The sequence below is a fragment of the Camelus ferus genome, unplaced genomic scaffold (assembly GCF_009834535.1).
Source record: "Camelus ferus isolate YT-003-E unplaced genomic scaffold, BCGSAC_Cfer_1.0 contig322, whole genome shotgun sequence".
NCBI lineage: Eukaryota > Metazoa > Chordata > Mammalia > Artiodactyla > Camelidae > Camelus > Camelus ferus.
This window is the reverse complement of record NW_022588593.1, coordinates 1,133,894-1,377,196: the sequence shown is the minus strand read 5'-3', so window position 1 is coordinate 1,377,196 and position 243,303 is coordinate 1,133,894. Positions and strand designations below refer to the sequence as shown.

General features: G+C 36.3%; 3 long non-coding RNA genes across 3 annotated transcripts; 2 read left to right on the top strand and 1 right to left on the bottom strand.

The window, feature by feature from the left end:
- The first annotated feature begins 9,006 nt into the window (after nt 1-9,006).
- LOC116662553 lies at nt 9,007-93,988 on the top strand. Its single transcript, XR_004318529.1, has 4 exons — nt 9,007-9,329; nt 83,332-83,532; nt 85,326-85,454; nt 93,626-93,988. It is a non-coding gene; the product is annotated as an uncharacterized LOC116662553 (long non-coding RNA).
- Nucleotides 27,008-46,921, top strand: LOC116662554. The gene is made up of 4 exons (XR_004318530.1): nt 27,008-27,024; nt 38,231-38,236; nt 45,732-45,734; nt 46,720-46,921. It is a non-coding gene; the product is annotated as an uncharacterized LOC116662554 (long non-coding RNA).
- LOC116662552 lies at nt 83,733-176,276 on the bottom strand. Its single transcript, XR_004318528.1, has 3 exons — nt 175,727-176,276; nt 85,526-85,623; nt 83,733-84,579 (listed from the first exon to the last, which is right to left on the bottom strand). It is a non-coding gene; the product is annotated as an uncharacterized LOC116662552 (long non-coding RNA).
- Between the last annotated feature and the right edge of the window lie 67,027 nt (nt 176,277-243,303).

Below are 243,303 nucleotides of genomic sequence, written 5' to 3'. Positions count from 1 at the left end.
TTAAACCACTTCTAATAGTTAAAATAATTCTCCAGGATTTCAGCACTTTCCCCAGGGTCTCGTCCCCACTTCTTAGAATGACACCAAGGTAGCCTTTAAAGTTTAAAATATTCCTTTCATCTATTGAATGACTAATACTCAGTGATGTGAATACAAATACCTTTCCATTAAACCAGGAAACCAAAGAAGTAACATCCTTCACTCTGATGAGTGTAGGTGGTATAGGAGGCCCCCTTATTGTGTCCCCTCTCTCTGTCAGACGCAGGGGCATGTTCAGCTTCGCTTTTATTTTTAGAGACAAGAGGCTTCACATTAAATGCACATGTGCCAGACTGCTGACAGTTCTTCCAGCAGAGTTGCACAATGATACTCATTTTTAGGCTTACCAACCTTCTCTTCTTTCTTTTATATCTAGGTATATTGATGAAGGAGTCATGCAATTTAAATAAAAGTGAATGACTTAGTTGAGAATGTTCCTTATACTACATTATACAGTACATATTTTAATATATAAATATAATATATCAATTGACACTAGACTGCATTTGACTAAAGACAAAGCATAGAAATATCTTTGTACTTGAAGCCATTGAAATAAAAAAAGAATCAGTTCACAAAACTTTCATATTTTAAAATAATTTTAATAATTAATTTCTTCATATCACTTTATAAATGGTTTATTTTAGCTTATCTATGATTTTTGCATATTACCTCTGAAGCAAATTTTAGAAAAGCAAATGTATGTGTGTATATAAAATGAATTAGAAATCATTTTCCTGAACAATACCAAATGGTGTATATACAACAGCCAAAGCAGAAATTCTGAAAACTATTTTTTAGTTTTCATGTGTTCATTGTGAAATGCAGTTAATAGAGCACTCTTCTTATATTTAGGTAATTTTAAATAAATGGAAAAATGAGACTAGAAGTTCAATATTGCCACTTATATCCCCTCTTTTGAAACATCTGTCATAACTGTGTGGCAGCAAGACGAAAAATGCCTATTTTTAGATGCAAAGAAAATATACCCAATATATATGCACCTTGTTATTTTTATCAAATTACTAATCATCACACATAACTATACATACATGAAAACAAATGTACAAATTCAAAACACATTCCAAATGTGGGTAGAGCTGGTCTCTTCATTTAATGTGCTTTAACACTAATATTTACTTCAATGTTTATCTCTGGGAGATATTCTCTGATTTTAAGAGAGAAATAATCAGTTAGGAGTAAATTCTAAAGACTTCAGGGAATAAGCTCCATGAATTTTCAAATAAGATCCTTTGTGTGTGTGTGTAGTAAAGGAGCCTTTAGAGGGGGAAGGAAGAACCTGAGACTTCAGTATGTTACAAAACCAAGGCTGCCAAACTAAATAGTTAATAGCGACAACAAAATCAAAGGGCTGTTTCTGAACCTACTACTTTTGCACTTACTGTCTAAATACATTCACAGCTGGTAAATGTGAAAATGCAAGTTCATCACAGAAAAGGGGGCAATTTAAACTGAATTAGAAAAGGTACTCTGCAGAAGAAACTGATTATAAACAGAAAAGAAACATTATGTCTCAGTTAATAGATATTACAGAAAATTGGGTTCTCTATTTGTGATTTCAGTCCAAATGTAAACAGTCTTTCCCTGTGCAGGAAAATCACTTACATGTTTACATTAGCATGATTTATGTAGTGTCTATAAAATATTTATTTGCAGTCCAGTGTAAAAAATGTACATAAGCTAAGCTCATAAAAAACATAGTAATCATTTTACCTATTCCTCTAAACTTCAGATTTAGCTAGCAGTATAGGAAGTCAGAGGTCAGGAATTGAATCATAAGTCAGGACTATATTTTGTGCCTTTGTAAAAGTTCGTTCACTTTTGTATGGTCAGATAAATTGTTAACACTTAAAAGATTACAATTATAATTCTTTAACTGAAATGACTGAGTTAATTCAAGAGAGCTTAACAGAAATACAATTTATATCAAAATTATGAGTCCAATTGAATATTGCTAAGATGTCACTCCGAAATTTTCTGATCACTTAAAATATTCAAAAGTGCTAAATCAAATAACTTTTATTATTTGACTAATATTAAAAGAACTACTAAATATAGCAGAGAAATGTGACACATTATACTCAAAATCACTTAACACATGTCCAATGTGCTTAAGAATTTTTTTTTTCAAACTTGATTTTTGCCTGGGGAGGCTCTTCTTTTCTATTACTTACACTTTGCTTTGCCATAAATCACCAGCACTTATAGGAAGAACTAGCTTAAATTATGCAAGTTACTTGTACATGCTTTCAGAGTTTTTCATTTTGCAATTTTTTAGCTCTCCAAAGCCAGTGGATTTTCAGGTGTCACGGAGAGCTGTAATAATTCAGTGACCACCAGGGGGCATCAGGAACTCTGGGTGTCCTGGCCAACCAAGTCCACACTGAATAAGGCTTAGGTAATTATGAAATGATATACAGATATAATTATGTGTATATATGTAGATATATTTGTACATAAATTTTTATATATATATATAATTAATACATTGTCACTTTGACACTTCTAAGTTTCTTATACTCTGTACCTATGCCAACTTACTAAAGGCCTTTGTAAAAACTTGTGAGATGTTCTATAACCTATTTCAGTCTATTCAGGCCATATATAACTGAAGGAGCTCCAGAAGTACCTTAGAAGGTGAATTATATTGCAAAAAATCTTTCTCTAATTCTTTTAAACCAAACATCTGAGGAGCTCTGAGTCTCCAGATAGACCTCAGATTTCTCTTCCTTCCTTTTCACCCACTTTGCTGCCAAAGTCTTTTACCCTAGAAATGGGGCCAGGCTGGGATTGACTGTTCCTTTGGACTTGACAGCTCTGAGTTTTTAAGGCTCCTGTGAAGTTCCTAGACTCTCTAGCTTAAGGAACATTTTATAGACCACCTCTCCCCCTAGTCTTCTCTCATGGTTAATACTGAAAATGAAATTCTGTCAAAATATGCCAGGCTACTCTCAAAGAGATCAAAGGAAAGGTCTGAACAATAGTAATTTTATGCATCAAAGTAATTTAGACAGAGTTTCTATATTATGGGGGGAAGAATTCATGAATGATATCCCTTAGCTGTAAAACAATAAAGCTGTGGGAAATTTCTCCACTGACTAAGGGTGGAATTCTGTATGCTGTCAAAGGTGGTGTATTATACAACCCTTAACTCGGCATGAGTGTGTTCTCTGTGGAGAAAGTGGGCACATTTGTATGAGACAAGGACCCTCCTAGAAGGAAAGATATTTTCAGTCCCTAACCCAATCCCATTTGAGTTTCAACAATATTGGAAGCTCCAGATTATTAGAATGGCTCTGACTGAGAAGGAAATGAGCCCAAGTACCTCAAAGATGTACACGTCGTGAGGGAATGAAATTCTGGGCTTAAAATTTGCTGGGTGAGGACATATGCCGGAGGCTCAGAAGCCCTCTGAACCCAGCAACCCAGGTACAGTGTTTGTACGAATTATCTAAGTGTGAACTAAAAGAGCTATACCATTGTAGCTCAGATGTGGAGTGGCACTTCAGAACAAGGCATCATTGTAGCAATTCTGTGTAAAGCTAGTTTTCAAATGGTATACAGTATGGCAGTGAGGAAAATAAGGTCGCCAGTTGACTGAACATCTGAATCATTTGGAAGAAATCTTATCCCTCTGGACTGATTGTACTTCTAGGAGCTCTTAGACAATTATGGAGAGAAGAAAGCCTCAAGGAGGAGATGCTAGATTTCCCCTTAAGTTGAACAAGCCAAATCAAAAGAGACAAGTGACTATATTTCTTCTTGATGATGTGGATTACATTGATTACAGGTGCATGATCTAAACAGCATAATGTTCCAGAAAAAAGAAACCTCAATTAAAAATAGGAGTTTCAATTATTATTAAATATTTAGAAAGGCACTGGGGGCATTTTCCGATGAATGAAGTATAGCCCGATACTCACCAGACCTAACACCATTAAGATTCCTTTGAGACTCATGTTTCCTTTTAGAAACAGGGAGATCATATTTTTAGAGAAATAGGTAACCAGCCAGTCTTAGTCAGTGTTGATTTCAGCCACGTCAACAATGATGATGTCTTCATAGTCACACTTTTGACCACAAATTGCAAGATGATTAAAGATACAATAAGGATTTTATCATCTGGCTTGTCCAACATTGTTTTCTTTTCCTCTCTCTGCACTCAGATCAGATTAAAAATTTTCGTGAAAATTTATACTCTATCTCAGATTCCATGAGGTTCTTATTATCATCTTTTGGTTTAATAGATGCATTGCTTTAGCTAATCTACAAAGTTAACCTGGCACATTCTTTAGTTGATTTTAGATTGATGAAATGACTGAGGTTAATCTCAGTTTAATTAAGTATTTTAATATCTAGTAGTCACTCTCTTGGCAGTCTTTTACCCGGCAAGCTTCTGGTGGCAAAGTGTATGAAACTAAAGATGTGAAAAATATGGCAGAAATTTGCCTCATTTAAGGATAAATGATAACTGGAAAAGACAAAACCTCATTTATCTACCTCACAAGTAGAGGGAAAGAAAGTTTTTCCTGCCTTCCAATAAAGAAGGACAAGACTCCTTATGAGAGTTCTTTCAGATCTCTACTTGACTTGAATGTTTCTATACTATCTTTGCTCTGTCTTTATTTTAATAATTTATGGTGTATTTCCATGTAGCTTTGAATTAAACTTTTGAGGGAACGATTACCTTCTAAGTTTGAAAAAAGGTATACATAATACCATGCATGTCCTTGGGTACTTTTGGGAAACTGTCCAGTAGATCCTCACATTTTAAATGGTAATTATGTCCATTTTAGAGAATAGCAGCTATGATTTGATTGGTTATACTTGTTCCCAAAGCTATACAACAGGATGGTAAAGGATACTGAATGAAAAGGAAAAAAAAAGGAGTTACAAACTTAGGATCAATGTTAGAGTTCTGTGTACTCAAATATCTCAAAATATAATGAATATTTTTTAAAAGTTGCTCTAGACTCACTCATTTAATGTCTTTAATAAAGTTTAAAAGTTAAAAAAGTCCACTTTTGACCAGAAACTTTATATAAATTTTAGTGTTATAGATATATAAAGATCTTTAAAGTTTTATATGAAATTTGAATATAATGGTGTATATTTTTGTACAATTATGCAAAATGTATAATTTTGATTTCCTTATGTTTTATGGAGATTAGCATGAAATACATTCTCTAGTAATATCTGGTTTTCAAAATTTACATTTTTTTTACAGCTGATCATTAAAAGGCATTTATCCCAATGGTAAAAGTAAGTGTTTATTATGTCACATTTATTTATTTAAATAACGTTGAATAACGAACACAGATTTAGAAATATTCACCTATTCATATACATATATAATGCATGATTTCCAAGATCTACTTGGCTTACAGGCTTGGCATATTTCTCTACAGCTAGGAAAAGCCAATTGGCTTCCACCTTATTCTCTATCATAACTGAGCCCAGGCTTCAGAAGGCAGAGTTCAAGTAGCAGGAGTTACATACTTGGAATACCAGTGTTTCATTCTTGAAACAAGATCTGTATCTGGTTTTCTAAATCTGGTATTCAAATCCCTATCTTGGCCCATAAATGTGAGTCCCTTAAGTAAACTTCCTGCTCCCCATCTCTCTAATGGGATCTCTGTCCGAGAACCTAGCTCTATGCCTATAACCCATTATGTCTTGCTACTTGCTGATGTACCATCTTGATGTGGATTACCTGCCATCTGCCTGAATGTTAATTGCTTCTCAGTGCCTTTCTTTGCCTTCCACCTACTATAATTTTTTGAATTTGTCTGATGCCAACTATTTACATGTAGTGCCATTTTTCCAGTCCAAGTATTTATTGGAAAATATACCACTTGCCGTTCTAAGCTACCTCAACATCTGCAGAGCTGAGTATTTCCTATAGCAAGTGGGGGGTATCCTATTCCAGCCCTAACCCCTTCCACTGCACTACAGTCACCACACTCATCCTGCAGTGTCTCTGCCACATCATGAGATGCTGTACAATGTACTATCACTCAGGTTATGACACCTCCGTTGTCATTACTGTACTTAGTAGAATAAGGCCTGGTTTTACAATTCATCATCTCTTCTTTTTGTCCTTCTTTCTCTCTCCTTTGATCCTTCCTCTTTATTCCTTCCTTTCCTCCATTCATCACACTTTACAAAGCACATTCTACAGTTTAGCCTTTGGCTAGTTACTGGGATGCAAAAATGAATAAGAAATTATCTCCCTCATGTTCTTTGAGAAACATTTATTGGTAAAACCCAGCATTCTTTTAAAAATTTTTTATTCATATTTTTAATTGGAAGTGTAGTCGATTTACATTGTTAGTTTCAGGTGTACGGCAAAGTGATTCAGTTATACCTATACATACATATAGATTCATTTCTTTTCCATTACAGCTCATTACAGGAAATTGAATATAGTTCCCTGTGCTATACAGTAGGTTCTCATTGTTTATCTATTTTATATATAGTAGCATATATCTGTTAATCCCAAACTCCTAATTTATCCCTTCCCTCTTCCCCTCCTGGTAACCACAGTCCATGAGTCTATTTCTGAAAACCCAACATTCTTACATGCTTCCTGATCTCAAAAAAAAAAAAAAAAAGTTCTCTGTCTTTCACCACTGACTGGGATGTTGGCTGTGAATTTTACGTATATGGCTTTAATTATATCATGGTAATTTCCTTTAAACCTAATTTGTTGAGAGTTTTTTATCATGAAGAGGTGTTGAATTTTTTTCATCTGCCTTTTCTGCATGAATTGAGATGATCATTTTTTTTTTCCCCTTCATTCTGTTAATATGGTGTATTACACTGATGCATTTTCCTAGGTTGAAGCATTCCGGGAAGGAATCCCACTTGTTCATGGTACATAATTTTTTATAATTATATAGCTAGATATAAACTATGATTATATAAATAGACATATATGCACTCCTAGCCTCATGTCAGGCTTGCCAGGACACAACACTGAACCACAGTGGTGTATGCCTTCTAAATTAGTCACGATTATCTTTATTACTAATCTCATTATTGCTGTTTTTAACAGTCAATGATTGTTTGACGTAGGCATGAATTTCACCTATTTCTTGCCCTCTAGGTCTCTCATACTCCACTCCTTGCTTCTGGGATTCATTATCTTCTTCCTTAAATATATCCTTTCACACTCTCGGTGAGAGCCTGAGAGTAGCAACATCTTAGTCTTTTTTATCTGAAAATGTTCTTATTTTGCTTTTATTCTTAAGTGACGGTTTAGAATGAAAAAAAATATAAATACAAACGTCTCTGATTTTTTCCCTTGGCATCTGAAGATATCATTCCCTTGTGTTCTGCCCTGAATTGTTACTGCTGACTGGTCTGCTGTTTGGTCTCACTGTTGTCTGCCTTCCCTCCTCCGTGATAAAGTTTTCAATTGTCTTTAATATCCTACAGGTCCATTACTGTATGGCAAGGTTCGAGTTTGTGTTTATTTTTCATGCTCAGGACTTTAATCTGGAGATCTACGTTTTCCAATAATTCTGTAATTCTTCAAATCCTGTCTCTTCTTTTGGTCACGTTAAAAACATTTCTATCTATTGCCATTCTTGTTAAGTGTTATTTTGGTTTTTAATCAGAAAAGGATATTGAATTTTCTCAAATGCAGTGTCAGGTCCTATTGAGATGAATATATAGTATCCTTCTTAATTATTATTTCCTTCATGACTCTCCTGACTCAGAACTTCACTTATCACCCTCGTTAAGACAAATGTATCCCACTTCCCTCCTCCACCCCTGCCTTTGTCTTACCTATGTCCATAACACTTATAATCAGACACTGTCTGCCTGAATCAAAGGCTGTCTTATTCCCTTTGGGCTACTATAACAAATACCATAGACTGAGTGACATATAAACAACAGAAATATATTTCTTAACGGTTTTAGATGCTGGGAAGTCCAGGATCAAGATGCATGTAGATTCGGTGTCTGGTGAGGGCCCAGTTTCTGGTTCATCGATACTATCTTTTTCTTGTGCTCTCACATGTTAGAAGGAGCAAGGGGGCTCTCTCAGGCCTCCTTTACAAGGGCACTTATCCCATTTATAAAGGCTCTGCCTTCATGACCTAATCTTCCAAAGGTCCCACCTCCAGATACCATCACCTTAGAGGTTAAGATTTCAACATATGAATTTGGGGGGACATAAATATTCAGTCCCTAGCAAAGGTCTAATCATTTTTCACCTCAAGGGAGTCCCTTTCTTCCTCACTCAGAACCCAGACAACAAAGCTTCCTCAATGAGTAGAATATTTTCTAATCAACCCTCTATTAGGGGAAGAGTCCACCAACAAACCTGGTTTTATGTGTGTGCATATATATGTGTGTTTCTCCATCCCTGATCCCTGCCTCCTCTTCCATCAAAAGGGAATGAAACTCATTCACTCACCTGGCTCTGTGAACCAACAGCAGGACCCTACCCTGATAGCTGAAACATTGGATCACAAACTTACACCTGGTTTCCCCTCCCCTCTTCACACCCAAAGCCTCTCCCTTTCTCTCTCTGAGCTTGGCCAGGCCATCACATGCCTGGGTGTTTGAAACCCGAGGGTGTTTAGACTGTCTGGTCTACATCTTGCCTGGACCAGGAGATGTCACATCCCTAGCAGTTGCAGTCTCCCTTGTTAACAATGAGAACATACCTACGCATTGAGCAAACAAGTGTTTTGTGGGGTTTTTTTAATGTATTTTTTAAAAATGTTTTCTGTACATAAGAAAATAATTCTGGTTCTCCACTGTTTTCTTTTAAAGTATCCTTTTAAGCATAAATTAAAGAATTCAGGCAAGGTGGCGCTGGTCGTGGAAACATAGCTTGTGTCTTCCAGAATCCCCACATAACACATACAGAGCGATAAGATATTGAAGCCAAAACGCATGGATAATATTTACAAGAAGACTAGATGACAAGGTATTCCGCTGTTACTGCAAAATGCAAGTTAGGTGGACAATGGCCACCAGATCTGCGCAATATCACTTTAAATGTGGGGAAAGTAGAAGGAAGCAACAGTAACCGGACGCCTGAGGACTTTGCGCATGCTCAGTACAGCCGCAGAGTAAGCCAGAACCCGCCCCCTTCCCAGGAGAACCCTACGCATGCGCGGGTGCAGGAGCCACGTGAGGAACCAAACGAGCGCCGGGAGCTTGTGCGGAGCCGGAGTCCGGAGGGAAGCTGCTGCTGAGACGCGGAGGGACTTGGTTCACTCCACCAGTGATTGAGGCAGAAGTCTAAGGTAAGGTGTGAAGGTCTTTGAATTCTCTGAGGCACCGGGACTGCACTGGGACTGAACCCCAGGATGGAAGTCAGCGTAGGCAGTGGAATCAAAATTACGTAGTTTGGGACCCATAAAGACAGGGCAGAGAAGCTGCAACTCAGGAGTAGAACCAGGAAAGGCAAAAAGGGGCCCTGGCCTCGGGCACAAAATTTCAGGGGCAACAAACAACTTGGGAATCAAGGTAAATGAGATTTTAATGCAATAATTTTTCAGAAAGCAAATTTGATGCCAAAGAAAGAAATCCTAGATGAATAAACAAGGTATCAAACTTTTACATAAAGGTAGAATTATTCACAGTCTGATGCTGAGCCATAGTGCAGCCTTGAGGCAAAAGGAAAAACCTGTGATGCTGATCCTGTCTTTACTGCAGTGTTTCAGGAGCCCTCCTCGAGGAATCTACTAAATAACCAGCTTCTCAAATCAAAATAACTAAAGAGATACTGCAGGATGGATTAGTGTGAGCAGTAAATATACAGTTACTTGTAGAATTAAGATTAGATGAGGGTTTAAAAGAAGAGATTATAGTATGTAATGGATATAGATTCGGGTCCTTGGGCTCTTCAATCAATAGAAATTGATAGAGACCAGGTGAGGAATTCGGGGAAGCCTTTATTGGGACTCATGCTTTAGCATGAGGGAACAAAAACAAGTAACAGGTGCGCTTGCTTGCTCTTGAAGGAGGGAGGGCTGGCTGTTGAAATGGGGTGAGGATGCAGGCTGATTGGTGGGTCAGACGGGAGGGGTGGTTCAGGTGGTTTCCCCACCCTCTTGGTGGTGCTTTGTGAAAGGATCATTGCGGGATACCGGTTTTTGCTTCCAGCACCTCATAAGTGGCAGTTAGTTTGTGGCCTTTTTGTTTCTTATTGTTCATAATTGCCAAGACTGTGTGTGGGTGGAGTTATTTTTAGTCCCGTATGGTTTCTCTGTGTTTTATTGCTGGGGGTGAGTTTGTCCATGTGTAAGCGCAAGCACGCCTGTAAAGGGCCCCAGGTGCCAACTATCTCATAAGGGCTTTATGTTCTGAGAATGTGGATATGGTGCTAATAAAAAATGGGGGAGAAGAGAACTGAAATATCATGAAAAACTATTTAACCATTTTCAGAAGTTACAACTAGTTTTGATATATTTTTCCTAGGATATCATAATTTTTTTTGAGGTATAGTTGACATATAACAGTATATTAATTTCAGATGTACAACATAATGATTCAGTATTTGTATAGTGAAATAAAGCAACTCTTGGGGAGTGATGGAAATGTAAGCTATCTTGATTGTGATAGTAGTTCCATTGGTGTATACATCTATCAAAATTCATCAAACTATATATTTGAAATATGTGTAGTTTCTGTACAGGAACCAAAAAAAAAAAAAAAAAGGATTGGACCAAACAATATCTCATTCCCCCTTTGAGTCTAGATTTTTAATTAAGTAATCCTGCCAATTATTTTAAAAAAATAAATTAAAAAAACCAAATGAGATAGTGGCTCTGATATATTCAGAGCAATAAATCAGACTAGGAAGAACATTCTAGAAACAACTGGCATTTTAAATTGGTCTTGGGTTACAAAGAATAGCTGGTCACATACAGGCTATGGGGGAATGGGAAATTTCAGAGAGCAGAGATAATATGTAAAGGGCGTAGCAGGGTATGTACATAAGTTATAATTTACTGGAAAAACAGAAACTACCTTGGGTGTTTTAAACTGAAGAAATTTAATTTTAATGATCTTGAAAATAGATTTTTATGAGGCCTGACAACAGCTTCATGAGTTATGGAGCCTTGAGATGACTGTATTCCAGTAGGGCACCTTGATTGCTGCTTTGGAAGACCCTGGGCTAGAGGACCCAACAAAGTTGTGTGGGATTCCTGACCCCTAGAAACTGGCATAATAAATGTCAGTGGTTATGTTAAGCTGCTGACTTTGGGGCCAATTTTACCAAACTAATACAAGAACTTTCACACATTTTTGTGAGCATCTAGTTTCCAAGTTAAATTTCATCAGCTTAAAATGCCTACAGTAGTTTCTGTTTCCTTAATCCATCTATCAGAGCAATGAGATCTGAGGGTTCAGTTGCTCCATATACTGGCCAATACTTCCTGTATTTTTTTTTCTGTTTTGTGTGGTGATATCATATTGTGGTTTTAGTCTTTATCTGGTGACTAAGAAGTTGAATACATCTTAATATGTTTATTGGCTATTTGAATATCATCATTCGTTAAGCATCTGTTAAAATTTTTGTCCTTTTTCTGAGTTGCCTATCTTTTTATTATAAATTAGTAGGAGTTGCTCATAAATCTAGATATGCCTCCCTTGTCAGGTATACGCTTCCTGCCACACTTTGTGGTTTGCCTTTTTACTCTGTTAAAGAAATCTTTTGGTAAAAAGTTTTTGATTTTGGTATGGTCCATTTTGTCATTATTTTCTTCTGGGATTAGTAATTTTAGTGTCCTGTTCAAGAAATCTTTGCCTAATTCAAGGCCACAAAGATATTTCCTTATATTTTCCTCTAAAATCTGCATTGTTTTCTCTTTCATATTGGAATCTGCAATCTATCTAGAATTGGTTTTTGTTCATGGTGGAAAGTAGAGGTCAAGATACAGTTTTTTTTCCCCCATGGAGAATACAGTAGACCCAGCATTATTTCTTGGGAGGATCGACTTTTCTGCATTGTACTGTAGTGGAACTGTGATTGTAATCTGGTGGATGACGGTTTGTGTGTGAAAGATCCTGCTAAGTTTTTGAAAAATTCTATTGTCAAAGAAACCATGTTAGAAATCTGGTGTATTTACCTGTTTTTATTTATGAATAAGAGGGGAAATGTACTGTTTAAAATTCTGTGTGATCACATGGCTTCACAAAGATCCCATTTTGGTTGATAGGATTTCAAAAAAGCTTCTCTATATTTTGAAACAATATCTAGTTATTGTCCATTTTAAGTTTACCCTTATCCTTGGAAAATATACTGCTTACTTAAGACAAGCCCACAGATGTTTCATCTGCCTTAATTTTTCCTGTTTCACTGGACGGGAAGTAGCATGTATTGCCCCAAGTGATGTTATGAATTATGGCAAGGATAAAGAAGCTTTTAAAGGCATTTCCATCCGTTTTTTTCTAAGAGAGAAAAGGACCCGGGAGCCATGCATTCCTGCTGCTTCCTGTTCTTCCCCTTCCTGCTTTATCCACCTTGGGACATAACACAGGCTGAGAGTGATTATAAATAAAGAGATTATAGTAACTTAGAAATTTAGAGAGAAAACACAGCATTTAAGTTTAAAGCATATTACCTGTCCCCTAGCATTTGGATGATTCGTTACTTGAGCCTCAGTTCATTCTCAACTATCTGCTAGAGTGATCTTTTTAAAGCCTGTATCAGAACATATCACTCCTCCACTGGAAACTACCTCCTGGCTCCCATCTCACTTTGTGGTGAAAGTAAAGCTCATTAATGACCCAAACAGTCCCACCAAACTATGACCCTGGTGGCTGCTGCCTCTCTTGCCTCTTTTCCCCTTTCTCACTTTTTTCCATCACACTGATTTCTTGCTCTTCTAGTCAGCCAGGCAAGCTTCTGCATGGGGACATTCAAATTCCCTCTGCCTGGGATGTAATTCCTCTAGATATTTATATAGATGGTTCCTTCACCTCCTTTAGGTTTACTCAGATGTCTGTTCAAACAAAGGTTTTTCTTGGACTCCTCTATCCCTGTTTTTCTTTTTCTACAGATCTTATTGCCACTCAGTACATCATATCTTTACTGACCTTGTTTATTATCTTTCTCTTCAAACTAAATAAGACTCCTAAGGATGGAAATGTTTTGTTTCCTTGGTGCTTAGTGCTTACACACACACCAGGTACTTGATATTTGAATACGTGAATGAATTGTTTTCAATTAATTTGACCATGTGTTTTATAATCAGTTTTATAGTTGTTTCCAGAGAAATATTCTACAAGGACATTTCTTGCAGTCTAGATTTTCTGGAGGTGAGATTTTTGGCAGTGCCATTAATAACAATTCAAATCTTTGAAAAACATTAGAATAGCTAATATATAAAACTCAGAAGAGGGAACAGTATGTCAGAGGATGTATATTCATTTTTAAAGAGAGCTATACATAATAAAATATAGCAGATAATTATGGGGGAAATAAGGCAGAATTAAGCAGGATATGTTCTCATTATACATGCTTAGTAAATTAAAAAAAAGAAAATCATTTCTGAGATCAAGATGGACAGCTCACCCTAGCTCCAGTTTACCTACTTAGAAACAAGGTATAAAAATAAATTTCTAGATCTAAGGACATGAAAAAATTTATTCTGTAAAACCCAAGTTTCTTATAAGTAAAGCACATAAAGATCTAACACAGGAGTTCTTTGTATGATGCCTAGAAATATCTTGAAAATATATGTTAATTGTGTGTGAATGTGTATTTTCTGAGGAAATTTTCCCAAATCCAGTTGTTGAAGGAATCCAAGCTGAAAAAATTCAGAACCCATCTTCAGATCGGTCACTCTGATACCTGGCAACACATTAAAATCATCCAGGAAGCTTTTTAAGATTGTCAACCTCAGGTTCACATTATCAGCAATTTGATTTATATACATCAGTCTGGGGTGGGGTATAGGCACTAGTGGTTTTTTTGTTTGTTTTTTAAGCTCCTTGAGTGATTCTCCTGTATACTCAGAGCTGAGAATAATTGCTCTAGAGCAATGCTGTTCAATAGACATGTAATGTAAGACATATGTAACTTAAAATTTATAGTAGCCACACTAAAAATATTAAAAAGAAATAGAGGAGGGAAGATGTTGATCAAAGAGTACAAACTTCTGGTTATAAAATGAATATGTTCCAGGAACCAAACGTAAGGCTTTGGAACTATAGTTAATGATACTTTATCATATATTTGAAAGTTGTTAAGAGAGTGTATTTTAAATAGTCTCACCACACATATGCAAAATTGTAATTTTATGAAGTGATGGATCTATTAACTAACCTTATTGTGGTAATCATTTTGCAGTATATATGTGTATCAAATCGCCATGTACACGTTAAACTTAAGCAATGTTATATGTCAATTTTACCTCAATAGAGCTGGGAATTTTTAAAAATAAATAGTGAAATTCATTTTAATAATACATTTTACTTAAACTAATATGTTGAAAATAGTATTTCAAATGTAACATTGGTCACATTTCAGGTGCTCAGTAGCTCATGTGGCTAGTGGCTACCATATTGGATCGTGTACATCGAAATTACCTGGAAATCTTATTAAAACACAGCTTGCTCAGTTTCTGAGCTGGTAGGTCTGGGGTGGGGTCTGAGAATGTGCATGACTGACAAGTTTCCAGATAATGTTTTTGCTGCTCATTTTGGTATCACACCATGAAAGTAACACTTTGGAACACTGGTTTTTAGTATTGGCTGCTCATGGCGATACCTGGGAAGTTTTTAACATGCTACTGCCTGGTTTAATTAGAGATTCTGACTTAACTGTCTGAGATGAAACCTGGGCTTGGGTTTTTAAAAAGATTCTTGAGTGACTTTTTAACCTTTTATTTTTAAAGAATTATTGATTCACGGAAGTTGCAAAAAGTATACAGACAGGAACTGCATACCATTCACCCAGTTTCGTTCGGTGTTAACATCTTTGCAAAACTGTTGTACAATATTAAAACCATAAAATTGACATTGGTACAATCCACGGCATACTCAAGTGTCACCAATTTTATGCTTACTCATTTGTGTTTGTGGTTCTGTGCAGTTTTATCCCATGTGTAGACTCATGTCGCCACCACCGTAATCCAGAACCAGAATTGTTGAACTATCACAAAGATCTTACATGCTGCCTTCTGAAGTTACACTCAGCTCCTCTCCCAAGCGTTCCTAATGCTTGGCAACCATCAGTACCTTCTCCATCTCTATCACTTTATTATTTCAAGAATGTTCCACAAATGGAATCATACAGCACATGAAATTTTGAGATTGGCTTTTTCAGTCAACGTAATATCCATGAGGTTCATCCAGGTTTTCAGTGTATCAATAGTTCATGCTTTTTTATTGATCGTAGCCTTTTACTGTATGAATATACTGCAATTTATTTACTCTTTCATAAGTTGGAGAACATTTGGATTATTTCCAGATTTTGACCATTACAAATAAAGCTCTGAACATTCATGTACATCTCTTTGTGAGATCATAATTTTCCATTTCTCTGGGATAAATGCCCAGGAGTGCAACTACTGGATAATATGGTAAGCATAAGTTTAGTTTTGTGAGAAACTGAAACTGCTGTACCCTTTCCAAGTGGCTGTACCATTTTACATTCTGATCAGTAATGTATGAGTGATCCAGTTTTTCTGCATCCTTGCCAGCATTTGGTGTTATCACAATTTAAAAAAAAATTAGCCACTAGTTTAGGTATGGAGTGATAGCTCATGGTGGTTTTAATTTACATTTCACTAATGTTTAATGATGTTGAATATTTTCCCATGTGCTTATTTGCTGTGTGTATATTATCTCTGGTGAAATGACTATTTATATCTTTTACATGTTTTCAAATTAACACTGTTTTGTTTTCATACTATTGAGGTTTCAGAGTTTGTTATGTATTCTAGATGCAAGACTTTTACAAGTATGTGGTTTACAAATATTATCTGTCAGGCTGTAGCTTGTTTTTCTTTGTCCTCTTCACAAGATCTTCCACAAAGAAATTTTTTTAATTTCGGTGAGGTTCGAATTATCATTTTTTTTCTCTTAAGAACTGTGCTTTTGTTGTCAAGTCTAAAGTCTGTTTGCTTTCCCTGGAGACCTAAGACTTTTCCGTATGCTTTTAACTAAAAATTTAATAATTTTACTTTCTACATTCAAGTCTGTGACTCTTTTGAGTTAATGTTTTCTTCAAAGGTATGAGGTTTAGGTAAAGGTTTATTTAGGCAGGTGCTACGCTCCAATCACTATGGCACCATTTGTTGAAAACATTTCTGCAGCAAAGTAAAAATTGCAGATACTTTCCCCATGACATTTAAAACCCAATGCAAACTGTAGCAGATGAATAGCCTTGCATCTGCCTCCCTCTTCAGGTGCATTCTACAAATCATTAAGAAGTTTGTTTCAGGTGTCTCTGGTACCAAACTTACTGTCCCATCTGGAGTTTGGCTAAATCAAGTATTGTGAGTTGAGGCTCAGATTTATAAATACTTGTCTTCACTTTCTTCTCCACCTCACTCACTTCCTTCTTTTCCACCTCTCCTCTTCCCCTCCTCCTTTTCTCCCTCCTCACGTTCCTTTTATTCCTCTAACATTTCTCTTCTCATTTCTCTTTCTCATAGCAAGACTAGGTTGCGGAAAGTGGGGATGGAGTAATTACAGATCATACTTATCTTCATGGAACTTATCCTCTGCATGAGGGAGACAGTGTGAACAACTAAAAATAATACAGGCTCAAAGAGTAATAAGTGTTTGGAGACTAGTAAATGTTGGTGATATGATAAAGTTTATTAGAAGAGAAGACTATTTTAAATTAAGATGTAAGCAGAGTTCTTTTTCAGGAAGTGTTATTTAAACTTAATCCTGAATTAATGAGATGGAAGGAAACACTTGGGCTAAAATCTGGGGAAAGGGCATTCTATCTTGAAGGAACGGTGTTGCAAAGGCCTTAAATTGTCAATCAGGTCAGTCTAGCTTGTGTTGGGCAGGATAATTTGATAACTATTTTGGGGGTGGAGGCCAGATCATATGGGTTATTATGGATTCAAACAAGATGTCTGCATTTTATTTTCATTCCATGGGAGAACACTGGTGGTTTCTACAGGGGAAAGTAATGTGATTCACATTTTTAAATGACTGCTTTGGCTAATATTTGGAAAAAGTCATATATGGGGAAATCAAAGGGAAACAAGCAAATTAGAGGATTCTTGGAGAACCCTTAGAGAGCATAGTGATGGGGATGGGGGTGACAGCCAAGGAATTGTAGAGAAGTGCTTGGATTCCAACTATATTTTGGAGTAGAGCCAACAGCTCTTATAAATGTCATAACCTTTGGAGTGAGCTAGGAGATGAATCAATAATAAACATTTTTTAATGTGAGAAATTGTATAAAAAAAGGTTATAATTTATTGATATGGGTAAAACTAGGGAAAAATAGATTTAGGAAGTATTAAATATCCAGTGTCTGTTTTATTCTTGTTAAATATTGAGATGCTTAGAACATATCCAAGTTGAGGTGCTAAGTAGTTAAATGGAGATACCAGTCTGGAGATCAAGGGAAAGGTCAGATATGAACACACATTTGTCATATAGTAATGAAAGGCTTAGAACTTGATGAAATCACATAGGGAGAGAACGTAGGTATAGGAGAGGACAGAGAAGGGTAGAGGAGCCAGTGAGAAAGGAGGTAGAAAGGAGAGTGTGGCATCCTAGAATACAATAGGGGGGTGTGTTTCAGGGAGTGGTCAGCTCTGCCGAATGCGGAATGAGAATTTGAATAGGATAGAGAAGTGATCTTGGGCTTGATGCAGAGGCTGGTAGAAATAGGAGGACAGAGTTTTCTTGTGTCTCTTGTCCTAGCCTCTGAAGGTAGAATAGAAACAGAAGATAAGAAGTTGACTTCATGATAAGTTTTGCAATATTGTAGTACCTATAGGGTTGGAAGTGACAGCCCCATAACTTAACTAGCTAAAAACATATTGGCTCATAAAAGGAATGGAAGAGTCAGGGCTTGTTTTAGGACTAACTGGGGCTAGGGAATCAGTCACCCCTAAGGCCTTCTTTCTGCCTAAGTCTTTGCTTTCCCCCTTCTTTGTTGTATGGAACTTGTTTCCAAGAGCGGTATTCTGTCGAAGTCCTAGGACATAGCTGGGGAGGGGATGTTGCAGGGAGGTTGGAGTAGATGGGGACACTAACTGGGATAATATGGGTTAAAATTAATTCAACAAACATACATTTTCAATGTCAGTTCACCCTTAAACAACATGCATTTGAACTGTGTGGGCCCACTTGTATGCACTTATACTTTATTTTTTTGTCAATAAATAAGTACTACACGATCTGCAATTGGTTGAATCCAGAGATGGGGAACCACAGATAAAGAGGGCTGACTGTAAAATTATACTCAGATTTTTGACTGTGGGAAGAGTCAGCACCCTTAACCTCTGTGTTGTTCAAGGGTCAACTGTATTTCCCCCTGTCAATCCATAGAAAAGATTAGTGGGGAGTTGACTGTATCCTCATTATGTACATAAAAATGTTCATATGTATTCTCAAGCATAATTTATGGCATATGAATATATATGTATGTTCATAGACACACAATAGATGTCTTATAATAGGATTTACATTTAATTTTTTTTGATTGAAATGCAGAGTGTTTCTGAAAAAGAGAGCAATGTTGTTCTAGTGGATGCCTGAACCTCTGAAGAGGACTGGGCAATGATTTTTTTTTTTAATACGAAGCAATCAGAGACACATTCAAGACCCAAATCTGGGACCTGTTTAAGGAAAGTGCCTATCTTTGTGGTATGAATGTAGCTTTACTGTTTAATGCTCAGTTACTCTCATAATAGACCGTATGAAGCATTGGTTGTTATTTTCAGCATGTAGTAGAACAAATCAAAAAACAAAAGAGGCCAAAGGATAACCCACTAAAAGAAAAGTAGGTACACAAGTGAAAACATTGTTATTCTAAATTGCATTAAGCTCAAGTCCTAGGTCCTAACCTTCTTGAGATGTAAGATGGTCAAATCTCTTTGCATCTGCCATGGCAGGGGTGAAGGTTCTTGCAAGGAAAACATCTCAGAAGAAAGAATGTGAGGCTAAAGTTCCCAACAGAGTTTCCTATTACAGCTTGACTGAGCAAGATCCTTTTAGCTTATTGCAGACTTATGCTTTGGTGGAAGCCATCTCTCTCTGTCTCTATCTGTGTTTCTATCTCTCTCTACCTCTAGTCCATCTGCATTTGACCCGAGAAACAGACTTCATGTAACTGTAACAGGTTATCCTGTTCTTTACACCCAAGGAGCTACCTATAACCAACTTCTCTCTGCATGTTGCAGATTCCACAGCTTCTGAGTCATTTTTAATAACACTGTCTGAACTCAGTTGGACAAGTGAATATAACTTCAAAATGGTCTAAATTTATCATTTTCTATCCAAGACTTTCACCTGTGATAAAAGGAATTATTAAATCAACTCATGATCTGTCATGTGTACTATCTGGACAATCTGGAGAAACAAGTGTGTTTTTATGTCATGTTCCCCAGCGGGAGGCCTTTCCTGGCTTACGGATTATGGTGTGAATATCTTAGTACTATATTTGTTTGGTGGTTATTTCAATTCCATATATCCCTCTCTTTTTGTCTCTTCTTCAGATATAAGTTATGTCATCACAGAACTTCAAATGGTGCTCATTAAATTTTCTGAGCACCTGCTCTATTCCCTGTGTGTCCATCATACAGAATTTGATAATGAATTTTCTATTCCATCTCACCATTTACTTTCATCCCTTTTTCTCAAAAGTTTTCAACACCTAGAGCTTCAATAACTCAGGCCTGACTAAAGTCTAAGACTGCACTGTTAGAAACTTTATATGAAAGGGAAAGGATTGATGGTGCCTGTTCACTAATTGAATGTGATCTTTGTGGTAAGTCCAGCTCTTAGTGCCAGCATATACCTTGGAAATAAATACTATTCAAGGAGCACTATCAAAAAGGTTACTACAGTCTTTCCCTGGGCTGCTCGGTGAATAATACACAGTGCTGTATGCATGGGCATCTGTGGTCAAATCCCAGTCCCCATTCTTACTTATTTTGTGATTTAGGGTAGGTCTTCTCTAACTGTGTAGTATCAGTTTCCTCACCTGTCTGATAGGGATGAAAATAATTATCTCCCAGAGTAATTGTAACAATTTGAAATTATGAATATGTCACTTACCACAGTGACTTGCAGTCACATTTTACAAAAGTTGTCTCTTAAAAAGACTAAGCTAGTAGTCTTTTAACAAATTATATATATTCCTTATTGTTGTGGATTACTTACTAGCCTAATTGACCTGGGGAACAACTTGCTACATGGGCCCAGCTTCCTTTGCCTAGGCTCTGACTCCTCCTTAACCCTCCCTAAGGAGTGCCTCATCCTCTCCCATCTCCCCTGTCTCTCACTTGGAACCAGTTACAGATCTTTGCCATGCTGGGACCCTCGCACATTGTGGTAGGTTTGAGGAGCCCTGATCCTTGAATGCTTCTATGGAATGGACACTGGGTTGATCTATGCCATTCTGCTCCAACCTCCTGCGACCCTGGTACCACAAACTTATCTAAGTGGTGTTGGTGCCTAGAGTGGGTAGAATGCCCTGTGTTCCAGGTCCTTTATGTAGGTGCTGTACTTAAAAAATACTCATATTTTGTAAGTTTTTAAAAATTGTAACAGGGACATTTATTTTTCAGCCCTATTTTCTAACTTCTTATTGGGAGTTATTTATGGAACTTTGCATATTTTTCAGATATCCACCCAACTTATTGAATTCTATTTTTAATTCTAGAATTTTAGTAGTTTAGTGTCTCTTGGATTTTCTGGACCTGTATCATTTATTTTATAAATAAATATGTTTTTATTCCTCCAATATTTAAAAAAAAAACTTACCATTTTAAGTCCATTTGCATTTACTAAATTATCCAAAATAATTTTCACAATCACAATAGTTGGCACAGGCATTATTGTCTTGTTCTTAACTTTTGTGTTATGATTTTAACATTTCACCATTCACTATAATGGTAAGTTCTTGTTAAATATCTGTTACCATTGTTTATCAGCGTTGAGTCATTTCCTTCTATTTCTATTATAGAGTTTTTATTAGTATTGGCTATTAAACTTTATTGGGCTTCATATAATCATATGAACTTTTTACTTAGGTAGATATCCTGATTTTGATTATTCTTTCTGGAATGAACACAGTTTAGCCATCATTTATTATGATTTTGTCTATTTCATGGTTTGTTTTTAATTTCGTGGAGGTGACACAGAACATAAAACTGACAATTGTAAATGGCAATTCAGTGGTATTTAGTACATTCACAATGTGTGCAGCTATCAACTTTATCTAATTCTAAAACATTTTCATCACCCAAAGGAAGCCCAGCAGTTACTCCTCAGTCTCATTCTCCCCTCCTCCCACAGCTGACAACCAACAGTCTGCTCTCTGTCTCTATGGATTTTACCTGTTCTGTATATTTCCCATAGCTGGGATCATACCATTTGTGGTGTTTTGTGACTGACTTCTTTCACTCAGCATGTTTTCAAGGTTCATCCAGGTTGTAACATGTGTCAGTACTTTATTTATTTTTCTCACGGAATGACATTCATTGTATACCATAATATGCCTGTCCATCATCCTTTGATGGGTTGTTTTCATATTTAGCTGCTGTGAATAGTGCTGCTGTAAATGTGCATGAATACGTATTCATTTGAGTACCTGTTTTCATTTTTCTTGGGTATATACTGAGTGGGTTTGCTGGGTTGTATACTTTATATATATATATATATGTGTGTGTGTGTATTTTTATTTTGAGGATCGTCACTCTTTTCTGCAGTACCTGAGCCATTTCACATCTGCCCTAGCAATGTATGATGGTTTCAATTTCTCTAGCCATCGTAGGATACATTCTCCAGTCTTTAAATTTGAAGCTTTTAACACCTCTCTGTTTACTTGCTTCTTTTACATGAGGGAAAAAAGCTTTCTGTTCCACCGGGCTAGACTTAAGAATAGAAGAAAAGAGTATCTCCAACAATATCTGGATAGAGACAGGAAAGGGTGTCAACCCCCCAGGGTTTTTGAAAAATTCTGATTTAACCTTACTCATCAGAAGAGAGTAATTTTATTGCTAAACTCATTTGCATTCTGGGCAGAAAATTAGTTCAGAAATTTGTTTTGCTTCAAATTCTTATTCTTTGACTTTTCCCACTGGTAGCTCACTCTCTGTCCTGTGTTTTAAAGGGATTTATGCCTTTCTTTCAGAATCTACATCTTAAAATACAGTTCAGCAGAATACATACAGATTTTAAACATAAGAATTTCTTCTCTTAAATAATTTAAGAAAATGTTCAGTATCTCATACTTATAATTATTTTTAATGAAATACTACATTTCTAATTTAGTAATCAGATTTAGATTGTCCTCCCCCAAAAAATGGTATTGAAGGAGCATTTGATGTTTATTGGAGGTAACTGAAGGAGCATGTATTGTAATGTGTGCCACCAGGTGAAGTCCAGATTTGAACAACTCTGTGCTACAGAAGTTCGAAAGAGGACTGGAATTAAAACACAAGAAATATTTTTAAGTGACTCTTAAACATTGTACAGTGTTACTTTTGGGTGTGAGTATGACTGATAGCTTTTTTTCACCATCAAATTTTGATGATATTTATCATAAAGCACATGCACTTGCATCTTTCTCCTTTGAGTTAACTCAGTGTTTCAAATATAATTCTGCATGGTTAAAGCTAGTTTTGGAAAAACAGGGCTCGTCTAACTGTGCCTTGTTGAGCTGGAACAAGGAGCTCTCCTAGACATAATAACTCGATTAGTTGATATCAGAGTTACACTACTTTCAGTGTTACATAAAACTAGTGTATAAGAAGAGTTGGATCAATGGAAACTTGCAAATAGTATAAGAGATGAGCTTGAGATGAACCATTTAATGCAGTCCAGAAAAGCAAATCCCAACCCATTATCAGACATGAAGAGAAATAAATGAAGGAAAACAGAATGATTAAATGCTTTCATCTGGAAATTTGATTTCAATATTCAGAAACTCTACAATTCTCCTAATTCATCATGGTCTTTGTTTATTCCTAATAAATTAGTGTGCTGATGGAAAGAATTCATTACCCTTTCTGCACACTTCACTAGTTGCAGGTCATTTATTAATCTGTGTTATCTGGTGAGACTAAAACAGCTGTAATTACATTGTTAAACATTGATTAATAAGCAACTCTCATCACTAATAAGAGAAACATGTAAAATGTGTATCCTTTCAAGTATTAAGCTTAAAGTTTTACTCTCCTTATGGGAATGAGGAATTTCAGGATGCCATTAATATTCTTTCTCAGAAAACTTGATTTGCTTTTGCAGCTGCTCCTAGTCACACCTATGAAACCCGATTACCAAAAAGAATTCAATTACACTGAAGAAACTCATCATGGCCACAAAATACTATTAATTCCCTAAAATTAACATTCAAAATTGAAGTGTACCTTTATGATTTTCAGTTATTTTTCTTTAATTTAATGTTAAAAGACTGCTCAATCAAAACTGTTTTTATTTCCTCTGGATTATACAATCGAATACACATCCATTTGCGGTTTGGAATTCCAATATTTTACAGATTGGCAGGACTTCAACAGCCAGAGGCATATTAAAGAACTCTGTACTTATTGTTTATTAGGTTTCCAGTATAATCAGGTTGACTTAAGTGTTACCAGAACATTATTACATGTCAGATATTTTGATTATCATTAACAGTAAACAAGCAGACAACCTCTGACACATGAGCAAATTATACAATTTCCTTTCCATCAGTACCACAGAAAATAAAATGGTAATTTAAGAAATGGTTTTCTGGTAGGCGTTTTAAGCATAACCCAACCAAATTCACAACTTCTTAATAAAGTGCCTCTTGTGCTGTCAAAAATTCATCCTGAAGTGTAAGATGCCATATAGTCTCTTGTACCTTTGTCACTGAACTGACTGCTGCCACTAATTTTCTCACCCTTGCATTTGAGTGTCAGAATCTTGAAGGAGGTAGCTGTCACTTTCAGGCAGAGCAGTGGTGTGGCAGGAGCTGAGGGTAGGAGTTACAGGTTCAAGTCCTGGCTCTGTCACTAAGTAGCAGTTATTTGGGCACGTTTCCTAAGCTCTCTTACTGTGAGAATGAAAGAAGTTAATGTTTTCAAAAAGTGGCTAGAATAATGCTGCTGACTTAGACAAGTATAAAATGCTTTTTTCCCTTTTTACCTTGCATTCAGATTTCTAAGCAGAGTAGTCAGTCATGTAACTGCTGAGATTTTTGTAAGACTGCCAGGATAATCTTCCTGTTCCTCAGGTATCTCAACTAAGAGCTGACCTCTGACCCCTAAAAATCTACTGGTTGTCATATCAAGCTTCTATCAGTTATACATAGCTAAATGAATTCAAATATTGGAATTCAAATATTTGGAATTCAAATATTTCCAAAGATGAGGATTGAGATGAAAAACAGTGCTTATTTCCTGAAAAATTGTTCTGTACATCAGAAATTGACACAACACTGTAAACTGACTATAACTCAGTTAAAAAAAAAATAGTGCTTATCTCAAAAGATGGGTAGAAAAGGGATGAGAAAGGCCCCAGCTGAGGACAGGGTCAGGGCAAAGGAAGGACTAGGTCAGGCAGTGAGATGGGGAGTGAGTGGTTGGGTAAGGAGGACAGGACAGAAAGGAAGAGGTCCAAGACATGAGTGCAAAGGGAGCTCCCACCTGCTCCTGGCGGAAGCTCAGTGTCATCCAACACCCAACTCAGTGCTGCAAACAGGAATCACATGTGTTAAGATGCTCTTGAGTACACATATCAGAAGCCAACAAAAACATTTATTGGGAGGGTCTTTGGAACTTACGTCATTGTCAAGAAGCTGGAAGGCTATGTCAGCGGAATACATTGAATTAAGTGCTTCCCATTAGTAAAAGTACAGAGGGCACAACAAGTGTTTTTAGCAGGAATAACCTGGCCAGGCTGCTACCGTGCTCCTAAGGAAGTGAGCACCACTTCCTCTATCTGGAAGAAATCCTAACTCTAGTTAATATTGCTTCCTTCAAGTGTGGACTCTTGGAAGAACACATCTCATTCAATGCTCTTAGGTCCAGAGATTTGCCTCTGTGGGCAGAGGGCAGGAAGAGGAAAGGTCTGTCCCTCTGGCTTTCATAGTCAAAGCTGGGAGCACCTTTCCCACCTCCCCAGGGAGACAATTGACAGTGACAGATTCCCTCAAATTTAGAAGAGGGGTTAGAGGCTGTAAATAAGCCAGCAAACAAACACCACTACACTAACCACTACACTGCCTTATTTTCCAGTCTTCCAAACAGTGAGAGAGAACATGAAACATCACTATTGTTGGGAATGGGGATCCACTTCATTCTTGGTTAGAGAAAATACTGTAATGCAGGGTCTAGGCAACTCAAAGATGGAAAACTAATTTATTTTCTTTCCGGAGGATGTGCTAGAGATATCTTTTTGCCCCTCCTCCACTCTCCCCTGTGCTAGGGAAGGCTGACTTTAATGGTGACATCAACTGGTCTCCCTTATCTTCTGATTGGGTTTAGAAAATGGGAGGCAGTGGCCGGAAATGAGAGATCAGGAGGACAGTGGATTTGAGAAATTTATTCTAGCTCCCTTCCTGTCAGGCATTATTCAGGTTGGCTGTACTATTGCTCCCTTGCAACTCCTGTCCTGCTTTTTCTCTGCAGTTACATGTTTACTTGGATTCTAGTAAATATTCCATCTTCTTACTTAGTCCTAAGGCTGGCTTTCTTTTCACTGTCACGAGTCCTTGGGTGCAGTAACATTTTTTATTGTCCCTTAACTGTGAGAAAGGCTTTGTAAAATGGGCCCTTCTGGAAATTCTCTTCAATCACAGACTCCTTTTGAGTATGTCTTTGGTTTTCTGCCATAACCTGCAGGTCGGCCATTGGCTGTGAATTGACTTACTGCTGTCCTACAAATGTATTTGTTAGTATTTGGGTGAAAGGATATGTATAAACCTTGGGCATAATACCTGCTTTCATTAATACTTTTTTCATTCCTCTAAAATAGGGATCAGTATCAAAGTCAAGTGAAAAAACATCACCACAGCCTTGTCTTGAAGTTGAGGACTTACTTCAAGTCCTCATCCATCCTCATCTCATATTCAAGCAGTGTTCTGGAATACAGTATGAGTCATTGTTCTCTTTACCAACAGTCCCTTTTCTCTGGTGACATCTGTATCCTGAAAATGAGATTTATTTAAGTTTAAGAATGATTTTATAATTTAGGGCATTAATTTCTCATCTGTTTTGCAAGCCTTTAAATATATAATAATTCAAAAGTCATTTTAGAATGCATTCATGCTCTCTATCACAAGGATTAAACTTTTAAACATTTAAGTATAGTTGATTTACAGTGTTTCAGGTGTACAGTAAAGTGAGTCAGTTATACATGAATATATATTCTTTTCAGATTCTTCTCCATTATTGGATATTAAAAGATGAAATATAGTTCTGTGTGCTATACAGTAGGTCCTTGTTGTTTTATCTATATTATATATAGTAGTGTGTATCTGTTAATTCCCAAACTCCTGATCTATCCCTTCTCCCATACCCCCTTGAACCATAAGTTAGTATTCTATGTCTGTGAGTCTGTTTTAGTTTTGTAAGTAAGGTCTTTTGTATCATTTTGTAGATTCTACACATACGTGATATCATATGATATTTGTCTTTGTCTGACTTACTTCACTTAGTATGATAAGCTATAGGTCCATGTTGCTGCAGATGACATTGTTTCATTCTTTTTTGTGGCTGAGTAGTATTCCATTAAATATATACACACCACATCTTCTTAATCCAGTCATCTGTCGATGGACATTTAGGTTGCTTCCATGTCTTGTAAATGAACATTGGGGTGCATGTGTCTATGAATTAGAGTTTTCATCTTTCCTGGATATATGCCCAGTAGTGGGATTGTTGGATCATATGGTAATTCTGTTTTTAGTTTTTTAAGGGACCTCCATACTGTCTTTCATAATGACTTCACCAGCTAGTTACATTGCCACCAATAATATAGGCAGGTTCCCTTTTGTCCACACCCTCTCCAGCATTTATTATTTGTAGACTTTCTGATGTTGGCTATTCTGACCAGTGTGAGGTGATACTTCATTATACTTTTCATTTGCATTTCTCTAATATTACCAGTGTAGTACATCTTTGCATATGCTTGTTGGCCATCTGTAAGTTTTCCCTGGAGAAATGTCTATTTAGGTCTTCTACCAATTTTTTTTTAATATTGAGCTGTATACACAACATTGTAAAATGATTATAAATCAATAAAAAATGTTAAAAAAGAAAACAAACAAAAATATTGAGCTGTATAAGCTCTTTGTGCATTTTGGAAATTAACCTCTTGTCAGTCACATCATTTATTTTCTCCCATTGCATAGGTTGTCTTTATGTTTTATTTATTGAGCAAAAGCTTATAAGTTCAATTAGGCCCCATATGTTTATTTTTGGTTTTATATCCATTATTCTAGGAGATGGATCCAGAAAATATTATGTGATTTATGTCAAAGCATGTTCTGCCTATGTTTTTTTCTAGACTTTTTATAATACTCAGTCTTACATTATATTTTTAATCCATTTTGAGTTTATTTTTGTATATGATGTTGAGAATATTCTAATTTCATTCCTTTACATGTAGCTGTCCATTTTTCCCAGCACACTTATTGAACAGACTCTTTTCTCCATTGTATATGCTTGCCTCCTTTGTCATAGATTAATTGACCATAAGTGCTTGAGTTTATTTCTGGGCTTTCTCTCTTCTGTTCCACTGGTCTATGTCTGTTTTTGTGCCAGTACTATATTGTTTTTACTACTGTAGTATAGTCTGAAATCAGGGAGCATGATTGCTTCAGCTCCATTCTTCTTTCTCAAAATTATTTTGGCTATTTGAGGTCTTTTGTATTTCATCCAAATTGAAAAGAAATTTGTTCTACTTCTGTGAAAAATGCGATTGGTAATTTGATAGGAATTGCACTGAATCTGTAGATTGTCTTCGGCAGTATGCCCATTTTGACAATATTGATTCTTCCCAACCAAGAACATGCTATATCCATCCGTTTGTGTTGTCTTCAGTTTCTTTCTTTTTTTTGGAAAGTGAAAGTAAGTTTATTTAGAGAGATACACATTCCATGGACAGAGTGCAGTCTGTCTCCCTCAGAAGGGAAAATGGCTTAGGAGGTACACAATCCATAGGCAGAATGTGGGCCATCTCAGAAAGGTGAGAGAGAGAGCGACAGAGCAAGCAAGTGCAGCCATCTTCAGTTTCTTTCATTAGTGTCTTACGGTTTTTAGAGTACAGGTCTTCTGCCTCCTTAGGTAGGGCTATTCCTAGGTAGTTTATTCTTTTTGATGCAATGTTAAGTAAGATTGTTTCCTTAACTTCTTTTTTTGATATTTCTTTGTTAGTGTAAATAAATGCAACAGATTTCTCTATGTTAATATTGTATCCTGAAACTTTACCGAATTCGTTGATGAGCTCTAGTCGTTTTCTGGTGGCATTTTTAGGATGTTCTATGTGTATGATATCATGTCATCCACAAACAGTGACAGTTTTACTTCCTCCTTTCCAATTTGCATTCCTTTTATTTGTTTTTCTTCTCTGATTGCTGTGGTTAGGACTTCCAAAACTATGTTAAATAAAAGTGGCAAGAGTGGGCATTCTTGTCTTGTTCTGATCTTAGAGGAAATGCTTTCAGATTTTCTCAGTTGAGTATAATGTTAGTTGTGGATTTGTCATACATGGCCTTTATTATGTTGAAGTATGTTCCCTCTATGCCCACTTTCTGGAGAGATTTTGTTATAAATAGATGTTGAATTTTATCAAAAGCTTCTTCTGCATCTTGAGATGATTATCCAGCTTTTGTTCTTCAGTTTATAATGTAGTGTATCACATTGACTGATTTGTGAATATTGAAAAATCCTTGCATCCCTGGGATAAATCCCACTTGATCATGGTGTATGATCCTTTTAATGTATTGTTGGAGTCAGTTTGCTAGTATTTTGTTGAGGATTTTTGCATCTATGTCCATCAGTGATATTGGCCTGTAATTTTCTTTTTTGGGGGGGGGATGCCCTCATAGAATGAGTTTGGAAGTGTTCCTTTCTCTGCAGTTTTTTTGGAATAGTTTGAGAAGGAGAGACATTAACTCTTTTCTAGATGTTAGGTAGAATTCACCTGTGAAGCCATCTGGTCCTGGACTTTTGTTTGTTGGGAGGTTTTTTGTTTCTTTTTATTATTATTATTATTACTGATTCAATTTCAGTACTGGTAATTGCTCTTTTCATATTTTCTATTTCTTCTCTGATCAGTCTTGAGAGATTTACCTTACTAAGAATGTGTCCACTTCTAGGTTGTTCATTTTATTGGCATATAGTTGCTTGTAGTAATCTCTTATGATCCTTTGCATTTCTGTGATGTCATTTGTATCTTTTCCTTTTTCATTTCTGATTTTATTGATTTGGGCCCTTTCCTTTTTTTTTTCTTGATGAGTCTAGCTAAAGGCTTATCGTTTTGTTTATATTTTCAAAGAACCAGGTTTTAGTTTCATGATTTCTTTCCTTCTTCTAACTTTGGGTTTTGTTTTTTCTTTTTCTTTTTTTTTCCCCTGGGTTGTATGGTATTAATTTTTTAAACATTTTTTATTGATTCATAATCATTTTACAATGTTGTATCAAATTCCAGTGTAGAGCACAATTTTTCAGTTATACATGAACATATATGTATTCATTGTCACATTTTTTTCTCTGTGAGCTACTGTAAGATCTTGTATATATTTCCCTGTGCTATACAGTATAATCTTGTTTATCTATTCTACAATTTTGAAATCCCAGTCTATCCCGTCCCACTCCCTCCCCCCTTGGCAACCACAAGTTTGTATTCTATGTCTATGAGTCTATTTCTGTTTTGTATTTATGCTTTGTTTGTTTGTTTGTTTTTTAGATTCCACATATGAGTGATCTCATATGGTATTTTTCTTTCTCTTTCTGGCTTACTTCACTTAGAATGACATTCTCCAGGGAGAATCCATGTTGCTGCAAATGGCATTATGTTGTTGGGTTTTATGGCTGAATAGTATTCCGTTGTATAAATATACCACATCTTTATCCAGTCATCCGTTGATGGACATTTAGGCTGTTTTCATGTCTTGGCTATTGTAAATAGTGCTGCTATGAACATTGGGGTGCAGGAGCCATTTTAAAGTAGGTTCCTTCTGGATATATGCCCAGGAGCGGGATTCCTGGGTCATACGGTAAGCCTATTCCTAGTGTTTTGAGGAATCTCCATACTGTTTTCCACAGTGGCTGCACCAAACTGCATTCCCACCAGCAGTGTAGGAGGGTTCCCTCTTCTCCATAGCCTCTCTAGCATTTGTCATTTGTGGATTTTTGAATGATGGCCATTCTGACTGGGTTTTGTTTTTTCTTTCTCTAGTTGCTTTAGGTGTAATTTTAGGTTATTTGAGCTTTTTCTTGTTTTCTGAGGCAAGCTTGTATTGCTCTAAACTTCCCTCTTGGAACTTCTTTTGTCGTATTCCATAGGCTTTGGATTATCTTGTTTTCATTTTCATGTCTCTAGGTATTTTTTTTTATTTCCTCTTTGATTTCTTCAGTGATCCACCAGTTGTTTAGTAGCATATTGTTTTGCCTCTGTGTGTTTAGGTTTTTGCAGTTTTTTTCTTGTGGTTGATTTCTAGTCTCATAGTGTTGTTGGTCCAAAAAGATGCTTGATACGATTTCAGTTTTGTTGAATTTACCAGGACTTGTTTTGTGGCCTAGCCTGTGGTTTATCCTGGAGAATGTTCCATGTGCACTTGAAAAGAATGTGTAGTCTGCTGCTTTCAGATGGAATGCTCTAAAAATATCAGCTAAGTCCATTTGGTCTAACATGTTATTTAAGGCCTGTGTGTATTGATTTCTGTCTGGATGATCTGTCCATTGATGTAAGTGGATGTTAAAGTCCCCAACTATTACTGTGTTACTGCCAATTTCTCCTTTTATGTCTCTTAAAATTTGCCTTAAATATTGGGGTGCTCCTATGTTGGGTGCATGTGTATTTACAATTGTTATATCTTCTTCTTGGACTGATCCCATGATCATTATATAGTGTCCTTTTTCTGTTTCTTGTAGCAATCTTTATTTTAAAGTCTATTTTGTCTGATAGAAATAATCCTACTCTGACTTTCTTTTGATCTCTACTTGCATGGAATACCTTTTCCCACCCCTTTACTTTCATTCTGTATGTGTCTCTGGATCTGAAGTGAGTATCTTGTAGGCAGTGTATAGACGTGTTTTGTTTTTGTATCCATTCAGCCAGTCTGTGTCTTTTGGTTGGAGCATTTAGTCCATTTACATTTAAGGTAATTATCAATAAGTATATTTTATTGGCATTTTGTTAATTGTTTTGCATTTGTTTTTGTAGGACTTTTTTCCTCCTTTTTCTTTTGTTCTTGTCTCTTGTGATTTGATGACTATATTTAGTTTTATGTTTGGATTCCTTTTTCTTTTTTTGTGTTTGTATCTATTATGGATTTTTGATTTGCAGTTACCATAAGAGTTTATATAGCAGTCTATATATATGCTTGATTGTTTTAAGTTGCTGATCTCTTAATTTCAAATGCATTTAAAATACCTTGCATTTGTTCTCTCCTCCTCTCACGATTACTATTTTTAATATTGTATTTTACGTCTAGTTGTTTTGTGTATCTCTTAACTGCTTGTATGGATACAGATGATTTTACTCCTTTTGTCTTTCAACCTTCCTACTGGTTTTGGACGTCTGTGTATATGTGTGTGTGTGGATGATTTCCTACCTTTACTGTATTTTATCCTTTACCAGTGAGCTTTTCCATTTTGTACAAATAAAACAATGTTACAAATGTTTCTAGTTGTGGCCTTTTTTTTTGTTTTTTTCTGCCTAGGGAAGTTCCTTTATCGTTTGTCATAAAGCTTATTTGAAGGTGCTGAATTCTTTTAGCTATTGCTTTCCTGTAAAGCTTTTGATTTCTCTGTCAATACTGAGTGAGAGCCATTCTGGGTAGATTATTCTTGGTTGTAGCTTTTTCCCTTTCATTGCTTTAAATATATTATGCCCCCTCACTTCTGGCTTGCAGAGTTTCTTCTGAAAAATCAGCTGATAACATGGGAGTTTCCTTGTATGGTATTTGTTGCATTTCTGTTGTTGTTGCTTTTAATATTTTCTCTTTACTTTAATTTTTGTCATTTTGGTGACTATATGTCTTGGTGTGTTCCTCTTTGCCTTAATCCTGTGTGGGACTATCTGCACTTCTTGGACTTGAATGACTGTTTCCTTTCCCAGGTTAGAGAAGTTTTCAGCTATTATTTCTCTTCAAATATTTTCTCAGGCCCCTTCTTTCTCTCTATTCCCTCTGAGATCCCTATAATTGGAATATTATTGTGCATGATGTTGTCCAGAGGTTTCTTAGACTGTCCTCACTTTTCTTCACTGTTTTTTCTTTTTTTTCCTCTTCTGTGGCAGTGATTTCCACTACTCTGTCTTCAGCTCCCTGATCTGTTCCTCTCCATCACTAATTCTATTACTGATTCCTTCTAGTGTTTTTTTTTTTTTTAATTTCAGTTACTGTTTTCTTTATCTCTGTTTGGTTGTTCTTTATATTTTCTAATTCTTTGTTAACAACTTCTAACTTCACCCTCTATGCATCCATTCTTCTCCTGAGTTCTTTGATCATCTTTATGATCATTATGCTGAACTCTTTCTCAAGTAGATTGCCTGTCTCCATGTCACTTAGTTCTTCTTCTGAAGTTTTATCTTGTTCCTTCATCTGGAACATATTCTTCTGCCACATCATTTTGTCTAAGTTGCTATTTGGTTTTTAGGAATATGGTAGGTTAGTTACATTTCTCAACCTTGGAGATGTGACCCTCTGTAGGAGGAGGTGTCCTATGCTTCCCAGCAGCACAATCTACTCTCATCACCCAAAGCTATCTGCTCTAGGTGTTCCCTCTAAGAGGGCTGCATGGGTCCTTCTTTTGTGGTGGGTTGACTATGTGGGTGGTCTGGTAAGCTTGGTTGGCCCCTAGTGTGGTTGGTTGCCAGACCCTGCTTTGTACAAATGCTGCTGGCTGCTGTTTAGTGGGACCTGGTCACAAGTGGTTGGTTGAGGAATCCTAGAGGGCTATTTTCACTTTTCACTCCCCTAAATATTACTGCAATCTGACTTGTGTTGAAACAGCAATGATCTCCACAATTCTAAGTTCCTTTGAATTGAACCTTTTGACCCCCATGGGATTTCTCATTTCTTTGTTGGAAATCTATACTCCCTTGACTCTCATGACAGCACAGTCTTAGTTTTCTTACTTGCTTGACCATCCTTAGAATCCTTTTCTGGCACTTCTTTCTTCAAGTGTTAAACCATTTCTCAGGGAAAACATTCTCCTTCCCCTCTCCCTGCTTCCTTCATTGTCTCTCTTCTCGTCTCCTTTTCTTTCTCCTTTCTGTTTCCCTCCTTTCCTCTCCTATAAGTGATTTCATTAACTAAAAGCTTCAGCTTTCACTCAGACCAGAGACTGCAAATGTAAATAGCATCAGGGTCTCACAGGTGGTACTATACATGAGTGAGGCAGATGGAGGTAAGTGTATATGCCTCCTCAGTGAATATTAGAGAAGGTTGCCGATCTCGATGAAAGGGGCAGCCTTCACTTAGTAAGTGGGAGATTTGTCATGTGGTAATTTTGGTTAAGGGTTCCTTGAACTTTTAGTATTACAAGAATAGTTGAAATTAGTCTCCAAATTTTTAAATGGTATTCCAAAAATGTATTTTCACATTGTGTGTGGCAAACAAAACACTTTTACAGACGAGGTTTGGTTTCAGAGCCACTAATTTTTTATGTATAATCTCAGCTGCCATTTTTAGAGCTTTAGACTTGCATTTCATATCATCCTTCTGGAAAGCTCTACTTATCTGCATGGGTTACTCTTCAAACTGACTCAATACGTTCCCAAGCTGTAATCACCACATTCATTGACAAACTTTACTCTTTTTGTTTGCAATTTTCAAAAATATCATTACCATTGAGACCAACTATGCAAAATAGAGACAATAACATTATCCTTGTCTCATTCTTTATCTCCCAATGTTTGCAGACCCTGGATCCTACATTTCTTGAATTTGTTCTCTTTTCTGTATTACCACTGTCTATATTATGACTCTGTGCTATTTCAACTTCTTTAGGATGTGTCCTTAACAGGAGAGTATTGCCTCTTCTGGTACCTCTTTAATACATAATTTATAAATATATTTTTATGTATTTATTATAAATATATTTAATATATTATAAATATATAATTATAATTATATAACAGTTATATATACTATATTATACATATAAGTATATATGTTATAGGTATATTTTAATATATTATTAAACATATATATTTAAACCTCCATTATCTCTCCACTGCTTCATGGGAGTTTTCAAATCTGTTTTTCAAATTTCCTGGAGAGGGTGTTTTCTCACATTATTCCTGGGAGTTTTAGAAGCCCCAAACTAACCATGGCTGAGCTTACTCTATCCATTTTACTCATTTGTAAGTGGGTCAAAATATCCCTTTTATGTTACTACAAACAAAAGGTAAAATGCAGAATCCTCATTAATTTTTGCATTAAGGTAGAAGATTAAAAATATTTTTTCATGCAGCAGAAACTGCTGCAGATCTTGCCAACAGACTGAAGGGTGTATAAGTTCACTGTCTTCTCTCTGTGTTATTGTTATGGCAAAAAAGTTTAAAAAGCATTATCTTAGGATGAAGTTTATGCTATTTTTATAACAAAGAAGGGCTTAATAATTTGGCCCTAACCTTTCATGTCTCATCTATATCATGCACCCTCACGCACACAGTTCCTACATCACTCTGAACTTTTTGTGGTTTCCTGGACATACCAGACCTTCTAATTGTGTGCTTTTTGCACAGGCTTTCTCCCCTGTCTAGAGTAATTGTTTCTTCAAGTCTCAGGTCAAAAGTTAGCGCTTTATGCAGCCTTCCCTGTTCTGAGGTCTTTAACCACTTTTCATTTACTTTGTCTTCTAATTACCTGCAAAATTTGGCTTTTTTTTTTTTTTTTAACTACACTGTGAATTTCTAGAAAGCAGAGATCTCCGTTTAATCCCTAGTGCCTAGCAAGGTGCATGTTAATGATTAAAAGAATAAATGATGAACTAGCTGTTGAATGGATTAATTGGTGTGTGTGTGTACAAAACTCCAGAGAGTATCTCCTTTAGCTATGATTCAATAATGAGATCTGTGTTAGTCCACACTGTAAATTCAGTCAATAATTGTAGTAGAAATTAAAAGTAATTCAACCATGTACTTCTTGGTTGTAATTACTAATACTGTTTGATTATTATAATTTAAACACCTTATAGATTAGTTTAGGAGAAGACTTTGTAGCCATGCCTATGTATTTCTGGCTTTGACATTGTTGGTTCTCTCCTCTAGATTTTCTGTTCTCCCTTCTCTACCCGGTTCTCTGTTTGAGGAAGCTGAACAACTTGACCTTCAGCCATAGGACTCTTGTGTCCAGAGGCTTCTAGTTGTGTCTGGTTTTTGGGGAGCCCAAAGATCTGAGGGAGGGAAGAGGATGAACTCAGGTATTTATTCTTTTGGCTCCCTGTCTTCTCCCAGGTCAGGGTGCAGCAGCTCCACAGTTACCGCTAAGTCCATGTTGCTGCAACGTACTTTGTGGGTCACTTACACCCCATCTCTGTAAATAGCCCCATATTCAGATAGTCTGAATTATCCTGATTTGAGTGTGACATCTGTTTTTTGTTGGGAACATGACAGTCATAATTCTTTTCTATTTCTGTGATTGCTTATTCTGTAGATAAAATTTAAAGGGAATAAGGAGGACTTTTTCTGTTTTTTTTTTTTTTTTTACTACATTGTATAGCCATAACTTTTGTTCACCCTTAAGTAAGTGTGTGTGTATGTGTGTATATGTGTGCACTCAAACTAATTTAAAAGTGAACCAAAAAATGAACATGGCATTTTTTTGCAAAATGTACTTTTATTACAGTAGTTCAAAATTATATATATTGAAGTTGAGTAGCATTTACATCTTAAAAAGATTTCTTATTAAGTGGAATTATTTATTAAAAAGTATACATCAAATTAAGATACATTAGAGTATTTATCAGGGTAAATAAGGTTAAGAAAAGCTGTCATGAAATTTTGTGCTTTCAACAAAGAAAACCTAATTTTAAACCTTCTGTGGATAACAATTAAAACCAACAGGAAGGAAGATATTAACAATTAAGATAATTTTCACATATTTTGTGTATATTTTTAAAAGTGAAGATTAAATATATTACTCATTGTGATAGAATTATAAAGTACTAATTAATTTTTAGAAAAATAAAATAGAAATATTTTCTTAGCATTCTCATCATAGATTCTTAGGCTACTATGTTTTAATTCCTAACCAAATTATTCTAGTTTTTATTTCAAAGGATTAAAATGCAAATACGTACTGGAACTTTGCTAAAACACTCTACTCAAGGTTCCTGTTTGGAGACTGCCTTCAGTAAAATAATTTTAAGATCCTGTGGATGTTTTATTGAACACTCGTTCTCCAGATGATGCCCAAATAGACTTGCTTCTTCTATAATGAAGAGTTCCATAGTGAAGAGCCACATAGTGAAGTTTCCACACATAGCTCTTTAAAGACTCAATCCTTTATATTTACAGTAACTTTAGTATATATTTTAACAAGGAAAAAATTCTAAATGAAAATATACCTTTAACCTTTCTATTTTATGTGAGTATTTGTTCCTACATTTATTTAGCCTTATTCATTTCATTTTTCATGTCACATCGTTTTCACAAATTGTACTGCCCCCTCCCCACCTCTTTTTACCCTTCCCAAATGATTGACCACATTCCACAGTCTTGCAGTTGGTGACTCTGGCTGGTCATTTTTCTGTTGAGTGTGGCCTATGGGTGAACTTGATTGACTTTTTCGTGAAGTCAGGTGTGTTGTGTATGTGGATAGCACCTTCATATTACTGCAGAAGTTTTGATGGCGCTGGTGCTCATGTGTTTTGGGCAACACTTCAAGCTTCCTAAGAATAACACAGGTCTTTGAAAACACTAACCTGTGCTCTGACATTCTGATGAATATGATCTTGAAGTCCATTGATACAAAGAAACAGGTGACTATAAATCATTTGGTACAGTCTGGGTACACATATGAATGAATAGGAAACCTGAAGACCACCAACATACTGAATCAATCACACCTAGAGAAGTCTCATTGACTCCTGAGCCCAAATTCTGCCAGTATCCTAGACCTGATGCTAATCCTTTTCTACTGAAACCATTTTTACCATGCTATCTTTGACAGTATCCACCTGAGTTTCCTTGACTCTACTGTTCCAGATTCTACAAATGGAATTACATCTTCTACACATCCAGTACCACTTCATTTTCCCCCAGGTCTGAGACCACCTGACTTATGAAAAAACTACTGAACAGCAGAAGACACCAATCTAAAGACATATTTAGCCTTCATGACTCTTCCAGCCAAAGGCTCTGGGATATAGACTTCAGAGTCACAGTTACTCTTATCCCTAGGGGCCCAGTTCCCAGAACATGGCTAATCAGTAATTCAGTTCCTTTTAGTCTGTCTCCTTTTATACTTCCTTCCAGAAGTACAAAAGTGTTGCTTCTTAACACCCACTTGCTAAATGGGCCTTTATTTTCCACCTCCAGACCTGTTTCTGAATAGTGACTTTTTTTCTTCCTAAATTTCCTGGGCCATCAACCAGATTATAGCTGTGCTCTGCCTTCCTGCTGGGATCTAACACCTGCTCTTGCAAACCCCCTTTTGACTTTTGTCTGAATCCAAATTGAGTTTATCACATTCTTTGTACATGGCTCATACAACCTCCTACACCCCTTCCCCTTTCAACTGCACTTTGTAGTTAGGCCCACAGTGAATCTTAACTATTAAATCTTAAGCATAATCTCCACACCTGTTCTGCTCTGGTAGATTTAGATTAAGGTCCAAATGGCTTTATCCTTCCCACTCTTTTGTTTGCCTGATGGGCGCTCCACATCTCATACCTGAGCCCAATGTATGACATGTCCCAACACCCTATGTTTCTTGCTTCCTCAGTCAATTCCACAGCACACTCTGTTATTCTAAGCTGCCTGAGCTCTCTACTTCTGCAGTCAGCTTGCTTATCATTGCAAAAAAAGTCACTATTTATCAACTTAATTTAGCCAATTTAATCAACTGCAGATTTATTGTTACTCCTCAAATAGTCTTTAGTGATAATATCTGTATTCATTAGAGGCTTTGTCATACTTTTTCATGTCTTTCCAACTCTAAGAACAATTCTTCCCCATCCCTCTCCCTTCCACTCCCCTATCCCTCCCTTACCACCTCTTGCCCTGACTCTGGACAAATAACGAACATGACTCTTTGTGCCGAGAGAACCATGAGCATTCAGAAGCTCCAGGAAATGGCTTTAATTGTTCCTAATGTTTCTCACAATTAACTTTTAAAAAAATTCTTTTGTCTGATGGAAAGAAGTACCTGCCACCATTCTCAAGAACAACTTTAACATTCTACAGTTTACATACTTATGTTTACTGATGTAGTCCTCTTTAATTTTCAATCTGTTTCTTCTTGGCCAGCAGAAAAGCTGAAATCCTTCATTTCTTTGTGCCTCATACTCCTTGAGGTCCTGTGGGAATGCCTCTCTTCCCTCACCATGAGAAGGACTGTAGTTTTCACTCATTCTTCTCTTTAGCTCTTAGTAGCTTATAGGATTTTTTCCCTTTATGTTATATAGCCTGTGCACAGACAAGTGTATATTGTTATTTAGAAAAATCATACAGTGAGCACACATGTACCCTTCAGCTTAAGAAATAGATCAAGACCAATGTAATTGAATGGGCTTCTGGTAATGGCCTCCCTTTATTCCATCCTAGAGGTAACTGCTGTCCTAAATTTTGTGATAATTATTTCCTTGTTTTCCTTTATGGTTTTACATGTGTATGTGTCTAATTAATGTATTGTTTGTATTAATATGGTGCTTGTCACAACTCTTTTCTGCCTGGCAGACACCCCCCTGGTGTTGAGAGCCCCTGTGCTTACATCTCTCATAGCATTAACTTTCTCTTACTTCCTTAGCCTATGAGCTCTTTTTACATTTTATTTATTTATTCTTAGAAATTAATTAGTGCCCAGAACTTAGTAGGCATTCAATAAATATTAGACATTAATAAAAGAAGAAATTGGAGGCACACCTCTTTGTAGATTCAGAGTTCCTGTATTTCCATATTAAAACATTCAAGTACATGAACACATTCTGGAGTGAAAAATTCTTCATTTGCAAGGATTAAAACAAAAGCATGTTCTAGTTAAATTTCTGTTATAATCCCAGTTTTGTCACTAATTGATTGCCACCTTGGGCCATTTACTTAACCTCTTGGTCCTCTGTTACCTAATCTATAAAATGAGGTTGGACTAAATGATCTCCAGGGTCCTTTCCAGCTGTGAAATTCTATGATTGTCATCAATGATTGTATAAATAAAAAATTCAGTTAACAGGAACATCTTAATCCCTAAGCATTATCACTAAATTGAGATTTTACTTTTTCAAAGAGCAATTATTTTATATACACAGTAGGAAATGAAAGTGTTCACATATCTTCCTTTTCAGCTGCAGTTCAACTTCATCAACAGTCATTTTTACATAATGTGAACGGTGTTCTTCCTAGTCTAACATGGAGACTTCTCTTCCTTTGAAGGGGCATCATTGAGAGGTCTTGTCTTTATTTAACCAGTGAATTCATTACCTTGCTTAGAACAGAGGTGTTACTTGTCTTACCTAGTCCGATGAAACACGCTAGGCTCTCCCCCCAAACCTAATTAGACTCTCTAGACTGTACCTGTTAGGTACCAGCCTGGGCATATTTCTTAGATCTTCAGCCACTGACCTTGGACTTCATGTGCTCCTGGACCTTTCCAAACACATTTCCTCCCACTAACCCATGTTCATCTTTCTTTATCCTGCAGTCTATCCTTCTTCCTGCTTCTCTGTCTTTCTTCCTATGCCAGAGAGAGAGGTCTGGGTAACATTCCCTGCCCAACCAGTACCACATAGGACTTCCCTCCATAAAACTTTCTCTCGAGGGAAACTCTTTACCCACCAAGTTAATGCCACAAGATCAGAAGATGGACATATAATAATGTACTCACAAAATAATAAAAATAGTTTAAATACAAAAAGTAACACATGGTCATTATAAATTTTTACCAGCTTTATTGTGGTATAAATGACATACACTAAAATTTATATATACAAAATGTACATTTTGATAAGTTTCATTCCCTAATCTTACAACCTTTTGCAATTCCAGTTTTTTACCCTCTCCACATGTCACTTACTCTCTCCCTCCCAGTTTCCAGGTGGCACTCATCTGCTTTCTCTATAAGTAATCTTGCATTTTCTAGAATTGTATATACGTGGATTATACAATATATATGCTTTTGTCTGGTTTCTTTCATTTCAGCATATTACTTTGAGATACATCCACGTTGTTGTGTGTATCAGTAAGTAGTTAATTGTTATCTTTTGCTGAGTAGTGTTCTATTGTATGGAATTAACACAATTTGTTAATCTGTTGGTCTGCTGATGGACATTTAGGTTGTTTCCAGTTTGGTGCTATTACAAATAAAGTTTCTGTGAACATTCATATTCAAATCTTTGTACAGACATGCACTTTTATTTCTTTTGGGCAAATACCATGAGTAGTATGGCTGGATCATATAGTACGTATTTTAAGAAACTGCCAAGCTGTTTTTCAAAGTGGTTGTACCATCTTAGCAGCAGTATGTGAGAGATCCAAGTCCTTCATAAACTCCCAATACTTGGTATAGTCAGTCTTTTTAATTACAGCTAATTTAGTAGATGTGGAATGGTACCTTACTGTGTGTGTGTGTGTGTGTGTGTGTGTGTGTGTGTGTGTGTGTGTATACACTCAAACTTAAATAATAAAAAGGCAAATAATCCAATAAAATGTGAAAAAGTTTTGAAAAGACACTTCACTATAGGAAATATACTGATGGCAAATAAGCACATGAAATTATTCTCAGCATCAGTACTCATTAAGGAAATGCCAATTATTGTAGATATTTTCATCACATATTGGAGTGCTAGCTTACTGCTCCTACTTTGCCTGCAGCCCTCTCAGGACCACTCAGTGCAAATCCATGTTTTTAAATATGTGGGAAGAAAATCAAGATGCTTTTATCAGAAGAGAGTGGCCAAGATGGTAGAGTAGAAATACCCTGAGCTTACCTTCTCCTATAGGCACATGAAAATTACAACTACTTACAGAGTGGCTACTGATAAAAATGACCTGAAGACTAGCAGGAAATATTTTTCCAAAACTAAAGATATAAAGAAGAACTATGTGAGATGGTTAGGAGGGGCAGAAACACAATACAGTCAAGATCCATACACCTGGGTAGGCAACCCACAAGTGAGAGAATAATAACAATTGCAGAGATTCTCCCCAAGGAGTGAGGGGCCCAAGCCCCAAATCAGGCTGGCCAGTCTGGGGATCCTGTGCTGGGAAGCTGAGCCCGTAGAACGTCTGGCTATGAAGACCAGCAGGGCTTGAGTTTTGGAGAGCCAGAGACTCCACTTTTAAAGGATGCCCACAAAATCTCACATGCTTTGAGACTTAGCACAGAAGTAGTAATTTGAAAAGAGGCTGGGTCAGACCCATTTGTTGACCTTGGAGAGCCCCTGGAGAGGTGGGGGGGCAAGTAGGACTCCCCCTGTGGATATTTAGAGGAAGAGATTTGGGGGAGTTCATTCTACCACAAAGACATTATTGCTGACAAGCACCATTTTGGAGTCCTTCTTCTTGCCCATTAGCATTGAAGGCTTACTCATCCATCAACCAGTCAGTACCAGTCCCAGGACTTCCTGGACCACGTAGCCAGACCAGCAAGGACCCAGTCCTGCCCACAAGTAGTGGAAGCACCAGCTCCAGGATTCCCAAGGCCCCCACCCCAGATACTGGTTGTCTGGAACCAGCACCAGGACCCATGGGCACCCAGAGCCAGCTGCCCCAAGACCTGGCACTGCCAACCAGCAGGCTGGCACCATCTCCAGGATCCCCAGGCCTGCAGTCAGTCATGTCAGGACCTGTCCCCACCCACCCAAGGGCCAGCACCAGCTGCAAAACTCCAGGGGCCACAAAGCCCGCCACACCAGGACCAGGCACCACACACGAGAGGCCTGCAGACTCTACACAAGTCAGGGCCTTGCAACTTAACAGGCTGCGGACAAGCCTCACCTATCAGCATGCCCACAGTAGTAGGTCCCACCACAACCAAAGGGTACGCTTAGCCCACATAAGGGGCACACCAACATTAATATATTTTTGGTAACCAGAAGTGAGTATGGTGCTGGGCCGTATGATGACTCCTACATAAGACCAGTTCTCCAAGATTGGGAAATATAACTGACCTACCTAATATATAGAAATAAACACAGAAAACTAGGCAAGATGAGGTAAGGAATATGTTAAAAAAAAAAAAAGGTAAAACCCCAGAAGAACTGAGATAAGCAGTTTACCTAATAAAGAGTTCAAGGTAATGATAAAGATACCTAATGAACTTGAGAAAGAATGGATGAACCTAGCAAGAAGTTTAGGAAAGGGTTAGAAAATATAAAGAAAAACCAAGAAGAATTGAAGAATATAATAACTGAAATAAAAAATATACTAGAAGAAATCAGCAGTAGATTAGATGATACAGAGGAACAGATCAGTGAACTAGAAGAACAGCAGAAATCACCCAAGCAGAACAGAAGAAAGAAAGAATTAAAAAAAACAGGATAGTTTAAGAGACCTCTGGTACAACAGCAAGCATACTAACATCTGTATCCCAGAAAGAGAAGAGAGAGAGAAATGAGTAGAGAACATGTTTGAAGAAATAATAGACGAAAACTTCCCTAACCTGTGAAAGGAACAGACGTTCAGTTCCAGGAAGCACATTCCCAAATAAGAGCAACCCAAACACCAAGACATACTGTAATTAAAATGGCCAAACTTAAACATATAGAAATACAGAGATTCGTCAAAGCAGCAAGGGAAGGTAACTAGCTGCATACAGGGGAAGTCCCATAAGCCTACCAGATGACTTTTCAGCAGAAATTCTGCAGGGCAGATGGGGGTGACACAATATATGTAAAGTGATGAAAGAAAAGAAAAAACTACAACCAAGAATACTCTACCCAGCAAGACTATCATTCATATTTGAGTTTTACAGACAAGCAAATGCTCCAAGAGTTCAATATCACTAAACTGGCTTTATAAGAAATGTTAAATGGAAAAGAAAAAAAAAAGACACCGAGAAATGTGAAAAATATGAAAGGAAAAATCTGATGGGTAAAGGCAAATGTACAGTAAGGTAATAGATCAACCACTTATAAAGCTAGTAGGAAAGTTAAAAAAAACAGAAGTAAAATCATCTATATCTACAACAAGTAGCTAAGAAATACACAAAACAAAAAGATGTAATATATGATGTCAAACACATTAAATGTGGGAGGCAGGTGTAAAAATGTAGCCTTGATAGAACACATTTAAACTTAAAAGATCATCAACTTAAAATTATACATGTAGAAATAGTACTTGTATAAATTTATTTACTATAATATGTGTGTGTATACATATATATATATATGTACACCTCATGGTAATCACAAACCAAAAATCTATAATACATACACACAAAAAAAGGAAAATAATGTAAAGCTAACACTAAAGTTAGTCATCTAATCACAAGTAAAGAGAGCAAAAGAAGGAACAAATGAAAAAGAACTACAAAAACCACCCCAAAACAGTTAACAAAATGGCAGTAAGTACATATCTATCAGTAATTACTTTAAATGTAAATTGGCTAAATGCTCCAGTCAAAAGACATAGAATGGCTGAATGGATGGGGGAAAAAAAAGACCATTTTATATGCTACCTACAGGAGACTCATTCAGATCCAAAGAAACACAGACTGAAAGTGAGGAGATTGAAAAATGGAATGCAGTGGCATGCAGTGCATGCTAATGGGAACAAAAGGAGTAGCAATACTCATCAGGCAAAATAGTCTTTAAAACAAAGACTGTAATAGGAGATAAAAAGTACATTACATAACAATAAAGAGAGCAATCCAACAAGAAGATAATTATAATATATATGCACCTAATATGGAAGCACCTAAATATATAAAACAAAAATTAATAAACATGAAGAGAAAAACTGACAGTAGAACAATAACAGTAGAACACTTTAACACTGCAATTATATCAATGGACAGATCAACCAGACAGAAAATCAGTAAACGCTGGCCTTGAACAACACCTAGAAACATGCGGTCTCTCAAGACTGAATCAAGAGGAAACACAAAATATGAACAGACAATTACATGTAATGAAATTGATTTAGAAATTAAACAAAAAAAAGAAACTCCAAACAAAAGTCTAGAACCAGACAGCTTTACAGGGGAATTTCACCATTTAAAGAAGATTTAACACCTTTTATTCTCAAAGTATTGCAAAAATTTGAAGAGAAAGTAATGCTTCCTAACTCAGTTTGCAACGCCAATATCACCCTGTTAGCAAAAGCAGATAAAAATACTACAAAAAAGAAAATTACAGGCCAATATCACTAATGAACACAGAAGCAAAAATCCTCAACAAAATGTTAGCAAGTTGAATTCAGCAATACTTTAAAAGGATCATACACCATGTTCAAGTAAGATTTATTCCACGTATACAAGGATGATTCAGTATCCACAAATCAGTCAGTGTAATATACCACATTAACAAATTGAAGTATAAAAACCCAATGGTCATCTCAATAGATGCAGAAAAAGCTTTCAACAAAGATTCAACGACCATATATGAAGGCCATATATGACATTCCTCCAACCAACATCATACTGAACAGTTAAAAGCTTAAAACTTTTCCTCTAAGACCAGGAACAAGACAATAATGATCATTCCCACAACTTTTATTCAACATAGTGTTGGAAGTTCCAGCCACAGCAAACAGACAGGAAAAAGAAAGGAAAGAAATCCAAATTGGGAAGGAAGAAATAAAACTGTCACTGCTTGCAGATGACTTGATACTATATGTAGAAAATCCTAAAGACACCACCAAAAAAAACTAATAAATGAATTTAGTAAAGTGGCAGGATACAAAATGAATATACAGAAACCTGTTCCATTTCTGTTTGTTAACAACAGAATATCAGATAGAGAAATTAAGAAAACATTGCCACTTGCAATTGCTTCAAAAAGAATAAAATACCTAGCAATAAATCTAACTTTTACCTCTAAGGAGATAAAAGACTGTACTTGGAAAACTTCAAGACATTGATGAAAAAAATTGAAGATGACACAAACAAATGGAAAGATACACCATGCTCATAGATTGGAAGAATTAATATTGTTATAACCATGCTACCCAAGGCAGTCTACAGACTCAATGAAATCCCTATTAAAATACCAATGGCATTTTCCAAAGAACTAGAAGCAATCTAAAATTTGTACAGGAACACAAAAGACCCTGAATAGCCAAAACAATCTCGAGAATGAAGAACAAAGTTGGAGGTATCACACTCCCTGATTTTAAACTATACTACAAAGCTACAGTAACCAAAGCAGTTTGATAGTGGCACAAAAACAGACACATAGATCAATGGAACAGAATCGAGAGGCCAGAAATAAATCAAACTTCTATGGGCAATTAATCTATGACAAAGGAAGCAAGATTATACAATGGGGAAAAAGACAGCCTCTTCGCTTGATGCTTTTGTGAAAATTGGACAGCTACATGCAAAAGAATCGAACTAGATCATGTTTTAAAACCATATATTAAAATAAACCTAAATTGATTAAAGGCCTAAATGTAAGACCTGAAACCATAAAACTCCTAGAAGAAAACAGAGACCATATTCTTTTAAAATTTGATCTAATATTTTAAAATATTTTTTGTAATGTCTCCTCAGGCAAGGGAAACAAAAGCAAAAATAAACAAATGGGACTAAAACAAACTAAAAAGCTGTTGCTCAGCAAAGGAAGCTATTAAGAAAACAAAAAGATAACCAACCAAATGGGAGAAGATATTTGAAAATAACATGTTTGATATAGGGTTTATATCCAAAAATATATAAAGAACTCATACAACTCAGTATCTGAAAAAACATAAATAGAAAAACAACCCTATTGAACAGTGGGCAGAGGACATGAATAGACCTTTTTTCCAAAGAAGACTTACAGATGGCCAAAAGACATGTGAAAAGATGCTCAATATCATTTATTATCAGGGGATGATTAGCAAATCAAAACCACAATGAGATGTTACTTCGCTCCTGTTAGAATGGCTGTTATCAAAAAGACAACAAATAACAAGTGTTGGCAAGGATTGAAAAGGGAAACTTTGTGTACTCTTGTTGAGAATGTAAAGTGATGCATTGGAAAATAGTATGGAGATTCCTCAAGAAATAAAAAATAGAGCTATTATATGATCCACCAATTCCACTCTGGGGGATTTTTCAAAGTCAACAAAAACAGTAATTCTAAGAGATGTATGCACCCCTATATTCACTGAAGCATTATTTACATTTGCCTTAATATGGAAGCAACTTAAATGTCCATCAATAGAATAAAAGATAAAGTTGAGGTATTTATATATATATATATTTGGTGGACTATTACTCAGTTATACAAAATAATGAAATATTGCTATTTGTGACAACATAGATGAACCTAGAGGGTATTATCTTAAGTGAAATAAATCAGAGAAAGACAAAAACCCTATGGTTTCACTTTTATGTGGAATCTGAAAACAAAACAAATGAACAAACATAAAACAGAAACAGAATCATAGATACAGGGAACAAACAGGTGGTGGCCAGAGGAAAGGGGCATGGGCTGGGCTGTTGAGTGAAATAGTGAATGGATATTAAGAGGTACAAACTTCAAGTTACCAAATAAATGAGTCTGGGGGATGAAAATGTATAGAGTGGGAAATGTAGTTAATAGAAATGTAATAATAGCTTTGTGTGGTGACATATGGCAACTAGACATCTTATTGATCATTTTGTAACGTATAGAAATAGTGAACACTGTGTTGTGTACCAGGAACTAACATAGTGTTGTAAGGCAACTGTATTTCAAACAAATGGAGAAACAAACATACATCTGGTTAGCAGAAATGGGGGTTAGGGGAGGGGCAATTAGATGAAAGTGATCAAAACAATTTTTCTGTTTAAAAATAAGTACTAGGAATATTATGTGCAACATGATTAATATAAGTGACACTGCTTTATGTTGTTTATGGAAGTAGTTAAGAGAGGAAATCCTAAGAGTTCTCATCACAAGGAAATTTTTTTTCTGTTTCTTTAATTTTGTATTTATATGAGACAATAGATGTTCACTAAACTTATTGTGGTAATCATTTCATGACGTATGTAAGTCAAATCATTATGCTGTACACCTTAAACTTGTACAGTGCTGTATATCAATCATATCCCAATAAACCTAGAAAAAAATCAATTAACATGAACTACAATTTACAAAACTTCCTACTATTCTATCTGATTGAACATAGTTAATATCATATTCCATATGCAAATTAATTCTGTCTTTAATGCAGTGTGGAAGAATTTAATGTGTAAAATATTTGTGTTTCAGATTATGTCCTTGTTATGGCTTACCAAGAATGAAATGACTAGCTATATCAATATATTTTCAAACACTGTACTATGTTCATAACTTCTATCAATGGATAATACTTCCTCTCTTCACAAATGTGTAAAACTATTAACTTTTAAAAAACCATTGCAAATCCACTTGTTGAAAAATTTTAATTAAAATGTCTTTCTTTACTTTTGATATTCAGCCTTTAAAAAATATATTTTTACATAAACTTCCTTTTCATGAGTTGTCTCTCATATCCTTGTTCATTTATATAGTCAAATTTTTCCTTAATTGCTTGACTGAACTCTATGTATTAAATTCATTAAACCTTTATTGCAGATATTTCTTGTTTATTTTTTAATAATGTATGATACTTTTTACATTCAGTTGTATGTCTTTATTTTGCCAGTATATTAACTGTATCCTTCATGATTTCTTCCAATGACTTTTAAAAGTAGAAAGTTTCAACCATATTTTTTGTTTTTTATGGCTTGATAGTTTATATTTAAAATTTTAATTAATCTGTACTACATTTTACCATGTAATATAAAGATAAAAATCTTAACTGATATTTTTAATTAGCTGATCATTTGTTCAAGATAATTGGTTGATTAATCTATTCTTCCCTCATTGTTTTTCATGTTTTCTTTATCATTTATCCCTTTATGTGAACTAATTCCTTTATGTAAATTTCCCTTCAAAATGGTTTGATTTCTGCTTGTCTGTTCATGATGAACATTATATATTTTTAAAATTAAGATAAGATCTCTTTACAGTTTTGATTAAAATTGTATTATAAGTTTACTGTAGTTTGGAAACAATTAAACATCTATATACTTTAATTCTGATCCAGAAATAGTGCACTACTCTTAATATATTCAGATATTTTATGGCTTTCAGGAAGTTTGTAAGTTTATTTCATGTAGATCTCATGTATTTCTTATTTTCTTACTGAGTACCTTATGTTTGAACACTAGCACACATGTTTTTAAATTAATCTTTTTAATGAAATATAGTTGATTTACAGTGTTGTATTAGTTTTAGGTGTATAGTAAAGTGATTATGTGAGGATAAGAAGAAGAATTATTGCATTTCAAAATGTCAGATATATTCTCCAGATTACCACTACCTTCAGAAATTTTTCATTATTTCTAATCAAAACTATAAGATGGTCAGCAAAAGCAACCGATGGATAATTTCAGTTAACAAAAATATATTGACTCCCTCTCTGTTAGGCAGCATTATGAGTGCCTACTCTGCCTACAACTCTTATAACAGATGTTTGAGAATAAGAAACATGTCTCAGCCTTTGAGTGTATCACCTTTGGCAAGTCACTGTACCTCTCTGCATCAGTAGGTCATTGAATATCACACATCTCTTTATTTAAAGAATGCGTGGGATTCTTGGCTGGCAGTCAATACCTTTGTGAATTTGAGCAAATTATTTCCCCCAGTGTTCTTACCTCATTTGTTTATGAAGGTTTTAAGATAGGTTATCTGTACTCTCTTTTTCATTTAAATATTCTGTCACTTTATAACAAACTCTGTTAGAAATAAGGTATACATATGTGGAAATACATACTTAAAAAACCCTCAAGAGTGAATGCAGTATAGTGGAAATACCAGAGGTTTTGGCTTAGATGATTCTATATTAAGATTTTGGTGCGTCCTTACTTCTGTGATGTGACATTAGGTAAATTGTTTAAACGCTGCAGGTCCAAGTTTCATTGCTGTCAATAGGAAGTACTAAAATTCATTATCTGTCATGGTTGTGGTGAGAACTAGGTAACAAGGAGTCTCATACTATGTGGGTCTGTATCCGTTAGAGTACCAACAGGAAACAGATGGCACACTTGAAATAGATTAATTCTAGAATAATTTATTTATAGAGATACTAATTTTAAAGGTGTGGGTGAATGGTAACCACAAAGACTATTACAATAATCAAGGGTATATTAGCAGGTAAATTATCACCACACTTAGGTCTGGGAGGAATAGAGTAGGAAGCAATTTGGGGAGCCTGAGAGACACATTCATGTATAATCTTGTTTTAGAGAGAAGTGATGACCATTTGTGGAGGGACACAGTCAGCCTAAGACATAAATAACATCATTTAGAAAGGTATATGGTTGGTTAACTGACTAATTTAATCTAATCGGGGCTTCAGAATGTTAACTCTAAGAGGAACTGTGCTGTCTAGGTATCTTCATATAAACATATCCAGAGAAGTCTCTTCACATTGAGACTTAAGATGGCAACGTTGTCTGGAGTAACTAAGCCCATAAGCGGAAGGAAGGCTTTATGCCATTCACAGTATAGTCAGGTAAGATCTGTAATAGACATAACAGAGGTTCTGATATTTCCTAACTCCCCTCACATAAGACTTATAATATTCATTCAACAACGTGATCGGGTCCAACCTGGGTTCTGATCTTTCTGTCTCAAGTTTCTCTTACCCAAATCTGAGTGACCTAACTCCAGAGTCGTTAATGCAGTATTCTCAGTCTTCTTCTGTTGTTCTTCCTCAGTGTATAATCTTTAAGTACTGGATCTTTATCAGTTGATTTCTACAGAAAGCTGTGCCTCACTTTAATGTGTTCTGAAAACTGCTGTCTGGGAGTAGTTTCCAGCTGTTCTCTGCTCTTCTATTCTGAGAGCTCTGTGTCTACTGGCAGCTGCTTTCTCTTTGTAGAATTAGTGTTCTCTTCTTTGGTGATACAAGAGGAATTTTTAAGCGCCTTGTTTTTAAGAGCTACTTCCTGCTTGGAATCAGAATTGGATCTGCTACTGCAGGGAAACCTGGATGTCACGACACTTCCTTGGGTAGCAGTAGTGCAAAGCACTCTTCCTTAACTACTTCGTGCCCTGCCTGTCGAGAAATTAACGGGGTGGATGGTATGATGAAAAGAGTGCTGGGAGAGAAGTTTCAACCCTTAAGTTTAACCCTTAACTTAAACAACCCTTGGTTTGTCCACTTTCTAGCCATGCAGTTTGGAAATGTTAGTTAGATTTTTGATCTTTGTCTTCCTTTTTTCTCATTTGTAAAAATGAAATAATAACTCTGTTATTTTTATTTCACATGAGTATGAGGCTCAAATGAAATAATGTACGTGATGTGATTTGCAGACTATAAACTGAAAGGGATTACTGCTGTCTGGAAAAAAGCATATTCTTGAGCTTTTGGAAATAGAACGGTATGTTATGTAAATTAGTATTGACTTTGTATTCATATTTTCCCACTCGACTAGCCAAATGAAAACGACATTTATTTCTCATGGAAATCTCAAGAGATATTAACCAATCTTCCTTCAGTATATTTAATATGATTCTAAGAATTAATAGGCAACATTTAGAGTAATCACAGATACAAGACTACACAAATCAAATCATAATCATGTTCATTTTACCGCGGTAAAGTTTCCAGGAATAAAGTGTACCCTTGCTATTCACAACTTACTTGAATAGTTTTCAAGCCCTCATATAATTTTTTCTGGAGTTATAGAACTTCCAAATATGTTGACCTGAAGTAGGAAATTGTATGACCTTCATTAAAGGCGATCACTATTATGAATTTATTAATGCTAGAATTACTCAATACTGTTCATATGAATCAGCCTACCGCATGGTTGTTTGGATCTTTAAATGTTTATGTGAGTTGAAATTTTATTAGGGGATGTTATTTTGCTTATATCCTTTTATAAACCAAATCATAATAATTGCATTATTATTGCTTAATCTTATATCTTTATTATTACTAATTAGATTCTGTACTATTTTTCAGCATGCAGCAAAGAGGATTTTAGAAAGGAAAATAAGGATATTAAATAAATATTTCAGGGGTGAGTATGGCTCACTGGTAGAGCACATGTGTAGTACCCACAAGGTCTTGGGTGCAATCCTCAGCACCCCCTGTTAACAATAAATAAATAAATAAATAAACTCTTAAAATTTAAGACTTCAAAATACAGACATTTCTTCCACTGTTTTAGAATTGTAAAGTAATTATCTCACTTTATTTTCTCTATTTCAGTCAGGACACTTAAATATAATGGTGAATATTTGCACATTTCCCCATATTCTTCATATATTTTTGTTATTTTATTGTTGCCATCTGCTGTTTTGAAGTATTTAATGGCATTTATTGAGTGCTTACTGTGTGTCTGGTAATTGACACCAGTGTAGGAAGTCCAAAGAAGTAATTCCTCTTATGGGGACTGCCTTCCAATAGAGAGACAAGTTATAAACACATACCCAAACAATTAAACAAGACACTTTCATGTGGTGATATGTAATAATAAAACTGGAAAACAAGATCAGGAGTATCTGGGGTGGGAGGGGAGGGAAAGCTGCTTTAAATGAGATGGCCAAGGGAGATCTTCTTCATGAGGTACCATTTGAGTTGGGACCTTAATTGTTAGGACAGGTTTGTGAGCAAAGACATTTCAAGTAGCATATGTAAAGGCCCTGGTGAGAGAATGAGCTTGGCAGGGAAGGTCTGTTTGGACAGTGATGAATGGTTAGATAGGTACGGAGAGTCCAAGTCAAGCAATATATTGTAGGCTAAGACAATGAGTTTAGATTTTATTCTAATTGCAATGGGAAGACTTTGGAGAGATTTAATCAGGGGAGTGGCATGATTTCATTTACATGTTTGAAAGTTTGCCTGACTAAAATAAAATGGAAAATGAGCCATGTGAAAACTTACGATGGAAACTGGGAAATGGGTTAGGAGACTGTTATGGTATTTAGGTGAGAGAAGGTGGTAATGAACAAGGTGGTCATTGTTCAGTGGAAACGGTCAGATTTGGCATATATGAGAGACGTATAGCCACGAGACCTTTCTGGTGGATTGGATGTGAGAGGTGATGAAAGATGAATTAGTTTTGTCTTTTATACTTTATATTGCCTCAGTGTGGTCTCCAGAAATCATTGACCATGTGTGAAGAAATCTGAAAGGAGAAGCAGTTTGGGGGTAGGGTATTCTGAGATTTCTGACTTGAACTTACTAATTTTGAGATGTCTGTTGGGCACCCAAATAGAGATATTGAGTAGCCATTTAGGTATATTTTTCAGGAATATGGATTATTCATTCTAATGGAAGAGATCATTTTTTCCATTAATCACTTGAAAGAGAATTAGTATGTAGAATAGTCAAATTTATTCTTCCATAAGAAGGTAACCAGTTTGATGAAAGATTTGAAACTTACGCCATATGCAAAAAAAGGTAAAAGTCCCAGAGATTTATCTTTGAGAGGAGATCGTAAGACACACTAAGACGCTCCTATTTGTGTAGGTTTTTTACTGTTTCTGTGCTTTATTTCATTGACACTTGAGGATAGCATAGATTAGGTGCGGTTACTCCTCTCTTAGAGGAAGCTGATGTTCACCAGTCTGTGTCACTTGTTCAAGGTCACAGAACCAATAAAAAAATGAAAGCAGGATTAGAATCCAAATCTTTCCAACCTTGAACTTGCTGCTTGGTCACTGTTTTATATCATTTTCTGAGATTGCCACAAATTGGGTGACTTGAAACAACAGAAATTTATTCATTTCCAGGTCTAGAGGCTAAAAGTCCAAAATCAAGGTGCCACATTCCTCCAGAAGGCTCTCAGGGAGATTCAAGGCTTTCTTGCCTCTTCCAGCTTCTGGTAATTTCACATATTCTTTGGCTTGTGGCTGCATAGCTCTTAGCTCTGCCTCTGCCTTTACATGACTGCCTTCTCATCTCTGTATGTGTCTTCTGTGTGTTTCTTATAAAGATTCTTGTCACGGGATTTAGGGTCCACTTGGACAATCCAGATGATCTTTCCTTGATCCTTAATTATAAATTAAAATTTACAAAAAATTTATCTGCAAAGACCACTTTTTAAATCAGGTCACATTCAAAGGTTCCCAGGATTAGGAAGTGGACAGATCTTTGGGGGGCCCACTAGTATCACTTATACAAGGCATTCATTGAGTATTTAAAGGATAACGTGTGGAAGATGGGCCACTAAGTAAAAGGTAGACAGAATCAATATACAGTTATATTATTTTCTTTATCAATACAGTGAATACTTATTGAGAACCTGCAATATGCAGGAAAGATTGTGGTAAGGAAAAAAAGCCACAGAACAGAACAGTGCCCTGGTGTCCATACATGAACATTTTCGAGTTTCCGTGCATGGTCTCCAGCTGTGTGTTTCAATGCAGTTGTATAACATTATAACAGGTATGGCTTCTTTTCATTAAAAATAGAGCGAACTTATGAACATTTAAGTTTGAATTATAGAATGCAATGTTGAAAGTGACCTTAGGAGGCATTTGTTTCCTCCTCCACCTGTTTAAGGGTTTGTTCTGTGGTATGATTCAGTCGTGAGAAAGAAGGACACCATGCCATTTGTGACAACATGGTGGACCTTGAGCATATTATGCTAAGTGAAATAAGTCAGACATAGAAAGAAAAGTACTGTATAATAGCACTTCTATGTGGAATCTAAAAAAGCCAGACTTGTAAAAACAGAAAATAAAATGGTTGTTACCAGGGGATGAGGGTGGGGGAATAGGACAGATGTTTTAAGGTACAGACTTGCAACAAGTAATAAACAAGCCCTAGAGATCTAGTGCCCAATATAGTGAATACAGATAACAATATTGTATTATAATCATCAAACTGTTAAGAGGCTAGAACTTAATGATCTCAACCACTGAAAGGAAAGGATCATCATGTAATGTGACAGAGGCGCTAATTATCCCTACAGTGGCAATCATATTGCAGTATATGAAAGTATCAAATTAACATGTTGTACACCTTAAATTTGCACAATGTTATATGTCAAATATATTTCAATTTAAAAAAGAATTTCTCTGGTATTTTTGACAAGTAAAAGGGAATTGAGAGCTGGGTGAAAATGGGGAAGTTGGACTACATACTTATAAGATTTATTTTTAATCTCTGAGTTTATTTGCTTAATCATTAGATAGAAAAAAATGTTATAATGGGCTTCTTCGCAGCCCAAATCATAGTTTTAATTTATCAGTGATACATTTAATATCTATCTTCAGTACTAATCTGGAGGAAGAAAAGAAGGTGGGAAAGAAGGAAGGAAGAAAGGAAAGGGATGATATCTAAAGTAAATATAGAAAACTGAATCTGTTAAATCTAGGTGCTGAGTTCTTGGACTAATTTTGTAGTAGTTTTTCATATCATTAAAATATTTCATCATGCATTTAACATAGTAGAATTAGAATGTATATTCTTTGAGGTTAAATCATTTTTACTAAAATACTATATACTATATAATTATATAGATGGCCAAAGCAGTATTAGAAATTATCCTTAAAATGAGTCTGTATTCTTAGTAGATACTGCTTTTGTGCTTTGCCTGATGCCATACAGGGAAAGACTCTGAAGTCTAAGCATGTTATTCATCACTGTTCTAAAGAAGGATCGGTTCAGAAAGGGAGAGGGCAGATCTGCTGGTTTATACTTTGCATTCATCTGGTAAATGATACTGTTCATTCACCTAGGGGGAGGGTCTTAGGGTTTGGTTGAACCAGAGGCTAATGGATATAATGTGACAATGCAAGTAGTAGTGTTTCTAAAATGCAATAAATTTGGAAAAGATCAGTCATACTCATATTCAAATTTATGTGTTTAATTTTGTTCCAAAGTCTATGTAGTTGATGCTGGTGATGGTCTTCTACTTATGGTTATACAGCACATTCCTCTTACTATGATATTCTTCATGATGGGTGGTGACTGGAGTTACAGCATGAGATTAGGTGGTGCTACTAATAATTCCCGCTTCATTTCGTCTGACTCCATTACTCTAATTTGGTTTCTATCCTTAAGTGAGTTATGTTCTGGGTCAATATACATCTGCATTTAGGATAATGTTCGGTTTAGGGATGTTGTAAAGTGATCCAAAATCATTTGGAAGCAACATAATATTTATTAAATTTCATAAAATCCGGTTACCAAAAACAGTTACCTAAATGTAATTCAGCGCTGTTGTAGTTGTCCCTGTCAAAGGAACAGAGCACCCTTCTTTAGCAGAGAGTTATCGTGTGTCCTGTTTAGGTTAACTGCGTATTTGCTGCCAGAGCTTTTCATGCTGCCCTGTTGGGAGGCAGTGAGGAAGGGAAGGGGTGGTGCTTCAGAAGAAGGGAGCTCTTTCTACTGGTGTTGTGTTTATTTTAAAACTAACCCAGAATAGCATGGATCATTCTGACATTTTTACTTGGAATCTGAAGTTTAAACTTATTCTGCTCCTCTAAACCAGTAGCAGATTAAAACCTGTTCACTCTGTTTAATTAAAAAAAAGTTTTATATGGATGGATAGTATGTAAACTTAATATCAAACTTGTTGCAATTAAAAAAAAAAACTTGATGCTCATTTTTTCTTCTTAATTTTATGTAATGTAGTTCACAAGTCTATCTTCCATTGTTGAAATGACAAACACTACTGGTAAAGCAGTTTTAAAATAATTTAACATGCACATTAACATATTGTTAGTACGATATGTTTCACTTTCTTCCTACTGTACTTTCTTTATGTTTATGAGGAAACCCAAAAGAACAAGCCGTGAAAAGCAAAACGTCTAATTGCAGGCATGCACAATGAAAGTTTTCTGAGCTTTTCCCCTTAATTTATTTTTTTTTCCTTGAGTCTTTCACTGTTAATAAAATACTATTAAACCTTTTGCTTAGGCTCCCTTTCCTTAAAGTAAATTTAGGAAAATTCTTAGGAAATTCTTTTAAATATAGATAGATAGATAGATAGATAAGTAGATGGAGATATATATATTATATATACATATTTTTGCAGCAGATTTACTTGCCCAGTAAATACGGTTGATGAAGGAGTTTCTGGCAATCCATGAAAGAACAGGCTGTGTTTCTCATAGTTTCTGCTGTCTTCCCTCTCTAAAGTTCCTTGCCTTGTGAAGTGTTTGTGGTAGAGCAGCAGCACTTTGGCTTTCCACTAAGCAGTGTCATCCAGCCAGTTCCCCGTCCCCCTTTCAAGCAGCTTCAGCCTCAGCTGTATCACTGGCTGGGGTTCTGAGTGGTAAAAGGGAGACACTATTTGTTTAACTGTGTTTCACAGTACAAATAAGCTGAGAAAATACAACTCCTCTGGTCTTCTTTTGTGTCTCCTAATAGTAATATAGTTTTACTCTTAGTGACTAGAAAAGTACTTTGCAAACAGATGTTAGGGCTTTTCTTTGTTAAGTCTGTAAACATTTTAAAAAATTCTGTTCGTTAATGACAATTGTGTTTAGAGTTACCAGGTAAAGAGAATATCTCACTGGTTACATTAAAATTAACATGTAAACATTTGTAAGATGATTTCCACATTAAGCCACAGATGTGTGGGGCTGTAAATTAAAATTTAGTAAGTTAAGGAAAATAATTTATTGGCTTTTAATGTGTTTCCTTTTTATACAGTTACATCAATAATTTTAATTGCAAGATTAGGTTTATAGGGTAATCTTCCTTGAAAAGGGATGGCATATCTAAGTAGCACCAAAATTTTTTTCCTCAAAACCTGATGGGATTTGTGCTATGCAAAATTTTATATTCAATATTCTAAGGCTGTTAAAGACATAACTATTTTATAAAAGAGAAAATAATGGAACTAATTAATCTAGCACAATGCCTCAGTAATTTTATATGGTTTGTATATACTCTGGACAGCTACAGATGATAATTCTTAGTAATGTTATCTATTTAGAAAGAAGATCAACTTTAAGCATATTATCATTCTCTTGATTTTAAAAAATCCTTTCATTTGAGCAAAACCACCACCCAAAATTGGTAGTAATGTAGGAAGGAAGATTTACATATGTGAATGTGTCCCTTCACAAAATTTTACATTTTCTATTTTTGATTTAGGATCCAAAATGCCCAGAAGAGAAAAATGTATAGGGCAATCATCCTTGAAAAAAGGGAGCTATAAGATTTAAACATAACAACCAACTATACAGCATTTAATAATCTCAATTAGAGTTAAGAAAAAATAAGCAGAGACATTAAAAGTCAAATACAAATCAAAATGATCGATGCTTGGTTTCAGGACTCGTGTAGCATAGGCTGATCTGTCTTCTTTAAGTGTGATCCCCCACCTGGCAGTACCAGCATCACCTGGAAATGTGACAGAGATGCAGATTCTCCAGCCCCATCCAAGGTTACTGAATCCAAAACTCTGGGGGCAGAAACCCCAGTAAACTGAATTTTAACAAACTTCCAGTATATTCTGGTGTACACTAATGTTTGAGAAACACTGCTTCCAACAGTACGCAGAATTGGCAAGAACTAATTCTGAGCCTGAATCAGTGCAGTCTTCCTAAATTGTAATTCCACAGGAAGTACAAGGCAAACCTTAGTCACTTGGTAAAATGAAGACAGGATCCCTTGTCATTATTCATCTTGTAATTTTTCAAGCAAGTGTGATCTTTTGGAAGTCACGTGAAGAAAAGGTTTTACTGTTCAAAGACAATATGTTATTTTGAAAATCTCTCTAAGGATGTGTGACCTCAGAACAACAAAGTATACTCTGAACGGCTCACTTTAGTAGTTTGTGGGGAATTTCATTATAGAATCAGATCTGGATGCTTGTTTTTTTCATATATATTATTGACCTAAAACAAATAAAGTGCCAGATATTCCTCAAGCAAAGAAGAGTTTATTGAGGATTGGTAGGGAATTGCAGTTGGGGGTCTGCAATCATGGCAAGCCACGTGAGTCCCTGCATGGCAAAGAAAGGAGAATGCTTTTTTAGAGGGGAAAAGGAAGTTGGGAGGGCTGCAGTAAAACAAAACAAAGGCTTTGCAGTGACAGCTCTTGCCAGGAAAGAGGAGGATTTCTTCTTTCTGTCTGGCTCTCCTGTTGTCACAGGGTGTGAGAGCTCCCCCTGCTGGTCTCCTGACCATACATAACTGAGGTTTCTGTTCAGTAATGTTTTACAGTATCTGGCCTCCCTCACCCCCAAGTCAAGTGCTTATGGCAAGACATTACCACTATAAAGGTGCATCAGCCTCTCCCAACCTCTGTACTTTGTTTATAATCCTAGTAAAATAGCTATGACATAAAATATCAAATTTTAATCATCGTTTTAGTGGCATGGTTGGGATATGGTGGGAGTACACTGAGCCAGTGGTACACTTTGGGTAAACTTACTCATTGCTCTCTGTGTTTCTGGTAGACAGCAGACTGTACTGTAATCTAGTAGTAAGTACATTAAAAAAATCAACTGAGTTCATTTAAATGTGTACATTTAGATATTTTCAATTCTACTAGTGAACAAATGTTACTATTAATTGCCACCTAACAGACTGTTATTTATAAACCTTAGGAAGATAAAATACTTAATTTCCTTGCAGCTCAATTTTCTCATCTATGAATTAAGGATAGACTTATAACTAGAAATGTATTTCCTAAAATCAGGTTACTCCTGAACAATAAATGAGATTTTTAAATGTACAGCACTTAAAATAAAGCTGGCAAATAACAACCACTCACTTACTAGTAGCTATTGCTGGTGTTATTTTTATCTTACTATTTCATAATTAATTTATGAAATAGGAATTTAAAAAATATCCTACTTACGGTTGGGGTCATTTTGCAGTATATACAAATATCGAATCATTATGCTATACCCCTAAAACTAATATAATGTTATATATCAATTATCCCTCAAAAATAAATAATAAGATGAAATAAATTAATATCCTATTATGGTTGATACTGAGTATTGTAAAAAGTCAGTTTTAAATATTAGGGAATAGCATTTTTGTTTTAAAAAGAGACTTCACATATTAAAATTCATTCATAGGTTATAAAGTAATTGTAGTGTTGGGCCTTTGTATCACCAGTTATTAATCTGCTTTGCTTTCTCTCTAAGGCTGCCCCATTACATGCTGATACAGAGCTAGGAATAGCAATAGTTAAAAGGACTGCTGCACAAAATTGTCATTTCTCAAGAGACACAATCCACACACCTACTGTACATTTTTGGAATGTGCTTTAAGTCACTCTTTGAAAGGAGTATAATAAAGTGCACATCAGGAATGGGAATGAGTCCATTCTCACCATCTGTTCCTAATTTCTTTGAGCTGAAGACTCTGTATTATTAAACCACTGTGTAAAATGTTAAAATGGCATTAGAAATCTGAGTTAAATCCAGAAGAGTTCAGAGAACTTAGGGTTATTTGAAAAGATATTGACAGCTGCATTACAGTGATGAGTAAAAAAGCCAGCCCCTTATTCTCAGGTAACCATGAACTTCATTTCCTAGACTTCCCCCAGGTTTAAAGTTCTTCCAAATATATTGTTACCACAATTGCATATATATTTAATTTCTACATAAACATGTGCAGTTCTGCCCCCTGCTTTCTTTACCCTCATTTTAGCTAGTAAAAATTTTAATATATCCTCTAGCCCCCAAATTACAAAATTTTGAGAGCTCACATGATCCTAGGACAGATCTTGAGTGACTTTCTGAAGACCTCCTCACAATTTCAGACTGTTTTCTCCAAAACAGTGATTTGACTTACCTTCCCCAAGGAATGTGGCCAACAATGTTTATATATATTTGTATATTACTTCTTTGTTGTGTCCTTTGCAACTCCCAGAAACTTCTATAAAAACTGCCTGTGTTGCACTCTGGTCCTAGCCACATACAGGTTTCCAGTGGTATTTGAAAAGATGCAGAAGTCTTCTTGGCTTCAAAAATATCTCCATCCTTAGTTCTGCCAATGTACTAGAAACTCACTCTATCGAACAGCACTCTATATGAGAATTAAAGTATGTTGTTACAATGTAACTGTACTCTGTTTTAGATACAGTCAACACTTATTCAGCTTTTATACTCAGACAAGTGTTGCTGTAAGTGGGTTTTCATGAATGTAAATGCTTGAGCATGTGAGAGGAGCTGTACTATCTTTGCCCCAATCAAGTGGGTCAAATGGGCATTCAAGTGTGCTGATTTATTTTTACTCCTCTCTAGGGTATTATCATCCACTCTTAAATAGTTCTCTACTTTTCCTTTAAAGGAGCTATGAAAGAACAATTTTAAGAAAACAATATCTCTAATTAAGTGTTCTTTAAAGGAAGTAGTAGAGTAAATACAACAGCACTATTCTCAGAGCAGTGTTCAGGTATATCTAGGTCTCCGTATTTATTTACCCCAGGATGCCCTGCTCATTTTCTTAGGAGATAAAGGGCCAGTTAATTAATTTACTCATAGGATGTTCTTGGAAACATTTCACCGCCTGATTGGGGGACAAAGGTCTGTCTCAAAACTCTCCCTGGGGAGATTAGGCTAATTACTTGAACCCATTCTTTTATGAGCTCATATCACATTGGTTCCTAAAGAATATTGATGTCTTAGCCTCTTTTGACTGAGCTTGTACTTCTCTCTTATTTTAACTTAATTCATTTCCCATGGACTGAACTCTGAACACTTTTTTGCTCATAATCTCCTTCAGTTTTCTGATGTCTCCTGGGATGACCTGAATCTCTTCTGTTAAGTTGACGGTCTTTGCTTTGCACTGATGTTACTGCTTTGCCACCATGTTCCTTTTGGAGAAGAATCATTTCTCCTACACCCGTCCACCTTAGGAGCCTGGCTGGGACCTGGCCTAATTATCTGTGCCCATTTCCAGGGGTGTCCTCCATGAAGCTTTCACTGGGCCTGGTGTTCTGCACCACCTTGCTTCCCCTCTCATTCTGATTCTACTTCCACCCTGGTGCAATGATTCTTTTTGCTTCCTTACCACATTACAGCCCATGTATTTTTGACTCCCAGGCTGGAGTCCAACAAACACTGAACATATATATCCCTGTGTTCATAGATATGGGACCTCTGCTTTCTAAGTACAGTGTTTTTGTATTTTTTGTTTTCTTCATTCATCTGCAAACAGGAAACATTGCCTTCCCTTCATCCCATCTCACATGCATTGCACACTTCATCCAGTATTTCATTCTACCTTAGTATCACTCTAGGGTAAGGCCAGTAAAAAATCAAAATAGTAATAATAATGACTAACACCATTGAGTTTTTTCATGAGCAATGCATTGTTTTAGTGTTTTACATTTACTATCATGTTTAATTCTTACAAAAACTCTACCATGTTGAAAATATTATCATGAGAAAACTCAAGAACAACCTGTGAGGCAGGATTAACATTGATCTGGGCGAGAACAATGGGACAGATGAAACAGAACTAACTCTCTAAAGGTGATCTTCCATTAACCTTCTGCTACTAAGTCTAGTAAATATAGCTGTTGTCTCTCCATGCCTCCCTCTCCTCTGCACTTTATCCAGAGAGCCTCCCAGGCACTGACTCTCAGCCCTAGCAGAGAAGAAATGCTCAAATAATCTCAGAATGACTTTCCTCTCAAAAACGGATGGGGCATATTTCTGTTGCTTGTCTACCCAAACCTGCCATTAGCCCTCATGGAGGGTTATCATTCTTGATATTCATTTTTCGTAAGTATGTAAGGAGGGGGAGGGCATTAGAAATAAGGTCCTTTATTCTTGTTGCTATCACTGGTAATAATAACATTGTAATAAAACCTTTAATATGTTGTGTGCTTGGTTTAGGAATCAAGTGAGGGGAGAAGACAGGAAATTATTTTCTATCCAACTGTGAGTCAAGATACAGGAGCCTTTGTTAAGAAAGTAGTTGCAAAAAGAATCTTGCTGGGTAAACACTTGGGATTCTTAAAAGAAAAAAGACAGGGAGAGAGAAAGTCAGGAGCAGGATGGGAGAGAGACAGGAGCAAGAGAGAAAGAGAGAGAGAGATGCTGTAAAGTATTCAAGTCTGAAAACTACCGCCGACTAAGTCCATCACCAGGAGGTCCTGGCTTCTGTGTCAGTCCCCCAGTCACCAGCCCACTTGAGTCACGTATGAGAACTGGGACTGGTGGCTTAGTTTTGGCTGCAGAGCTGTTTAGAGGAGAATTATATTCCAGATATCCTAGTTCTCTTCTGCACACTTTTCCCCACAGACATAAAGCTGCATCAGCTGACGAGTTCGCATGGTATTACTCTACAGTTTACTAGAGCACACAAACATTGTCTGGGCAGGGGTGCCTAATGTTCACTGAGTGCTTACTCTGTATGCCCTTTACAAGCATGGTTTTATGTAACTGACACAACCACCCTTACAGCACAGGTATTTTTGTCCCTCTTTTATTAAGTAAGTTAGGTTAGCGATTTTAAATAATCTGTCTAAAGTCACACTTAGGGTGGCAGAATATGTCCCCAGGCCCTCTTTATTCAAAAAAAATCTATGTTCTTAGTAACTATACCAGTAGCTCTCCATTTTTTTTTTTTTTTGTCATCACAGCACAGTTGTGAGTACTAGAATTTTTGACAGTACGCTTGAAGTAATTAAAAGACTCAAAAGAACACTAAACAGGGTAGCAGTAATTACAGTGCAGTCACAACAAAGCGTAACAATGTCTCTCAGTGTCTATAAAAGAGTCCACTGTTCTCTAGCACGGGCCACTGTTGGGCTGGACTGTTCACTGCCCATCCACACAAGCGCTGTTACAGGTTCACCAGGGAGAGTTCTCACACATCACACTCAGCCTGAGTTGTACTCTGTCACCTGCTTAACATTAAACTCTGCTTAACTCTTACATAGTGCATCTTGTGCCCAGCTCTGGACCATAATGAAGGACCCTCAGTTCAGTTGTTCACTGTTTAACATTGTGTATATTCTGTTTTAGCAAAATTTAAATTGTATACATTGATCAAATTATACTGGTACATTAGTGCTTCAAAGTACATTTCCTTCCAGTGGCAGATACAGACTAAGTGTGAGTTCAGATGAGCAGAGACAGGTCAAGGAAGACTTAACAGAAGCAGTGACCTTGGATCTGGGCCATGAAGAATAAGTAGGATTTTACCAAATGAGGGAGGAAGGAAAGGCATTCCATATAAAAGGTATAAAAGGAGCGGCTTTGACAAAGGGCCAGAGGGGGCAGTGTGCATGCATTATTTCGAACTGCAGAGTGGATTATGTTGGGTAGAGGTGAAAGCGCAGGGCAGAAGGTAGCAGGAGAAGAGACTGAGAGGCGGCAGGTAGCTCATAAATAACGTGACAGTAAAACTTTTTGAAACTAGAACACTTTTGAGAGTAAAAAGAGGTGCTATAAATAATGCAGCCAAAACAACAGATACAAACTGGGCATTTCCTAAACAAAACAGGATAAATGCTCAGCCTAATACAAGGCTTGAATGTTATGCTAAGGAAGGAATCGAGATATTAAATCATAGGCATATTTTTAAGAAAGATGATCCTGGTAGTAGAGTGGAAACGAGGTGTCAGCAAGGACCAGGAAACGACAGACCCTTTAAAGGTAATTTTGATGAAACAGGTGAGGACTAGGGACTTTTCGTTTCACTCAGTCTCTACCTGAGGTTCCACGTCTTCCATGGAGCCTTCTTTGATCTCCTTGCTGGATTCTTTGAAGGACCCAACCACTTGCCTAGAACTCTCTTCTCCACTTAAGTTCTGAACCTTAACTATTCTATTTTGAACAAAATAGAAAAGTGAAATGAAAAATGAAAAAATAGTTAATCATAAGAAAAAATATCACCTTTATTATTGACAAAGTCTGGGTTGAAGAATATGTGGCTTATGTCTGTAGGCAAGTGTGCATCTTAACATCAACTCACAAACCACAGGCAGCTCTGGGCTGGAGGAAGTTCCCTCTACTCCGGGGCAGAGCCCAGTTGTGGGAGAGCAGCCCCACTCCAGACAGGCAGGCCACTCCCAAGAGAGAAGAAGGGAAATGTTAAGCTCAAATTTTCCAGTGAGAAAAGGCATTGCATTCCTCTGGGATGGAAGGACTAAAGAGGCAGAGAGAGGGCAGGAGTGTTCCGCTGATTTTATTTACTGCCACATGGAAGGCAATATTTAGGAATGGAAAAACCTGTTACCTCATACCACTCGTTACCTTAAAAAGTTCTTTCTGGACTCATTATTTACAGTGTGCTGTCCATTTATTTGTTAGACACTGGATTATATATATTTATACAGTCACTACATTGTTCTGTAGTGATTTCTATCATATTTTACACACTTATTTATATACTTATGCAATGTCCCCAAATAGAGTAGCAGTTCTTTTACCCAGTCTCCACTGAGCATAACGGCTGGACTGACAGGCACTCACGGTCCCTCTGCAAGTAACACTGACCGTTGTCCAAGGCACAGTGAATATTCATTCCTTGTGGGCCTCTCTCTAGCATACCTGCATACTTCTGCTCCTCACATGCTTAACAAGAAACAGTTGAATTTGTTCTCAAGTGTGCATATAACAGTTATAAATAAAATCATAATATGTATAATTACATATTACAAAAGTGACAAATATAAGTGTGACAAGAGTTGGACTCTGAAAACTCAAAGTCACATGCTTTGGAAAGACTCAGTATGTAGTCACCAAAGAAAAATGCCCTTAAGTTTACATACAAATAAGACCATGTATAAGTACAGCTGTAATAACAGATTTAAAAAAGAAGAAAATCTAGAATGATTTTGTACCCAGAGATCTTCAGAAAACTTTTAAGTTCTCATTCTACTTCGAAGAAACTAAGTTTAGGAATTATACATATTATGGTCCAATCACTAGACCTATATTTTTTAAAAGTTCTTACCTGAAAAGGTTGGTGAATGAGTGATCACATATATATGTTAGGTTAAAATAAATTTTTAAATTTATGTATTACTGTTATATAGAATCCCTGAATTAGCTGTATTTCACTACTATAGATTAAGGCCCATTGACAGCAGCGGCTGTGTTTAATGATCTTTGTACATTCTCACTAAGGCAGTCTTGCAGTTTTAATTTATGTAGTTGGAGGTGGTGGTGATGGTGGTGGGAGCAGTAGTTGAAAAACAATAGATCTGAAGAACAGAAAAGAATCTTAGAAATTGTGTCATTAATGCACTGATGGGCAAACTCAGACTCAGAGACATGATTTGATCACTGTCAAATGTGTAGTGAACAGGTGATGTTTAATAAGGGATGAATGATTGGGTATTTTTGTCCCTAGTTAGTGTTAGAATTCAAATATGCTTATTCAAATTCTATTAACAATGAAAATATTTTTCTGGGTCATCTTCTCCCTTTCTCTAAGGTTAACCCGAATCCTCATTCTTTCTGTTATTTTGAACTCTCAGCCCTTTTATAGTTCCTGTGCTCATGTTCACCATAATAACAATTCCTTGACATTTCTTGCTCAATTATCACAAGGGATTAAGTTTAAAAAGATAATACTTTGGCAAAATGTAGGCTCACCCTGAAAGAAAAATAACAACAAAATATTAGCAAACTGAATCAACGTTAAAAGGACAATACATCATAGTCAAGTGGGATTTATTCCCAGGATGTGAGAATGGTTCAATATCTACAAATCAATCAACCTGATATACAACATTAACAAAGCAAAGGATAAAAATCATATGGTCATCTCAGTAGATACAGAAAAAAAGATTTGATAAAACTCACATCAACTTATGATAAAAATTTTCAACAAAGTGGATATAGAGGAAACATACCTCAACATAAAAAAGGCCATATATGACAGACTCACAGCTAACATCACCGTTAATGATAAAAAACTGAAAATTATCACTCCAAGATCAGGAACAAATCAAGGATGCCCACTCTCAGCACTCTTACTCAGCATTATTGGAAGTCATATCCACAGCAATCAGACAAGAGAAAGAAAGAAAAGAAATCTAAATTGGAAGGAAGAAGTAAACTGTCAGTTTTACAAAGGACGTGAGAAGATACATAGAAAATTGTCAAGATGCTATTAAAAAAGCATTAAAACAAGTAAATGAATTTAGTATAGTTGCAGTATACAAAATGAATATACAGAAATCTATTTTATTTCTATATATTAACAGCAAACTATCAAAAAGAAAAATTAGGAACGCAATCCCATTTAACAAAAAAAGAATGAAGTACCTAGGAATATGAGTAGAGAGAAAATAAAAGCATTCTTGAGATATCTGATATAAAATAACATAATTTTAGCTTGATGAGTTAAGTAATGATAGTTTTTTAACATAATGAAGTAAACAATAAATGAATTACCTTCTTAGGAACTAGGAGATCATGGAATTAATAACTCAGCAATGAACTTTCCTTGGAAATGGAGAAGTGAATGAGAAGTAAGCGATGGTGGAAGTTGTGAATTATTTTGAGGTAATGTAGCAGGTGGACATGGAAGCTAGCACTAAGAGTATATTGATACCTTCATTAAGACACAGGACCCACTACGTAATTTGGGTGGCCATGTGCAAAAAAAAAAAAAAAAAAATGAGGGGCTCGTGGTTCAAAAATTTAAAATTTCAGAATGGCAACAACACAGCTTTAAGCCAAGTGTCGGTCCTTCTGAGTTAATATACCCAAAATTATTTTTAAAATTAATTAACTAATTAATTAAAAATAACCCAGATTTGAGGAGAAAGCCTAAAAGGTAATACAAAGAATAAAAATGAGGTTAATAGTATTACAAATGAATAACATAACTATACTGAAGGGATGGAGAAAAAACTAATGTAGGTAACTTGCAAAACAATATTTTGACTTATATAATCTAAAAACAGACAAAAACAACTTTACATGACTGGCATATTTCAGTAAGAAAATGGGTTAGTAATTGGGAAACCACTTTATGTGTATTTTTGAGTGAGCAAATAAGTGAATATTATGGAATAAGTGTCAGGTTTCTTATTCTGGAGGAAAGGAGTTATAAGGGAAGAAAAAGAAAGGCTAAAGTTATTAGAGTGGAATTAGAAATGCCAACATAAATTCATAATTTTAATATAGACAAATAAATAGATACATATATAGAGAGAAATCAATATAAATGTGTGTGTATTGGCATGTAAACATACTTGTATTTTCTAGCTCTGTCTACTGAAAGGGTCTGGAAGCAATGAAAACCAAGTAGAAATCAGCATATCCAGGGCCTGGGTCTTGGCTTCTTAATGCTACTTCACACAAATGGAAGCAGGACTCCTTGGAGGAATAGCACATTCCAGCACAGGGAAAGTACATGATAAGACAAGAACATCTTGTGGTGTTAGAAAGTAAGGAAGTGCTCAAAAAATGATTGGGACATGTTCCAATGGCCAAATCTGATACAATTAGAGCAAGGAAAAGGTAACTGTAGTAATGGAGTACAAAACATAGAAGAAAACAAATACCCAAATATCAGTATGATTCCGTACTGAGTGTGTGAGTGTATTTAAGTAACAAATGAGAGAGAAGAGACAGTCCTTCTTTATAGTAGAACTCGAATTAATAATTGTAGAAGAAATGATGGAAAAAGAAAACTGCAATTTGGTAAAGACGGCAGTTATCACTGTTTAAGGCAAGAATTATCAATGGATGCTTAAATTAGTGGGTGAAAGTATCTTCCCATAAGATAATTATTAAAAACAAAGGGGGAAATGGTAGCTTTTTAGTGGAAAGACCTAGCCAATCTCACCTCAGTGAGCAAAGTCAGTGCTACCAGTAACGGTGTCAATAATTTGTGAGCTTCCTGGTGCGGTGCACTGAGAAGGACACCTCTTCTATGATATACTTCCCCAAAATGCATCATCTGAACCGTCAGACAACCTTAAAACAAGAGACTTTTATAACTGACCAGTATTCTTCAAAAGATTCGAGATCACAGAAGATAAAAATGAGGAATAATCTCTGATTAAAGCAGTTTAAAGGAACATGACATTTAAATGCAATATGTGTCCCTGACTGGATCCTTAACCAGAAAAAGGACATGAGTGGGATAATTGATAACATTTCAGTGAGGTCTCTAGATGTGACTACTATTGTATCAATTTTAATTTCCTGGTTTTGATAATTTTACTATGTTATGTAACAATGTTGACATTTAGAGAAGATGGGTGAAAGATACAGCATTTTTGTATTAATTAAAAAATTTTTTTTGTAAATCTAGAATTTCAAAATGAAAAATCAAAAAAATTAATGATACAGGACATGTTTTCTTCATGATGCATTGATAACTGAAAAAAAAGAGACTACAAATGAGTACATACATCCCATTGTGTACGGTACTCTTTTTTAATGAGATACATAGTATACATTAGAAAGAATGTATGCCATGATATTGAGAGAGACCACCTCTGGGAAGCTGAACTATGGGTGATTTTTCCTTTCCTTTCCTTTTTTTTTTTGTTTTTTTTTGTTTTTCTTTCTCTCTCTTTCTTTCCCTTCCCCCCTCCTTCTCTCCCTTTCTCATTCCTCCCTCCTTCCCTCCATTTCCCCTTCCTTCTTTTCCTCTCTTTTTCTTGACTTTCTTTTTGTTTTTCTGTGCTTTTTAAACTTTCTATAATTAGCATATATTGCTTTTGTAATCAAGAGAATACAGTACAATAATTATAAAATACACAAATTACAACATGTTCATAGGAAATATTTAAGCCTTTTATTTTTATTTTAGTATCTGAGAATAGAGATTGTCAAAATAGTTTCCTTTATAATGTGGTTATTGTTTTCTTTCCCGTCTCTCTATTTATCTTTATCTTAATAGATAGTTATAATGAATTCTTGGACCAAAGCCAGGTAAAGATGGCTCTAGGGTGAGTCTTTCCTCTAATTTCTCTTTATCCTAATGATCTCTGCTTCTCTTCTTATGGTATTTCTGAAATACTTATATTCAACTGGGACATCAACCCATAATGACAACAACATACTAAGGAATACCTTTTTTTTTTAACTATACTTTTATCTCTTCATGTAGATTGTAGATATTTATAAAATAATAAAAATATTAATATATACTTAAGTGAAATAATACATTGATAGGTTTTGATTAATATTAACTATCTGAGGACACCATGGTTGTTACAGTGTGGTTGCTTTAGTGTTCAAGTATAGTTCTTGAAAGTATAATGTTTCTTCAAAGCCCAGAATGAAGCCAATTTGCCTAATTTCAAATCCCAACTCCAAAATTCAATATTGATTTGACCTTGAAGAAGTTACTTAACTTGTCTGGGCCTTGGTTTCTTGTATGCAGAATGAAATAATATGACCTTCCTCTTAAGAGTCATTTTAGGAGGTGAGTGATTAAAGGTAAATCACTTAGAATAGTCCCTGGCATGTGGTAGGTACACAGTAAGTGTGAGCTAATATCCTTTCTACTGTACAAACTGAGATCCTGCTCAAAGGTGACCCCCAAATGATAGAGCAACTGTATCCTTAATCAATCAAAATATTTTTCTGTAATTTTTACCTATCTTTCTACATTAGAATTAACATTTATAGGATATCCTCATTCTAAAGCTGTCTTGACAGATTTAACAGGTCTTACCTTTAAAAATGAAATGCTTGATATTAAGTTAGAACTTGTAGTTGAGAGTTTTTCCATAAATTACCTGATTTCAGTTTAAACTTCACACTTTGTTACACCCTAAATAGTAGAGCCCCTAGCCTGTAGGCATGCTAATTACCTGAAAGAGTTCTGTACACTCAGACTCCAAGTTGCAGTTAATTAACTTAATTAATTTTTCATCATAATTTGATCCCTAAAGCCCCATTTTGGTTGTAATTTCTTGTAGTGTTCTGAGCTAACCAATGAAGCACACAAAAAATAGCGTAATATTCCAGCTGTGACTTTTATCATTGTATAACAAGAGACAACCGCACAAAATTCATGGCCAATAGATAGTAAGTTATGTGAAAAATGGAAAAAACGATGGTGAATGGGGCTGGCTGATGTTGAAGTAGAGGAAGAGGCACCTCAGGGAAAGAGGAGAAGATAGAAGAAATCAGTAAATAAGGAAGAGGTAAGAAAACAGAAAATACACGGAAGGCCAGATTTAAAAAGTTAAATATCTAAACTAAAAAAAATGAAAACTGAATCCTCATCTGCTTGAAGTCAGTTATAAGACCAGTGCCAGAGCAATAGGTAGGTCAGGGCTGACACCCTGAGGAGCTGGGGTTCTAGAAGGTTCTGTAGGGGCTGGAGAAGTGGGCTCTGAAGCTTATGAAGATATGCAGGGGCGGGCAGCATGGCCTCAGGGCTGCACAGGACAATAACCTGCAGAAAGCTCAGCACTCCTCACTCCACCCTCTCTTCCTGAGAAAAAGTAGGGGGGTGTCTTATATCTATCTCTAGAGGGACAGTGCCACTGAGGGGAAACTGGAATTCCAGGCATACGCACATGTAGGTGCGAAGAGACAAGCACATACCCTGCATGGCTGAGAACCACACGGCAAAAATTCCAGGTAAAAGTTGGTCCAGGGTCACTGAAGTCCGTAAGTCCCCTGAATAACAAGCCCAGAACATCTCTGAAGTGACATTTCCACAACTTGAGGGCCTCCTATTGAAACTAATACATAAAATAAATAAATGGAATTTCCACTAAACAAAAATGGCTAATGCATAGCAAATAAGGTAACATGAGAATTGACAGATACAATGAAGAGAAGAATGACCTAAGTAGAAACAATAACATTTGAAGTAAGAATATTCAAGATGATTAAAGAGATAAAAATAACAGCAAAAATGAAGATGCCTACATTTAAAGCTGGAAGTCCTGGGATTGAACGAGTTCACCAATATGTAGTTGAAAAACTGCCGTTGAAGTACAGTGAGCTTTAATTTTCTTGTGGAACTATTGATACATTTATCTTGTGGCATAAAGATTGAGAAAATGTATATAAAGTTCTTAGAAAATTACAAGTGCTCAATGAATATCAGTGTTTATTTTACCTCTCATTTATGAAAGAAAATGTTAGCTGTTGAAGCTTGGACAACAATTTATTTGCAATTCTAAGTACCAAGTGTATTTAGTGTACATTAAATTCTGAGACACAATGTCCTACTTAGTAGCATTGCAGTAAATTAGCATGGAATACTATCATCTGTCAACATACGCAGGTAACCTAACAACGGTAACATGCAAATTTTCTGTCTGTCTATACATGTAATACCTTTTTCAGGGACATGTAAAATACAGTCCAAATGCTTCTCTCAGGCATGGACTTCTCTGGGGAGAGGGCATAAGGACAGTGCCATCTGTATTTTCAGATACAGCTTAGATTCATTTTTGTCGAGTTTGAAATACTTCCTTTTGGGATACTGATTAGATTTTTTATTATATTTACAGATGATTTTTAGAAATGGGTATCTTTATAACATCTCATCTTTCATCCAGAAATCTGGTGTGTCTCTCCTTTTATTTACCTTTTAAAATATTTATGTTCCTTAGTGAAGATTGTGATACTTTTCATAAACATTTCTTATGCAGTTAATTCCTATATATTTTAGACCTTGGTTGCTATAGTGACTGACGTATTAGATGCTATCAGGTATCCAAGGAAACTTTTTATTTCCTTTTATTTATATTTCATACCTATCGTATCATTTAAACATTTTTGAATGTTTTTAAGTTGAATTTTTCTTTGCATTTTTAAGGTAGATAATGGCATATTCTGGATATTTTCCTCTACAAATTATTTCTATTATTTATCACACCAAGAAGACCTTTCAAATAGTTTTGCATGATAGGTGGAGAGCATAGACTTTCTTGTCCTGTACATGGTAAGAAAGTATTCTGTTTAATTTTCTAAAGATGACAAATTTGGGTTATCTTTTTGTTATTTTTGCAGATGATAATTTGTTTTTTTCTCTTAATTTATTAAAAATTTTATTAATAAAATTCCTATTTGGAACCACCCTTTTTTTTCTGTATATATATATATATAAGTTGATTATGAAGTATAATCTTTCAATAAACTTCTGAAAAATGTCCTAGTATTTTGGACAAACTCAAAAGGGTGATTGTACCATAGTTTATGCGCATGTGTTGTGTGTTAGTATGTTAGGTCTGAGTATTAAGGTTAAATCTGCTCTCCTGAAAATAATATATTTGACAGTTTGAAGTAATGCAACTGTAAAACTATACTGTGAGCTCTGTGAAGGAAACTTTGCAGTAAACACGATTCAGAGGCTTATAGAGATGTGCATGGATTAGGTAAAGCCACAACAACATAAACACAAAACACTATGAATTTTACTAAAATAATTTTTTCTGAAGTGGAATTACTACCTTTACATTTAAACAAATGTGGATATTTACTGAAGTAAGAATGCTGAATTGTCTTCTGTTATTAATGGCCCTTAGGGTAGAATTTTAAGATGCTCTGACCCACTTGATCTGTTTTTACTGTTCCTGTTTTTCATTCAACTTATTTTCAATAAAAAAAAATTTTTTTTTCGTTGCTTTACGTATTTGAGACTGATCTTTGGCAGGATCTTAGGATCTTAGAATACTTTTCACTTTGATAATCCCCTTTAATCATTCTTTTATGTCTTCTCATAAATAACCATTATTATTTTGTCATTGTTGGTATTGTTATTGTTATTATTTGTTTACAGTCAATGTTTTTGTAAGATTGTTTTCTTCCCAATGACTTTAACCTACCTTCCCCCACCTTCCTTTTAGTTTGCTTTACTTCTTTTAGATAAACAGTTGACCCTTGAACAATGGAAGGGTTAGGGCCGCTGACCCTCCACACAGTTGAAAATCCAAGTATAACTTACAATAGGCCCTCCATGTACAGAGCTACTGCATACACGTGGTTCCTCCACATCTACAGTTTCAAATCCGCAGGTCCAACCAACCGCAGATGGTGTAGTACTGTAATATCTGCTATTGAAAACATCTGAGTTAAAGTGGACCCACACAGTTCAAACCTGTGCTATTTGAGGAACAACTGTATATCCTTTAGTGATATTTCCCGTAAGGACTTGTAGAAGGTAAGCTCCTTCTGTCTCTCTCAAGATGTCTTTATTTCTCGTTTGGTCTTAAGCAAGTTTATCTAGGTACAGAATCTGCTAAGTTCAGCATTTTGAAGATACAGCTTCAGCCTTTATTGTTGTTGATAAAAATTTCTGCTCTCAGTTGTTTTTCACATGCAGTCAGTCTCTTGCTTTTACTCTTTGGAATTTTTAAGCAAATCTTTGGATGTGAATTTATTTTTACAGTACACTTTTCCTTGTATTTTGTTAATTTGAAGATTTTGTTGTGGAAATTCTCAGGCATAACTTTAAAAAAACTCTCTCATTCTTTTTTCCCCTAGCTTTATCGAGATATTATTGAACATAACATATGTAAGTCTAAGATGTTCAGTGTGATTTGACACGTGTGTATTGTAAAATGAGTATCTCTGTAAGGTTAGTTAACACCTACATCCCTTCACATTATTACTAATTTTTTTTGTGGTGGTAACATTCAAAATCTACCTTCTTAACAACTTTCAAGTATGTAATACAGTATTGTTAACTATAGTCACCATCTTACATTAGATACCCAGAACTTACTTATCTCATAGCTGGAAGTTGGTACCCTTTGACCAACATCTCCTCATTCCCCCAGCTCCTACTTCTGGCAACCACTGTTCTACTCTTTTTCTATGAATTCAGCTTTGTTAGATTTCACATATAAGTGAGAACACACAGTATTTGTCATTTTTTTGCCTGACTGACTTCACTTAGCTAATGCCTCAAGGTCCAACCATGTTGTCCCAAAAGGAAGGGTTTTCTTCTTTCTTATGGCTAAATAATATTCCACTGCATATGTACACCACATTTTCTTTATTTATTCATCAAGTTACGAGCCCTTAGGTTGTTTCTGTGTCTTGGCCATTGTAAATAACACTGCAAATGACATGAGGGTGCGAATAGTGATTTTTCTTTCCTTTGGATAAATACTCAGATGTGGAATTGCTGAATCGTATAGTAGTTCTAGTTTTACTATTTTGAGGAAACTGCATTCCGTTTTCCGTAGTGATTGCACCAATTTTCATGCCCATAGACAATGAACAAATGTTCCTTTTCTCCACATCTTCAGGAATACTTGTTTCTTGTCTTTTTGATAAAAGCCATGTTAACAGATGTGAGGTGTATCATTATGGTTTTGATTTTTTTATTTGATTTACATTTCCTTGATTATTAGTGATGTTGAGCATCTTTTCATGTACTTGTTGTCCACTTATATGTCTTCTTTGAAAAAATAATGTCTATTCAAATTCTCTTAATTTTTATTTGGATTTTTTTAAGCTATGGAGTTGTATAAGCTATTGAGTTGTATTAACCCTTTATCACAGATGGTTTGCAAATATTTTTTTCCCAGTCCACAGATTGCCTTTTCTTTTCGTTGATGGTTTCTTCTGCTATGTAAAAACTGTATAGTTTGATGTAGCACCACTTGTTTATTTTTGCTTTTGTTTCTGCACTTTGGTGTCGTATCCAAAAAGTCATTGCCAGGACTAATGTCAAGAGCTTTTCCTCTCTTTTCTTCTAATAGTTTTATAGTTTGGGGTCTTACATTTAACTTGTTAACCCATTCCTGTTAATTTTTACACGTGGTATAAAATGTGAGTTGAATTTTACCCTTTTGAATGTGAAAACCCAGTTTTCTTAACACCATTTATTGACGAGACTGTGCTTTCCCCATTGAGTATTCTCGCCTCCCTTATCAAATACTCATTCACTGTATGTGCTTGGGTTTATTTCTGGGCTCTTGATTCTGTTCTTTTGGTTTCTGTGTTGTTTTTATGCCAGTACCATACTGTTTTGATTACTTTTGGTGTCTATCCAAAAAAAATCATCCAAATTTTAGGATTGTTTTTCCTCTTCTGTAAGAAATGCCATTGGAATCTTGATAGGAATTACATTGAATCTGTAGATGGCTTTGGATATGGACATGTTAATGAGTTCTCCCAATTCATAAAACATGGGATATCTTTCCACTTACATGTGGGTTCTTCAGTTTCTTTGATCAAGATACTGTAATTTTCAGTGTAAAGATTTTTGTTTTTACCTCTGTTTTCTGCTGATCTCAGGCTATTGATAATGTTGCTCTTGGCTACAGATGCCGGGGCTTTCTCACCTGAGCCCAAGGCAAGCTCCCCATAGACACCATCCTTTTTGGAACCAATGTTGTGACTGGACCAGCCTTTATCATCATCATAATCTTATTATGATTTCAAGATGCTCTCAACAATTCATATCAAGAAACTTTGAAACAACAAGATTTATTACTCACGGGTCTTAAAGGGTACATGACGGGACCATACAGTGAGGCCTCAGATGAAAGAGAGAAGGGGAAGGAGAGAGATTGAGACAGAGAGAACACTCAGGCCTGGGGCTCTGCTTTTATTGCGGTCAGTAGTGGGGGAGCCTAGCGTTTCATGGGTTGATGCTTTATTGGTGAATTTAAAACATAAGATCAGGAATTAAAGTGCAGGAAGATAAAAACAAGCAGCAAATAGTTATCTAAGTCAACCAAAGGTCTCTAAAACAAACTTTGGTGGAGAGGAGGTGGGGTGGGGGTAGACTGAAGGAGGGGAAAGCCTGGCTCTTTATCTGGTCATGTGGCTGCTAATGTGTTTAGTCTAGGTAGTTGTCTCCGAAGTGAATACCTTAGCAATCAAAGCTTAAGTTAGGCACTTACATTATAAAAACAAAACACAAAATACTCCAACTGTCAGGCACTTACACTACAACCTCCTTGGTTAAATTTATTTCTAAGTATTTTATTATTTGTGATTCTGTTATGAATGGGATTCTTTTTTCTATTTCTTTTTCAGATATTTGTTATTAGTGCATAGAAACACAACTGATTTCTTATGTTGATTTTCATATGCTGTAACTTTTCTGAATTCCCTTAGTGGTTCCAGCAGTGTTTTGGTGGCATCTTTAGGGCTTTCTATATATAAAATCGTATCATCTGTTAAACAGACACTTTTACTTCCTCTTCTTTAACTAGGATGCCTTTATTTTTTTCTTACCCAGTTGCTCTGGCTAGGACTTATAGTACTATGTTGAATAGTAGTGGTGAGTGTAAGCATCCTTGTCTTGTTCCTGATTTTAGTAGGAAAGGTTTTAGCATTGAATGTGATGTTAGCTGTGTTTTTGTTGTATATGGCCTTTATTATCTTGAGGTATGTTGTCTCTATACCCACTTTGTTGAGAGTTTTTATCATAAAAGTGTTGCCTTTGCTGCATTTCATTAAGTTTTGGTATTTTGCATTTTCATTTTTGATTGTTTCAAGGTGTTTTTGATTTCCCTTTGAGCTCTTCTTTGACCCTTTGGTTGTTCAGGAGTAGCTATTTAATTTCTACACATTTGTTAACTTTTCTGTTTTCCTTCTATTGATCTTTAGTTTACACCACTGTGGTTGGAAAAGATACTTGGTATGATTTCAATCTTATGTTTGCTTGTAGGACACTTGTTTTGTGTCCTAACATGTAATCTATCCTGGGATAGCTTCAGGTGCACTTGAGAACAATATGTATTCTGCTGCTGTTGGGTGAATCATCTATATATGTCTGTCAGGTACATTTGGTCTAAGGTATAACAAGTCCAAACTTTACCTACTGATTTTCTGTCTGGATGATCTTCCCATTATTTAAGTGGGGTACTGAAGTCCCCTACTATTGTATTATTTGTTTCCCCCTTTGCATCTGTTAGTATTTGCTTAATATATTTAGGTGTCTGATATTGGGTGCATATATAACTGTTATATCCTCTTGATGAACTGACCCCTTTATCATTGTATAATGACTTTATCTGTCTCTTATTAAAGTTTCTGACTTAATGTCTGTTTTGTCCAATAAAAGTATAGCAACCTGCTCCCTTTTGGGCTCCATTTGGATGGAATATTGTTTTCTATCACTTCACTTTGAGTCTCTGTATGTCCCGAAAGCTAAAATGGGTCTCTTGTAGACAACATAAAGTTGGGTCACGGGTTTATAATTCATTTAGCCAGTTACATGTCTTGATTAGAGAATTTAGTCCATTTATATTTAAAGTAATTTTATAGGCATGGACTTATTATTTCCATTTGTTTAACTGTTCTGTAGCTGTTTTATAATTTTTTGTGGCTTTCTTCTGTTGCTCTCTTCCTTTGTGATCTTATGATTTGTGTGTGTGTGTGTGGTGTTATGCCTTAATTATTTTCTTTTGTTTATCTACAATAGGTTTTTTCTTTGTGATTGCTATGAAGCTCACAGAAAACATTACAATCGATTTTAAGTTAATAACTTAACTCCAAAATACTAATTCTACATTTTCTTCTCTCCTTATGTATTTGTTTTTGATTTCACTTTATATATATTATATATCCATTTATACATTGTTATTTTATAGTTATTTTAAATATTTTTGCCTTTTAACTTTCATACTAGAGTGATAAGTGGTTTACCCATCTTCATTACTCACCTTCTCTTTGATTTTATTCAGTTTTATTATTTGTCTTGGAAAAGATTATTTTGAGTTGAAATTTTGAGGTGATCTATTACCTTCATGAACTTGAATACTGAAATCTCCCCAGCTTTGAGAAGTTCTTAGCCATTTTTTCTTTAAATAAGCTTCCTGCTCCTTTCTTCAGTTCTTCTGAGACTCCAATAATGCATAGATTGTTTCTTTTAATGATATCCCATAATTCACTTTTTAATTTTCTTTTTGCTCCTCTGACTGTATGATTTCAAGTGATCTGTATTTTAGTTTATTAATTCTTCTGCTTAGTTAAATCTACTGTTGAAGCTCTCTATTGAATTCTTCAGTCATTGTACTCTTCACTGTGTACATTTTCGTTTTTTTAAAAGTTTCTATTTGTTGAATTCACATTGTGTTTATTTAATGTTATTCTAATTTCACTAGTTGTCTATATGTGTTTTTTGTAGTCTACTGAATTTTTTCAAGAAGGTAATACTTTTTCAGAAAACTTGTAGATAATTATTTCCTTATCATTAGTCATTAGAGCTTTATCAGTTTCCTTTGGTAATGTCGTGCTTCCTTGATTATTCATGATCCTTGTGGCTTTGCATTGATGTCTGTGCATTTGAGGAAGTAGGCACCTCTTTTATTAGTCTTTATAGATTGGCTTCAGTAGGCAAAGTACTTCATTGTCTGTCCAGAGATTCTGGGTGGGCCATCTGATGGTGTCCACGGGCAGACTTGCTGCTCGAGTCCTTGGGCAGGCGCATCTGTTGCCTGGGTCAGCAGGTGGGCAGGCTTAGTACTTGGGTTCACAGGCACCAGCCCGGTGCCTGGATCTGCAGTTGTAGATCTGGATATTGACTCCACAGGGGCAACCAGTACTGAGATGAGTTGGCAGCCAGGTTTTGTGGGACCCAGTTTGGAAGGCTGGGGTTATTGAGGCCATCCTCATAGTAGGATGAGGCTGGAGCTACAAGAGTTAGCCTGTAACTTGGAATCATGGGTGCTTGCCTGGGCCTAGCCTGGCACTATGAGCCTTAGTCAACGGGAGCAGATCTAGAGTGTAGGTCTCTGGGTACAAGCCTGGAACTGGTATGGGTCAAAGTTCTGGGTCCATGGGAGTTGGCTTGGCATTGGAACTCACTGGGAGCTTCTGTTCACAGATGCCCACCTGGAGCCTGGTGCCACATTTGTCTGGGGCCCTGGGATCCAGCTGGCACTGAGGTGAGCCAGGAGCCTGGGTTCACAGAAGCCCACCACAAGCCTTAGGCCACAGGAGACACTCTGGACCATAGGAGTCAGTTGGCACTGGGGTGGGCTGAGAGCCTGGGATTGTTAGAGTCCACTGGCAGCCTGGTGTCACAGGAGCTACCTGGGACCTTGGGAACTGCCCAGGTCTGCAGGATCTGGCAAGAATGAGTTGAGCTGGGAGCCTGGATACTTGGGAGTCTACTGCGAGTCTTGTGCCATATATGCAGCCTGGGGCTGTAGGAGCCACTGAGGCCACTGGACCTGGAGTGCCTGGGTCAGTCAGGGGCCCTGGGTTTATGGAGGCCTGCAGGGAGCCACCCAGGGCACAGGGGTCAGCCTGGTGTTGGGCGGGCCTGCTCTGTGTCCAAGGTAAAGTCAAGTGCTCACTTCACTCTCCTTTTCCCAAAGGGAGAGTGTCCTTCTCCACATTGGGCTGCCCAGGTTTGGGAAAAAGGAAGATGGAGGTAGTGTAAATGTATGTTTCTTACCTTTCTCAATCCATCTTTTCATTTTTGTGCTTCACCCAAGTGCTGGAATCCCTCACCTTGAATCCTTAGCTCTTGTGAAGTTATTTTTGAATATGGATAGTTAATCAAATTGATGTTTTCGTTTAGAGGCCAAGAGCTAGAAATTCTGATGCAACTATTTTGCTGATGTCACATCTCTTACTCTCAACACTTTTTTTCCCTAGCACTATTATCCATTCAATAAATACGTGAATATTGAGAGTTACCATGTTCCAAGTACTTTTCTAGGTATTATAGCCTTGGATTCATGGAGAACATTATTTGGTCTTCCTTATCTCGTAACTTCTCTCTCATATTATCTATGAGAGATTATCTATTTAGCTCTTTGTGTTTCTTCTGTATTATTTTTTCTACTCATTTTCTTTTCATCTCTTTTTCAGGGAAAAGTTTTAATTTTGAACTAAAATTTTTCTTTGTAGATGTGTGATTTGATCTTTTTACTTGTTTTTTCCACATCATCTTCTTGTTTCCTCAGGATATATTACAGATACTCATTTATGATGTCTTTCAGATTTAACTCCACTACTCTACTTGTTAAGACTAAAAACGTAGGCGTCACCATTGGTACTTTTTTGGTTGTTTTCGCCCTACATCTAATTCTTGACTTCTTTTTAATATCCAGAATCTTTTCACTTTCTACAACTCCCACTGGTACCAGTCTGGTACCAGCCACTATCATCTGTGCCTGAATTACTACGACTGCCTCCTAACTAATCTCTGTACTTCCAGGCTTGTTCACTGCCCCCCGATGTATGCTGAGCCTCACCAGAGTGAACGTCTAAATCAGATGATGTTACTTCTGAGTTTAAAATCTCTGTCTGCTCCACATCTTTCTCAATGTAAAAACCAAAATCCCTCCTATGTCTTTTTCAGTCCTATACCATCTGACATCTCCTTCTTCACTTAACTCCAGTTCTTATATTCTTTTCCTTGCTCACTCAGCTCCAGCCACATTGGCACCCTTACTCTTCCTCAGACATGCAAAGTGAGTTCTTTTCCTATTTAAGACTGGCCCTTACTGTCTTTCTGGATATCTGCCTATGTATTGATTATACTGCTGCATAGCAAATTATCCCACAACTTCGTGATTTAAAACTTTAAACATTTATTATATCTCAAAGATTCTTTGGGTCCAGTATTTGGGGGCATCTTGACTGAGAGACTTTGTCTCACGGGATACAGCAAGATGTTGGCCGGTCCTGCATACATCCCATGTATTTACATATTTATTAGGCCTAGGAGATCCACTTCCAAAGGGGATACTCACATGAATGGCAAGTTGGTGTTGGATATTGATGGGAAACTTAATTTCTTCTCCATGAGAGCCCCTGTACAGGCTGGTTGAGTGTCCTCAAGATACGACAACTGGCTGTCCCTAGAGAGGGATCTAAGAAATCAAGACAGAAGCTACCATGTCTTTTACAACTTGGCTTCAGAAGTCACACGTTGTCTATTCTACAATATCAAGTCTTTCTAGTGTCATCTTCTCAATGAGGCCTTCCTTGCATTATAAACTGCAGCCTCACTACCATCCTTGCTCCCTATTCCCTTCCTTTAAGATTTTGATTGCATGTATCATATTCCAATAGAGCAGATATTTAGTTGCTCATTTTGTCTCTGGCTGCCTCTCCCCAGTGGAATGTAAACTCCATAAAGAGAGGGACACTGTTCTCTTCGTTTCTGTATCCAAAGTGCCGAGAAGACTGCCTCGTTCATAGTAAAAATTTGTGTTGGTCATTAGTTTCTGCCTTTTCAAGCTGCTAATGTCTGTTTCACTGAGGTTTTTAATTTGGTTGATTGTATTGTTCTTCTCTGTGTAGTTTCTTCTGGTTCATATTTTCCTTCATTTGTCTGCCTCATGGGTGCACTATTGCCTTGAATCCTGTAAAGAAACATTGATTAAGCATTTTTTTTAAGTCTAACCTTTCTGACCACTCTTCTGAGTTACTCCCTTTTGAACTTCCATGTAGTTTCATACACCCAGTGGTTTTTCTGTACTAGCTTATCCTTACAGAGAACTGTCGTGGATCATTCTGCTCTGGTGTGAAATGGGACTGTCAGAGGTTGTGAGCCTGAGTCATTTAAGCTGAAATGAAGGGAGAAGAATCAAATTCCCATCTGTTGTAGTTTCACTCTGTCATTTTAGAGCTCCATTACCAGAGGTTTGTAGAGAGAGCGCCACTGTGATGGGCTTTGCAGCAGCGAGCTTCCCTCCGTGTCAGAAACCACCCTTTTGTGTTCATCATGCCAGCCATTATTTAGCAGGGCCACTTCCAAGGCATACACTGTAAGCGAGTGCTGTGGGATCCAGGCAGCACGGCAGACAGGGATCGGGCACTTACTGAGACTGATGGGGCCACTATTGCCGTCTTACTGTCTTAGGACCCAGTATGTCCTTCTGGATGTTGCTGCTTCTGAGCTCTTTTGGGATCTTTTTGCTTCTTCCCCAAGCAAGGTGTTCATTTGCATGCAGACAAGCAGTTGTCTCTGCAGATTCTCCTTATGTAGAGAATTTTCTTGAGCTTCCTGGGGTGTGTAATTCTTCTGTTTTCTAATCCTAGTACAGGATTTTTTCTGTATATTTAGATAGTCATTTTAATATGATTTAGAGAAAGAAGTTTGATGTGTGTATCCCATTCATCATTTAACTGGGAAATCAACATGACATACTTAACATTACTTAGTATCTCTGACCATCGTATCCAAAGAAGGTCCTTTTAATTTGGGGGCATAACTGAAACATCTACGTTTTTCCCTCAGAGTCCTTAAACAATTTTAAGTTATTTAATTATGTGTTTGCTTAGTCTTTGCTCTCTTTTCTTTCATCCTCCAAGTTCTATATGGTAAAAAAATGCTGTCTGTTTTGTTTGTCAGTGTATCTTCACTGCCTAACATAGTGCCTGAAAGTCAACAGGACTTAAAACCAAATCAAACAATTCATATGTGTGTGTGTGTAATATAAAGGAATAATGATCATTTTTAAAAAGGTGAGAAAGATTTATACAATCTGAAGAGAAATCACAGTATTTAGACAAAATACCAGGCATATGAGATGAGTGCAGTAAATATGACTATTTAGTCTGTCCCAGATCAGGCCACAGACCTGCACAACTTTTCCCTTTCAATATGTCCACTTTGTGTGTGGTATTCGTTTCTTGAAGGGGTAGAAAGACATGTAAGAATATGAGAAAATGCATCTAACATTAACTTGTCAGAAACAGCTAAAGGAGTGAGTGTTACTGCTGACAAAACGGTAAGATTTATGAAATAAATGCATGCATCATTTTAACAGTAAAACTGGCTGTGTTTTCTCCAGCATTATTAAAGACACAGCAAGAAGAATTGGCATTTTCTTGTGTGGAAAAAATACAAACTGAAGTACATGAAATAACTTCATAGTAAGATCATTAGTGACAAGAAAAATTTGCCAAAGGGCATCACAGAATATTCTTTTCTTCAATATCATCCGGAAAAGGAGAAATTCCAGTTAGGTGTTACAGAGTCAGCCTTTGTAAAGGTAAGTCATCTCTTAAAATTTCCTTTAGATGGAGAAATAAACCAGAGTAAAATATTTCAGACATATTTTTTGACACAAGCTAAATGTAAGCCTAGAATAATTTGCTAAATGTCACAAGAGAAGAAAAAAATTAGTCAGAATAAATAGCTGCCTTTAAGCTTAACTGTAATATTTTCTTGTATCTGAGCTTAAAAAAATCACCCTTGTTAGCTAACAGAGCACATTAAATCAAAAGGATTTAACATTGTGGCTAATGTCTTGTTCTTTATGATCTGCACAGGCCTGGATATTACAGCACATATCTTACATATGTAATTCTGCTTTGGGACTACTTTAAAACCAACGTACAATATGCTGAATTAATGCCTCTAAGTGTAATATATATGAAGAGAGTTTGAAAAACTCTTGATGAAAGGTGATATATATTTATGAGGTGCCAGACGTTTGCCTTTAAAAGTAATTTTTATTAACCCACACCATTGAGACTTGTACTGAAGTGGTCTCTTTTTGGTAGTATATTATTTAAAATCTGTTCTGTGAGACCTAGGCACAACGGGGTGACTAAAAGAATAAGTACTTGTCTAAATTTTATGTGTTTTTTTCAAATTGGACCATTGGGCTACATTTTTTAACACAGGTGCAGTGGATTAGACAGAAAACAATAAAAAGGGTTATGTATTTCATATACAACTGCAGGTGTTGAAAATGTACATATTATTGTTATTTTAATACTTTTTTACCATGGAGGTAATCATGGTATCATATGCTTATATATCATATTTCTTCCAAGGTGTTCAAACACATCAGTCATGAATTATTTTACATTTCATAACTTCCCTGGAGGGAAGCAGGGACAAGTCTTACTGCCCCATTGTACAGATGAGGTAACCTGTTACCAAATAGCTACTCTAAATGTCTTCAGAATATTTCCAAGCAGCTTGTCAGGGATTTGTTTCCTCTGGCCTTCCACACTGTGTATCCACTGGGCTGTTGACTGCACCACTCAGAACGTGTTCATGTCTTCTCAAATACAAGGCAGAGTCCACACTGCAAAAAGTAATGGAATCTTAGCAAACATGTGGGAAAGAACAAGGTGCATGTAAAAAAGTAAGTACTTTTCAACAGCTGCGTGGGTCCAGACCCATCACAGAACCTTATTGGCCTAGTTTCTGTTCTACTCCTGACCTGCTTCCCTATGGCCAAGGCAATTCATCCTTTACCACATCCCAGAGTCAGATCTACCTGAGGCTCCAGGAAAAGCAGAACACATTTGCTTCCCCTCATCTAAAATCCACTGCCACAGTGCCTGAGTTAACTCCTTCTCATTTAGCTTACAGGAAATTCTACATCTACAGGACTGGATTCCATCTTATGGCCTTAACACCAAATGTCTGACTTATTTGCCTTGAATAATTGGTAGGTGACAGAAAGTTTGTCTAGCCAGATGGACCTGCACCCAATTGTTTCTCATCAGGGAGTTAGTACAGACTGGGGTTCAGCCTCATTCAATCACCTTGTTTCTGTGACATGAGTTCCTCAGTGCAGGACAACAGACAACTCAGCAGGATCTAAAGTTCTAAGACCATCATACACTTGGGCCCTGTGTGAGTCATTGTATTCATTCCCTCAGTGACTGACTCGTTAAACAAACATCTATTTCACTGTTTGTGTGAGTGTGATGGTTACTGGGCCAATCAGGGAGGCCCCTGCCTCCATTCATCTCATAGTAGATAAAGTAAAATACAAGCAATGACCAAAACATCTCCTGTTTAAAAAAGTATCTCACTTTCTAGCTACAGAGTAGCTCTTTTCTACTGGATAACATCAAAAGGGACTGCTCATCAGGTGCTCCAATAAGGAATGGACATCACTGGTGCCCTGGATGGCTGTCTCCCTCCCTGTCTCTCTGGAAAAGCTGACAGGTATGCTTTTAGAAGTCTCTACCCATGCAGTGATTCATAGCATCATTCACAGCCCACTTTCTGCAACTTACCCAGAGAAATAGCAACAAGAGTTTGGGCAGCTATTGCATCTCTGAATTTTTCTGAAGCAAGGTAAGTATGTTTCTGAAGGTCAGCCCCATCAATAAACCTAAAATGAACAATAACCAAAGATCCTGTGAAAATATGGACTGAGTTGTTTTTATGGAAATTCTTAGGAATGTACTTGATGGGAAAGGGCTATTTAAATGGCCCTAACTATCCTCTTAAAGAAAATCTTTCCTTTGTACACACTGATCACATACATTTTAAAATTCAGAATGTTAGGTAATTCAATAGTTTTTTATGACTATTATGAATTAGGAAGAGGGAAAATACTGTAAAATGAAGGTCCTTAGCTTGAACAATACCTACAGCTTAAAATAAATTATGCTTGCTATTTAATCTTTAAATTTTATTATGTAAATCATTTGTTTTCTCATCTTTGCATATCAAAGAGGATAGTTTTGCTTTTTAACCCTATATATATCCTTATTCCCATAATGGATAATTTGTTTCCTTCATTTGAACACATTCAAAAATACAAAACTTGCCTTTCTTCAGGCAGTTTATTTCACTGTTGGCCTGCCTCAGTGGCTATCCAAACGTCTCCATTATATCTGAAATCCTGCCCTTTAAGTCTTTTATACATTGGCTTATTTGGTGCTGTCTCTTTACAAATTTAAAGAGAAAAATAATGTGCCTTCCACTGCTCTTTCTTTTATCTAGGCTAAAAACCTTACTTTATGGCAAAAGTAGGATATATTATTTAAGGCAAGGGGAACAGCATGACAAACATGCAGAGCAGGCACCTTATAATTGAGCTAACAGCATTGGCTCGAGCATGGAATTCATGAGGAGTGGCAAAATGGTCTGATTGTGGATAGTGTAGGCAAGAGGATCTGCATTGTGTTTACCAGGCAGGGTGGGGATACAATCAGATCTACTTCTGGAAGATTGATCAGGACAGTGGTTAATCATACAGACCATGAGTCCCAGTTGTATATGAATTTTTGGTCAATTTTTCCCTCCATATGTTTGCTTTTCTACATTCCATCCCTTGTGCAGTCCCATTTTCCTGAGTGTGGGCTAGACGTAGTAACTAGATTCTAACCAACAGAATATAGTATAAGGGATGAGATGTCACTTTATGACTAGGGGTTACAGAAGAGTGGCAGTCCATCTCAATAGCAGACTCTGTTGCCTCCTCAGCATACATGGTTTCATGAAGCAAGTTGGCACCTTGGAAAGATCCACGTGCAAGGAACTGAGTGTTCCCTCTGGCCAACCACCTTTCAGAAACTGAGGCCCCCAGTCCAACAGCTTGTAGAGAACCGAATACTGCCAACAGTCATGTGAATTTGGAAGTGGATCTTTCCCCAGTTAAGCTGTGAAATGACTACATCCCAGTTGATCCAGGGGTTTCAGCCCATAAGAGATCCTTAAGCAGAGGACCCAGCAAAGTCACGCCTGGATTCTTGACCCAGAAACTTAGCAGCTTAAAACAACACACATTTATCATCTAATTCTTGTGGTATATTGACCACTTACCTCAACAGATGACTAATACAGGGGTGCATGTGTAATTTCTTGAAAGCATGTGCTAATCCACTGAGCATATGCACTACAGGAGCTTAACCTGATGTACTGGTTGTGAGGAATGCAAACACTGTGGACAAGGGTATAATGATGCCCAGAAATAATGTGGGATTATAAATGCTTAAATTACGGATTTTGGGGGTTCTGTATGTGTACATTCATATAGTTCATTCATGTTCAACAGTAAAACGTAGAACTGTATCATCTGAATTGAGGTATTGCTGACAGCAAGAGAGGGTACTTCTGTGATCCTAAAGAGCACACTTTATAAATTTTTATAAGCAGTTTTGTAGATGCAAAGCATGTACAAGGCTAAAATATTCAATTTCTTTTTAAATTGGTAGACCAGTCAAATGAAGGCTCTAAATGGGACCTCAAAAATTAAGACAGGGGTGGGCACTTACGTTTTAATGTGTTCTTGCTACCATTTTTTTCAAATGTAAAACTCATTCCAAATGCTTGAACTTACAGAGCAGATCTTTGGCACTGTAGCCGAGAGCATACAAACTAAAACAGCAGCACAAACAAAATGAAATGCTGCCAAACCAAACCAAACCACTCTACTTTATTCTGCCAAGTCCAAAAATTGATACCTTCCTCATGGTGAAAATACCTCATTAATGCATGTTTCTATGATTTTGCATTTTGTTAAAGAGTCATAAGTAATGTGATCAGATTTTCTCGTTGGGAGAACCAGAAATGCTGAGGGAAAAATGTGTAAGAACAATTCCTTTGAGACAAGAAAAATTACAGGGCCAAGAACCAGGAAGAGACAGAAACGCCAAGAAGTAAAACCCCATATTTGGGGCTGCTTTTCTCCTAGGTTCTGAGGCATCTGTAAATTCTATTACAAACTAAGCAGAATTTTTGATAAATTAGCAGTTGTGAGGCACAGAAATTCAACTCTACACTGGCCAAATTAGAAGCCCTAGAAAACCTCTATCATTGAAGTGGGATCTCCAAAGGGCTACACGACAGAAGAAAAGGTAAACCAGAAATGAGAGAGAAGGATCCTGGCCTTAACAGGAGTTGGCACTCAAATGTAAACTGTCCCAATCTCAGTAACTGGCAGAAGGTGATCACCAATTGCTAGTACCCAGGCTGCTGGTCTGAACTGAACATAGACCCTGAGAGAGGTTCACTTTCAGGTAAGAGGGAGCATTTAATGCAGATCAAAACAATTAGAAAAACCTAAAAAAGTTACATAGTTATTTATTTAAAGGTATCAGAGAATTTCAACAGCCACAAAGACTAAAAAGAATAAGATTCTGATGAGGGGATAGATTTATAGAGGAGAGCTAAGGACCTGGGCTTCTTTTGCAGGCATTTGTTGGTTAGGTTTGAAACGAAGTTAGAGACCCCCAAGTATACCTGCACACAGAAGGGCTGGCTGCTACTAGAGGGACAGAGTGAACAGCAGAGATTGGGGGTTATATGGGACTGGGTTGACATGATTGGAGGTTTCAGAGAGCCCAAACATGGCTGCTCTCCCCCTCAATGTATGTCTTGACCTCTAAAACTGCACAGCTGGAGGCCAAAGAACTGAGACCAAAGATAAAATGCCTAAAAATCAAGGGACTATACTGTTTTTGAATTGGAAGACTAATTATTGTAATTATGTCATTTTCCCTAAACTTATCTAAGGCTCAATGCAATTCTGACCAGAATCCTTTTTAGACAAAATTGATAAACTGATTAAAAAACAAAGACCAAATTTTAAGGAGGAAACATAAAATTGGAGAATATACACTAACAGTTATCAAAACTCAAGAACTATGATAAAGTATCTTTTCTGACCACAATGGCATGAAACTAAAAATCAACCACAGAAAAACAAATGAGAAAAAAACAACTGACTTCATGGAGACTAAACAACATGCTACTAAAAACAAATGGGTCAACAATGAAATCAAAGAATATATTAAAAAATTGCTTTCAGACAAACAACAATGAAAACACAACCACACAAAACCTATGGGATCCAGCAAAAGCAGTCCTAAGAGGGAAGTTCATAGCGACACAGGCCTTCCTTTAAAAACAAGAACAAAATCAAATAAACAACCTACCTCCTAAAAGAATTAGAAAAAGAACAACGAACAAAACCTGAACTAAGCAGGAGGAAATAAATAAAATAGAGACTACAAGACAATAGGAAAAAAGCAATAAAACTAAGAGCTGTTTTTTTTTTTTTTAAAGAATAAACAAAATTGACAAACCTCTGGCCAGTCTCACCAAGAAGAAAAGAGAGAGGACACAAAATAAGAAATGAAAATGGAGAAATTACAACCAATACCACAGAAATACAAAAAATCATAAGAGAATACTATGAACAATATATGGCAATAAATTGGACTAGAAGAAATGAATAAGTGTCTAGAAACATACAGCCCACCAAAACTGAATCAAGAAGCAATAACTAATTGGAATAGACTGATCACTAGAAGTGAAATAGAATCAGAAATAAAAAAACCTCCCTGCAAACAAAAGTCCAGGACCAGATGGCTTCACTAGGGAGTTCTATCAAACATTCAAAGAAGAGCTCATACTCATCCTTCTCAAACTCTTCCAAAAAATTGAAGAGGAGGGAATACCCCCAAATTCATTCTATGAAGCCACCATAACCCTGACCAAAGCCAAAGTCACTACCAAAAAAGAAGACAGAGCAATATCATTGATGAACATAGATGAAAAAATCCTCAACAAAACATTAGCAAACAGAATCCAACAACACATAAAAAAAGATTATACACCATGATCAAGTTGAGTTCATCACAGGGACACAAAGATGATTCAACATAAATGACAAAAACCACATGATCATCTCAATAGATGCAGAGAAAGCATTTGATAAAGTTAAACACTCATTTGTGATAAAAACTAACCAAAGTGGGTATAGAGGGAACATATCTCAATGTAATAAAAGCTGTTTATAACACACCTGCAGCCAGCATAACACTCAATGGTGGAAGGTTGAAAGCCTTCCTGCTAAAATCTGGAACAAGAAAAGTATGCCCACTCTCACCACTTCTATTCAATACAGTGTTGGAAGTTCCAACTATAACAATTAGACAAGAAAAAGAAAGAAAAGGGATCCAAACTAGAAGAGAAGAGGTAAAATTGTCACTATATGCAGATGACATGATACCATATATAGAAAACCCTAAAGGCTCCACACAAAGATTGCTAGAGCTGATAGAAGAATTCAGCAACTACGGACACAAGATTAACATACAGAAATCAGCTGCATTTCTTTGCACTAACAATTAAATATCAGAATAGGCAAGTAAAGAAACAATCCCTTTTAAAATTGCATCCAAAAAAATAAAATACTTAGGATTAAATCTGACCAAGGAAGTGAGAGACATACTTGGAGAACTACAAACCATTGATTAAGGAAATTAAAGGTGACTTAAAGAAATGGAAAGATATCCCATGTTATTGGATTAGAAGAATTAATATTGTTAAAAATGGCCATACTACCCAAAGCAATCTACAGATTTAATGCAATTCCTACCAAATTATTCAGGACATTTTTCACAGAAGTAGAACAAATAATCCTAAAGTTTATGTGGAATCACAAAAGACCAAGAATTCCCAAAGCAATACTGAAGAAAAGGAATGAAACTGGAGGAATAATCCTCCCAGACTTCAGGCAGTACAACAGAGCTACAGTAATCAAAACAGCACTGTATTGGTACAAAACCAGACATAGATCAATGGAACAGAATAGAGAATGCAGAAGTAAACCCACAAAGTTTTGGTCAATTAATCTTTGACAATGGAGACAAGAATATACAATGGAGTAAAGACAGTCTTTTCAGCAAATGGTGTTCGGAAGACTGGACAGCTGCATGTAAATCAATGAAGTTAGAATACACCCTCACAGCATATACAAAAATAAAGTAGCTTAAAGACAAACATAAGACAAGACACTATAAGCCTTTTAGAAGAAAATATAGGCAAAACATTATCTGACATAAGTCTTAGCAATGTTCTCCTAGAGCAGTCTACCCAGGCAATAGAAACGAAAGTGAAAATAAAGAAATGAGACCTAACGAAACTTGTAAGCTTTTGCACAGCTAAGGAAACCACAAGCAAAGCAAAAAGACAACCTATGGAATGGGAGAAAATATTTGCAAATGATGTGACTGACAAGGGCTTAACTTCAGAGTATATAAATAGCTCATACAGCTTAAAAATAAGAAAACAAACAGCCCCATCCAAAAATGGGCAGAAGACCTAAACAAGCAATTCTCCAGTGAAGACACAAATGACCAACAGGCACATGAAAAAATGCTTAATATCACTAATTATCAGAGAAATACAAATCAGAACTACAATGAAGTATCACCTCACATCAGTCAGAATGGCCATCATGAAAAAAAGTTCACAAATGATAAATGCTGAAGAGGGTGTGGAGAAAAGGGAACCCTCCTACACTGCTGGTGGGAATGTAGTTTGGTACAGCCATTATGGAAATTAGTATGGAGATTCTTCAAAAGACTAAAAGTAGACTTACCATATGATTGAGAAATCCCACTCCTGGGCATAGCATATATGCAGAGGGAACTTTAATTTGAAAAGATATATGCACCCCAATGTTCATAGCAGCACTATTTACAATACCCAAGACATGGAAACAACCTAAATGTCCATTGACAGATGACTGGATAAAGAAGTTGTGGTGTATTTATACAATAGAATACTTCTCAGTCGTAAAAAATAATAAAATAATGCCGTTTGCAGCAACATGGATGGACCTGAAGATGGTCATTCTAAGTGAAGTAAGCCAGAAAGAGAAAGAAAAATACTATATGATATCACTTATATGTGGAATCTTAAAAAAAGACAAAGAACTTATTTACAAAACAGAAACAGACTCAGACATAGAAAATAAACTTACAGTTACCAAGGGGGGAAGGGTGTGAGATGAGATAAATTTGGGAGTTCAAGATTTGCAGGCACTACAATATATAAAATGAACAAGAAGTTCATACTGTATACCACAGGGAACTATATTCAGTATCTTGCAGTAATCTATAATGAAAAAGAATATGAAAACAAATACATGTATGTATATGTATGACTAAAACATTATGCTGTACACCAGAAGTTGACACAACATTGTAAACTGACTACAATAAAAAAATAATAAGAGAACTGTGATAATGCTGTAGTAATTAAGACAGTGTGCATTGGTAGAGGGACAGAATTACAGGCCAATGAAATGAAATCAAGTCTAGAAACATGTATATGATCTTGATTTATGACAGACAACACTGCAATGCCAAACAGCAAAGATCACCTTCTCAATGAATTATCTTGTGTCAACTGTATAGACATATGGGGAAAATGAAATCTGGTTCCTACCTCACATTTTACATAAAAACCAATTCCTGGTAGATTATAGTTATGAAAAGTATAGCAGTGAAGTTTCTAAAAGACAATATGGGGGAAATTATCTTGACCTTTGAAAAGGGGAAGACTTCTTTTATTAGTTATAAGAATGCTAACCATAAAGAACAGACTGAGAAATCAGACTAGAATAAAAATTACTCTGTTTGCAAGAAGACATCACTTGAAGAATAAAAATGCAAGCCCTCCACGCCAAAAAAAAATAAGTGATATGATTTTAAACACACATAACTGAGAGGGTTTGTATTCAGAAATTATAAAGGACAAAGAAATTCAAATCAATAAGAACAAATCCACAGAGTAAGTGGCGGGACTCTGCACTAAAGTCAAAGAAGGCTCAACCACATTTACCCTCATCAGAGAGAGATGAGTTAAACTCACTCCAAGATACTGCTATTCCCAGGGCAGAAGGGCTAAAATTTAAAAACTAAAATATCAAAACTGGGTGAGGATGTGGGACAGTGGAAACTAACACACTGCTCTTGAGGGTGTAAGGTGGTACAACCACTTCAGAAAACAGTTTGTCATGATACCAACGCTGGAACTAAGTGTACTGTTTGATACAGAAATTCTAGTTGAAGGTTTATACTAATTAGAAATGCATAAATCTGAGGACTAAGAGATATGGTTATTGTTTTGAGAATTCTTATGCATAAGAGCCCCAAGCTGAAACATTAATGCAAATGAATCTCATGAATAGAACATGGAGCAAAGGGAGCCAGACACAAAAGAATGGGATCTTGGGTATTGTAGTCATAAAGAGCTCAAAAGCTGAGAAATCAAAACTATTGTGTTAGAAGTAGGAATACGAGTTACTTTTGGGGGATGGGGTAGCGGAAAAGGGAAATGATTAGGAAGGGACATGAAAGGGTCTTATGGGTGATAGTGTATGTATTTCTCCCAAACTTTGCAGTTCAAAAGAAACATTTATTATATCAGTTTCTACAGGTCAGGAACCAGGACATAATTTATCTTATCTGGGTGCCTCTGCCTCAGTGTCTTTCATGAGGTTGAAATTAAAGTGTCAGCCTGGGACAGTCCTCTCATGCCTCAACTGGTGGTGAAGTATCACTCTAACCTCACTGATGTGCTTTTGGCAGGTCCTTGAAATCTGCTTCCAAGCTCACTCACGTGGATCTTTCCCCAGGACTGTCTTGTGACTCTGCACCTGACTTGCCTCAGCATGAGCGATTTAAGGGAGAACAAGAGAGGGAATGCCAAGAGGGAAGCCTCTGCTTTTGTGTTCTCTAATCTCAGAATTGACACTCCATCATCTCTGCCTCATGCTTTCTGCTAGAAAAAAGTCCCTAAGCCAAACCCATACAAGGGCACAAATAAACAGGAGGCAGGTGTGTGTCACTGAGGTCCACAGAGTTTGCCATAAATGGCAATGGTCAATTTCTTGACTTTGGTGGAGATTACATGAGTAATTGCTTTATGGTTGTTCACTGGACTGTATATGTTCTGTGTGCTGTTCTGTAATATGTTATCTTCTACAATAAAAATATTTTTAATTAAAAAATATACAGTCATAGAAGTGTCTTCAAGCTTCACTTCTTTGATTATTTGACTGGAATCAAGATGCTGTATAACTCCAAAGAACTTATTACCCACTTGTTTAGATACATGGATTGCTTTAAGAATATTTAGGAATATTCACTAAGGGTCCTACTTACAAATAGGTAAACCCACTGGAATAGAATAGTTCAAAATAGAAATTGACAATGAGCTGATCTTTCACACGGGAAGCAATTGTTCTTGAGACCCTATTTAAGCCTTGCTTACTTAGCATACTTCTTTAGCTGCTTGAGGACAAAGTATACCTGAGAGAAAGGCTCACATTTCAAATTTGCCACAGATGCCACTCTCAGTGTGAACTTAACGACTTTCCAAAGTCACAAAACCTTAACTATAATTTTCTAAATTTAAAAATAAAAATTTTACAAAATAAAGACTTATTATACAGAAATTGCCAATATTGACTGAATGGGAAAAGAAAAATGTCAATTGATAATATATTTTTGTCATATATAAACAGGGACAAAGAAAACATTTTCATTAGTACCTAAACATTAATATTACACTTTTAATAGAAACAGAAACAATGCACATGGCATTAACAGAAAAAGCAATCATATTTGTACTAGTCATCCAGGAACAAAACACATATATAAATAAATTCTTTCATAGGGAAAAGAGGAGCAGCTTCCATTTAAATATACCACTCACTCATTCCTTGACAAACCTGACAAATGGCACAGCCCAGCCAGTCAACCTGCCCTTCTTGATGGGAAAGAACACAGAAGCGAGCATGGATCTGAAACACTTGTCACTTTCCCTCAAGTGGAGAAATCCAGAGGGAACTTGAGAACAGGTTAAGTACCAAAGAAAAATACGATGTTTCTATTTTATGTAATCCTTTAGTGTAAGTAAAAAGCATTCAATACCAAGATATATACAAAGAGCTACAAATAATGTACATCAAACTTGACTTTTTAAAAGCGTATATTAAATAACGAAATCTAAATCATCAGATGTTAAGAAGAGTTTCACACACATAACGGTAATAAGTATGTAAGTGTCGATTACTGAGCTACTCTTTCTCCTAACTCCAGAGCCATCTGTCTGTGTCACGATGCTGGGGTGGAGACCTCGCAAACCACACTGCCAGCTGCTCCCTGATAGGTTCCGTCAGCAGGGTCACAAGAAAGGGCCTGCAAGGCTGGAGCGGGGGAAAGGGCTCGCTCTGGCCTCTGCTTGCTGGTCCTGCCAGATGGCTCAGCAATAACCCTTCACCCTGGCGGCAGTCATGGATTCCCATGCCTAGTTTTTCGCCCACTCCCAGACCTCCTAAGTACAAGGGACGTGGCTCTTGGGGCCATCCACCCACCTCCTCTGGTTCCCGCCAGAGGTGCTGGCAGCTTCCAGCAGACACTGTCTCTGTTACCTCAGTGTTTCCTTTTTATAGCTTCTGTTCTCTAACATACACTTACACAATTTCAGATCCTGGCTTCTCTGTGTTTAAATAACAAATACGGTTTCTGTTTGCCTGCCTGTACCTCCACTGATACAGTAGTCTACACAATAATCAGTAATTATTACAAAGTTGTATTATGGCCTTATCTGAGCTTATGGTTTGCTGAAGAAGGAAAAAACTTTTTCCTCCACCAGTTTAAATGAAAATAATGTCATTGGTTTAAGAAGAAAACACTGATTACCACTTAGATTTTCGTAAGTCTATGTACAAACAATTTTTGGACTCCAAACTATGTAACTGCTTCATAAAAATCATAAGAGGTCATGCTTGTTAGACAGAATAAACTCTAAGATTACTAATGTACATCCTTCTAAGAAGCATCAGGCCATATTATGTGTGAAAAAACATAAATCATCTATAAATGTAATATAAAGTAAGAGCAATTACTTTATTAACTATAGAGAAAATAAAAGTATACTAATTTTTTTTGGTACTGGTCAAAACAATTAATAAAAATTATTCAAAAATTACACAAATACTTGGAAGTTTACCAGCCTAATACTATGTTTGGTTGGATACTATTTTTAGAAAATACCAACAAAAATGTTTCCATTGCATAAACATGCAGTTTTTCAAAACAGTTTTAAATGGTTGTGACTGCTACATTGTGTTATATACATATTTTTGATGAGGTTAATGCCTGTGAAAATGTTTGTCATAGATTTCCAGAGATGACACTTAGTACGTAATTTTTTAATAGAACATTTTTTTCTACGTATGATTCACAACTTCATGAATTTTTGGTGGTTTCTCATTTTTAAAATAGAACACAATAGTAATTTTGAAAATAAAAGAACTAATTGAAAAGCATATGTGAAGGATTTGGGGCATAGAATCCTAAATTTTAATAATTATTAGTCAATTTGCATTAAGCTACCTTGGAAACACTCTTTTTTTCAAATAATATTAAGCTAATTAATTACAAACATCAAAATGCAAAATTGACTATTATTATGTGACAGATATGACGTGTATAGTAGGATATAAAATCATATTAAATCATTTAGTAAATTAATTGAGAAAAATGATAAAATAATTATGTAGTATGGATTTAATTTTTTCTGTTCCTGAAAACTTTGTCTATTGAACTTTCTCTGTTGTTGGAAAGAGTGTCCTTGAAAGCTTCTACTTTGATTACCGCCTCTACTGTAGCAGCTCTCCAAATTATTTAGTAATTTATAATGGCCAAATCGTTACCTCTTTCTGATCTTTATCTTTGAGGAGCACAGGTAATAACTTCAAGCTCATAAAATCACTCTTACTTTCTATTGGGTCATGCAAGAATTTCAATATCTATGTGGGTACCATGAGATCCTTGTTAGAATATAAAATTCCAAGTCTGGAGTAAGGAATATGTAATGCTTGGTATGTGGGGTTGCTATTAACACCGACTCTAAAGAATTCTCGCTTTCAATATCTGGAAAACAAGTAGGAGTACGTAGCTGTCTTAATTGGGGAAAACCACCAGCTAGCCTGTGATACTAAGAAGTGGTACCAGGCCACCAAGATGTATCCCATAATACGCTAAAAATCACTCGGGGATATTTTGAATGGACATTTTAGAGACTGACATTGGGGCTCTATCAGCAAACTAATATTTATAAGTCTTTCAAAAGGTAACATGATGGCTGAAGTGATGGTATAACTAGAGTGAAATGTCATTCCTTTACTTCAGGTGATGTACAAGTAGGCATTTACTGCTATCACCCTCTGGAAGTTTAACCATCAACTATCTTGGTTTTTAAAAACAAGCAGCTGATTTTGATCCAGGGCCACCAAGAGAAGTAATAGAAAAAAGAATATGTAGATGGTACACTGTGATTCATTGTCTCTTAAACTAACAAACACAATATTTATATGAACAATGGTGTGGAGATTTGACCCAAGATAAATGACTATTCCCATCACTGCATCCCTGGGAAAAAATGATAAAAGAACACACAGTAGTGATTCACTGTAAGGAAAGGAAGGGGTTAATCCTACATTTGTGTTGAAATACTGTTCTTCTACATCTACCCGACCCATGGGTACACCTGTCAGGAAGCCTCCTTGAGTTAATCTCCCCCTCAGTGAAATACACATGAGAATGAATGGTTTCACTATAAACATTAATGCATGTCCAAAGGCTTGTGGGTTTCCAAGGCACCCAGGACAGTGCAGAGACTTTGAGGCCACAGGTTGAAGTTCACACTGAATTCATCAGGCTCTTCATATTTGTAAGGAAAGAGGTTTATTCTTATTGTCATTGTTCTTTCTACCTTGTGGTAAGAAACTATTCAATCACAAAAATGTGAACTGCATCACATATGAGCAGCTTCCTATTTGGTTAAATAAGGCTGGAGTCTACATTTGTATTGGTAGTAATGCTAGGCCTACAAAGATGCTGAAAACTGATAAGAAACTGAATAGTTTCTCAAAATGACAGTCTGTAAGTGGTAGGGATCCTGATTTAGACCTGGAAAGATAATCTGTAGTGAATATGCTGCTCTTTCTTCCCTTATAAAATTTTGAAGGCAAAGGTTGAAAATTACTGACTTATTGCCTCATGAATTCATTTGAGGTGGCACATATTGAAATTGAAAGCACTATTACGTGGGTAGCCCATTGTACATGGTGATAAGAAAGCTATTACTGAACTTGGCTGAACATCTGTCAAGCATGGCTTTTGAAATGAGTCCTGTGCACACTGAGGCTCTGCCATGAGGAAAACAAACTCATTCTTTCTAACAAGAGATACTAAGTCATGATCCAGAAATATGTGCATGTCCTCCTATGTCCCTGTGAGAGGGACTTTAGGGCCCTGAGAAAATTAAGCACTGGGAATTACAGGCTATAAAATAAAGAGAGTTGATGCTTCTTTTTTGATAAATTAGTGCTTTAATTACTCAGAGTTGATACTTGTGATCAACTAGAATAAATTAAGCAATTCTGTAGTGGCAAATGACCTCAAAAACTTCAGTGGCTTTAAAAAAACAATGTTATTTTTTGGCCGTGTTATGTGTCCATCATTGGTCAACTGTATCCTCTTCTCTCTCTCTGTCCTCTTTTCTTTTTTCCACTTTGGGACCGAGTGTGATAGAGCAGCTCCTTTTCAGGCTTTTTCCATGCTAATGACAGAGGGGAAAGAGGCAAGGTGGCAGACATCATAATAGTTTTCAAACCTGCTCAGAAGTGGCACATGTCACTTCTACTTTTATTCCATTGGCCAAAGCAAAAATGGTGGCTCTGTTCATGGCTCTTTTATACAGGTACGGAATGGTCAAGGGCTAAAGCTGACTGACCTCCGCTGAACGACTCCTCTTTACAGTCCTTGTTATTTAGTGTCTCTTCTATGCCAGTACTCTTTAGTCAGCACAGATACAAGATACAAAGATGTGTGCTTTTGTGCCCATTCCCACATAACTGGGTGAGGATGAAATTTTCAACTGCATTAGCTGACCCCAACTTTCAGCTCACTCTCATGTGACCTTTGTAATTATATAGGTCAATGATACCCTTGCTGGATATCCATGCATTTCACTCCTAGGAGCACCATAGTCTATCAGCAGTCATCACAGATCCCTGCAAGTCAGGACTTTGGTTGCTGTTTTGGATTTATTACCTGTTATGGTAATGATGAACACCTTGCCTGATAGTTGCTGTCATCTGACTTATGCTATTCAGAATCTCATTTATTATTTGCTTCTAAAGAACCCAGAAGCCTTCTCTACCATTAACTCTGACCCACAAAAAAAAGTTACAACTAAGCTCCCTAGTAATGCCGGTGCCCTGACCGCTTGATCCTCCCTTATTGCTCTAGTGAATGAAGTAGCCTCTAGGTCCTCCTAGAGAGCATAGGCAGCTTAAGGGGTTTACTGATAATATATAATAAATTCATTCTAGCATAATAACCTCTCTGAACCTCTTAAATGCTTCCTCAGTACTATGCCAAGAAGATTTTCACATCTACCCCCCATATTTACTGTAGACCCTCATGTTTTCCAAGCTTCAAGGAGCCATTCCAGCAGTGTATTCAGATTTGCTCCTGGTATCTTTGTTCCTTCTTAAATTCTGAATTATAGAAGAGTGTCTCCAATAAGTAGATTCCAAAGAATCTCAGGCTTTTTTTTTTTTAGAATTCGTAGACATATTTTGAAAGGCTTAATTGTACATTACTTAATACTTTAGTCAAAATGAAGGATGTTTTATCCTGATCATTAAGAGTTATATTGGAAAAATACAGTTTGAATTCTGATCAACGCAACACAGACCCTCTACATTATGAATTTATGAATGAAAAAACATTCATTTTTGCTCCAGAGTGGATGCTTTCTGGCTTCTAGTCTGGTGGCTTCCTTTGAGTATCAATTTAGCTTACTAGCCACATGGTACGTGGTATCTTTTGGGCATATGTACAAAACATGTTCTTAGCTGTACCCATGTGAAAGGAGATTAGAGGCAACAGAACAGTTCTTCCAAGACAGCGTCAATGGAGTTGGTCCACATGGCAGATCTTAAGTACTTTGCAAATAATACAATTGTTTACTCTATTTAGGCATCACTATGACCAAAGAGACCCTTATGGATGTGATGGAGAGGCGACTGTGGTGGGTTTCCTTAGATGCCAAATGCCAAAAGGCATTCTTGTGAGAAAAAAATGTAGTTTGGTAATCTACAGATCCCAAAACATTTTGTTGTTAATAAATTCATTATCTGTTAGTCCTGACAAGTCTCTGTTGAAGCAGCAATGCTAATTTTACTAGAGCACAGAAGACTCTAAATCTGCCTCTGGTAAGTCAAGTACCATGCTGAAGCTTAAAAACTATGTCTGTAATAAAGCTATTCTTTAATTTAGGCATTAGTGCATCCACACTGGGAATTACATCTATTTTCTTTCATCTCAGGAAGAAAGAGCCCCCTACCCCTACCCCTACCCCACAAAACATATGATACCATGACAGTTCCAAAAGTTGTTTTGGTGTCCTGTTGGTTTGTTTTTAATGCACAATTTATATACATTAATCTAGCCACCTCTGTAGCAGTCGAGAACATGCTCTGTTTTGACAGCCCTTATAAAAGTGCACAAGGCTAAGATATACTTAGTGTGGTCTCTCATGGCTTCCATACCTTGATGGACTCTCACCTTCTGATTTCCCAAAATTCTGAGATAGTTTAGCGTAATGATTATGGGTTTTGAATCAAAGTTGATTTTTATTCTAAACTCTCCCACTAACTAGGTACATGATCTCTGTTAAGGTATGTAATTATCAGCTTGTTTCTTTATCAGTAAAATGTACCTCTTAATAGTACTTATCCCACAGAACAAGTAGTCAACAAATTATTATTATCCTTATCGTCAACATGTTAACAAGGCTTACTGATCTTTTCTGAGCATGTTTATTTCTTGTGTATCTAGTCTTACTTACTTGTGAGTGAATGTTGAGCTAATGTCAACAGTAACATAAGAAAATTTTGTCTTTTGCGGGGAGTCCTATTTTTAAAAAAGTGGGTTCAGGAGATAGGATAAAATTAGGGAGACATATAGGTGGATAATGAAAGAACATTGTGATTGATTTGAGTAGAATGATATTAAGAAATAATAAAAACTACTGTAAAGGAACCTGGATTATATGGTAAATTACATAATAATAAGAGGGGACAAGTATGTGTTGTGAGGTCCATTATCAGTAAGAAGTCTTAATAAAAAGTGATTTTAAAAAGGAAAAAAAAAATTAGTCACTAGACCATGACAGAGTGATATCTTAAGGGAAATCAGGACCATAATGTTTGTTCTCATGTGATCTAGAATGTATGCAGTTGCCTGAATTATGAGTATATAACAATCACTCCACTCATATAATTCCTATTATGGAAAAAAAAAAGGTTCAATGGAATAAAGAAACCTAAATTAGATATATGTTCACACAAAGAGTAAGTTAGTGGAGTAACTCAGAGTTACATTTAATTCTAAGTTATTCTTTTTAGTAGAAACACGTTTTTAATGTACCTTGGTCTGTTGTACACTAGTGGAATTTTTATGTTCCTGACTTTGGTGAGCTTACCAGCTACATACCCGTCATTTTACTGAAATTTGAGGCACTAGGAGTTCTGCTATAAGGGATTCTCTCAGGTACACTTAGCGGCTGCTGCTTCAGGGAAATTTTTGAAGCAATTCATCTCCAGTAAGTGGTCTTTTACAATTTCACTTTGATTATATTGCATAAGAGGTTTGGGAAAGAAATTTAAAAAAAAATTTAAGTAACAACTTTACTTGAAGCATTCTTAGCTAAACTGCTAGCAAAAAACAAGGGCAAAGAGCACAATGAGGCAGTAAGTAATCAGAGATAAGATACATTTTTCAACAAGAATAATCACTTAGAACATGATGCAGAACAGTTTGATGAAAACAGTCTATGGCTTCAGCTTCAAACTAAAAACAAACTTCACAGGTATGACATGAGCCAAACTACGGAAGTGCTCTGACAACCTCCTCCACATAGCGCATTATTGCTGATTTGTAACGGACTGCACGTGATAATGACGATTACTATGTGTATGAGCTGGCCAAATCTCAGCTCTCGTCTAAAAGACAATACAAGATTTTGACAACACTTAACTTTATATGCCCAAACTAGACAACAGAAGATGCTTCTTTCTGATGTTTGCTAGTAATTATCTGTCAAAACAGTAAGAGTGTTCTGTTGACTTCCTCTCCATAATAAATTCTGTGATCCATAAGGAATTTCTTTATGAAGTAGATAATAAATCAATGATCAAATTTTTGTGTTCATCATATGCAAGTCATGTTAGAAGTTCTGAAGTATACAAAGATACATCTGAAAAACTTAATATCTAGTTGGTCAAGTTACTTAAAGTCCATTAACTTCAGTTTTCTTATCTGTAAAATGGGAAAAATAATAGCACCTATCCAGTAGGATATCAAAGTATCAGGAGTCTCATAAAGTCTCTGGAAAATGCCAAATTCCGGGGGCAAATGTTATTATGTGTGTGGGAGGTGGGGACTAGTGTTTGTTGAGAAGCCAAGAGCACAAGTCCAAGTCCAAGTGTTATACATAGGAGAGATTTTTGTGTGTTGCGTGCCCTTATACATTCCCATATAAAATGAATGCATCTTTGCCACCTTAGATAGCTATGAAAGTTTAGAAAAAAGCAAAGGTAGAGAGATATAATCTACCATAAATCTAATTATTTTAAAGTAAAAAAATTAAGACGTAAAATTATTAAGATAGTATAATATTGGTGCTAGAGTAGAGAAAATAATCACTGGAACAATAAAGAGATTCCAGATGCAAACTCATACATGTATTGGAAGTCATGACCAAGTGTTTCAAATGCAGTTTGGAGTGAAAATTTCTTTATGTGCTTATATGCTGAAATTCTGTTCTTCCTTTTAATGCATATGTTTGCTTACTATTACAAGGGCAAAATGCTCTATTAATCAGTGAAAGTAGCTTATACACAAAGAAGTAACTAATAAAAACTTTCAAATATTTACAAGAACAGGAAAATAGATTGATGATTAAAAATGAATGTTAAAAAGGGGCCTTAGCTAGATAACTGAAGAGAAATACGTCTTCAAAAAAAAAAAAAAAAGCTAATACAAATTTAAATGACACAAAGCAGAATAATAGAGATTTATTAAATTATAATTCTAATCTTTGTAGAATAGTTTATTGTACTAGTATTCATAATACTCAATAAAATTTCATTTAAGTGTTATTAATTTGTAGTTATTCATCAGTGGTACAAGTTTCTCAAGAAAAAGCCCTATTTAAAAATTCCTCATCTTGTGAGGCTTAATTAAAAGCAGAACTTTCCAATTCAAATTTTAGGAGGAATACAATTTTTAAAAATCATGGACAATAATATTTCTGACAAATCATCTCTGATTCTTACACAGCCAGGTTTATAAAGAATATGAAGACACTAACAAGAGGAAAATGAGGTAACCTAAATATATTTTGTTCTCACTAATCAAACTTGAAAACAGATTTTACAAGAGAGCATTAAGATAATTTGCTGAAGTTCCCACCCTCTGCTTCTCTGACTCCACCTCACTGGGACTTCCACTCTGTTGATTCTATGGACATTCACTGTCTCTCACTCTATGTGTATCACAACTTATCTTCTTACAATTCAACTGAAATTCTAATTCCATGTTCAATCAGTATAACCACTCCCATATTTATATACTAGACTCCCTTGCTTCTCTCTCTCTCTCTTTTTTTTTTTTTTTTCTGTTTGGTTAGTGAAAACTACATAGTGAATTGGATCCAGAAATCTACTATATTCCCTAGCCAGCTGAATATGACTAGGTAAAAACACACAAGTTCACAGACATATCTGTTTGAATTTCATTGTCATCAACCTCAAGGGGTCCCTTAATCTTACTCCTAGACAATCTCATTATATGTCCCCGGTCCATTTCACACCTCCTTTTACATTCTCTTTCTTATCTGATGACCTTCCTGCCTTCTTGATTGAGAGTAGAAAATGTCTTCAGTCTTCCAAACTATATCAACTCCACTCCAGCATCTACACCCACATATTCTGGCTTCCTGTCTATGATCAGAGAGAAGCTATTCCAAAAGCTAACTTCTCCATTCCTTCTTGTCTACTGAAGACATCACTTCAGTAATTCTAAATTTTCTCCTCTATCTCGTAACTATTTGCTCTTTATTGGATCATTCCTTTAAAGCCTAAAAACATGTTGCTATTTATTTTTTTAAATTAAAGGCTTTACTTAAAACTCAGCTTTACTTAAAAGCAAAAACAAACAACAACATAAACAAACAAACAAAAACCTTACCAACCAGCTAGTGCTTTTGCTCTGTTGTTAACAAAATTCTTCTATGTTTAGTTTCTCTAATTCCTCAATACTCATTCTCTTTTGAACCACTGGAATTAGAATTTTGCCCCCAACTTTCAGCTGAACCTGCATTTCAGCTGAACTTCAGTAGCCAAATCAAAAGGATATTTCTCACTGCAGCACTTGACCAGTTAAGCATTCTTCCTTCCCTGATAATCTTAATTCATTGGGCTTTTGGGACAACTTATTGTACTGGGTTTAATAGTGGCCCTACATAATTCACATCCATCTGGAACCTGTAAAATGTGACATTATTTGGAAATGAGTCTTTTACAGATGTAAGCAAGTTAGAATGAAGTCATAATGAATTAGGGTAAACACTAAATCCAATATGATTGGTGTCCTTTTAAGAGAAGGGAAATTTAGACACAGAGACATGGACAGAGGGAAGACACCATGAAGACACAGACACACAGGAGATAAGGACACATGAAGATGGAGGCATAGGTTGGAGTCATGTATCTATCAGCCATGAAATGCCCAGAATTATTGGCAGCCATGAGAAGCCAGAAGAGGCAAGGAAGGATTCTTCTGTAAAGCCTTAAGAGAGAGCATGAGCCTACAGACCTTGATTTTGGACTTCCAACTTTCAAAACTGTGAGAGAAGAAATTTCTGTCACTTTAAGGAACTTGGTTTATGGTACTTTGTTATCATAGCCCTAGGAATATTAATACACTGACTCTTCTGGTTTTATTTCTTCCTCACTGATCACCCTTTCTCAGTCACCTTTATTGGTTTTCTGCCTTCCTCTGACCCCTTAATTTTGGAGTTTCCTTAGGCTCAGCCTTTGATTTTTTTTCTTTTGTTCCCCTCTACCTGCATTTGGTAGAGGATTGTCAGTCCTCTGCTGAGATCATCTTGGCCCCCTTTTTGCCATATTAATGTGTTGGAAAGCATGTGGGAGTAGGAAGCTTCAATGTAATTTCACTTTCAACAGTCAGAACCTGCAGCTGTTTTGTATGTGCAGAACTACCCTTGAGATTTTGGAGTCTGTGTTTGTCTCCAGAAATTATTGATGCTTTTGAGACACATATTGATATAATCATACTTACGTCTTTAAAGGACACCATGGCTGCTCTACTGATGATAAATGGTAAAGGGCCAGGGATAGAGTCATAGAGACCTATTGGTTTATTATTACAATATCCTCCCTCCAGCATGCATGCATGCATGCACACAGACACACACACAAACACACACACAATGTCTAACCTCACAAACTGCAGGAAAATTTGAGGAAGATTATTCTTTTACCTAATTAGTTTTCCTGAGTAATACTTGGAATCCCTACTGATTGCCTGGATGTCCCAGAAACTTACTCTAGGTGTGGTTTCACCTCCATTACCTGTCCTTACTTTTAAATAAGCCTGTTCCAGAATTCTGAAAGAAACTCCTTCTGCTTTGTAATTGGTCTTCCGTTTTTCTTGTTCTTTTCTCCTCAATTTGTTTCTGCCTCAAGCATGTTCAATGCCCACCTACTTCACCCGTTAAATTTTCTCAAACATAACTAAGAGCAGGCTATAATAGTAAAACGTTGACTTCAAGAGAAGAAAAGCAAATAGCAGATGTTTAGGAAGATGATCACATGTCAATAGATAGGGACCATGCTAAATAAACTGTGGTGGTATTTTCATATATATGGAATGTCAAGCAACCAAATAAAAGGAATGAAAAGCTCTCTATATTCTGACATAAAAAGATCTCTGAAATACAGAGTTGAATAAAACAAGCAAGATGTAGAAGAGTATAGGTAGTAACCTACAGTTTATATTAACAAGACAAAAAGGATGTATCTGTAATTGCTAGTTGAAGCAATAGCCCAGTCTAAATAGTTCTGTGTCAAGCCCAGCTCTGTTCCTCTTTCCTGTCTTTCCTTCCTCACTCAGTGGAATCTTACATTTTCTATGTAAGTACTGGAAAATAAAAGACACACTTACTTCCCCCAAAGAATTTTCTGGTGTAATGAATACATATTTAGGAAAATGGATAAAAACAATTCATTTCTTTAATCTGCAAGTGCAGACCTCTAGTAAAGATACACCTAATTTGAGTGAAAATTTAAACATAAGTCTTACCACTGCATTCTGAAGTACTGGAGTTCAGGTCATGGTGAGTTTAAAATTATTATTTTCTAATGGGGGGATATATATTTTATAAAGAGTATTTTATGGTTTTTCTTTTAAAAATAAAATCCTATTCTACACTAAATTGGTGGATTCATCTCTAGAGAGAAATCTATGAGGAATTTTTATTTAACACCATATTGTAAAAATTTTGGATTCAAAGAAAAGTAGAGCAAAAAATATAATGAACATTCATATAGTCATGATTGAGATGTAACAGTTGTACAATTTTGTCATATTTGTATTGTTACTTTTAATAAAGTCTTTTAAATAAATTATTATGTTTTCATCTTAAAAACTTCAGAATCCAGCTCTGAAGAGTAAGGCTCTTTTACTACAAAAATATATTAAAACTATAAATAGTTAACAGGAAGTCTATAGTATGATGTAATAGCCATTATATATTCAAACTTCTCTAGTAACCCCAGAGAAGTCTTTGACTTCTAGTTTGTTCATATTAGTATCCAATCAAAGATAGTGATTTGCATTTGAGTTTTGTGTTCCTTAAATTTTTCTTAATCTAGAATTCTCCTCCCTATTCACTTTTTTTTTCACGACATTGACTTGCTGAACATATTAAATAACATATTCTACATATCTTGTAGAATAGGTACACAAATTTTAAATGGTACTTATCCAATGTCAAAATAATGGAAACCTCAAAAAGCCTGCACACACACACTTTTTAATCATTTTCTTTCTTAATTTAGAGTAAGCATTTTTATAGATTAATAATCTTTGAAAACATTTTATACATATTTCTTATGAATTAACCTTCTCCCTTTACTTGGGTTGTTTCTAATTCCCCCTATTATATCTGACACTGTAACAAATTCCTGTGTACATAACTCATCTCTCCTGGATCTATTTATTTCCTTATAATAGATTCCCCAAAGCAGAATCATTGATCAACAAGAAGATGATACACATTCCCAGATACTTTTCTATGAATAGAAACTTCTTCAGTCAGCACTGGTTATGAGTACCTTTGTCCCCACATTCTCCCCAGTGCTGAGTACCGTGATGGTCACATTTGCATTCGTGTGAAAAATAAAAACAAAATTTCCTTTTAATTAAAAAAAAAGTGTGATTTTTTTCATATCCCTATCCTTTTTTATTTATTCTTTGGAGACGCTTTATCTTCTTGCCCATTTTTCTATCAAGCTATTACTGTTTTTCTTCTCATTGCTGAACACTCCTTTTTAAATCAAGGATATTAAGTTCTTGTCATATCTGTGGCAGCATGTTTTTAAACAGCTTCCATTTGCCTTTTAAATTTCTGTTTTTTGACTTGAATATTTACTCTATTTTCTATCCTTGTTTTATTAATTTCCTTTACTTTTATTTATTTTTTAAAATTTTATTTTATTTTTAACACCTTTATTGTGGTATGGTTCCTGTATGGTAAACTACGCATATTTCAGATGTACAATTTAATGAATTTTGATAGATGTATATATACAGCCACAATCAAGATAGCTAACATTTCCATCACTCCCCAAGAGGTGCAATTTTCTAGTTCTCAATTTATCCCTTCCCATTCTCTTTACACCCTGGTAACCATAAATTTGTTTTCTATGTCTGTGAGTCTGTTTGTTTTGCAAATAAGTTCATTTGTGTCCTTTTTTTTAGATTCCACATGTAAGGGATATCATATGGCATTAAAAGACGACCTACGGAGTGGGAGAAGATATTTACAAATGATGCGACTGACAAGGGACTAATTTCCAAAATAAATAAACAGCTCATACAACTTAATATCAAAAAAAAAAAACAAACCCAAGCAAACCAATCAAAAATGGGCAGAAGACCTAAATAGACGTCTCTCCAAAGAAGATATGGCCAACAAGCACGTGAAAAGATGCTCAACATCACTAATTGCTAGAGAAATACAATCAAAACTGCAATGAGATTTCACCTCACACCAGTCAGAACGGCCATCATTAAAAAGTCTGTGTAGCACAGGGAACTATATTCAGTATCTTGTAGTAACTTATGGTGAAAACGAATGTGAAAATGGATATTTGTATGTTCATGTATGACTGAAGCATTGTGCTGTACACCAGAAATTGATACCACATTGTAAAATGACTATATTTCAATAAAAATATATTAAAGTACAGGAACTTATTGTGGCTAAATAGTATCTTAAAAAGAGGCAACTGAAGATTATTTATTAAGAAATTAGTGTAAATATATTCAATAAACATTATACTCTTCTCCAAAAATTAGAATACATGTGGTGACAGAAATCACTCTGTCTGTGTATGTGTCTGTGTGTATGTGTATAAAAGTATAATATAATCAACAGCAATTTAGGGTTCATGAAGAAATGGTTGATTCCAGTTTTAAGACAAGAAATGTTCAAGATAGGTCTGGAATATCTTTTTGTGCTAGAAAGCAAATATGCTCAAAAACTAATGTGGCCAAGTCAAAATGACACAGAAGACAACTAGAAAAAGGAACCAGTTACCACGGCTGAGACAATTTAGACATCAAAAAGAATAATGACTACAATTGAATACAACATATTCAGCATGTGAGAACCATGGATTGGTTAGGATGCACAGAATAATTCTGAATAATAGTAATAGTTACTGCCATGTGTCTTTTGTTTCTAATTCTAATGGGACCGTTTTTAATGGTTCACCATTAAAATTTGTTTTCCTATTTCTAATCTTCTAACAGGATTTGATTTAAAAATTAGAAATGGTTTGGGGAATTCACAGAAGATTACTTAATTTACTTTTATAAGTTTATTAACATGAATATAATTTTTGTTTCATTTGAAAAATAAATAAAATGTATTTTACTGATAGATTTATTAAATTAAATCATCTATTTACTCTTAGAATAAATGCTTCTTATTACTGTCATGGGAAATAGCAAACAACCCACCTGTAAAACTATCTAGTCTTAGAAGTCTTTTTAAAATAGTTTTCTCGGTTTTGTTCTGTTTCTATTATTTCTTCTTGTATATTTAACTCTTTAAATACTCAGGTAATTTTTAAATCAGTAGTGACACTACCTTTGGGGAAAGTAGTAACTATCTTTACTTCTAAATTTATTTTTATTTATTTACTTATTATCCTAAAATAGATTGTAGCAATTTCAATTTTATTTTATCTGAGGCTTTATGATTTATTTAATGTTACTTTACCACAGTCATAAGATACCCAAAAAGCTAATTATTAGAATCATGGACTGCTTTGTACTCAATTACAGGTTGTACAGTAGGAAAGTAAAGAAGCTGAGGTTTAGAACTGTTGTAAATACACAATTATTAATTATTAGTTCAAGGTGCAATAATTAAATGAGGACAACTTTAAAGAAAAATGTACATGAATCCTCTTTAAGGTTTGATAGTTGTGTTGTACTGTTTGAAGTTCTTTCAGAATGTCTGATTCTTTAAACAGTTTAAAGGAAAGCAGGTAAATGAAGTGAAAAAATCCTTTTTAAACTTTTTTAATAAAACAAAGTATTTTGTGATCTAAGGAAGTCAGAGTGTATATTTATATGTGCTGCTCCATTGATAAGGTATTTATTACAATTCATATTTTTCCTAACAGAAACTTAAACCTTGTAACAAGCCCTCTTGAAAAGTCTGGTAACGATACTAGAATGCAGAATAGAATTATTTTACACACTAAATGTTTACATGGTTAGAATTCATGTTAGTGTCACATTAATAAGAAAGTTTGATATTACAGATCATTGATCACATATGACCTGGAATGTCTTCATCACCGTTTTTCATATTCATCATAACTGCTCTTTAATTACTACACACAATTAGCTAATAATCTGTATGTGAGAAATACATATTATTAACTACTCCCCTAAACTGGAGTAAATCCTCTTTAGGAGCAGTAAGTCATGTATATTTTAGAGATTCACTGGGATCCACAGCCTATCCTAGGAATATAATAGACATTCAACAAACATTTGCTAACTGACTGATTCTATGATTATCAATTTCAAAAAATTTTGCTGGAATAATGCTTGTCTTTTGACCACTCAAAAAGAAGCAAATATTTTCTCTTTGTTGTATTATTCCTACACTCCCAGTCACTTCAGCATCAGCTGGATCTCCTTCTTTGATCCATCTCAGGATACCATTAAAATGAATACAATCACAATCACGTTTACTCACCTCAATCTATTACTTTCTGACATTGCCTTCTGATCTCTTCAACCTTGGTAACTATTATCACATTAAGCAACCTTTTACAATTATCAGTATTTAGAAAAGAATAACCCAAGGAGCAATTAAATGTGTTGCCCTTCTCGTAGTCTGTAATTTTCCCTTTTCCTATTAAGTAGTGGGCTTGGACTCTTCAGTGACATTCTTTTGATTCTCAGGCACTTACAATAAGTGTTTCCTTATTTCTTTTGGTAACCTCTGCTAATCGGGTTTCATTCCGTGACTCTTGTCTCCTGACTTTGCCCTAACACAGACCAAGTAATTACTACTCTTACATTTTTACCTTGTAACTACATTTTCCCTGCCTTTTTAATGTAATTTCAATAGTGCCCTATACTCAAGTTAGGGCATTCTAGGTTTCTGAAGGTGATTTTCTGAGATGAGACATATAATCAAAGTCCTAACTTCTTCTGTTCATAGCACTTACCAGAATACATTGTACACTAATCTTTCCGCACTTAAAAACATCAGAAATTTGAAACATTTATTCCGAACAAGTAATTTTTTGAATATTTGGCTTATTTTTCCAGGAGCAAGCTTCTGTTAAAATACTATACTTGAATCTATAACTATAAGACTAAATAGTCACAAAAAAAATTATGCAATGATAATTGACAAGGTTTTTTCGTTGTTGATTTTGCATATATCTGATTAATACTGTTAAATCAACAAGAAACAAAACTCTGGTATAAAATGCAGTATTTATCATTGTCAATAAAGGTAAATGTTTCTCACAATTCTAGGTGTAGTAAATTATTCAAGTTTACTGACAAGTGTGTGCATGAAGAACTCTGGTAGTGAACTTGAAGGTCTAGCAGTTCACACACTTCAAGGGGACAATCCGGTCCCAGACTATTATTCAGCATGACCAGCCACATATCTGGCCAGCTGGTCTTGGCAATGGAATGGGAACTTCATCAAACTATTTATTTTTTAAACTCTAAGTCGTTTTTCCTAAAGATGCCAAGATTACCACATCCTTGTGCATCCTAGGCTTCTCACAAATAGTAAACATTTCCGAGGTCACTTTGGTTCATGAAGAGAAAACACATGCACGCACACTGCTCTTAGAAGTCAATTTTAAGTTCACTAAAAGTGTATTTATTGTAATGCTAATCTTGTCCTTTCTTAGCTTTTCTTCAGGTTTCAGATTCTCTGAAAATTCCGTTTGCAATACTGAGAAAAGTACACACCTATTTTCTTTCAGTAAGTGGTAAGTGGGATTGATCACTCAGCCTGAAATAGAAAGTACAAAGCAGATATATATATATATAAACTCTGATTTATGGCAATGTGTATATTTCAGCTTAATGAAGATTCTTCTCTTGGGAACAGTGAGAGAATGGATTGGAGTGTTTTGATGTACAAGGGCAAAGGATATCTTGTTTTGTTCTGATTGGTTTCCCTATTTAATCTCAGACAGTCTTGGGAAGTTGTACAGCCCTAGCTGAATATTCTTTAAAAATGAGCCAAGTTTTCAACATATATTATTTAGAAACTAAAACAAAGAAACTCACTTTGATTGGACTACAGAACATTTGGTGTATCAGACATGCGCTAAGTACCCACCTGGAAAAGTGTGCAGTTGTCCAGCAGAAACTCTGTCCCACCAGGCATCTTTTTCATAATGGGAATTTTTATCATTTTGTGGGAATATAAAAGAATCATGATTGATAACTTAAAACCTAAATATGCTGCTAAGGCAGCACCAGGGCAGCAATGGCGCAGAAGAGAAGGAAGGAGATGGAGTGACTGTCAATGATCATAATTGTGTGCATGGCACCGGTAGCTCCGTGCACAGCACACAGCACACAGTCTAAATGAAACGTCTCTCTCCGAGGGTCTCACAGTCTGACGTGAACACAGTGACAACCAAAAAGGGGTCGCTTTATTTTTTTTTCCTTTGAAAAAGGAGTTTCTTTTTATTTGCCTTTGTCAGTCACTGGATAGTGGCATCTCCCTGACTAAAGAAAAATGCATGAGCCATGTCTGAGTGATCAGCATCCAAAATAGACTAAGTCAACTTGGACTTTTGATGTAAGTTTTATCACTTTCTTGATACACAAAATTAATACATGTCCATTTTAGAAAATTCAAACTAGCACAAAATGAAATTTAAAATTATGCATCACCACTTTATCCAGAGATAACCTCTCTTAATATTTTGTTTATGTTTTCTCAGTTATCAGTTTGTCAATCATACATCTAAATGTAACGATTTTCAACACAGTTGGGGCCATAGTCTGTATTTTTGAGACACTGCCATTTTTAACTCACTTTATCACTACCAATTTTCCATTGTTTTAAAGATTCTTCTTCCTGCTCATGTTCATGATTTTGGCAGTTCAAATGTCCCTGAGTTTATTTGTAAATCATATTTATGAAAATACTTTACTTCTCAGGGTCCAAAATAAGAATGTACACATTTTGGTTATTAAAGGAGAGACTTGCTTAATTTCTTTGTTTAATTCCTGTCCATTTTGCTCAAATCACTCCAAGTTTCTGCTTTTTGTGTTCCATTCCATGACACTATTGTGTGGTTTGATAGCCCTCAACTGAAAAGAATCACATGTATATTCTCTTTTTTCAGCCCAATGTGACTCTCTATCATAGTCTTTAATAATTTCTCTCTGCTAATTTTATTAGGGTATTTTTTTTAAATTATTTAAAACAGAGATAGTTAGAAATAATATGCTTTATTATTTAATGATTGATGGCAGTTTAAGAAAAGCTCTCAGTGTTCTAACTATTTGCTAAGGGGATATATTATTTTTGAGGAAACACTGCCTTGTACTGTACAAAAACATTCCTTTTACACCAACCTACAGGAAGCTTCAAATCACTGCAGTGCCAATAAACAGTGTGATCTTAGGCAAATTATTTAACTTCATCGAGACTATTTCTTTGTCTAAAGTAATTAAGCCTACTTTATAGAGTGTGAGAGAGATAATAAAATCTATTTTGCTGAATTTTTAGGAAGTTTAGTGATATATTATTTATTGGTGTATCTATATACGAATTTGTCCCAGTATACGGCAGGAATTCAAAATAATTATAGATACTAATATAATCAGCAATCTATTTTTGTTCATGTTGTTAATGCAAGCATGATCCTTCCGTGGCTGTTTATTTTTCTCTTTTTTGAGTCCTTTTTCTTTGGCTTTCTCTTCCTCTTCTCTCCCTCCCCATGTATTTCAATTTTCCTTTCCTTCTTTCATCTTAATTAGAGAAGTTAGTTTTTTTTTTTTAACAAGAGCTTACTCAGAAGCCCAATAGAAGTGATCCAAATATTATCCAGACCTTTTAATTCCATATCACACATTCCTTTTATTCCCTCCCTAAAGCCTATGTCTAGTTACTTACCTAATGATATTTACACAACCTTATTTTCAAGTTTGCTACTGTTAAGTGCTAATTATACAAAAGTTATGCTCCTTTTGCCATAGTTAATTTAACGTATTTTCTTTGTAGTTAATGATCACGTAATACCCTGAAGTGGTATGTTTTTAAAAAGTATAATAGTCTGCCATTTACCCAAAAAGCCATTTCATATAATTGATAAGCCCTTTTCCCCCTTTGGTTTGGCTCAAATATGGCTTGAAATGTTTTTCCCTAGTTAAGAGTCTGTTTTAACCTAAGAGTGACTAAAGATTCCTACTTAAAGAAATAGGCAGTTTATCCCCCAGCTTCCTGCAGGAGAGCAGGAAGAAGCTGACTAGGGCAAAATACCCAGTTTAATATGAAAATAATAGAAGTATATTAAAGGGGGCAAACTATCTAAAGTGAAGCTCTGCCAGGATGGAGGAGGAGAAAGTTCAGTCAGTTTGAAATGAGAAAACCAGGGTTCAATTCCCAGAACTGGTACTTACTTGTGGAATTGAAGAAGCCACTTCACCTTGCTTAGCCTTCATGATATTGTAAAAGTCACTTAGCCTTCTTAACCTTAGTTTCCTCATGTATAGATTACAGATAAGTAGTATCTATTTTGAGTAACTGTTATGAGCATTAACTGAGGGATTACAGATTTAAGTGGTTGTATACTGGCAGTTTTGTTTTTTAAATAAGCATTTTTTTCTAATGGTGAAATGCAATGGAGTGCTTCAGAAATAGACATAGCACACAGATGGATACAGAGACCAGATGTGACATAAAACTGAAAACTGGGTCCACACATATAATCCATCTGAAAGACAAAATAGTGCCTGACTTAACTTCATAATAGGGGTGAGGGAAAGCAAAAGACAAGGGAGAGTTACTACTAAATAAGTATGTTAGACAATTTTACTCATGTTGTACTATCAAATCCTTAGGACAACTTGAGAGTAAGTTTTATTATGCTCATTTCACAGATGATTAAATAGACGCAAAATAAGTTTCCTAAGTAACTTGTTCAATATCAGATGACAAATGAAGAGGAGAAGCTGGGAATAAATCAAACCCAGACAATCAGACCCAGAACATGCCCTTCCTGTCAGACCACTACCTCGATACATCTAGAAAAAGCCATGCACACAATTTGCTTATTCTTTGGTCTTCTATTAGCCAGTGAGACAAATAAGGGGCGAACAATGGCATCTGCCTGTTTTGGAGTACGAATCCTAAGGAGAATAGGTTCTCATTAACACAGAGCCCAAATGTTAACACCTCTGATGTGCTGTCTTCATGAATACTCCTATTTTCTAATAAAGGGGATACTGTCTAATGAAAATGACCCAAAGGGTATATATTTGAGGTTGTAGTAATAACATCATTCCTTAATACATGAACAAATCACCTAAAATATCTCATCCCCAAATGGTAGTCCATCTCCCCCTGCTTAGGGTGGCACAGATGAGGGACAATGAGAGCCAAGGGGACAAGCAGGAAAGACAAGCTCTCATACAAGGAATATAAAAATTGGCATTACGGCTCCATAGGAAGGTGAAGTCACCTGACTTTCTCCAATTTTGATTGTACAGACTTTCTTTGACTTAAAGTAGTTGAAATTTTTAAGTATATAAGAAAATTAATTTAGGTCACAGTCTAGATTCAGCATATGAGCAGACAACTTTCTACTTGTCTCCAACTATAGAAGCCAAGAGCTCTAAAGGCAGCACTGAACTCCACAGGTAGACCACTGCTGCAGGATCATTTGTCCAGAGGCTGGAAGCTTAGCTATGTGGTGCCATGTCTGAGGATGTGAAAAGAACACAGGATGTGAAGGCACTGTGATATGTGATTACTTTGCATGTGGTGTGTGATAAAGGTTAACAGACTCCTCTCTCCATTTGGCTTTTCAGCTTTGTACACACTCTCAGGAAAGGTTGCCAAAAAGCTTTCCTCTTGTTTCTCTGGTTCTAAATTTATTCCCGCTAAGAGGTGAATTTTTATATGCCTGACTCTAATGCAAAGATCATGGTTATGGTACCTTCCCTAGGATTTGCAGGAAACATATGGAGAGCAGATTATTCAGGTTGTAAAAATTACCACTTCAGATTTGGTTCACTTGACTTGTCATCCTTCCTGTCATCCAGTACTCTCTTTTCACCCACCACGTAAACATCACTCTGGCACACGCTTTTACTTCTTAAGTTGATGAGATCTCAGGGGCTCTTTGTGTGTGTAGGTGTGCTCAAATAGGCTGCAAAATGTGAACTCTGTTTTGATGTAAGAGGAAACGAAGAGTTGGTTCTTTATTCTTGACTTTGTAGAGATGTGCAAAGTCAAGATTCATTTCCTTTCAACTGAACCCCAAGTATTTTCAAGGCAAAAGGACTTGACGAGGAGTAGGGCGGGGACAAAATTGATGTAACGACTGATATTGATGAGCTTGAGTTGACCACTGAGAAAAGATACATGGAGAAAGATCTATAGGAGAAGGAAGAAGGTAAATGTCAAACGAAAACTATAAAGTCTTCTAGAAAATTAAAAGATGGAGAAAAGTTCTGGCTGGGAGGCCTAGACAACTTACTGTAAGAGGAAGACTCTGAAGGGCATCTTTAAAGATGCATCCGAGACACTCAGAGTTTTGAGAAGTTTAAAAAGGGTGATCTTGGTATCACAATTATGATCACAAGCACAGAGGCAGGAGAGCACAGGCCATCTTTATTGCACTGCAATCACAATTATAAAGCGAGGGTCCATGAAGCGCAGTTGTGCAGAGAGTTAGAAAGCTCACTTGGGGTATGCTGGAGAATGCTTCCAATGCCTTGCTTAGGAGATAGTAATTTATTTCTCAGGCAATGGAAATAACTGAGATTTTAAAAACAAAAACTGGATGAAAAAAGTGATTTGGGAAAACTATTCTTGCAATAACATAAAACATAGATCAGAGACAGAGAAGTTAGGGGTAGGAAGACCAATTAGTAGGCTAAGACACTAATTCAGAAAAGAAGCAATCAAAGAATAAATCTGTATGATTGTGGAAGAAACCAATAGGAAGATATCAAAGCAAACATACTGCAGACAAAATCTGCACAACGACACAATGTGCTAGATTCAAATACAGCTGGAAGGGGAGAAAAATTAAAAATGGTTCACAACAAATACTTGAGGGGTGGAGGATCTGGGCAGCTAATGAGTCACTGGCATTCAAGGTGCGTTCAGTTTACCTCCTGGTTTGAAATCTCTGTACTTTAGGATGAGGGAGGAGACAGGAAATGTAGTCTGTAAGATCAGATCAGTATTTTTCTGAGCAGAGAGGAAGGAATCAGTGGAGAGGGAGAGCCTGAAATACAATGAAGAAACAGGAGACTGATGGTGCGAGATCACAAGAGGATGGTTACCCATGGAGAAAACAGGAGGGGTTTTATAGTTTTCGCTCCATAGAGGAAGAAGAGAATGGATGAAAACATGCGATATTTTCAGATAGGATGGAATAAATCTGAGGGACATAGAGTGAAGTAACATAGACTAGAATAAAGTCTGTGGTGAGGTGATTTTCTGGCTGTGAGGGAACCATCACTGTGGCTGGAAAGAGAAGCATGCAGGTAAAGTGGAGACAGCCCACTGGGGCGCGTGCAGGGCCCGCAGCGTCACTTCCGAGGGTGGACAGCTGCACGTCCTTCATGAAGAAGTTCACACCAGCTGTGGGAAAATGGTCTCACTCAGTCTGTCCACAGCCACAATTTTGCTAAAGCTGAGATGGAATTAGAATACCAACTACACTAAATACATCATAACAGGTTCTGAAAACATGGCTATTTCCTTGCTCCTTAGGAATTATTTTTTTTCCATTTTTATTTTTAATTGTCCCTTTTCAAACTGTATTTAGATGTGAAAATTCTTTCACTCTTGTCTCAGGAATATGTGCTACATATACTTCTCTAGGTTTAATTATAGATTTCTTATCCCATATTCTTTTGTTCAAGTGTTCTCAATCTAAAACTTGGTTTCTTTTCTAAAATAGAGGTAATAATCACCAGTACTTACCCTAAGTTTTATTGAAGAGTATATAGGTATAGCACTGATTTGCCATTTATCTTTTTTTGGTAAATTATAATACATACTTTTATTTGTATAGTGTTTTCAATACTGTATATAACATACATCTGAGTACAGCCTTAAAACAATCCTGTAGTAGGTATTGTTTTATTGTCATTTTAATTTTGACAAAATTGAGTTCTAGAGAGGTCAGGGAACCTCCCTAAGGTCCCCAAGTTGACTTCACCTGGTAAGTGGGAAGAGCTAACAAGTACTGACCTTCACACCCTCTGTTTTGTGTTATGCCTATTCAGTTGGTTAAGTTGAAATCTGGGGATCCACATGTAGACTGAAGTCATTATTAAACTTTATTTTACCTTTAACTTAGTTAGCAGTTCTTTAAGTTATTCTTAAGTACCCACAATTTGCTGATTTCTGTCAGAAATCAACTAAATAGAAGGATTATCTCTGTGTTCTTAAGGAATTGGTATTCTATTTAGAAAAATTTGACATGTATGCAAATCTTAGGGAGGGAGGAAGGTGAGCTATATTACAGATTCCTCATTCCCTAGTATTTTTTGTTTGCTCCACATTATTCACTTCCTGTATTGAGAAACAAAGAAACAAAAACTATGCTTAGAGGAAACAGATTGCTGGTTTTAGGGACATCAAATGACAAATTAGCTTCTTCATTCAGCAAAAATTATTAAACAAATTTTTCAACCTAATTTGGGGCAAATACAGCAATCCATTTTTTGTGCTGATATCTAGCACAAAATATTACTAATCAAAGTTATATCCTTGGTGCATAAGAGAGTTGCTTTTGGATTTCTTTAAAATAAGGCCTATTAGTTTTTTATTCATTCCAAAACAGCCCTTCCTTCCTTCCTTCCTTCCTTCCCTCCCTCCCTCCTTCCTTCCTCCCTTCCTCCCCCCTCCCAAATTCTCAAGAAGTCCTATTGCTACTCTGTATCCATTTGGGAACCAGGTAAGAATAACTGAATTACTATCTTCTAACAAATTGATGTTAACCACTTAGTAGCCATTGAAATAAATTTTTGGCTTCAGTAAAATTTCATTAGAATGTGTTCAGTTTTTCTCTTTAGTACTGTTTAACTTTCAGGACTCTTGGTTTAGAGTAATGAAGACAAAAAATCCAAAATGATATTGGTTAATGTTCCCACATTTGAAGGGAAAAGAACATTCTCTCTTGAGCCAAAAATTGATTTGCTTTTCATGGATTCTACTTTGAGAGCATTAGGGAAGAGAGAAATCTGCTTATTCCATATATTGTATGTAACTCAACCTTCTCATTATATCTAGGATTGGATTTTATGTACCTTACTTCAACAATATCCAGATCATACAGGAAGTGTGATTTCAAAATAATGTAAGTTTAATTTGTAACATTTATGTAATGTTTTATATCATCTGACATCCAGGCCTTGTTTTATATTTCCTGTAGCATTATTCAAGACGCTCTACATCAATTGATCTTGACCAGGAAAATATTTATAGTAAATGGCCGTAGGCCAATAATATGTCTTTTGCTTAATAAAACTGCACTCTCAATATTTTAAAAGGTGCCTGTATTTAATGGTAAATATAGCACTGGCTGCTTCTTTCCTGTGCCAAGTTGCTGTCTAGTTGAAGATGTTAAGTAGCATAATGAGTTTGGTCCCTTCTAATACTGAAATAAAGACTCACGAGAATTTCCATGGAGAGGGAGTTTTACAATAGGAGAGGACAGGTCGTAGTGAATATGACTTTTCCGAAAGAGGAAAGCCTCTAACTTCTCAAGGTTCATGAGGGGGTCAGAAAGCTCTGCCAGACAGAACTGTCAGTAGTCTAGGATGTCTTTCAAAAGCTGACATTCAGAGATGTTCATCTTTCTTTTTTCTGATTCTGCCTATTTGAACAGTTCTCTCTGCTCAAAGTGATTTGGTAACATAGTCTTTTATTCTCACAAAATCAATTATGTGTAAAATTATGAATTAAAACTTTTAGAAATCCTAAATTGGTAGTTTTAGTTTGGATGAAATAAATGTTTTTATTTATTTATTTATTTTTTAGGGGGGAAGTGGAGATTACAGAGTTTGACAAGATTTAAAAGTAACTACCATGGGCTTACACTGAAATAAAAAAATTTCCCTTTGAGTTTTGATTTTTAAAATTTAATTGTTAACTCCTTTAAGGGAATTAATGGACTAGAGTATATTTCATAAAGGAAAAAAAACTACTATTTTAAAATACTTATTCTTATACTTTCTAGACATATCTTAACATATTGGAATTTACCTTTTAATATATTTAATAACTGGGCTAACTAATTTTTTACACAAAAAGACAAGCTCAAGATCTAGGAATGAGACCTAGTATTAAAAATTCTAAAAATAAATTTTCCTGGTAAGCCATAAAAATGTTGTATAATTTAGACTTCCATTGCTGGTTATATCAAACCCTATGTTGTAGAACACATTATCATTATAAAGCAGCTGTTTTCAAAGACAATTTAGACGGTTTGATGTTATTTCCAAAACTAATTTCTTATGAAATATATTTAGCAAATGTATTTAATGAAGTTAAGCAGACTTCACATTTTATTGCAGGACTTTTCAGAGCCTTTCCTATGATAAAACTCATTGTGATTCTCTGGACAAATGTCTATAAACTCAGAATGCATTTCCTAAGTTCTTAAATCAGGAAAGCTTCATTCACAAAGCATTTCAAAGCATAGACCCAATTTTGTCATACCCCTAACCAAAAAATCCACAATGCTCCCCTTTGTCCAACAGAACACAGTTCAAATTCTATTATAGTTTATAATTTTCTCTTGAAATTGGCCCCAATCTATTTTAATTCTTCATTCACTGGCACCCTCTTCTATTTCCCACCTTTCCACTGGGAGAAAATGGAATCTTTAGCTTCCAAACAATTCAGGTACTCATGCCTTCAGTTTATTGAGCAATTAACTTTTGTATTTTTAGTGAAGAAGAAATTCCTATACATGGAAAACTTAAAGTAATATGTCCCTCAGGATGCATGGTCTGAGACTATCATCTGAGGCTCTTTGAAGTTTATAAGAGATATGCTGGCATAAAATTCTTTACCACAATAAATAATATTATAGCAAAATTCTAGTTTTTAGCTGTGTGTGTATAATTGATATATTCTACTGATTTAATTAAGATTCACTGAAATTGAATTTAAAAAAAACTATTATCTTCTCTTTGCTTGATAAATTCCTCCAGATAGGTACTGAAACAAAATTACCATTATCATAATGCTAAATGTTCATGAAAATAAAATAAATGTATTTAATTTTAAAATTGATAAATATCTATGTTAACCATATCTGGAGGAATTCTGTAACTGTAATTAAGCCTAAATAGGTAACTAAAACTTAGTCGAACCGATAAAGCTTCATTAATTAAACTTCTACTAATTTTTGATCATGTGTTCAGATACCACTCAATTCTATCCATGAATAAGGGGTTTGCTATATAAATGATGAATTAGTTGTATCTAGTCATGCATCAGTAAGTCTCGCAAAGTCCTTGAAAATACTTTGCAGTTTAATTCAAGTGATACGATCTGAGCTGAGTACAAAATTACTAGATAACTTACATTTGGCTTTATGAAAAAAAGTTTTATTTTAGTTAATTTTAATTATCTATTATAAATATGTATTCTATCTGATTGTAATATAAAAGGGCACATTTAAAAATTTGAATTATATAAAGAACATGATAAACATTAACCATAAAAAGCCATTCAGACACAGTAATATTTTGCAGTTGTTCCTAAGTTCACATATACATGCATACATACAAAATTTAATTATGCATGTAACACATATTTATGTAAATAAATTACTTAAATTTATAAGGGTAATGGAAAAACATTAAAAAATTGAGATTGTAAGCAGCTTGCTTTCTCAATTCATCTTATATTGTTTGTGCCTTCCTCAGTTTTTATATGGTCTATAAAAACACTGATTAGATCTTTACCCATATTTAATCATTCAGTTGGGCATTGTTTGTTTTTAATTACAGTCAGCCCCCCATATCTACAGGTTCTGCATCCACAGATTCAACCAACCAGTGGATAAAATTAGAAAAAAATAAAATTCAAGAAAGTTCCAAAAAAAACAAAATTTGACCTCATCATGCACCATCAACTATTTACATAGTAATTACATTGTGTTTACAATGATTTATATACTATTTACACTGTATTAGGTATTATAAGCTCAAGAGATAAGTTAAAGTATACAAAAGGATGTGCATAGATTATGTGAAAATACTCAATTTTATATAAAAGACATAAAAAAATAGCCTAATTCTAAGAGAAAATAAAAAGACTTGAGCACCCAACAGATTTTGGTATGGAGGGTGCTTCCTGGAACAAATACCCCTGTAGATACCAAGGGATGACTGTACTGACTATTTTAAATAACACTGACATAAATACGCTATTTTATAAATCTTTAAATGAGTAAGATAGCTTTAAGATGAACTCCTAAAACTAAATTTATTAGATAAAGCTACTAGATACATTTACTATTCTTTGACCTGTAATCTTTTACCATTTAACACCCCCAACTGCAAGGTATGGAAATACATACATTACTGTCCCTCTCACAGCATTAATAGTATGATATTTCTGAATATTTTGAAAACTTAATTGCTTAAAAAGAGTGCAATATTTTTGTTTAATTGATGAATTGGTTTATTTGATGTGATGAAATATTTTTTATATTTATCGACTACATTTTTGCTTTTGTTAGTTACCAGTTTATATTCCTTTTCTTTTTAAAAATTAGTATACTCATGTTTTTCTTATTTATTTAGAAGATATTTATGTTTTTAACCCTGAAAATATCCTATTGTTACAAATATTTTCCCAGCATACTTCTTTCATTTATAGGGCTTTCATAATATGGAAGTTTGTATTTTCAACCTAAGTAGCAACAGTTTCATCCTCATTCCTCCCAGATTTCAGGGCCACATTCCTAAGTTAATGCCATTTTATCATTTCTATTTTTATTTCTACCAGCATTCACATCTAGATGTCTAAGTAATTTGCTCATAATAAATATCATCAATTGAATCCTTGATAAGAGTTTTCTAATTTACATCTTCTTCTACCTGTGTCTCCAACTCCAATTAGTTTTATAAGCCCATTTTTGATTCCTCTGTTGCTTATTATCTGATCTTTATATCAATACCTTAAACATATAAGTGATACATACTTCTTGATTCCCTTGTAACTTGTAAAGGAACTTATCAAGGACTCTGTCATCTTGTTCTCTTTCTCTCCTCCCTTACTTCTGGGTTTTGTATACTTTATTCAGTGTTTATTGCTTTATTTATGGGTTGGTTATAAAAATTGAAATAAACATTATTTGTATGATTGTGATTATGACTAAAGATAAAATTCACTGCAGAATCATATGGTTTCTTCTCTGAGCTTTCAATGTCACACCTCCAGCACTACTCAAAAGAGCCTTCTTTGTTAAAGCCTAGTAGGTGTCGAAAATTACACTGTTTTTGCTCTCCTTCATATCTGTATCAGGCTTTTCCAGAACTGCAGGTTTCTCCTGGAGCTGCTAATTGCCTTTCTTTTGTTTTGTTGGGAAAAAAATTAATACATACTTTCCTCTCCATAATTCTAATAATATTCATAGTAATAATGATGCTGTTCTATTTTTATTTTTGATGTGCTCATTCCACTCTATTTTTCTTCTTAAACACCAAAGTCGTCTTACTTTGTCTTGGACTGGCTTTTTTATAGTTGATGTACAGCTGTAATTTACAGTTGTTTGTTTTTCCTGATGTTTCTGATTGCCTATTATTTTCCCTTGGTTTTTTGTGCCTTTTTCATACCTTATTTCTTCTAATGTCTTCATCATTGTAATTATTCTATGAAGCATCTTTCTTTCGAGACTGATCTTTTGGCCAACTGTAGCTCTAAAGGGTTAGATCAACTTAATCTTGAATCTCTTAACTGTTTCTTTTCTGTTGCTTCGTATTTTTAAATGTTGTTTTTAAAAGTATAACCCTAATATCTTCCTATGAAAGGTGCCCAGGAAGTAAGAGTCTTTTCATAAATGAAATACCTTTTTTCTGCCGTAACATTTAATTGTTTGAATACATAAATAATTCTATTTCTAAAAGTGTGTTTTCTCAGCACACCATGCTTTTAGATTGGATGTATTTAGATAAAACTTTTATTTTCCTTTATATCGTCTACTGTTCTTATATTTAGTAAATAATTCTTAATCCCTAAAAAGATCAAAAGTCACTTCAATTTTCTGTTACTTCATTTTCATTTATTCCAAAATGTTGTAAAGTGTAAGATTAGAATCAAAGTTGATTTTTTCCTCTAATTAGATGCACTTCTCTATACCATCTGGTGAATAATCTATCCTTTCCCCTAACTTATCTGTGATACGTCACTTGGCATATCCTAAATATCAACTATCTATATTTAAATCTCAACAGTATCAATTCTGCTGACCTGTCTCTTTACCTTCATATACCAGTAACCCATTATAGAAACTATTAAAACTTTGTGCTATGATTTAGTATCTTGAAGATATGTTCTTTATTCATTTTATTACTCCTTCTGATTAAAGATATTTACATCTTTCTTTATATAAAGATTATCATTATGTAACACTCTCTCTATATATAAGAAGAAAATAAAGATCAATGCACAACTTTAATAGGCAGAAAATGTTAGTATTTCATGTATAGTTTCCTTTTTGTATGTACAGAATCCCAGTGGAAAATGAACACATCTATAAGTTTGTGTATCTTGACTGCATAGAATTTCCTTGTGAAGATACACATTTCTGTAAATGGTTCAGTACTGATGGGCATTTCAATTGTATCTCATTTTGTCTATTAAAAAATAGTGCTGGTATGGAAATCCTTACACATATGTCTTTGCACTTACTAGACTATTTAACTGATACAAATTCCCATAAGTAGAATTAACATATGCCCCTTTTATAATTGTGATATAATTTCAAATGCCTATTTATGAATTTATGTCAACTCTTACTTCATCTTGATTATAATTTGTACCTATTTAGATTACCAATAATAATTATGGGTCATATGCATTTATTTTAAAATTACATGTTTATATTGGTTTTCTGTTTTCTATTAGATAGGAATTTTTTCTTAATGATTTGTAGAAGTAGCTTATAGTTGACTGTCAAATGTCACACATTTCCCTTTGTCTGTTATGCTGTCATGGTTTTACCACAAGTAGTGTTTATTTTTTAAAATTAATTTTGTGAGATTTTTAAATCTAGTTTTGGATCAGAATTAGTAAGGATGTGACACCTATAATATTTTTTAAATGTTAATTTTTATTTTCTTCTAGATCTTTTTAATTTAGAAATGAATGTGGAATTGACTCAGGTATAGGGAACAGTGTAAGGATTTAACTATTTTTCACTAACTGGCTTGTCATTTGTCCTAATGCACTATCTCCCCCACTCATTTTAAATATTGTATTTATCATACATTATTTTAAAATTTCGTTCTGTTTCTGGACTCAATTTCATTTCAGCAAGCCATATTTCTATTTTCGTTCTAGTCTGAAGTTTTAAAATTACATTAGGTTCTTAAAATATTTTAATAGTATTGCCAATTGGCATGTTATGTCCCCATTAATAATTTATTTTTTAATTTGGGGACTTAAAGTTTAAATCCTGTCTTCCAGAAGGCCTGGCTGGTTTGCTTTCTTTTTCTTTCCCTGGTATTTGCATACAGAAATCCCGGGCCTCCCTTGAATGCCCTGGACCTTGGGCTTTTTCCACAGCATTTGGGGCCTTCATATTTCTATAGGCCATGCTGCACATTCCAGCCCACCTTCCACAACGTTTGTGCAGGGGGTTAGAGATTCCCAGTCCAACTAATGATAACCTTCTTCCATTGATTCCACTTGTTAACATTCAAGATTGCAGAGCCACATCAAGAACTTGAGAAGGGAGGGATAACTGGGCCAAGTTAGAATTCAAGCTTTCCTGTCAGGTGATCTGGTCAGTCTTAATTATTCCCCAGAGCACATCAACACCCATGATCTATGGCCATGTTCTACAGCATTACAACCAAAGACCACACAAAACCTTTCCCTTACATAGTTATCTGTATCACAATATGCCATGTTACTAAAAGTTTTAATTAGGAATATTTGCTGAATTTTATAAAATACTTTAAATGTATCTCTACCAATCATATTTTTTCCTCTTAACATGTATATGTGAACAATTACAGATTTCCTAATGTTGAACCAACCATCCCTGCTTTTGTAGAATACATTATGATCAGTTTATGATCGAGTGTTGTTTCAATGCACTGTTGTAAAATATATATAGTTATTATACTTACAACAAAATCATTTATTAATATCTAACTTATATCTAAGATTTTTCCATGTCTATTCATAAATGAGAAATAGCAACATTTACAAATGTCTGTTGGGTGCTGACTCAGCAGTCCCTGGTCAGCTGTGTTCAAAGCACTCAAGTTCAGCTGCGACTTCATGGAATTTACCTTCCAGTGGCCAGAGATGTGGGGAGGAAAAAATAAAAGTAAATAAAATCGGTTGAACTGGAAAGAGAGAGTACCTGGGGCAACACAGTCTTTGTGGGAGGGTTCAGGAGTTGCCATCTGAGCCTGAGGGATGAGAAAGATTCACAGCTTTAAGAACATTCCAGGGAGAAGGCAAAACCCAAAAGTCCCAAGAAAGTGGTTTTAGTTTTTTATGTCCTTTTTTAGGCGTGGTAATACTAGTGTCATAAAATTATTGGGCGAAGTTATAGAATTTCCTGTTCTCTGGGCCATGTTTTGGTGGACTGGAGATTATCTGCTTGCTGATGGTTGATAGCATTTGCCAGAGAAATCATAAGGAACTGCATCCGGTTCAGTGTTTCTTGGGTACTTTTTCTATTTCATATTTTGGATTGTTGGTTAACTCCTAGGTTTTCTACCACTTTGGAACACCTTTAATACTTGTTTAAAAGAAAAAGAAATACTTCATCATAGATTTCTTTCCATCGTGTATGGGGGATTTGCTTATGATTTTTAACATTCTAAGATTGCTAGTTCTTTGTAATTACTCTTGTCGAGTAATTTTCCTTATTTTGCTCTGAAAGTGTTTTCAATGTTTACTCTTTCTGATGTTGTTTTTTCTAGTTGTAATCTTTTTGTAAAGTATCAGATGGTGAATTGTCAGCCCCTTCTCTTTTGCTTCTTGATTCCTTAACTTACTTGAATATTATCTTGTCCTTTTTTTAACATCTTAGGTCAAATTTTTAACCAATAAATTGTCTTCCCCATCAAAAATCTCTTTGACATCTCACTTGATTTTGTAATCAAAGTTTTGTCTTCCCTTTGACACAATATTATTTAATTAGAGGATCTAATATTTTTAAGTTTACGTGGTTCTTACTTTTGCATAACACATTGGAACCACCCATTAATTTTTACTTGCTCTTAGTTTGACTTTGTATTTTGTAGAAATTTCTTCCAGATGCTCATTAAGAAGTAAATTTTTAGCTAAAGCTTTCAAAGTTTGTGTAAATCTGTATAGTTTTATTTATATCTATAATTATATTAGTGGTAATTTAATAGCAATTTCTTTATGAGGTATTAGACTGATATCACTTTGATCAACTCATTCATTCATTCCTTCATTTAATAGTTTTTTACTGAGTCCATACCCTACCCTAGTCATTGTCCCAAGAAATGGGGATAAGGCTTCTATAAAAGAATAAGAAGATTCTGGCTTTATGTAGCATTAAAAAATGTAATTTATAATGTAGAAAAAGAGAAAAAGTACACATGACTGAAAGATACAAAATCATCCACAGTATTCTTTCACGAAGATGACCAGTTACCAAGTTGCTGTATTCATTTTCCATCTTTCTTACTATGGTTTAAAATTAAAGTTTTGAAAAAGAGAGTTCACTCACCTTTTAAACATAAGCAAAATTCTAAAGACAATTACATTCGATTTTAAGGGTCTTAAGGTGAGTCAAATAAGAAATCTGAACCATTTGAACCAATGTCCTCTACCTTTTTGAAAAGTAGAAATAAGCCAGGCTTTCTTTGTTGCATGTTTTCCATTAGCTGTTGCTTAACACAGAACATTTCAGATGACTCTCTTTGCATTGCTGTCTTGATTTTCTTTTTTTTCAATTTCAGCAGAGTGGCTCATAAATAAACATGTTCACGGCTCAGGTTGGGAGTGACAGTTTATTCCTACTATTTTGATGGATTGTACAAGATATCTACAGTTCTCTTCTCTAACTAAACATCCATGCATGGACTGTAAAACTCATCATAACATGGCAGCATGCCTAAGAATTTTGAACTGCTTTTCTCTTGGCGACTCAGTGTCAAAGTGAAATTTTCATTTCAGTAAATAATCGTAATTAACAAAACTTACAAAACCTGCCTTTTGGAGATTTATCCTCCAACTGATAAGATATACTGCCCTTTCTCTCATATACCAAGTTGCATTTGCTCAGCTGTCTATAGATTCTATTTGATTAGAAAGTGAATTTTTTCCTTTGGTCATTGAATCATTATGGATGCTTTTAATGGAACCTTGTTGTGATATTTTTCACATTTGCTGCTGACCTTGATGTCTGTGTACATAGGCAGGACTGCATCATTAAAGACTGGCACCCAACTGTGGTAATGACCTTCTGTAAACCCCAGCTGCTCTGCATCTTGAGAATAAGCTTTACCCTAATTGCAGGGGAAATGAGAGGTAAAGGCAAGGCTATGTATGTATCACTTACCCCCAATACAAGGGGATGTCACCCTTGTTCAGATGTTTACTCTCTTTTTTATTATTCTTCCAGCTGAGCCCTTTCAACTCACTGGGAAGAGGCTGGTACTTGAGATCTGAAGGTCACGAATTCTATCGCACTGGCAGGTTTCATGGATGTGGTTAGCAGATGACTGTGTTACCTGTATTCTTGTATATAGGGTCACAGATCATTAAACATCACTTCCATTAACATCTGCTTCTGTCTTTCAACAATAATATATGTGAGCCAATGGAATGTCTCAACATGGGAAAAGTAACAAATGGACTAGCCCTGCTTTACAGGCGTGTCTGCATACGTACACATAGAAGATATTAATGGCTATGCACTATATAATCATAAAATGAAATAGTTGTCCTTTGTATGCTATATAAAAATATGAATGAAGAATTCAAAAAAGTAGAATCCCCTTTCTCAAGATCCTGCTAATGCTGCCTTTGTAGTGTCCCTCTTCTATTTCACTTCTCTCATGTCCTGTTGCAGACCATTCACTGACAGCACTGGACCACTGCGTAACTTTTCTACTTTTCATCGCTCTAATGTGGTCTAAGATGTCTGCATCATATTGGTTGGTTTATAACACTTCTTTGTTCTCATCAACCTCCTACTCAAAATCCACCAATGGCCCCATTACTGATACAAAGTATTCAAATTCCTTAGCCTGATATACAAAGTTCTTTCTAATATGAACTAAGGCTCCTTTTTAATTATAATTTCTTACTGCTACATTACATATACTCCCTCCTTTAGGCAAGTAAGTCACACCCTGTGAGGGAAAGTTGCATAGTTAAGACTTAGGGTGTAGAGTTTGAGGAGTGTAGTTTTAACATGAGTCCTACCTCTTATGATGCATTTTTAGAAATTATTCTCTCTTCTTTATGAGAGACAATCACCAACTCTGTAGTATAATGAACTAATGAAGGGGTAGTGCCTGCATGCAGTTGGAGGCATGAGAGATGCTCTATAAACGACGCTGCTAGTAATCATAATAGTAGTGGCAAATTCTCCCAGCTGGTAGTTTCCAACCCATTTCTGTTACTCAGGTCCAGTCCTTCAGTTAAGTTACAATATTACTTCTTGTCTTATGAGTTTTATTCATGATTATTGAGCTACTGAGATTCTGTCCTCCCTAATTCTACAATCTAACTATCTGCACCATTAATTTGTGTTTTAAACTCTCTTATTTTATACTCTGTATCAAGATTGGAAGCTGCCAAAAGGGAAATCCTTATGTTGTATGTTTTCAGTTCTTTGCTACAATGGCAATTTCACAAATTTGCAGAGCATTTAATGTAAATCTGTTGGTTAATTTTTCTACTGATACATTACTAAGTTAGTGCCCTACATCTAAGGAATATGGCTTCATGACTATATTAAGTGGACTTTAGGATTTTTATGTGAATTTTCACTAAGAACCTGAGTTCAACATTAATTTTAACAGAAGTAAATGCAATTTACTAGTTGATGACAGCAATTTCAAAATAGCCAAGATTTCACTTCTGATTTCAGCTAAATCTATTGCATCACACAGATTGAATTGAGTAACACTACCAGCTTATTTTTATCCAATCAACTTTGTGTCAAGAACATGCTGATCCCTACATAATTCTGAACATGTTACATTATTATTCCCATTTCACAGATAACAACACTAAAACTCAGAGACAATAAGGATGGTGCCCAAATGTGGAGAGCGACTGTGATTGATGGAATGTTAGTCAACAAATATTCACTCAAGTCCCTGCCTCCCTTCTGGGATCCAGTATTTCCTATGCTTCGTCTTGATTTGGCCATGTGCTTTGGCAGTGGAATACTCATACTTGGATATTATGGGAGCAGAGCCTTTAGATGTGTTGTGTAGTCTAGCTTGCCTTTTGTCTTTGGACTATTTATTATGATAACAATACACCCTGGGTAGCCACTGATCCATGGGAGGTGTACCTAAACCTGACCTGAAATGAAGAATTAAGCCCATCCTGATCACAGCTTGAGGAAGAGCTGCCTAGCACTTATAGAGCCAGACCGCCTTGATCTGTAGACCCACGAGCTAAAAAATTAAACATTTGTTGTGGGGAATGATTTGTTATGTAGCATTAACAGTAACAGTTGCCAAATCCACTAGTAACTCAATGAGTTAAGATTTGAACTCAGACCTCTCAAAATCCATGTAACTTTTACAAGCCTACCTTCATCAGCTACAATGCACACTGTGTTACTCACAATCTCAGCTCATGTAATCTCATATTGATCAAAATAGCATTCTGCTTTCCTTACATTGCTACCAGAATACTCCCATGAAAAGCACTCTGATTGTCAAAAAGAATGTCATTAAAAATCCCTTCTTAATGTCTGTGAATCATTTTTTGGCATACTATTTGTATAGTGAGGACATCCAAACCACAAAACCACTGCTTCAAATGTCTGCTCTCACATACGTACATCACTCTAAACAAGTCCTGCTGGAGGTGAGTTCATTACCACAAGATAGTTCTAAATCAAATAAAGGTTTAGGAAACTGACTATACATTCACCAATGGTAAACAGTAATTTTTCAGAGGTAGAGGGTAAGCGGCTTACTTTAGAAAGTCACATCAAATTAGAGAATGGGTGATTAACAATGTGTTAATGGCCAAATGTGGTGGATAATTGAAAATGTGTTAATTGATGTTTAATTTTGGCTATTAGCACATCATTCACTGCTTCTAATATTAGTGTGTCCTTCTGCAAAAATTCTGAGTGCCTAGAATAGATGGCTAACACAACTGAACTGGCTAGAATCAGCGGTATTTGATTAACCAGTGCTATCTGCTAGCTGTTAGTTGGCATCTAACCTTGCCAACATCTCAGCATGTTCCTTCTCATTTTAAAAATTTATTTTGGAGTCTCAGAATTCTCAAATAGCAGCAGCCTCATCTAAAAAGTGTTGGTGTTTCACTTGAAATCTGAAGTATCACACGTTGAAAATTCCTGTTAGCCACCACTTCTATTTCCTTAAGTGCTAGCTTGACAGTGATCATAGGAGACATCTGCAAAGATGGATGCCAACAATTTACCACATTCCCCTACATGGCTCTCCTCACCCCCACCACAAGGTGGAATCCACGTCCCCTCTCCCTGAATCTGGGTGACCTTGTAACTTGCATTGACCAACAGAATGATGTCAGAGTGACTGTGATGGTTCCACGTCTGGGCTTTAAGAAACCTGGTTGCTTTAGTTTTTGCTCTCTTGGCATCTTGCTTCCCTGTAAAGAAGCTTGGGCAAGAATTCTGAGAGCCAGACATGAGCACCGAGTCCCAGGCAGCCCTACAGTTCTAACTATTCTGAGGTGCCAGACGTGTGAGTGAAGCCATCTGTGATCCTCAAGCCCCAGTCAAGCCACCTTAGACAGTATCATGTAGAGAAAAGATGCCCCCGGTTGCTGAAAGGTGACAAATAAAAATGGTGGTTACTGTTTTAAGTCAGTAAGATTTGGAGCAGGTTGTCATATACAATAGACACTGAAACACGGATATGGGATACAACGCAAGACAGAGCCTTTTGCAACTTTTTAACCTATCCTATGTATGATCTCAATTCTAATAAAAGTATGTCACCAATATATCTTTTTATTTTGATTAAAATCATTAAAAAGTCATGCTTTATTGTATTCTCTTCTCATTTTTGTTCTGTTTGCTTCATTGGATAGTCAACTTTCAATCATAATTTTAAATAAATGTATGCATATACACTTAGCAGCAAAAAATTGAAATCCATATATAAAATGTAGATGATAAATTGTAACATTTATTTCAATGCTTTTTAATTTTGTCTTGTAATAATATATATTTAAAATTAGTCATTTCACAGAGTTTTCAGCAGCAGAGGGTAATAATTACTTAAACTTTGGAAAATATTTACTTCAACAGAATATTTTGATGTTCTTTGAATACATTATTTTACACCCAAATCTGTCATAATGTGGAATAATTAACTACACTTTCATAATGACTATGTTTAAAAGTGAGTTATAATTAAGCACGATTAATTAGCAAGTAGCAACAGAAAGAATAACAGTTTAAACTGGGCTTTAAACTTATATAATAATTTCTTCAAAGTGTGGGCATACACATAATTGATAAAAATTTTTTTAATTCTGTACAGATAACTATGACAATGGTAATCTTAGTATGTTAATTTAAATTGCTATTCTTCTGACCACTGGGTCTAACAAATGAAATGAGACCGGCCAGAATAAATAGACCATGAGGATGTTGCTGAACATATCAAGTCAACCAAGAACCATTTTACCTACATTTTCAAGATTGAATAAGTCCCTATTAAGTAGAAAAGTCAATGACAAAGAGGCAGTAATCAATATTAAAGCTAATCTAGTCAATGTTTGGATATCACTTTGGATCAGAAGTCAGCATACTCATGTGAAGATAGTAGAGGTGGACTGGAAACTTAAACTATGGTGTAACTCTCCGGGTTTGATATGTATATTGAATAGAAATTACAGTCTTGAAATTCTGGACTCAGATTGCCTAGATGAACATGGAATATCTGGAACATCAAGAGGCACAGAAGGACTAAGGGAAATGATCAAACTCAAGTTCAGAATCTGAAATACTTAACTTTAACAGAGACAAGCTCAAAAATTAAATGACTAGGAAAGTTTCAGGATTTCAAACAATTCATCCTTTTTTTTTTAACAACCACAGGAGAAGAAAAGGGTTTGGGAAATGCACCTTCATTCTGCATGAGAAGAAGAAAAGAAGCAGACGTAATATGTAACCTCATTATTTTAGGCTGAATATTAAAATATTCAGAACAGTATTTTATTCTGAGTACCAGGCTGCCTTCAAGCAATCTGAGCCTTGATCACAGTTTCGATAGAGCAGAGTGTGAGAATTTAATTACTTCAACAGCTGGCTCCAGAATTCTAACTGTGGGAAGAGAACTGTCTCTTTTTGGGGAAAATACCTTATTAAGACAATTGGAAGTGGTAGGTGAGACTCTGAAAGCACAGCTCTGTAGAATCTGTGCTGGTAAAGGTGACTGTAATGCTGCCTCACACTGGATATGAATAGAAATGTTAGGGGCTGTGGGCGAGTAAAGAAAATAGGAGATGGGGGGGTGGGGGGGTACAAGGAAAAATAAACACGTGAGCATCGCAAAAAAAAAAAAAAAAAAAAAAAAAAAAGGAGATGGGAGATGGCCGGGCAGCATGGTAGGAAGATAAAACAGGAATCAAGGAAAGAGTTATGAAGCTTTAGGAACAGTATGTCCAATGTGGAATATTTTTAAAACTGACTTAATATTCTAGAGCAGTTTTAGGCTCACAGCAAAGTACAGAGAGTTCCCATTGCCCATTTCCACCCCCTCAACACACACAGACTCCCTGACTATCAACACCTCGCACCAGGTGGTACCTTCTTACAACTGATGGACCTACGCTGACACATCATTATCACTCACAGACCACACTTTACGTAAGAGTTCACTCGTGGTGTATATATATTGTGTGGGTTTTGACAAACGTAATAATGACGTGTGCCACCATGATAGTATCAGATAAAACAGTTTCAATGCCCTAAGTATCCTTTCTGCTCTGCCCAGGGACCCCTCCCTTTCCCCTCCCCCCAAAGATGGAATGTTGAGGGCTTTGCTATGCACTCCTATCCCTCTATCCCTTAATAAAGGTTTATACACAGAGTACACTGAGCTCCTCTCAGTGTTAGGATTTAAAAACAGGGTAAGACATTCTAGACACTTGGTTAATCGCTAAATATAAATAAGAAAACAGGTGAAAATGAAAAAGATCTTCAGAAATGCACAGAAACCTTGAGGAAGATGTTTGACTTCCTATAATCTATAGAATAGAGGTTTGAAAGATCTGAAGAAACAAGTTTTAGCTGACATCTGGATTAAACAAGTCATGTAATGCTTTAAATGCACTTGCTGATAAACAAAAACAATAGCCTTCAATTTGGTTGTGCTGAGTGTAGCCACCGTGAAATTAAGTGAATTGCCCAGCTTTGGAGGCCCAGTCAGATCACCATTTACTCGTAGTCTGATTATCAGAGTCCTGCACACCTAAACTGGTCAATGAAATCTTAAGTGGGTTAGCCTTTAAGTGATATTTTACAATTCATAAAGAGCTGAGAAGTTTTGACGTAACAGATTTTTTTTAAGGTAGGAGGACTCTTTCAAGAAAATAGAAAGGAATTTGAGAGTATTGGTCTCTCTGGGAACACTGCTAAAAAATAAAACAAAATATCAACGACAACAAAACCTTGAAGGATTTTTTTTCATCCAAGACTGAAGGAAAAATGCTCATTCAAGCCATATATAATCGAAAGAAATCAAAGAATAAGCCACATTTCAGGGAGTATCTTTGAGCTAACACCCTTGGGAGCATAGAGTGAGTGGAAATATTAGCAGAGAGAGGGGAAGAATCATTTTGTGTTAAAGTTTGGTAAGTGGTATGAGAAGAGAGGAAAAAGAGACTGTCCAGTGATCAGAAAAGGAACAAAGACCCTATCAGGTCTAAGTAGGTTGTTGCAGGGAGTCTACCCCATAGGGAAAATATAAGGGTTAGAAATACAGAGGAGGGTAAAACAGAAACAGTAAAAACATTAATATGTGCGGCAAGGATGCAAGGCATTGGAATAACGGTAATAAGTGGACGAATATGCAACAGACATAATTAAACCAACAAGAACGTGGTACCAAGTGGTTAAGAGCACGGACTCTAGAACCAGCACAGCTGAGTTCAAGGGCTGAGGCCATCCCTACTGTCGGTGCGACCTTGGGCAAGTTACTTCTCTGTGCCTCAGTTCCCTCAACTGTACAATGGAGATCCTGATTGCATTCCTTCCTCTGCACCACACAGGCTGAATGAGTTAATAAAGCACTTAGAATGGTGCTAAGCATATAGTGAGCACTTAGTACACAGTAACTATTACTATTACTAAGTAATATGAACTAATATTTAATGGTAACAAATATAGTAACTGCAATGCAAAATAACTGGAAAAAAGGCAAGACAACATAATGGTTAGCTGAACAAGCTGATTCACAAGGACAACTTGTGGCATGGAAGAAATTAGCTCAAAAGCAAAGGACGTAAAAGAAGGCTCAGATCTGGAGCTGAGTTTCCCCAGCCAACCTGGAGTAGCCAGGAGCCCCACACAAGTAGCTCAATCCAACTCAAATTTCAGCTTACACCATTTTAGTTATACTGTGTTCATTGAATGAGCTTCAGCTGTGTTTTTGTTTGGGTACAGTTTCAATTTTAAATTTCTAAATAGGAAATTTTAAGCAAATGATGCCTGAATCAGCCTGAATTCCACTGACATGGCACAGGGATGGACCTTCAGGGTAAATGAGCCATCCTGGCCGAGACCACATCCACATGGATATCAATGAACATCCCGATAATTGCACAGCTCCCAAGCAGAACCGGCACTCCCTTCCTGGACCCACCCACCGCATCCTACATGGGAGGGGTTATCCAGTCTCACACATATTAGCTGTTTCCTGATGGACTTTCTCTATGACATTTTCAGCATTATAATCACTCTGTGATCCAAAATGTGAAATATGACTAGTTATTATAAATCTTCATAGAATAGGAATTTTTAGGTGAGAGAAATCATAAGCGATATGCAGTTGTCTCACTTTATAGAATAGGAAAGTACCTGAGTACAGAGGGGTTAGGTAGACTTTCTAAGATTCTCCAGCCTAGAAACAAAACCAGGACAAGACACCAGAGAGCTTTATTCCTATTCTTGCACACATTTGACATACCTTTCTTGCTCACAGGGTCCTTTCTCTACTTGCAGAATGATGATGGTTTTCAGAAGCCAGGATAAAAATGACAATACATAGTCATCAGAAGGAACAGGGACAAGACAATGGCTACTTAAGTTACAGAAATCCATCCATCATGCTTCCCATGTAAATGCACAATCAGCACTTATAAGCAATATTCCCCAAACTGCGTAGATTGCTGGCCTGGTTTGAGAGAGAGAGAGAGTGTGTGTGAGTGTGTGAGTGTATGTGTGTTTATTCAGCGATTTTACTTTAGCATGTTTTATTTAGTATACTATTTATTTAGTTGAATACTATTTATTTAGTAATCATTTTGATCTTTTGATTCCCTGTTTATTGGTAAGCATTACACTTTGTATGTCTACAATATTCATTTTTTACCTCTAGATTGCAGTGAACTCTTTCACAAATTATACCTCAAAAAGCTGATTCAAATAATAAGTGGCAACAACCAAAACAAAAGCACTCTTTTCTATTCCAGTCTTGTTTTGTTATTTATATATGTTGTGTGTGTATTGTGTATATACATCATGTCTATGTCTGTAGATCTCTCTGTATCTTGTTTTCTTCATATGTTTGTGTGTGTTTCTGTGTCTCTCAATCTTGCTTTTCATCTCTGTGTTATTAGTTTCACATATCTTTGCAATCAACTATTTATATTTCAGGGAAAATACTTTCATGGGTCTGTAGCCCAAGGATTAGGACCAGACAAAATGATAACTTCATATGCAGAGCACACGAATTAACAGATATCCAGGGTTTGGGAAAAGAATGCTTGAGATGAGTGGGGACGAGGTCAAGGGCAAAATAAGAGTTGCATCTGGGAGCAGGACCGAATCCTGAAAGTAAGAGACAATGAGTGTGAAGATTCCATGGCAGAAAGCCTGAAGAATATTTAAGAAAAACATTTCTTGTAATTTATTTGAAAATTGTTTCTGGTCTCTGATGCTCTGAAAACTACTCCCGCCACTGTTCAAAATATACACATTAGAGAGGGAGGGAAATAGCTCAGTGGTAGAGCACATGGTTAGCATGCACGAGATCCTGGGTTCAACTCCCAGTACCTCCATTAAAAAAAAAGTTTAAAAACAAAACAAAAAAAATAAAGTGCTCTGGCCAACAATGTTCTCCCTCCTTTAAAAAAAGAACCCAAATATACACATCATGATTGGCACACTTAAATCCGAATACTGGTGGTGCTTTAGGGAATGAAGTGATCCTGGTTATACCTGGAGGTGCAAGAATATAGAAACACTGTGCGTGGAACACAGTGTGAGTAGAGAAGCAGCAGCAAACACACGGCCAAGAAGTGGAGACAAGACACACCTACTCATCCAAATACACTAGATACGTGTCTCCTGGAAGGGCCACGGGAGGCCAACCCTTGGGCTACATATACCACGTGACCATTGAGGTTCCCGGCAGAAACCAAGTGCTATAACTAAAATGTATAGGCTCGTTAATCACTTCATTTTGCAAGTTTATACAGGGAAAGCAGAGAAAGAATCATTATCTCACTACTTTTCTATTAGGCATCACTTCATAAGAATCCATTGTGAGAGAAGCTTAGTTTATATTTCATGATATTTCATATAATAATAATGTGGTTCCTGTGTAACTACTGCTAAAAATAGCACAGCATCTCTGTAATTGCTAGCACAGTTGATAGTCTCTGTGCACTGAGCAGGGATGGGTCTCATCCCATAAAGCATTTACAAATGCTGTGTTGATCCAACAGCTCATGATCATAAGCAAATAAAAATGAACACATTCCCTGGACAACTGCATGCATACACTGACCCTCAGTGCTTCTCCAACATGATTTTTGTGGTTACGGCCAGAAAAGAGTAGCATTTCTATCTTGGTAACTTTTAGTATTATTCTGGTGTTCCTTTAGATCTTTATCTCCTAACAAACTCTAAGAGAACTCTCAGTGTGGGTAATGTAACTGCACTAAAGAATGTCACCTAAAGGTTGGATCTGTTCTATTACATGAATTAACGTTTCATCCTTGACGAAACTGGATTTAGAAATGTATAGGATTTACCCTAGGAATATACTCCTGAATAAAAATAATCACCATAATATTTGATCCTTGTGATTATTTTCAGCCCAACCTGGCCTCAGGGTTCTGGTGAAAGAGGCTCCAAGTTACCAAGAGAGAAAGACCAATCAGGACAAAGGAGGCAGTAGCTCCTTTCCACGTCTACGTAGCCAGAGGCAGGAGGTGGTACTGGAGTTTATATCATTATGATGCCAACAGTGTAGAAGCCTATTTTTTAACCTTAAAATATTTGCTTCAAAACTATTTTATCTCTATTATAAGCTATTGAATTATGTTAATACAGCTGATTGTTTAAAACCATACACAGAGAAATTTCTATGATGCAAAATGCTCACTTGGACTGACTTTGTTTTGCCTCTGAACTGACTAGGGGATGTGGTGCACCCGGTTACCATTTAACCAGCCCTCTGTGCGGCTCTCCCAGGGGCTGAGAAAACTCTACTACTTAGCAGCAGAACTGCACCTACCATCAACATTGTGCCCGGCACATCATCAGTACTGAATAAATGTTTGTAATAGACAAATATTTGGAATGGCCATGTGGTTTTTGCTGGACCCATTCCAATCTTCAGCACCCAATTTTACTTCAGGGATTTACTCCAGAACACTCAGTACGTGTTATTTGAGTGAGACTGACCCACCCCCCGACTCCAACCTAAAGCACAAATGTATGACCCAGACCTGGCTCTTCACCTATTTTACATACATCTTTCCCTGGTCAAGATGAGTATGTAACTTAAACCAGGATGATAAAACTCTCAATTCCCAAGATGTCATTTGGAATTTTGGAAATAGAAAAAAATCTTGCTTTCTAATAGAAATTCTGGCTGTAAAAATGACATAAATCTGGAAATGTCAGGTTTCTCTACATCGACGGTGCTGTTCGGGAAAGAGTTCAAAACAGGAAAAAACAGAAAGAGAATGAGAGAGCGTGAGAGCAAGAGATGGAGAGACATGATGAATTGGATCAGTTCCTATATTCTGCCATGTCTAAATCCAACCCCACGTCTGTATTTTTCAGGCATTCAATAAAAATCATTTTAAATTTATATTTATCTGATTTGGCTTATAGTTACTTGTAAAAGGAAGAATTCTTATTAATATGTTTTAAATTTCCCCCAAAGTGAATAGTGTGCTCCACTCATGAAACAAAAATGTGCCAAATGGAGTATGACATATTTCTAGGATGGGATGGGGGCATTGCACACATCAATTTCTTTAGGCTGATCAAATAAAAATATCTTAGAAAATGTCAGCAGAAGGCTAAAACAGAAGAAATTTCTCATAGTTTTTCAGCTTTTATTTCCTTTTAAATAAGAGGGCATAACAGGCGGTCCCTAAGATGACCCCCAATGATTCCACTCCTGGTACTCATGCCTTTGATAATCTCTCCCCTTCGAGTGTGGGCTGGATTTAGTGACTCACTTCTAACCAACAGAAGACTGGAGAAATGATGTTATATCACTTCTGCAATTAAGTTGTAAAGACACAGGGGCCTCCTCCTAAAGATCTGCTGCCACTTGGACATCTCACCATGTCATGAGGCTGTGCTGTGGATGTGTCCATGTTAATCAGACATAAATCAGATCACCTGCCAATCAAATCTCTAAATTAGACTGCAGCTCCAGATGACAGGTTGACTGCAACTCATGAGAGAGCTGGAGGCACAGACACCCAGATAAACAGCACACAGATCCTTGGTCCACAGAAAATATGAAATAACAAATTGGGTATTATTTCATGTTGCTAAGTTTTGGAGTAGTTTATTACACATAAATAACAATACATAGGAATAGAATCATGGTCAGCATTTATTCAGTGGAATGAGTTTTGATTGTAAAACTGTAGCTAACTCCTGCCACCAATTAGCAAAAAGCCATCAGCCAAAGGCAATTCGGCTTGTTTCAGTTTTACCTGAATCTCCTAGCTGCTACTATCACAATGAAAGACTCAAATAAAGTTATCTCTTCTAAGCAAACTCAATATACCATTTCTGGCTTTCCCCCTTACGTTATCGGTCTGCTACTACATCACTCTGTTTAGCATTTTGGATCTTTGGTAGCTTAACTTAATACGGTGTTACTCATAGCTGTTACCTGTACAACTCAAATGGGTTCTGAGATGGAATAGCAAAGAAACTTCGCTTCCATGAACATGAACAAGTGCAATGAGGGCTGAAAAATTTGAGGGCTATCCAGATGAAAAATTGCCAAAAATTCTCCATAGAGGACTTCCATGCACAAATATGCTTGGTTACATACACTTACTTTGGGAGTTGAAATTTTACAAAAATCTTGTGAATTTCCTTAAAGTCCATGTGCATTGAGTTTCTAAGCTTTTATTATACATCTGAGATTTCAGAGCCCTCAGATCTAACTCTGCTGGAATAAACTACCTTGGGAGCAAGCATGTAGTGGTACTAGTAAGTAAAGACCAGCATGTAATCTAAATAAAATCAAGTTTCTTTCCTGGCACCAATGAAGCAACTATTTATTTAATAGATTTCCCCCCTACATTGGTGAATATAGATTCTCTAGTGTAACCTTTAATGTAGTTAAATGTATTCTTCTACATTTCCTATTTACTTACTTAGCTTTTCTTTAAAACCCAAGTCACAGAGCTGTCACTTGGAGAGAGTGATTTACATGAATGCACAAATCTTAGGATCTTTTCAAGGAAACATATTTCAGAATTTCCTGGAATGGAGACCTGGATTGTTCAGAGAATTTCCAAAATACTCCATCTTCCCACTCAACTGCTAGGTTGACTGCTCTGAAAGAGTCATAAAGTGGAAAGTTCAGACAGGAATCAAAGAGAGACTCGAAGGCAGAACATTATACTAAACACGACACTTTTGAGTTTTCTCATGAAATCTGAGTTATATCAGTTAATAAGCCTGTCCTGTATGACAGACAATGTTTGGCTACGTATTTAACGGTATGAGTCACTGGCAAACCAGAATACTAGAAGCACAGGACAAAGAGGGAGAGATGAAAGAGAGAGGGAGAGAGAGATTGGGATTTCCAGATCTGTGTTTCCATACCTGCCTTTTACAATGCACCACTTCTAGGAGCTGCCAGGCCCTTCCACAAACCACTAATGAGAAGAGCAACCCATTCTCTCAAAGGGAAAAGCAAATGAGAGAATTAAATGAGGGATAGGAACCTTTAACCCAGTACTTCCTTCTTTTTGAGAAAAGCAGAAATCTCCTTTCTGTCAGAGTGTGAAGAAGTAACAGACAGTAACAGAACCCACAACAGATAATTTTTCTCACCTCATGTGTGCCTTCTGTTCTAGAGAGCTATTCTTTTCCTCATTCAGCAGTGCTTCTTAAACTTGCATATGCATACAGATCACGCGGAGATCTTACAAAATGTGGATTAATTCCGTTGTTCTGGGTAGGGTCTGAGATTCTGCATTTCTAACAAGCTCCCAGTGATGTCAGTCCATGGACTACATTTTAGTAGCAAGAATTAGAATATCTGATGTTTTTTGCAAGACTCTCTCTCTCAGTTACTGTGGGAATATATGCAGACACTGTTCTCAAGGAGCGTACAGTATATTCAAAAGGGAAAGTCAATCTCTCTGTAAAAATAGCTCATGCATTACCAAAATTGATAGCAATTAGTGCATTGGGGAGGCACAGACAAGGCTGGCTTCCTGGGCATGTGACCTGTGCAGTCTCACAGGCCCTGTGCTTAGAAGGGACCAGGTTCAGTTTAATGCTCTACTGTCACTGTGTTGAAATTCTTATTAAGTTTCAAACAAGAGGCACTACATTTTCACTTCGCTTGGACCCCACAAATTACGTAGCTGGGTATAGATAAGGTCCTATGGGGCATGAAATAGGGTGAAATCACCTCCTGCTGAAAGAAATAAGAAAGTTTCTAAAGGAAGAAGCATTTGAGCTGTGCCTTGAAGAATGAGCAAGATTTGCACAGAGATAGGTGTACAGATGCAGTGAAGTAATGGGGCGGGGGTGGCAGTCTGGGCCAGAAGGGTTGGTGCAATCAAAGGGATGAAGACTAGCAAGGGGGGCATGTGGGAGGAATGACAAGTAGTTTAGTGTGACTGGAACATAAAATGCTGAGCACAGAGGAGCCACTCAGTAAACCGTTGCTGAATGCAAGTCTGCTGAATGAGCATCCCAGAGACCAACATACTGTCTGTATTGCCAACCTACATGCGAGAAACAGTGATACCATAATTTTAAACCATAGCAAGGACTGTGGTCTGTACTTTGAGTGGTTCAGAAGTGGAGATGGTTGGGAGTGAAGATTCAAACAAAGTTTGTTAACAGGTATGTTTCCAAGCTCTGCAAAATGGTGGACTCTGTAACTCGTCACCAAATATACCCTCAGAGATTGGGGATGGGGTGAAATTTTGTTTTATGCTTTGGACACTTTAAAGAAAGCATACATTGAAACAAAAAAGTAGTTCCCTGAACACAGTTAGAGACTGAGGTTAAATCATTCCTACAATTCACAATTTTGGAAGACAAAGAGCAGTGATAGATACAGGAGCCAATACCCCTATCACACTTGGAAAAACTATGCGTAAGAATGTGAAAGGACTGAAATTACAAGAGTGCTGTGTCATTTTGCTAATTTTTTCTTTATTGGATGAGACTAATTAATATAAACTTTTATTTTTCTGCTTTTTTGGAAGAATGAGGCTAGAACTTCACAATAAATGCACTTGAGGAAGGTACACAGCTTGCTAAGGCTTATCTTTCTCCTTGAAAAGTAGTGTCAGGAGTCCAAACTGACAGCTGGGGACATTTTTATCCTGACCACAGAGCTGCTTTGTCCCTTTGCTCTTTAGGCATCTCTTAACTTTCCCAGATCTCATCCTTGGTGTCTTCACCTTCCATTCCTGTTGGGATGGATTAAGTGGGCAGGACAACAGAAAGCCAGGGGCATCTCCGTTCAGTCAATTCCCACTTGAGATACTGAACACACGGGCCAGTATGTTGCCACCACAATTCCATCTCCAGGGTCAACTCCATAGTGCCAAGGTTCCCCTTGAAACCAAGAGCAAAAGCCACATTGCAACAGACACTGCCCATGGTGGACCTCACAGCAATGGAACATGCCCTTGATCCCTAAATCCCCTCTGCTGGCCACTCTAGGCTACTTTTGCACAGTGTGATTGGTAATGCAGCAATGTTTTATACAATTCTTACATAAACCAGGCCCTGTACTTTGTACACAGCATATTAACCCAGTCTCTTTTTTGCCTTCCATTTTGTAATTGCTATAATTGTCATTAACTTTTCTATCCCTTAAATAACTTCTCAAAATAAAACCTTGACAGGAAATAGAATGCATCAAAAGCTTTTAAGAAACCTGAAATGTTTAACCTTCTGGTTTCTTGCTCTCTTCCTGAGAAAAACAAAAACAGATGAAACCCAGGTGAAACAAAGCAAATTTTAAAAATTATTATAGAAACAAGTCTGTCCAGAAATTACGTGTCCTAAAATGGATAATTATAATTCACAAATTACACATGAGGTATGCCTAAATTGCACAAAAGATGAAAAAGCCATGTTTAAAATGCTTGTTTCTTCATGTTCAGTCTTCAGTCAAAAAGCAAATACTGACTCTGTATTCTGTCGATGGGTTATGTATTATCTACCCAGTCAGCCAGACTTTGCTCATGGGGTATAAAGGCAGATACAGTGATTTCAAAATAAACTGAAAACTTAGTTAACACAGTCAGCTTCTTCATATATGGTCTGTATTGGTGGTCTTCATTGCTCTCATTAATAAGGCACTTTCTAAATACTTGTTCCTTCAGTGTCACAGAGATTAAGTGAACTTTCCCAGTTGAGGAAACAGGTTGGATTCTTGGTACTGAGTCACTCTGGCTTCTAAGCAGAAATAAAGCAGACCTACTTTGCAATGCTGGTGCTTGGACTGCCTCACTTACATTCTAAGGTATCTGGGAGAGTCGCTCTTCAGAATCGCGTCCTTTGCTAGGGAGACATTTGCATGCACAGAGGACAGACGGATGTCATTGAATTGGCAAGTCTCCATAGTCAGACTGAAGTGTGAAACGCTGTAATTAATTGGGATGTTTCAGACAGAAACCTATTAGCCAAATAGTTAAAGGAATTGTGGGATAGGCGTTTCTTGCTTGAGTTATTCAATAATTACTTTCAATTTCATTTTGGCTACAAAAATGTGCCAATGATACCAGATTTGTGTCACACTGGTCTGAGTGAACCCGTTGGCACTGTTGCCATAGTGAAAGATTTAGAAAATGTGAACTCAACTGGTTTGTGAAAAGAGGGGATTTTTAATTTATCCTTAAATCCCTGAACACATGTAAGCACTCTTTTCCTCTCACAATTAAATCTTTAATATTTTAGTTATCATTACCAAAGGAAATATGTCTAAGTGAAATAATTGCTGAGTTTTAAAAAAAAATATAAAGTGTTAGTGGGACAAAACATGACGACATCATAGCACATAGCATTAATGGTGGCTAATATATTTAACTTAGCTAGTTCAACATTAACTTCTTCATTTCTAGAAACATGTCTAAAGACATGCAAATAAAGATCAGATCATTTTGAAAGTAATAAGATACTACATACGGAACATGAAAGAGGGACCAGATTTATCAGTGGAAAACTGAAGTGCTTACTCATGAAACATTATACTAGCATAGGGGAATTAAAAAATTTTTTACCTTGTATACACTTTTTCTTTAATCATCTACCACATTTCTCTAAAGTAAGAACATTCCTGTAAAGTTAAATGCTTAAACAGCCAATATGCCTGGTTGTTGATCCAATTCTCAATTTCTGGGTAGGACTGGGAAAAGTAGGTGGGCGTGGCTTTCTCCACAGGGCTCTGATTTTAGCCCAAACAGTTATATAGACATCAAAGGACACCCCCGGACAACCAGAACAGAACAGCTGCAGACTTCCTTTGATCTCTGCTCAATGACCTCTTCATCACATTTGGTGTCCCTCTTAGCCTGGGGTATTTTTTGAATCCCTATTCCTTCTAGGAAAAGCTACTGCCTGCAGACTAACACTAGTTACCAACGTCTTTTCCACAGGGGAAGGAACTGTACTGATAACTGTCTTCCCTGTAAGCTGTGTGTGTTCTCTCTGCCTGCTTAGTATTAAGATCTATGTTTTTTTGACTCTCCTCTCTCTGACATCTCAACCTGTTGTAACTGGGCTGCAATTAGCAAAAGAACTTTGGTTATTCAGGGCTTGCCTTGGATAGGCTGCCTAGGTCTTTTGTTTCTTCAGTATTTCTTCATTCCCCTGATATTTTCCCCTTTCTAATATAATTCAGTTGGAGGGAAAAAAACTCTCAAAATAAATAATTCAGTGATTTCAATTTTTCACGTCCCTGAGTTCTGTAGAAAAATAATCATAATCATGTTTAGGATGTTTATACAATTGTGGACCTTCTGTTCAGTATTCAGACTTTTTTTTTTTTGAGATCATTTACTCCAAAACTGTTAATATGACTCACTTTATAGACATTTCACTTCCCCCACTGCATTCTATTAAACCAGGCAAAAATTTAAGAACTGGCTATACAACAGACACAGTGCTAGGGTTCCTGCAGGAAATTTCAAGGTGGGGAATAAGCAAACACTCAGTAGTAGAGGATCCTCCAATGGTATAGACTGAAAAAACTGACACAGAGAGAAAATGCAATATGCAATAAAGACAAAAAATAATAAAGGATAGATTTATCCAAATTTACAGGTAGACGGCTGGTTTAATGGAAAAGGTGGGACTTAAGCAATTTAGTACTTTGCTGCAAAGCTACATTATGCAGATAGCATCTTGGACACTGAATAAATTATGTGTCTACTTATTCCTAAATGTATCTATATGAAACAAAAAAGTATCTGTGGATTTCTCAAGGTGTGTCAGATGATCTACCACCATAGTGCTTTGGGGAACGTATTATGGGAAGAGCTGAATGCACCCTTGTCGATTAACTTTTTGGTTCATTTGTTTTTTGTTGCCATAAGCACTTATGATAATAGAAGATCATCAGCAAGAGAAATGTGTTATTATACATTAGGCAATGCAATTGAACAGTAAATATATTTACTTAATAGTATACTGCCTTGTCCTAAAAGAGAATCAAAATGTGGATCATTGTCGATCACTTTCTCTTGGGTGAATCACGGGTAGGCTCATAAAAATGGATATAGTTCTCAAGAAATTGACATATTATTGTGTGAAGTCACTGATTCTCACTTCTTTCCAGAAGGCTGGCTAGGTAAAGGCTATCTATCTATAAGTCCCAATGATCTAGCTCTTTTCCTTATAGCACACCACACCCTTGTGATTCTTATTCAATGTCTGTTTTCAGGGCTAAACTGTAAACTCTAAGAGGATAAAGCCTACCTTGGTACTGTATACACAGAGCTATAGGAGGTAAACACATATTTGCTTAACAAATGGATAAAGAACGATGTTAGAAGATATAGAGAACACTTAAAATTATGGCAAAATTACCTTAGCTTATACTTTTTTTTTAAAATGATGTACTTCTTCGCTCTGTGCCATAAATGTACTTTGTCAACTCTGGTGGAATACTAGCCCACATGCACATTACCTGTTTATATGTCTGTTTCTCTTATTTGACTTTCAGGTCTTGCTCAAGGATCTGATCAAAGAGTGCATTGGAGAAGTTCAGTATTTAGAAGGGGGATCTCAGGGTTGGGACCAGGTAAACAAAAACATTTACTCAAGATGGCTGAAACCTAAAATAGTGCAGCCAGGAGGAGAACGTGAAAGATTGTCTAGAAGATCCATAGTTAATTTAAAAAATGAGTTATTTTTCAGCCCAAGCTGAAGATAAACCCAAAGCAAGAAATTAAGACAGTAGGGTTTCAAATCTACAGGATTTAAAAGAGAAAAGAATGTATAAATCAACTATACTTCAATTAAAAATTAATAAATAAAAAATAAAAGAGGGAGGAATCAAGAGTGAAAAGCAAAGAGGAACAACTGTGCCCAACTTGGGTCTGTCAAGGAACACAGAAGCTGCCTTTTTATAAATACCCAGTAAGCTAGGGTGACTAAGAGACACCATAACTGGCTACACTATTAACTTTAGGGAGTATCTTATCTTTGGATTTCTAGCCCTTTGCATAGTTGTCAAGTATATGGTAGATACCACGAAGTATTTATTTAATCAGTGGATGAATCTCTGAGTCTTTCAAATCCCAGACAACTTTGTCTTTTGGTTCTACTGGTTTCTTTTATCTTGCAATGAGTATGTTTCCAAAACAATTTGATATTGTGAGAATCATAAAAATTACTGCCAAAGCAATTAATCTGATTCAGGTATCTTGCATGAATAGAAAATAATCACCCTAAATCCTTATTCTGTCTCTCTCTCTCTAATATATACATGTATACACACAAATATGTATATATGTATGTATGTATATATGCATATATTTTTAATTTTCCTTAAGAACAAAATAACATAACACTGAATTTATTTACCAGATTAACACTCTAGACTTACATTTCATCACATCAACTTCCAATAATAATGTCATTTACTAATTGATGAAATCTAATAGTAAATATATATATTCACTTTCTGACAATGCAGTGTTTTGTCACAAAAGACAACTGAAGTGAGAATTGTGCTATAAAACTCATAGAATCTGAGTAGAAAATATTATTCACTTTGCTTTGCTCTTTCCAGGCACTTTCACTTTCAGTTAATGGATCAATTATAGTAACTTTTGTCTATTATCAATAACATCATCTTTAAATAGTAAAGATTACATAAATCTTTATTATATGAACATACTTCATATTTATATAATTTTAATTTGTGAGGGCTATTATTTTAGAGTAAAGTTGAATTGATAATTAAATCATTTCTTTTAAATTAACTTTGAAATTTTCCTTTTAGAATGTAATTAAGCATTTGCAAAAGGGATATATGGACTGTTCCAAACTAGGAGACAGAAGGATATCGGGAACAAGTCTACACAGACTGGACATCACTAGGGCAGAAAAATTTTATAGAAAATGGGAAAACCTAACTCCTGATCAGCTTGAGGAAGGGTGTCAGACTAGACAACAGCCAAGAGTGAGAGCCCATCTCTTCATGTATTAAGGACCTGTCACACACTCTCAAAATCTTGAATCCCTATATAAACTATTAAATACTATATTTGAAACCAAAACATTTAGTAAAAAAAAATCTAATGTGAACAAAGAAGAATGTAATAAGGCAAAGGCAATAGGGAGCACCTTGGATACGTGATTGATCTAACTCAGAGAAGTTTCCTGCATAGCAGAGGTCGAAAGGGTGGGATGGAAGAATTCAGGGTGATGCAAACTCTGGTGAGGGTGGTGAGGCCAGGCACTCAGTCAGTGCTCAGACTAGGCTTCATGTAACTTCAAAAGTCTACTTTTTCACTTTGCTTAGTCTCCACTCAGAAACAGAAGCAATCCAAGAACAAAATAAGTATAGAATTTTAAAAAAAAGTAATGCTAATAATAAAGAATGAAAGAAGTAAAAGAGATAGATACAATAAAAATTTTTTTAAAAAGTAACAGATAATATTTTTAGGGTCAATGATCATTTTTATCACAAATCTCCCCCTGTGGTTAAAATGTAAACCCTCTGTAGGGTTTATTCATTACCATTTATACATTTAACATTTTTTAAACTCAATACTAAACTGACTAACTGAGGGTATGTTGAGAGCAGTGTTTCCCTGGGCATACCTTAATGTATGGGACACCAAACTTTCCTAATACATAACTAACAGAGAGAGATTTTTTGTTTGGAGTAGTGGTGATGGAAGAATAGCCACCATTGACTTCAAAGTGTAAACTATGAAATACCATTCTTGGTCTTGGAAAAGATTTATGTTTTTTTATATACCAAAACCAATACTTATATACAGTTATTATATTTTGACTCTGATCCTTAATTGTTAATAATGACTGATTCTTCTAGCAGTCGTTTACACACTGTTTTGAGTGGCTCTCCCTTCCAACCATCTTGAATATTTTAATTAAATTTAAAATGTTTTCAAAGTGCACGCACTGCTCTAGGGCTTTAGGCCAATATCCATCAATTGCTTTGCTCTTTCGGTTGCGTGCAAGTCTCATCCATGACAGCTTTCTGTAAATTAGAGATAAAGCCTTACTCTGCCTTTTTAACATTTTCCATGCAGCTTGATAACTTCTGCATCTTTTCTTTTTCAGGGCCAAAAGAGAAGAAAATTTGTGCTAGATTTACTCCTTCACTCTTTCTCAGTTATTTGCCTCGTTATCTATACAAAGTTTTCGTATGAGCAATCAGATTCAAGTCACAAACTGTGCTTAGATGCACACTGCTTCCCATTAGAGGAACATGTGTCTTTTTATAAGGCAAATGATTTTTAAAATCACTTTTAAACATAACAAGATTTAGAAAGGGAGATATACGTTGATTTTACCATGTAGCCTTTGTCCTAGCTTTGTGAAGCTATCGAAATGTCTATCACATCCTATCTCACCCATTAGCATGTTCTGACTTACTCTTTGTAAGAAAAATAATCTGCAATAATTCAAGGTTACCATTATCTTTGCATTTTAAATTATTGTTACTCTAACAAAACCTAAACATATAATTTCTGTTCACTTAAATTTGGCTTTTGTGTCTTTTTCTTTATTCATTAGAAGATATTCTATTGACTAATGGAATATAATTTTCACACTATCAGCTTAAAAATATAAGCTTTAGTCTCTAATGTAATGATGACTTTGTATTCCATTTTATATAGAAATTTACATTTTTGTGGCTTTTCTTTTCATATTAACTCCATTTTTAATTTTTTAAAATTTACTTTGTTTCTCATATTGAGGAAGTAGCAGTTTCCAGTGGCTGGTACTGGCTCTTGTTATTTTTGTCAAGCTAGGTTAATGAAAATAAATCTTTATTCAGGATGGGCTTTGACACTTGGGACTATGTGAGTGATTACAGAATCACAAAACCAGGTACTGCTCAGAATGTAGGAAGAACACAAATCCTATTTCTCATGATCTTCTAGGCTGTGACGTTTATGTCCTTGAGTTCCTTAAATCCTACTGTAGGATTTACATGTGCACATATCACATCCCCATGACATGCAGGGACTCAGCATCATCCATGAATTACATTCAAACCCTCTCCAGTTCTCCTCAGTCTCTGGAGCAGGCAGTGAACCAGGCAAGCACACCACCATGGCCCATCAGACTCCACAGAGCAGGCTCGGTCCGCTGGGGGTCCTATGCCAACCACGCCTGGCTATGATGCCTCTGCCTTTACATGTAGTTTCCCACGTGTTTCTCATTTGTTTGGATTGTTATACCTACTAGAAGTATTTTAAAGTGCAATTTCACCAGACACTGTATGAAAAGCTTTAGTAAAGTGCATGTATTCCATCCACTATATTCTTTTATCTTCTATTCTTGTCTATACTAAAATGTAGCCCCCTCCCAGCTGCCAGATGCTTCTTCTAGATCCCTCTCATTAGCCAAGAACGAGTCTGCAATTCCCCACAGCTGCGCAGGCTCCCACTGCCCCCCACCCCCATTTCACTCGAGACTCTCATTTATCCATTACCTCCCTGTGAGGAGAAGCCCACTGATATATCCCCCTTTTCAGCTGCACAACTTCCTGGAACAGCCTAACACTTAAAAGACCTAAAGCTTCCTCCTTTAGCTGCACAATTTAACATTCTCCCCACCAAAGGTGGAGCAGGAACCAACAGTTCATCCTAAAGAAGCGGTTTTCCATTCGTGATTGAGAATATGGGGATTTTGGCTAAAAGAAATATGATGACGCCTTCATCTTGCAAGAAGCACACAATGCCTTGTAAGGTATATGCCACAATGTCTTTCACTTAATATTAGAAAAATGTAAACTTGTGAGCATGGAGGGCAGGGAGACACAAATCTGGGGAAGAAGTCGTACAGAATAATGCATGCTGAGGAGGGTATTCTCTGGAATTCCAGTCACATCAACAGCGAAGTCTGGTTTAATGGGGTAACATGGATGCTGAGCCTAGAAGGAGGCTGCATTTGCACAACTCTAAATAGTTTTGTGAAGAGCAAGAGCTTCTGTTAGTCATCCACAGGTTTCTGAAGAGCTGAGTATTCGATATTAGCTGAATATTTGAATTGGGTGAGCCCTGTGACCAGTTACATTTATAGTTTTTCCCCGACTTCTAAGTGTTTTCCAAAAATAAACATCATCAAATTGGTTTGGAAAAAGCGAGATGAGCAGTACTGACCGAATTCAATACCACCACATCTCAGTACAGATTCCTCTTATCCCTGGAAGGGCTGTGAAACAGGACACTGCTCTGCAGACCAGCTAAGGCGGTGTGTGTCCAAAATGCCATCCAACATCAGAGGACACATTGCTTCAGTTCCAACAACCTTGACAGATGTGCACATCTCCATCAGAGAACGAGGGCACACACATGAGGAGATGTCCTTGCCCCCGGTGATTTCTGCTTTGTAAATGCAAATACCAGTTTAATTACATGATGGACTCCAAAAGGATTCCCAGGCAGAAATAAGCCTCCATTGCAAGTCTCCAGATTTGAAAACATGGAGGGGAAAACACATCTATTTAGTGTAAGAAGTGTTTAGAAGGTCACGTTGTCAGAAAAATCAGCGACCTGCTGTGAGTCTTTTTCTAATTTTAAGCTGTGATGGATTATCCACGCACAGGAGGCGCGCACTTAGAAACCAAAGTACAGATAGGGTTGATGTGATACAGTGGTTTTAAACTGTGCCTTAATTTGCAGCTATTTGAACCGCTTCCATTTTTTACAGACATTGAAAATTGGAAATGAGTCAAGCAGTAGCATGTTCCAACATATTGCTCCAAGTCACAGTGTATCGCTTCACTATGTACAGTAAGAGTCTGAAAATTAATAACCAAGTAAAAGACACTTAGCTAAAAAAATCACAGAATGAGAGACTAGGGCAGGCTTTTATTAAAACCTGATTATGGAGGGGAAAAGTGCTAAATAGATAAAATCCAGAAGTCCCGGCTGTGACAGTTGCTAACTCTGCGACTGTTGTCAAATCCATATTTTCTCTAAGCCTCAGTTGCCACTTCTATTAGATGGCAAAAATACCAGCCATTTGTATGTAAGTATGATTAACATGAGAATTAAATGAGCTAACAGATTTTAAAAATAATAGAGAGCTCTACCATGTCTGGTTTATTATTATCTTCATAACCTCTATTTTTTGCAGTGCAATGGTATCTTTCCTCATGGATCTCATATCTGATGAGAGACTGACATAAACAGTTGTAAAAACAACAACAACAACAAAAACCCTGTAAATAGAAATACAGGCATATAATATATATTTATGCCATGCTGAGAGAATAGTCAACTCTTTTTGGAGGACTGGAAAATTACTTTACAGGAGTGCGATGGTTAATTTTGAGTCAGTTTGGCTGGGCCTTTGGGTTCCCAGATACAGCAGTTGATCAAACACTGTTCTGGGTATTTCTGTGAGGGTGCTTTTGGGTGAGATTAGTATGAAATCAGTGGACTTGAGTAAAGCAGCTTTCCCTCCCCATTGTGGGTGGGCCTCAGGCAGTCGGCGAGAAGTCTGAATAGAACAAAAAGACTGACCCTCCAGAGTAGGAGAAAATTCTCCAGTTGACTGCCTCAAACCTCATCATGAGTTGGAAGTAAGAGTTTGAGAAATGGATGAAGAGGTAAAGGACTTGTAAGCAGAGAAAGTAGAAAGCAAGAAATTAGAGTCAGGTTGTGTGGAAACTCCAAGTTAAATTTGGGCCTCCATGGTCAGGGGTTAGAATGGGCAGAAGCAGGGTGTGGAGGCAGAGAGGAGTTGGGTGTGAGATCACGGAGGTGCCTCGCATGCCAGTCGAAAGCATTTGGACTTTAACCTAGAGGAAATGAGAAGCCATTGGAATGATTTAAACTGGGAAATAAGATGATTAAATTTGCATTTTGAAAGATGACTCTAGCTGCAGTGTCAGGTATGGATTAGAGAGGGTCAAGGCTGCTGGCAGGGAGATTATTGAACCAGTATAAGCCCGGATAATGAGGTGCTGCACTAAGTCAGTAGTGGTGGAAATGGAAATGTGATGGATATAAAAGATACAAAAGAGATAGAATCAACAGAATTCAATACGTGGTTTGGCTTGGGGATAGAAGGGAGGGCAGTTTACATAAACTAAGCAAGACGCCCAGCATTCAGGCTTGAGGAACTGGATGGAACTGATACTGTAATACAGATGGAGAAGGAAGTTTGGGGAAAACAAGAATGAATTATATTTTGAGCATGTGGCATTTATGATATATGTGGTAGCCTCAGAAAAAGATGTCTATCAGGCAATTAGATAAATGGACCAAGAGAGAAATTAGAAGTCTGGACTAGATTATAAAGGTAGGGAATTGGGAAGCTAGATATGTTATTGGTATTGATGAGGTCATTCAAGACATCTGGGAAAAGTAAAAAGGAAGATGACTGAGACAGAACTCTTGAAGGCTCACAAAAAATGAGTCCCCAGTTTGCTGGTTAAGGATATTTCTGGAATTTGGTTTAGAGCAAAAGATCCTTTGTAAGCTGCTCCTTGAAAGAAAATAGACATTTAAACTTAAACTCTGGTTATGATTTGTACCATGCCAACATGGAGTTTGATGCTGCTTTGACACACGATCACTTATCTTCTTCATATTGTTAATTACATCTACAGAGTCAGTATTTTACTGAGAAGCAAACGTTTTAGAAATCTTGGACAAAGAGAACTGATATGGATTTAAAATTGGTTACTTAAAACTTATCTGGTGTCTTAGCCGAGAATTACAGAAGACAGCATATAGTCACTTTTTTCTCTGAGTAAGTTTCCTCATCAGGAAAATAAAACAACTTTAGAAACAAATTAGTGTTAAATGGAATGATCTTAAGGTCATGTCTAGTAACAAGGGTCCATGGTATCATGGTTTGTATCCTTCTAATGTTCTTAAGTAAGTGGCTCCTTGAAGCTGCATTATTTTATTATTGTATAGGAGGAACAATTGGGGTATTTTAGGAGGAGGGGGAGGGAAGAGGAAAAAGAGGAGAGAAGAGGAGGGAAGGTAATAGAAGCAGCAGCCCAGACAGAGACCTCATGTGACCATCCCTTTCGAGGAAAAGATTGCTAACTTCTGCCTAGTGAATAAATGTGTAAACCATATCCAAGACTGAAAGCAAACAATCTAATCAACATAATCTCTAACCAACAAAACAACCCATCACCACAAGTTGACATAAATGACTAGTAATTTGTATATCTTTCTTTTTGCCTGCAGTCTCCTTTGTAAAAGGAATCCTTTGGAGAGCACTGATTTCCATCTCCAGCAGAAGCCCCCAATGTCCCAGATAGATGCTCTAAGCAACCTCCCATTGGAACAAGCAGTAAACACCCCTGTTGGTCATAACTGCATCACTGACCTGTGAAATAGCCTCATCTCCTACTTGGACTCTTCACTACAGAAACGCAGGGGCTGATTCATGATTAACTAAATCATGAATCCAGAATTCCAGGATACCTGACGTATCAAACAAATCTTAAAACAAACAAAAAAACATTTTATACTTTATTTTGGGGTGAAAATATAAAGAAAAATGGATTGCTGTTCTCACTGATGGGAAGACAAAAGTTCTGCGAAATGACAGTCTAAGGTTTTTGTTTTGCTTTTTTAAAACATCTGTTTGTTGTTTCTTTTAATAGTTTTCCACCAGCTTTTACATAGTTCTGTTTTTCTTCATTTATTCCTCTGAAAAATTCATCACCCATTCTTCTCGCCTGTTCTGTTTCTTTCTCCTGAGGAAGAAGTGGGGGTCCCGACAGCAACTAAACACAGACAACACCACACCCCCTTACACACACACACATTCTCCTGCTAATATCCCAGTCAACCCTGTTTATCTCGTCCCACCTTACCCAAGAGATCCATTTTTTGTTTACGTTTTCCCCTACCATAAAGACCCTTTATTCTGTTCTTCTGAGAACACAGTGTTTCTCTGACTAGAATTTTAAAAATTTTTCTTCGAGTTTTGAACAGAATAAATTACTCTGAATGTTACTATGCGGAAAAAATTATCAAAGAATCTGTAACAGAACAGAAAATATGGAAATGTCACTGTAACAAATGGACGCATCCATTCTGAGAAAAAACAAGTGTCCAGAGTGAGTAGTGTCCCACTGAAAAGAGCAAAACTAATTCAATAGACATCGCTGTCCAGTTATAAGATAAGTAAGTCCTAGGGATATAATTGTACAGCAGGTTGACTATAGTTAACAGTACTATATTATATAGTTGAAATATTGTACATTTAAAAGCTCTCATCACAAAAGAAAAAAATTGTAATTGTGTGGTAATGGATATTAACCAAACTTCTTTGTAGTAATCATTTTGCAATATATACATATATTACATCAATACATTGTAGACCTAAAATGAATACAATGTTATATATCAATTAATCTCAATTGAAAAAAGCAAAAGGCATTGCTAGATTCCTAAACTATAATGTATGAATCCAGAAAATGCAGTATTGCCTATTTCCCTGATTTCTAATTATTCCACATTCAGGGGAAATCGCATTAGCAGTATTCTGCTTACTTATGATTTTCTATTAAAGTTCATCTTATGTGAAGATATCCAGGCCCTAGGGAGACACACTCGTGCTGCAGGACAAAGTACAAAGAGGAGATGAGGGAGCGATAATTTTATTTTTCTTAGCCTAATAAGCCACTAACCCAATTTGTTGATGCAATTTTGTAAGGTATACACAGGCCACTGGAACAAGGAAAATGAAATTAACCACTGAAACCTCAGTCAGGAGGAATGACCTTCAGCTGATGTCTCTTAAAACAGAAATTATTTCAAACTTCTAGAGAATTAGAAGAAGCTCGGTGGAGCAGGCACTGCTGGGCTTTTCTGAACCCCCAGCAAAGCCGGTGACCGTCCCTCAATCCCACTATAGCGAGGTGGATCATCTTACTGTTTCCACAGCTGCCAGGGTATTAAATTCTGACTGCATCCAATGCTGTGATCATCGTACTGTGTCTAACTGCACACCAGTCAAGGGCTGGAGCGAGCGCTGGCAGAGACTCTGTCCTTCCTGGAGGCTGCTGGGCTCTGATAAGTAAAGTCCTCTTGTTCTTCAGTGATCTGTTCATCAACCACAAGGGCTTCTCACTGACCGCTGCCACCCTCTCCTGTCTGTCCACGTGCCCTCCATGATTTCCTTTTAGAACAATTTTTTTTAAGAGTTACTAACCGTGTCACCTTAAAAATTAAAGTTTACTTATTAACAGAAAAAGGAAGCTTTTTTTTTTTTTTAAAGCAGGGGATGGCACTCATCTCTACCTTAAAACCTCAAATAGGTATTAACCAATAAAAGACAGAGAAAATGAAGATAAATGACTTGAACCTATTCATTACAATGCACTGTCTCGACCATGATTTCAGATCTGGCCACTTTAAAACACCAGATTATGTCATCTACTTTGCATGCCCACAGAAAAGCTAATGCATACCAGTCCCTTACAAGAAATAAAACCATAGATACTGCATTTTTTTCAAAATATGCCATTAATTTAACACAAATCATTTTACATTTTTTTTTAAATTGCCACAATTTGTGGTAAATGGTTATGGAAGATTTTTTATGTATTGATTCTAAAGAGGTCCCACTGTGAATATAGGAAAGTGGTGGCTACTTTTAAAGAATCTTAAGAAACACTTTAAAAATAAACTATTATTTGTAAATTAATCTCTTAAATATTAATATTTTAAAAAAACATAAAGATCTTTATATAAATGTATATGTAAAATTTTTCAATTTAGTATCTCATTTTTCACAAAAATATATCCTCCCTAATTTTTATTTCCCAAAAACTATGATAATTTGAGGTTTCAGATATAAGATTGTGCAAATTATAAAAATGCTTTTGATTTCTTCAGTAGTTATTGTTCGTGTAGACTTTGAAAGTGCAAACAAGAAACTTGTTTGTGAAGAATGCATTTTGAGGCAGAGAATACTTAAGAATGAAGAGAATAATCACTTGTGAAGAACCACTTATTATTATTTATTTATTGCTCCAAAATCTTCCTAAGGAATAAACCTACCAGATCAAACTTTCAACTTTCTAATAATTAGTTTTATTGTAGTTGCAAATTACAGAAAGATAAACGGCACAAAATGACATAACCTAAGGTAATGCCAGAGTGAGCATACAAATATTTTAAATACAAATTATGCTGACTTCTCTAGCAAACAATTATTATAACACTTGAAGATAAAATCAAGATTTAAATTTCCATGAGATGTTATGTTGCACTTAGTGGCATGTAATTTGATGCCATGTTTTTTTTTTTCAGTAATTTCTCACAACCATTCTGTGTGGAAAATTAAAATCAACTGTTTCTTTCTAAAGAAAACAGAAGTGAATGCATGATGATGCTTGCTAAAAGCACACAGACAATTCTGATTGGAGTGGTAAGCAGAATTCATGTCTCTGGTTCGTAGATTTTCTCATATTTATACAGAGTTGAAAATGCCTCATCTTAGAAAATGTATAGTCAAAGAACTAAGAGGGGATTAGGAAGAAATCATGTGCAATTGAGTTTCAAATGTCTGATAAAAGATAGCATATGGCCCTTTAGATTTTCCTTTTAAGCGATTTGAAGTAATAATAATGAACCAATGAACTTTGAGTGCTCATTGTGTGCCAGGTAGTGTGTTAAGAACATTAGATGAATTATGTATTTTAATTATCATAACAATTTGGGAGGAATATTCCTGTCATTTCTATCTCATGTAAAAGAAAATTAGGTCTTAGGTTGAGAAATTTCCCTGAAGAACATAAAGCTATATTGTGACAGCGCTTCTGATGCCAACATCCGTGCCCCACATGATACTTGAAATGAAGGTGAAAGTGACCGCACAGGGCAACAAAACAATCACTGCAATCAAGATAATGAAAAAACCCAAAAAGCAAAAGGAATGTTTTCCACATTTTCCCTAGAATTAAAATTCCAGCATTACTGCTGATCCTTCCTTTTATTTCAGATACTTACCTCACCTCATTTAACTTGGCTTTCATAAACATAGGCTGTGCATTTTCACTCTGCTATGGATCTTACCAACTGGAACTTTGCAGGGATATTATTAAATTCCTTACGTGTATATCTCTAACACATGTATATTTTAAATATCACATGTACAGAGCATGATCATAGGGTAGGAGAGTGTGGGGTAGAGAACCAAATCCTGATATTTAAGAGTTTGTCTTATTCTCTGGGCCTCAGATCCCATCCCATACGCTAGGCTGCCTTCAGTTTCACATCATCGGGCTTTGCCTTCTGCCTGGATCCTTTTCTTTTAGCACCTGTAACAAGTCATTTCAGGTAAGTTTTTCCAGATCTTTCTCTCCTTCTACAATCTAAATTCCCTGAGTAAATAGGCAGATTTTTATTCCCCTCTGGTCTTCCACTGACATCCTGGTGCTTACTACAAAGAAGCACTTTTAAATGCTTTTTGTTTATTTAAAGAATAACTGAATAAATTAATGATTGAAATATTAGGTAGGTGACTTAATTTGAGAGACGTTTGGAATAGATAATTTTGTTCCTTCCATAATTATGTGTCAAAAATTACAGGTCAGTTGAGAGACTAGTGTGTGTGTGTGTGTGTGTGTGTGTGTGTGTGTGTGTGCGCGCGCGCGCGCGTGCACGTGCTCATGTGTATGCCTATGAATTTGGCATGTAGTATTAAGTATAGTGTTTACACTTTGAATTTATTATAAAAAGCATAAAATACACAAAGAGATGTAATGTAACATGTTAATGTATTCACCACTCAGCTAAAGAAAAAAAGCGTTCCTATAGGATTGAAGACCTTTTTTCCTTCTGCTCCTGTGAAGAACTTGCCTCTATCCCTGAATTACAGATTTGCCATTTCCATACAACTTTATAGTTTTCTCAACCTTAATATATCTATGAAAAATATATAATTTTTGTATTTATATTTATAACGTTTTCTGTGCTAAAAATGCCTATAAAAATGATGTCAAACTACACATTCTTCTACCATTTTCCACCCAGCACTTTTTAACTCATCAATGCTTTGTGTGTAGCTCTAATTCATAAGCTTTGACTTCGACAAGATAAAGGACAAAATAGCGCAGACTGAGTACTTGAGCGCTTGGAAGAGGCCGAGTGGAAGTATGACCAGAAGGAATCAGGGTTCCCCAGCTATGTTTGGAGTTGGTTCTTGGGTGTGATGGTTACGAATGGGAGACAGGAGACATCACCTCCTTGAAGGGCATGAGGGGCATGAGGAGAGCAGCTAGGGATTCAGTGACTTGAAACAGGGGAACAAAGGTGAATCTTCTCTGTGGCTTATAATGTATTGACTCCGTGCTGAAAACAGGGGCACACTGGAAGGTAATGAGACACTACTTTCGACAGAGATGAGAAAGGTCTGTGTGCCCTTGAGGTTAGTGAGAAGAGCTTGAGTTTGATATGTTTGGTGATGGGGAGGAAGTCATTATGTAGGGATCTGAGGGAGAATATTATAATGATAGCGAGTGGAAAGTACTGGAGAGGATATAGAATCATGTCAGGAAGTCAGTCATTAAGGGTGTTCATTAAGTGAGGGATCAGCTGTGGAGACCGTATGCTGTAGTGGAAGCTGTATCAAAGCAAAGAAGGATGAAACCAAATATACTTATCAAGAAAAACAGGCACAGCATCGTGATTAATCTCCCTGCAAGAGGAGTGAAGAAAAGATTAGGAATAACATACATATCAGTGTTACAAATCTGAAAGGGTGTTTTTTTTCCTTTTAAATTACATAAATTAGGAAAGCGATTCCATTGACAGAAATAGTTACTGGATGATGGAGGATACTGATGATTGGGAATTAAAGGAAGATGAAAGACTGGATGGTTTCATCCTCTTTTAACTCTCGTAGGACTCTGCGAGGGTTTGGGGATTTGCGGGCAGGGAAGAATGAGAGTTAACAGAGAGGAGGGAAGAAGCTAATATGCCAGGAGCTGGCTAGAATGGATTAATTTACTCAATGGTCAAATTAAAATGCTGAGGAAAAATGAGTTCCCACTTCTGCCCTACCACCGCTGGTTCACATGCTACCTAACTTGCAACTTTGCTTTAGTCTCTAACTGATTTATCTATAGCCAAGTTAGTCCAATAGCTTCAAGCATGACATTCTTGAGGTCAAAGTCTGGGTCTGGTGCTTCTACAGAATAATTAACTTTGCTCTAACCTGTGGTCACATCTCATATCCCCTGGCAAGTTGTCTTTGCTCATAAGAAGGAATGAGATGCAAGAACAGTACTGTGAGAACAACCCAAAAGCATGTTCAACGGACAGGGATTGGTAATGCCACATTTATTTATAAAAGGTGCAGTTTAACCTTCTGATTTTCATTATTTATTCTTAAAAAATGAAAACATAAAAGTTTCTAGAAAGCATAAGATCAAGCTGACTGCTTCTAAATTAGCAGACTGAAAGAATGCCCTTAAAGATAAAAATATTATAGCAACTTAAAAATCATATTTTTCACTATAACATGATTAGAACATCTATTAGCTAAATAATGTAACTGATCATTACAGTAAACAATAGTTTATACTATAAGCTTTTTCCCAGAAGGTTAGCATGACTTTTGATATTGAAATTAGAGTTTTAACTCAATTTTTATTAGATTTCACTTATTTTTCCTTTTATTTAGGTCCACAAAGTCATTAGAATTGCTCGAAGAGACTGGAAAATGTAATATTTATTCTAAAGTCAATTGGGATTATTTAAAGATATCTTATTTTCATGCTTGAAAGTCAAGTAAACTAAGTTTTAAAAATATTATATATTTTATTTCTATTTAGGAGTATTGTAAGTAGATTTTTGTTTGTTTTGTTTTTGTGGAAGTCCTTGTCCTCATGGAATTCTTTTTGCTTTCTAATAATATTTTTAAAATGTTTCTCTGTATATTTCAATGTCAAAATATTTTGTATATCATTCTTTATTCTAAACAATGATTTTGGAATATAAAAATTCAAACATTTTCCACTTAATCTATTTGGTTGCTTTAAAAATATAGTGAAAGGTTAATACATAACTTTTTTCTGTATTTTCTTTGTCTCACATATGCATGCAATTGACTTATAAAATTATTATTTGGGTTTCATGAAAACAAACTTGTGTATTGAATATATTTTTCCTTCTTACAATTTCACCTCTTTATCCCAGCCTCTATTAGATTCTATATCTATCAGATTTGAAAATTAAATAAATTTTTCAAATTAAAAAAATTTGTCACTATCGAACAGCTTTTTTTCATTTGCCTTTTCTCAAGTCTCTAGTGGGAGAAGAAAAACAAACATGGCCTTCACCTTGGTTGTGAACCTGCTGTCTTGTTATCAACATCACTGTAAACTAAGCTGATCAACAAAAATGTATGTTTTAACCCTAACTGTGGAAAGCATCTGGGTTAGATGCAGTTAAGCACAGCAGAAACAGAGAGGCTCTAGGTCTGGATAAACTAGTATAGGAATCAGCAAAAAAAAAAAAAAATTGAACAGTTTTTAAGAATAAATGTTACTTTTAGAATAGGTTACCTTTACAGAAAAATTGAAAAAAGTACTAAAATTGCAAAAAATTGAAATTATAAAAATATGAGATATTAGATATTAGGTTTCTCATATCCCCTATGCATAATTTCCCTAGTATCTCATGCTTATTAGTATTGTGCATGAATTATAATTAATGAATTGATATTGACAGAATTTATGAACCAAAATTCATACTTTTAGATTTCCTTAGTTTTTAGCTAATGTACTTTTTTGGTTGTTGTTCCAGGATCCAACACACTCTACTGCTCTGCATTTAATTATCATATCTCCTTAGATGTCTCCTGGCTATAATAGTTTCTCACATTTTTCCTCGTTTTTAATGACTGAGAGTTGTGACACATACTGGTCAAGCGTTTTATAGAATCCAGAGTTTGTCTGATGTGTTTCTCATCATGATTTGGCTGCGACTGTGGTGTTTTGGAGGAAGATCACAGAGGTAAGTCTTCATCATATCTTATCAAGGGTACCTACTATCCACATGACTTATTACTGTTGATGTTGACCTTGATCACCTGGCTAAGGTAGTGTATTAGTTTGCTATGGCTGCCTAACAAAGGATGACACATTGGTTGCCTTAAACAACAGACATTTATTGTCTCTCACTTCTAGAGGCCAGAAGCACAGATCACATGTCAGCCAATTTAGTTCCTTCTACAGGCTGTGAGCTCCCTCTGTTCCATGCCTCTCTCCTACCTACTGGTGCTTTGTTGGCCATCTTTGGTATTTCTTGGCTTATAGATGTATCACCCCAATCCCTGCCTTCATTTTCTCATGTGAGACTGGACAGCCTGGACCCTGAGAGATCAAGTATCAGCAATATTACCACTGCTGTTAGAAACAGTTGTATAATATAAGAGAGTCTCATAAATCCCCAATGTCATACGTTCCTGCCATCTTTCCTGTTACTGTATGAACAACAGTTTCAATCTAAAGCAAATCTATCTACTTCTCTTTCCTATTCAGTGATTTTATTTAAGAAATTTGTTCTCTCTCTCCTGCATCACCACCTTTTCCCTCAGCACTGTCATTTCTTGGTATTATCCTAGCCCAAGTCATAACCATCTCTCTCCTGGATGACTGAGATAGCCTCCCAACTGCTTCCCTACTTCCGTCTTTGTCTTCTTGTGGTCTGGTCCCAACAAAGCTGCAAGGAAGATTCTTTAAAAACATCCATCAGATCATGTCTACTCAAAATCCTCTAATAGCTCCTCATTTTAGACATTAAAAGCCATAGACCCACAAGTCCTTGCATGATAGGCTCCTTGTCTTGCTTTCTGACCGAATCTCAGCTGTCCTTTCCCTCACTCAGTCTGCTCTAGACAGAGGTCTTCGTGCTGCTTCTTGAGCACCTTAGGACCTTTGCACCGTGTGTTCTGCATGGCTCATTCCACAACCTGCTTCTGCTCTTTGCTCAAATTATCTTTCTCAGTGAGATCTAACCCATCCATACTGCTTAATCAGGCAGTGTCTATCCCACTGATTCTGCCTTACTTATATCCGTAACATTTATCACTTTTTACATCCATTAATTTTTACGTGTATTTTCTATCTCCTCCCATGAGAATGCGAGCTCTATGAGGCAAAGATTTGAGTCTGTTTATCTTTCTTGTATATGTCCAATGGCTAGACCAATGCCTGACACTTAGTAGGCTTTCAACAAATTTTTAAATTAATTTATATAATAATAATAATAATGGCTAACGTACTGAATATTTTCTATGTGTTAAGTACTCTTAATAGATTCTTTTTACATAGTAACACATTTAATCCTGAAAACAACTCTATGATGTAGGTACCATTATTTTCCCACTTAACAAATTAAGAAACAGGCCAAGTTCCCAAAGCTAATAAATGTCCAAAAACAGTGGCCATTTTCTTAATTTTCTATTTTTCACATAATTACTTTGAGTACGTATTTCCTTCATAACCCCCCAAAAATTTTTTAAGTCCTCAAACGACTCCTCCAGTTACCTCATTCAGCAATTTCTTACAAGATGTATTAGCTGAAAACCGTGATTCTTTTTCTTATACTGAGTATTTAAATGTTTATTTTCTATATATCTTTTATCCCTAAAATTAGCTCCTGTGGTTATAACTACTCTTCCGAAAATGAATCTCAGATTTTAATATAGTGCTCATTTATTGATGTCTTGAATGAATATTGGGTGATAAATATTTGGGTTTATCCAACTTTAGTAAGAATGTATGTTTTGTGTGTATATTTGGGAAGTTACAGGGTTTTTCTTGAAAGTTACAGGTTTTTTTTTTTTTAAGTAGGAGTTATTAATATACTCACTTCAGTTCTTTTACTACTAAATTGAACCAGAGCAAGGACTTCAGCAAGCTAGAAGATTCTTTAAGCAGCACCTTAAAACATGTCAATGAAATAATACAGGGTAATTATTTTGTTCTATTTTTAAAGACGGCACATAGAGGTTAAGTAATTTTCTTGAAAGCAGAACATTTACATACTGTATTTTTAATTAAGCATCTTAAATTACCTGTGTAATTTACTCCTAAAATTTTTATGAATGTGTGTGTGGTTCAAAAGCTATCAACCTGATGATTCAGAAGGCAAAGAGCCAACAAATTTGTGGTAAAAAAGAAAAAAAAATCACCAACAACCATTAAAATCTCAGCCTGATAAAATGGTCCAGTGATATGTGTTTGTAGTCATCATTTAGATGAACCGAGTAATGGAGGTTAATTAGAAATCAACACAGTATAGAGAAAAGGAAAATTTGGATCAGTTAAAACAGTCTTTAGGAATCAAAATTCCACAGCAGATTAATCTCTGAAAATTTATCTAACCAAACAAAATAGAAGCTAAATGCTGTATTTTATTGGGTATATGGGCACTTACTAGAGGAGTGATCTGTCATATTAATCTATGGCTTCTTGGTGTGTGTGTTTGTGCATGTAGTCATAAAATGAGGCTCATAGATGAGTGGTACTTTTTATAAAACAATAAAAACAAAATGACTTAGCCATTGATAAATTGGCAGTTTTTCTATCTCTAACATGATTACTAAAGGCAAGATAGAAATTAATGATGAGGCAGTTAGTAGAAGACTGAGGTGATGTGGCTTTTGTATGTACTATGCATGGTGCACAGACACAAGGAGAAATTAAAGATCTGCTTCTTAAGTCTGCCCATTCCAGGTGTAATTTCTTCACTGAATTTGCAAACCTCTTCTGTGGTGGTTTTCAAAATGACTGGTTTCTCTCCCTATATGCATATACAGCTTCTCAACTGCCCCTGGTCTAGCCTTGGTGAGTTATTTACCCAACAGAATATGGCAGAAGTAACATTCTTGGTCTTAACAAGAATTAGGTCAAAAACAGTCTTGTAGTTTCTACTTAAGCCTCTTGAGTGCCTGCTTTTGGGATGTTTCTGTTTGGAAACCAGCCCCTAGACAATGAGAAGTCAGTTGCAACCACATGGAGAGACCATGTGTAGCTGCTCTGGTAGACAACAAAGATGAGTTTCTAGGCAACAGATATCATCACTGACAACATGAGTGAGCCATCCTAGATGTCTGGCCTAGTGCAGCCTTCAGATCACTCCAGCCATAGCTACCAACTTACTGTAACTTCATAGGGAATCCAAAGTGACAATCAACTAGTTGAGACCAGGAGACATACAAAACCAAGGGAAATCACAATAAATTGTCTTAAATCACTGATTTTGGTGGTATTTTTTCCCACCATAATAAATAACTAGAACAAAAATAGTGCCAGAAGTTAGTTGCTTCCCTCACAAAAACTTAAAACATGTGGCCATTCTTTGAGACTGAGGCAGACACAAACTGGAGGCGATTATGGTAGACTTGAAAGGCACTGAGGAAATTTTGTTAGAGGATGAAGAAAAGTGACCCATTTCATACTGCTGTATCAAAATGTTTGGCAACATTGTTGCTTGGGATTAAGCAGAAAATAGAATATACTACAATGGATTTTGATTAAGATTTTCAGAATCGTAAAAGTGCAACTGTTTTTTGAAAGCCATGTATGATCAGGCACACAGAGGGGATAAAAAGTGAATTGTTCATTTTCAAAATAATTTTGAGGAAATATAATAGAGCCTGGAAATAATGGGTCAAAAATTCTTGGATTTTTCACAATAACAAAAATACTTTCAAAATAAGAAATAAGGGCAAAAATCAAATGCAAGGTGTTGCCAGTAAAATGGGGCTTCAGGGTAACAATGTTCAGACTGAAATTGTAGTTATAAGAGTTCTGTTAAGATCTCAGAAATATTTAAGGCAGCTTTTTGTACTATCTCAGCTAGTTAAAAAGACTTCTAAGAATTGTAAGGGTAGAGACTTCCTAGACATTTTCAGCTGAGAAGTATGACAAGGATGTATCTTTCAGACTCCTTCTCTAGACAAAAAGTTCCCCCAAATCCTAAGAGCTCCATGCCATGATTCTCAACCCTAACCAGAATGGGGCTTGTCTCAAAGAAATTTTTGACTGTGCCTTCAGTCAAGTAAATTGAAACCTAATAAGATTTATAAGAAATGGCTAACATTTTAGGTAAGTTGTATTAATAAAAATGTCATCAGTTTGGAGTAAAAAAGGCAGAGACAGTTAGAAATGAAAGCCTTCAGGGCACCCAACCTTCTATAGGCAGAAAGCAAGCTGAGGACTACTTAGCTGAACACACCAGTCATTTCTGGTCTGAGAACCAAGAGTCTGGAGAATGGAGTCAAACAAAAGCCATGGAGAATCATTCCCACAGAGTAGATTTTAAGCTAACCAGGTAACTGGTGATGTGTGCAGAACTGGGTTTCAGAACTGCTATGGACTGGTGGTGGCCATGTGCCACCTGTTCTCTCTTTCGCTTTTGAAATGGGAATGTCTACTGCAGTTATCTCATGCCCATATCACCACTCTGAGTTGGGTTTGAGAGGAAGGGGTAGAAGAGGCTGAGATGTATCTTTCTTGTTCATAGATTTTTTGACTGAGAGGACCCATACCTGATAATCTGGAGTTGAACCCAATTTAGGTGCTAAGAGGCTGGATTTAGAACCAGTACTGTAGTGAGGTGAGTTCCATGCTCTTATTTGGAGAAGAAGTGGGTGTCTCATGAAGAAGAGACATGAATTATGGGTTCCATGGGGCAGTCTGTGCAGGATAGTCTTAAAGATGCTCATCATCAATTCCTTCCCTTACTATACATGCCACAGCTCCTCATCTCAAGAGGTCAAATTCTCTCTCTCCCTAAATCTGGACTGGTTCTAGCGACTTATTTAACTCATAGAATATAGTGACTGTGACATTCTGGGCTACGTTAAAAAGCTTTGCAGTACACGTGGGCATCTTGAAAAGCTGACTCTTAGAATCTATCCTTTTAAAAATATCCACCACACTCAGAAGCACAAGGTACAAAGAAGAGCCACTGCATTAAGAAATCCATCTGAGTTTTAGTTGGGAGCCATAATCCACCCCTAAAACAATGTTAGCACATATTAAAAAGCAGTATCAGTCAACCATCGAGGGAAGGACAGGAAAGTGGAGAGAGACCTTTTCTGAGGTAGAGGCATGCAGGGATGGTGAAAGCTGAAGATGGAACATAAACACTCTTAAAAAAAAACTGTCTGATACGCCAATCTGCCCTTCCATACACATAATGCAATGGCAGGTTGACAACTGGAGGAACTAAAGCTTGTGATATACTGACATTAACTACAGAAGCAATAAAACCAAAATGCAGCTCAGTTTCTGATTAGACTAACTCAGTAGCTTTCTGTTCTAATGGCCTGAATGAAGAAGAGAAACATCTATATTCAGGTTAAATATTATTTACATCAGTCTCTATAAGTCTAAAGCCAATGTCTGGAATTTAATGAAAAATTATAAGACATGCAGAAGAAGTAAGAAAAAACAACTTACTATCAGGTGATAAGTAATCAATAGGATCAGGTTCAGACATGATTCAGATGTTAGAACTCAAAAACGACTATAATGTTGGGACTTTAAAAGAACCATGATTAACATATTAAAAATATCTAGTAGAAAAGGTAGACAATATATATGGACAGGTAGGGAATTTCAACAGAGAAATGGAAAATACAGGAAGGAGCCTAATGTAAGTACTGGGGAAAAAAACAGTCTCTGAGGTAAACATGCCTTCAATGTGCCTATTTATAGAATTGACATAGTTGAAGAGTCAATGAACTTGCAGATAGTTCCATAGAAATGACCAAAACTGAGGCATAAAGAAAAAAATAAATAAGAGTTAAGGAAATAAAATAGAAAATGCAAAAGCTGTGGGATAATAACAGATAACTTAATACATAGGCAATTTGTTTTTGCAAAAAAAGAAGAAACAGAAAATGAGACAGATAAACTATATATAGCAATAATGGCTGAGAATTCTCCAAACACGATAAAATACATCGTATCATGAATCCAAGAAGCTCAGAGAACCCCAGATAGGATAAATAGAACAACGTAAGTGCCAGCAGCACTACAAGAAAAAGAAACTTCCAGACACGTTAGAGTAAAACTAACAAAAAGCAAAGTTGCAGAGAACATTTTAAAGGAGCTGGGGGAAAATAAAACTTAATGATCAGAGGGAAAAAAGTTCTAAGAATTACAGCAGATTTCTAGTCAGATACTACAAAAGCTGGATGACAATGAAGTGACAATTCTAGTAGTGCAGGTAAACCTCAGAGATACTGATGGTTTGTATAGATACTGCTATAACACTAACATTGCAATGAAGTGAGTCATGTGAATTTTTTGGTTTCCCAGTGCATATAAAAGTTATGTTTACACTATGCTGTATTCTATTAAGCATGCAAATATTATATATAAAAAACAATGTATATTCCTTAATTAACACAAACTTTATTGTTAAAAAATGCTAGCCATCATCTGAGCTGTCATAATCTCTGCTACTGGAGGGTCTTGTCTCAGAGCTGATGGCTGCTAACTGATTAGGGTGGTGGCCACTGAAGGATGAGGTACTTTACTAAATTTTAAGAATAAGATTAATAATAAAGTTTGCCACGCTGATTGACTCTTTCATGAATGGTTTCTCTGCAGCATGCAGTGCTGTTTGACAGCATTTTACTCACAGTAGAAGTTTTTTCAAAATTTGAGTGAATCCTCTCAAACCCTGCTGCTACTTCATTCACTAAGATTATGTATTCTAAATCCTTTGGTGTCATTTCAACAATTTTCACAGCATCTTTATCAGGAGTAGTTTCCATCTCAAGAAATAACTATTTTTGTTCATGTATAAGAAGCAACTCCTCATCTATTAAAGTGTCACCATGGGATTGCAGCAATTCAATCACATCTTTAGACTCCACTTCTAATTCTAGTTCTTTTGCTGTTTCTACCACATCTGTAGTTCCTTCCTCCACTGAAGACCTGAACCCCTCAAATTCATCCCTGAGGATGTTAATGCTCATATTTCAATATCTTTCTATGAATCATGGATACTTGCAATGGCATCTAAAATGATGAATCCTTTCTAGAAGTTTTAAAATTTACTTTGCCCATATCCATCAGAGAAATCACAATCTATGGCAGTTACAACCTTATAAAATGTATTTATCAAGTATTAATACTTGAAAGTCAAAAGTATCCCTTGATCTATGGACTGCAGAATACATGTTGTGTTAGCAGGCATGAAAGCAGTATGACTCTCATTGCCCACTTCCATCAGAGCTCTTGTAACCAGGTAAACTGTCAATGAGCAGTAATAATCTGAAAGAAGCAGACGTCTCAACAGTAGGCTTAAAATATTCAGGAAATCATGATGTAAACAGATATGCTGTCATCCAGGCTCTGTGTTCCATTTATAGAGCACAGGCAGAGTAGATTTAGCATAATTCTTAAGGATGCTAGGATATGGGGAATGGTGAATGAACACTGGCTTAAACTTTAAGTCATCAGCTACATTAGCCCCCAACAAGAGAGTCAGCCTGTCCTTTGAAACTTTGAAGCCAGGCACTGACTTCTCCCCTCTAGCTATGAAAGACCTGGGTGGCACCTTCTTCCAATAGAAGGCTGTTTTGTTTACACTGAAAATCTGTTGTTCAGTGCAGGCACCTTAATGAATTATTTTAACTAGGTCTTCTGGAGAATTTGCTGCAGCTTCTATGTTAGCACTTGTTGCTTTGCCCAGCACTTTATTATGATGGAGATGGTGTATTTCTTTAAAACTCATAAACCAGCCTCTCAGAGCTTCAAACTTTTCTTCTACAGCTTTCTCACCTCTCTCAGCCTTCAAAGAATAGAGGAGAATTAGGGCCTTGTGCTGGATTAGGCTTTGGCTTAAAGGAATGCTGTGGCTGGTTTGATTTTATATCAAGAATACTAAAGCTTTCTCTGTATCAGCAATGTTGTTTTTTTTTTATTATTATTTGTGTGTTCACTGGAGTCGTGCTTTTAATTTCCTTTAATAACTTCTATTTTACATTCAAAACTTGGCTGTTTGGTACAAGAGACCCAGCTTTTGGCTTGTCTCTGCTTTCAATACAGCTTCCTCATTAAGCTTACTCATTTCTAGCTTTTAATTTAAACTGAGAGACGTGAATCTTTCTTTCTCTTGAACACACAGACATCACTTTAGAGTTATTAATTGGCCTCATTTCAACACTGTTGTGTCTTAGGGACTAGGGAGGCCTGAGAAGATGGAGAGAGATGGGGGCACAGCCAGTTGGTGGAGCAGTAGGACACTCGGAACATTTATCAGTTAAGTTCACCATCTAATGTGGGTACAGTTGGTGGTGCCTCAAAACAATGACAATAATACATCAAGGATCAGTTATCACAGATCACCATAACAAATATAATAATGAAAAGGTTTGAGATATGCTGAGAGTAAAATTACTAAAATGTGAAACAGAGATATGAAGTGAGCAAATACTGTTGGAAAAAAAGGCACTGATAAATTTGCTTGATGCAGGGTGGCCACAAACCTTCAATTTGTCAAAAATGTACCACCTTTGAGACACAATAAAAAGAAATATGGCTGTATTGAAAGAAGCCAAGTAACAACCTCCAATTCTATATCCAGTTAAAAGATTTCTCAAAAAAATGAAAATAGATTAATTTTTTTTTCCAGAGAGAATATTCTTTTCTAGCAGATCTGCACTACAAGGAATGTTCTTCATATAGAAAAAAGATGGTATCAGAAGAGACTTCTATCTACACAAATGAAGCACTGGGGAAATAGTAAAATAGAAGGTACAAATATATGTGCCACTACGTGTTACCATCCACACTCTGGATCTTTTTGTCTTTCTCTTTTTTTCTAGAACACCAAACTACACTCTGGAGGGAGGAGACTCTGGACAAATTTTTATTATTTCCTTCCAAGTCTGTATGACAACACCCAATTCTAGAGCTGCCCTATATTCTTCATTTGGATTCTTTAAGAAAGGAGCTCCACATCAATCTATCAGCCACATTTGATACAAACAGTTTGAAAATACACCAAAAAAAAAAGTGTTTTTTCCTTTCTCAGTCCTCTCTCCCTTTCACCACTGATAAAAACTCAAGCTGTGCTTCTTAATGGAGTAACAGTGTATGGTTTTACCAACCCCTGCTTTTGGTGGAACTTGGGATTAATTGAGGTTGGCTAATTAAACCTCTCAGCATAGTGATACATGGCTGTAAGTGGACCTCGTTTTTTTCCAGGCTTCTGCTCCATGGTCATCAGGTTAGATTTTCTCTTGGTTACAAGATGCTGTGGATTCTGTTCTCATGATAACATCACAGATCAGAAAAGGAGTTTTTATCAGAGTAGAAAACCTGTCCCAAATGACATCCCACAGAGTTCCCTTCAGGCAAGATTGGCCGGAGCTATGTTGCACACCAGGCCTAAAATAACCACTGGCAAAGGGAACAAGACCACCGTGACCCATTTAGACAAAAAATGATTCATTCTTGGGTCTGAGGACAGCGACTATCTCCCATGAAAGATACGAAGGAGGTGGCATGGAATTTATCAAAATTAGTTTATGTTTTCTTTAGATTGCAATCAGTCAATTGCTTCCCCTCTTTTGTCCAAGAGTTACTATAAACTCCCCTTTTGAACGCTGACAAAGAATCAAGCATAGAAAGAATGAGCAAAGATTTCTTAAGTTAGAGAGCACGGCTGACTGAATACGCAACACAAAAACCATCCAAGCCCTAAGTAAGCATGCAAGCCACCGGAGTTCTGCATGTGTATTGCGGAGAAGCAAACCTTCTTGGGCAATAACAATACGTCTTAAAATGAACACATGGCGAATTTGGAAGTAAGGACTCATGACATGTATCCTACCAGAGGATGGCGACCAAACTAGGACAGAAAAGAATGGAGCTGAAATAGTGCCGAAGACAAGTAACAGGATACGCTAAAGCTGCCCAACAAAACAAGAGGAATTCAGACCAAGTTAGAACAATTTTAGGCAGCTTTGACCACTTCTTTAGGAGTAGAAGTGGATGTTAGGACCATGTGGAAACTTAAAGAGTTGTTGAATCTAATTACGCCCAAGTTAGCTCTGTACTTAGTATAATCCTGTTCACTAGTAGGTTCAGACATTTTTTCTCTCTTTCCCTTTGCCCATCCCCATCTTCTCTCATCCCCACCCACACCTCGCCCTCTCTGATCTCACTGTCATACACACACACACACACACACACACCCTTTACAAAATCTGGAGTTATAGCTGACAGATATTTGGACTGAGTGGAAATTATGTTATTTAAAATGGTCACATGCTTACAAAATATTGTATTAACAAGGCATATATTCCACTTTGGTGTTTACACATTTCAAGGGCACATTCCCTTCCCACAACAACCACGACAATTGCAGAGTATGCTTTAAATATGCTTTGTGGGTACACACACGTTGCTATATCCCATAAGCATGCCATTAAGAACTACTTATGGTCTATTTATTCCTCTGCCAAGACATATTTTTTCTCTTCCATTGACCAAAATTTCTCACTTTTTAATTTCCATTAAACTTCTATTCATGTGTATTGTTCACTTATCTTTCTTACTTCAGTTCTTTTTAAATTGACAGGCTAAAAACCCATTACAGTACTGAAGTTAATACCTCAGGAAAGGGCATGACTTTAGAATTCATACTTTTATTACAGTAATATCTTATGCTCTAATGCATCTAAATATACAAGCAGCTTATTCTTAAAAAGAAACAAGTTTTAAAAGGGTACAATAACCAAGGCTTTGAAATTCTCCCAATATTAAATGACAAAAAAGTAATTAACTAATTATCTTTATCCCTCCAAAAGCATTTATGTAATACCTTGCTGTTATTTTCTTCACAAAAAGATATACTTTGGATATTAAGTTATAAAATTTCAATAGATTTCGTTTAAATAAGTTTCAATTGCCTAAATTACTGAGATTAAGGCTACATTATGATTCCCAGATGAATAATTTAGAAAGAAAATTTATATTAACCACCTCAGAATTATTATTAGTCATGGTTAAAAATACATATTTCTATTTCTGTTACATGCTTTTCTTAACAATGCACTTATTCTATATAGTCAATAATTACTATGTCCCTCCTACCATTAGCATGTACACCTAGGAGAGTGCCTGATACATGAGGATTTTGAGTCTCAATGTGTAAAGAATGAACGGATGGATGGATGAAAAAAATAACAGATTAGTGCATCTACCATCTATTGGGTGCTGTATACTATAAAAATATATCTATATAGTAAAAGCTTTGGTTTCTGAAACAAACAAAACAAGTCCTCCTTCCCTCCGATGCTAAGCGCAGTTTGTATAACTAGGGGGCAAAGTGAAGGTATCGTCTTCCTTTCATCTCCTCCTACTGACATTTTGAGTTGCGAGATAAAGTCTTAAATAGCCAAGATTTCTTCCTCTTGAAACTATATACATTTTGCTTCTCTTCTGTTTTTATTTTTCATGTACTCACAAATTTTCCTTGATATCTCACATCTTTCACTTTTATACTGTGATGGTTAAGTTGCCTAGACTGAAGCAAATCTCTCTGTGTCAACATGTACTTGGAGATGATGCACAGGATGGAGAAAATCTGGGGTAAATTAACTCGACACCAGTACTAGCTCACCCCCTGATCATTCTTCAGTTGTTTATGTTTTCTTTGTACCATTTCACTTTGCTCCTTGAAGGCAAATAACTGTTTTAATAATGAAGGATCTACACATTTTATTGGAAAAAAAAAATCTCTTTGGTAGAACTCCATAGGAATGTCCTGTTGTCTGATGGTGAGTCCCTTTGGTTTCAAATTTTTCTGATAGAACCATCAACTGTAAAATTACTGTTAATAAATATTTTCCATCTATAGTAAATAACCTCAATTATGAGAAAAATTAAGTGTCTTTTTCTACAATAAAATTTGCCAAAAATAAAAAATAAATTTGTTATAAATATGATTTTTTTAGATACAATTTTATAATTTCTTGTAAATACTGGATTTTCAAAGCACTGTAGGTACAAGTGAGGTTTATCTGTTTTCTAGCTCTCATCTTGGAGGGGCACTCATATATTTATTGAATTTGTATCAATATTATATCAAATTAGCGATCTGTCTTATGATTATGCATTTATGTGCATATTTACATATGAGTAAAAACATACTCGCACATAATTTGTACACAACTAGGCATCTTTACCATCAAGCTTACCTAAATTAAGATAAAAGAAAAAATAATGTTCTCGGTCAGTAAGTTCAAATCCATCTGGTGGCAAAGAGAAGTGAATCAGTGATCAGTGGGAATTAAGAAGAGACTCTATATTCTAGTGTACTGTGCCAAGGCATAATTTTATTATTTCCTTAACTGTAAGGGCTGAATAACTTATTTCATTAAAAATGATGGTGCAGTAAGTTTAGAATCTCTATTTGCATATTACTCTGCATCTATGAATTAACATTTAGTCAATTTGTGCACATGCCCAGACAGATTTTCATTAGATCTATAGCAGGCTGCTGCTTGAGATCCAAAAGTCAAGGACCTAACCTTCTCAAATGGTTTAGAAGACATCTTCAAGTTTAATAAAATATGAGCTGATCCCCCTGGATTTAAGAATTAAAGATGAAAAAAAGAGAAAGGAAAAGAAAAGAAATATAGTCACGGTCAGGTTCTTCTGCAGTGAGCTTACCCAGTCAATCAAATACTGCTCCAGAGTGGACCACACAAAGCTTGGCGAGTCACTAAAAGTGAATTGATATTCTTCAGGAAGCAGTGGTGACTTTTTAAAATGACTTGTTGGAAAACAAACAAAAAGTAATACAAAGGGAGTGCTACCACTGTCAGAGTAAACACTTTTTTAAAAAATACTGTTTCAGTGGAAAATTAGTGATTTCCAAAGGCCCAGCGTCTAGCCTTTGCTTGAAGGGTCCAGCTGGTTCCTAAGGAAAATGACCTTTCCTGCCCTGGGAGCCCCAGGCAGAAACTGGGCTGAGCACTCACCCAGCCTCCCAAAGTGACTGTTCACAGGCCGGCTACCTTCCTGCCTGTGAGGAATAGGCTGCTTCAAGGGATGTGCCTGCTTAACTCCTGTAAGCACTGGATGGGACATAAAAATAGCTGCTAGTCTTCTAGATTAAAAAATTAAAGCTCTACGCTTGCTGCTGCTGAGTCTCAGCTTCCTTCAAGGGGACCTTCCTTCCACAATCCTGCTCTTAGTTCTCCCCAGCAGAGTGCAGGTCAGAATCCAGAGTCCCTGTTTAACCACTGCAGTCCCACAAGTCCAGGAGTTTAACTTTTCTAAGTTACTGAAAAACTGGTAAACCTAGTAAAGAGCCTGCCCTAAAAGTGGAATAAAAATGCTTGTAGTTTGACTGTGGTTGAATTCATCGTTAAAATGCACACACACACATAAACTCGCACACACTCCCAAACATGTGCCGCACACAGGCACACTCAAAATCTCCAATCTTTATATTTTAATTTGTTAAACACAAGCTTGTCTAACTTCTATCACTTGTGAATCTCTATGAGGCAAAACAGGCACCACATGAATGCTTAAGTCATGGAGACAGATTAAGGTGGACGACAGGAGGGAGAAGAGTAAAAAGTCACACTGTGCCAAACTCAGGAGAAGCAGAAAGAGAGAAGAGTGACCAGGGACAATCAGACTCCTCAAAATGACCATCTCTGCTTCTAGCAGAAAGTGGCTCTGGACACAGCAAATGTTAGGTCCTTCCTCTGAACTGATTCACCCAGGAATACTGAGCTAGCTTGCAAATTTAGGAAAGACCAGAATGTGTCTGAATTAAAAAAAAAAAAAAAGAACATAATGCAATTTGGCACACAACGTGTGTGGGGGTGTTGATGATTAGATGAGGTCGTTTCTACATTTCCACATGAAACATCAGACTGGAAGTAACCAGTAATCACAAGTACAAACATCGTGAATTGCAACTAGATCTAATTATATTTTTTTTAAGTTTGAACTTTTTCCAGTAAGAGTTCCACTTATAATTAGATATTGTAGCTTTTTTAGTTTGTTGAAGCATGTTTCTTATCTTTTTTATTACCCTTTTTTTGTGGAGGGGGAGGTGCAGACAAAAGGATTATTCAGGCTTTGGAGAGGATCTGTGAAAAACACAACAGATCTAAAGTCCTTTCATCTTCATCTCAGTTAATCTCTAGACTGGACAGGACCAAGAAGGGTGGCAGCTTTTCCTGCTTGTAAGGAAGGTCTAGTGAACTAATCTGCCAAGCATGGCATTAAAAAGGCAGGAGCAAAATCCAGTTCTCACTTCACCCTCACGCTGCTGGAGGCCCCTGAAAGAAATTAATCTGAGCAGATTTAGGACTGAGGGCTTTATGTCCATATGGATTGGCAGTTGGTGAGACCTCGCTATTAACGGTGCACAATTAATAAATAATATGTCTCTGTTTGCTTCAGTAGCTGTTCAAGCATTAAAAAGCTTATAAAAAGATTGCTTAGACAAAAACCCCACATATGGGCAAGGTCTTGATCTATGCTGGATGTCTTCCATTCAGAAATCCCATTTGCATTTTGCATGGTACATCGCCCCCCAAACACCAATTTGTTATTCATTTTACCAAGATGGACCAGATGAGTTAGGTACACTCACTAGTAATTCTCGTAAATAAACGGCATTCAAAAAATAAAAAAAGGACAAAGCGTATCCTACAATAGGATAATGTTACTATTCCAGCAGGCAGGCAGAGATTGGAGTCTCAACAGCTACAGTTTACAGCGAGCACCTGTGGCTTCTGAGAGCGCATGTATTCTCCTGCTTGATAAATGACTCTAAGACAACACTTCAATTCTAATTTCAGAAGCAAATTAAATTTCAAAATTAAAACAAATTTAATTTTGAATGTTCCTTTTATAGCACCTACCTCTAGCAGACCTTACCAAAAAAAAAAAAAAAAAAAGAAAGAAAGAAAGAAAAGAAAAACTGCAGGCTCTATGATCCTAAATGATTTTTGACCTGATTTAAATTGAAAAATTGAAGACGCCAACTAATGAAGATTTCTGCTAAAGTATCTCATGCAGCCTAATGCTTAATCGTGTTTGAGGAACTGCTCTGTATTTGCAAAATCTTAGTCCAAGTCTTTTCAAATCCAATCCATAAATGGATACATTTCAATAATTTGTATTTGACATTGATGGCAATCGAATTTGTGAAATGCTGTTTAAAGAAAAATTTGATCACCTTACACTAAAAGTAACTTCTGAAGTGAACTGAAGTGAAAATAAAATGGAAATGAAAGCACCTGAACTCTGTGACTCCAAAGACTGGCTCATGTATCTTGGACAAATGTTGACAAGATAGATTATGTATTATAAAGGTATCATCACTCCCTCTGTCTTTCTATAATTCTTCCTCGTGAGAGTGCATGTCTGAATTTCCTTTTACTTTAAATCTTTTTTCTTTTTTTTTTTTTTTTTTAATTTTAAGAGAACTCTTTTCTTTTTAACAAGTCAAATTTTCCAGGAAAGCCGGTATGGTACTGCTGTTACATGAGTGACATTTGCAAATATTGAGCATAATTCAGTAATTTGAAATTGGTCACAGTTTTTCTACAAGAAATTCAGTTTAATGGATAGGTTGTAGTGAATCTGCAGATAAATCAGTTAGGTTATTTTGGATGTACTAAATAAAGTCCTCTATATTCCTGCACCCTCTTCTTTGTACTGTTCTATAATACACACAGTTAAAGTTAACACATTATTAAAAGTATTACACTGTATTGCCTTTCAAAATTAGTACAATAATTTTGTTATTTTGGTTGATATATTAAATTTATTCACTGCCAAAAAGTCTGGGCAAATGAACAAACACATCCATGAAAGAGAAAAATAAATCAACCTATGACTTCTTTTTCTGGAGTAACTCTCCCTGGGCCTTCAAGCAATTATTGGAAACTGCTGCATTCTCTTAGAAATTGCATGATTGTATGCAAACAAGACTTCATCCAGAGTTTTTAAATGCAGATTTCTAGGAGTAACTTTTCTTCAGCTGGGATTGGGAAACATTACATTTTACATTGTAATGCAGATTTAATGTAACCAGGGTAAAATGTGGCAGGGTAGGAATCCTGTCAGTCACTGATTTACTGCTTAACTGTAGGAAAACACTTTAAAACAATGCCCCCAGCACTGTCATAAGCCCTTCTTTATTGTCAAGGTGTCAGAGTACTACATCAGGTAGCCACTAACCTTAAAAGTGATTTATGATCAAATAGCCCAACTAAAGATTTCGTTTAGTTTTATCACTTTAAAAACTACATGAAAGATCTTTTAAATTATATCTTTTTTTCCTGATCTGTGCAATTTGATCCACAGCAGAGCAGTTAGCTCATAAAAAGAACATACATTATGAGAGTGTTCTAAATTTTCACATTTTGTTTATATTTTATTGCTTTTACTTAGGTTAACATGTGGTACGTTTTTACAAAGCCTGATTGTTCACATATTTAATTTCTATGCCCATAAAGCCATATATTTTTAATACAATCCAACCAGCAGGAAATGATCAGACTCTACTAAATATTTTAATATTAGCCTGAAGTTGTGAAGTGAAATATAAAAGGGAAAGTGGTTTTAGAGCCTGTGACAGTTCACACTACTCCATCAGTAATAAAGATATATAAATCAACTTTTCTGGAATGTAATTTGGGAATTTTAAAATCCTAATATCAATGCTATGAAATAATTAATGAAATATGATATGTAAAGTCAACAGTGAACATGACAAAGAGTATATTTTTTTTGTTGCTAACCCCTTTTCCATTATTAATGCAAGACATTTGCATTTTAAGAGACAAGACATTTATTACACAAACAGAAGTTCCAGTGGTTTTAAACTGGAATCCTGTGTTGTTCTTACAGGTTGATACGTAAACTTGCTGATCAATTTATTTAGTCCTAAGTTTTAGGCATTTTTAAGAAATCTCATCTCTGCTAACAAGAACAAAACTTTTACATCCTCTTTCTTCCAGTTATAAATTTCTCTTTTAAATTTAGTGCTGTATACATCCCAATTATACATTAAATGAAAGGTTGATGCAACCTTTGTGTGGTAAGCAGGAAATGGTCAAATTGAAAGAAAAAAAAAAAAAGAGGTATACTAGAGATTTTTAACTCTAACTTCTGAAGTTAGGCTATATTTGAAGGACAGAAAAGAGCATATTTTTGTTAATAGTGAAGAAGAATCATCTAAGTGGACTCTTCAAATATTCCCTTCCCATATAAGGCCATTAAAAATTAGTAGACATTTTGTATATAATCTTCATAGAGATTTTGTGAGTATATTCACATTGGAGAAGAGCCCCATTTCTTAAACTATTATATGGAATTGGTCTGTACCATAACAAAAACAAAACCAAAACCAAAACCATTTGTAATAAAGAGAGAAACCAATATTTGAAACACAATGTTTCAAAGCATTGCAATCAAATTTCCAAAAGAGCAACTCAGAGAGAGCAGATAGTTCAGTGAGGCTCAGTTCTTTCACATGAGTAGAATCTGTGGGATGGGTAAGGGGATCAGAGATACAGAACCTGGGAGAGCACAGAATGGAAAAATCTGTATGAGAATTTAGGGAGAGGAGTATTTGGTAATTGTTACTCTGCTGTTTAAAAATCTCCAACATCTTTCTAATTTCCTAGATAGAACATATTTAACTTTCTACATTCTGCTTTTAACTACTTCTCTAGCCACCTACCACTTCCCAAATACAATCTATGCTCACGCCTTAATTAGCCACTTAAAGATCCTTGTGCATCAGCTGCTGCTGCACTTGCAAATGCCCTGCCCCTTATTTGCAGTGCCTTTACTTCCTACTCTAGCAGAACTTCTCACCTTTGAGTCAGTTAACACTTCTCACCTTTGAGTCAGTTAACACGCCACCAGTTTGGGGGAATCGTCTCTGACTCCAGCTATTTAATCTTCTGTGCCACCGTTAAGACATGTAATGGATTTTTATTATATTTATTGGGGTATATTACAAATATGTAAACATATCTTTCCCACTTCCTAGGCTTTAAACTCCCTGCCAGAAAGGAAATTAACTTGTTTTCCCTCTACTTCTGGTTTCTAACACAATGTGTGATGTGTGATAAGTTATTCTTGTTGAATAACAGGAATGGAGACTAGAAGGTTATTTGCTTACATACTACTGCTTGGTGACATCTCCAAACAACTGATAAAAAAAATTAGAATTGGCCATTTGTAAATAGAATAGTATGTTTCAATATTAATTTTTTCTGCAGCTTAAGGCATTTAGTGGGGGTACTATGAAAGAAATATGAGCGATGATAGAAAAGGGATTAAAGTAAGTTATGATGATGAGTGCATTTGGATGCACTTTTTTTTTTTTTTAAGAGCATGGTAGAAGTTACACTATCTCAAACTCTTTAGTCAACTGGATTGTTTTTTTTTCTCTGCACATCACTGCTTTTTGACTGGAACACTGGAGTTCCCTTATTGTAAAGGTTATCCATTTCGAGCTTTCTGTCTACTCATTCAAGCACGTGTACCTAAGGGTCATTATGCTAATGATCTTTAAGATCCCAGGAAAACTAGTTCTATACAGCTTTGAGGCTCCCAAACAATAAATACATAACTTATTTCTATTAACAATTAAAAATTAGTGAGCTCTTACTTTGTGCTGAGCATTGTTATAGATATTTTCCATATACTGTCTTCTTTAATCTCAACAGTTTATGAAGCAAGTACTATTTTAAACTCATTTTATAGATGAGGAAACAGAATCACAGGAAGTTACCCAGATCACATTGCTAATCATGAGCATTTGAGAAAACTAAGCCTTTACACATTTATGCATTTGTAGTGGTCAAGACCAAACATAATACGTGAGATACACTTTCATGATTTTTGCTTTTGCAAGTGACAGTCTTACATCTTAGAATCCCATACTCCTGTGAAATCCTGGTAAACTTTTCATGCTTCAATCAAAAGTTACTTTGTTGACAGTCTCCTGCGTCTATGTTGCCAAAGCACTTTGCTTGCCCTTCTATTGTAACCCTTACATCATTCTTCTTTGTGTTCTAGTCATACATGCATGCATCTTACTTTTCTTGTACTAAATTGTAAGCTTCTTGAGGTCAGCTGCTATGTAAAATATGACTCTGTACCCCATCAATGCTTCACCCTTGTAGTGCAGTAGGCATGTCATGAATATATGGAATAATTTATTCTTCATAATTAAGTATAGGGTTTTATTTTCCAGTTTGGCTTCTGAAACTGAATACCTCAACCTTGTATTCATATGGTAGGGATACCTGCTATTTGTAACTGAAGCATGTTTCAACTAGCTCATTCATTTCTCTCTCATTCTCATGTCGTCTTTCACTAACGACTTTTTTTTTTTTTTGTAAAGCAATACAATTTGGTAGTATTTAGTTGGCATTCTGGCTTCTCTAGCTGGAAGTTGGAGAGGCAGCTTGCAAGAATTTTTAAAGGTGGTTCTTGGGAAACTTTATATGCAATTCTAGGAGACATTAGGGCCATCAAAGACTATTTCTAAGAGCAATAAGATTCTTCAAGTTTTAATGGGTTTCTGTAAGAGGCAGAGGGTTTACATTTACTGCTAGGCATTTGCCATGCTCATTGGCGCAATTCCATCAGTTATATAAAGTAAAAGTAAAAAAGAAAGCTTCATGTACTTTAGCTGAGGCTTTTGAGAAATCTGGAATCCATCCCTTGGTGGTGAGATGTGCCATCAAATTCAATCCTGCCATCTTTGTGCCTAAGCAAAGCACTGCGTCAAGAAAAATTAAAAAAAAAAAAAAAAGAATTTGAAATTATCTGGAATAGCAAGGGATTAAGACAGTCATTTACAAAAATAATTTTGATATCTTGGAATCAGTTTAGAAACATCAGGCTCAGGCTCTTGATACTGTTCCCTTAAACATCTTTATAATCACCAACACACAGCCCAGTGTACACAACATGATGTCCAGCTAGGACTTAGTTTGCCATGAAATCCAGGGTTCAACTGAGATACCGTATTATAAATTATGAAGTATAAAGTAAGCTGCAAGGATATACTGCACAACATGGGGAATATAGACAATATTTTATAAAAACTATAAATGGAGCATAACCTTTAAAAATTGTGAATTGCTATACTGTACACCTGTAACATAATATTGCAGAGCAACTATACTTTAATAAAAAAATTAAAAGTGATCCAAAAAAAGCCATCTCCACGGATAAATGGGGATCTTCAGTAAACTTCACATCAACATAGTCATTATGTCAGAGTATCAAAACTCATGGGCCCAGTATTGATTATTTTTCTCACAGAGTCTGACTGAAGACTATGTTGCACTGAATTGAAATCTCTAAACTCAGAAGATTCATCTAAACACTGCTGTCTCTGTACTAGCAAAATGAAAGTTTGCCATGCAAGATAATGCCAAATACATTATGGCTTCAAATCTATCGTATCAAGGTATTGCTCCTACCTTGAAGTACCTGATCTACCCAGAATTAGTGTCAGACTCCACCTGTTTATGGACTCAGTCCCACAAGGGTGCCCTCACTTCAGAGGCCAGTGACAAGTAATGATCCACAATATGTCCAACATACCCACTCCTGACTTGGCTACAAAGTCAGATTTCCCACAACCTCTCCTCTGTGTTCAATAATTTGTTAGAATGGTTCACGGAACTCCAGGAAACATTTTACTTCTGTTTACCAATTTGTTATAAAGGATACTATAAAGACTGCAGATGAACAGTCCAATAAGGAGGTACATAACGTGAGGTCTGAAAAAGTCCTGAGAACAGGAACTTCTTTCTTGTCATAGAAGGGGCAAGGATAAGAAACAATGGAATGGTATTACACAGATAAAAGTGAAGATAATTTCAAGGAGGAAGGGATCAAGATGGAAGAAGTGAAACAGCAGTGTTTGAAGCTGCAGAAAAGACATTTAAGATCAACAACAAACCTGCCATGGATTTAACATCAAGGATGTCACTACTGCCCATAGTTGAGAGAATAATTGCATCATATATGGGACTTGGAGTTTGGAAGTGGGACAGTATAGAAAATATGCACAGGCTACACTTTCAGGAATATTGATTTACTGGTTGTGAAGTGACAAAAATGATGGCAAAATGGCCATGCAATGTTGAGGAAAAAGTTTTATTTTGATGTATAATTATCAGAGTGACTTAGCAAAGTTAAATTCTGAGAGTAAGAGAGGAAGAAAAAGAAAAGGAGAAAATACAGTAGACAGTGGTTTAAAGATCCCTGAAAGTTAGATCATAGATCAAAAGAAGGAGGGGGAGGTTCTTTGTCCTTGGAGAAAGGCTAGAGGTGGGATGGAGGAGGAATTAAGAGACCCACAGATTAGTTTCAGGATAGACAAGCTGGTCAATAATATTTATTAAACAGATACGGTCATTAACTAAGGTGAGAAGGAGGAGAGAAGACAGAGAGGTGTCCCTTCATCTAAGCAAAGGAAGAAGGGGGAAAGGAGTTGAAGGAACACTGCTCCCAAAGGCTTCTTCATTTGTAGACTGATTCTTAGACACCATGAGCATTGAGCACCTCTGCAGAGTACAACTTAAGCATAAACAGAGCTTTGAAAACTTCCTTTCATTCCACCTAAAAATTACATTTTGCATGATGTGTATTGTCGACTGCTCAAGAAGGACGCTGAGGTCCAAAAAGAAAATTATTTCAGCTGTCCTCTTAAGTAGTCCCTTGAATTCTACTTTTTTACATATATTATATTCATTCTCTCTCCCTCTCTCTATATATATAACTTCTCCACTCTTGGTTGATATGTTCTACTTTTTGGTGGTTATTTCAGCCTCAAAACTTTTCCAGGCACAGTTGAATTAACATGTTTAAAGTCAAAAAAGACATTTAAAGTCAAGTGCCTCCGAGGCAGTGAAAGTAGCAGCTTAATTCCTTGGCTCTCAGCTTCCTCTTTATTTTTGGCCCCTAAGGGAATTTCCTTGGTTTCTCAAAAGCTAAGCCATATATTTAAAAGGACGTTTGTTATCTACTATCCAGAATTTTTTTGGTGATTTGAAGAAGGATGATATTAACAGAATCTTATCTGTCATATTACTAGAGTTATAAATCTTAGTCTCTTGCTTCTAATCCTAGCAGATTTTCTTCTTTACTTGTATCCTGTGAATTCTCCTGTCTTTAAGCTATTCCTGAATTTTAGCATGGAGGCATCCCTGTCAGAATTAAAACCAATAAGAAATTCTGGAAGAGGAAGGAGGGACTCCGACTCTACAACTTCTGGATATGATGTCTCCTGTCTGCATCTGCTGCCTTCTGAGGAAGGCTCCCTTTCCCTGCACTAGGCTTTGCAGCTTAGTGAGATGTTGGTGTGTGTACAGTTCCACCTCTGTTTGGACTTGGTGACCTTCATTCTCTCTGCTCTTGGACTCCAGTCTTAGCAGTTACTCAGATCCCTCCTCCCAAGCTTACAATGATCCACCTTACTGGGTGGAGGCAGGGCGTGGATGGGTTAAATCCGTTTTCCTGGAAATAAAATTTTGCCCTTGGAGTCTGAGCTGAAACTCAACAACCTCTTTGAGCAGTACTGTGACATTTGCTGTATAACACCACCAATGCCTGTTTCCCCTACCCCTTTCTGCCTCATACTCTCATCTGTAAAATACTCCCACTTCCCATTCTAGATAATAGTGCATTTAACCAATGCTAGGATCACAATCATATACACAATCACACATTATTGCTGTTTGCCAGGGCTGCTATAACTGAGCAAGGATCCTAGTTTTCAAATGTTGAGAGAAATGTTTTAATCCCAAAATTGACTATGATAGGCTGAACAATGGCCTCCAAAGATGTTTATGCCCAAATCCTTAGACCCTGTGAATATGTCATCTTACATGATAAAAGAAGGATTTTTGCACACAGGATTAAAGTAAGCATCTAGAGTTGAAGAGATTATCCTGATCATCCCAATATAATCATAAGGGTCCATATAAGAGGAGGGCAGTAGGGTTATAGGCAGAGAGGGGGCAGCGTAAAGATGACAAGAAGCAGAGACTGGAGTGACATGACCCCCAAGGCCAGGAATGCTAACAGCCTCCAGAAGCCAGAAGAAACAAGGAACAGAGTCTCCCCTGGAGCCTCCAGAAGGAACCAGGCCTGCTAACACCTCGATTTTAGTCCCATGAGCTTCATTTTGAACTTCTGAGCTCTAGAATTGTAAGGTAACAGATCTGAGTTATTTTAACCCACTAAGTTAGTGGTAAATTTGTTCTAACTGCCAAAGGACACTGATATAATTGGCAATTTAAATATACACAAGAAAAACATTTCCTTCTCTCCCAGGAGAATAGTAAACATAGACAATGTCGTAGGAACAGTAGAATTAGTAACTTCCAGCTACTGAGGCTCCGTTATGTGCAAGAAATTCTTCTGGGTAACTTACTTCACTTCAAACGCATGTAACAGCTCTGCAAGTATATTTCTATTCCCATTTTACAAAACAAAATCAGAGAAACCCATTTACCCACGGGATAAGTAGCAGAGCCAGGATCTGAACACAAGACTGTGTGTTATCAGTTTAAGAATTGGTACATTGCATAAGCAAAACACAAATTAAAGAGAAGAATTTAAGCATGACTGAATGAAATGTTGAACACAGGCAGTGCTATAGGCTGAACTGCGTCTCTCAACAAGCATTGGGGTCCTAACCCCTATTCCGTCAGAATGTGATCTTACTTGGAGACAGAGTTTCACAAAGGCAATCAAATTAAAATGACATCATTAGGGTGGGCCCAAATCTGATGTGATCGATCGGTGTCCTTATCAAAAGGGGGAATTTGAACATAGGGAAAATGCCATGTGAAGGTAAAGGCAGAGATTGGGATGATGTTTCTACAAGCCAGTGACACCAAGGATTGCTGCTGAGAATGACCAGACGCTGGAGGACAGGCCTGGAATAGATTCTTCCTCACGGCTGTCAGAAGGAACCAAGCCTGCTGACACCCTGAGCCTGGACTTTGGCCTCCAGAACTGTGAGGTGAGACATTTCTGCTGCCTAAGCCACTGGCTGGCAGTACTTCGTCACAGCTGGCCCCGCAGACGAGCACTGGTCCCGGGGATGGCGATGATGAGGACGGTAATACAGCAACTGCAGCTGAGCCCTAACCATTACAGCACTAACTCATTCTAGTTATAACATTTACAAATGTGGTTCTCACAAATCCTTTATTATATATGATAGTCTAGCACAGTTAGCAATCACTTTAAGGGGGCCTTTGAATACTATTTGATCACATTTCTAATTTAATTAAACACCTACAAACATTATACATAAATGGCATTTATAAAGATAATATGTTCTATTTCCTCTTCGAGGATTTCACTTGTCTGACTTAAAATTTTCCTGAGTACTTAACTTCTAATAAATGAAACCCCTAAATATGCTGAATCCTAAAGACTATGAAATACTTCAACACTATATATAAATGGTAAGATTTCAACCTAAAATCACAAGCCTAAATGAAGTACCAAGTTAGACATTTAAATTTACTCTTATGGGTTAAATTATATTAAAACTTTCAAGCCCATGAAACACCCAAAATGCACAAACTTCCTAACCCAAATATGTAAAAATTATGGGGTGGATCCTCTCAAACATTCCTATACTGAATTCTAAATCTTTCTCAGGTTGAAAGATACCTGCAAGGGAACAGAAACAATTTATTACCCCACACAATTCTGGGAGTACCTTCTCACTTTGTTGAAGTTACCTACAGAAGAGAAGACAGTGGCTGAGGCATGACTGGGCCACTATCTCGGCACAAGTGGGAATTTTAAGCCTTATTCATGGTCTGCAACAGAGATTTTAAGGAAAAAAGGTCTCAGGTTACATATGCCTGAGATTTGAGTCAAATTCTTACCTACTTTTCAAGCCAAAATACATTCTGTTGCCTGCGTGGCTACACCAACGGATGTTTGCTGCTCTTCTCTGACTCTTAACATGAATTGAGATGCTAGGTCTCAGCGGAGGCCTCAGCATCTTATCAGCATCAACAAATGAGGAACGTCTACTTGCATAACCACATTATCCTAATGGACGGGGTGACAGAGTCAACATTCGTCCAGTAATCATACCTAGGAACCACACATTACCACTAATTAGTTTGACTATAACCAATTCTAGTAAGCAGTGAAATGGAGTACCCCTGGGCCACAGATCACAGTCAGGGACTCTTCAGACTGTAACAACTCCATACCAACTAGGACAACTTGCTCTTAGAGCTCAAGGACACTTGCTCTTAGAGCTGGGTTGCATTTTTGTCCCTCAACTCTCCTGACCCTCGAAGGTCAAAGTGTCTGGCTGGAGCCTCAGGGCCTGTCTGTGATGAGGCCTGGCATGGTACCTGGTATGCCTAGAGAGAGGGAAAGCATCCATAATGATGGGCAAACAAGCGAGGGAATCGGACATAAGGTGGTTCACTGCAGAATTCTAACAACCTAAGTTTGACAATGTCTTAACTATGTCTAATAGTATAATCCTTACAGAACCCTGGAGTTATCAACTAAGGAAGTGAGTCTTACAGAAGTTAGTAAGAAGGCTGGTCAGTAAGAAGCAAAGCTATGATTCAGATCCAGAGCTGTCTGCATCCCAAGCTAAGCTCTTGAATCCCTGCCCAGTGATTTAAATGGGCTTTTAGCCTCTTGCATTTGGTTTAGGAATAAGATCTTTGATAGACCACTATATTATGAAATTGTATTTAAAGAAAAAAGATGTGAGAACTTTGTCAAACCCATTCCTTTTCTCAGTTAATGATAAATGATGAATGAAAATGATACTCTTGGGATTTGTGATAAGAATTAATAGATTGGACAAGAAAGAAAAAGACAGATACACCCTTACTATATTTTCTTTGAATTGGGAGAGAGGCTAATTTCGGATGGAAAATAGGAAAGGGAGGTGTTTCAAGTCTGTCACTTCAAGCAATCAAACTTGAAAAATGGTAAAACATCTAATCATTATCTCATGGCTACAAATCTGGGTGCAAATCTTCCCATTATTGCAATGATTTAATACATACAGCATCCAGCAACTTACTCTTTAATAACTATTGCTGGAAGTAATTTTGTTTAAGCTATTTTTATTTCTTTTCTCTCTCTTGTTAACTCGTGAAAATACTCCTATCAGCATACTCAGCTTTCTTTGTTATGGAATCATTACATGCTGCTGTGGTTTGAAATTTTCCATTTGCTTAAAGTCAGAAAATTTTCTGGATAATTCATTTTTATCATTTCCTTTTCCAAGATTTTGTGTTCATTTTTAAAGCAGTAAGCTTCATTTTCTTTTCTGCCAGACAATCTACAACTTATACCACAAAAATTATACCACAACTTACATACCACAGAAATTCTCAAACACTATGAATCCATGCCTTTTGCAAAGTAAAATCAAAACTTGTTTACAACATTTTTCCAGAACAATGATCTCTATGTTTATTCTTTGTAGCATAATTTAAAACCTGGTCAGAGTTAACATTTAGCATATTTCAACTCTACACAGATGTAATTTTTTTTCCTAGGCAGCCTCTGATTTGCTCCAATCCTACCTTGAAGCAGGATTGGCATTTTGGTGGATCCTAACTTCGTAAGATACTAAACTTTTTACTGAGGACTCCATGGGGCAATTAAGACATTTAATAAGATTCCCTGGTCAATGTCTCCATTTCCTCCAAAGATCCCCTGTGACTTCCATTAGAAACTGTATCTCCCCTTTCTCAGACATAGTATGATATCTAAATAACACATTGAATGGCTTTTAGCAGTAAACAATTTTAAAAGGATTTTTATAACTTTGCTTTTGAAGTTATTTAGCTAGAAGTGACTTTTAAAATTACAATTGGCTCTAATTGTATAGTATTAATCATGCTAACGGATGGATTCTTACAATGTAAAGATGAACCTAAAATCATTCTCGTATTTTTTTTTTTTTTTGGAATTCAAATTTTAACAATTAATGAAGCTGCCATAAGGTTATATATTTGCAGACATTTAAAATTTAAGCAAATATTTATTTAAGTATTTATTTTTCATTACACTTTTTTTTTTCTGTGTTTCAGATACAATGCTTTCCTCAGATCTGACATATTTTCAGGGGACCCTGCCAACTCCCCACATCAGGCCTTTGAGTGCTAGTGCATAAAATGTATACGAGGAAAATTCCTTCAGCATTCTAATCCTTTTAGCCTTCAACTAGCATGATACACTCGGGAAAACAGAATTTTGATCATTATTAGTCCCTAGCCCCTTTGAAAGCTATCTATCTATGTTTACATTTATAGTTATATATAAATATGTTTTTATTTATACTTGCACATAAATATATAATTGTATACACACATTATATTTAATCTATATGTATAAATTTTACCTAATTATATATTTATATATAAATTATATATAAAGCTATATATTTATTTATATATAAATGTTCTCATATATGCCTCAACACTACAAGGAAATGTAAATTTGATAAAAGCAAATCTTTCCCTTGAGAGGATGCTACCTCTAAGAAAAAGATTTACTTATATGAAATACCTCCTCCTCATCCAGTGAGTATTGTCTGCCCTCAGCAGATCTCCTTCAGCTGCTTTTCCCCAAGATGTGGGTCAGACGCTGGGGTAGAGACGCCTTCTGCGACAGGAGGAAGTGGCACAGGGGTCAGGGCAACACAGCCTGCAGTCTCTACATGCACAACAGCCAGAACTGGACCAGATCTCACTAATTCCCCTGCCGGCACCCTTGTCCAAGGCATGGAGTCTCTGGCTGCACCCAGTCAGTGACCTCCTACCTGGCATCCTGGTCCAGCTCTTACTCTCCTTCCATCACTTCTCACGCCAGCAGCCAGAATGCCCTTGTCCAAACTGACATCAGATTATGCCCCATCCTTTCTCATCACCTCCATCTCACTCTATGTAAAAACCAAAGTCCTCACAATGGCCTCACAAGCTCTTGGTCCCCTTGGCTCTGCCTTTCCTGCTGCTCTCGGGGTCACGCCACTCCAGCTGCACTGGCCCCTGTGCTTCTCCTGGGATGTGAGACTGCTGTTCAGTCTACTTGCTCCCTCTCCCTGGCACCCTTTTCTCCCAGTGTTGACACATTTCCCTCCTTCACATCTTCCTCAGACCCTTTCTCAACTGACACTGCTCTTCAGCACTCACTTAACACCATTAAAACCTACGACATACCTGACTCACTGAGCTTGTTGTCTGTTTCCCCTCTAGTCTATAGATGCCAGGAGGCAGGGTGTTTTTTTCTTTTGTCTTTTCACATGTATGGTACAGTCCTGGACCCCTAGTGCCTAGAACAGTTCTTTGCCCATTTTACATGATATTTCGGTATTTGTTCATTGAGTGGGAACAGAATACGTTCCTTCTTAAAGGAGTCAGTGGGAAGACTGACATGGCATTGACAATAGAAGTATCCAGGCCTCTGTCAACCCAAAACTCTAAAGTTCTTCCCCTAATCCAACCGCTAATTTCTTTTCCCAGGAGGGCTGGCCAACCCAGCTATGAGGCCGTTCGGGGGAATTTTTCCTTTGGGCTGGTGACATCTATCTGGAGAAGGTTCCTGTCCCCTGCTCCTTGCAGGCACTGCCCCAGGAAGAGCCAGGCTACATCTGATCTTGTCTGTGTCACTCAATGCAGTTATGGGGAAGATACTAGAAACAAGATTCAGAAAGAACAGGAGATGCTTGCTTTCTAGCTGGGTCCTGCACATCTTAGTAAGAGACTGGAGTCTGTAATGAAGCCCATGATCAAATGTTGGGAGGGTATCTGCTTACCCCACTCGCCCCTAGACCCTTCCCTGTGGAGCACCAGACTTCAAGGGTGCATATCACTTCCTGTCCCCCAAGTCTGCACCACCACAGCCAACCTGGCAGATCTTATTCCTTACAGAAATCACCTGTTATCTCCTTATCTTCCCCTTCCTGTTCTTGCAGAACTGTGAGGGCTCAGGAAGTCACTGGTGACACTTTTCCAGCAGTATATCCATAGTCCACATACATTTCTCACACAGACTCTTCCCGGCTCTCATTAGTACTTTTCACTGTAATCTCTACAACATTCTCCTATCTCACAGTCACCCTTTCTCTTCTGCTCATGTAATCTCTGTTGTTCTTTTACAGGGTTGGCCATCCCTGTGGCTCCTCTAGTGAATGATTTAAGCACAACTCATATTTCTTCTGGTCCCTGGTATTTCACTCCCAGCACATACTCTGTCTTTCCCTGCCCCACAATCTGTGTGAGAAAATCCTGGCCCCTTCAGTTCACATGATTGGTTCAGGCACACAAAAAAGACACAAATCAACTTATTTATAAAATAGAAACAGACTCATAGACGTAGAAAACAAATTTAGGGTTACCAGGAGGAATAAAGGGTAGGAAGGGATAAATTGGGAGTTCAAGATGTGCAGATACAAACTAATATATATAAAATAGATAAACAACAAATTTCTTGTGTGTAGCACAAGGAACTATATTCAATATCTTGTAGTAATCTATAATGAAAAAGAATATGAAAATATATGTATGTATATGTATGACAAACATTATGCTGTACACCAGAAATTGACACCTTGTAAACTGACTATATACTTCAATTAAAAAAAAAATGATGGCAGAAGTTAAAAACAAACAAATAAGAATTTCTTGTTTCCTTTTAGACATTAAACAAAAGTGTCAAGAATGCCTGAAAATAGTTGTCACGCTGCTAGCAGCCACTGGATGACTGAATTAGAAAAGCTGTGTGTGTGTATACATAAAACATATTTATAATTTGGTCTACAGAATCATTGATTTAATGATTCATTATAGTAAGTATAGTATATCTGGAGCCCCAATAAAAACATGGCATCTTAAAAATAGAATATTTTGAGACAAGTATATTTACAAAAAGGAAATTTACTTCAAAAGTGTGAGTATAGGAGAACCACCAAGAATTGTGGAGTGACACAGAACTAGTGAGTGCTGAGCTGTTACCATCGCTAGCCTGAAAGCAGGTGTGAAGGGCAGTTTCAGGAATCTGGGAGGAGTGTAAGTTAGCTGCCTTGCCAGGAGCAGTGACTTCTGATCAAGTATTATAAGGGAGCCAAGGAAACATACATCCTGAACACATTTTCTTCTCTCTCCCATCATCTGTTGGGATTTTGACTGGCCCTTCACAATTGGACATCCCAGGGCATAGGAGCCCTCTATCTTCCTCCCTTTAGGTCACGCGCCCCCGCCCTCAACCCAGGAAGAAAGAGAGCGGAGGGGATCTTGTTTGTTGTCTGTTCCCCCACTAGACTATAAGTGCCATGAGGGACATTCCAAGAGAGCAAATAGAAAACACTCTACTGAGTATTTCTTAGACCAAAAGAATTAAAAAGATAGAACATCCTACAGAGAATTTCTGAGGCTGAAATTTTAAAATGCACTGAAACCATCTGCAGGTTGATTTAGAAGTCTACATGTCTGAAAATGTTTTTCTTTTGAAAATTCAATTCAGGTTTTCAGAGGTTGATGTATTGCCTATAGGGAATAAATGGTAACCCACAAGGCAGTAGGTTGGACTGCAAACCTCTGTAGCCTCAGGTTACATGACCAGATATCCAGACTGTGGATTGGTTAACAGGATCCTTGTAGATCCTAATTCTTGCTAAATTACAGGGTTTTTTCTGCATATTGATACTGAGTATATAGATAACAGAAATAGATTTTTCAAGGGTGTGCACATTTTCCATATGAAGTAATATGTATTAAATAAAATTATTTTAAAAACAGGAAAATGTTTTTTTCAGAACCATTTACTAGAAACAAAAAAGAATCACAAACCAGTTAGTATAATGAAAGTTTTAACAAAAATTGGCAAGAGTAAGGAGTTGTCAGAAATTAAATAATGGGCATTCAGGATGCTATTTTTAAAAGCTATTTCTAATTACTTTTTAATGGGCAGGGCAGATTTTATATAAATATATTTAAATATACAAAACCACATAGTATACATGTATGTGTTTGTATTTGCATTAGATTATTTCAGATGAAGCCAACTACAATAAAGCTTGCCTGTTTGTTTTACAGATGCATTTTTAATTTATCTCTATACAAATAAACAGATCTCTATCTTTAATTTCACAGCATTTCTATCTCATGTTTTGATGAAAAGAGTCAATCCTTTGGCTTTCTTATTAACTCAAGTGCTTTTGTATTAACCTACTTGGAAAGAAGATGAAGAAAAGAAAATAGACCTTATATTCTAGAAAAGAAAGTGTTCAGGTCAAGCTCCAGGGAGGTCAGTTCTTATAATAATGTTGCCATTCTAATGAATTTGAGATATTTAAAATGAATAATAGCACTTTTCATTTCTGGGTATAAATTTGCCAAGGTATCTTAGTCCTATTTCTTATCTGCCAAATCTGAAATTATCTTTGGTATCTTTGACCTACGTTCTATTGGAAGGGATTGCCATCAGAAGGCAGTAGTTGTTCTTTTGGAGAACGCTGCTAATATAGCAATAATGATTTGTTTGAACTTTTCCTAATTTTATTTTTTTCTTTATATTCATGATTTTATTTGATCTTGAAAACCAACCTGTGAGACACTATTTGTATACACATTTTACAGATGAGGAAATTAAGCAAAAGAATAGTTAATAACTAGCCAAATATTGCTACTGAGATGAGTTCACCTTCTAGATGAGACCTCTTCTATATGAATTTCTTCAGGATCTCTCCTTCACATCTCAAAAATTTCTCTGTATCTTCACCATTATATGTTTGCTTTTGATATTTAATTTTAACTTTGTCAATTTAGAATCTAAACTAGTTATTGTAACGTATTTATAATAATGTTCATGGTTTAGCGATCAATTGCTAATTCCATAGTTGGGTACTATTTTTTGTGAAGAAAAAAGTATCAATGACCTTGTTTTAGGGCTTGGGAAGCAATTTTGAAACAGCATAAAGGGAAAGACTGATAAATGTTAATACATTCAAATTAAAGCCTTTATACAACAAAAGAGATGATTAACTAAATTAAAGCTAGGAATCAAACTGAGAAGATAAATTTTCATTGTATATATTAAAAATTACTATCCAGAATATATAAACTCCTCCTATCCAGAATAAACTACTCCTAAGTAGCAAAATGAAAAATACCAATAATTCAATAGGAAAATAAGCAATGAATACAGGTAATTCAAAAAAGAGGAATCACCATTGGCTAAAAACATGAAAAATACAAATTTCAGTGAAAAATAAGGCAATACAATTTCAAAGATGGTGCTTTTTAACTAGTGAACTAGCAAAAATATCTGATAATAGCAAGTTTCAGTGACATTGTAGAGAGGCAGGAATCCTCATATACTCCTGGTGGGAGTGTACAGTGCTACAGCATCAGGTAGAATCTAATATAGTTACAAACGCTATGGTAGGCAGAACTGTAAGAGCACCCTTCCCTCCAGTGTTATGCTCTGTATAATCCTCTTCCCTTGAGTGTGAGTGGGACCTGTCACTTGTGTCTAACCAACAGAATGAGTAAAGATGATAGAATGTCACTATTGTGATTAGGCTACATTATATAGTCAGTCATTGCTTTGCATGGTTCTGATATGCACAAATTTCATTTACTATAGTTTAGGTAAATATCACCAGTCCCCCAACTACACAATCCAAATTTCAGTTATCACTGCATATTAATTGTGAGACAAAGATACAAGTTTTGCTTCTAGCGATTTAGTCTACATATCACTATGTAAATAACAGATGCACATCACGATCAGTAACCAGTCACTGACTTTCTTTCAAAGTCTGCTCATAATTGTTCACTAAACATATGTTCGTCACTTCGTGCACTTACAGGAAAGCATGCTTTTGTATTTTCTCCTTGTCTTCTTGGAATAAAGCATGTAGCATTTTACAGACATGGATAATTGATAGAAGAAACTGACTAACAAAGAAAAGTAGAGCAGAGAAAGGAAAAACGAAAACATCAGGAGTAAAACTTGATTTGATTAGAGTATTTGAATATGGAGGCAGAAAATAAAAATAGGTCAAACTTATCCCTGCATGAAGTTACTTTCTGATGGTATTTCAATGATACTGAAAGAGAACAATGAATCTATTAAAACAAAGGGCAAAGTTGTTTCAATATCTTCAATTTCAACTGCACTAAGGAATGGAGCTTTTACTTCCAATTTGGATTGAAGATTGTAAAAAAAAAAAAAAAAAAAAAAAAATCCAGTCAGTTTGTCTAGCATTCAGGTCAAAGCATTGAATTTAGTTGCCTAATTGAAAAAAAAGAAGATAATTACTGAGGCTGAAGGAGTAATTTTTACTGCCAGTAAAGTCTGGTTTCATTGTTTCAGAAGTAGCGTAAATTGATTCAAATCAAGCTATTTGGTGAAGCAACCAGAGCTGATAAGAATGCAGCTGTAAAATCTGTACCCAAACTCCAAGTATCTGTTCGGGTAGTTAAAATAATTGTGAAATATTTATTCACAATTATTTTGATGAGACAAGTCATTTTTGGATAGTAACCCTGTTCAGAACATACATGAACAATGATACAGAATTGCAAGTGCCCATAAAGGAGATGCACCGTGAAGAATTTGGTGAAGGTGAACTTACTGACATGCAGGATGGAGTGGCTGGGGTGGAAAGGATGGAGATGTTCAGAAGAAGAGGCTTGCAGAATACTTCACATAAAAGGAACTCGTGGAGAGCATCTCATGACATTCAAGGTGCAAAGGTTAAAATGCTGGAAGCAGACTCAAACTTAGAAAACCCTAGGACATTTCCCCAAGGCACAGAAAAGATGCTCGTTCCATATAATAAATTACATAATGAGAAGAAGGCGACCATTGTTCTTGTTATGCTTAATTTTTTGTTTGTTTGTTTGTCTGTTTTGCTTTTTTAACAAAGAAATCAAACCCTGGTTCTGGATGTTTCTACTGTTTGAAATTACAGTTCTAAATATATTTTAGTTTTATCATTTACATTTTTGTATGTATATTTTCAATTATAAGAAGAAAGTTTTTAAATGTTTTGATGAAAAACTTTTAAGGTCATAAGAAAAACTGTAATGAAAATTGTAATTTCTCTTTAATTGTTAAGATTGTTCTGCATGGTGTCAGCTTATACCATCATTTTCACATCCCCGCCAACCCATGCAAAGAGAGGATGCCATGTAAAGTCTCTGGCTTACTAGCACACACACACCAGATGCTCAGGCTGGTCTTAAAGAATTAAGCTGCTGTGTTGGGAGCTCCCAATGGAGAAGGCCACACTGAAGGGAATCATCAACCCAACCCTACAATTTTAAGGGGCTGGATCCTGCCAACAACTACATTAGTGTGGAAGAGAGTCCCACATCTCCAGATGAGGCCACAACCCTCAATGACACCTTGATTGAAGCCTGTAGACTCTGAATAGAGCACCCAAGTCACGCCATGGAAATTGTGAGACAATAAATATACATTATTTGAAGCTAGATTTCTTAGTATGTCATTTTAAGCTACATTTTTCTTAAACGTGTGTTGACTGAACTAGAGTTATCTTTATCAACATGAATAGGCTACAAAATATTTTCACTTACAAAATACCAAAGTGAAACACATAATATGATACCATTATGTAAGTAATAAAAACACAAGATACTATATATTGTCTATGAGCAAATATGTATAGATATAGATGTAAGGAAAATGAAGTAGAAAATTTACACTGTATCCCAAATAATGGTTATCTCTTGGGGATGGGAATACAGTTAAGAAATGGGATCTGGGGTGTCAAACAATAGGAATTTCAGCTTTCGCAGGAACAAATCTTTGAGTAAAAAAAAAAAAAATCACAAAATTGTCAATAAAGTTAAATGGCAGGCTCACAGGTATTTATTACTATTTGCAATTTTCTGTATTTTTAGTTGCTAAAAAGGGAGTGCCTATAAATTCTAGTATCTAGTATACATTTAAACCCTAATTATATCTATCCATGAAAAGGAGATGAAGAATTACTAAGGAAAATGTTCAAAATGTTTTATCAAGAGTGAGAGAAATTAATTGTTCAGTCCTAAAGAAAAAAACCAAAATTGTATAGATTCTTCCTTTCTATTCCAGAATGGTTGCAGTCTGGATTTCAGGAAGACTGCCTTTCTTCAGTCTCTTGCTAACTGCCTGCACTTGTTCCTGGGCAGAAGCGAGACTCAGCTGGCTTCCTGGGGGGAGGAAGCTTGAAAATGCATCAGTGCATCTCCCCAGGGAGGTTGTAATGCTCTGCTCCAGCAGCACCCCGAGTGCTTGTAAAGGATACAGCTGCTTGTACCCACAACACATTGAGTCAAAATTGGGGGGGACTGTGGCTAGAATTTTCATTTTTACCAATTCTCTGGGGAATTCTTATGCATTATCATGTTAAAGTAATTATTGCTATTTTAATGGTAAAATAAGAGTTCATTAAAATAAAATGTTTACAAATTTTAATAGTTATCAGATACATGAGTAACATTTCATTGAAAATACATTTTTAGGGAGGTGGACAGGAGGTATTTATGTTGCCTTGATTAAAATGTGTCATTTTTGTTTGACCAACTCTACTCCTACCCTCGGGCAATGCACCATAGGAAGGTCCAAGATGAATGAGAAGTACCCCACCCTTTGCTCTTTTCATAGTTCTTTTAATTTAAAAATTTCAAATGAATTGAAAAACTACAAGACTATTTTAGTAAACATTCTCTTCACCCACATTCACCAATTGTTAGCTTTTGTCACAATGACTCTGTGTGTCTGTATGAGTGTGTGTATTCATATTTTTGCTGAACAATTTTTGAGTAAATCAAAGGTATCATCAATGTCTACCCCTAATTGTTTCAGTGTGTCTATCTTCTAAAATGAAGGACATTACTTTATATACAATGCAATTATAAAATATAGGAATTTAGTATCTTAGAATACTATTTAATATACCACCCATATTCAAATTTTGCCAAATGTCATAATAAAGTCTTGTATAGAATTTTTCTTCTAATCCAGTCTTCATGTCTCTTTAGTCTCATTTAATGTGAAATGTTTCCTTATCTTTTGCCATTCATAATATTGGCATTTAAGAGCGGTAGGCAGAGATTTTACTGAATGTTCCTGAAATTTTTTTTCCTGATTATTGCCTCATAAAGAGATGTAGGTTATGCTCTTTTGTCAGGAATACAAATTATTTTTTGTCCTTTTCAGTGCCTCACATCAGGAGACACACAACGTCAGTTTATCCCATTATTTGGTGATGTTAACTTTGGTGGCTTTTGGTACAGTAATTTTTGCCAGGCTTCTCCACAGAAAAAGTTACCACTTTCTTTGTAATTAATAATCAGTTATGACATAAATTGAGACTTGAATATTCTATTTCCCATCAAACTTTAGTTTTAGCATACAATGATGATTCTTCCACTAAATCAGTTATTCTTATGATTATAAAAAGGAATTTTATGACTAATTTATCCATTTTATTCTAAGGAAGAGATTTCTCTATTTAGTGTCAGCATGGACTCAAGGATTCTTTTCTCTTTTTAATATAGAATTGATTACATCACTATTTGATGTTCAAATTGTTCAAATTTAGCCATTGGGAGCTTTTTATCTTTTTGACATATTTTTGTCATTTATTCAGCACTTTAAAATATTCTAGCACTGTAAAGTACAGTGCTTTCCCTCCATAGCCCTTCAATTAACTACCTCTCCATAGTTCCTTGATTCTTTTTAGTGGGAAATGGTGTGTTAGAAATAAAAATGTGCTCAGGGCTATGGGTGTCTTCTCAGCTTTTCAGCAAGTGGCACTGATACTTATCCCTGTGATGTTACCCTTCAGAATTTTTCTTTCTGTGCCCATTCCCTATTTGTATCTTCTGTCTTTCATGGTGGAATTCTTGGATCCAAATGTACAATCAATTCTGGGAAAATGCAACTATGACACTGAAGGCACTGTGGGCCAATGCCTAGAGGACAAGTGCCACTTGACAATGAACCCTGGGAAGCTGACTGGGATGGATGGTTTTCCCTTGGTCCTGTCTTTGATTACACTGCCCAATACTATCCAATGTCTATAGAGTATCACTAAGACTGGAAAGGGAAATAAGGGACCCCCGCCCTGTGAATGAAGTATCCTGGGCAACCTCAGCCCCCCTCCTCCTACGCAGGAAGCAGAGCCAGGCGGAGTTAAGACTGAGGCTGAAGCGTACACCATTCCCTGTACTTGATTACACTGCTGCAGACTTCTATCTAGACTTGTACATGGCACCACCGAAGAGTAAGCTAAACACTCCTCACTGTCTGAGAAGATTTTAATATCAGAAAACATGTCAAAAAATAAAATAAATTCTATTTCCTTATTGGAAATCTCTATACAGAGTTGAAAAAATAAAAATAGTTAAAGTGGTGAAGGTATTAACTTCTGAAAAACATTTTCCTATTTTTATTGCATATCAATAAAAATAATTTTATTTGTAGCTTGTACTTTTATATTTCTCTTTTAATACAATAATTATTATTTACTAGTTACACAAGTTCTGTCCAGTTGAAGTCAATATATGTTGATATAATATACTAACTAAAATGTGAAAATCAGTGATTTTTTTTTTTAGAAGTAGAGAGTCAATTTAATATAGCTCACTTTTGTGCCTTATCATTTATGGAAGTGTTCATCTTAACTCATTACTCTGACAACCGAATTCTTGTGAATTCGATAGCAAAAAAGAGTAAAATATGATTTCCTATCTTTCATTGTCATATCATCACCATCTAAACATAGAAAGAAACATTATACTGGATTAAAAGTACTCACCATCATTAGAAAGCGTTTAACAAGACTCAAAAATTACTTGAACGTACAGTGTGTACTCTAGAAGTTCAGCATCAGTGTCAGTCTGGAAATAGTTCTCACTTAGATTAAGTTAATTGTAATTTTTCTCTACTGAATTATTAAAATGTTTCTTGCATTTGTGGTTTAGAGCTTAGCTCTCATGTAAAATTATTATTACACAAAACTCTTACAAATCCATTCTGACCTTGAAGAAACTACCTTTTCAAATAGCCTCTTCTAACTGGAGTTTTTGTCCTATAGGTCACTCAGTCAGTCACCTGCCCAAGAAAAGGGCAACCCTTGTTTCTCAGTTTGGGCTGGGAAACGTCCTTAGAATTGTTTGGCCAGGTGGTAAAGGTTATCACTGTGGGATGCTCCCCAGGTCTGGGCAGTCTCTTCCTCTGTACTTCCTGAGAGAGTTTTTATGCTCCATTCTGGTTTAAATGTAAAATATCACCTTTAGAAAAATTTCCAAGGCAAATTATGAGACCTTATTGTAAATTATCAAAAAATAAAATGAGTCTGGACCCCTATTCAATTCTTTGGGCTTATACTTCACATTCTATAAATAAATTATTACAAAGGGTGATAATGCTTTTACATATTAGACATGTAGCAACTTTTTTCAATGTAAAGATAAAAGGAACTGGCTCTCTTCTTTAAGAGTATGAGTGCAGTATAAATAGGCTTTATTTTTATGTATTTAGTTAGGGAAGATATAAATTCTTAAAGCAATGTAATCTGGAAAATAAGAAGGAACACAAATGCTGAGGAATCAATATAATTGAACCACACATGTTGATGACGATGTTAACTACAGTATATACCTCACACAGTACTTATCATTTACCATGTGAATTTTAAGCACTATACAATTTTTTACACTTTTCATGCCTGTACATACACACACACGTGTGTGTGTGTGTATGTGTGTATATATATATAAACTATGAGTTAGTACCATTTTTATCTTCATTTTGCAGCTTCACAGGTGGGGAAAATGAAATTCAAGAGGCTTAGCATTGTGTCCAAGATCACTCAACTATGTTAAAGATCTAGGTGTTAAAATGCTAATTTATAGGAGGATTTAATAACAGCTGAATTAACCCAAAACTACCTCAGAACTGGTTTTGGATATAGCAGATGTGAGCAAACATGAAACTTATCTTCAAAGAACTATGTTGTCATATGCAAATGGGATTAGAAAAGAGTAGGACAAAGATCAATATATGGAATGTGAAGAATGGAATTTAAAAATCCAATGTAAAATCTTTCTTACACAGTTAGGGGCACTCTTTCTGTTTGAAAATTATTTTACTGCACCCGAGGCAGGCAAAAAAGTACAACTGATAGGCTGTAGCTTTGGAAGTCGATGCATGTGGGTTTGAAGTCAGCTGTGGAATCCTTTTTTCTACCTGAATAAACAAGGACAAGTCATTATCTTGTCTAAAATTCTGGGTACTCATTTATGGGCTGCGCGTACTTCTTTGTGAGCTATGAGAGGATTTGATGAGAATCCCATGCAATGGAACCTGGTGTAGACAGTTGGTTCGAGAAGGCTACTTTACTGTAGTTTTCTGCCTGCTATATCACACGTGTTTCTCAACTTTAATCTTCTAGTCCTTATATTTCCTTCTCACTCTGGGCAAATTATCTTGACTTCTACATCACAGAGAAACATCTAGCAGGTGTAAACTTTATCAGTTTAACTTCCTCTAGTTGGGAGGACAGGTACTAAACTAATAAGGACACCAAAGATCTTCAATGAGATTATGCATTCTTAAGCAGAAGCACGATTCTAGGTTGTGTAACCTGTTACTGTTTTGAAGGTACAACACACCACCTGGCTAAACGATTCTTAAACTGTGGTCCCTGGACTACCTTAACCAAAGCAAAGCAGAGGGTCTAATAAAGGCTGCTATTCCCATTCTAGCCCCTCTCAGGGACTCTACAAAATATATGCCGAGCAAGCTTCACAGGTGTTTTTCAGGACCCCAAATTTGAAAGTAACTGCATTTAAAGGTCAGAAATAAGGTGTTTTTTTCCCCCAACAGGGGACTAATATAATGCTGGGTACATGGATAACCCTTAAAAAATATTTGAGTGAAAAACCAGAGAAGACAAATGGAAGTCTACGTCATTTCTGAAATAAAGAAATTTTGTATTAAACTCACTGCAAATTGCAGAGCTAGGTTTCAGTATTCACTCTAACACATCTGTGTGTTCCTGAAAGGGGCAGAGCAGAGGGGCATGCATAGAGACTCCATGTTCAGTGCATGGGGCTCAACCTGACCCAGCTTCTCTTTACCACACTGACCTCCCTCTTTCCACTCTGCCCTAGCTCCGCAGACCTCCCGGCCTCATACCCGAGCTCACTCCCCTCAGAACGTCTAAACTTGCTTCTGTCTTCCTGGAATTTTCTTCTGGTAGAAACTCATAGGCTAGCTCTCTAACCTCCCTCAATCTTTGCTCAAGATGGTGCTTCCTAATGAGACATTCCTTGGGTCAGCCTGTTTAAAGTTGTAACTATGCCCTCACCGAGAGTTCACCATCACCTTCCCTCGTTTACTTCTGTCCAAACCACTTACCACTTTTTAATCTGAAAAAAAATTACTTATTCATTTTATTACCTGTCTCCCCAGACCAGATTATAAACTCCTTGATGGCAGGGCTTTAGTTGGTTTTGTTCCTTGTTATAGCTCTAATGTCTAAAACAGCACCTAAAAGTTAAGTGCTCAATAAATCCTTTTTTGACTAACCTAATATGAAAGTTTTTAACCCTCCATTATCTGTGTTTGGCACCCTTTAGAATACATTTGAATATACAGATCATTCACATAATTTCTTTCTTAGAATTTGAATTATTAGGTGATAGAAAATAACATTTAATTCTTCAAATTCAGGTAACATTCACATGCAAATCAAGAGTACATTTTTGACACCATGGTCCACATAAACAGCAATGGGGAAACACGATTACAAATAAAATAGTATCAACAGAAGAATGTTGGGACTTCACAGTAATTGAGCTATGAAAGTTGACAATCTCTTATGCTTGTCATCCCCGGAAGAATGTATTATCCAAATACTGTAGGTTTTAAAAAATAAAATCAGAAGAATAGCATTGAATACAGACTTTCCAAAGCTTTTAATATAAGAAAATTCCCTGAAATGATTTAATAATAAGAGGGTGCATATCTTCCCTAAATGGTAGATTTCAATCCAAATGTTTTTAAACACTTAAAATATAAGTAAATCTTGAAGAATTGTGGGGGGCACATTACTTTTTTTAGTCAACGTTTATGGCAAAATGCTGGACACTTTCTCCTTGTCTCTCCTTATCTAACCACCCTTTTATTTCTGTCTTCTCTGTCCTCAGTGTAAGGCAAACCACCCTAATCTTTCATCTACAAACTCTGTGTAATAATTTTAAAATTCTTAAAGAGCTTTTCTCTTTTGCCTTTCTGTTTACAGGACTTTTGTCCTGGCCTTTTGGAAGCACTGGTCTGTCTCAGGCCTTAGGAAGTGGTCTGGGCAGATTAGGATTTGTTGCAGAATGAAGATTGAGAAATATGGAAACTATATTCCTCTTATAATCTTTGTGAGGGGATTTTGCAGCAAAACAGTTGCTTGGTAGTGACTATTGTTGAGAAAGAATATCTGAATTCCTTCATTTCCACCTTTATCTTTACAAGGCGCAAGGGCTTAGGACACATTTTACAGTCTTTCCTATTTTGGGAAAAAAAAGTTCCCCTTCCATGTGTGGTGGTGAGTGTTGCTTTCTGGGGTTAGGAGGGTATGATGGAGGGGAAGCAACCTGAAGACCTGCCCCTTCCTGATTTGGTGCCTCTGGAGTAGAGGGTAGAGGAGACAGCAGGTGGTCTGAAAACCACCCCACTTCCTTCTCCATTTCCCACCCCCATGATCTCACCCAGCCAGCCTGTACCTTGGAAATATCCAAAAGACACCACAGGGAGAGAATCAGGGAGTAAGGAGGGAAGCTTGAGGAGAGACAGGGTGTTTTTATCCAAGAGAGATTAAACATCAAAGGAACTGTAACCGTCACGTCAGAGTAATCTTCATGCAGAATCAAGAATTTAGTTATTTCTACCCACTGCTGAACAATGAGTAAGAGATAGGAGGAAGTTAAAGACAAATATAAAAACTTACAGACAAGCAACATAATCCCTATGTTTTTATGCATATTTGTAATGTTGTTTTCATTAAATTGATCCCACTGTATCTAAATCAAATGATCTCAATCCTGTGATTAAAACCCTTAATCTCTTGCCCTTACCATGATGTACACATTCTTAATATTCTAGGCCTCAAGTCTACAGTCTGTCCATTGCTTCCTTAAATGCTATCATCTTGCTCTAGTTTCTGCCTGAGTCACAAGGTTCCAAAATATACTTCAGCTCCTTAAATGCACAAAACCCTCTGCAGCAGAGGGTCTGCCTAGAGCACTCCCCCTACCAATTTTCACCTGTCAGTTCTAACTTATCCTCCAGTGCTTACCTGAAGTGCTATTTTCTCAATCTTACCTCATTATTATTTCTCTTAGCATTCTCTCCTTATCTTCCTAGTGCTAGAATATGCTGTGACTATACACGTGTCCCTGTTTCACGTGTGTAAGCTCAATGTGTTTGAGGACTGCACCCATTTTATTTACTCACCACCTTCTCTGGGACTGGCACGTAGTAGACATTCCATGTTTTTTTTCCATGAAAATCAGGTATAAATTGTTTTCAAGGAAGATTTGATATCTGCTTTATCATGTCCCTTTAATTACAATGTCAATATTTTGTAGTTATTTATTTTACTTAGCATCATTAATATTTTCTGGTCTAGTTTGAGGCCAAGTGATTTTAACCTCTAATAAAGTGTCTTAAAGCTACTGTTTTAGAAGTGCTCTGAAATCTCAGGAAAAAAAGTGTAGATAAAAAGGAGTCCAGTCAGCAATTTTCCTGTTACATTTACAGGATGATTTGCATTTGAAGAAATTAAAGAGTTCATTTTGTGTGTTGGAATGTAACTGGTCAACTCAAAGTGTGGATGAGTATATTATTATGGTCAGATTACAACTACAGATTCACCAAAGACCTTTGATGGTGTATTTTTGTTATCAATATCACAAAGCCCCTGAGGGTGGCCCTGGAATTTATCAGAAAATGTATCAACCACGGAGTGACAGAGATTCCCTGTTTGCCCCGCACTCACACTAGCTGTGTGAGCTCAGGTAATTTGCTTAATTCTCTGGACTTAAGTCATGTGTTGTAAAATAGGTATGCCTATAACTGGCTTCAAAAGTTCCTAATACACATGAAGCACTAAACTCTGCACAGAGTAGGTGTTCAACTAATGGTAGCCCTTTTCAAAGCAGAGAGTGGCTCTCAGCACACAGTGAGTGCATAAACACTGTGTGATGTAGAGCTCAGCCTCTGAATCTACATGTGGGCTCTACAAATAAGTACACTATGAGATCTTTATCTTTTAACTTTTTAGTATCTGGAGCATCAACAGAAAAGTGATTTTATTTTTTATCTCTTCCCAATCCTAAAGAATAACAAGAAAACTTTAACACGTTAATAAATGACTATCTCTTGGGTATGTCTACCCACAAGGGTAAAGAACTCATTATTGACCTGGGGCCAAGCATGGTATTCTGCATACACCAAATACTCAGCATATATGTTGTTTTTCAATTAGCTGTTACCTTTTTATAGACATTTGTTTTTCAGATTTTAGCCTTTTAACTTATCTCTTGGTGTTCTCTATCTCTCTTATACACTATAATGTTGCTTGTGCTCATCTTTTTCCATTTAAAAACTTTGGTTTCTGATTTAACTCCATTTCAAAATCATCCCTGATGTTAAGACATATATTAAAGATAGCTCAATATCTTCTCATTCAAATTATGTCAAAGAAATAAGTTATAATGATTCTGTACATAAATACATATTAAACAACCATTTTATATGTCAATAAGAGATCTTTAATGAGTGATGAATAGTAATTGTCCACCAGCTGGGGGTTTGCATAATGCCATCAATACGACCTGGCCAGTCACCTGAGTTGGGATGAATCATTCCACATATTCGTATAGGAATGTGGCAACAGTGCTAACGTTGGCACTTTGAAATTTAAAAATATAGTCAACATCTTAAGTACTGTTAGTAATAAAGGAAAATTCATATATGCAATAAAGACGTATTAGAGTTTTTTCAGTGTATATATTGCAACTTTAAAATCTTTGTAACTGCTTCCTACTATGTCAAGAGGAGCCCTATATAAAGTTTTGTATATTCACTCTATTTTTTTTTTTGATTTTTCATTTTGACATTAGAAACTGTTTGAATCTAATAATAAACACACAAAGTCTCCAGGCAAAAGGATTGCTAAATGTGAATGTAGTAAGAACTTGCTTTAAAAATCTTCTCTCTGAACATCAGTGATATTGCAGAAGGAAGGTTACATAAAGACAGGTATTTGGCAAGTATGAACAGAAAATAATCAGCAACCAGAGAATCATTTCAGTCCTTAATAAGTCTAACGACTTATTAAAATTGTTTACGGGAAGTCCTCATTTTCTTTTCTCTTCAATTCCAAATAAAAGGTTTGTGACATATCACTTTTACATTTACTTAAACTTTCGACTCTGCCCTGATCCTGATCACTTTTAAAGGAATTATACCAAATTTTAAAAATTAAAGTTTCACATAATTTGTTTCTTATGTGACATTTGGTAAAACATCAAGATAAGCAACTGAACTTTTGGTTTTCCACACTTTCTTGACTATTATAAAATAAAGCTACAAAACAAGACCACACTAGGGTAAATATATAGACACTTTGCTGATCTTATGTAAATAGGAGACAGGAAGACTATATTGGAGTGTAAGTCACATGGGTTTATCACAAATAAGACAGTGATCATATTTCCCAAAAGCAAACTCTGAGAAATGTTTTACTAGAAGCCAACTCAAAGATGAATTTTGGCAAGTGTAGATTTTCCCAAGAAATCCAAAGAAGCTTCAAAGTAGAGGACCTATGAGAGTCTATTTCAAAGTGAACATTAAGTATTTCCCTCAACTGACCTTTATGCTAAGGCAATAAAAATCATCTTGTGATGTTCTAGGGTTATCCTTAATCTTAGGATGTTTCTGAATTGGGAGTGGGTGGGTTCACACATAGAGACCCTTGGGAGAAGACTGAGTTGTTCATAAGCTCCCAAGGTCTAGGTCTGTATTATGGGTCTTTGCCAGGCAGAACAGAGATGCCCTAGAATTTCAGAAAGTGAGCTTCAAGTGCTAGCGTCCGTTTACAGTGGACACAAACAGACGGTATTTAGGCACATAACACTGTTTTAACATGTCAGTTTTATCACTGAGACTTGGTTACTAGGCATTTCCAAGGTAATTTATATGAAGCACCTCCCTAACAGTGCTAGTTATCAAAGCTAAGTGGAACAAATATGCAATCAAACTTTATTTATTTAGCTCAAATATATGAATTAGTTCCTGCTGTTCTAACAAGTATCCAACTGGCATTTGTTAGAATTAAATGATGATCTCCCAGTGAGAAATATAGTATGTTGGCAATCGTTAGCATTTTATTGACCAATTTGGAATCACTGAATAAAACTGAAATCAAACAAATGGCTGTTTGTATAGTAAATAAGAATAAGAAAAAAAGAAAAGCTCTTTCCCCTCTGGCACTGTTAATTCTTTTCAAATGATTAATGAGGAAATATTAACAGGGAAAAAAAAACCCACCTATCAGATTTAGCACTCACCCTCGAAGGCCACAGAAGAGACTCAATTATTGAAATTCTTACAGGTTTCCAACTCCTATTTTATATTTGGGGAACAGTGTCCTTAAAATTAACAGAACTGAACTGTGCAATATTTATGATCTCTGGTAAAACTTGTCAGCATTTTGTTTACGTAGCTAATGTTACAAAAATTTGCGTAAATATTTGAGTTATTGTTTTCCCAAGATGTTCACAACGCTTTTTAATACTCTCAAATATTGTTTTCCGTGTGAAAGGATACCACAAGGACGTACAATGGAGTCTTCAGCATTTTTATATTTCCTTACAGGCAGGGAACTTAGGAGGTTTTGAATTCTAGAGGTGAAGTCGGGACTACAGCAGTAACATTTTGTAAAATTATACTGAGGCAGGGAAAGGAAAGGGAAAAGAAAGGGAAAGAGGGAAAAGGAGAGGGGTCAGGAATTCATAGTGAGTACTACTTTCACTAGGAACAGTAGATACATCCTTTCATTCACCCCTTAACGTTCTCATGGGTAAAATCAATACCTGAAACAATTTTAACAATGAAACAAACGAGGCACAGACAGCTTAAGTAACTAGACGTATAACTAGCAATACCAATAGAGGAAGGATTTAAACTCAAGCCTCTCAAGCTGCAGCACATATGTTTTTTCTACAACGTCCTGCATTGCCGGTAGGTTTCAAAATTCTAACCAACATTTCGCAGTCCCCTACACGCTGTGAAAAAAACTGATTATGAAAGTCTAGGATTTGCAAAACTAAACTGCACATTCCCACCAGGTCTCTTATGCTAAGTTAAGAGTGGTGACTGGGAAAAACCAGGGCCTGAAATGTGGCTCGGGTTCAGTAAGACAGACACAGATGAAGCTGAGAATTTGAATCCCCAAATCTGCGTGAACGGATCTTTTCCGACGGAGCAGCCTATTCTACCATCCTCCCTCTCCAACCACTGTCTCCTGCCTAAGGAGAACTGTCTTCTCTCACGATAAAAACAAACAACAACAGCAAACCAATATGAAAGGAAACAAAAACCTTTAAATGTTACCTGGTGCAGACTCTTCACAAGGAGACGCTGATTCTCTTCCGTGTTCGCTCCCAACATTCCTCATTGACGCCATTCCCCAAACGAGAGTTAGTTCCAAGTATAGAACAGACAGATGAAGCAAGGCCTCCTCCAGGAGGGAACTGCTTCTACACCAAGACTATCGTCAGCTTGCAGGAAGTTCTCTCCGCAAGGCTGGGGAGGTCACCAGAATTCCTAAAAAAGCCTGTGGAGGTGGTTCTCCAAGCACCCAGGAAGACGCCGAGTCTGCGCAGTGGGACTCGGCTCCCCAGCGGAAGTGACGCACTCCCCACGTGGTAGAGGTCAGGTGTGGGCACTAAGCCCTAGCCATATAGCAGACACAATTACCGTAATTAGCCACAGAGGTCCAGAGCTGTGGCTAATTATTCCCAGGGATCTGGGAATGAAATAGCCGGGCAACCTCCTAATGTGCTGTTTGACTTGTAATCAAGACATTCCAGATCTGCTGAGCAAAATTAAGACTTGAAGTACTACAGTGGGGTTCATGTCCTTTCATTCAGTTCTAAAATGTAAACTATGTAAACTATCTCACAGACCCAGAATGATTGGCAGGGAGGCCAGCCCTTTGAGGAAAGACCCTCGAAAAGGACCTCGAGTCTTTACTGTGAATCTTCCTCCAAGTCCTCACAGAAGGCTATAATCCCTTAACAATGTGACAGAGAAAAAGCAAATAGCCAGACCTTACGTGATTATTAGATGCTGGCTCTGAGTAGAACCATGTGACCCTCTGGTCCAATTAGGGGCTAATAGAGATCAGGTGAGACATGCGGTCTTGGCAAAGCCAATTTTACACTAAATCCATTGGGATTCTTTCCCCTGTTATTTCCCTAGCCTGAAATACTGTGAAACACATATAGTCAGTAACTGACAGAGTCCTCACATTGGTTCTCCATACTATGAAGTGATGGCTATTACTGTAGAAATGTTCCATATAATTTCCTCTCCTGGTGTTCTCCCCCAATATACTAAATCAAAAGATACCAAATCAAAAGCAATACCCTATTCCTGGTGGGCATTGCAGTCATTATTACCACCATCAAGGACTTGAGAGATAATGGAGCTGATGTTTCTATTTTCTATCTAATTTTCCTGTTTGACTACTGTAAAAGTTAGAGGGTCTTGGAGAATGACTGTGGATTATAACAACCTTAATCTTAAACACAACAGTTTTATCTGCTATTCTGGACATGGTGTCTTCACTGAAGTAACTGAATAGATGCCCTGGACCCTGGTATGCTATTACCCTAAAAATCACTGTCTTTAAATGCCAGCAATTAACATAATCAGAAACAGGGTCTCTTCATGTATCAGGAACAGCAGGGCTATTTGCCATCCTTTTTTATTTTTTATTTTTCAGCTCTATTACAATTCTTTTGTTTGTCATAATCTAGTATGGAGGAATCCTCTTTACTTGCTTGCCTGTAGAATTCCATAGACTACATGCTGATCTACTGTATTATGCTAATTGAAGAAAGTAAGAAGAAAGTAATAAGCACCATATTTACTTTAATGAGATACATATGGGCCTGCAAGATCCATGAAGTTTCTTGGGTTTTCTTTGGTGGGGAATATCTAGGGATACTGTCTTAAAGTAAATGATAAGTTACTGCACCTTTCAATACCTTCAAAAAAAATAGGCGTAACAGTTGATTAACTTCTTTAGATTTTGAAGCAAATATGTAATATATCTGGGCATGTTGTTTTGGTACATTTACCAGGCGGCCTTTAAGGCTACAGTACTGAGTGGCGCCCAAAGTAAGAGAAGGCTGCACAGCAGGTGTAGGCTGCGGTACAAGTTTCCCTGACACGTGGACCTTAGGACCTGGCAGGCACAACGGTCCTGAAAGGGACTGTGTACACAGAGATACATTGTGAGTCCTCTGGCAAGTCCAAACATGAGAAGAACAGCAGAGATCTCTTGGACTTTAGGTTAAATTCATGCCCTGTCCTGCCAACAGCTGTACTCCATTTGAAAATTATCTCCTGGCGTACACCTGGATCCCGGTAAATTCTTATGCCTAACCATGGGATGTCAAGTGATTTTGTGACTCAAGTTGCCCAAAATGGAAGGAAAAAAAAAGATAAGAAGAGATGCTAAGGGGTACAATGCTGAAAGGTGGATTGGCTTAATTTTTCTCTTGTTTCTTCTGGTTCAACTCTTCACTTTTCTACACCTCGTTCTGTGCTCTGAGAGGCTGAAAGTATCCCCTGGGCTCCCTTGCACAGTAAATTCTGATCATGTTTGGCCAACAGGAGGTAATAAAATGACGAGCAGTGGGAGACTGATTATTTATTCATCCCCTATCCCTTCTCTCTGCTGTGCTGAGGCTTAGCAGTAGCTGTGTCCCTCCCTCTAAGGCCACAGCTCCTTTTCCTGTATGGCTGCAGTTCTAACTTCCTGGAGCAGCCTAAGGATGTGTTGGCTTCCCCCTGCTGCTGGTCCTGGGGATTTTCAACATTCTCTTCTGTTGCTCTGAGCCTTTTCAACACCTCTGAAGTTCCTTTACTTAACTCTGGACCCTTATTCCTTTGAGTATACAGTTATTTTTTTCCCCCAGAGTAAGTGACAGAACAAAATGAGGATCTTGGGGGAATGTGACATCATATTCTGCCACATGCATAATGGATTTTTTTTAGTGAGAGATAAGTACAATCAATCTCTTTTAAAGACACTGTTATTTGGGGGTTTTATACTATAGGCAGCCAAGCATAATCCTGAATGAGATAACTCCTCACATTGATCATTCTGCCTCCTACTTGTCTGGAAGGTGCTGCTTTATTGACTACATCCCAGCATCCACTGTATCCCATAGATGCCACTCCTTCTGCTGAATGTCAGGAGACAGTGCCTTTACCATTGACTTTCAACTGAGGATGTCTAAATGTATCATTATTTACCATTCTCGTATCATGAACCGTCCCTTAACTAACATGCATGCCCTGAACTCAAAAGCTAATCAATGTATGTTATTGATAAGAATGATACTTTTCCCATTTATTTAGGAAGAGTCAAATATCACATCCTTCTAAGTGCAGAAGACTGACAATTTAAGTACTTTCTTTCTGGATTCTTGCCCTTAGTCTGTCTATGACAAGTTGTATTTTTTGCCCCTGACTCTGTCTGTAAAGCAGCACAGAAGAATATCACTGGGAGACACTTTAGTACAGAGGGAAGAAGGGATACTGCAGGGACCCAAGCCTTGTTCATCTTGCTCCAAGGCCGTGAGCTGGGGCAGCCTTTGAAGTCAATAACCCCCAAAGACCGTTCTGCAGGGTGTGGTCCTGTCTGTCGACATCTGCTCCCTTGAATCCTGAGAAGACTCCTCTTCCCCACCCACATCTGTTCTTCCAAAAGCCTTAGAGAGGCCTGCCCGCCTCTCACTGAGGAGTGAATTCTGTCTGTGTGCGTCTGACAGCATATACCTCATGAGATTGGAGGCACTAGAAGGGCAACAATATTACCTGTCTTGGGTATTTTTGTATCTTTAGCAGCTAGCACCTGCCTGGCTCATAGCAGAAGGTCAAAGAAGTATTTCAACAAACACATCTGCAAGATTTCACTCAAAATCCAGCACAGTACTCTTCCATGAAACCTATTTTTCATCACCTTCAAAAATGCTATACCTGATGGTTAGATTTTACTCCTTCTGTAATTCCATAGTAATTTGTGTATGTCTCTCTTTCAGAATTTTTTCATGCTTCCTCATTATCTATGTCTTTCCCACCTGTCTATGTGATTGTCAAGCACAGTAGCTGTACGGCTGAGTGTTTAAACCTCAGACTCTGAATACCAGCTCTGCTACTTCATGGTTACATCATCTTACTTAAGTTATTTAGCATCTCCAAGATTTGGCTTCCTTATTTGTAAAATGGATATAATTCATTCATTTATTTATTTTTCGTGTATTTATTATGTGTCAGGTGCTAATGAAGGTATTGGCTATAGAGTTAAGAGGGGAAAAAAGGAACGAAAAGGAAAGGAAAGAAGAAGAAAGGAAAGGAAAAATGGACAAAGTTCCTGCCCTGATGGAGAGTACATTCTGGCTATGCATGTATCCATATCTAGCCATATCCACCTTACAAAACAAACAAACTGTAGCGGTTCATACATTTACAACTGTTTAAAGAAAATAAAGCAAGTTAAGGAAATAGAACTTGACAGAGCTGGCCAATGTCCTGGTGTTTATTAGAGAAGCTGATTTGAGGACTGGAAGACCCTCAGAATTTTATGGCTGCTCCCATGTATTCTGTTTCTTCTTCTTGATGTTCGATAGTATTACACTTTCTACTGTCTTTGAAGTCAGCAATGGCCTACTAACTTGCTTTGACTCACAAAAGTAGGACAGAGGGAAAATGCAGAATCTTTAAGAATAGCCAGTTAAGATTTGCCATGTATCTTTTCCTCTGCTGGAAGTATTATGGAAACATTTATTGAGAAGGGGCCTCCTTCTGCTTAGGCCTTCATGTTGACCCACACTGGACATCAGCCCATGACTTGGGGATGGGTTTATGATAGTATAATCTGTCCTATTCTTACTGATGCACGCCTTGTCATAATGTCTGACACCCAGAAAGTATTTGGTAAATTCTTATTGTCATCATTATTAATTTTATTAAAATAACATTTGTATTGCCAGTGTAGAAATATAATAGGAAGTCAATATCCTTCTCTTAAGTGAGTTTTAAGGCATGAAATTGCAGATCTTTGTGATCCTACCATCACAAGTAGGAAAAGTAACGTCGAAGTAATTGAAATTACCTGTCAGAGGTGGCAGAGTGGCAGCACTTGGATCCAGACAGGTCCCCTCAGAGAGGAAATTCAACTTTATGTTTTGAGTGCTATTTTTCTATTGATTATAAATATAAAATTATATTCACTCACTTTTGAAGTCTTTGGGCTCAAAGACAATACATTTAATTATCAATTCAAGAAACCTTTAAAAAAAACCAAGTATATAAATAAAAAAGGTTAACTCAAGGGAAATACTATTAGAAACAGTAAAGTTTGCTTCACAATGTCAATATAAACTAACAATGGTTGTTTACTTTTAGGCACAAAAATTAAGTTTTCAAAGAAATAACTAAGTAGCTTTACTGAACAGAAATGTCATTTTGGACTGAAATATAGCTCAGTTTCCCTTAAACGTTTGCAAGGGAGCTGCAGGAAAAAAATAAAACATTGCTTTTTCTGGTGGCAGAAATTGCTAACAACACCAGAGTAAATCTGCTAGTGGTGAAACATGTAAGAACAGATCTGGATAGGGGAGAGAAATGCAAAACACATCAGAGGCAATTTTTCAGTGGATAAAATTAAATCAAAGGAGAAAGCCAGTTTACTGGAACATAACTATAAATGATAAAATGGGAACTACATTTTCTAAAATAAGAATGTGTCCCTTAAATAAGTATTTCAGTGGTATCTACAAAATCAACTCCATGATTTAAAATTCTATAAATGAAACACCAAACATCCTATTTCTGATGCATACTAAAAACTAGTGACTCGAGTATATTGTTTCCTTTTTAGAGCTCACTATCTACCACAACAATAACTGCAGCAAAAGAATTCAATTGAATTTGTATTATATGTTAGTAATGAATACGGTATAATCACAATGATGGTTTTAATAGGCTTGTTTTGAAATAACGTGCTTTAATAAGCTTGATTTGAAAATATGCAGGTAATGCTTTTTCTAAGTCATTGAAATAATCAATGCAACTTCCCCTGCTCTGGGAACTGGACAAGAAGAAATTATTCAGTAGACAAGACATAGAGCTACACTGTACTTTTAATTTTCCTGTTGTTTGACAAAACATGTTAACCTAAACAGAAAAGATTTGTAAAATGTGTTCTGATAAGAATGAGAAATTTTTTACTTTGAGATTTTTTTATTTTATTCTGAGCTCACAGTACTAATTATGTGACTATCAAAAAAAGCCTTAACCAATTAGCCAAGGAAAGAGTGAGCAGTCTCTAGGAACTGCATGGTGAAATCTGTGTAGGTATTAAAAACACACACACACACACAAATTCATACACAAACTACATCAATAAAAACAAGCTAGTTCTTGAATTTGTATCAATAAAAACTTATTTTAATTGATCATATATTCATTTCAGTTGATAAGCATATTTAGATGCAGAAAGTTGAATATAATAATTTTTTCAAGTAATAAAACATAAAGAAAAAATTATTATTTTCAAGGGGAAGATACACATAAACATCTTGTATTGAGTTCATATATATATATATATATACACACACACTATACATACTTTAACATACATATAGATGTGTATATATATGTATATCTATATATACACTTACATATGTGTTTGTGTGTGTATGTGTAGTGGGGGCAAAATTTCTATTATTTGTGTACCATATTGAAAACAATGTGAATAAAGTTTGAACCAATTTAAACAGAAACAAATCATGTTTCTTTTGTTTTAACGTAGAAATACAGTTCCTGAGTTCACTAAGGTTGCCTCAAGTGCCTTGTCACTATTGAGATAGTAGGAGTAGTCAGGCTTCCCTGAACTTTAAAAATGTATTAAAATAAAAGGCTCTTCCACTAACAACTTCACTAGAATTATCAAATCTTCACCACTGAAGTTTAGTCATTAGGCAGATGGATGGTTTTTACTCTTCCTATCATTTTTAATTGTCATGGAGTTACATTCATCCTCCCTAAACCAGGACAATGTATGCTGCTCTTGGTTCAGCTGAAAAGGATGCACCCTAGGAGAGATAAATTATTCCATTATCACCAAAACATTTATTAAATGTCTATATTTTGAGGGCAGTGCTGAGTGTTACAAACGGGAATTGATTAGGCTGAATTCCTGCCTCACTGGGGGTTAGAGTGTGAAATGTCCAGCAATGATGCAGGCATTTTAAGGACATGCATTAAACACAGGGAAAGAGATAAGTAAGTTTTTACCATGAACATTTGCACCCTCGAGCAAAGTCTATCAGTGAACTGGGTGAAAAAGGAGACATTCGGGAGATGCATTTCATGGTGATTCATGACCACATCACCAGTCATGTAGGAAAGACCCCTATTGAAATCCCAGGGCTTGACTGAGTGTTGTTCAAATGAGGGTATGACAAGAGTGGGTAGACACAGTGGAATTTTTCCTAAATCTTCCATGTCTCATCTCAGAAATTACTAAAGGAAAGGGATTGCCAGCTTCTATCTGCTCTGCATGGTTTTAAAATGCTTTATATGCTGTGGGGAAGAGGGTCGAATAGGAAATAAACCACTTATTGGCAAACATCACAGAGAATCACATTAGAGCAATGGACTCCTTTCATTCTGGTAGTTTTAAGTACATGCTGCGAGAATTATACCCATTTTGTGTATCCGGCATCCTTAATACACTGACATAACACTACCTCTCTTTTCCTTGGCAGCTCGAAATGGTTACCAGATCTTTTTAATTCCACCACATCTCTATCTCTCAGACTCATCCTTCTTCATCTTCTTCAGGACAACCAAATTAACACAGATTGTGAATCTTTTCTTTTCTGTGGGGTAGAAAAATAATTACCCCTTTGTATGTTCATGACTTTCTTTGAATATTCATTAAGAATCACTATGTTATAAACCAAAAAATCCCTTAGCTTGTATTTTTTTCATTTTGACTCTACCTTGTCACAACATAAACTATGGTTTGACAGATGAACCAACCAATGTATTAGAAAACATTTTAGATAGGTGCTTTAGGATAATGATTTATGAAATAATCATTGAGGTCAACTACTATGAATGGTACATTCCACAAGTCTTAGTACAAAAGTTCTAATAGATCATATCCTGTGTGCATCTTAGGGGAGGTAACCATAAACTTATTTTGATAATGTCTATGTCAGTTGATATGTTTTATTTTTCTTTTATGCAAGAGACTGAGAATTAACCCAAGCAAAAAAGCTGTGAGTAATAGAGCCAATACAAAAGGCACTGGTCAGTGTTGTTGCTCCATTTCCATGTTGAAAGTAAACCAGGGAGGAGGTGCCAAGATGGCAGAGTAGAGAGACTCACAGCTTGCCCTCTCCCACAAATACACCAAAAGTTACACCTACAGCCCCAATGAATTGCACAGAACACATACTGAACTACGGCAGGGTGTCTCTCGCTTCAAAATACAGGAGGATTCTCACAAAATCTGATAAACAAGTTCATTCTGTATAGCACAGGGGACTACATTCAATATCTTGTAGTAACTTATAGTGAAAAATATATGAAAATGAATATATGTATGCTCATATATGACTGGGACGTGCTATACACCAGAAATGGACACATTTTAAACTGAATATATACATATATATATACCAAAAAGAAGAAAATAAATCAGATTTACTTTTTATCCTCCATGGGAGGGAGATGGGGAGAATAATATTAACCAAATATACCAACTAATTTTTCTTTTCAGAAACTGTAAGATTTAAGAGCATACATGGGGGAAATAATGAGAGGAAGAATATTCAGGCACTTTTAGAACTCTAAAAGGAGAAGCAAATGATGAGATAATGGGCTTTATGAGACAATACTGTGTTTCCCTACATACAGCAAAGCCCTCCATGCAGCTTGCAGCAGGGCACATCGCTTCCCTTGCTTTCAGAGTGGCTGCCATGGTTTCCTCCTGGCTCAGTCACATTCCATCGCCCATCCCTATTTGTGTTTGTAGCCCTGCATTTATATGCAGATGCCTGGGATCTGTTGGTGACCTTCTTCTGACTGTGTGAGAACAAATATATCTTCTTATCTGAACATTCAGAGCAAAGTTTGGTAAATAGTGCAAGATTCAGGAGGGAAGACATAAATCACAGCTAAAATCATGATTTCAACGCCTTGAACTCTTGCTATATATTTTGTCATTCTTGGGCCTCACTCAAGTGGTTAATGAGACCCAAACTATTTTAAATGCCTGTTTCTAAAATCTAAGTGGGATGCAGCTACATTTGAGTAAAGAGCCATTAAAATGATGAAATCATTATATTGTATCCAAGGATAAAAGACACTGTAAATATTTAGTCTTTCACAGTCACAAACCACTTAAATGGATGAATATAGTCTATTCATTGGTTTATGGTTCTAATAGCCTCCAGGAAATGTCAAATTCACATGCTGTCTCAGAACACAAGATTTAGCTTTTGGATTTTTAATTTAACTAGAAGATGTGTAAAAGCACACAGTGATCTTGCTCCCTATTGGCTCCACATCTGTGTGGATTATATGCAAACAACATGTGAGTGAGCATTGGCAGTCACATAAGCTCATAGGCTCACTGGCTTGAATGTAATTAATTATTTTTATTTTAGAGGTAAAAAAAAAAATGAAGGAAGACAATTTGGAGAAGTACTGTTTTCAGCAATCATCTTACATATGAGGTAAGGCTCAAAGTTGCCAAAATGGAATCTGGAACTAAAGATTCATCAGCTTTATGTATAAAATAAATCATAATTGTTCTGAAAGTGATTAACGCTGGGTGATAGCCAATGTTCCTTTGATAAAATAGTATTTACTCTGATTCTACAATTGAATAGACAGGAAATGGTTCACCTTTTGGTAATGGATTAACTCTTTCATAGAGGGCTACAGCAATTCCAAAGTATAAGCCACAAAAATGTCTAGAAGCCAGGAAATTAAACAGAGGTTTCCAGGGATAGCAGACAATTGATTTTTTTCTATCACTGTCTCACATTGCCTTTACTTTTACTCTTTTCTTATCTGCAGATTTTAGTGGACAAGGTACCTATTGCTCAAGGAGTTTCTTAAAAATTGTCTGCATCAAAGAGGAAGTTACTAAACAATGGCATGACAGTCCTCCTTAGTGGCTTTTCAGCTTGTGAAAGTTACATACATATGCACAATATACAGATATATATATTTAATGGAAGGAAACATACTGAGCATCTGCCACATGTCATGCACAAACTAGATGTTTTTTATATGATAGTAAATTTCCCAGCAAGTTACTCGTTGATATAAGAGCTTTGCCTTAAATACTCAGGTCCTTACAATGTTTCCTATATTATGAGATGTTCTCTCAGTTATTTATTTATTTACTTCTATTATATTATTTTTCCTTCCAGTTTAATTGAAATATAATTGACATACAGCACAGTATAAGTTTAAGATCCACAGAGGGGGCATACTCTTTGACATAGGTGTTAGTAGTATTTTTTGGATATGTCTCCTCAGGCAAGGGAAACAAAAGCAAAAATAGACAAATGGGGCTACATCATGCTAACAGGCTTTTGCATAGCAAAGGAAACAAAACCAAAAGGCCACCTACTGAATGGGAGAGTGTATTTGCAAATGATGTATCAGATAAGGGGTTCATATAAAAACACACAAATAACTCATATAACTCAACATCAAAAAAAAAAAAAAAAGACCAAAACTCACAAACAATCTAAATAAAAAATGAGCAGAGGATCTGAATAGACATTTTTCTAAGGAAGACATTCACATGACCAACAGGCATATGAAAAGGTGCTCAACATCACTAATCATCAGGGAAAAGCAAATCAATGAGTTTGTCAGAATGTCTATCACACCTGTCAGAATGGCTACTACTAAAAAGACAACAAATAACAAGTATTGGTGAGGATATGGAGAAAAGGGAACCCTCCTAACACTGCTGGTGGGAATGTAAATTGGTGCAGTCACTATGGAAAACAGTAGGGAGGTTCCTCAAAAAATTAAATAGAACTACCATATGATCCAGCAATTTCATTCCTGGATATTTACCCAAAGAAAATGAAAACATTAATTAGAAAAGATGTAAGTACCCTATGTTCATTGCAGCATTATTTACAATAGCCAATATATGGAAACTACCTAAATGTCCATCAATAGATGAATGGATAAAGAAGATGTGGTGTATACACACACACACACACACACACACACACACACACACACACACACACACACACACACACAGGAATATTATTCAGCCGTAAAAAATGAAAACTTGTCATTTGCAAAAAATGAAACTAGAGGGCACTATGCTAAGTGAAATAAGTCAGACAGAGAAAGACAAATACTGTATGATTTCACTTATATGTGGAATCAAAAAATCAAATGAATAAATGTAACAGAACAAAAACAGAATCATAGATACAGAGAACAGGTGTTTGCCAGAAGGGAGGCAGGTAGAGGGGTGAAAAAATAGGAGATTAAGAGGTACCAACTTCTAGATACAAAACAAATGAGTTATGACTGTGAAATGTAAGATGTGCAATATCTTTTTATGGAGCAGAAGGAAACTAGAACTATTATGATGACCATTTTGACATATATAGAAATATCAAGTCACTATCTTGTGTAACAAGAACTAATAAAGTGTTGTAGGTCAATTATACATCAAAAACAGCCAAACAAACAAACAAACTCAGAAAAACAGATCAGATGTATGGTGACCAGGGAGTGGGGAAAGGGAATTGGATGAAGGCAGTCAAAAGTTACACACTTTCAGTTGTAAGGTAAGTACTAGGGCTATAATGTACAACATGATAAATATAGTTAACACTGCTGTATGTTATACATGAAAGTTACTAAGAGAGTAAATCTTAAGAGTTCGCATCTCAAGGATAACTTTTTTTCTATTTCTTTAATTTTGTATCTATTTGAGATGACGGATGTTCTCTAAACTTATTGCGGTTATCATTTCATGATGTATTTAAGTCAAATCATTATGCTGTATGCAAAATATTTTTAATACTATGTAATAAGATGGGACACAGGCAGAGCCAATTCCCACAATTTGTCAAATGTAGTCATTAAAATTGTAATAAGATCTTGAACTTCCTGATTTCTGGAATGCAAAAAACTACTAAGCTGGGTCCCTGTCATCATATGGTATATTTAAATGCCTCTTTTAGACACGACTCCCCATTTCACATCAGACTCCCTGTATGCAACGTTGCCAAACCCAGGCTCTTTCTTCCCATCGGCTTAACTTAAATCCATCTAGAAAATGATTCGATCTGCAGAATGCAGATCATTTTGAACTGGAAAGAAGAATAAAGCCTTGGAGACAGCACTGAATGTGGTTATAGTAGTCCAAGTTAAAAATGACCAGAGTATCAGCAAGGGATTTGGCTGCTAGATGAGTGTGGTTATTAATGGACAAATGCTCTTTCCTCAACTGGGGAACTGCTTCTACTTTTTGTGGTTATGGGAATAGGAAATGGAAGGAGACAACACTTTACTGGCAGACACATTACTGACCCTGCAGAGGCAGCAAGAATAATGAGCAGAGAAGGTTTTAGAGAAGACAGTCCTGCCAAGCAGAATAATTGTTGCAGAAACTGCAGGATTACTTGGACATGATGGTGCCTGGGTTGGAGCACCCTCTCTCAGAGGAGGATGGAGCAACCAAATGGTTTGGTGAATAAAACCATCCTAGTATGTTGAAATCACTGGGTAAGAAGCAGAGGCATCCTGATACCTGCCCATTTGTGAGTCATGGATATTTGCGGGAACGTACCTTTCCCTTTACTTGCGACACATCTTGTCAGTCACTTGCTACTCATATATCTGGTATGGTCCTTAGTTTGGATATTCATTCTGTCATCTGAGTATGTCTTGATTTTTTGCTTTGATCAACATGGCTAACAAAATAATATAGAATGCAATTTTTAGAATAATATAATTCTTCAAGATCAGGCTTACAATAAAAAAATAGGATTTCTTTAAATTACAGGTTTCAGCAAATACTTTCAGCTGGAACGAAACACATTAATTGTATGTTTTTAGATTTGATGTTTTGCTTATTTCACATCTCAAAATTGTTTCCTTAGAATCAAATTCTTATTAAAAAAACATTTGGAACTAGGGTCAATACAAGATAATGCACGAAGCAGCTAAAGGAGGAATGAGTAATAGAAGAACATGAATGAATAAAATAAAATGAGAAACCAAGCCGTATTACTCTATAGGCAAAATAGTATCTAGAAGTGGCCCCTCCTTTGAAGCTGATATTCTGTTTAGTGTTTTTTCTCTTCTCTTTTTCATTTTGACTTTGGGAACCCAGAGAATAGCTCTGGCTGAGAACAAAAACACAATTACAGGAGTCAGGCAGAGGGACACACCAGCCCTCACCTCTGCCACTTAGAACTTGAGGCATAAGTGGAAGTTTTCTGAAGCAAAGAGGGCTTTTGCAGAACTATGTTTTTGAGATGCTTAAAGTTCTTCCACTAACCATGTCTTCTTCCACTTGGGCTGTATTATTGAATTTTAGAGCAGGAATTTATCAAGGGCTTTGGGGCCTCCAGAAAAAAATTTGTTTAAATGAAACTGCCCTTGGAAAGGGTCATAACATTATCCGCAGACACTGGGGCAGTTTTCCTCCTAATTGTGTTAGAAAACCTTGCTTGCTGGAAAGGGAAAATAAGATGACCGTCTAAGGAGCTACGGGAAGAGGAAAATAGGTACTTCAACTGGGAAGAAATGGAAGTTGAAAGGACTGAGAAATGGCCTTTCCCTGGATCTCTGCCTTGTCTGAAGTGCGCCCCGCTCGGCCTGCAGAGGGGTCCAGCTCTGCTGGCTCCCGCTGACGGTACCATTGGCAGTCGGCTGAGTGTCGGCACCGAGAATGCCACAGTCAAGGCAAGATTGTTTCTGTACTGAAAAAGCAGAAACCAACTTCCTGGCACTCCATCAGAAGAGATGTAATTTCTCAATGAAAGAGGAATGCTCAATCAGAAGGCTTTTTGGAATGTTTCCCTCCGCCATGAAACCTGGTGAATGGTTTGAGTTTTTGCAAAATTACTTGAAATTTAGCTGTGGGGAGCTCTGCTGATCGTTCCAATTTTCCTTTCAGTTTTGCATTTTGTTGGATGCTTCCCTCAAGTCTTCCGGTATAGTTCAGTCATTAGTCAGAGCTGGAAGGTTTATTATTTATTTTGACAGTCACCAGCCTGTTTTGTCAGGCAGTACACATTACTGCTCCATTTGACAGGTGTTATTCTTAAAATCCTTCAGTTTCTTTTTTTCCTCCTTTGAGTCAGGCTTCTATATCTGCTGTCTTGTTTACCTTCCCAAAGGAAGAACAGTATACTTTATGGTTGATAAAAGCTGTGTTTTATTGCTACTTTTCAGTGACAGATTAAGCAGCCATTGGTTAAAAACTTTTTCTTGATTTAATATAAATGTTGGTGATGTGCTTAAACCAGAATCCAATGGGAAATAAAAAAAAAAAAAGAAACAAAGAAGAAAGGATAGTGAATTTAACGTAGAGGCAAGAAAGTAGAGCTGTTTCACTTACCGTATACATATCTTGAGACTAGAAAGGTCAAAACGAGCTTTAAGTTTAATAGTGCAAAGTTTGGGTGGAAAGCCACATAACGTGTTCCAGCTCTCACAGAGCAAGACGTAGGTGGTGATGACGATGTGGAAGAGAACCATGGCTCAGATTAGAGAATTCAAGTCTTCCTGGAGAAGGTGACATCTGACTTCATTTTTAAATACAAATAGTAATAGAGACAAGAGAAAAGATGGTGAAAATGACCTTCTATATGGATGCCAACACAGGGAAGATGAGAATTTGATTTGGGATATGCTGCTTATAACATATTATGAAACGTGGGGGGATTCTGTTTTTTCCCTCATGTTCATGGTTCATCACTGTAACCCGTTCAGTTTCCTAACTCCGTTTTCTGCTCCAGTGTCACCTCCGCAGGAAGCTTTCTCTGTTCACCCAACGCAAACACGTCTCCGCCAGCTCCTTGGCAGCTCTCTACCTTTAAGTCCTGTTTTATGTTTCCTAATAAAAAGATTCATTTCTTGTCAGGAAGAAGAAGCAAATATTTGTTTAATTTCTTACCGTCAGTCTCTTCTCTCTTTTAGCAGGGCTAACACACTGCATGGAGTAGACTAAAATGAAATACATGTATTAATCTTGATTCTGTGATTCAGAACTTCAAGCAGAGATGATTCACCTCTTATCTGCTGTGTCAGTGGGAGCACTCATCCCAGTGGTAGCTGGGCCAGAGCATCAAGGATGGTCTCAATCCCATGGTGGGGACCTTAGTGCTGGGCTTTGGCTGGGGCCCCTCCCTCCACATGGCCTCTTCCTCCAGATGGACAGCCTAGATTTCTTTACCAGGAACCTCAGGAAAACAAAAGAATGAAAACAGCAGCTGCTACATCTCATAAAATCCAGAACCTGAACTAGTTCAGCATCACTTTTCCCACATTCTATTCATCAAAGTAAGTCTAAATCCAACCCAAATTCAAGGGGAAAAGAAATACATTCCAATATTTAACGTGAGGAGTTGCATATACATACAGGCACAGGAGGAACTGGTACAGCCCTCTTTGCCAACTATTCATCAAACCTTCTAGGATTTGAATTCCCCAGTGGCATCATTCAGTGGTTGGAATCAAGAATACAGCTGTTTATCCATTTTGTTTTTCATTATGTCTACACTGAAACAATGTTGAGTACTGCACTCACATCTGCAATCATGATTTCTTTTTTTAAAATTAAGATTTTTAACCTCTGTCTGATAATGGAATATTTCATCTTATATGTCCTAGTATTGCTTCAGAAACAATATACACAAATAAACTCATCTCTCCTCCTGTGCCAGCTTTTTCTCATAATTCTATTCTATAAATGCTATTATCTCAGACTTTTATTATCACCAAGGCTTTGAAACATGGAGTCACCATTCTCTCTTCCGTTTGCAATCAGATGGAAAAAGAATCACGTTTGAAAATTGGCTCTACGTCATACTGGCAGTGTGAAAATGAGTACATCGCTTAGCCTTTCTGATACTATTTATTCATCATTTAAAATGGATACGATACTTTCATCTCAGGGTCATTGTGGAGATTAGTTTTGAAAACACTTTGAAAAGGCCCGAACAAGTTAAGCACTCAGCTAAATGCCAGTTTCCAACTGCATGAAGTCTTTCTGTAGCACTCATGTGCACCATGCTTATTGTTAACATTCTCTGTATAGGCTGTACCTCCACAATTAAAGAGTAAACTCCTTGACAGCAGTGACTCTGCAAGTTCTTAGCATAGGACCACACCCTTTTATAACTCAGAACATGATAGAGTCTGTCAATTGACTCTCATTAGCATTAATTAAAAAGTTTAAACACTATTTTGAGGGCAGTAAATGTGAACTCACTGACTTTTCTGAAAATGAGGCAATATTTATTAAACATCTTTTGTTATTGTTTTATGTTCCTCATTATGCTGTGTTCCCCATAAAGCAAACTCTATTGAAAAGAAAAGTACAGGGGGAAATAAGAGGGCTGGTGTAGAGGGGGCGCCGGATCTTGACAGCTGGAGGCAAGCTTTTCAAACCCTGACGCCAGATGTTGGGTCAGGCTTGGGAATCGTATCCTTTTCAGTTTTACATCAAGGTTTTCATATCTCCTTTTTAAAAGTCCTTAATATTGCAGAAATTACAGTTTTAGGAAAAAACATTTTAGAGACCAAATGCTTTTTTCCTCTCTCTGAAATATGATTATTTCAATTACTAGTAGCAACAATTAATCACTAAGTGATTCATCATCCTGCAGCTGGGATTGGAGAGCTGACTTCCTTTCTTTATTCCTATTTTCTGTTCTGTGCTCAGCAGAGGTTGAGTAATAGCAAACTAATAATGTTTTCTACCCTCAGTAACCTTTTCTCATACCAGCAGAGAAGAAAATTTTGAGTATTTTTTCTTATGTACATTCTTCCCTCACACAATCCTGAAGGGAATTGTAGAATTACAAGTGTTGGTCCATTTTACTGTAAAAAAAAAAAAAAAAAAAAGGCTTTATAGAAGAGGGTTCATTAAGATTTGACTGACCAGTCTTTGCTATTCTTCATTAAACAACCCATGCTTGAGAGATGGCTAAATAACTCACTCCAGATGGATAATGAGTTTCTGTTTCTTGGCTACCTGGCATTTTGAACTTCAGGTGACTAACATATAAAATGCTGTATTCATATCTATGAACAGAGAACAACTATTAGCAAATCCATTAGTCAGATATGATATATACTTTGAAAATTTGGAATAAGCTTTTCTCTCCCTACTTCTAATGTATGAAGTCAACATTAATTTAGAAATGTATCTGATATCATATGACTCCAGATTTACACTATATTAATGTATACCCAACTACCCAGGAATGAATCACCTTCAGAGGTTCTAATGTTCTGATCATCAGTATGTTGCATTTCCTAGAATTCAGTGGGTGGCTACTGTAACCTGTGACTTCATTCCTACAAGATGCCAGCAGGTTGGCTTGGGAGAAGCATACTCTCCCTCTGCTCCAGGAAAGGAGTAAGTTCACTTAGAGCAAGGTTCTCACTGAAACAATCCACAGACCTAGAGCTATATATAAAGGCCAGTGCACAATTTGTGTCATTGGTGTCACTGGGCATTCTCTATACCTTATATCAATTATGCAGCATATTTACATACATCTCCTTTGTGGAAACCAGAAGTTCTCTTCAGGACAGTGCTGAATTGCCTTCTATAAATACTCATTTTCATTTATTCACTTAATTATTTTAAAGTCCGGTATCCCTTGAAAATGTTAGCTATAATATCTGTAGACTAAGGGTTTTTTTTTCTCCCAGTTGCCTTAATGTAACTGAAATCATAATTAGTATACATTAGTAATATTACACTTGCCAAAAACTTACAAAGGTCTGAGACTTTACCTGTGTTCCAGGATAGCTTGCCACAGTTTCATGAGTGCTGGCAGAAGACATGACACTGCTGAATCAGAAATATAGGACTTGTTATTACAGCAACAGCCTTTGTCAGCATTTATACTGGTGTCCCATGGGACAGCATTAAGTGGGCCAAGTGCCTGCACACATACAGTAGTTTATATTACAAGAGTGTTATTCCAATCTTAGGGAGACTGAATCTTTTATAATGGGCAGTAAACCTGCCTGATCTTTGCCTCAAAAGGAAACATTATCTTTGTCATTCTGAGCAGTAAACATGCAAAACCTATGGAGAATTGTCTTCTAACAATATCCACTCCTCCATCCAACACTGTCCTGACTTCTGGAAAAATTTTCCTCTGAGTACAGCACTCTTTCAGCCACATGGATTAATCTGGCTGATAGAGATTAGGAATAAATCTGTTCAGTTTGGCTCATATCAAATTTAATTAAGGTTAATATCAACAGGACTCTGAGCAGCAGGATGAGGAAATATGCAATATTAACATCAACTGTATCAGACTGAACAGCTGAGTAGATTTCATAAGACATCTGGATCTGCCTTAGAAATCTAGGTGTCTGTCTCCTTACATTTCCACATTGACCTTTCAACTTGGCCCCAGGACTTAGTCCAGGTATAGCAGGATGTTTTAGAGATTACACAGACTCTAACTTGGCACTCAAGGAGAAAATTTAGGGGCAATCCCTTCTGTAACAAGCTTGACCACTGAGTTAGAACTAACCTGAAAATATTTGAGGACTGAGGCGATGTCTGTGATCACCTCAACTAATGTAAAGACAAACTTTATATCACCTTTTCTAATTGGACAACTCACATTGCAGGGAAAACTGACAAAAGAACAAATCAGTTACCTTTCTGGGAAGCTTCTCCAAGTAACCAAGCGTAGCTCAGTTTGAAAAGATAGTGTAGTCATCTAAAGGCTACTTTATGGACTGAGGGCATTTCCTTAAAAACTTGGAGGTTTTTATGACCACTCACATGGTTACAATTACCATTTGTGGGGAGAGAGATAAGCTAGTGCTTGGTTTCCACGTATGACATATAGTCCCAAGGATATACATGGTAACCCTAAAAAGAAAGTGCTCCATCCAATGATTGGAGCCCTTAGAGTGGGATCTGCATCACCCAGGAGCACAAGATGACATTGCTCCAATGTGGCCTCATGGCCAATAAGTAGGTCTTAAGTTTCTCAATTCAGTTTGAACAACTGAGTCTAGTTGTTGTTTTTGAAGGTAATGTCTGAGGACAGTCTGTCCATTCTGTCCCACTTACCTGTATCATCAGCCAGGTGGCCTTCATCCCCTCCAGAGAATCAGTGAACTACAACAATCAGCATAGGGGTGAAGCAGATCACTAAAGGTTATTGACAGAAACTGTACCGAGAAATATAGGCTCTAAGGTCATCACCTGCCCCTTTAATAAGCTTTTTGGTAATTTTAAGAATGGCAATCTCATGGTGGCCAGAGCTGCCTGGTGGGGGATTACAAATCCTGAAATTAGTTAAATTTAAATGATTATTAGCTTCAGAGACACATAAGGGCATTTATTTTGAGGAGTCCACCAGGGATGGTCTGAAAGAAAAAAAAAAGTCAATGTCCTTTTCTCATCCATGCTTCCCAGGGTCTAATATGTTCCCTCCCCCAGATGCCAGGGTGCTGCTCTTCCTCCACTGCAGTAAAATATCTGGGTCCCATTACAGTAGCTATAAGTTCACCTTTTCTCAACTATTCCCTACTCACACTCCCACACTTTTCATTCCGAAGGGGTAGATTCAAAAATGACAAAGGTGACGATAAAATTTATACAGCTCTGTTATTTCCCTCACTTTGGCCAGTGTGGGCTACTGTAGGGGATCTTGACAAGCAATGTTCTCAACCAAGTGGTCATTATCTTTATGATTTAACTATGTCACTCTTCCAAGAGAATCCAAGTGGTTTAATAAGAATTAAGTTTTAATGTTCTAGGCTTCCACTTGGTCAGGCCACCACCCAGAGTATACAAACCAAGCCAGCCTAGAGTTGCTGTTGGGAAAAAGTAATAAGTAAATGCCCTATAATGGTCAGGGCGGAATCACAAAATTTCAAAATTTCCCTTTTGGAGGAACTGACTGAAAAGAGAAGACCCATTTCTGTGGACAGCCAAACTGCTTTCCTGGGGTGTGTAGATGAGGAAGAGTTGACTGGTATAGCCAGAAGTCTTTTTGAGACAATTTTGAGGTTATTCTAATGTCTTATAATTCCTGTGGATGTTATGTAGTATAGGGAATCCACTTAGTAACTGGACTATTAGCTCATTGTCTTGTGACTTTTGATTTTAAAAAATCAGTGTTAGGCTGTAAATGGTCCATAAGGCTAACACATGGCATAAACTAGTGTAAAGGGACACAGTGGTGTGCTGGCTAGGATGATTAGGACATGGAACAGAAACGCCGTAATCTGAAAAACGCTAACAGCTGTGAGGCACTGCTGATCCCCCCTGGGTTAGGTGAGATAGTCTGATCCAGTCAACATGCTATGAGCAAGTGAGTACAACACCCAACGTGATAAGGCTTCCCTTACTCAAGATAAACACATCCATTTATGGTAAGATTCATGGGTCTGATACACAGTGATAGACTGTGTCATAAGCTCAGGGTTCTTTCCTTTGTACTCAATCTATGATATGTCACCATGTCTAGCATGAGGGTGGATCTAGGCCAACAGAGTGGCAACCTGGGCAGTACAGGCACAATCAGCAGATTGATTTCACTTGGTCTCATCAGAGAACATGCCGTTATTGTGGGCACATCCGTTATTGACCCAGATGGTTCAATCAACAGCATGATTTGTTTCTGCAGTTTGTGGTCCTAGGGAGAAATGTCTCGAATCTGCTAGTCTGTTGTTCACCAGGTGGCAGAATACATAGTTCAGATCATTGGCAACAAGTGAAGAGACAGAAAATATAAGACAAGGTTCATCAAGGGGAGTACTGATCCACTGAGTTGAACAACCGTTTCCATGTTCATTTCTGCACAGCTAGTGCTGTAGTTGAACAGCTGTGGCAGTCCGATGGATGCCATCAGGTATCAGTTTAGATGAACTATCAGTGAACCAGGCTCAAACATTATGCATAATGTCTGTGGATCAAGGACCCTATTGTGCCAGCAGCTTTGCTTCAGTTGATGGAAAAGGTGATAATGATTTCCCCAAAAGGATGAATAACATTTTTTAAAAATTTCTTTCTGAGTAATGCAAAGATGGTAGAAGAGCCAGGCCAGCAGTATTCTTGACTATATCATTTTCACTTGAAAAGTGTGGATTGTTGAAATCTTCTATGTTAACCACTGAATCCAGGTCAACCCAACCCTAAATGGTAATATTAGGCTGGAAGTCACCAAGCCTTCATGGGCCAGTCATTCAGTTTTGACTAGTGTCCCTTAGCAAGTTTATTGCTGTTTTTCAAAAGGGGTGATACTAATAACTGTGTTATGGAAGCAACAAATTAAAACCCAAGGGGCATCTCTGGATGTAGGGTGCCTCCCTTTGCCAGAGACTCCAATCACCAATATCATCAGTCAGAGACTTGCAGCTCAAAGAGGTCAGTTGTATAGAGACCATGCAAAGCTCACTGGCTAGCTTTCAACACACTCTTTCAGTCTGAGCTGCATTCAAAGGATGCATATTTGTGAACTAGCCAATAAAATGTTTCAAGTACAATGCCCATTTGAGACATGTACTGTCTTAAAATACTCAAAGAGTTCAGTAAATTGTTGGCCACTCTTTGGGGAGTGGCAAAGAAATAGTAGCTTTTCCTTGATTGCCAGAGGGATTGAGAGCTTTGATATACATACTTACCTAGGCCCAAGATTCTCCTTGGCTAGTAAACCACTAAATTTAGCTGGGGTTTATCAGCCACTCTTGCTGGAAGAAATGTAGTAACACTGAAGTCAAGACCGTTGACACTGATGCTTCACACTTGCCAACTCACAAGACATCATCTATTTAATGAAGATTCCAGGCTTCATAAGGTAGAGGCATTAGTGTTATCCTGGGAACCCCTGTTGACAAATGACAGGGGAGCTTAGACACATCTAAATTAATATAATTGTACATTCAGGAGCAGAAATTGCAACAGTACATTGAATTGGCCCCAAAGGCACCATTCACATAGGCACATTAGTTCCCCTTACCCAATCTCATTGTGTACCTAGCCCAAATCTCATTACCTGATCTGGATATCTCTAGAACTACAGAAACAGGGAGGATGGTGACTCAGGTACCTTTCTCCAAAAGAATTATACAAGTTTGAATTTCTTCCTTCCTCTAAGTCCCCCTGCAAACCTGGATGGATACATAGGGACTTCGATTTTTCATGGGGTCAGGGTCACCCAGAACTCATCCAAAATTATCTTTATTTTTAAAGTGACTGAAGTCAGGTTAGTGAGGGGGTAGAAATCAGAGAGCCTGGAGGACTCAGAAGGCAAGACACATTTACTTTAATTTTGAGCCAAGTGGTAGCTACATAGAACTCAACCAAATGAACCTTCAAAGTTTTCAGTCCACCAAAGCCATATATGCACATCTAGAATATTCCTACTGACACCATCTGTTTTAGCTTTGGGAGCCTTTGATTCAGTTGTCATAGTCACAGTGCTTTCTGGTTGAGGCTGTGGGATTTATTCCCTTTGGCTGATTTGGATTTAACATACACAATGGAGACAATGGAGACTCTTTTTTTTTTTTTTTTTAATGGATTCCTCCTTATTCTAGGGCATCTGGAATTCCATTACCAAAATAACAACTCAAGTTCTTGCCCAGTTTCAATGTACGGCCTAGGGGAGTTTCCCAAGGTGGCATTGTTTACTGAACAAACTTATATAGGTAACTTTGGGTCCATTTCTTGATTAGTAGGTTATTTTCATCAGCATTGTAAATCTCATCCAGGGTAGTAAGAGCCCAAGTCCTTGTGAATGCCTCATCTGTGGTTTCCCAAAGGAGTGTTCTTTCTTGTGGAAATCTACACGAAAGGGCCAAAGCTTCCTCACAGTAGCCAGGACCCTCTGCAGAAAGTCCTGAGACCATTTACTGTCATCTCTGAAAGGATACTAGTGTTGGTGTGCTAGACTGCAGAAGGAACTCAGCCATAAGACAACCCATCTATTGAAGTTCTTCCTTAATAAGCACTATATGCTCCAAGTCAAGTATTATATCCCCATATCTAAGCTCTCAAATCAATTAACCAAAATTTTAATCATCTGCCTGTGTTCTACCCACAGTGGTCATGAAGTTCCCTCTCTTCTCCCTCAGCACATTTCTTTTGAATGAATGGTGGTGGAACTTTCTGCCACCAAATCCCAGGACAGTCTTAGTACCAACAAAGCAGCGAACCTGAGGATGAGCACCATATGGGAGCTTTCAGTTTCCCCTTTTACAGTAGAATTAGCAACACCCAGGGCATCATATGAAGCTGGCTTTCCACCTACTTTCTGTTGCTTGTCCTGAAACCATCTCTGCATTCCTCATAATAAGGTGGAGAACTTTTTATACCCACTTGATCATACATAAACATCCTTCTTCTCTCTCTTTTTTTTTTAATTGAAGTACAGTCAATTACAGTGTGTCAATTTCTGGTGTACAGTACAATGTCCCAGTATGCATATACATACATATATTTGTTTTCATATTTTTTTCATTAAAGGTTATTGCAAGATGTTGAACATAATTCCCTGTGCTATACAGAAGAAGTTTATTAAAATCTATTTTTATATATAGTGAGTAACATTAGTAAATCTCAAATTTATCCCTTCCCACCCCCTTTTCCCGGTAACCATAAGATTGTTTACTAAGTCTGCTGGTCTGTTTCTGCTTTGTAGATGAGTTCATAGTGCCCTTTTTTTTTTTTTAGATTCCACATATGAGTGATATCATATCTTCTCTTGTTAATGAGACCTTATCTTTAGTCCTGCAGAAAGCCATGTCCCTGCTAGCATCCATCTCTCAGGACAATGGAGGGGTTTGAGATTTTACCTGACTAGCAAGTTATTCTGCCTCTCTCTCATAGCCACTCAGAGAAGACAAAAAGTAAATAAATAAAAAATAACCCCCTGGGGTAGGAGACAAAGGACTTAATTATTTCCAGCAACAGTAATAGCAGGAGTGTCAGTATTTATTCTGGTTCCCCAAGCTCCCATCCCCATAGGTTGGCACGAAGAGGTTGAGTGCACATCAGTACATGTCGTGTGTTAACGAGAGACAAGATGTGAGTTAGAGAAACCAGATCCTCTGTAATAGGTAGAAAACATTTCTGATTTTTATCCAAAGGGAAACATGTTCTCATTATACTGGACAATGACAAAACAAACAAGAACAACAGAAACAAAGAAACAAAAAACAAAACAACAAAAAAAACTGCCCTTTGCTCCAGAGGGAGAAACTGCCTCCTGAGGCTGCTGGCTATACTGACATCCTTGATATCATAGTCCAGACCGAAGCCTGTGCCTCTGCTCAGAAGACACGCAGAAGTGTGAAAAACTCATGGATAACTGTCTCCCAAAAATGTTGCCCTGAGAAAATGTGTTAAAGGGCATTCTCTGCCTGTGTTTTTATTTCTATCTCTGTCTCTTTCCCTTACACATACACACCAAATGTTGAGGAAGTGTTTTTGAGGTATCTTAAAGCTTTAGAATAATTCCCAGAAATTTTACAATAAAAATATGATATGAACCTCAGAATTGCTTTAATATTTGATAAAATAAAAAAATTTTTCCCAGTAATTATTATTGGAAAATGGAATGAATTATGAACATAAAATAACAGCTGAGAAGGATGACTATAAAGGAGAAAAAGGAGACTGAATCTGGGGCAACACCCAAAGTCACAGAATTAGGAGCATAATGTGTGGCTAAGTAGACGTCAGGCTGAGAAAATTGGCTGGAATGAGAAAGTTTGGCAAATATTTGAAAAAAGAAAACAATTTGAGTTAAATTTATAAATGAAAAGAAATCCAGTCAGTTAAGGTGATGGAGGAGGAGAGAGGGTGAAGCAGTCCCGCTTCACTGAGCAGGATAATAGTCTGCTCAGGGTATTCTGGACCCTGGAATTTTAGAGACTAAAGATTTAAGGTGGCTATAAAAGAATGAATTGTAGTAGTTGACATAGGAAGGATGAATAAGGATATCAATTGAAGCCTACTCAGTGGAAGGAAAAGCTGGCAATGTTTCAGAGATGATGATAGTCCAAACTATATATGGAAGAAGAAAAAGTTCTTCTCGGAATTTTTCAGGACAGAAGCCATTTAACTCACTTGGAAGTGAAGGTCTTTGGGACAGCCAGCTATTTCACAGGACATAAAGACCTTCTCTAGTGGGAGGTAACAGATATAGCCCTCCCAGCTCCTGGCTGAAGATATATGCCGCATAAGTTTAGGAAATGCCTATTATTATATTATTTTTATTGTACCATAAATATTCATAGCATCATACCACAGAGGAAAATTGTGCCAAAGGAGAGAGAGAATTCTAGCACCAACGAGCTTATGGAGCAATGTAATATGCAGAAGGAACAGAAGGAGAAATGTAATATACTGACTTTTAATTTTTATTTGAGACTGATGCTCACGGCTATCTAAAGCCAGCCTCATTAGCAGAGGAGTGAAATAAATTATATCAGTACAGGAGGGATGCACGCTACAACTTCCAAACTCTAGTTTAGACAGACTTATTTATTGCATAAATATAATGAAAATGTAACTATTACCATTTATAATTATGCTTTGCAGTCAGGTTTTGTTTTCCCTTTGTAAAAATGCACACATGTAATGTGCAAAAGACACTGGATAAGGCCAGTTTAATTATACTCTCAAGAACAAATATCTTTGTACTGTCAAGGGTCTCACACAAGGTGCACACACAGGATGGGCACTTCCTTTTTGATATTCCCTTCTGGGCCTGCCTTGAAGCTGAGAACTAAAAGGGGGCAAGTGCAGAAGTTAATACATTAAGGCTTAGTCTTCCTAAAATGCATCTTGCATCTCAAGCATAGCAAATACATTTCACTTGGACTTGGCTTTCTCAAAAGCCACCTATGCAAATGCTTCAAATTGTGCTGCTTATGCAGTCAATCTTGCAACAAAATCTAAGTTAATTTGTATCTGTATAATAGAGGTTAAGCACAACTGGAAGGTAGGCCTGTGAAAAGACATTCATATACGTGTCACATACAAAACAAAGCAGGTCTTCTGTTCTGAGTTGCATCTTTGGGATCCAGTTCTACCAGTAGCTTTGTGTGAACATGAGCATATGGTGTAATTAACTTTCAATTCTAATAACATGGGTCCCATTTGATTTTATTTGCAGTATCTCTAGGCAAACTATTGGAAGAAGTGGCATTGTCAAAAAATAATATAATAGCTAACACTTATTCTTTCTTGCAGACATGAGATAAACATTTATATGCAATTTCTTATTTAATTCTCCCCACAGTCTTATGAGGCAAGTACTACTATCTATTGTCTTTATCAAGTACAAAAAGCAGGTTTGGAAGGTTATATAACTTCCCAGAATCCATAAATCTATTAAGTGATATTATCAAGACTTAGGCCAAGTTCTCAATGACCTTGGAATCCAAGTTCTTAATCGAGATCTATAAATGACCTTGAGAAAGACCTAAATACAGTCTAGGATTCTGCAAGAAATAAATCTAAAATTGATTAGAAAAAAAAGATGAGGCACGCAATTCAGTTAACTCAGTTTGTTAGAACCTGTTATTAAAAGATGTTTCTTATACTTTCCCACATTGGGAGGTTATCTTTATCAAGAATCCTGAATCACAGAGTGCAATTCCAACCTGGGAAAGTGCCCTGCAAATACAAGCTGCCACTTTCAAGTGGGATGTAGCATCAGAGTGGGTGGTTCACCATGAAACATCATCTTTTTCAGAATTTCACATTTAGTCTATTGTTATAATCACAAAGGTAATGTCAGTATCTCAACTTTATAACTGAATATCTCAACCATAGCTTGTTATAAAAAAATTCTTAGCGTAAAGAAATACCCCATAAAAGTTTCAAGTAAAATATAGAATCCATGTTTAGGCATGTCTTTGAGTACAGAGCAGTCACACATAGGAATTCGATACATATTATCAGAAATAATAGTTTTTAATTTTGCAAAATGACTTACCCAATAAAATGTTTAAATAATCTAAATAATAAATGCAGGTGAAAGCTGAAAAATTATATTTTTTGAATTGTGCTCAAATATCTCAGTTATTTTCCTGTAAAAATAAAATCAACTCTGATTAAAATTTTAATGGAATAAATTAATTACCATTTCATATGAAAGTTAAAAGACGAAAGTATTAAAAATAACTATAACTATAATAATTTTTAATGGATACACAAGATAAAAGATGTGCATTTTAACATCAGAATTATAAAATGCATATGTGTTTGTGGGGGATAGTAAAAAAATGTAAAGCTTTATTATGCATTCAAAGTTAAATTGTTACCAGCTTAAAGTAGACTGTTATAAATATGGGATGTTTTATGTAAGCCTTATGGTAACTACAAAGCATAAACCTATGTAAATACAAAAAAGATAAAGAGAAGGGAATCTAAGCATATCTCTACAGAAAATCATCATATCACAAAAAAAGAGCCAGAGAAGAAGAAAGAAAGGAGTTACAAAACAATAACAAAACAGCTAGTAAAATGGCAACAGTAAGTCTCTACCTATCAATAATTACTTTAAATGTAAATGGACTAGATTCTACAATCAAAAGGTGTAGAGTGGCTGAATGGATTAAAAAACACAATGTTCAACAATATGCTAACTACAAGAGACCTCAGCTTTAAGGACACACACAGACTAATAGTGAAGGGATGGAAAAAGATATTCCATCCAAATGGAACCAAAAAGAGAGCAGGGGTTGCTATACTTATATGAGGTAAAATAGCTTTAAGAAAAAGACTATAATAAGAGACAAAGGAGATAATTATATAATAATAAAGGAGTCAATCCAACAAAAGTATATACCATTTGTAAATATCCATGTACCCAACTTGGATCCCCTAAAGATATAAAACAAATATTAACATATCTGAAGAGAGAAATAGACAGCAATACAGTAATAGTAGAGGACTTTGATACCCCACTTTCAATAACTGATAGAGCATCCAGACACAAAATCAACAGGAAACATTGGACTTAAACTACATATTAGAAGAGATGGACTTGACATATATATAACTTTTCAATCAAAACAACAGAATAAGCATTCTTCTCAAGTGCACATGGAACATTCTCCAGAATATGTTGAACCTGAAAGGGGTTGCGGTGCCTGTGTCCAAGTGGGGTCAGGGGGGCTTGCCCTGGACCATGGAGGAGTGGGACAACAGACCAACATGAACAATTGGCACTGGACAGAGCAGCATGCTACCAGCTGGTCCAAGGGGAAGTTCCATGAGCTACTGGTGGGCATTGTTATGGATAATGAGGCTACATGCTGCAAGATCAGAGAGCTGAAGCAGGTGGAAGGTGAGGATTTCTGCAGCAGCTGCAAAGGAAAGCAGATTTTATTTTATGAGTAGAACATCAAATTGGACTGGAAAGTTATAATTAAAGAATCTGGTGCAAAGCACAAGGGATTGATTGAAATATTCAATCTATCAAAAAAAAAAAAATGAAGTAGATGACATCCAGGCAAATGTGAGTAAAAAGCAAGGAGATGAGGATACATTGAAGGATCTGATGAAAACTGCAGGCACTGCCAAGGTCAGGGAGGCTCTTGGAGATTACCTAAGGCACTTAAGAAGGAATTCAAATTGAGAATAATTTTACCAACAAAGCTATGGCAATCCAGGAATTGCCACTTGTTAAAAGAAGACTGAGTGATAGACATTTCTCCAAAGAAGACATGCAGATGGCCAACATGCACGTGAAAAGATGCTTAATATTGCTAATTATTAGAGAAATAAAAATCAAAACTACAATGAGGTATCACCTCACACCAGTCAGAATGTCCATCATTAAAAAGTCTACAAATAATAAATGCTGGAGAGCGTGAAGAGAGAAAGGAGCCCTTCTACACTGTTTGTGGGAACGTAAATTGGTACAGCCACTATGAAGTACACTATGGAGGCTCCTTAAAAAATTAAAAATAAAGTTACTATATGATCCTGCAAACCCACTCCTGGGCATATATCCAAAGAAAACTCTAATTCAAAAAGATACATGCACCCCAATTTTCACAGCAGCACTATTTCCAATAGCCAAGACATGGAAGTGACCTAAATGTTCATCAACAGATGACTGGATAAAGAAGATGTGGTATACATACACAATGGGATATTACTCAGCCATAAAAAAGAAAGAAATAATGCCATTTACAGCAACATGGATAGGTGGATGGGCCTAGAGATTATCATATTAAGTGAAGTAAGTCAGACAGAGAAAGACAAATATATGATATCACTTATATGTGGAATCTAAAAAAAAAGATACAAATGAACTTATTTACAAACAGAAATGGACCCAAAGACATAGAAAACAAACTGATGGCTACCAAAAGGGAAAGTGTAGGTGGGGGATAAATTAGGAGTTTGGGATTAGCATATATACACTACTATATATACAATAGATAAACAACAAGGACCTAATGTATAGCATGGGGAACTATATTCAATATCTTGTAATAGCCTATAATGGAATAGAATCTGAAAAAGAATCTATATATATTTTCTGAAAAATAATATATATATTCTATATATTCTCTCTCTCTCTCTCTGTATATATATAACTGGATCGATTTTCTGTATACCTGAAACTAACACAACATTGTAAATCAACTATACTTCAATAAAGAAATGAGACTGAGTAAGAACACCTTGCAGAGCTCATGTCCCGTGGCATTGGGTGTAAGGATTCCCTCTGGGGCACTGCAAATGATAGAACTATTAGATGCATTTGTAGAGCAGCTGTATAGTATCTTCACCGTGAAAAGTTTGGTGCACAAATTTTATAAATTTTCTACTGTACTAGAAGCTGAAAAAGGAGGGAAACCGCAAATTTTTATGGGATAATCATTGGTAAACATATAGAATTGTTAACAAATAAAAAGATCATCATGGAGTGGAGATACAGGAACTGACTAGGACAAAATGCAGGAATTGCACTGAATTTTGTAACCCCTGAAGGATAAATGGAATTACAATTGGAATGTAGAGGACTTCCTGTTTGTAAAAGAGAGAACATGAGATTCTGTTGGCAGAAGCAGCATTTTGAAGAAATGAAAGGCTTACTGTCGTTGACTGCGCTAAATGATTGAATTAGTTAGAAGATTTTATAAGAGCATTATTTTTTGTAAGCAGAAAGTGTCAAGTCTACATCTTCCCTATTATTACTTCTGAAAAAGAAGACAAAACCCCTTAATTCATATTGGATGAAATCCATGAATTTATACAGAATTTAAAGCACTGTTTGAATCTTTGCTATGACTAGAATGAATTGAGTTAAAAGCAGCAAGCAACCTGAAATTAGGTATTAACCTTACCTCCCATAGATTTCTCCTCTGGGAATAGATTGAATCCCTGAGTACAGATAGTTGAAGTTTCCAAAGCTAAAGCCTATCCTAGAAAACTTAGTTTCAGCTGAAGTTTTAGTTCAGGAAGACAGAAAAGAAATGGCATGTTGATACCATTTCTTTAAAGACAAAACCCAAATAACAACAACAAAAATTCTGTTTTTTCCTTTTAAACATATTTATTATTTTTCTTTATGTTTTTATTTTGGTACATAAGTTGTACCTGACTGTTCATTAACTTTACTTGAAAAGAGCAACAATCTTACTATCTGTTCAAATTGTTCTGCTAAAAAGTCAAAAATAAAATTAACCACATTGTTTACTGTACTATTAATACTTTGGAATTATAGTAGTCATTTTTGTTTACATTTTGAAATTAAATCCAGAAAGGAAATAGCCCATTCATCATAGGAAACCTTCAAAAGTTCAAACTACAATCTCTTAATAACCCTTTCCTCCTCCCTCTTCTGTGAATACTGGGTAGATATCAATAATACATGAGCTTCAAAAAGGAAAGTGTTCAAAAACTATATAATGGACTGGGCTGCAAAACAAAAGACCCCGGTTGTGCTCCCAGATTTACTGTTAGTACCAGTATTGTCCTTGTTTGTAAGATAACAGTGATCTTTAATAAACCTCATTCTCACCTTCATGCAGTATAAAGGAACAATAAAAATAACAATGAAATAAAGCCCACAGCTGTTCTTCAGTGTTCTAGCACGGCCATGCAATCTCAGGCTGTGCAGAAACTGATCTGGTGCTCACTAGAGGGTTGGAAGTAATCACAGAAAGGGCCAGGCTTAGATCTAACTTGGAAGCTTTGCAGTGAAATGAGCAGAGATTTCCCTAAATGTGGGGATCAGTTCAGAATGTTCTCTGAGGTAAACTGTCAAGTCTCCTAGGAGTTTCTAAACTCGGTTATGTTTGTCTGTGACTTTTCTTTAGCTGTAGGTTTTCTGTTGAGTCTATCAAGTTGAAGAAATTATCCTCTGTTCCTAGTCTGCTGAGAGTTTTTATCATGAATGGGTGTTGGATTTTGCCAAATGCATTTCTGCATCTATTGATATAATCATGTGATTTTTCTTTTTCAGTTTATTGATGTAATGGAATATATTAGTTGAGTTTTGAATGTTGAACCAATCTTGCAATCTGGGATAAATTTCACTTGGCCATGGTGTGTAATGCATTTTATACATTGTTGGATTCGATTTGATAATATTTTGTTGAGGATTTTTTACATCAATGTCCATAAGAGATAACGGTCTTAGTTTACTTTTCTTGTATTGTCTTTGTCTGGTTTTGATATTAGGGTCATTCCAGACTTTTAAATTAGTTAGATTGTATTCCTTACGCTTCTAGCCTCTGAAAAAAGATTTTGTAGTACTGGTAAAAATTCTTTCTTAAATGTTTGGTAGAATTCACTGGTTTGGTGCTTTCTGTTTTAGAGATTATTAATTATTAATTCAATTTCTGTAATATATTTAGATCAACTCAAATTGTCTGTTTCTTCTTGGGTGAAAAATAGGGCCTTTTAAAGAATTTGTCCATTTCATCTTGGTTATCAAATTTTTAGGTAGAGTCATTCACATTGTTCCTCTATCATCTTGTTAGTGTCCATAAGATCTCTAGTGATGTCTTCTCTTCCATTTCTGATATCTTAATTTTTTGTTCTCTTTTTTTCTTAGCCTGCTAGAGGTGTATTCATTTTATTAATCTTTCCGGAGAATCACATTTTAGTTTCATTACTTTTCTTTATTGATTTTCTGTGTTCAATTTTATTGATTTCTGCTCTAATTCTGATTATTTTCTTCTGCTTACTTTGGATTTAATTTTCTCTTCTTTTTCTAGTTTTCTAACATGGAAATATAGATTATTGATTTAGATCTTTCCTCTTTTCAAATATATTTGTTCAATGTTACGTATTTTCCTATAAACACTGCTTTCACTGTATCTCACAAATTTTGATAAGTTGTGTTTTCATTTAGTTCAAAATATTTAAAAATTTCTCTTGAGAATTTTTTCTTTGACCTACTTGTTTTTTGGAAGTCTGTTGTTTGATCTCCATGTATTTTGAGAGTTTCCATTTATCTTTCTCTTATTGATTTCTAGTTTAATCCCGCTGTGGTCTGAGGGCAGTGTTCTGTTCTTTTAAGTTTGTTAAAGTGTATTTAATGACCCAGAATGTGGTATATCTCAGTGAATATTCCATGCGAGCTTAAGAAAAATGTGTATTCTGCTACTGCTGGTTGAAACAGTCTATAGATGTCAATTATATTTGGTTAATTGATGGTGTCCTTGAATTCCTACTGGGTCTGTCCATTTCTTATAAGTCAGTATTTTTTCAATCCTTGAAATTCACGTATTTCACCACATTATGACTAATTAGCTTCTTCCTTTCTTCATTTCCTCCCTTCCTTCTTTCTTTCCTCCCTTCCTTCTTTTCTTCCTTGTCTTTTCCTTTCTTTCTATTTTTACTTTTGTCCAGTACTGAAAGGACATTTATAATCATCAGAATTGATCTTCAGTTGAAGTAAAGTTATTGATTTTGATGTATGCAAAAAAGTTTTCATTTAAATGATACATTGGATTGAAAGTTCAATATTGTAAAGATGTCATTTCACACAAAATTAATTATTTTTAACCTATCCGAAGCAAAGTTCCAGTAGAGGTGTGCGTGCATGTTTGCAAGTGTGTGTTCTAAAAAGTTGTCAAACTGATTCTAAACTGCTTTCATTGGATTGTCTGCTACTATTTCTTTTTCTATTAACCTGTTTTTTTCTTATCGTTGTACAGAAACACTATTTATAAGTATTATTTTTTGTTGATTTTTCTTCTTTCTCTGCCTGTCACATATCTTTTAATGTTTTATGATGTCTGTAATTTAATAGAAGTTTTAAATCTTTTTGTAGGCAAAACTCTTATTGTTTTCTATTTTTTTATTCCTAGGGAAAGTGTTGTTCATAGCAATGTTATAGAAATACTCCCCTATAGTCTCACAGAAATTCATTTATTTTCCTTTTTATTTAATGTTTTAATCTATCTGGAAATTGTGTGTGTGTGTGTGTGTTAGATCTCTAACTTGATCTTGTTTTTGACTCTAATCAATATATAGTCCATCTTTTCCTCAGTGACTTTAAAGATTGTCCTCATGATAAGCAAAATTTGTACATGTACATAAATCTATTTCATGCTTCCTA